Genomic DNA, 288358 nt, shown 5'->3' on the forward strand with positions numbered 1-288358 from the left:
GTTCCAAGACTTTATTATGGACCGTGCTTCGTAATCCAGGTCGTGCTGGAACGTTTATGTTTGAAGAATAAGTTGTTAAGTTACAGTGTTAATTAATGTTCATTGTTTGGGGAAAAAGGAGGGATGTTGTGTAGTGAATACATAGTATTGCGCATGCGCGGCCGACAATGAGGCTCGCGCATGCGCGCATTGAATAAAGACGGTCCCGGCCGGCAGTTCGCGCCGGAGACCAGAGCAGCAACCCATCTCCGGTGTGTCTCTCTGTGTGAGTGCTGGGTGCGTGCGTGTGTGTCAGCATACTCGCCCCACAATACCACAAAGATAGAGGAACAGGAAATAAAAGCACAGCCAGAATATTTGAATTGTTTTCCTTTTACCCGATCACTGCTGCGCACACTCAGCAAGCCGGCACAATATTTAATGCCCCTTCCATCTCTGCGCTCTATTAAACAGAGTGCCTTGCCGCATCTTCCTAAATGGCCCAGCAGCTGCATTGACGACTCACAGCATTTACTTATTTATTTCGACATTTATATAAAAAAGCATAAAGTTACGTACTCAAAGTACCTCGATTCTCCCATTTTCGCTTTTAAAAGAGTCAGTCACACCCGCTACAACTGTTCCATAAAGTCAGAACTCAGTTGCTAAAATAAAAAAAAACCATTACCCAAAGCTCACAACAACCGACGCCTGCGTACGTGTCATCATGCTTCTAGGCGGATGGAGGACTTTCTTCTAGTGTATCTTAAAAGAATGTCGAAGGCAGTGAAAACTGCGCAAATCCAAATGTATGCGTTCCAGCCTAACGGCAAGGCTGAAATGCAAGACGTCACCAAATGCCCAAAATTCCTCTCAGGGCCTCCGTTCTGAACTTCAACTCGAACGCGGCATCACAGGGAGGGACTGGACCACGATTCCCACAATCCCCTATAGTTTCCATTGAATGCAACAGGGCTCCAAACTGCAGCGGAATTACAAAAGTCACTGCTTGAGATGCCCTTAATCTCTTCAAGAGGCCTTCCCTCCTCTCCACTTTAATTGCGGTATCACAAAAGCGTTGTAAGACTTATGTCACTTAATCCACCTTCATCTTGGAGCGCAAGGGCGCTCGTGGGCAGCAGCTAGCTCTCTCCCTCGACGTCTCTCTGCCCAGCCACTCTTCTCCACGCTGTGCTGACCCAGCTCTTTGATACCTTTTCTGGACTTGATCGAGGCCTCTGGAGCATGTGGCTTACTGTTCTTCGCCTGCAAACCCCTTCAGCGTTTCATGGTCTGCTCATGACCAGGATTCACCTCTCCTCATGCTTCTTCACGCTCTCCCTCTCTTAAAAGCTTGTCTTTGGTACTCCTCGTAGCCAAATGATGTGTCTGCGTCAGGTAAATGAACATTGAGCAGGAACCAGACCAGGGTAAGTGTAAAAGAACAGGATGCTTTTTTTCTTTTTTTTTTTTATAAGTTATGTTTTTTTATTCAAACCGTTATTTATAGTTTAACAAACTTTTACAACAAACTTTTCTATTACACATAATTCCTTTACAGTTTTCATTTAGTTTTCCATACAAATTAAAATCTTCAGAATTACTGTCACCATACAATACAAAACTTAAAAACACTTTAAATTCCTCCCAATACATAAGAATGTATGTCATTGAAATGATAGTTCCCCATGCTTGCTCCTCCAATATTTGAAATGCAACAAGTAACCTCATACATGTAAGCCCATTATCAGTTTTAAGAATCACAGCAGGTTATAGTTGTACCCTTAGAGACTGGAATCTATGCTTTTAAGATATTTCCCTTCAGATTAGACACCAAATCACTTGCATGTATCACTGTATATTTTTCCAAGTCAACGTTCACTGAAGTTAGAAAACGCGGAAGCTGTAAAATGGCTTTGGTTGTTAAGCCCCACATGCAACCTATCCATAGCCATTCCCTGCATTCGACAGTCATTCACATGTTGGATTTTGAATATTTTGTTACGTTGCACTTCAAAATAAGTACAATAAATGGTCAGATGCTTGAGTGTTTCATGTGAATCGATCGTTTTACAGAATCTACAAGTGTCTCCAAACCAGATTTCATTTGACTTTCTCCAGTTTTTTGTTCTCTCCAGAGTTGGCAGTTGGTTAAGTTTGAACCTTAAGTACATATCTCTGGCTATAGAACAGGGGAATTGCTGAAGGTATTGCTTGTGTGGAGAACGAGCTGTAACAAATTTAGCAGCTTCCTTGTAGGAGTTACATTTTTCCATAGCACTTAGGGTTTTACACCAGTCGTTGGCAAATAGTCGGTTCTTGAACTGTGCTTGGCGAAATTCGAGGTCAGCGGGAGCGAGTGCTATCTCAGCCAAAAGAGGTTCCATTTTTCTATGGCAATTTTCAATTGAAGGAGGATTGAGATTATTAATCATCCTCCCCAAGTCTTCATATAAGGAATTTTGGAGTGGATAAATCATTTTTACGAAATGTGTTAGTTGTCGCCAGTTGTAACGGGCAGACTATGATATCAATCCTAGTTCCTGTCTAAATACCGCATTTGGGAGCGAATTGGCCAGACGCAACACGCCCTTCCAAATACGGCCCTGTAATTGGTCCAAAAAGGGATTTATATTGGCCAAGCACATGTCAAGCGCATATAATAAAATTGCTTCGACTTTGAAGATGTAGAATTCATGTAATGGGAGCAATGAAAACTTACATTACTTTGCTAGTATCATGCGCATTTGTGTTGATAAAGTTTTTGCTTTTTGGTTCAAGATACTCTTCCACATTGATGTTGCGTTTGAGTCAGATATTAAATACTCCCAAGTATCGAATTGTAGAAGTCCGAGGAATAGGAATCGATCCAATGGCCCATTTCCTTGGACAAATCCGTTTCTTTAAATTGTTAAATAGAAAGATGTACGATTTCCCTGCGTTGAACTGCAAATTGTGGGATAGACAATATTCGGCAAACAATGATAGCTTCGTTTGCAAACCTGATGGTGTTCGATTGAGGATGATAATATTGTCGGCGAATGCTAGCCACTGGATTTTTTTTTTTACCAACTTTATTTTCTTCTCATGGAGTTTTACCTACAAACATTCAGGTAAGGAACAGTATACTTAAACCTCAGTATTATTCTTATCCCTCTTTCCCCCCCAGTCCGTTTTCAAATTTGTAGTACATCCATGAGTTTTAACATTTATAACTCCCCTGCTCCCTCTTCCTTTGAACTTCGGTATATTTCCCCTTTCACCCCCCCCAGATGAAAAACAAATACAAAAACAAAATCAACAACAACAAAGCTGGGATGGTTTCGCATCCGTCCTCCGTTAGGCAGTTTTGTTACAGTCCGGGCCTTGACTGCCTGTGTTGACTGGAGGCATGGGCCCTCTCGTGTTTCCTCCTTGTCAAGGGCCTTAGTTCAAGATTGATCTCAGCAGGTTGGGTCTATGAAAGTGAGCTTCCCTGTCTGTGAAAGTCTATGAATGAGTCCCACACTGCCATGAAATTCAGATATTTGTTATCCTTTAGGGCCCCTACTTTCTCAATCGCCAGAATGTGCCATATCTTGACCCACCAACACGCGACTATTGGGCCTTCGGGGTTCTTCCATCCCTGGGCCAGGGTTATTCTTGCCGCGTTTAGTAGTTGAGTAATCAGGGTAGCATTGTTGCCTCTCTCTGCGGTCCCCAGGAGTATTACCTTTGGGTCGTGTGGGAGTAGTTTCCCCGTGATCTCTCTTATGTGCCCCAGTATCTCTTTCCAATATATTTCAGCCTTGGGGCAGGTCCACCACATGTGGTAAAGATCCCCTTGGTTGCCGCATTGTCTCCAACAGCTAGGAGGGTAGGCTGGATTCATTTTGTTTAACCTGTGTGGGGTTAGGTACCATCTTGTGAGTAGTTTATATGATGTCTCTGATTGTGGTGCATTTGGATGATTTCTGGGCCCTTTTCCAGATCTGGCCCCATTCCTCCTCCGTGATAGGGGTCCCCAGATCCCTCTCCCAGTTATCCCTGTAGGATATTCGGTCTTCCATTCTCGCCTTGTCTAGGAGCTTGTATATCCTTGTTATTGCTTTATGGGTCTGGCCTTCCTGCAGGGTGAGCTCGAGACCTATGGGAGTCCTAGTGGCCGCCTTCTTCACCCCTCCCTGAGAGATCCAGTGCCTGATTTGCATATACTTAAATCTCTCTCTACTATGCCGAATTTCCATTTGCATTCTTCAAATTGTAATGGGTACCCTTTGTGGTAGAGATCTTTGAGGAAGGTCGGGTGTGTCGGCCCCCAGCTTGCCCAGAAACTATCCTGTTTACCCGGGGTGAAGTCTTGATTGTGTGCCACCGGTGTGAAGGGCCCCAACCCAGGGGCTATGTGGTGTTTTCTGAGTGCTATGTCCCATGCTTTTAATGAGGAGTGGGTGGATTCCAGTAGGTGGCCCTCTGCTCCTCTGGTCCCCAATCGGGATATTAGTTTCACCCTGTTCTATTCCCACCCATCCTTTGTGAGGGGCTATCCGGGATGCCAGTGCGTTTCTTTCGATGTCGGGGAGTCCCAGCCCTCCCAATAGGGGTGGTCTAGTCAGGATTTTTTTCTGTATTCTTGGCTTCTTTCTGTTCCATACGAAGGTCACCATGTCCTTCTGTAAGTTTCTACATGTTTTGAGGGGGATCTCTATCGGGAGTGAGCTAATCACATACCAGAGGCGAGGCAGGAGGGTCATCTTGAGTGCGGTTATACGCGCGAACCATGAGAGTTCTTGGGCGTCCCATCTCAGGAGGTCCTCCTTTAGTTGTTTGCACAGAGGGACTATATTCTCCCCATATAGATGTTTATATTCATGTGTTAGTTGGACTCCTAAGTAGTCTATTGCCTTGGTTTCCCAGGTCAGTGGGTGCTGGGCTGACATTCTTTGGAGTATTGTTTCTTCTTCTGTTATGTTGAGGGCTTTAGATTTTGTGAAGTTAATGGTGAACCCTGACGCTTTAGCAAATTCCTGGAGTCTTCCCAGGGCCTTGGGTAGTGACTTGGCGGTGTCGCTTAGGAACAGTAGGATATCATCCGCGTATAGGGCTACTTTATGTTCCACCCCTCCTGATAGTACCCCTTTTATTTCCCGGTCCTGTTTTATAATTTGTGCCACTACCTCCATAGCCATTGCGAATATGAGGGGGGATAGTGGGCATCCTTGCCGTGTGCCTCTACGGATTTGTATGTTCGCGGTGGATCTGCCATTGATTATAAATGTGGTGGAGGGGAGTTTATAATTTGCAAGGACCATCTTTGCAAAGGTGGGGTCGCACCTGTATTTCTTTAGGGTTAGCTCCAGGTATGCCCAGTCTATGCTGTCGAACGCCCTGCGTGCGTCCAGGGCAGCTATGGAGAATTGTTGTTTTGTTTTGTTCCCTACTTCTATAATATCTACCGCCCGTCTAATGTTGTCTTGTGTGTGTCTCCCTATGATGAATCCCGCTTGGTCTTCGTGGATTATTTGGGGTAGAACCCTCGCTAGCCTGTTTGCTAGGATCGTTGCATATAGCTTGGCATCGCTATTGAGTAGTGATATTGGTCTATAACTTGTGCAGTCTGTGGGGTCTTTTCCCGGCTTCAAGATGAGGACTGTGGTTGATTTACCCATATCTGGCAAGATTATCCCGGTTTCCCTGATGTAGTTGAAAAGGTTTGTTAGCGGCCCCAGTAACTGGTTCCTGAAGGTTTTGTAATACCCATTCCCGAATCCGTCTGGCCCAGGTGTTTTATTATGTGGGAGGTGCGTTATGGCTTTGCTTATTTCTTCGGATGTTATGGGGGCCTGGAGAGTTAGATTATCTTCTACCGTTATCTGGGGGAGGGTTATTTGGCCATGTAATCTAGTTGGAACTGCGGGGACAGGTCCTCTTTCCCGAGGAGTTCTCGGTGGAACTCTTCCATGATATTTAGCTTTGCCTCTTCCGATGTGCTTGTCCCCCCTTTAGGATTCTTGAGGCTAACTATTTAGTTTTGTGTTTTTTGTTTGTTGAGTTTAGCTGCTAGGAATTTATTGGCCTTGCCGCTGTGTGCGTAATAGGATTGTTTAGTGCGTAGAATGGATTGTGCGGTGTGGTCTGCCATGTGGGTTTCTAGTTGGGCTCTCACTTTCCGTAGGTTCCTCACTGTTTTGGGTGTTTGTTTGGCCTTATGTTGCGTTTCCGCCTCCTTCAGTTCTAGTTCCAGTTTCTGTTTGAGTAGCTTCCTTTCCCGTGTGTATGCTGTGGTTTTTGATATGAATTCCCCCCTCATGACTGCTTTCCCTGCGTCCCATATCACCCCCCAGTTTGTTTCCCCGTTAGCGTTGTCTCGAAAATAGTTATCCAGCCCTGTTTCCATATGGGCTCTAAGGGCTATGTCTCTGAGTAAGATTTCGTTCAGTTTCCAGGTTCTGTGGGGGCGGGGTGTCTCTTTCATGGGGGCCATTTTTAGGATAACTGGGGCATGGTCTGTGAGGTACTGTACCCCTATTTGCACCTCTTCTACTTGTGGGATGAGGGAGGGAGAGATCAGGATCATGTCAATCCTCGATAAGCCCCTGCGTACTGGCGAGTAGTGGGTGTATTCCCTTTCTGTGCTATGAAAAACCTCCACGTTTATATTACTTCTAGGTCCCTGAACAGTTTGCCTAGTGCTTGTCTGTTCCTACCATCTGCCATCGTGGGGGGAAGGGTCTTGTCCAGAGTGGGGTCCATTATGCAGTTAAAATCTCCCCCCACAATGATTTGTCCCTCGCATCGGCTACTCAGGATTTCCCCTATGAAGGTGTCTGGTCTATCATTTGGGCCATATAGTGCTATCAGGGTGTGTGTCTGTTCGTGCAGGGTCCCTTTGAGTAGGAGAAATCTGCCTTCTGTGTCCCTATATACAGACTTTTTCTTGAACTGTAAATTGGCGTTAAGTAGAATTGCAACTCCTCTGGTTTTACCCCCCCCCCCGGAGGCGAAGTATTGTTTGGGAAAGGTTTTGTGGGCCATCCGTTTCTCGTCTGGGGCGAGCAGGTGTGTTTCCTGGAGGAAAACGATTGTAGCTTGAAGCCCCGACAAGCGTGTTAGTATGCTTCGTCGTTTCACTGGCGAGTTTAGGCCCTGTACGTTCAGGGATACTATTGTTAGTTCGGCCATGGGTCAAGCGTGGGGTCCATTTCGTCTTTTGTGTGCCCTCTTTTGCCGTTGTGGATTAAGCAGTGTGTGGATGCAGCCCTATCTCGAAGCCCTTCCCAGCTCAACATTTCCCAACAAGAACAAAAAGAAAACATTGTGAACTCGAAAACTTGTGAACTTATTTCTGCCCTCATGATGGCGGGACCAAGGAGTCTTTGCGCCTTCTCCGGGTTCCCCAAGGAGCGTTGGGTCCCTTGGTACCCCCAGCGTCCCAATCGCTGGGGTATTCCTGGGATTTTTAAGAATTACAAGATTCCCCCTCCCCCTTCTCTCTCCGCCCGGGCCTGTTCGGTCTTTTACTCTTATTTTACCTTTCAGTGTGATCCTTCTGTTGTCATCAGCCTCTCTTCCATTGCGGGCCCAGGTTCTCAAGTCCTCCTTGTGTTTCGTTCATCAGTGTGCTGGGCCCGTTCCCTTGAGGTTTTCGGTAGTGTGGGGCCCTCTAGTGTAAGTTCCATTGCCTGCCGTCGCCTAGTGTTGGGGGTCCATTCCCATCCTCTGGGCCCCCCCTTTCCTTGGGTATCGTGTTTCTATGTTTCCCTGGGGTTCGTTTTCTTCTATTTGCAGCAGCGCACCGCCCCTTCTTCGCATGTGGAGATTCGCTGTGGTCTACCATCCCATGTGAATTGCAGTCCAAAGGGGTATGCCCATCTGTATATGATGTTCTGGGCTTTCAGGGCTCTTGTGACTGGTTGCATCAGTCTCCTTTTGTGCAGGGTAGACAAAGCCAGGTCCTGGAAGAGTTGGATCTGGTTACCATTGATGGTTATTGTCTGCTTCTTTCGGGCTGCTCGTAGAATGTCTCATTAAGTACAAAGTCATTGCCATGATCACATCTCTTGGCCTGGCTCCCGGGTCGCTTTGTTTGGGACCCACTCTATGTTTTCTGTCGATGGCTATGCTTTCTGGCGGGATGTCATTGAGCATGCTGCTGAAGCATAGTTGGAACGTGTCTTTGAGGTCTTTGTCTCCAATCGTTTCGGCCAGGCCCTTGACCTGTATGTTGGACCTTTGTGAGCGATTCTCGAGGTCCTCCGCCTGCAGCTCTAGATTATGTGTGGCCCTGGCGATCTGTTCTAAGAGGATGCTATTCTGTTTCACTTCTTCTGTTGTGTCAGAGGCCTCTTTCCACTGTGTCCACTCTGTCTCCCAGTACCACCATGTCTTTCTTTACCTCCTGGAGGGAGGATTTCAGTTCGTCCCGGATCGTGCCTAACTGGGTCTGGAGGGCCTGCATCATTCTGTTTTCCATATTTCTCAAACAATCTTGTAGGTCCTCCTTGCTTAGTGCCATTGGGCTGTGGGCTGCTGTGGCTGTTCCCAGTTCAGTACTTGATTCCTCTATGTCCTTGTGTTGGTTTGCGTCTTGGAGGTGCCCCCAGTATTGTTCCAGCTGTTTACCCTGTGTTTTCGCCATAGTTCTGACTCCTGCAGGGGTATTCCTTTGTCTAGCGCCTGGCATCTCTTTCTCGGGAGGGCGGGTCAGGCCCGGCACGAGCCCGGAGGAGATGAAGAGAACTCTGGGGCCAGTTCTCGTTTTGCATTTAGGTCCTGCGGGGCCTGGTTCGTGTGGGTCCTCGGGTGTTTTCCGTCCCCCCCTCTCGTGGCAGGTTTCACCGTATCTTGGCCAGCAGCGTGTATTGTGGCTCAAATTTAGGGCGAGGTGGGGGGGGGGGGGAACTCCTGACCCAGCCCGGGGGTTTTGTTGGCTGGTATGGCACCTGCTCGTGGTGTCTTGCGGGGGCCTGGGTCTGCTGTCTGGAGTTTCCCCCCCTTGGGGGCTGCGTTGGTCCATGGTATGTGCCCCACGCTGATGTTAGGTGTTCCTCCAGGTGGCTGGTATGGCACCTTCTCATGGTGTCTTGCGGGGGCCTGGGTCTGTTGTCTGGGTTTTCCTCCCCTTAGGGGCTGCGTTGGTCCGTGGTATGTGCCCCACACTGGTGTTAGATGTTCCCCCAGATTAAATCTGTTAAGTTATGACTCTCGGGCGGGGATCACGATAGTTCAGGGGGGTGGGGGCTGCTGGACCTCAGTTAATGGTTTTGGGAGCCCGGCAGTATCTGTGTGCCCGTGAGCGGGTTGGGGTGGGTTGCAGGTAGTGGGCGGCCCGGAGCGCTTCATCCAGCGGCTCCTCCAACGCCGCGCCGCATGGGTGGGGAGGGAGCTTTCATTCCCGGGCTGCGCGGCGCCTAGGGGTGGTCAGGCCGGGCGCACCTTACCGCTCTGTTGCTCTGCTGGGTCCAGGCCACCTCCGCTGGGCATGCTGTTGTGTCTGCGCTCTGGGTCTCTCCAGGGGATGCGGGGGGGGGGGCATTCGGGTCTCCCTGGCACCCCGCGACTGTGCTGCAGCTGTCTCCGGGATCACACGATGGGCCACTGTGGTGTTGTGCAGCGGGTCCGGGATGGAGGCGGCGCCACAGGTCCTTGTGCCTCGCCGCTCCCTCGCTCCGGCCCGCGGGGGCCGCCGGTCTATTTGGCAGGGAGGTTGGGCACCGCCGCGGTCCCTCCGGCTCTCTCTCGCTCCCGGGCTCGGCCTTAGGGGCTCTGTGGTGGATTCGGCGCAGGCTGCTCGCGCTAGGGCTCCGGCACCTCCCAGCCAGTCCGTTGGGATCCGTTCCTTCGGGAGCGTGTTGCGTCCCAGTTCTGATCCTCTTTGCAGGGATCGATGGATCTTTTGGTGGGTGTAGTTCTGCTTTTTTTCTCCTTTTGTTTGCTGCCCGGGCGGAGAGCGGGGATCGTGCGGGTTCAGGGGACGGCGGCCATCTTGGAATCATGCCACTGGATTTTTAGGTGGCCTAGTCAGGCTGGGTAGCTGATTTGTTGCAACCATATATCGTTAATGCTGCAAAGATATAAATTAAACAGGGTAGCAGCCAAGTTGCAACCCTGTTTGACCCCTAATGCAATCGGGCCCGTGGTTGCTCCGGGCAGGTTGACTAATAAAATACACGGTATTGGTGTGCAATTTGGTAATTAGATATATAAGATGATCTGGAATGCACATCGCCCGCATTTTTTTCCAAAGCAGGCCGCGCACAACGCAGCAGTTAAATCTATTGAGGCCATGTATATTGGCCTTGTATCTGGAATCTTCGATTTAGCGCAAGTGTGCCATGAGTGTGGCATTAAGGGAAGTTCCCATCTGTGCTCTGAAGCCAATCTGAAAGCGAAATAAGGTATTGTTGGCTTTCAAAAATAGTTGGAGTTCTCGTAAAAGTAAGATGGCAAAAACTTTGGCTGACGCATCTATCAGTGCGATAGGCCAGTAATTGGCGGGATTGCTCCTTTCCCCCTTTTTGTAAATGGGAACGATGATAGAGCCCAACCATGAAGATGGAATAACTAGAGATGATAGCACATAGTCAAATTGGGGTTTCAATACTTTAGTCCAGAGTGATGGCTGTCGTTTCAGAACACAGGGAGGAATCCCGTCTGGGCCTGCTGCCTTTGAATAGTTGAGAGCATTAATGGCATACTCAATATCTTGGAGTGACCATGGGATTATTGGCGATTGTGGAGTAGGTGGAGTAATTGCATTTACGATGGAGAAACATGGTGCAACAGCAAATTTGTTCTCATAAAATTTTGCCCATGTAGCGGTAGTTATTGCAGAAGCCTAGTTCTTATGTAGTTTGCCAGCATCTGAACTCAGAACTGCCCAAGTTGTTCTCCGATCGTTTCGACATAAAGAGTTAATTAGCTTTTGATTGTCAATATTGCGAATGTATTGTTTAATATTTTTGCATTTGTTACGATATGTGGTGCAGATCGTTGTTTTCAAGTTAACATTCATCTGGTGAACAGTACATTTTTTTTTAAATTTACGTATTTCTGCATTTTTGAAGGAATGGTTCGGTCAAAACTTTGTATTGCCCCTACGGGTCGGCCATGTCTTTTTAAGCCTGAAGTCGCTCAATTTTAGAAAAATTTCTTATGGACCTTACCTGAGTTTTCGTCCATTAAACGAACGTGAAAACAGGCATCAGGGAGCTGCCATTTTGTGATATTCCTATCACTTGCCGCATCGCCCTGGCTGACCTGCTTTTGCGGCACTAAATCATATCCCCCGCCCCTGAGCCTGTCATCAGCAGATGCGTACCGCCGATTTCACAACGCCAAAGCACGTCTCGTGTCAATATTCGCTGTGCTTCAGCTAATGACGTGTCACCATGGAAATGGCAGGACGCCTCTTTCCACAATAAGTATAAACAGATCATTTCACAACACACAGCAGCAGATTTTCGATTCCATTCCTCTCTCTGTGTTACTTTGAGCATTCTGTGACTCGTTTCTGTGCTCTGGTCAGCTATCGTTGCTTGTACCCCGTGTGAACAGATACCGGTACCACCGGTATAAATTATTTTAGTTTGTTTAACACACAATGGCTACAATAATGCCCTACATGTACGAGCCCGAGTATACCGAGGAGGAACTACTGGAAAGGGAAACACGCGAAAACGATGGGTCTTCGGATGGCAGTTGGGAGGAAGATTCAACAGCTGAAGAGCCTGGACCTAGTCGCATGGACGGTGTTTCCACCTGGTGCACATGCAATCGGTGCGAGCTAATGCCAACCGAGGACGAGAACTGCTGCTGCTGTGAAAACTCGTGATGCATGGTCTACATTTCGGAAGGCGAGCCACGACCGCAATGCATCACCGAGGTGCCAGACTTCAGGGCAGCCTGCCTCACATGGTCCGTGTTGAGGATAATGATGGTGCTTATGCACGAACTTCGCGCAACTGTTCGTCCTCGTAATCCGAGTAACGAGTAAGTATACTCTGCTTGTCATGCCACTCCTATTTCATGGTCTTCTACTATATCCAAAATTACATATACATATCATTGTAACGCATGAAAGTCGTTCAATAGTGTGCAGTGTCTAGATGGCATTTGTCCGAGCAGAATGCCATTAGTTACAAGAATTGTCATTGACAAAAAACGTTTATTAAACTTATCTTGGTCATTTAAAAACAGTTTGTTTCATTCCTTTTCACAGGTGGTACATGCTGGTGGCCTATCGTTCCTTTACATGGTGGCTTCACGGGAGGCTTGGACACCGCGTTCGAAGAGTAATACCCGCCTGTGCCGTTCGTGCCATAAGAGAAATGTTCCCAAGTGACAGCGGTCAGTACAGGGGATTTTTCTCTCACTGTGCTGCAACCTGACCTGTGACTGGGTGGCTGACTATAACTGCTCAGCTAACATCACTGACATTTCACCACTTGCCTGGACTGACCACCACCTGGTATCATTCTCGCTGTCCACCACTAGACCTCCTCCTACGCAGTCTAGTAGGGCCCCACCCACACTCACGAGAAACAAAGAGCATCACGGTGGAGAGACTTATCCCCAACCTACTCCCCACACTGAACACACTCCCTGACAACCTGGATCCCGAGACCCTGGTTGAGGAATACAATAAAATTATGTCCATTTCCCTTGACTTAATCGCCCCTCTCAAACTCAGGCCAAGCAAGCCCAAAACGCACTTGAACAAATGGTACAAACCATTCCTCAAAAACTTAAGACAGCAAAAAAGAAACTGTGAAACCACCTGGAAAAAAGACCCATCAGTAGCTAATAAAAGCAAACTCACCTAACTAGTGGCCCTGTATAAAAAAGAAATCTTCCTAGCAAAACGTACCTCCTTTGACTCCCGTATCTCCCATGCCAGCTCAAACACGAAGGAACTATTCTCTATTCTGAAAGAAGTAGAAACCTCCATAGCACCACCAGACACCTGCATTAAAGACAAGAACTGGTGCACCGAAATCCAAAATGCCTTAGACAACAAAATCGCTACTTTACAAAATAAAATATCTTGTAAAGAAGCATCCCAGAACAACCCTACCTTGTCCAAGCTACCCGAGAAGCAGACTACAAGCAAATATACCTGATTCAATTTCACCAAAGTAACCATACTCGAAGTTGAAAAAATCATCTTGTCCTTGAAGCCCTCTAATTCCCAGGGAGACCTATGTCCAGCACAGCTTATAAAAGATGCTGCCCGCGACCTCTCCCCATTTATCACAAAGCTAATGAATGCCTCCTTCTCCACTAGATCCATCCCAATCAATCTAAAACAATCCTGGGTACTACCATTACTAAAAAACCTACACTTGACCCAGCTACCCCTACCAATTACAGACCCATAACAACTGTACCATTCCTCCTGAAAATCCTGGACAAGGTCGCCTATGTTCAAATACATAAGCACCTGGAAGAACACCACCTGCTAGGAGCCAGACAATCAGGCTTCCGACCCCAACATGAGACTGAGACAGCTCTTATCGACCTTAAAACACAGATCGACCTGCTCAGAGGCAATGGCCAAGCAGCCTTACTCCTCCTCCTCGACCTCTCTGCAGCATTCGACCTGGTCGACCACTCGGTCCTATGCACTCACCTACACACGGCCGCCCACTTCTCCCCTGAGGCCATTACATGGATTAGATCTTTCCTCGATGGCAGAACCATGAGGGTTTTTTCGCCCACAGATGCTGCAGACCCCATACCCATCACATGTGTCTCCTCTACACTGTATAACATATTTACCAAGCCCCTTTTCGATGATCTGGATCATCTCGGTATCACCTTCACTAACTATGCAGATGATACCCAGATCCTCCTTCCGTTTTCTGGAGATTATGGAAAGGATTTGGCCTTGGTGAATAGGGTTTACATCATCATCAAGGCATGGATGGCCACTCATGGACTATGCCTGAATGATGATAAAACTGAACTTATCACCTTGGGCACCACTGCCAGCCTAAATAAACTAAGCCCAGCCTACTCATCCTTCATGATCGATGGCAACACGATCGAAGTGGGACACGAAGTCAAAACATTGGGCTTCTACCTTGATTCCAACTTCTCCTTCAACGGACAGGTGAACTCACTAGCCTCCTCTACGGCTTACATGTGTAAATTGATCCGTGCAGCCAAACCTTTTCTATCCGATACCAGCTGCCTGACCCTGGCCAGAGCCCTCATACTATCCCGCTTAGACTACTGTAACGCGCATTATCTTGGGTCATCCAAAGCCACCACCAGCAAACTACAAATCCTCCAGAATAATGCACTCAGAGCGGCACTGGGCATCTCCAGAAGAGATCACATCACAGTACACAGCACCTATCACAGACAAAATCTCCCTAAAAACTGCTTCACTCACCCACAAGTCCCTCAATAACGCGGCCCCCCCATCTACCTGATCGACAGATTTCACAGACAGACATCCTTGAGACCGACAAGGACAGCATTTAGAGACTGCCTCTCCGTCCCTAACTACAAACGCTCTACCATAGGAGGCAACAGCTTCCCAGTGAATGCGGCTAAACTATGGAACTCCCTACCACCCACTCTTAGAATGGACTTACCCTACCAAAATTTCCGTTCCAAGATGATGTCTTGGCTGAAGACAGCCGCTGTCTAAACAAACTGAGCTAGGATCTGCTCCTCCCTCTCGTCACTTGGACATACCGGACACACAATTGATAACTGTATATATGTATATATTCCTGCTTTTCTTCCATTATTACTGTGTATATGCCATGTATATATTTTATTGTCTGCAACTAAGCTTCACAAATTCCTGTATCTGCTGCGCCCTGTAACCCTAGGGTATTCCGGCGCATTACAAATAACAAACAAAGTCTTGTATTTTTGTGTCATCAAAATAAGATTCAAAATAAAACACCACATATATTTTAACAAGGGTTGTTTTGATTTTTTAAATGAATCAAGTGTCTCCATTCAAGGATGGACGTCAGACATCTGTGCTCCGAATGGGTGAAGGTCAGGTCGCTGTGAAGCAGAGTGGTCACTATCTAAGCTAACATAATATATTCTCAATAATGCATGCACTAAATAACACTTGTTCAAAGTCTTTCAGTCGGTTATGTCTCTATAAAAGTCACACATATATCTATACTATCAATCAATATTGGATTATACAGGCCTTAGGTTAAGGGTCTTGACCACTATAATACACTGTTTGAAGTGTGGGTCTGTGCTCACAAGAATCTCCGGTATGTGGCATTTGTTATTGATAGGCAACGATATACTGCAGTAGGGGTCTAATGTTAGTTGGGGATCTGCTAGGTGGGCATCATGGCGTGGTTAGTGGTCTGGCACATGAACAGAATACCTTGCAGGGACACAGGGTCAGAATGGCAGTAAGTTTCCACTGGCGAGGGTGTGTGGGCAAGGACACGTTTGTGGAGATGAACGAGCCATGTGCTTAGTTCAGGCTTGTTCACACGCAGGACAGTGATCTCAGAGGAAGAGTGATGCGTTACATTTATTAGCTGTTGCAAATACCTCTGGAGTTTTCCAGTCAGAGTGGGAACGTGGGTGGGGGCCATGTGCTCTGCGCAGTGAGGCCTGGTCACCAAGATGGAGTGGAAAGGGGGTACAAAAATGGATGCCCCGTGTCCTGCTCAGTGGTCCCATCTACGCGAATGTCAACCAAAGTTAACATCACATAAGGGCAAGGGGCGAACCAACTACTGGAGGCACTTGGTCCGAGTTTCTACTGAGAAGTAAAGGATGAGAGGGGCCTAATGTCCCCTCGCTCCCACACACTTGCCTGTATGCCCACCGGCCCATCCATCCCGCCCCCCTCTATCAAAGGCGGTTCACACCCGGGACGAGCGCTGGCATGGGGGGCTGTCACGGGCGCAAACGGCCAAGGTGCCAAACAGCATGTACACTTCAAAAGGTATCCCACGCGCAATCACTCACATGACCTCCTCAGACCCTGTGTCTCCAAATACCTCTGGAGTTTTCCAGTCAGAGTGGGAACGAGGGTGGGGGCCATGTGCTCTGCGCAGTGAGGCCTGGTCACCAAGATGACACAGACCCTGTCTCTCCAGACAGGCCTCCCCTGAGGCAGGCCGCCCCCCCTGGAAACAACATAATACCACGACATACACACGTCATTCATTCACAAACACACCCCTGTTTCTAATACTTTATAAACCACTTGATATGTCTCATGAGAATATCTTTGTGCTTTTCAAGTCAACTCCTGAACCTTCTACCCGAGAAGCACTGAGATCTATGCTAATCTGCTCGTCGTCGTGCTATCTGTGACCGCTTCGAGCAAACTCGTTAGTGTGCTACCTGTGGCCATCTACCTGCAACATACTGCTCGGCCTGCTGAATCCAACTGTTTGTTGGTCAAGGTAAGGCCATGTATCCTAGTCATATTTCGGTCATTTTTACATTTCTATCTATTTGCGATTACAGTACCCAATAGAGCTATGGTCATTGGTCTCATTGCTATTGACTTGAGTTTCAATTGTTATGCTATCAATAGATCTATTTATTTTCATCTGTGTCAATTGTTATCGAATTGCATCCTTCGGGGGTCCAGTCTATAATGTAAGCAGGTTTCCTTTTCGTGCAAGACAAAACATCCAAGGGACGAGTCACATGTTCAGAGTTTAGTTACATAATTTAAAACATTTCTGTAACTTATGCAAATAATAAGGATGAGGTTCTTTGTCACAGATGTGAGCCCGCATTCCCTTCTGAGTTGTGCTGCGGCTGAGGCATTGGACATTGTACACTTCTCGTTTGCGGTCTACCACACTGACTTGGAAAATTTGTTGAGTCGTTTTGAAACGATATTCCGAGGGATAGGGAAACTAAAGGCTGACCCAATACGCCTCCACATCGATGGGTCTGGGAGACCAACGGCTCTCAAACACTGCTGCGTCCCTTTCCATCTGAGGACACAGGTGGAACGCGAGCTGCAATCCCTGATAGACAAGGACATCATTGAGAAGGTAGAGGGCCCCACCCCGTGGGTCTCCCTGATCGTGGTAGCCCCAAAGCCCAAACAGCCGGGTGCGGTAAGCATCTGCGTGGACATGAGGCTTCCAAACCTAGCGATCAAAAGAGAGCGCCACATAACACCCACCTTGGACGACATCATTGGGGAGCTTCAAGGGGCGAAAGTGTTCTCAAAACTGGACTTGAGATCCGGGTACCATCAGTTAGATCTCCACCCCGAGTCAAGATACATTACAACGTTTACGACTCACGAGGGGTTATACCAATATAAAAGACTCCGTTTTGGTATCTCTTCCGCGGCAGAGGTCTTCCAGAATATCATCAGGGGAGCCCTGTCTGGACTGAAGGGAGTGATAAACATGTCGGATGACATTCTGGTCTTTGCCCGTTCCGAGGCTGAACACCTAAAGCGCCTGGAAAGCACACTGGTGAGGCTGCGCGACCTAGAGTTGACACTGCACAAAGGGAAGTGTGAGTTCCTGAGAGACAGGCTGGAATTTTTCGGGTTCGTCTTCCACGCAGGGCGCATATCACCTGATCCCGAAAAAGTGAAAGACATCCGGGAAGCGACCCCGCCAACCTCACCATCTGAAATCAGAAGCTTCCTGGGTATGGTGACGTATTGTGGTCGCTTCATCCGCGATCTAGCCGCCCTGTCGGAACCCCTGATAGCGCTCACCAGAAACAACATCGCCTAGAACTGGGGGGAGAAAGAACAGAGGGCTTTCGACAACATCAAAAATGCCCTATCGGAACAAGAAACAATGGCATACTTTAATCCGGATTGGGAGTCTGAAATTGTAGTCGATGCCAGCCCCGTAGGACTGGGGGCTGTCCTCATGCAGGCCGACAATCAAGGAACCATGAGGCCCCATCGCATATGCCATCAAAGCGCTAACAGAGACGGAGAGACGGTACTCTCAGATTGAACGGGAAGCTCTGGCCATCCTATGGGGGTGCAGGCATTTCTGGATATATATTTTGGGAAAACCGGTCGTTGTGGTAACCGACCACAGCCTCTCATCCCAATCTTGTCCGGAACATCATCCAAACCACCGCCTAGAATAGACAGATGGATGCTGTCGTTAATGGAGTACGGGGTCAAACTGCTGTATCGACCAGGCCCTGACAACCCGGCAGACTACCTGTCCCGCCATCCAGGTGCGGGGAGGCCAAAAGACACAGTCGAAGTGGCAGAGGGTATTGAAGCAATACATCTCACAGTCGAATCGGCGCTGCCCGTTGCCCTATCCCGCCAGGAGATCGCTGAAGACTCCAACATGGACGAGACGTTTGCAAGGATCAAGCTTGCAATGGCAAATGGAGAATGGCTAGAGGTCCTCCAGGACAACTCAGAAAGACCGGCAGGCCCTCTAGAAAGCGCGCCATGAGCTCTCGGTAGCCGAGGATGGCATCCTGCTAAGGGGTCACCAGATTGTCATCCCGAGAACACTGGTTGACAAGGGTCTGCAGCTCACACACAATGGGCACCAAGGGATGGCCAAGATGAAAGCAAGACTGAGACTCAAGGTCTGGTTCCCCGACCTGGAAAGTAGAGTGGAGGAGTTTGTGAGAAGGTGCATCCCCTGCCAAGCAGCACACCCGGTGGAGAGGGACCTGCCAATCCAAACTATGGAGAGAAGTGACCAGCCATGGGGGACGGTCCATGCCGATTTTGGATCCACCGGCCGAGGGCTCTACTTTCTAGTGGTGACAGACCAGTGGTACCGCTATCCGGAGGTTGAACTGGTGGAGTCGATGGCGAGTGACCACACCATCATGGCGCTGGAGAAAATGTTCGCCACGCATGGATTTCCGGTGGAGATATGCTCAGAGAATGGGGCACCATTTCGGGGGCAACGTTTTGCTCAATATTGTGAGGAGAGGGGAATACGCCATAGGAAAGTCACACCTCTCTGGCCGAGGGCAAATGGGGAGGTAGAGTGCTTCATGCGAACGCTCAACAGTGTTCCGCATATCAGCAGATGGAGGCGCAGACCTGCGACGCAACTTAGTCGACTTCCTTCGAGAGTATCTCTCGACCCCACATCAATCAACCGGGGTCGCCCCAGCCGAAGCACTCTTTAAGCGTGTACCAAGAGGGCTCCTGCCCGAAATGGAAGGCCGCCAGCCGGGGGAGATTGAAAATGATCACGTGCGAACGGTGAGGGCGGCGCGGAACGAAACTGAGACGATCAGGAGGAAGCTCTCGGAGAGGCCGATTGCGGTGGGGGATACGTGTTGGTGCGAAACAGGAGAGCAGAAGGAAAGTTATTGTTAACCTACGAAACCCAGCCCCTGGGGGTGACGCATGTAAAGGGCTCGATGGTCACAGCTGCCAACGTACGTGGAACTGTCACCAGGGACGTCTCGTTTTTCAAGCGCGTGGGATCTGCCGAAACGGATGAAGTCGACCCTACGGCACCTGAGCCAAGCGATGGACCGCCACCGAGACACGATGGACTGGCCGAGACTCAAGGGACACAAGAGGTGCCTCAGGCCGAGGCACGCAGGTACCCGAGCCAGGCGGGGCGCAAGCCGCCGCAGAGGTTCCAAGACTTTATTATGGACCGTGCTTCGTAATCCAGGTCGTGCTGGAACGTTTATGTTTGAAGAATAAGTTGTTAAGTTACAGTGTTAATTAATGTTCATTGTTTGGGGAAAAAGGAGGGATGTTGTGTAGTGAATACATAGTATTGCGCATGCGCGGCCGACAATGAGGCTCGCGCATGCGCGCATTGAATAAAGACGGTCCCGGCCGGCAGTTCGCGCCGGAGACCAGAGCAGCAACCCATCTCCGGTGTGTCTCTCTGTGTGAGTGCTGGATGCGTGCGTGTGTGTCAGCGTACTCGCCCCACAATACCACAAAGATAGAGGAACAGGAAATAAAAGCACAGCCAGAATATTTGAATTGTTTTCCTTTTACCCGATCACTGCTGCGCACACTCAGCAAGCCGGCACAATATTTAATGCCCCTTCCATCTCTGCGCTCTATTAAACAGAGTGCCTTGCCGCATCTTCCTAAATGGCCCAGCAGCTGCATTGACGACTCACAGCATTTACTTATTTATTTCGACATTTATATAAAAAAGCATAAAGTTACGTACTCAAAGTACCTCGATTCTCCCATTTTCGCTTTTAAAAGAGTCAGTCACACCCGCTACAACTGTTCCATAAAGTCAGAACTCAGTTGCTAAAATAAAAAAAAACCATTACCCAAAGCTCACAACAACCGACGCCTGCGTACGTGTCATCATGCTTCTAGGCGGATGGAGGACTTTCTTCTAGTGTATCTTAAAAGAATGTCGAAGGCAGTGAAAACTGCGCAAATCCAAATGTATGCGTTCCAGCCTAACGGCAAGGCTGAAATGCAAGACGTCACCAAATGCCCAAAATTCCTCTCAGGGCCTCCGTTCTGAACTTCAACTCGAACGCGGCATCACAGGGAGGGACTGGACCACGATTCCCACAATCCCCTATAGTTTCCATTGAATGCAACAGGGCTCCAAACTGCAGCGGAATTACAAAAGTCACTGCTTGAGATGCCCTTAATCTCTTCAAGAGGCCTTCCCTCCTCTCCACTTTAATTGCGGTATCACAAAAGCGTTGTAAGACTTATGTCACTTAATCCACCTTCATCTTGGAGCGCAAGGGCGCTCGTGGGCAGCAGCTAGCTCTCTCCCTCGACGTCTCTCTGCCCAGCCACTCTTCTCCACGCTGTGCTGACCCAGCTCTTTGATACCTTTTCTGGACTTGATCGAGGCCTCTGGAGCATGTGGCTTACTGTTCTTCGCCTGCAAACCCCTTCAGCGTTTCATGGTCTGCTCATGACCAGGATTCACCTCTCCTCATGCTTCTTCACGCTCTCCCTCTCTTAAAAGCTTGTCTTTGGTACTCCTCGTAGCCAAATGATGTGTCTGCGTCAGGTAAATGAACATTGAGCAGGAACCAGACCAGGGTAAGTGTAAAAGAACAGGATGCTTTTTTTCTTTTTTTTTTTTATAAGTTATGTTTTTTTATTCAAACCGTTATTTATAGTTTAACAAACTTTTACAACAAACTTTTCTATTACACATAATTCCTTTACAGTTTTCATTTAGTTTTCCATACAAATTAAAATCTTCAGAATTACTGTCACCATACAATACAAAACTTAAAAACACTTTAAATTCCTCCCAATACATAAGAATGTATGTCATTGAAATGATAGTTCCCCATGCTTGCTCCTCCAATATTTGAAATGCAACAAGTAACCTCATACATGTAAGCCCATTATCAGTTTTAAGAATCACAGCAGGTTATAGTTGTACCCTTAGAGACTGGAATCTATGCTTTTAAGATATTTCCCTTCAGATTAGACACCAAATCACTTGCATGTATCACTGTATATTTTTCCAAGTCAACGTTCACTGAAGTTAGAAAACGCGGAAGCTGTAAAATGGCTTTGGTTGTTAAGCCCCACATGCAACCTATCCATAGCCATTCCCTGCATTCGACAGTCATTCACATGTTGGATTTTGAATATTTTGTTACGTTGCACTTCAAAATAAGTACAATAAATGGTCAGATGCTTGAGTGTTTCATGTGAATCGATCGTTTTACAGAATCTACAAGTGTCTCCAAACCAGATTTCATTTGACTTTCTCCAGTTTTTTGTTCTCTCCAGAGTTGGCAGTTGGTTAAGTTTGAACCTTAAGTACATATCTCTGGCTATAGAACAGGGGAATTGCTGAAGGTATTGCTTGTGTGGAGAACGAGCTGTAACAAATTTAGCAGCTTCCTTGTAGGACTTACATTTTTCCATAGCACTTAGGGTTTTACACCAGTCGTTGGCAAATAGTCGGTTCTTGAACTGTGCTTGGCGAAATTCGAGGTCAGCGGGAGCGAGTGCTATCTCAGCCAAAAGAGGTTCCATTTTTCTATGGCAATTTTCAATGGAAGGAGGATTGAGATTATTAATCATCCTCCCCAAGTCTTCATATAAGGAATTTTGGAGTGGATAAATAATTTTTACGAAATGTGTTAGTTGTCGCCAGTTGTAACGGGCAGACTATGATATCAATCCTAGTTCCTGTCTAAATACCGCATTTGGGAGCGAATTGGCCAGACGCAACACGCCCTTCCAAATACGGCCCTGTAATTGGTCCAAAAAGGGATTTATATTGGCCAAGCACATGTCAAGCGCATATAATAAAATTGCTTCGACTTTGAAGATGTAGAATTCATGTAATGGGAGCAATGAAAACTTACATTACTTTGCTAGTATCATGCGCATTTGTGTTGATAAAGTTTTTGCTTTTTGGTTCAAGATACTCTTCCACATTGATGTTGCGTTTGAGTCAGATATTAAATACTCCCAAGTATCGAATTGTAGAAGTCCGAGGAATAGGAATCGAACCAATGGCCCATTTCCTTGGACAAATCCGTTTCTTTAAATTGTTAAATAGAAAGATGTACGATTTCCCTGCGTTGAACTGCAAATTGTGGGATAGACAATATTCGGCAAACAATGATAGCTTCGTTTGCAAACCTGATGGTGTTCGATTGAGGATGATAATATTGTCGGCCAATGCTAGCCACTGGATTTTTTTTTTTACCAACTTTATTTTCTTCTCATGGAGTTTTACCTACAAACATTCAGGTAAGGAACAGTATACTTAAACCTCAGTATTATTCTTATCCCTCTTTCCCCCCCAGTCCGTTTTCAAATTTGTAGTACATCCATGAGTTTTAACATTTATAACTCCCCTGCTCCCTCTTCCTTTGAACTTCGGTATATTTCCCCTTTCACCCCCCCCCCCAGATGAAAAACAAATACAAAAACAAAATCAACAACAACAAAGCTGGGATGGTTTCGCATCCGTCCTCCGTTAGGCAGTTTTGTTACAGTCCGGGCCTTGACTGCCTGTGTTGACTGGAGGCATGGGCCCTCTCGTGTTTCCTCCTTGTCAAGGGCCTTAGTTCAAGATTGATCTCAGCAGGTTGGGTCTATGAAAGTGAGCTTCCCTGTCTGTGAAAGTCTATGAATGAGTCCCACACTGCCCTGAATTTCAGATATTTGTTATCCTTTAGGGCCCCTACTTTCTCAATCGCCAGAATGTGCCATATCTTGACCCACCAACACGCGACTATTGGGCCTTCGGGGTTCTTCCATCCCTGGGCCAGGGTTATTCTTGCCGCGTTTAGTAGTTGAGTAATCAGGGTAGCATTGTTGCCTCTCTCTGCGGTCCCCAGGAGTATTACCTTTGGGTCGTGTGGGAGTAGTTTCCCCGTGATCTCTCTTATGTGCCCCAGTATCTCTTTCCAATATATTTCAGCCTTGGGGCAGGTCCACCACATGTGGTAAAGATCCCCTTGGTTGCCGCATTGTCTCCAACAGCTAGGAGGGTAGGCTGGATTCATTTTGTTTAACCTGTGTGGGGTTAGGTACCATCTTGTGAGTAGTTTATATGATGTCTCTGATTGTGGTGCATTTGGATGATTTCTGGGCCCTTTTCCAGATCTGGCCCCATTCCTCCTCCGTGATAGGGGTCCCCAGATCCCTCTCCCAGTTATCCCTGTAGGATATTCGGTCTTCCATTCTCGCCTTGTCTAGGAGCTTGTATATCCTTGTTATTGCTTTATGGGTCTGGCCTTCCTGCAGGGTGAGCTCGAGACCTATGGGAGTCCTAGTGGCCGCCTTCTTCACCCCTCCCTGAGAGATCCAGTGCCTGATTTGCATATACTTAAATCTCTCTCTACTATGCCGAATTTCCATTTGCATTCTTCAAATTGTAATGGGTACCCTTTGTGGTAGAGATCTTTGAGGAAGGTCGGGTGTGTCGGCCCCCAGCTTGCCCAGAAACTATCCTGTTTACCCGGGGTGAAGTCTTGATTGTGTGCCACCTGTGTGAAGGGCCCCAACCCAGGGGCTATGTGGTGTTTTCTGAGTGCTATGTCCCATGCTTTTAATGAGGAGTGGGTGGATTCCAGTAGGTGGCCCTCTGCTCCTCTGGTCCCCAATCGGGATATTAGTTTCACCCTGTTCTATTCCCACCCATCCTTTGTGAGGGGCTATCCGGGATGCCAGTGCGTTTCTTTCGATGTCGGGGAGTCCCAGCCCTCCCAATAGGGGTGGTCTAGTCAGGATTTTTTTCTGTATTCTTGGCTTCTTTCTGTTCCATACGAAGGTCACCATGTCCTTCTGTAAGTTTCTACATGTTTTGAGGGGGATCTCTATCGGGAGTGAGCTAATCACATACCAGAGGCGAGGCAGGAGGGTCATCTTGAGTGCGGTTATACGCGCGAACCATGAGAGTTCTTGGGCGTCCCATCTCAGGAGGTCCTCCTTTAGTTGTTTGCACAGAGGGACTATATTCTCCCCATATAGATGTTTATATTCATGTGTTAGTTGGACTCCTAAGTAGTCTATTGCCTTGGTTTCCCAGGTCAGTGGGTGCTGGGCTGACATTCTTTGGAGTATTGTTTCTTCTTCTGTTATGTTGAGGGCTTTAGATTTTGTGAAGTTAATGGTGAACCCTGACGCTTTAGCAAATTCCTGGAGTCTTCCCAGGGCCTTGGGTAGTGACTTGGCGGTGTCGCTTAGGAACAGTAGGATATCATCCGCGTATAGGGCTACTTTATGTTCCACCCCTCCTGATAGTACCCCTTTTATTTCCCGGTCCTGTTTTATAATTTGTGCCACTACCTCCATAGCCATTGCGAATATGAGGGGGGATAGTGGGCATCCTTGCCGTGTGCCTCTACGGATTTGTATGTTCGCGGTGGATCTGCCATTGATTATAAATGTGGTGGAGGGGAGTTTATAATTTGCAAGGACCATCTTTGCAAAGGTGGGGTCGCACCTGTATTTCTTTAGGGTTAGCTCCAGGTATGCCCAGTCTATGCTGTCGAACGCCCTGCGTGCGTCCAGGGCAGCTATGGAGAATTGTTGTTTTGTTTTGTTCCCTACTTCTATAATATCTACCGCCCGTCTAATGTTGTCTTGTGTGTGTCTCCCTATGATGAATCCCGCTTGGTCTTCGTGGATTATTTGGGGTAGAACCCTCGCTAGCCTGTTTGCTAGGATCGTTGCATATAGCTTGGCATTGCTATTGAGTAGTGATATTGGTCTATAACTTGTGCAGTCTGTGGAGTCTTTTCCCGGCTTCAAGATGAGGACTGTGGTTGATTTACCCATATCTGGCAAGATTATCCCGGTTTCCCTGATGTAGTTGAAAAGGTTTGTTAGCGGCCCCAGTAACTGGTTCCTGAAGGTTTTGTAATACCCATTCCCGAATCCGTCTGGCCCAGGTGTTTTATTATGTGGGAGGTGCGTTATGGCTTTGCTTATTTCTTCGGATGTTATGGGGGCCTGGAGAGTTAGATTATCTTCTACCGTTATCTGGGGGAGGGTTATTTGGCCATGTAATCTAGTTGGAACTGCGGGGACAGGTCCTCTTTCCCGAGGAGTTCTCGGTGGAACTCTTCCATGATATTTAGCTTTGCCTCTTCCGATGTGCTTGTCCCCCCTTTAGGATTCTTGAGGCTAACTATTTAGTTTTGTGTTTTTTGTTTGTTGAGTTTAGCTGCTAGGAATTTATTGGCCTTGCCGCTGTGTGCGTAATAGGATTGTTTAGTGCGTAGAATGGATTGTGCGGTGTGGTCTGCCATGTGGGTTTCTAGTTGGGCTCTCACTTTCCGTAGGTTCCTCACTGTTTTGGGTGTTTGTTTGGCCTTATGTTGCGTTTCCGCCTCCTTCAGTTCTAGTTCCAGTTTCTGTTTGAGTAGCTTCCTTTCCCGTGTGTATGCTGTGGTTTTTGATATGAATTCCCCCCTCATGACTGCTTTCCCTGCGTCCCATATCACCCCCCAGTTTGTTTCCCCGTTAGCGTTGTCTCGAAAATAGTTATCCAGCCCTGTTTCCATATGGGCTCTAAGGGCTATGTCTCTGAGTAAGATTTCGTTCAGTTTCCAGGTTCTGTGGGGGCGGGGTGTCTCTTTCATGGGGGCCATTTTTAGGATAACTGGGGCATGGTCTGTGAGGTACTGTACCCCTATTTGCACCTCTTCTACTTGTGGGATGAGGGAGGGAGAGATCAGGATCATGTCAATCCTCGATAAGCCCCTGTGTACTGGCGAGTAGTGGGTGTATTCCCTTTCTGTGCTATGAAAAACCTCCACGTTTATATTACTTCTAGGTCCCTGAACAGTTTGCCTAGTGCTTGTCTGTTCCTACCATCTGCCATCGTGGGGGGAAGGGTCTTGTCCAGAGTGGGGTCCATTATGCAGTTAAAATCTCCCCCCACAATGATTTGTCCCTCGCATCGGCTACTCAGGATTTCCCCTATGAAGGTGTCTGGTCTATCATTTGGGCCATATAGTGCTATCAGGGTGTGTGTCTGTTCGTGCAGGGTCCCTTTGAGTAGGAGAAATCTGCCTTCTGTGTCCCTATATACAGACTTTTTCTTGAACTGTAAATTGGCGTTAAGTAGAATTGCAACTCCTCTGGTTTTACCCCCCCCCCCCCCCGGAGGCGAAGTATTGTTTGGGAAAGGTTTTGTGGGCCATCCGTTTCTCGTCTGGGGCGAGCAGGTGTGTTTCCTGGAGGAAAACGATTGTAGCTTGAAGCCCCGACAAGCGTGTTAGTATGCTTCGTCGTTTCACTGGCGAGTTTAGGCCCTGTACGTTCAGGGATACTATTGTTAGTTCGGCCATGGGTCAAGCGTGGGGTCCATTTCGTCTTTTGTGTGCCCTCTTTTGGCGTTGTGGATTAAGCAGTGTGTGGATGCAGCCCCATCTCGAAGCCCTTCCCAGCTCAACATTTCCCAACAAGAACAAAAAGAAAACATTGTGAACTCGAAAACTTGTGAACTTATTTCTGCCCTCATGATGGCGGGACCAAGGAGTCTTTGCGCCTTCTCCGGGTTCCCCAAGGAGCGTTGGGTCCCTTGGTACCCCCAGCGTCCCAATCGCTGGGGTATTCCTGGGATTTTTAAGAATTACAAGATTCCCCCTCCCCCTTCTCTCTCCGCCCGGGCCTGTTCGGTCTTTTACTCTTATTTTACCTTTCAGTGTGATCCTTCTGTTGTCATCAGCCTCTCTTCCATTGCGGGCCCAGGTTCTCAAGTCCTCCTTGTGTTTCGTTCATCAGTGTGCTGGGCCCGTTCCCTTGAGGTTTTCGGTAGTGTGGGGCCCTCTAGTGTAAGTTCCATTGCCTGCCGTCGCCTAGTGTTGGGGGTCCATTCCCATCCTCTGGGCCCCCCCTTTCCTTGGGTATCGTGTTTCTATGTTTCCCTGGGGTTCGTTTTCTTCTATTTGCAGCAGCGCACCGCCCCTTCTTCGCATGTGGAGATTCGCTGTGGTCTACCATCCCATGTGAATTGCAGTCCAAAGGGGTATGCCCATCTGTATATGATGTTCTGGGCTTTCAGGGCTCTTGTGACTGGTTGCATCAGTCTCCTTTTGTGCAGGGTAGACAAAGCCAGGTCCTGGAAGAGTTGGATCTGGTTACCATTGATGGTTATTGTCTGCTTCTTTCGGGCTGCTCGTAGAATGTCTCATTAAGTACAAAGTCATTGCCATGATCACATCTCTTGGCCTGGCTCCCGGGTCGCTTTGTTTGGGACCCACTCTATGTATTCTGTCGATGGCTATGCTTTCTGGCGGGATGTCATTGAGCATGCTGCTGAAGCATAGTTGGAACGTGTCTTTGAGGTCTTTGTCTCCAATCGTTTCGGCCAGGCCCTTGACCTGTATGTTGGACCTTTGTGAGCGATTCTCGAGGTCCTCCGCCTGCAGCTCTAGATTATGTGTGGCCCTGGCGATCTGTTCTAAGAGGATGCTATTCTGTTTCACTTCTTCTGTTGTGTCAGAGGCCTCTTTCCACTGTGTCCACTCTGTCTCCCAGTACCACCATGTCTTTCTTTACCTCCTGGAGGGAGGATTTCAGTTCGTCCCGGATCGTGCCTAACTGGGTCTGGAGGGCCTGCATCATTCTGTTTTCCATATTTCTCAAACAATCTTGTAGGTCCTCCTTGCTTAGTGCCATTGGGCTGTGGGCTGCTGTGGCTGTTCCCAGTTCAGTACTTGATTCCTCTATGTCCTCGTGTTGGTTTGCGTCTTGGAGGTGCCCCCAGTATTGTTCCAGCTGTTTACCCTGTGTTTTCGCCATAGTTCTGGCTCCTGCAGGGGTATTCCTTTGTCTAGCGCCTGGCATCTCTTTCTCGGGAGGGCGGGTCAGGCCCGGCACGAGCCCGGAGGAGATGAAGAGAACTCTGGGGCCAGTTCTCGTTTTGCATTTAGGTCCTGCGGGGCCTGGTTCGTGTGGGTCCTCGGGTGTTTTCCGTCCCCCCCTCTCGTGGCAGGTTTCACCGTATCTTGGCCAGCAGCGTGTATTGTGGCTCAAATTTAGGGCGAGGTGGGGGGGGGGGGGGACTCCTGACCCAGCCCGGGGGTTTTGTTGGCTGGTATGGCACCTGCTCGTGGTGTCTTGCGGGGGCCTGGGTCTGCTGTCTGGAGTTTCCCCCCCTTGGGGGCTGCGTTGGTCCATGGTATGTGCCCCACGCTGATGTTAGGTGTTCCTCCAGGTGGCTGGTATGGCACCTTCTCGTGGTGTCTTGCGGGGGCCTGGGTCTGTTGTCTGGGTTTTCCTCCCCTTAGGGGCTGCGTTGGTCCGTGGTATGTGCCCCACACTGGTGTTAGATGTTCCCCCAGATTAAATCTGTTAAGTTATGACTCTCGGGCGGGGATCACGATAGTTCAGGGGGGTGGGGGCTGCTGGACCTCAGTTAATGGTTTTGGGAGCCCGGCAGTATCTGTGTGCCCGTGAGCGGGTTGGGGTGGGTTGCAGGTAGTGGGCGGCCCGGAGCGCTTCATCCAGCGGCTCCTCCAACGCCGCGCCGCATGGGTGGGGAGGGAGCTTTCATTCCCGGGCTGCGCGGCGCCTAGGGGTGGTCAGGCCGGGCGCACCTTACCGCTCTGTTGCTCTGCTGGGTCCAGGCCACCTCCGCTGGGCATGCTGTTGTGTCTGCGCTCTGGGTCTCTCCAGGGGATGCGGGGGGGGGGGCATTCGGGTCTCCCTGGCACCCCGCGACTGTGCTGCAGCTGTCTCCGGGATCACACGATGGGCCACTGTGGTGTTGTGCAGCGGGTCCGGGATGGAGGCGGCGCCACAGGTCCTTGTGCCTCGCCGCTCCCTCGCTCCGGCCCGCGGGGGCCGCCGGTCTATTTGGCAGGGAGGTTGGGCACCGCCGCGGTCCCTCCGGCTCTCTCTCGCTCCCGGGCTCGGCCTTAGGGGCTCTGTGGTGGATTCGGCGCAGGCTGCTCGCGCTAGGGCTCCGGCACCTCCCAGCCAGTCCGTTGGGATCCGTTCCTTCGGGAGCGTGTTGCGTCCCAGTTCTGATCCTCTTTGCAGGGATCGATGGATCTTTTGGTGGGTGTAGTTCTGCTTTTTTTCTCCTTTTGTTTGCTGCCCGGGCGGAGAGCGGGGATCGTGCGGGTTCAGGGGACGGCGGCCATCTTGGAATCATGCCACTGGATTTTTAGGTGGCCTAGTCAGGCTGGGTAGCTGATTTGTTGCAACCATATATCGTTAATGCTGCAAAGATATAAATTAAACAGGGTAGCAGCCAAGTTGCAACCCTGTTTGACCCCTAATGCAATCGCAATCGGGCCCGTGGTTGCTCCGGGCAGGTTGACTAATAAAATACACGGTATTGGTGTGCAATTTGGTAATTAGATATATAAGATGATCTGGAATGCACATCGCCCGCATTTTTTTCCAAAGCAGGCCGCGCACAACGCAGCAGTTAAATCTATTGAGGCCATGTATATTGGCCTTGTATCTGGAATCTTCGATTTAGCGCAAGTGTGCCATGAGTGTGGCATTAAGGGAAGTTCCCATCTGTGCTCTGAAGCCAATCTGAAAGCGAAATAAGGTATTGTTGGCTTTCAAAAATAGTTGGAGTTCTCGTAAAAGTAAGATGGCAAAAACTTTGGCTGACGCATCTATCAGTGCGATAGGCCAGTAATTGGCGGGATTGCTCCTTTCCCCCTTTTTGTAAATGGGAACGATGATAGAGCCCAACCATGAAGATGGAATAACTAGAGATGATAGCACATAGTCAAATTGGGGTTTCAATACTTTAGTCCAGAGTGATGGCTGTGATTTCAGAACACAGGGAGGAATCCCGTCTGGGCCTGCTGCCTTTGAATAGTTGAGAGCATTAATGGCATACTCAATATCTTGGAGTGACCATGGGATTATTGGCGATTGTGGAGTAGGTGGAGTAATTGCATTTACGATGGAGAAACATGGTGCAACAGCAAATTTGTTCTCATAAAATTTTGCCCATGTAGCGGTAGTTATTGTAGAAGCCTCGTTCTTATGTAGTTTGCCAGCATCTGACCTCAGAACTGCCCAAGTTGTTCTCCGATCGTTTCGACATAAAGAGTTAATTATCTTTTGATTGTCAATATTGCGAATGTATTGTTTAATATTTTTGCATTTGTTACGATATGTGGTGCAGATCGTTGTTTTCAAGTTAACATTCATCTGGTGAACAGTACATTTTTTTTTAAATTTACGTATTTCTGCATTTTTGAAGGAATGGTTCGGTCAAAACTTTGTATTGCCCCTACGGGTCGGCCATGTCTTTTTAAGCCTGAAGTCGCTCAATTTTAGAAAAATTTCTTATGGACCTTACCTGAGTTTTCGTCCATTAAACGAACGCGAAAACAGGCATCAGGGAGCTGCCATTTTGTGATATTCCTATCACTTGCCGCATCGCCCTGGCTGACCTGCTTTTGCGGCACTAAATCATATCCCCCGCCCCTGAGCCTGTCATCAGCAGATGCGTACCGCCGATTTCACAACGCCAAAGCACGTCTCGTGTCAATATTCGCTGTGCTTCAGCTAATGACGTGTCACCATGGAAATGGCAGGACGCCTCTTTCCACAATAAGTATAAACAGATCGTTTCACAACACACAGCAGCAGATTTTCGATTCCATTCCTCTCTCTGTGTTACTTTGAGCATTCTGTGACTCGTTTCTGTGCTCTGGTCAGCTATCGTTGCTTGTACCCCGTGTGAACAGATACCGGTACCACCGGTATAAATTATTTTAGTTTGTTTAAACACACAATGGCTACAATAATGCCCTACATGTACGAGCCCGAGTATACCGAGGAGGAACTACTGGAAAGGGAAACACGCGAAAACGATGGGTCTTCGGATGGCAGTTGGGAGGAAGATTCAACAGCTGAAGAGCCTGGACCTAGTCGCATGGACGGTGTTTCCACCTGGTGCACATGCAATCGGTGCGAGCTAATGCCAACCGAGGACGAGAACTGCTGCTGCTGTGAAAACTCGTGATGCATGGTCTACATTTCGGAAGGCGAGCCACGACCGCAATGCATCACCGAGGTGCCAGACTTCAGGGCAGCCTGCCTCACATGGTCCGTGTTGAGGATAATGATGGTGCTTATGCACGAACTTCGCGCAACTGTTCGTCCTCGTAATCCGAGTAACGAGTAAGTATACGCTGCTTGTCATGCCACTCCTATTTCATGGTCTTCTACTATATCCAAAATTACATATACATATCATTGTAACGCATGAAAGTCGTTCAATAGTGTGCAGTGTCTAGATGGCATTTGTCCGAGCAGAATGCCATTAGTTACAAGAATTGTCATTGACAAAAAACGTTTATTAAACTTATCTTGGTCATTTAAAAACAGTTTGTTTCATTCCTTTTCACAGGTGGTACATGCTGGTGGCCTATCGTTCCTTTACATGGTGGCTTCACGGGAGGCTTGGACACCGCGTTCGAAGAGTAATACCCACCTGTGCCGTTCGTGCCATAAGAGAAACGTTCCCAAGTGACAGTGGTCAGTACAGGGGATTTTTCTCTCACTGTGCTGCAACCTGACCTGTGACTGGGTGGCTGACTATAACTGCTCAGCTAACATCACTGACATTTCACCACTTGCCTGGACTGACCACCACCTGGTATCATTCTCGCTGTCCACCACTAGACCTCCTCCTACGCAGTCTAGTAGGGCCCCACCCACACTCACGAGAAACAAAGAGCATCACGGTGGAGAGACTTATCCCCAACCTACTCCCCACACTGAACACACTCCCTGACAACCTGGATCCCGAGACCCTGGTTGAGGAATACAATAAAATTTTGTCCATTTCCCTTGACTTAATCGCCCCTCTCAAACTCAGGCCAAGCAAGCCCAAAACGCACTTGAACAAATGGTACAAACCATTCCTCAAAAACTTAAGACAGCAAAAAAGAAACTGTGAAACCACCTGGAAAAAAGACCCATCAGTAGCTAATAAAAGCAAACTCACCTAACTAGTGGCCCTGTATAAAAAAGAAATCTTCCTAGCAAAACGTACCTCCTTTGACTCCCGTATCTCCCAAGCCAGCTCAAACACGAAGGAACTATTCTCTATTCTGAAAGAAGTAGAAACCTCCATAGCACCACCAGACACCTGCATTAAAGACAAGAACTGGTGCACCGAAATCCAAAATGCCTTAGACAACAAAATCGCTACTTTACAAAATAAAATATCTTGTAAAGAAGCATCCCAGAACAACCCTACCTTGTCCAAGCTACCCGAGAAGCAGACTACAAGCAAATATACCTGATTCAATTTCACCAAAGTAACCATACTCGAAGTTGAAAAAATCATCTTGTCCTTGAAGCCCTCTAATTCCCAGGGAGACCTATGTCCAGCACAGCTTATAAAAGATGCTGCCCGCGACCTCTCCCCATTTATCACAAAGCTAATGAATGCCTCCTTCTCCACTAGATCCATCCCAATCAATCTAAAACAATCCTGGGTACTACCATTACTAAAAAACCTACACTTGACCCAGCTACCCCTACCAATTACAGACCCATAACAACTGTACCATTCCTCCTGAAAATCCTGGACAAGGTCGCCTATGTTCAAATACATAAGCACCTGGAAGAACACCACCTGCTAGGAGCCAGACAATCAGGCTTCCGACCCCAACATGAGACTGAGACAGCTCTTATCGACCTTAAAACACAGATCGACCTGCTCAGAGGCAATGGCCAAGCAGCCTTACTCCTCCTCCTCGACCTCTCTGCAGCATTCGACCTGGTCGACCACTCGGTCCTATGCACTCACCTACACACGGCCGCCCACTTCTCCCCTGAGGCCATTACATGGATTAGATCTTTCCTCGATGGCAGAACCATTAGGGTTTTTTCGCCCACAGATGCTGCAGACCCCATACCCATCACATGTGTCTCCTCTACACTGTATAACATATTTACCAAGCCCCTTTTCGATGATCTGGATCATCTCGGTATCACCTTCACTAACTATGCAGATGATACCCAGATCCTCCTTCCGTTTTCTGGAGATTATGGAAAGGATTTGGCCTTGGTGAATAGGGTTTACATCATCATCAAGGCATGGATGGCCACTCATGGACTATGCCTGAATGATGATAAAACTGAACTTATCACCTTGGGCACCACTGCCAGCCTAAATAAACTAAGCCCAGCCTACTCATCCTTCATGATCGATGGCAACACGATCGAAGTGGGACACGAAGTCAAAACATTGGGCTTCTACCTTGATTCCAACTTCTCCTTCAACGGACAGGTGAACTCACTAGCCTCCTCTACGGCTTACATGTGTAAATTGATCCGTGCAGCCAAACCTTTTCTATCCGATACCAGCTGCCTGACCCTGGCCAGAGCCCTCATACTATCCCGCTTAGACTACTGTAACGCGCATTATCTTGGGTCATCCAAAGCCACCACCAGCAAACTACAAATCCTCCAGAATAATGCACTCAGAGCGGCACTGGGCATCTCCAGAAGAGATCACATCACAGTACACAGCACCTATCACAGACAAAATCTCCCTAAAAACTGCTTCACTCACCCACAAGTCCCTCAATAACGCGGCCCCCCCATCTACCTGATCGACAGATTTCACAGACAGACATCCTTGAGACCGACAAGGACAGCATTTAGAGACTGCCTCTCCGTCCCTAACTACAAACGCTCTACCATAGGAGGCAACAGCTTCCCAGTGAATGCGGCTAAACTATGGAACTCCCTACCACCCACTCTTAGAATGGACTTACCCTACCAAAATTTCCGTTCCAAGATGATGTCTTGGCTGAAGACAGCCGCTGTCTAAACAAACTGAGCTAGGATCTGCTCCTCCCTCTCGTCACTTGGACATACCGGACACACAATTGATAACTGTATATATGTATATATTCCTGCTTTTCTTCCATTATTACTGTGTATATGCCATGTATATATTTTATTGTCTGCAACTAAGCTTCGCAAATTCCTGTATCTGCTGCGCCCTGTAACCCTAGGGTATTCCGGCGCATTACAAATAACAAACAAACAAAGTCTTGTATTTTTGTGTCATCAAAATAAGATTCAAAATAAAACACCACATATATTTTAACAAGGGTTGTTTTGATTTTTTAAATGAATCAAGTGTCTCCATTCAAGGATGGACGTCAGACATCTGTGCTCCGAATGGGTGAAGGTCAGGTCGCTGTGAAGCAGAGTGGTCACTATCTAAGCTAACATAATATATTCTCAATAATGCATGCACTAAATAACACTTGTTCAAAGTCTTTCAGTCGGTTATGTCTCTATAAAAGTCACACATATATCTATGCTATCAATCAATATTGGATTATACAGGCCTTAGGTTAAGGGTCTTGACCACTATAATACACTGTTTGAAGTGTGGGTCTGTGCTCACAAGAATCTCCGGTATGTGGCATTTGTTATTGATAGGCAACGATATACTGCAGTAGGGGTCTAATGTTAGTTGGGGATCTGCTAGGTGGGCATCATGGCGTGGTTAGTGGTCTGGCACATGAACAGAATACCTTGCAGGGACACAGGGTCAGAATGGCAGTAAGTTTCCACTGGCGAGGGTGTGTGGGCAAGGACACGTTTGTGGAGATGAACGAGCCATGTGCTTAGTTCAGGCTTGTTCACACGCAGGACAGTGATCTCAGAGGAAGAGTGATGTGTTACATTTATTAGCTGTTGCAAATACCTCTGGAGTTTTCCAGTCAGAGTGGGAACGTGGGTGGGGGCCATGTGCTCTGCGCAGTGAGGCCTGGTCACCAAGATGGAGTGGAAAGGGGGTACAAAAATGGATGCCCCGTGTCCTGCTCAGTGGTCCCATCTACGCGAATGTCAACCAAAGTTAACATCACATAAGGGCAAGGGGCGAACCAACTACTGGAGGCACTTGGTCCGAGTTTCTACTGAGAAGTAAAGGATGAGAGGGGCCTAATGTCCCCTCGCTCCCACACACTTGCCTGTATGCCCACCGGCCCATCCATCCCGCCCCCCTCTATCAAAGGCGGTTCACACCCGGGACGAGCGCTGGCATGGGGGGCTGTCACGGGCGCAAACGGCCAAGGTGCCAAACAGCATGTACACTTCAAAAGGTATCCCACGCGCAATCACTCACATGACCTCCTCAGACCCTGTGTCTCCAAATACCTCTGGAGTTTTCCAGTCAGAGTGGGAACGAGGGTGGGGGCCATGTGCTCTGCGCAGTGAGGCCTGGTCACCAAGATGACACAGACCCTGTCTCTCCAGACAGGCCTCCCCTGAGGCAGGCCGCCCCCCCTGGAAACAACATAATACCACGACATACACACGTCATTCATTCACAAACACACCCCTGTTTCTAATACTTTATAAACCACTTGATATGTCTCATGAGAATATCTTTGTGCTTTTCAAGTCAACTCCTGAACCTTCTACCCGAGAAGCACTGAGATCTATGCTAATCTGCTCGTCGTCGTGCTATCTGTGACCGCTTCGAGCAAACTCGTCAGTGTGCTACCTGTGGCCATCTACCTGCAACATACTGCTCGGCCTGCTGAATCCAACTGTTTGTTGGTCAAGGTAAGGCCATGTATCCTAGTCATATTTCGGTCATTTTTACATTTCTATCTATTTGCGATTACAGTACCCAATAGAGCTATGGTCATTGGTCTCATTGCTATTGACTTGAGTTTCAATTGTTATGCTATCAATAGATCTATTTATTTTCATCTGTGTCAATTGTTATCGAATTGCATCCTTCCAGGGTCCAGTCTATAATGTAAGCAGGTTTCCTTTTCGTGCAAGACAAAACATCCAAGGGACGAGTCACATGTTCAGAGTTTAGTTACATAATTTAAAACATTTCTGTAACTTATGCAAATACTAAGCCGCACATGATGAACTGGTATAGTTCCGGCGACCAAAACAAACCTTGCATTGAGCATGGTATGGTTCATTTACTTTGACATTTTTATTCATCAAGGTTTTATAATAATCTTGATATTTACTTTTCAGAATTTTCAACAATGCCTGCCTGTTCGATTAGCGGTTGCCCTTCGAAGACCCATGCTAAATCTGAAGGCACTACAATGCATGTATTCCCGAAAACTGTTGATCGAATAAGAGAATGGGTCAGACATTGCGGATATCCACTGGATGAGCTGGAAAGTAGAGTCCAACAAGTCTTTGAGGACAAGAGGGGTGATCGATACCGCATCTGCAGCCGGTACTTTTCCTCGAACATGTACGCCACATCTTGGGTAACAAAGAAGAATAAACGGCGAACAACACGAAAATTGCTCGCAAACGCTATTCCAACTCTATTCGTCCACATTCCGCCACTGGTGAGTCAAGTGCCCGGATTTAGCTTTAGGCCTTGCGGTAGTGTGTAGGTAGCCGAATGGATTAATTGATATTTTAGGTGTTGTGTCCCTTGTAATACTCCCTTGTAATACTTTCGATATTGATATGAGTGTATAGCTTTTTGAATAATGCCATTTATCAATAAATTATTTTTCAATTTTATAACCCCCAAAGGAAATCTATTTATGGGCACAGGGAACTGTACTATATTGTGTATTTTCAATATCATTATTCTCAAGTATTCTGTCGGCTTACATGGCAATTTTTTAATATTTGCATTTCATCATGAAACAATAATTTACCTTTACAACTGCTTGACTAGCCACTGAATCTGAAGCAAGAACATTCTACATCCGTGACGTGCCCGCAGTTATCAACCACTTCTAGCGCGTATCAGGTAATCATACTTGGCTATTCCGCTACAGACTTGTTTTATGAATGTCAAGTAATAGTTTTTATGTATCGTGTGATTATTTTACCAATTGTTTGGTTAGTGCTTTCCAATTGATATACACCTTAGTTGTCGTCCCCTGTTTGTTTTCAGTTCTAATTAGTGTTATCCATACTAATGCAAGTACTGTCTTTCAGGGAGATGCTGAAGCGTCCACCACATTGACAACAGCCCTAGATGTTCTTCAGCAGCACAAGGTATGGATACTGACAGCTCCATTGAGCTTGATCATATAACGTAATTCCATTTGCTATACTTTCTTCCCTATTAACGCAAGTACTGTGTTTCAGGGAGACGATGGAGCTTCCACTACAATCACAAGATCCCATTTAGATGATGCAGATGTAAAGAAATCTGAGAAATAAGTCGATTAAATCTGATCATATTTAAATATTCCTTGATTCTTTTAGACAGTGCAACATTTGTGGTTCTCTTTATATGTACCTGTGCCGTCGACCCCAAGTGTGTGTTATGTTTACAATATTGAAAACCATACTAACGCAAGTACTGTTTCAGGGAGTTGCTGATGCCTCCTTCAATACAATCATTTGTGGCAGTGCATGCAGAGCCAGAGGTATGGATACTGACAGCTCCATCGAACTAGGTCATCACAGCTCGAATACTTGTCGTTTGATTGTTCCACACAATGTTTAAATCATGTTTCGCTATTGAGATGTACCTGTGTGTTAGTCCTCACGTGTGTTTTATGCTAACAATATTTTGATACACAGTAATGAAAATACTATGTTTCAGGGAGTCGATGGAGCCTCATTCCGTGCTGTCTATGCGGATACAGAAAATATAGTCTTTGCAGCGCAAGAGGAAGGGGAGACATGCGGATACGAATTGGAGCAACAGCGTGCAGATGTTGAAGGACGAGTCAAAAAAGTTGCAAAGAAAAGAAACAAAAATAAGGTTAGTTACAAACAGTTCATAACTTTAGAAACATTTTTGTGCTGGGGACTATTTTGTTTTTTCCAGTCAATTGTACTATACTTTATCTTGTGTTTAAACTGAACATCCCTTTTCCAATCTATCCTATACATACACAGACAGTGAAGCGAATGAGAGATGTTGCTTGCCAGATCATTTACACTATGGAGGAACTATTAATTCAGACGCCGCGTGTTGAGACTAGAAATGCTCATATCCAATGGCCAGAACATGAAATGAATGTGTCCGGAGAATCCAGCAAAGTTGTAAAGGACCATTGCTACAGTGCAACCGCACCACCACAACAACATGATACTGGATGTATTGAAAATAGCTCTGAAGTAGTCGCAGATCAATTCACACAATCTACACCGCCAAAAAATTGTCACCAAAAAAGCTGTCGACATTGTTGTGTTCTCCCATCAATGTTGAAGTAGCAGATGTTGAAATGACAGAGAATGAACCAGCAGCAGCATTCACAGACGCATCAGAACTTGATAGCAGCAATATTTCTTTCAAATGTGGTGTATGTCCTCAACGTCACAGGCCGAAACAACTTTGACGCCGGATGACAGTCTAATGAAAGAGGGCAAATACATAGTATTCGACAGTTGTGTGATGAATATTATAAGTATGCTGAAATGTGGGCATTCAGTTAGAGGGAACGTATGTGGGAAGCCATTGATTTATGTGACTCGTCAAAAACAAGGCAGTAACGCCTGTAGATTAAATCATACGTTCGCATGGTCTGCACAACTGATGCTGGGGAAAGTGCCAGCAGGCAATCTACTGTGTGCAGCTGCCTCACTTTTTAGTGGGTCCAGTTTTAGAAAGTTAGAGTCTTTCTTTCAGTTTGTGGGACTCCATTTCATTTAAAAAACGCAGTACTACAAATACCAACATGATTATCTGTTTCCGGCCATTAGTGATGCTTGGAAAATTGAACAATTGTCTCTAGCAAGTACATTCAAAGGCAAACGATTCAGGCTAGCCAGCGATGGGCAGTGCGACAGCCCTGGATTTTCTGCCAAGTACTGCACCTACCACTTTCAGTACATGGATAGTAAGAAAATTGTGAGTTTGGTGGTCGTGCAGGTAACACAGTGTACATCCTCAGTGGCCATGGAGAAACGAGGATTTATACAATCAGTGGAATATCTACAATCGAGGGGAATGCACATCGACCTCATAGCCACGGACAGACACGTATCAATTGCCAAGACAATGAGAGAGCAGTTCCCACATATTAAACATCAATTTGACGTATGGCATCTTGCTAAATCAATCAATAAGAAAATCTCGGCTGCAGGGGAAAAAAAAAAGGTTTGGAAAGTATTTCAGAGTGGTCCCAGTCTATCAGCAACCATCTTTGGTGGAGCTCCAAAACTTGTGAAGGGTCAGTGGAAATACTACTTGAAAAATGGCGGTCACTGATGCACCACTGTACCAACGTGCACCGCTGGTCAGAAAACCTACATTTCCACCAATGTGAACATGGCCCTTTGTCCCCAGTGGAGGCAAGGAAGAAGAAGTAGTTGATTCCATCTTCACCGACACACAAAGCCATTGAGAAGATTGTCTTCGATAAAACTCTATCAAGAGATTTGAGGGGACTGACAGAATTCTGTCACACAGGAGGTTTAGAGGTGTTCCACAATATGTGCCTAAAGTACAGACCAAAGCGCTTGCATTTCAGCATGCAGGGCATGAGACATAGGACTCTACTTGCCGTCTTGGCCCATAACGAGAATCTCGGCCGTGAACAATCTAGGACTACGGGTAATGTAAGGATGCTTCGCTACACTAAGGCCTTTTCAAAAAGAAGCAATGGGTGATCAAACCGGTCTATGAGGAAATGGAGTTTGACTTTGTCAAAAGCCTTATTGTTGCTGTATTAGAGAAGCACAGATATGGAATTTTGAACGTTTCTGTGCAGAGCACTGAACCGTTGCCACCCAACATTGCCACTGTGCCATGTCCACCCAAAGGAGAGCTGGTTGTGAAGTACAAATCCCGGTTTAAATAATTGTAATACGATTGTCTTTTTGTAAATAAATGTTATTGTACAGTGTACATACAAAGTATGCTAACCCTAACCCCTCCCTTCACCATCCTGGGTGGCGAACAACCTGGGTGTCATCTTTGAACTCTCTCTCTATTCACCTCATATTGCTGACCTTGTCTATATGTGTATGTATATATTTTTGTTGATGTAACTAATTTTCGCAATCTCGTGTAAATGCTGCGCACTGTCAACCGAGGGGAGGCTTGCGTATTGCAAATAATAAAACAAACAATAAATCTCACTTTCAACTCAACTCCTCGGGTACTTTATACATTCCCTGACTATCCTCAAAAAATTTAAAGTCTCAATAGTTATGGTTCTTTGGGGCTGCAAAGCTCGCAGACGAGGACAAAATTGGGGGCCTTAGAACGCGCCAAGCGAGCCGTTGCAGATGGGAGAGAAGCCAGTTCACATTTGCACATTAAGGCGCAGTACATAGATGGATTCGAAACTAAGTTCTCAGAGATGGCTTTACTACGGGATGTTGCAAAGAAAGAATGTATGCTCATTTCTAGTGAAGGTCAGCGGCTTTGATTTTCAGCTCATGGCCTGAAGAGGCCCACAACTCGCACTGGCAGTATAAGGTTCTATTGTTTTTTGACCTTGAGAGACAGGGACCATGCCGAAAGAACTTAATTTGAAGGGGGGGGTGCAATAACGTAAGAGACGATAAGGCAGAAAATTCTGAAAGTAGACCTAGTTTCATGTTAGTTCACTATATGAAAAATCGTTGTCAAGAGCAAAGTGGGATTTACGGACTGCATTACGCAGAGGCACAATGGAAATTGCAAATATAATGTAAGTAACTCTTTAGACGCTTTTATACCGGAATGAAGAATTTATGAATGGATGCATGAATAAATGAATGAAGAGCTAGGAAAACGTTTGTGGGATTGTCCTTGTAGCGGGCACATGGGCATGCAGGTCCACATTCCACACGCATGTAGACAAACAATCGTTTCTCATTGTGTGCTAACCTCGATTTATTTCGTTACTTTTCGTTTTGATTTTAGAGCCGAACATACTCCATTGCACTATCCTTGAAAGCAAATAGTTTTATTTCGGCCGTAATAAATAAAATGAATAATATTAATAAAGATCGGCTGGCAAGACTAATTATAATTTTTATGTTTCCAAAACAGGTATATCCTTCCCTACTGCGACTGCCACCAGTTTCAGACCCCGGCAGACGGCTTCTTCAACCGCCAGCTGCAGCTTCTTGTCAACAACTGCACCACTTTGACAATCTTATGGGACGATCGCCAAAGGCCCATATGCTCTTACGCGGTACTAGCGGCTAGAAGCAACATATCAACCTTTACGCTGGCCTAGTGGCTACTTGATGGAACAGCCTTGCGGTTCACCGTGCGACCAAAGTGCTGCTTTTAACGAAAACCAACACCCTGTGTACAATAAAGGAACAGCACGTGACTCACGATAAAATGGAATAGTTTTTGCAGATAGAGATAAAAGAAAATAAATGGCTTTCCGAGTTCATATGGCAATTGCTGAATATTCTATAAACATTTAATGTCAAATAAATGTACTTTACCAAATGTACTGTGTTGCTGTTTGATTTTAAAGTACAGTTTCATATTCCGAATTGTGGCGCGCTGTGTTGTGAGTTGATCTGTGTTGGTTTCCGGGTTCTGTGTGAAGTCGTGTAGAAGACGACTGGGAGCGTTTGCCTACGCAGCACAGAAACGTCACGGAGAGAGGCGGGGAATATGAATGTTTTCATAATGTCAGGCTCTGGGGCGGGGGATATGTTTTAGTGCCGCAAAAGCAGGTCAGCCAGGGCAATGCGGCAAGTGATAGGATTATCACAAAATGGCAGCTCCCTGATGCCTGTTTTCACGTGCGTTAAATGGACGAAAACTCGGGTAAGGTCCATAGGAAATTTTCTAAAATCGAGCGACTTAGGTTTAAAAACACATGGCCGACCCGTAGGGGCAATAACATTTTTTGATCAAACCATTCCTTTAATTCGTTTTGCTAGAAGGAGTTCTGGATAGCCGTTTGGTTGATTTGTTGCATTGAGATTGTTTGTTTCATTTTGGATCCTAACCATTATATGCCTTAGCATCTGCAAATACTTGGATGGATCTTTGTCATTTAAATGAAATTTTCCAGACCTGTCCAGGAGTCCCTCAAGCGATTTGTCAATGCGAGCGTTGATTCTATCGCATAGACGATTGTTCCATCTTATTGAGAGGTGTGGTCTGTCCTCTTCCAAGATTCAAGTCCTGCGCTAAGACAGTGACATTAATATGTATGGTCAACAAAATTAGCATATGATCGCCAATTTCCGGATCTGCAATTAAGATGTCGGTACAACAATCTTGTAAATTCAAAGAGGTGGCAAAATGGTCTATATGAGATCTAAGTAGACCCCTCTTCCAGGTATGGTCTAAGCCTTGATTTTGAATAGGGAGAATTGTTAGATCCCAGTGTTCCAAGTGCCGATTCCACATTAATCCCCTACCATATGAGGATAGGGGTAGCCGAGTAGCCATATTGATATACGGTAACAGAACAGGATGCTTTATTTCTCCTTGGTTACAGTCTAAGAGGATAGGAGTGGGAGGGTGGAGCACATCCATCCATCCTGGTTCCTTGATCTACTCCAAGTCCTCCAACTGTCTTTCATGGAACCCCACCGTTCCCCTAATTCCAGCATACATCATCACATTACAGGATGCCTACCTCTGCATTCACACAACATACTCACAGATACAACACATTAGTAGCTTTCCTAGTATCCTGCAGCTATGGCATTCCATGAGCTTAAATAAAAGAGGACTTCCAGTGCCAGTAATGTGCATCATCGGTGTTGAAATCCAAGGGAAAGGCCAGGGGCATCTGAAAAGCAATCTAAAAAACTTACTAGAGCAAGAGTGTGGTTGAAAAGGAGAGAGTAGCAAGTAAAACACTGCACAATCTTATATTTACAAAGTGTGAGGCATGATGGCTACAATCTCAGGGAGAAAAGCGCATGGTATCAGTGCTGGCCTGTCAGAGAAATGCATGGTGCTCAAATCCAACAGAGAAATTGTGCAGATGCAGCAGAAGGCATGGGGCAGGGGTGTGAAAGAAAACGAAGAAGCATGAGTGCTGAAATCAGAGAGAAGTGCAAGGAATTAGTGTTAGAATATGAGAAACAGGGAAAGCCATCATTGTAGCATTCAGACAATAGATATCTGTCGGACAGCCGTTTTATGGTGGGGAAACCTGTGGGGATCTGATGCTGTTGACAGAGACAAAATGTGGACTTTAAAGCTATAAACACGAGAGAAAGTGCAGCGCATCAAGGCCAGCATATCCGAGATCACACTGAACAATATCCAGCAAACAACCCAAGAACACAGAGTGCAGCTGAAAGTGTCAAATTGACCAAAGTTCAATTTTTATTAATCATAAAAACATTATCCTTTCTGTGTATCAACATAAAATAAGAATCATAATAATAAAGATCCCATAGGCACGCCATCACATACAGTTACAACATAATACCAGACACCCTTAATACCACACCATACAGGTACAGAGTCATTTTCTGCTTCCATGCGCTTCTTTGAATAGGTTCAAATGAATAAGGCCAAAAATCACACCAAGGTTTATGAAATGTGGATCACCATCAGTATGAAGCCAAAGTCTGAGAGATGCACGTTCTGCCAGGACTGGATGGGCACTGAATGGTGCTATACAGACTTCCAAATCCACAAATAATGTTAAATGGACAAAGCAAGTACATCATTGTAATTCTTAAAGCGTACATGCTTTCCCCGTTGCTTCAGACTGTATAAAACACATTTCCTGGTGGTTTGAGAGAGGATACAGCAATCGTTAGAAGCGTAGGATTACCCCGTGGCCAGCATGAAAGTAGCTGCAATAGTTTGTAAAGGTTTTGCTTCAAGGTAGTGTGACTCATGCATATCGTGATCAGTACTGTTTCTTGCATTTTTAGGTGGATTCGCTGGTCATGCGTAACAAGTGTTGTGTGGCGTGTAACAAGGTGGCCTCTCTTTTGCCAGGCTTAATCCTGAAGGCATAAACACACAATTAGATGGGATACCTCAGCAATACTGCATATCAAGTGTTTCCGATGAGAACAAGCTGTTTGCTGAAACCCAGGCGCCACACAATGCCCACGAACGACTCACTCCTGGAGCTGCTCCATTTTTCGCAGAGGACAGGTACATCCCAATACATGTAGAAAAATGCTACAAAGACCTTCAGTGGGTTCTATCGGGTCTCAACACCCAAGAGCCCAAATGGTGGCTGTGTGGACTCTGCCAGTTGAGGAACCGCATGGTGATGCTGCATGACTTCTGCATGCCCACTCATTGGGACTGCCCAGGTTCCGGAGGGGTATCCTCCAGCAGAGGAATTTATATGTGAATGGTTGCAACAATGCCCTTGGGGGGCAGGCATAGAGCTGGGAACGTGCACGGCCCCATGGGGTGCACCAGATTGGTATGAAGGGGGGCCATGGTGATGCTGATTTGGCACATGGCTGTGCCCCAATCCAGGTATTATTGATGGCCCTGGAAGGCCTTGTGCAGGGTATGGATAATACTGCTGAGTGGGGTAAGGCCCAGGGGGCGGGTTTAGCCTGAAAAGAAACAAAAAAAAACATTACAATGTTAGCATAATGTATGTTGTTCTATATATCAAATTCCCTCCTCTCCCCCAGAAGGAAGGCAACTATTTCCATTGTAAAACATTGAAAGAACATATTTTCCACCTTTGAGCATGAATTGTCACGGCCTCCCATGAAAGGTCTAAATATGTTTTTCTGTTATGCGTTTACTTCCAAGTGTGCATCTACAGCCCCATATCTGTTCTTCATAGCTAGACTGGATGGAGTTAGAAGATGCACAGGAGAAAAAATACCTACGACATTGTCTGCTCTGCCATTGGGTGAAAAGTCGATAATGGTACATCGAAAGACAATTTTAACACAGGGAATCGCGATCAAAGGCAGCATCAAGTAGCCCCCAACATACCCTTGGTGAAGAGGATCATAGTGAACTACATACAAAAAGATCAGAGCCAACAGCTGGCCAGTGTCAGCTTATAAGAGGCTCATTTAACTTAGACTGTTTGGTAGAATTTCCAACACTAAATGGAGCATGCTCTCTAAAATGCTTGAAGTCAAATCATTTATATGTAACCCTTGTACGTGGGTAAAACGAAAACATCTACTGGATACTGTTAGGCAGAATCACATGCAGTACTTTGGGAACACTACATGCAATTAGGACTACAAGTGCAAGCACAATTTCACCTTTGGTACAAGCCTGTACTACACAGTAAAGTGCTCGCAATGGCTGAGCAGCCAGATTTATCTCAAGAGTTTAAGTGAGCAGTAGAACACGTTACACAAAGGACCAACCAATACAGCGATTCAAGCAAACACTTCTTCAAGGTATCTTGGTAAAAGAATATACATTTATTTACACAGTTCGTTTGAACACATTCCACTACAGATAGCAGCTCAATATTACACACTGATAAACTACAAAAACACAATCGCTAAGTAAATGAAGTTTAGCTCCACTGAAGTAGGAGCAAAATGGCACTTCAGATCCTTAATAAAGGAAGAAAAAGATAAGTTTATGCGAATCAACAGCACAAATGCATTCATAGGCAGGGCAAAGGGTTTCAGTATACTACAACCAGCAATTCATCTCATAGGCCTGGCCAAAGTCAATGGTTCAGAGTCTTTGTATTGGATAGCACAGTTCTGGTAGTAACAGTAAAGTCTTTGCCACAGAGTTTGGAAGAATTTGGCTAGGTGAAAAGTTTGACGAATGATTAGGGAAGGACAAGCCATCGAAGTTGAGCAAAGTTCCACGAACTTTAGTGATGACCGAAAATATTTCCGGACCGCGTTTGCACAGTACTTTTTTAGTGAAGAAGTGCTGTAGCTGAGGCAGTCGTTCCTGGCAGTTCGAGCAGACCTCGCTGTTCCTGGGCTTCAGTTGTGGGGACAAGAAGGAGGATGTCGGGAGGTTCCTACACTGCCCAGGGATGAGGCCAAAAGCTTAGCAAGATGTCGCTTTAAGGTGTGAGGGCCTTAACGACCACAAACTGGTTTCCTTCCCTCTGGCTATCCGGTTTTCAACAGCACTCTGATGAAAATTCGACCAGATGGGGACAGTGTGCAGGTGGCTTATGAGTTGGTTGTTCCCACCAAACTGAAGGGAAGAAGTTAACCTTGAAGGGCTACTCTGTCAAAGTTTTAGGCAATTTGGACCTGCAGCAGGGCTTCACCGGTCGTTCAGGAGTTTCAGCAGTCCTCTTCCTTCAGCTCGTCTTCGGTTCTTTCGTTCCAGTGGTCGACTCTGCTTTCCAAGTCCCAGAGACCTGCTTTTAAACAGTTTTCCCTCATTCATTCAGCCTGGCTGTCAATCACACAGCAGGGTGGCTGTCCTTGCCAGACAGTCAGCCAATCACGCCAGAGTGCATTCAGGTCTCCTAGGAGACTAAGCACAGGAAGTTACGGGCACTTCCCTCACATCCTGTCCACCCCAGACACTGAGGCGCCAGAGGAGGGCTTCAGCACTGAAGCCCGCCAAAGGCCAATGAACAAAGGGACCAAACCTCGTTTGGCGAAGCGACAAACACAAGGAGGACTTTTCCTAAAAGTAATGGCAAAAAAAGATGACCAGATTTTTTTTTTTACAAATAGGTCTTGGGCGCCATATTGAAAAACATGGCTGACCTGATTTTTAGCTACCGTTATTAGCGGTCGCAAATAAATCACGGTAGTTGATCTAAACCACTGCCAACAGCCATTTAAAGTAGGAAAAGGTAATATTTTACTGTTACATGAGTGTTTTGACTCAGGGGAAGCTAGGTAACCCCTCCAGCCCTTTATAGGAAGATCGTGTGTGCTGGGTCAGTAAATTTAAAAAGACTTGTAAAGCCAATTTAACTTTACATGCTCTGGGAGACGGAAGTCAGTCCCAGAGAAGGTATTTAAACCTTGGGAAGTCCGAAAGACATCCCTGTGTCACTACACTAAACGTGCTGTGTGACACACAGAAAAAAGATTATGCCTATGGTGCTGTTTTAAAACCCCATAACCAAAAGAACACAAAAGTAAAACGCACACAAAATACATGGAAGAGTGGGAAAAAAAGCTCACTCTTCACAGGTAAAAAAATAAAATCCTAGAAATCCAGCAAAGTTGCTGGGGGTCTCAAAAGGTAAGGGAAATTAGCAATTCTCCCTAACAGATACCCAGTGCGGCCTGAAAATGAAACAAAACAAAAGGACCATCACACGTGCCAGCGCAACTGTTCCTTTACTCTGGAAAAAGAAAAGATTGCAGGTGCAAACAGAGCACCGAGGACACAAAGGAAAAAAAACCTAAGGGTTTAAAGGCGCTCCGCTCTAATCCCGTCACTGCCCCGGCCTTCATGCCGGCACTCCCCTGACAAGCAGGGAAGCACCTGTAAGAACTGTCACCCCCAGGTGGCCCAAATACAGCCGCTGGCCCCCAGGCACATCTAATTACTGCTGCTCCCCACAGCAGGAGAGTGGCGAACGTCATCAGCCCTCCTAAACTGGGTATAAGTAAAGGAGCTGGTTACCCTTGACAGATGGCCCACCAAGAATCCCTGGGCGACACCTGGCAGACGTGACCCAGGTGTAAGAATGTTGTGGGGCTCCCTCACGCTGCATCCAATTGCTGGGCTGCATCTTGCATACGCAGTCCAGCTAATGTTAAGACTTTGGGGCGCACACACATTGCTGGTGCCTACTGCCATCTGGCCAGTGTGTCTTGGAAGCAAGGTGGCTTTATATATAGTTTTTTTTTTTACAGTGCACTGTACATTTGTTAGAGACTATTTTTTTATATTTAAAACGATGTACTCAGATTTGTTTAGATAATATCCAAAGCAGCTGTGCATCTATAGTGCCTTGTGATTTCTCCTTTTGTGACAAAAAAACCTCAAAACCCTGCTGCTGTACCAAAAAAGAAAAAGTAGAAGTGTGCAATAAATTAAGAGAACTGTACACCAGCATTACTTTGTACAGCTTTCCTTTGTGTGGCAGTTACCCTTAAGGAAAAAAAACACAAGGTTAAAGTATTTGGGGATCCTGCCCCTAACCTTCTGATGACTTTCCATGACTTCAACACATTCAGAGCGGGGCTCACCAGGGTGACTTTGAACCCAGTTAAGCAGGGTTTGGAGACAGGTAAGAGGCAGGTCAAGTTATAAATCAGGCATAAGACGTACATTGTGTACCCGCCTACATCGGTCTCCCAATAAGGTGCGTAATGCGATAACACCGCTACATTTTTTGTGGGCACTGCAGATATCACCTTTGATGTGCCTATATCCGCGCTATCCTTCCTACTTACCTCATACCTACCCTTTTTTCCTTCCTGTGGTAGTGCACAATTTCCTAGTGTATTGATTTTACCAGATGTGTCACCCTTTCTGACAGACGGGTACCATTCTCATGGATCGGCTTCAGGGAGCCAGCTGGTCTGAGGGTGAGCAGGTTAATCCTGACCATTGCGTTAGCATAGGTGATGTCCCTTGGAGCACACCTTGACAGGTGTTCAGGTTGACAGCGTCCCTAGAGTCCCTCACCGGCCAGGTCAAATGCCTGGGTAAAGCCCCTGGCCTAGCAGGAACCAGTATCCTGGTCTGCTAAGGGCTTAAGGAAGTCGACCCCGAGACATTGCCCCTTAACATCCATGGGGAGACCATATAGTGTCCTATCCTCTCTGGGCATTGACCACATGGAGAGGGTTGCAGGCTAGTGCACCAGTCACACCACCTATGCTTAGCCCAAATCCTGCCTGCCCAGCGCTGCGCCCAATCACCCTGCAGCACCCAGTGTAGGTGCCATCATGGCTGCGCCCCTAAGCAGCCCTATTTTACCAAGATGTAGAGCACGGGCCAGTGTTACACCAGAGAATAGAGGAGACAAACTGATTGCTTTCTCTGTGGTGGATTATTTCAAGGGCATGATACTTGAGGGTATTGCAACACCATCTGAGCATGGCCCCCATGTTCGTCCGAGACCCTTCTCCAGGGAGAAACTAACCCTGAGCAGTGAGGAAGGATAGCAAATTTGGGCGGACCAGACAAACCAAATTATATGCGACTGAAGAGCTACTGACTGGGAGAAGAGACATCTTGGCATTGAGAGTCTGCGCAGTCCTGCACAGAGTTATCCAGGGACTCCACACCATGCATCCAGACCCCACAGCGAAGGAGATCATGTACTTGCTGGATGGAATGTTTGGAGGTAACCAGTCCGGTGCAGAGCCGATGGTGAAATACTACATGACCGGCCTCTCTCTCTCTCTCTCTCGCTCTGAGGTCTAATGCTTAGCCAGATGATCCACCTCGTAAAAGGAGTGGTCTTCAGCAGGCGTCGGAGAAATATGCTTAACTGCATGTCAGCAGGAGCCAGGAGCGTGGACTGCTTGGTATCCTCAACTGAGGGGGTACACGCTGCCTACTGTAATATCACCAGTTTGGAGGTATCGGTGCTACCACATCTGACCGCCAGATGAGATTCGTATATCATAGCTAGTGCATCTGGTATTGCTCTGTTCTGGAAAGCTGAGACCATGGGAGCGGATGTGACCAGGGACATCCCTCATGACCCGGACCAAGCTGCAATGCTGAAGGAGTGGAAGGCGCTCGTGCAGAAGGGTGGAATCCTGTACAAAGAAAGCACAGCTGGAGACCAGCTACTACATTGTTTTTGCCACAGAGATTCCGCCGAGCTGTGCTGTATGCACTCCATGACCAACATGGTCAACTGGACAGCGACAGAAACTTTGAGTTGGTCCGCCCTTGGTTTTTCTGTCCCAGACTCACGGCAGATGTAGAGTATCTTTGCCAGGTGAGTCACTAGGAAGACGGTGGCTTGTCCTGCAGCCCACCTGCAGAGGTCCAGGCCCATGGAACTTGTCTGCATCAAACTCCTCAAGCTGGAGGTTGACAGGCAAGTAGTACGGAACATCCTGGTGGTGGCAGTCCATGTGCCTCAGTACCCTCAGGCATTTCCCCATCAAAGATCAGCATGCCACCACTGTTGCCTGCCTGATTTGGGAAAAATACTTTGTGTATTATGGCCAGCCGGTCAGGACTCATTCCAACCAGGGACCGGATTTTGCATCTAAAAGACCCGTACAACTCCATACCACCCTCAGGGGCATACCAAGCAGAGAGGTTTAATCAAACCCAAAATTCAATCCCAGGAAATGCGCTGTCCAACTGTTATAATTTAATATATTGGCTCAAAAATCAGTGAGTAAAATTCACATGTAGTATAGCACATCCCTTTGTAAGCACAAGACTGTTTATTAATTCACAGTAAAGACCCAATTTAAGCCGACACGCGTTTTGACCGACTTCGGTCTTTCTTAAGGCGGGGCCTACATCCATAATTGATATTCTGTCCAGATCAAGCCTCATCATTCAACCATGGCAGGTTATAAGAGGATGATGGGCCCAGGATAGACTGTACATTTAAATAAATTACAAAATGGACCATATACCAATTGAACAGACAAAAAACTATTAGTGATCAACATCCATAAACAATGATAAGCGACCAGTTAAAAACCATCAAACAACAAAACAATGGGAAAAGGGAGAAAAGAGAGAAAGAAAAGGGAAAAACAACATCTGGTTATAAAGAACATTCTTATTTGTTAAAGACACTCAATTGTATTAATGAATACATCTGTAACTAACATCACATGTGTTAGGACTGTTTTTAGGAAATCTAGTTGTGATTAGCAACTAAGTTAATGTGCTCAGGTAAGAGTCTTATCCCAATGCAGGTCCATAGAAGTGAAAGCCCAAATTGTGCAATGCCACCGTAAAATATTGATTTTTAAATTTTACAATTAACATTTTGTGATGGTCCAGTACACATGCCAATAAACACCTGGTTTGCATGCACGCTGTCACCTCTTGATAATAGAACAAGACCAATATAACCAATAGTCACCTGATCCTTCAACTGCGTGCGAGTAGTATGTTCAAAAAGGGAAATGTATTGTTGTGTGTTATTATTGACATTAGTTAAGCAACTCTTGACTAAACCTACAGCAGTTATACAATTAACTCCACCTTGATGAATTAAGTGAAGCTTTCGAATTTGATCCATTGCTGCTATCAAGTCATTCGACCCTTGAAAAGCTTGTATAGCGTCTGAGGCTCTCCAATATTGTGAACAACAATTGCTACATAACAGAATGAAAATATATGCACGCTGTGTCAGCCTACAAATGTCCGAAGTCGAACCGAAATGTTCAATAGAAACTAGGTAGCATGTGAAAGGATGTTTCAAGTTACTGTATTCACTGCGCTGTATGTCAAAAGGTGAATGTCATCTGTTCTCTTTATTAGCAAACGTTATGTTTGTGCTATGTTTACAGCGGTTCCACAGTATATAACGTTATCCCAATCAAAGGGGGGTCTGGGAGTCTCTCTACTAGCATGAACACAGCCTATTGACCTGTTCTTTGGTGGATGGCCCGGGGAGAGTCTCAACCAAGTCTTTAGCTCACTGTCCCTTTCACAGAGGAGAAATATCCCTGCTCATCAGTCTTTGTCCTGCCCAGGGGCAGTCCAGCACGGAAATGCTAGGCAATTCTTCTCTGAACAAAGTCAAATGTTTGAATCTAAGGAATAAATTAAAGTACTGTCCGTAACCTTGTGTCTTGTAATTGTTTTAAAATAACTGTTACAACATAACCCAGTAACCATCACTGTACATGGGTGTTTTACCTCAGAGTTTCTTCATGAAAAATTAAATGGCATCATTGCCTCTCGTAATCAATCCTGTGCTCCAGCTTGCTGTGCTCCTCGTGCGACCCCCACTGTCGATACGGATATGCATATTGTGTCCCCCCCCTATATCATGTGTCTGCATAATAGGTCGTAAGTCTGTTACGTGAACGCTGTTTTTCAGGAATTGAATGCCAAGCAAAAAATAATCTAGTGTGCCTGATAGCCTGACCCATTAAATAAATGCATTCATGTTACTAAAACTTGTACCATTCTTGCTAGACTTTACACTGAATCATAACTATTTCCTTTTCAATCAACAATATTTCCTGCAAACGTAAGGTGTCGCAATGGGTGCACACCATTCTTGGCAAACCTGTTCATGGGCTTTTTTTCGAACATTTCATGATAATTGCTGAACATGATTTTAAGACAATTTGTAACCTGGAAATGTTACATAGATATTTTAATTATTTGGAATGGGTCATCTGAGCGGTTTACAGCTTTTACACAATATCTGAATCAAAAAGAGTTTGGTATTGAGTTTTCTGATAATGTTAGTAGTAACACCTTGGAATTCCTTGATTTGCAGATTGATGTACGCAATCATTCTTTACACACAGACCTTCATCCACTGTGAATGCATCTTGCATGCAACAAGCTGCCACAAAAGAACTGTTATATCTAACATTCCCGTAGGGGAATTCTTTTGTGCTAAAAGGAACTGCAGTACGCAGGCAGCATATGAGCATGAGTGTGGACTGATTCAACAAAGGTTCAAGTAACAGGATTACTCCACCCAATGCATTAACAAGGCTCTATCAAAAAACAAGAGACGCTAGGCTGGATAATACCATTTCCAAAAAGGACACAACCACTAATGAGATATTATTCATAACCAAATATGTACAGGATAGTAATTTCCTTTTCAGATTACTTCATAAACATTGGCATCTTTTCAAATTGGATCCGGATCTCAAAACCTACATTTCTGACAAACTCAATTTGATCTTCACCAAGAACAGAACACTTAGGAATAATCATAGTCCTTCTTTCCTTCAACCTAGATTAAAGCAACCCAAATATTTAGATTGGCTTAAAAGCAGACCCTCTGGCTTTTTCAAATGTGGACCGTGCAATTTTTGCCAATACGCATTGTCACCAACTACCAAATTCATCTGCCACCTTGGCTTGGAATGTCACATACGTGATTTCATAAATGGCAAATCCAAATTTATAGTTTATGCTATTCAATTTGTCTGCGAGAAAGTGTATGTAGGCAGCACTATACGGGAACTCTGGATCAGAATACAGGAGCATTTGGCACATCTCAACAGTCAGGATCCTAAGCTACCATTTGCAATACATTGGCAAATGCATCACCAATGGGACAATAAAGATATTCTGTTCGTTGGATTGCAGCAAGCACACGTGCATGCCAGAGGATGAGATTGCCAGCTACTATTGCAACAGCTAGAGGCAAGGATGATTTGTAAACCGAGATGTACATTGCTTGGTTTAAATCAGGAACAGGAATTGAATGATTTCCTATAAATTACTTTTTTAAAATATAAATTTGGTTTACACACAGATCATGATGGTTTCCCTGTGTAGACAGGATTGTCTCAATTCAACGTATGAACAGGGAAGGAACAAGCCGACGCCCAATGCAGTTAAAAATCTCCATAGAAGTGTATTACAAATTAAATGTGATCCATATTTCTCATCATGCATGTTATTCAATAGTGTGGGCGCCCACTCAAAACAGGAGGCCATTACAAAACATATGGCACAAGCATGTTTCACATTACCAGTTTGAGAACAGTGGGAGTGAAAAGAATACAACGAATGTCATGTAACTAGTATCTAATATTTCAATCTTATACAAGTTAGTTACACTCAATCACAAAGTTACATTTGTGCTGGTAAATGTTCTTCGAATAGCAAGAATGGTACAAGTCTTAGTAAAATGGATGCATTTATTTCACAGGTTAGGCTATCAGGCACAATATGGTATTTTTTGCTTGGCATTCAATTCCTGAACTAACGCGTTCACGTAACAGACTTACGACCTATTATGCAGACATGTGACATGGGGACACAATATGCAGATCAGTATCAACAGTGGGGACGCGCGAGGAACACAGCAAGCTGGAGCACGGATTGATTTTGAGAGGCAATGATGCCATTTAATTTTGCATGAGGAAACTCTCAGGTAACACACCCATGTGCGGTGATGGTTACTGGGTTATGTTGTAACAGTTATTTTAAAACAATTCCAAGACACAAGGATACCAACAGTAATAAATGTATTCTTTAGATTCAAACATTTGACCTCAATGACAATGTGAAGTGGAGTGCACATGGGATCAGGGACATCTCTATGGGGAGGCAAATGGGGCACGTGCCCCAGGCCCCCATCCTGGAGGCCCTGAAGGGGGCCCCCCACAGATCCTGGAGTGTGAGAATAATATGCGCCAGCGTGCCTGCAGCAGAAGGCATGGGCGTACGGCTCCCCCTCCACGGCCGTGACTTTAATTTAAAGTTCAATAAAAACTCAAAGGCCAAGAAGTAAGCAACAACATAGTGCTCACCTCTAAGTGCCGCCACACCTACCGCGCCGGCTTGCTGATTGAGTTGACAACGTGAAGTCATGTGAGTGCCAGTCTTCCACTTCGCTTGGATCATAAATCATTGTTGTGGGCCATGGCTGGGCCTGGGAGGGACCAGCAATAGCAATGCAACAAGAAAAGGTTACAGCCAATGAAAACTACTCAAAATCAGGTAAGTGACGTGACTGTAAAAGCGCCCTCAAAGTGATTCCAATCAAGGCCCCAGGTCCGGGCCTGGGCAGCGGCGCGGTCCCTGTGGGTGTCCTGACTCCTGGTCCTCCTGGGCCCAGGGCCCTGGCCAGGACCCAGCAGCCACGAGGCGTCCGGACACCACCAGGGGACGGCGCCACCGCCCGGGCACGGCTATCTGTGTTACCTGACCTGCCGACACTGGCTGCTGCGGCCAGTCGTGCCTGGCCAGGCTCAGGTCACTGATTCCGTGACCAGGGCTGGCCGTGAGGGGCAGAAGGGGTTCTGCGAGGAGTACACATGTGTCTGAAACACAAAGATCTGCCGGCAATAAAAAGCGTAGCACCCTAGTTCGCATTTCTTAGAATTTGAGATGGCACTCAGTTGTCTCATCATTCAATTTGCATATATTATATAATAGGGTAGGTTGGTTTGATAAATTGTGACTCATGCCTTTGAGTAATAGAAACATTTGTTATTTACAATATTCTAAAATGGCAAACTATGGTACATGAAATAAAATGACAGTTTGAATGGCCTGGATTGTAGCAAGTCATTTACGAGGTAGGTAAACATAACTGCAGTAGGTGCAGTTAATCTTGAATCTACCTTGCTGCTTATGTTGTGTGGCACTTGTAAAGCACTTAACACCGTGGTCCGACATTGTATTTCATAATCAATGCATACATTTCTTAACAAACACAATTGCATTAGCCGATAAAAGCAAAGATTCACATAGGCAATACGGAAATTCTAATGTGCCGGGATGAGATGGTGGTGTGCCTATCTGCTTCCAGGTTATGGTGACTGAATGCCTGGGGTGGTCACAAACGGGGATCACCCTGCTGGCTGGTAAGTGATGCTGCCTAGCAGGTAATGCGGGGCAGGAGATATGATATTGGAGTGAACTTTCCTATTATAATATTATCTAATAAAGTTTTATATAGCGCTACAAACCCTCAGGTATCTGAAGTTATTATCCCACACTGCGTGGCAGATAATTTACAATCGATCTCGAAAGGATAAAGGAATGACTTGGCCCGGACAGGATTTGAACCGGCATCAGCAAGCTGCGCACAGATGTCCGAATGAGCACTCAACTTGCTGTGCTATCTGACAAGCTAGTGCAGCTCTTTGAAGTTAGAAAATAATTCAGTGGATAGCCCACAAGTGTATTGTTCACACCATAGCAAACATTCCATAACAACACCTGGCATAGCGAAACATAACTGACCCAGCACAGCATACCATAGTGTAATAAAAGAAGCAAAGCGTAGAGTACCATAGCACAGCATACTTACATAGTACAGCATAACAAGGCTAATGAACATACCTTAATACATTTCATAAAATAACACAAGTATAGCAATGAATCATAGCATAACTGCGCATAAGGGTGTGTCATCATGAACATGTGTCACTTCTTTATCTAGGCCATGCTGCAAGGTGGTATAGGTTATTGAAGTACAACTATGCATGTGCTGTGTGTGTTACATGTATATCACAGACTGCTTAACACTCATTGGCTGCCGAAACACCCATTACAGCTGGACAATTGGCCTCTATTAACAACTAGATAATCCATTTAAAGGTTAGAGGAGTATCTGTTGAATTGGACTTGAGATATGTAATCCCATAATTTTTCACATTGGGAGGGCGCCCCCCGCGACACGGGTTTGGAGGGGGGTCGGAGTAGGACTTGGGTTTTGGGGGGGCGGGAGGGGCAAAGGCTGTCTGAGCCCTGGGCCCCCAAAACTGTTAAAATGGCCCTGCATGGGATAACGTTATATACTGTGGAACCGCCGCGAACACGTTCGCTAAAAAGAACAGATGACATTCACCTTTTGACATACAGCATAGTGAATACGGTAATTTGAAACACCCTTTCACATACTACCTAGTTTCTATTGAACATTTCGGTTTGACTTCGGACATTTTTAGGCTGACACAGCGTGCATATATTTTCATTCTGTTTTGTAACAATTGTTATTCACAATATTGGAGAGCCTCAGACGCTATACGAGCGTTTCAAGGGTTGCAAGACTTAATAGCAGCAACAGATCAAATTCGAAAGCTTCACTTAATTTATCAAGGTACAGTTAATTGTATAACTGCTCTAGGTTTAGTCAAGAGTCACTTAACTAATGTCACTAATAACGCACAATACATTTCCTTTTTTAACAGACTACTCGCATGCAGTTGAAGGATCAGGTGACCACTGGTTATACTGGTCTTGTTCTATTATCAAGAGGTGACAATGTGCATGTAAACCAGGTGTTTAGTGGATGTATTCTGGACCATCACAAAATGCTACTTATAAAATAAATTCAACATTTTACAGTGGCATTGCACAATTTGGGCTTTCACTTCTATGGACCTGCATTGGGATCAGACTCCTTCCCGAGCACATTGACTTAGTTGCTGATCACAACTAGATTTCCTAAAAACGCTCCGACACATATGATGTTAGTTAGAGATGTATTCATTAATACAATTGAGTGCCTTTAACAAATAGGAATGTTCTTTAGAACCAGATGGTGTTTTTTCCCTTTTTTCTTTTCCCTTTTCTTTCTCCCTCTTTTCTCATCATTTTGTTGTTTGATGGTTTTTAACTGGTCGCTTATTATTTATGGATGTTGGTCACTAATACTCTTTTGTCTGTTCAATTGGTATATGGTCTATTTTGTAATTTATTTTAATTTACGGTCTATACTGGGCCCAACATCCTCTTATAAATGCTATGGTTGAATGATATGGCTTGATCTGGACCGAAAGTCAATTATGAATTAAGGCCCCGCCTTGAGAAAGACCGAAGTCTGTCGAAACACGTGTCGGCTTAAATTGGGTCTTTACTGTGAATTAATAAACAGTCTTTTGCTTACAAAGGGATGTGCTATACTATATGTTAATTTTACTCACCGATTTTCAGATTTTTGAGTCAATGTATTGAATAATAACAGTTGGTCAGCACATTTCCTGAGACTGAATTTTAGGTTTATTGTCAATCTTTAGGTCCAGGGAGACCTAAAATCTCATAGGATGGCAGCAGTCCTTCTTCACTGTCAATTTGTCATGTCCTTTATTACCTGGTAACCCACCTTTTTGTTTTTGTCAAACCAGTCGGGGCGGAGGTTCAGCCGACACCGAAGGAGACTGAGGAAGAACCGGCCAAGTGGCCGGTAACAAGACAGCAGCGACTCTGCGCTGAAAGACCCGAAGAAGATCCTTCGTAGACTCAATCCCTGCAATCTTCTCCAGCTACAGAGACTGTGAGACCATCAGGAGGCCAGCGGAAAGCCAGTGAAGACAGACACGGAGGGCCATCAGTTTGGCATTTACCCAGACAAATGGTTAAATCAGACACTAGTGTGGGTCCCTACACTCACTGATAGAGCACCCACTCCTAGGGAACCTGAACCCCATCCTGAGAGTGTTCCTATTGAGTCCAATCCAAATCCTGCTCCAATCGCCCCTACTACACTCGAAGTGGTAGAGGAACCCATACCTGTTCCTCCACTGGAAGGTAAGGTTCCTGACTTGGTGTACAGTACTCTGTAAGCCCAGAGAAAACAGAGGCGGCCCTGGCTGCTCTTGGTAGTACCACCAGGAAGAGCAGACTGGTTATGAAGTCAACCTATGATTGACCAGGGGTCCAGTATGAGGTTCCCATTGCCCGTTCCTCCGTCTTTAAAGCAGGTTCCTGGGAGTTCAGGGGTACTGTGGGAGGTGCCTGGAATTCAGGGTACTGGTTGGCAACTGTTGGCCTTCCCTTCTAAATCATGGCTTGATAAATAATAGACCAGGCCAAGGCTATCCTCACGGCCGAGAATAGTTAAAAGTGGGGAGCATGTGCGTGGGTAAAATGAAAAAAATGAATAAAGAATCTAATCCCTGGTGCGGACCCATACAAATTTGTTTTAAAAAAAGTTAGATTAAATGGTTCCATTACTCTGGAAAAAGAAAATGGTTGTGAGCGGAGTGCCAGGGACACAACAGAAAAATCTTATGGGTTTAGGAGGTGCTCCGGTCTGCGCCTGTCAATGCACTGCCCAGGCCTTCATGCTGGCGCTTTCCTGATAGGCATGGGAGTGCCTTTAAGCACTGCCACCCCTCAGGTGGCCCAAATACCCCTGATGCTGCTCTACAGGCAAATCGAATTTATGGTGCTCCCCACAGCAGGGGAGCACCCAATGTTTTCATTCCTCCAGGGCTGGGAATGGAGCCACCCACCCATTGACAGGTGGCACACCAAGAATACCTGGGCCACACCTGGCAGACGAAGCCCAGGTGTAAAAAAGGTTGTGGGGCTCCACTAGGCTGTCTCCGATTGCTGTGTTGCAGCTTGCAACCGCAATCCAGCCCATGTAAAGACTTTGAGCCCCCCACACATGCTGGTGCCTACTGCTGTGTTTGCCACAAGATCATGGCAAAGCATAAACGGACCGTGAGACAGTCCTGGCCAGGTTGTCTGAGAAGTAATGCTGTTTTATATATAGTTTTTTCATACAGTGCGCTGTATGGACTTGGTAAATATTTTTTAAAGAATTATATTTTGTTTAGATATGGAGCCTTTTAGGATATTATATATAGTGTCTTGCGATTTTCCCTTTTGTAATAAAACCCTGCTGGTGTACCGGAAGGGAAAAAGTAGAACTGTGCGTATTATAACTAAAAGAACGCTACACCAGCATTCCTTTGCCAGCCTTTCTTTTTGTGTGCCAGTTACTTTAACCATGTGTCTTTTTCCTTAGGGGTATTTGGGGATCCTACCCCAACCTTTAATTTTTCCTACCTTCTCCACATTCATAGCGGCACTCACCGGGGTGATTTCAAACCCAGGGAAGTAGGGTTTGGAAACAGGTAAGAGGCTTCTCAAGTTATACATTAACGTATAAATTGTTTGTGTGACCACCTACACAGTCTCCCAATAAGGTGTGTAATACGATCACCCTGCTACATATGCCTCAGAAGGTACACCAAAACTATACAAATTTACATTTACATTCTCTGAAATGTGCATTTCTAAGAAATAGTTATGCCAATGTTTATCCTTGCACACTAGTCAAGCCAAAACGTGCCACCTATGCCAAAATCTTTCCTGGTGAACTGAATGCCCTCCGTGCATAGGGAAATAAGAACAAAGGTTCTAGAACAAGCTCATTCACAATATCCTTATTACACCTGCCCAATGAAGCACATTTCAAGTTAGACACGGAGTGGCTTGAGGGAGTAAAAAGGAACCAAACATTAATTCTGAAAAAGGTCACAGGTAGGCCTTTTTTTAGCCATGCTAACGTTCACATCACAGCTTTGCGACTAAAAGACCATTAAGGGCTCAAAAATGTATTAATTCTGAAAACAAAACTGCTGTGACATTTGAAAACTTTTTAGAACTACATAATTGTTTAATATTTCTTGTTCCAGGCCTAATAAAGCAGATCTCTGCAGTCAAGCATTATTAAAGCCTATCCCAGGCAAGGCCTTTGCAGGTAAATACTGCCTTCTCTGCAGTAGGGTGCCTGAAAAATCTACATGGCACAGAGGGCAGGTAAGATAGGATGCTGAGCTGCTGCTCTGTATTGTGAGGACGCATACTCGTCACGCCTGTGTGCAAGGGCGTACTATGCCATGGATGTAAAGGCGGCGGCACTTCGACAAGGGGGGCAGTCATGCCAGGATCCAACCTGTGACCATGAGTTATTTGGTGTAGGCGAGTCCTCACCTCACTCAAACTGTCGACAAGGGCAAGCGGCACACAGTGCTGCCCCAATGAGGTCCGGAGTTGATGTGGAGTGGTAGGGGGGCTCCATGCATTCTTGTTCCCCAGTTCCCCAATGCTTGAACGGCGAGTGTGCTTGAGGGCAAAGAAGCGGCATGTAGGTTTGGGCGCCCTGAATACACCCTTGAGCATATTGTTGCGGTGCACTTCTGATCGCCCATCCAGATGTCGGGGAACCGAAAAAAACTAAATAAAAAGGCCTTGGTGGGAAAGAAAACTGGGTGGAACTCGGTGCTGAGTCACCAGGCCTGTACGAATCCCACCCCCCCCCAAATCATACCACATGGAGGAAGCCTGCAACGCTACAGGCTTTAGCCTTGCCCAGCCGTGGCCCTCTCTTCGAGCGGTGCTTGCGTGACAGGGTGGCACAGGAAAGGTTCCTGTGATCACAGCAGGATTAGCTGCCCATTTCCTCACAGCACACCAGTCTACCAGAGTCAGTGCTACAGTGAGCAGAGGGGCGTTCGGTGTGCAAGAGGGACACCATGTACCAAGGCAGGAGTCGTCTCATGTTGGAGGAGGCCGCCGGGGTTGAAGATAATGACCAGATGAAATTGATGCTGCTGTTCTATGCGGGTTGTGAGGTTCAAACACTTCAAGACACTCCCACAGGGCACAGGATTGTACAGGGATGCTGGAAATGCACTTACTATTTCACATCCACGGTGAATACACACTATAAGTGATTACAACTGCGACAAGCTAAACAAGGTCTCAACAAATCTCTAGACACCTTTTACACAAGGTGCTGTCAGCTGGCTACGCACTCCCCGATGAAGAAGGCGAGATTAGGGCGCAAATTATACAAAAATGCTTCTCGGATCAGCTATAACACAAAATTCTTAAAGAACCAGGCCTACCATTGAAGCAAATTCTCGAGTTGGGATGTGCCCACGAGCTGGCCACATCCATGGCAACACACATGGAAGAGGCCATGAAGAGCATGAAAGTTGAAGAGGCCAAGGTAATTTCTGCAATCCCCACAAGAAGTCTAAAAACAAAAGGCTGAGCAAGGGGGTGCTCGACTTCCCAATTCCAAGCAGAGGGATCAATCAAGAATCCCCACACGTAAGGATGCCCAGCCACATGTCGCCAGTGCTCCAGCTGTGGAAAATCGGGACATTCTGCACATGTATGGCGAGCACTGTGGCCTCCTGCGGCACCTCAATGCCACCTTCATTGCCAAGAGGCTGACCAATGAAGGTGGCTATACTGACGGATTAAGAGCCGGACAAAGGAACAGACCAGCAAGATATGCTGTACAGAGAAAAAGTGTCCTTCATTTTTGGCCAGTCAACAGGCCTGCAGAATAGGAGAAGACATGTATGCAGGTTTCGGTGTTGAAAGAAACAGATGCGTCAATAAATGTCATGCCATCTGCCCAATCCTGCTAACTGCATCCACACCCCCAACTAGCTACACCCAAGGTTCGCATTTACACATATGGAGGAGCAGCCCCTCATTATGCTGGAAGGAGCTTTTCACACCCTTGTAGAACATGACCGGGTGTCCATGCTGGTCAGGTTTTATATCAAGCTGGACGCAAAGGACACACTCCTGAGCTGCACCAAAGCGGAGACGCTAGGCCTAGTGCATTTTGCCTACAATGTATAAGTGACCTATATGGAAAAGCTATGCACAGAATACGACATGTTCCAAGGGACTGGATGGCTCAAAGAACAGGAGATACGGTTACATGTGGATTAGACCGTGCAACCCATAGCCTTACAACACCATTGCATACCATTTCACCTCGCTAGAAGCTTGAGCAAGAGATAATGCAGATGGAGGAGGCGGATACAATCGAGAGAGAGCAGGCTTACTCCATGGGTCTCACTGTTAGAGCATCAAAGCTGGGTGAAGTATGCATGTGCGTGGACTTGAGACTCCCGAATAGAGCCATTAAAAGAGGTACCCAGCAGGTACATTGGATGACAATTTGGCAGATCTGTAGGGGGCGGCAGTTTTCTATACCATAGACCTCTGCACTGCTACCACCAGGTTCCACTTCATGTGGACAAGCGCCGTATTATTTTGGTCTCGTCGCACATTGGACTGTTACGAAATAAGAGGTTATGTTGTGTCGTCGGCTGTAGAGGTATTCCAGCATACAGTGTGTGGGGTGTTGACGGGCCTTACAGGCATCATCAATATGAGTGGTGATGTACTCATCTATTCCAAGTTGGAGGCAGAACCCTTGCCATTGATCAAGGCGGTCTTCAAAAGGCTCACAGAAAAGTGCCTGATACTACATCGACAAGTGTGTCAATTTTTGCAGCCCAATTGCAATTCTTTGGATTCATTTTCTAGGGGGGTGGGTATTCCCACCGACTCTCAGATTAGCCTCCATCCAAGAATTTCTTCCACCTACTAATTCATCGGAGGTATGCAGTTTCCTGAGAATAATAAACTAGTGTGGCTGTCTTATTCCGAATCTGGATACCATTACAGAGCCCCTGCAGGCCCTCGTGAAAAAAAAGAAGCTGCATGGGCTTGGGAGGAGTTGGCAGAGCAGGCCCTTGAAAAGTCAAAGACTTCCCTGGTGGAAGACACAGTCATGGCTTTCTTTGACCCAAAGAAGTCATCCAAAATCCTGGTTGATGCCCACCCAGTAGGGCTTGGTGCAGTGCTCGTGCAAACGGGCGATGATGGCGTGCAAAGGCCCACTGCATATTAAAGTAAGGTGCCCACACCTACAGAGAAGAGATACTCTGATATCGAAAGGGCGGCCTTGGCAGTCCTGTGGGGCTTCAATCACTTTCATTTGTATATCTTCGGTCACCGTGATAACGGACCACAAGAAACTACTTCCAATACTAATAGGCTCAGCACTGCACCCGTCCCTGAGATTGGAGAGGTAGATGCTCCAACTACAGGACCCTCCAATTCATAAGAGGTGCTGGAAACCCAGCAGACTGTCATGCCACGCGGTGGTGCAGGGTCAAGGTCAAGAGGCACAAGCTCTCTTCCACACAATTTCACACACCTGGTGGACCCCAAGACATTGTCCCTGGGAGAAATCGCAAGGCCATCTGGTATCACAGTGGCATACAGAGGGTAGTTGACCAGCTGAGAGCGGGACAATGGAAGTCTCTTCTAGGGGACCAAGATATACTCCAGACACAACAGCATCCCTACGGGCCTCTGGAGAATAGGTGACGACAGCAGTTTACTGTGTGGCTACCCGCATAGTCATTCCCCCTGCCCTTATTCGGAGGGTGCGGAGCATTGCACACAGTGTACCATCAGGGTGCCATGAAGACCAAGGCAAGGCTGAGGGAAAAGGTCTGGGTCACTGAGCTAGAGAAAAGAGTCAATGCAGACCTCCCCCGACTGAATCACTGAGGAACTATGGTAAGCCACCAATGTAGATTTTGGCATGGTTCTATACAACAGGCATTTCCTGGTTCTGCTTGATGAGTTCTCTCTGTACCCAGAAGTAAAATGTATCCAATCCACTGCAGTAGTGCGTGTACTGCCCGTCCTGGTGGGCATTTTCACGCTCCACCACAGAATTTGAGGATTACATGTCGCTGTGGGGGATCGAACATGTATGCATCACATCCTGCTGGCCCAGGGCCAATGGAGAAGTGGAAAGCTTTATGCACACTCTCAATAAGGTGATCCGCACTGCACTGGAAAGAACGTGGTCTCCGTAGGACAGACAGACAGCATACATATACTGATGTTGCTTGTTATGTACTATGCTTAAATCAAATCCACTGCAGCCTTATGTAAACCTTTTCAGAAGGATCATTCTGGAGTTCATGTCACATGAGGAGACCTATGATAAATACGATTATCTGAGGTACCACCAGAGGAAAAGCACTTAAACGTGACACTATTTCTCCTATTAACAATTTCTGTAGCCCTTGCCCCTCATGTCATGACCTGGGATCTGGTGCTGGCTATGACAGAGAACAATTGAGGCCTTTTCGGATCAAAGCTCTTTTTCTTCCAGGTGAGCAGCTATGGTGGTAAAGGGTTTGGATGCTCTTATTGTGCAAAAAAACTCACTTTCGCCTTCTTGCCAAACATTCAGTCCTTTTTTGTTTTAAGTGGTGGAGAAAAAAAATAATGTCAGTAAAGGCTTAGTTCATTTGGATTGTTTGTAGAATAATTGTGGCCTGTATTTCGCATGTGCTTTTCGTAGCTGGTTTATAATTTTCTTTGATTTTACCCCTTGGTTAATAGGGCGTACTTATTTCTGGCTCATTTTTCTGTGTTTGTTTCCACTTTTTATGCTGGAAACTCTTGTAACAGTAATGCACGATGAATGACGAGTAGGTGTTCTGCTGATCTTTAAATAATACAATAATATGTATTCCAAAGCACATTCCCTGAGCCTTTCCCTCCCAAGTGTTGAATAGCAAATATATCCCCGGGTCACCTCCGTAGTTATGTCCCCCAGCACTGGTACCTGAAAGAACACACAGACAGGTCTGCTCACTACGGAGTCCCGGCGGCAACTGCCGGGCACGGGCTCCCTTTATTGCAACACGCATGCGCGGCCTCGTTCCGGGTTGCGCATGCGTACATTACTAAGCAACATCCCTCCATTTCCATAACGAACAGTCAGTCATACAACTTAACTAAACCAGAGAAATGTCAGCGCAACACAGCAATAAACATCAAAACACTGAGATGGGGCCCAACATGGGCAGTTACCGTCCCTTCTGGCAGTTGGAACTCGGGTCCAGAATGTAGTCCTTAAAACGAGTCGGGCAGTCGACCCTCCCGGCGAGGGTACCGTCCCTCCTCTCTGCTTGCCTCACGGGGTGGTTCCACCGGCACTGGGTCCCCGGGGTCTTCAAGCCCAGGCGCTGTACTGGAAGCGTAGGTGGACACCGCCTCCACAAGGTTCATCAGGATTGGCCCGGATGTCAACCTTCTTGAAAAAAGAAATAAGAGATTCTCCTGATGGTTCCTCTCTGGTCAGAAGCCATCACCATCGAGCCATTGACATGAGTCACCCCCATGGGGGTGGGCTCGTAGTTGAGGGACAGCTTCCCCTCCGGTTGTGTACAAGGACGGTGTCCCCCACTTCGATGTTCGCCGGGCTCAGATGCCTCTGGACATTTTCGCGCTCAATGCGCACTCGTCTTGCTTCCAGCGTCTTTTGTTGTTCGATGACCCCAGGGGCCCGCTCTCTGAGCTTGAGTATAAGACCACGGGTGCACCGGTTGAACAGGGCTTCTGTCACAGCCACTCCTTTGGACTGGTGGGGGGGTGGATAGATATTCAGAGGAATTGGTAAAGATTCCTCCTCAATTCCCCCCCTTAGCCCCGAGTGTTCCTGAACACCTTTTTGAGGGTCCACATATATCGTTCCACCTCCCCGTTGGTGCATGGCCAACCTGGGGTAACCTTCCGGTGTGTCACGCCACATTTGTCCATGAGCGCTGTAAACTGGCGGCCCTCGAACGGGGGACCATTGTATTTGTATTTAGTTTATTTATAAAGCGCACCAGGCCCAAGGGCACCCGGGCGCATCACTTAGGTTACAACATAGTTAAAGCATACATGTCAATTACAGAAGTTGCATCTATATATACTTAAACAGAAAATTACAGGATAAACAGTGACCTATTTACACAATGATGAGGCTGGCGGCTATAGCAAGAATAGAGGCTGCCAGAGCGTAGTTCTTGCGGGAACCCATGGCTGGCAAAGATTTTGTCCAACACCTGGCTGGTGTGGTTGCTGGACGTGGACTCGATGAGCTCCACCTCCAGGTAGCGGGACCACTGATCCAGGAGTACTAGGAAGTGCATGCCCCTCCTGGTGGACCCAAAGTCTGCGTGCACAGTGCCCCATGGCTGGTCGCTCGTGTCCATGGACTCGATACAGGGATCTTTGGCCATGGGGCAGCTGCTTGACACCAGATGCACCGTTGTACGTGCTCATCGACCCTCCTTTCCAGATCTGGGAAGCAGACCTTAGCTCTTAGGCGTGCTTTTGTCTTGGCCGTGCCTTGGTGGCCGCTGTGAGCGAGTTCCAATACCCTGTCCACCAGCGTCCGTGGGACCACAATCTGCCTTCCCCTCAATATCAGCCCTTCATCTGATGTAGACAGACCAAGCGCGCCCGCCACAGTGCCTGCATGTCTTGCTGTGCAGCGGTTCCTCTCCGGGATAGGTCAGTGAGGCCCAATTTCCAGTCCCCACTGCCCATGGCCGTTTGAACCAACTGGAAACATTTGTCAACCCCTGAGGCCTCAAACTCCTCCAGTGTCAAAGCAACAGGCATGGCTGCCTCCACCACATGCCGAATGACCTCAGCACAGTCTCCACCTGACTGCCCAATTGGTGGGCCACTGCCCCTTGGGTGGTGGGATAGATAGTCCGCTGGGTTATTCGTGCCGGGTCTGTATTGCAGCTTCACCCCCATAATCCATGAGAGTGAGCATCCACCTCTCAATCCTCGGGGGGGGGGGGGATGGTTTGGAGGATGCCCCAGTCATGATGGGAATCAGGGGCTTGTGGTCCGTGATGAATAAGACGGGTTTCCCCAGGATATATAACCGCAAATACTTGCAGCCCCACAAAATGGCCAGTGCTTCTCTCTCAATCTGAGAGTATCGTTGCTCGGTGTCTGTAAGAGCTTTGATGGCGCAGGCTATGGGTCGTATCTGTCCTTGAGGGTCCAGTTGGAGCAGCACGCCCCTAGACCCACCGGGCTGGCATCCAGGATCAGCTCAGATTCCTTTTTGGGGTCAAAGAATGCCATTGTTTCATCACCGGTGAGCGCAGCCTTGGTGTCTAAAGCTTTCTGCTCCTCCGCAGACCATGTCCAGGCAGCATCCTTCTTCGTGAGGGCCCTGAGCGGTTCCGAGAGGGAGGCGAGGTTCTTAATAAACCTCCCGCAGTAGTTCACCATGTGCACAAAGCTGCGCACTATAGAGGCAGCATCCGTGGCCCTGGCCTTCTGAAGGTCCTCAACTTTCTGCGAGTCTGGTGATATTCCCCCTGTGTGAAAAACAAACCCAAAGAACTCTATGCTCTCCTTCAAGAACTCACATTTCTCACGATGCAGGGTTAGCCCCAGGTCGTGAATCCTCTCCAGCGCCTTCTCCAGCCTGACCAGATGTTCCCTCTCTGTGTAGACATATACCAGGATATCATCACTCAGGTTAAGCATACCTTTCAGTCTGGCAAGGGCACCCCTGATCACATTCTGAAATACCTCTGCGGCTGAGGATATCCCAAAGCTCAGCCTCTTGTATTGATACAGGCCATTGTGGGTGGTGAAAGTAGTGATATACCGAGAGTCCCGATGCAGCTCGGGCTGGTGGTAACATGAGTGCAGGTCTAGCTTTGAGAATACCTTAGCACCCTGCAACTCCCCCACCACATCGTCCGGCGTTGCTGTCAGGTGTTGTTCCCTCTTAATGGCCAAGTGGGCAGCCTCATGTCCACGCAAATGCGTAACGCCTCCGGCTGTTTGGGTTTTGTCACCACGACTATGGGAGACACCCACAGTGTAGGGCCCTCCACCCTCTCAATGATGTCCAGTTCTAAGATTTTGAAGCTCTTGCTCCCCCTGTGCTCTCAGATTAAAAGGAATGCGTCAGTGATTCAGCACCGTTGGCCTCACCTATTCATCGATGTGCAGGCGTATCAGCCCTCCTTTTAGCTTACCTACCTCTCCAAAGAGTCCTGAAAACCGCTCGATGAGTCCATGGATGTCTGATTGGTATACTGAGTGCAAAATGCACTATATCCAGGGCCTCCGACGTGGCGCTACTCAGCAGAGTGCGGCCTGACGTTGGTCATGAGGAACTTGGCCTTGATTGAGCGGTCGGCATGCGTGATGGAGGTTGTAAATACCCCTTGGAGGGGAATTGGATGGCCACCCCCAAACGAATATATTTTGGCCTTCGTCTTGGCCAACGCTGGTGGTCCAGGCAGCGCCTCAGTGTTTCAATGCCATTACGCACACTGACGCACCCGTGTCTATGAGGACCGGGTGGGAGTCTCACAGATGTTGACCGAGCATGTGGGCTGTCGACGCTTCTTCGAGATGGAATCAATATTCGAGATGAATAAGGCCTCTACCTCCTCCTCCTCAGTGATGTCCAGCTCTTCGACATCCTGTTCCACGGTGGCCACACTGTTCTGTTTGCACTGGTCACCATTGTTACATCTACTTGGGCCTCTCGAGACAGTCACTGGGTTTGCAGCCTGGCACATTTTGGCAAAATGCCTGGCGGTATGACATCGCCCACACACACTCGTTTTTGCGGGGCAGTGGCCAGAATGCGGGAGATCGTATCCACACTTTTGGCACTGCTGTGGCAGGTCAATCTTCTGTGGCGGCTCGGTTTTTCTTTGAGTCCATCTTGGGCGCTGGGGCCGAGTGCATGATGTAGGCCTCTTCACTCCTCCCTGACTGACTGCAGCATGCATTCTAGGGGCACGGCTGTCAGCCAGTTCATATGCCATCCCCATGCCCAGGATCTGCGTCAGAGTTAGCCCTGGTTCACGGAGCACCTGGCCCGAAGTTTGCCAAACTGCAACCCTGGACGAGCTGGTTCCTAACCATCCCCTCTTTGTTTTCCCACTGGCACGTGCTGGCCAAGTGCCGCAGTCTACCACAGAAACTGTCCAGAGACTCATCCTCGTGCTGCTTCTCCCCACACATTACAAATCGATTGAAATCCTGGTTGGCCAGGAGGAGGAAGTATTCTTTAAGGACATCTTTGATAGCCTAGTACGTGATGGCAGGAGTGTTCAGGGATTCATAAATCCGATGAACTTCTGAACCTGCAGCATACAGTAGGGTTGCTACCTTCGCCTAATCCTCCGTCCCTCCGGTGGCCCTAAAGTACATTTTGCATCATAAATTTTGGACCAGACTTCTCCACTTACTCCTGAACACAGATCTGGTTTGCCATGCAGTAAGGGATCCTTCAGTGTCGCCCAAATTTCCCTCGAATTCTTTCCAACAAGGTTCTGGATCATTCTTTGATTAGTTTCAATGGAACTATGAATTTTAATATATTTGACATCATTCCTATAGTCAGCAAGGATTTTCTTTTTCTTACTTGCATAACCTACCATGTTATCAGATTCTTTCAGCAATTTACGAAGTTCACTATTCTTTTGTGTTTTCCTTCGAGCTATTTCAACATTATCTCTTTTCGTATGATCATGTATGCTAGCTACTGTGTGTTCTTTAGCCAAAGTATTGAGATGGCCACATATCATTCTAGCATTTTTCCTTTCCCAAAACAGGAGATCGTCGTTAGACAGTGATTCCACATTAACCTCTAATAAATCTCTGTTAACTAAGAAGTTCAGCTTCCTATATAAATTCACATTCCACCTAATAGAGAGTGCCTTTCGATCAATCTCCAATAGTACCAATGCTGGGCTAGTTTCATACATTGGGGTACTACTCACCAGCAGACACTCCAGAATACAATGATCACTTAGATATGTTTCAATGATCCTACAGCATGAAGTTAATTCAGCCAAAGAGTTTGAAATTACTAAGTAATCTATTGCGGTACGTTTAGTACCACGTGCCCAAGTATATGCATCAGTTTTTTGATCATAAGGAACGACATGCAGATCCCATTCAGATATATATTTACGCCAAATTATCCCTCTTTCGAATGCCAGTATTTCATAAGGTGAGACCATGTCAAATCTATTCATTGTTTCATTGAGATTTGAGTTAAAATCCCCACCCAGAATAATCTGTGCGTGAGGTGCGTCTGTTGCCACTGAAAACAAAACATGATTAACCTTTTCAATGATTTCATCTAGAGATGTTGACACAGGGTTCCAGTATAAGGCAACTATTATCATCTGAGTTGGCACACTAGAAGGAAAAGTCACTTCAACCGCTAGAATATCCGGGGAGGAATATATTTGGAGCAGTTTCAATTGGTATCTATGTCTCACCAAAATCGCAAGCCCTCCAGACGGACGTCCATGGTTCCCCTTTATCGCATGAGAACAAAATACTACATATCCCTCCAAATAGAGATCCTTAATTGCCATAGTTTCCTGCAAGATAATAATTGCTGGCAAATCAGCTCCCAATTTTTTCGAAAACCAATTCATGAAATTGTTGAACCCACAACAATTCCATGAGTTGATAACCACAGTGTCGTTCTATTGTTTTTCGATTCCTGGTATACTGCTTATTAAATTTTGCATCAATGGTTCAAGCCGTGATAGACTAGACGCAATCTTGGCAACAGATTCCGATTGCATTCTCATTTTTTCATGTAGTGTAATGAGCTGATTATCATGTCCATCCATCTGGGTGTTATTCCCATACATAGATGGTTGGTATTCCACAAATGAAGAGGCACTTTCCATTGATTTGAACATAGACAACTCATAGCCTAGCGATTGGAAGTCCTGTAAATGGTTCCAGATTAAAGCAGCAATTATTGTATTCTGAAATTTGCATAACATTCTACCATTAGAATTGTAAGGTAAACGGACCCAGTCTATATCATTAGATACTAGGTTCCTCAAAGCAGGAATTTGATTAAATACTTTCATGAGAGAGGTACGATTTAAATTTGGTTTATCGACCTTTGCGGGATCCAGAGTCCATCCCATTACCAGTTTCATTTCAGACCCTAAAGAGTGGTAGAACAACCATTTATCCCCACACTCTCCTTCAGACATAGGAAGCGAAGATATGGGCTGATGGTTTGACTGAATATCAGAGGTTTCATTCATAGACTGTGGGTTCAGAATAACAGAATCTTTAATGGCACCAGCATCAATCACAACCTGGACATTTGCGTTGTGAGCGCTGCTATTGAGAATAGCGCCCGCAACTTGACATTCTGAACCCATCTCATCAATGTTTTGCGGTTTTTGAACCAAGTCTGAAATTTTTTTGTCAATTTTTTCAAAAAAACGTTGTAACTGTGTCTGTATCAGAATGGGGGATAATGGCGTATTTTCATCGCTTGTGTTGACAGCGGTAAATTTAGGGATCAATTTAGTCTCAACTGATGTATTCGCTATAGTAGCCTCCTCAATGCTCATGGATTCTGTTTTAAGAGTCCCATACTCAGAAGAACCCAAGACAGCCTGACTTTCACTATTGAGTTGTGTGATATCAATATTGTTATCCCCCATACTAACACAATTATTATGCCTTTGTTGCTGAATAAGCTTTTTTTCGCTTTGTTCTTCCATTAAAACGGAATTTCTGTTTTTTGATTTTATTTTGTTATTTTGTTTCGACTTTAGAACAACTTGGGATATCGGTTCTTGAAGATTTGCATTTTTTTGTTTTTTTAAAGCTTTATTATATAATTTTTTTGCTTTTCTAGACATAAAAAATGTACTACGAGTGTCATTTGGTTCTACGTCCAATTCCCCAATGCAATCATGTCCACACTGCGTGGTCTCAGAATTCAAGTCAATCAAGTCTGTCAACACAGAGGGACTATCGGGATTAACAATAACTATGGACGATAAAGGTTCATCCTTTTCATTCAGTACCGCTAACAACCTTTCTGGTGGTATTAGGTTTGCCTCAAGGACAATCTTTTCCAACGCCAGGATCCTCTCATGCTGTACTTTTGCTATTTCCGCATATGGCGGAAGCAAATTTTCTGTTACAGCTTTTGGAACAGTTACTGGATTTTTACTCAATACGTTGTTCCAGTCTACGGACTCAGTTTGGGTAGCCATAGAAGTTCTATTCGGTTTTTCCCCAACTTTATTCTCATCTGTTAGAGTTTCCAACTTTTGAGTTAGCAGACGTTTTTCACTCATCTGTTGCTCGGCCCAGAACACATGGCATTTTTCCTGAGCAAACAAGTAGCCTTCTATTTTACTCATTCTTGAGTTGATTTCTGCAGTTGCTAGACTCAGGGCACCAATAGCTCCATGCGTATACTCGTGACCCTTGTCCAGCAAATTCAGTATTCTAGTCAAGACTGGAAAATTCTGTAATTCCTGTGCGTTTAGGTCTACCAATGTCTCTTCTAAGGGAAAAAGCGGAAGAGAGGAATTTGGCAGCCGCGATTTCTCCAAGTCAATTTCCAGTGACCTGTGCTCGCAGCTCAGTACAGGAGAGTGAGGATCTTTAGTATCAGAAGGAATATATTGGTTCTCATGGGAGGGTGAGCTAGCAGAATGCAACAAGTCTCGAGCCCCCCAACCACCTTTAAAATTGTGCGTTTCTTTCAATTGGTTTAGATTCTTTACTATAGCCGCGTGAAAATGAACCTGTTCCCTAAGGCCCATTGACTCAGCAGCAGGAGTAGAAGGCCCATTCGAAAGACGTGTTCGACTATGCAATTCTGCTAAGACAACCGGCGCAACCAGCGAAACATCGATGGCAGGCATGCTTTCCTCATCATTTACAGCCCCCAATATTGAGCTATCCGTGATAGGGACATTGTGAATTAACTTACTAGTTTGCATGCTATTGCCATGTACTTCGCTATGAAATTGGGCCACTACATTTGTCTCCTTGACATTCTCCACGTTAGACGCTTGTGCAAGATCTTGCAATGAGTGGTTCACCATATTAGGGTTTGATGGTATCGTCACGTGCTGGGTGAGGCTCGGTGTATCGTTTGGTCCCTTTCCCTTTTTCTTGAATTGGTTAACTATGTCTTGGTTGGGCTCATCCTCTGACATATTACCGTCAGAGATTGATGGAGGAGGGCCATTCAGGCATCTTTTACCATTACGTAGTTTCTTGACCATCTTTAAATAAGGAAACCACTGGTTTCTACCCCAACAAACGAAAACCTACCCCAGATTCTACAGCTACAACACACAAATCCCGGAAGTAAAGCGGCACCGCGACCCGCGCCGCGCACCGCGAACAGCAAACAGTACTTGTCCGGTACTTGGTGCGCGGCGCAGGTGCGCGAGTCCGGCAGTACTTCAAGTCACCGGGTGCGTGACACGACAGAGGGAGGCGTGGCTACCCAAACAGGAAGGACCTAAACAAAAGAAGTGGATAGGTAAGCAAAGTTCATACGGATGTGAGATCTACCTCTAAACACTTACAAACGTAAGCAGACGGCAACACACACAAGCCGTCGAGCGTCGAGCGACAGTGTGTGCAGCACACAAGCCGTACAGTACACAAAACACAGCTCAAAATGCGATCACCTCAGGGTCAGGCACGCTGGTGCACCCGAAAAGTACGTCCTCCGGCTGCAATTCAAAAGTCCTGGCAAGGCAACAGGTCCATAGAGAAGGGGATACAAACACAAACTGGACCAGAAGCGCCAGCTAGCAGGGCAGCACAACGTTGCAGCAACAGCAAACAGTACTTGTCCGGTACTTGGTGCGCGGCGCAGGTGCGCGAGTCCGGCAGTACTTCAAGTCACCGGGTGCGTGACACGACAGAGGGAGGCGTGGCTACCCAAACAGGAAGGACCTCAGGGTCAGGCACGCTGGTGCACCCGAAAAGTACGTCCTCCGGCTGCAATTCAAAAGTCCTGGCAAGGCAACAGGTCCATAGAGAAGGGGATACAAACACAAACTGGACCAGAAGCGCCAGCTAGCAGGGCAGCACAACGTTGCAGCAACAGCAAACAGTACTTGTCCGGTACAGTACTTGTTGGTACATTTCTAACTTCTTGACCCACAAAAGCCACTTTGGGCCTAGTTTCAATGGAGGGCCGGACATGTAGAATTCCGGCATGGGTGCCAGCGTGCCCTGTTGTCTGGGAACAGGCCTGACGGGGCTTGCGCACCAGGAGAAAGTGGAGCTGCCCCTCCTTGAGCACCATCGTTGTCAACCAAGGCTGCAGACCGTACAGGCACCTCTCACGTCCACAGAGGCCGCAAGTCTGCAACCGTGAGGAGGAGAAGAAGGTGGTCCCAACATAGTTGTCTGCACTGGCCCAGTGCGAGGCGTGTCCACCCTTTGACAGGATGCTCCAGAGTGTTGGCGCCAGAAAAATAACCCCCAACGAGGTCGAGGAATGGTTGCAGAGATGGGCAAGGGTACTACCAGAGACAAAATTGACAGCACTGTTCATGCCTAGGCTTTGCAACAGAAAGACAGTAGAGCTACAGCCTTCCACATGCTTGTCCAGGCACCACGCATCCATAAATGTCCAACCACAAGCAGGATTGCCCACCAAGCCCAGGTCTCCCCCCCCCCCTCCCCTTCCACCCCGAGAATGGCTGTGGTTAGCATGTCAGTATTCCAACCGCTCCCCCAGGCTTCAAATATGAAGAAAGTCCAGAAAAAGTATGCAAATATGCACACAAAGCACAGCCAACCCCGTGAGGAGCCGCTACCATTGGGCATGTGAAATGGCGGTCACACGTGCATCTAGTGAACGCCAAGCAAAACACTCCATAATCACCCATATGATTGTGAAATTCTCTCCCCACTCAGCGGCGTCATCATCATCGCCAGTGTTGAATAGCAAATATAGCCCAGGGTCACCTCCGTAGTTATGTCCTCTAGCCCCGGTAACTGAAAGAACACACAAAGACAGGTCTGCTCACTACGGAGTCCTGGCGGCAACTGCCGGGCACAGGCTCCCTTTATTGCAAAACGCATGAGCGGCCTCGAACCGGGTCGCGCATGGGTACATTACTACATAACACCAAGGAGCCCGAAGGATGAGGTTTCTGTTAGCGCAACTGGGTCAGTCCAATACACAAAGTAAATAACTGGATAGCACTATTTACTAGGTTCCTCCGTCAGCACTCGAGGTGAAGACATTCTTTTTTAAATGTCCATCACGTTTTCAACAGTTTTCTGAACGATATACGGTCCCTTTGAAAGGGGCATAATAAATCAGAAAACATTAATTAGAATGATTCAAATACAGTACACATGCAAGCACCAATTTATGACATGTTAAAACAAGAAAATGTGTTACACCGATTGGGGATTGCAAGGAAAAATCAGCATCTCCAAAAGAAGGTCCAGCAGCCTGGTTTGGCTTTGTAATACAAAATGGACGTTCTGCTATTTTCACATAGTGATGTGAATATTAATGAACACTAACAACGACTATCACTAATGGAATTCCACGATCATAGGAGATAAAAGAGGAAACATTTTCACAGCTACTAGGTATAGCTCAATTATGTCATCATGATCAAACTGCAAAACACTAAAAATGGACAATCACTAATGGCATTCTCGGAATCACAGCGTCCAGAATTCTTATGAAAAAAAGAAAACCTTCAACAGCCGAATATGATCAAATAACAGTGAACCAATCTAACACGCAAAATAAAACTCTAGCGAACATATCAAAACAATGCATGCCACTGTATCTCATTGGGGCTTGCAGGCACTTGATTTCAGGATCGAATCCAAAACAGTTCAGGTTTTCTCCAGAATGGCAGGCAGGCAATCACCTCCTCACGCATGTTTTGGAATCAGTAGGAGAATCTGGAAGCATAATTGATTCACAGAGGCGAAGGATTATGCTTTTCCCTTAACTTTGCTTCTCGAGCAGCAATAATCTAAACAATAATACATCCAGTAATAAAGATAAAGACTACAAGTCCCACTTGTTTCGAGTCTTTGGTAGTCCAAGTAGGTTATAGGTCAAAGGATCGACTGCAAAGGGTCGAATGACAGAGTCAATAGTCTCGAAAACAAAAGGTTCAAAAATTATTATTTTTTTAATATATTTTGTTTTTGGGCCCACGGCCCACCCCCCTCACCCCCCCAACCCCAACCCCAGTTTTTGTGGTAAAAACCACTTTTTTTTTGCCTACACGGAAACCCAAAAATATATTTTTAAAAAAAACCCTTTGGTTTTCGACCCCCTTGGCTCTCACCTTTTGCATTCGAGCCTTTTGTAATCTATCCTTTGACTGGACACCGTCCAAGTATTATTGGTTCCTGGCAAATCACGTGTCAAAAATGTCCAATCCACAGTCACATCTCCTCAAACACTGGAACTCCATTGAAAACCCCTCTTTCTTTACTGCTCGAGCAGCAAGTTAAGTGTTCCGCTATTTTCATTCATATATTTGTATTGTTCATGATTAATTGGTTAAATGATATCATGTGCGCTTGCTGGAAGACAGAGCGAAGTGCAGGCAGCAGGAGTGTGTCGGAACATTCCGGTTAGGAGAGTGTTCGTTTTCGGTCTGCCGGCTCCTCCGGCGACTGCAGTTAGAGGCCGGATGACAGGGGGGGGCACAGCGGTCCTGGAGTGCGATGGAATCTTTAGTTACGGCGCTCCGCTCCACGTTTCCGTGACCGTTGGGAGTGTAAGTCATCCAACAGGAGAACTCAAAAGTGCAGCGGATTACTGCTTACCGTATTGGAACAGTTTTACATATTTCCACGGAAACGTCTGGAATGGCGTGCGATCCCCCACAGCGCCCCTGCTGGCCAAAGCTTGCATCGTCATTCAATATATGATGGGAACAGTCCCCTGAAAAACCAGGTGGCTAAGATATCAGCAGCTGGACTCACCCATTACACAGTGTATTGCATGACGGGAACAGACCCAAGACGCCTGAAAAACACAATTAAAAGACTATACCCTCCCTCAATACCCAAAGATGAGTACCACCAGTGATGATAGCAAAGCTCAGGTGAGCCAGAAGAGAGGTTACCCCGACATGGGACAAATAATACAGAATGGGTCATGGGTCACCACAGATGACGCTGATGGAGGACTAAGATCTGCCAAGGAATGGAAGAAATGAAGGGTATTGGGCATGGGAGGGGTAAAGGGGGAAGAAAAGCAGCCAGCAAATAAACCCTCCAGGGCACACCACAAAGGAGGAAGAGTGGCAAAGGTAAAAAGGTGAGATCCAGGGTGAAGAATAGCAGTTGGCATGACGAGTCATCCAGTAGCTCAGGCGAAGAGGACTGGCAAGAGTCCTCCTCCGAGGAAGTAGTGTCAATATCATCTTCTGAGTGGCACAAGAACGCTCCAAAGAAAGGAAAGGTTGATGAGGAAGATGTCAAAGGGGGTGATGACTTTGACCAAGAGTCTCTTATCCACCCTCAATATTCAGAGTGGGAGCTACCCAAGGTGGCGGCCCATGTTAAGAAACGCCTTCGAGCGCGTATAGCGAAGGAGGTCAGGAGTAAACTAAGGGCTAAATCCCCAAGACCATTCCTCCCCGAAGGAATAGCAGACACGCCTGAGATCAACGGGAAGATGGTCACTTTCATGGGGAAATATGTGAAGGATGTGAGGAAAGGACTGGACAGGTTTTGGTGTTCCTGCCAAGACAAGATGTTGGACAAAGTGGGTCCTAGAGGCCCAGGAGAAAAATGAAATAAATGATCGAGTGGTTTTAACCAGATGAGCACAAAGGGCCATTTGCATGCATGGAAATGTCAACTATACAATTACTACTGAAAGGAGGAGGTTGCCATTAGTGAAGACAGACCCCAAGCTTAGCGAGCTAGCGGCCTCTGTCTGCAGCAGCTGCAAAAGGGAAATTATTTGGAGACACCTTTATAAAGGAGCTTAGGTTTGCTGAATCATATGCAGCCGCCAACAAAGGGCAAGCCTCACTGAACAGAGTATTCGGACAACTTTTCAGGAGAGGTGGTAGAGGCAGAGGTCACTCTTCCAGCCGATACCACTAGAACAGGTCCTTTGGCGAGGGAGTCCAATGGAGGGATCAAGAAGATCAAAACTCAAACTGTTACACTCATCTGGTATCCACGGGGACGCCACCCAGCCGGGTTACTCGCTGGTATGCTTCTCAGCTTTGCCCTGATGTGGTCTGTGGGGAAGGTTCTGCCTGAAAATATAGGAGGACTGTGTTCAAGACTGACCGACTGGGGTAAGTATCCTCCCTCCACCCTCGTATGATTTCTCTCCCTCCGGCGCCCTCTCCTCACCTTATGGTAGAATTAGGCGTGCTCTCCGTCCTGCCTTCTTTGCAGGGGCACGTTGTCTTTCATGGGCGAGTGCGGTCCATTTACTTCACTGACCCCGGCCCGTTTGATATTGTTCAGGTAGGTCTTTTCTTTAGTTTTGTTGCTATCCTGCATGCCTTTCTTTGTTTAAAATGTCTCTTTTTTCTCCCTTAGGTATGCAAAGCTTCAGCGCGGCGAACTGGCTATGGTTGTGCCCCGCTGGTAAATGATGGCGCATTAAGAGCGCTATGATGCGGTAAGTAAGCGCTATGTGCAGCGCTGCAAAGTCTTGCCTTTGCTAACCTGTGTTTTCCTTCCTTGTAGGTCGCAGTGTTCTTCAGCGTGAGTGGAATGTTCGGAGTGGTGCCAGCAGAGGCGCAACCAGCCAGGTAAGCCTTTTGAGCAGTTCATAATTTGTAAATGTCTCTACTGCTTTCTTTAATGTTGCCTCTATCTTCCTCTTTCAGGTCGTTCTGTCCGGGAGGCGTGCAGATTCGAGGAAGCTGTTCTCAGTAGCTGCGAGTGTTTAAAGATGAAGACTGCAGGTAAGATGCTGCTGCTAATGATGTTCCTTTTGTCTCCTTGCAGGTTCTGCTTCTCCGAGGTTCAAGGAATAGCTGGACACGGTGAGCGTCACGTTTCAAGCTGCAAAGTAACACAAAGCGTGTTGTCTTGCTCTGGTGTGTTTTAAATAGCCCCAACAAAATAGTCCAGTTAAAGTAGTCCCTAGGCTACCACACCCAAAACACTAGACCGCATAGCTTAGTTCTTAGGACTCAAGCTATGTGGATGCCTCCATGCTGGCTGACAATACAATAAAGTAGTTCCCAAGCACATTGTTTTTCATGGTGTATGAGCCTGGCGCCAGGACTGGCCCCATGAGGGCTTTTGAAGAGGATGCCAGGCTCTAGAGGCCCGAGTCCTGACTCCACCTGGCCAATGGGTTTGCCAGAGGGGGTTTTGGGCGAGGGTCGTGACACAAACCCCTTCTTCTCTGCCCGGCGCAGAGGATGGCGACAAGGAGGCCGCCAACAGAATTACGCAGGTGAGCGAAATCAAGCACGTTTTAAGCACAGACGCTCCCGCTGTAGGAGGGAGATTGGCAAATCATGAAGACGCTTTAGCATTCTATATCCAATGCCTGGACTTTGGACACAGTACAAGGTTTTCACATAGATTTTCAGAAAACACCAAATCAGGTTTATTTATTTTTTCGTATTTTTAAAGCGAACATCAGCCCAGGGGCACCCAGGTGCTGCTACAGATATACATTGCTGGTTACTAAGGAAAGGCATAGTGGTTACATGGACAATTACATTTTAAGATTCAATCATAGGAGATATCATTTGCTAGTGTTACAGTTCATCTTGGGGTACCTAGACTGCAGTAAATACAGTGCAAAGGGTTGGCCAGGTGAGGGTATAGTGAATGTTTGGGTGTGGTTTTGAGAGATTTGCGAAAGGTGATCAGGGAAGGTTCTGCTGTGAGTGCATTCGGGAGGCCATGCCATAGTTAGGTGCTATGTGGGGGACACCAATCCTGCCGGCATCTGCTCTTTTTATGTAGGGTACGCAGAGTTGGTTGGCAAGGTGGCTTCTTGTGGGGCGGGCAGAGGTGTTTTTGGTTATAGTTTCTGATTGGTAGGATGGGGCGGAGAGATTGATGCATTTATGCAGGAGGGTGAGGATTTTAAAGTTAATCCTTTTCTTGATAGGGAGCCAATGGGCTTCGCGTCTAACCTGGGATAAATGATCCCTTTTTAGAATGTGTAAGGCTGCGTGGAGCGCGTTGTTTTGTGTCATTTGGAGCCTTTTGATGTTTTTGGTAGAGGTGCCTGCCAGGAGGGCGTTGCAGTAATCAAGTCTAGCTCCTATTATGGCTCTAGCTAGTGGATAGGAAGGGATATGGCATAAGTTTGGTGGTGTGAGCAGCAGCGGAGGAGGAGATCGCGCTGACCTGTTTTGTCATTGAGAGCGTGGAGTCTAAGTAGACTACAAGGGTCTTTACTGATGTAGAGACTGGTATATTAGTGTGATCGATAGTGAAATGAGTATTTGGTGTTGAGTTTGGAGAGAGTTGCCTTTGGGCCCAGGATGAGGATCTCAATTTTATCCCAGTTTAAGCAGAAACCATTGATTGCCATCCAAGTTTGGATGGTGGCATATATCTGGAGGAGAGCTTCTGCATCATGGTCATATTCTCCAGTGAGAGGGAGGAGCACTTGGGTGTCGTCGGCATAGTTCGTGTAAGCTATGCCGAGCGCATCCAACAAGTCAAAGAGAGGTTTGGTGAATAGGTTGTAGACGGTGGGTGCAGTACATGATCCTTGGGGGACTCCACAGTTGATGGTAGTAGGAGCGGCGTGGGCCTGATCAGAGTACACTTTCATAAGCCTTCCTTCTACGAAGGAAGATATCCAAGAGGTGGCTTTGTCGGAGAAGTGGGCTGTGTTGGAAAGGTGGGAGGTGAGGATTTCGTGGTCCACAAGATCAAACGCAGCGGAGAGATCGAGCAGAAGCAAGAGCGCATGTTTACCATTGTCCATTATTTTGGTGATTTGGTTCTTGAGATCTACGAGGTTGGTTTCTATGCCGTGGCCTTTGCGGAAGCCTGATTGTCTTCTGCAAAGCATGGCATTGGAGTCTAAGTATTGTTGGATTTGGATATGGGCGGCTTTGTCCAGCATTTTGAGGAGGAAGGGAACGGTGGTGATGGGGCGGTAGTTGTTGGGGCAAGTGGGGGCTAGGTTTTTCTTTTTTTTTTTTTTAATGAGTGGGCGAACCCAGGCCTGAAGAGAAGGAAGCATTAATGAATGCAGTGATGATGGGGGTGAGCGAGTCTGCGCATTCTTTGATAATAGTAGGGGGGCAGATGTTGCCTTTACAAGTGGAAGGTTTGATATGTTTGAGAAGGTCGGTAATGTCCATTTCTGTGACGTCTCTGAAGACAAAGAGGGGAATTTCAGATAGAGGTTTAGGTGGCATATGTGGAGTGTCCTGATTGGGGAGGGCTTTGCGCCGAGTTGTTATTTTGTCTTGGAGCATTTTGACTTTTTGGATGAGAGCATCCTGAATGCTGGAGCACCAAGCTTTGTCTTTAGTGATTTCATCTGGGGCCGTAGCAAGGGTGGTGAGGTCTTTGAAGATGGTGAAGATTTCATTCGTTTTTGAATTAGCATTATCCCCCCCCGCAACACTAAATCATATTTATATCCCCATCCCCTCCGCCCGACTCGTAGGCACACAAGCATGGAAGACCAACAGTTACTAGAGGTAGAACCGAGAAAACTAGAGCGCAAGGCAACCATAGTGCAAGCATCGGTAGTTTCCGTAAGCAATGTATTCCTAGTCAAAGGGAAACACAAGTTGAACCCAATTATCAACCTGAGAGGCCTAAACAGATTTGTGTACAGGGACCTAAACACGGAGGGTATCCACCTTCTTTGGGCTTGGCGTCAGCTCCATTGTGCTTCAACAAGATGATGAAATCCTTAGTGACTTATCTGAGAGAGCAGGGTATTCGACTCACGTCGACTCATGCCTGGATGACATATGCATAATGTTCCAGGACAAGGAAATACTCCAAGTGCAGGTGAACATCGCTCTCAAATTACTCCAGAGTCTGGGTTTTCTAATCAACTGGGAGAAATGCAGAACAATCCATGGAATTCCTGGGATTCGTGATGGGTACGACCTAGTATTCACTCAGTTTGCCGATGGCCAAAGTGAAAGACATCAAGAAACAGATCAGACAGATGCTCTCTAAGAGCTACCGTTATGAGAAATTGCCAGACTGGTGGGGCGTTTAACCTCTTCAATTCAGCCTATATTTCGGGTACACTTCATAGCACTCCAGAGACTGAAGATCCAACATCCCAGCAGGGGCGCTTCATATGAACAAAGGATCCCAGTTTCCCGACAAGTGAGAGAGGAGTTGGAATGGTGGCTCCAACACATGGATGCATGGAACAGGAGGGCTATATTTGGCTCATCACCAGACCTCATCATAGAATCGGACGCCAGCAGATGTGGCTGGGGAGCCAGTTGAGGGGACCTGTCGACAGGAGGCAGGTGGTCGGATCAGGAAACATTCTTGCACATCAATTTCCTAGAACTATTGGCAGGGTCCTTTGCAGTACACTGCTGGACTAGAGAGGGCACGATGTTGCGTGCTACTCAAAATGGACAATGTCAGCGGTCATGAATATAAAACAGATTGGGTGGCACAAGGGTCCAGGATGTTGACAGGGATAGCAAAAGAGTTCTGGCACCTCTGTCTTCAGAGACTGGTATCAGTGACCTGCTGGGATGATGAACAAGGTAGCCGATTCCTCAGGGATGCCAGCGACTGGAAGCTGGGCGAGGAGATATTTCAAGAACTGATGATTCGATGGGGCCCGTGCCAGATCAACCTCGATGCAAACAGGTCGAACAACCAACTACCTTGCTTCTTCAGGTAGAGACCGGAACCTGGAGACAGAGGCAACAGATGCCTTCCTTCAATCGCAGTGACAGGACACGTTACGCCTTTGCCCCATTCTCAATGATTGTGAGACCATAAACTCAGGTGAGGAGGCAGAAAGCCTCTCAGATTCTGATCTCGCCGGACTGGAAAGGCCTAGCGTGGTTTCCCACTGTACTGGAGTTTAAGCGCTTTGAAACACTGTGTGTAGGCACTATACAAATAAACTATCATATCATGTCACAAAGCAACCCAGTAGCGCTGCCCAGGCACACATTTACTGTGCGAGACCTCAGAGGGGACGGTCACCCACTGGTACGGACAGGCAAACTCAACCTGATCACATGGGTGATTTCAAGTGATCTTGGTTTAGGCGGTTTATCGATCGAGGCTGAGCTGCTCATCAGCTAATTGTGAGCACCAGGGAGACCGAGCATACAAGTCTGCATCAACAAATTGGTGTAGTTGGTGCGTAGAAATGGACGCTCATCCCGATGGAACAGATGTGGTAAATAGTCAATTTTCTGGCACAGATGGAAGCACAAGGGAAATCGTATAGGACTATTAATACAGCCCGCTCGGCAATATCGGTGGGCCATTCCAATCTTGAAGGGGGTCTGATAGGCGAGCACCCTCTGATATGAAGACAATTAAAAAGGGATGAGAATGACTAGACCTCCCAAAGAGAAATATACTCAGCTGTGGGACGTAGACACAGTGTTGAAGATGTTTTTAGCATGGCCAGAGAATGCAGATCTATCTAGGAAAGCATTATCTGCTAAACTCACTATGCTCTTGTGCCTGCTATTGTGCAAGAGAGGATCAGATGTCAGCGCACTAGAAGTGTACGTTCCTCATATCGAGGATGAAAACAGGCCTAGGATCAATAGCTTACGAGGAATTTCCTAATCAGCCAAAGTTCCATCCGATTAGATGCTTAGCAGCATATGAGGAGATTACGCGAGATGCGAGACCGATAGGGGTATCGCAGCTACTGATAGGCATGTGGAAGCCATATGGCAGTTTCACTGGCAATGCTAGCCAGATGGCTAAGATGGGTGACGAGTCAAGCCGATATCGAGGAAAAGGTGTTCACAAATAATAAGTCAGGATGCAATTGCCAGGGGGGTCTCCCTTCCTGAGCACAGCCCACACGAGCTTTGCCAGAACAAGCTAACAGTTCTTTACCAGCTATCAGGCTCTTCGATGGTTAAGTCTCCTTTCAATAAAAAGTCTCTTGCCTTGGAGAGGCTGATGTATTCAACAAAACAAAGTTGCTTTCCTAAAATGAGCTAGCTTTGGGGGTGCCGACTTTCCTCCCCTGGATCTCCCTCTTTCGAGCTCGTACACCTTTCAGATGTCAGCCTCACTCCTTCGGGTTCACTATGGCGTTTCTTACTTTCATGAATCTTAATGTCCTTTTAAACAATTCTTGAGGATTCGCCCCCTTTTATTGGCATTCCTCCTTCGGGTTTACCTTAGCCAATCTTGTCAATCGTATCTTTCTCATTAAACCCTTACGATGTGGGACTCATTTCCCTTAGCTTCATAAATCAAATAGTTTTCTATGGACATTCATCGGTCGGGTTCACTCCTGTCAACACACTGTTCATAGAGACTTCAGGCGTTGCCCCTTTTTGTCAGCATCCCTCCATCAGGTTCACTCTTGGCAACTTTTGCAACACACTGTTCATTGACCAATTTCATCAAGCAGGATTAATTTCCCTCCACCATAATCTGTCAGTCACATACTTTCAACAGGATTTTACAAGACCCCTGTATGACCACTTTGACTCTCTTTTTGCCTTCTACCAACAATCAGGCAACCTTCCAGAGTTTCCTGATTGAACACCCACGTGGTGCAAAACTCCTCTGCTGCTGGTTTTCCCCATTCTAATATCAATAGTTCTTTATGGTTTCATAGTTCAATTAGCCCCTTCCCACTTTTCGTTCAACACAGTTCGGTTTCTTATCGACTCCCTTCGACTCACCGGCTGTGATGAACTGCTTGGCTTTCTTTCTCCTTGTAGTCAAGGTTGGTACCACAGAGACCAGCGTCTCCCCCCGGCTTGGTTATCAGCGGAGGAGGGTCTTGTATACCGTAGACACCTGCTGCAACACACGCTGGCTATTGTTCGCAGTCTTACAATTCCTCCTGCGGAGGATTCACGGGCCTTGGTCGGAAAGGGCAAGGTCGCTTCTCTGCTCGTTACCCTCTCAGTATGTGCTGCCTTTCTCCTCCTCAACTGCCGTGCTGAGTTAGCTTTCACCTCTTGCAGCTTGCCTTGCTTGTCCTGTGCTCTCGTGCTCCACATTTCTATCCCTATAGGGAAAGGAAAGGGCAGTCAGGTGTGTGCGATTCTGTTCAATTGCCTGACCATGCCTGACCCCTGTATTGGGACATGTCAGGTAAACGGCTCAGGTGTTAGTCTGTTGTCTGTCGTGTTGTGCGAAAGTGTTTGTGTCAGAAAAGGGATCTGGGGGGCAGTGTTTTTTAATTTCCTAAGTGGTAGGATGGGGAAAAGAGGTGAAAAGAAGGGGGAATACCACGTCCCACCCATAGGTGTCCCACTACCACTCCCCAAGGACCCCCCCTGCAGGTGATCCTCCCTCATAGGTCCACCCCCAGGAACTGGAGCCAATAGCGATGGCCGTGTCCTGGCCACCTGGGTGACAGATCCCTGGGGACTAATCGGGGAGACACCTTCAGGTTTCTCACATCACTCAGTGAGGTGAGCTATGGCCACTAAGGCATTCAATGTAGGGGCCAGATTGGAAGATATCATGAGATCAGCAGATTGGTTGAATGAGTCTACTTTCAAGACCTTTTATTTCAAAGCAACTGAGAAGATGGCAACACTGGTGGTAGCAAGCTTTGAATAAGCGTAATCCGAGCCTCCGGTCTGGACATAGAATTCAGATTTTCAACACATTTGTTCCAGAAAGTCATAATTCTATAAAATAAGGAGGCGAAGGATTATCCCACCCTTGCAATCGTGTTTTTCTATGAATGTAAATTCTGTATTGTGTTCTATTGTTAGCGTAATGAAATGCTGCAATATTATGACAATTCCCACCCACTTGATTTCAATGAAATGCGAATTCTCGTCATACTAGGTACAATCGTGGAGAACAAGCCGGCTGGATGCTGAAGGTTGGAGAATAGATCGTGAAATCTGCTTCTACCGGTTGGGGTGCATGTTCGGATCAGCAGAGGTGTTTTCAAAGGAGTTCCAGTGTTTATGAGCAGATGCATAATCATTTGCCTCTGTGCCTTTAATAGAATTATGACTTTCTGGAACTGATGTGTTGAAAATCTGAATTCAGATTTCCAGGATCTGGTAGTAAAAGAGGTGATCATTCAATCTTCACAAACTGACGTTTTTTTCCAAGGTAATATGATCCGCAAGGACAAGTATTTGATATTTTGCATTCCTACAAAGTAGCATCATGCCCAGGGTCGGATTGGGGCATAAAATTGTTTCAGGCACTAATGAAAAAGTGGTTCACAGTTGCAAATGGCAACATATTCCTTTTTTGAGAGACTCATGTTAGTGGTACCCTAGGGGGATTTTTTTTGATAAATAAGTGCAATTTACCTCACGTTTTAAGAATATTTAATCAGTAACAAGTCAAAATTATTAGCCGCGTGGTGAAGTAACTTATCAAACTGGCCCACGGTGGCCAAAAAACAGGCCCACACTAATATTTTTTGTTTTTGGTTCGGCACTGTCCCATTTCCGGTGGTCGAAGAGGGCGGGAGTGGTGCACCTCTTTTTTTTAAAGAAACCGTTCCAAAATGGTTTTGTTTTAAAAGTGTAGGAAGCAGTTGAAACTTGAACTTCAGTGCACTGAGCATTCCCATAAAAACAGGTGCATTTGTTTGGCAGTTTGTATTGTGCGGAGCAGGGGCGTGCTGATGGGATTTGTGCGGGGGCCGGCAAGGAACATAGTTCCACTACTTCTTTTCATACACTTCGACCAGTGTCCATTTCCCTATGGGTCAGTCCGAGCCTGATCATGCCTCAATCTAATGACTTTTGCTGTTCTTCGAAGTCATTTCCTTTGGAAAACTTCCAATTTTGTAGCACAGCACATGCGATATGGTTGAATAATATCTGCGCTAGCGAGTCAAAATATCATTATTAGACGTACGTTTTTGAGCAAACAATTATGTACGCAAGGCAGCCATCTACTGGTCGATTTACATAATTTTTCAATTAGACCTGCAAAGAAAAAAGTTCAATGCAGTCTTAGTCCAGTTTTAAAAATATGAGTTGCAGATATCTTATTGGACTAAGTAAAAATACTATGCAGAGATGAACAAAGCATCAGCTTAGCAAACTAATACTTTGTTCCATGGCTGCATAGTATTTTAGGTTAGTTCAATAAAAGTGATCAAAATCTGCATCCCATGTCAATTAGACCGACTAGGTTTCATTCACTTTGTTACATATAGATAGGTTTGTGAGTGATAGGGAAAATCATTTTCTGGAATGTCCAAGTTAGGGTGGTTGGCACTTCTACTAGACACTACATGACTTCTGAATGGAGTGGTTAGATTAGCATAGCCCCATCGTTGAGCATGATCTTCACAATCATTTAACGTTGTACTGACACTCTTCGGTACAAATTTGGCCGATCTGAAGGTATTGCGAATATGGTAATGATGCAATTACATTAGGATGAAGATAGGATATAGGCAAAAAAGAAAAGTGTTGCAATCAGTCGGTTTATGAAATTGTTTACATAATAATACATCTCACCGCTTGCATGTCAGTGCATCCTAAAACGCAAACAAAAGGGGGTCTGGGAATCTCTCTACCAGCACGAACACAGCCCAATGACCTGTTCTTGGGTGAATAACCCCTGGGAGAGACTCTACCAAGTCTTTAGCTCACTGTCCCTTTCACAGAGAAGAAATGTCCTTGCATATCAGCCTTTGTCCTGCCCAGGGGCAGTCCAGCGCCGAAATGCTAGGCAATTCTCCTCTGAACAAGATTACCAACAGTAACCCCATATACGTGTTTCAGCCTTGTTGGGCATCATCAGTGAGGTGAAACTGTGCCTCTCTAAAAACAGTGAGCAAGGGGTCCACGTCTGGATCGCCCTGGTAATTTAGGGTGAGACACAAAGTTAATTTATGCAAAACAAAGGGGGGGGGGGTCTGGGAATCTCTCTACCAGCACAAACACAGCCCAATTACCTGTTCTTGGGTGAATAACCCCTGGGAGAGACTCTACCAAGTCTTTAGCTCACTGTCCCTGGGGCAGTCCAGCGCCAAAATCGTGTCAATTATTCTCTAAACAAGAGTACCAACAGTAACCCCTAGCATTTCGGTGCTGGACTGCCCCAGGGCAGGACAAAGGTTGATATGCAGGGAAATTGCTTCTTTGTGAAAGGGACAGTGAGCTAAAAGACTTGGTAGAGTCTCTCCCAGGGGTTATTCACCCAAGAACAGGTAATTGGGCTGTGTTCGTGAATTTACGCACTCACGGAACCAGAATACCAGCACCTGAAGGCCTATCTTGACCAATACCTGGCCAACGGGTTCATCCGTCCCTCGAAGTCTCCAGCAGCCAGTCCTCTATTCTTCTTAACGAAAAAGGAGGGGGACTTGAGAACGTGCATCGACTATCGCGCACTGAACCAGATTACCATAAAAAAACGCAACCCCCTGCCATGATCCCTGAATTCCTTGATCAAGTCAAAGATGCCCAAATCTACACAAAACTAGACCTGAGGGGGGCATATCACCTTGTTTGCGTAAAACAGGGGGAAGAATGGAAAACTGCTTTTCGCACCAAATACGGTTTGTACGAATATTAAGTAATGCCCTTTGGCCTTTGCAACGTGCCTGCAGCATTTCAATACTTCATGAACGATGTCCTACGGGAATTGATTGATGTCTGTGCTCTAGTGTACATCAACGATATTCTAGTATATTCTGCATCCAAGCAGGACCACGTTAAACACGTCCGATCCGTATTGGAGAAACTCCGTCAACACCAGCTCTACGCCAAGCTCGAAAAGTGCTCATTCCACGTCTCCGAGGTGGAATTCCTGGGCTTTATTGTCAGCCCAAATGGAATCCGAATGGATGTACACAAGGTAGATGCTATCCTGAACTGGCCATCCCCAAATGAATTCAAGGGGGTTCAAAGTATGCTGGGTTTTTGCAAAATTCTACCGCTGGTTCATCCCAGGATTTTCGCAAATTTTGCCTCCCATCACGTCATTGCTAAGGAACAGCAACAAAAAGTTCCAGTGGACAACAGAAGCCGAGGAAGCTTTCCAGGAACTCAAAGCAAGATTCACATCTGCCCCAATCTTACGCCACCCTCGCCCTGATCTCCCATACCTGGTGGAAACGGACGCCTCAAGCATGGCTATGGGAGCCGTCCTCTCACAAAAGGACCCCGAAATGGGCCAGTTACACCCTGTTGCTTTCTGGTTGCGTAAATTCACACCCCCTGAACTCAATTACGCTATCACAGACAAAGAACTCCTGGCCATTAAGTCAGTTTTTAAGGCATGGCGGCACTACCTCTTGGGCGCCAGACCCACAATCACCGTAATATCTGACCACCGGAACCTCCAGTACCTAAAAACGGCAAAGGCCCAATCCTCACGACAACTATGTTGGGCTCTTTTTTTTGCTGAATGTGACTACGTGATTACATTTTGACCAGGGGTGAAAAACGGGAAGGCCGAAGCCCTTTCCCGTATGGGGGTGGAAGAGCAAGGGTTTCAGACACCTGACCCAATAGCAATCATCCCGAGTGACAAGCTCCTAGGAATCACAGCAACCACAACTCAGAAAGAATTAGATGAATAAATCCAAAACCTGATGAGTCCGAAGCAATTACAAGCGTGGAGTACACAAGGAGAACATTACATGATAAAAGATCAGTTGCCCTACTTCAGGAAACGTTTATTCTTACCAAACCAAGAACTACGAGAACAAGTGATGTCCGGTTATGATTCGTTGATCGTGGGCCACCCCGGAATCGCTAAAACCCTAGCCAAGGTAAAACGAAATTATTGGTGGCCCACGTGGCGTAAAGACATTATCCGATTCTTCCTATCTTGTGGAGTGTGTGCTCAAAACAAGTTATCCAAGCAGAAACCGACTGGGCTATTACAACCATTGGAAATCCCAACAGCACCCTGGCACACGTTGCCCCTCGATTTTATTACTGACTTACCACCCAGTCAAGGGTTTAACACTATTCTTGTGGTCCTGGACCTATTTTCAAAAATGGCACAGATCGAGGTACTCAATTCGTATCTAACTTCTGGAGAAAATGCTGCTCTATGGTTCAGATCGACATCCGGCTATGCACCAGTCACTATCCCCAAAACGGATGGTCAAACTGAGAGGACAAATCAGACGCTCGAGCAGTAGCTGCGTTGCATGTTACACCAAGCTGGTCCGACCTACTATGGATAGCTGAATATGCTTATAATAATTCCCTACACACCAGCACTGGGCAGACACCCTTTTATACCATGTATGGCAGGCACCCACATAGTTCTGAGTTGGACGTTCCTACAACCCTGGAAATGCCAGCAGTCAAAACCTTGCACACGACCATTTCTCAAACCTTTAAAAGGGCAGCTGAACACCTACTTCAAGCTAAGAATCGCCAAAAGAAGTTTGCTGATCAACACCGAGCAAAGGCCCCCAACTACCAAGTGTGAGACAAAGTCTGACATGCGTCTAAACACGTCTCCATTAAAGGAACCCAAACTTTCCGTCCTAGATACCTGGGTCCATTCACCGTCACCTCCGTGATAAATCCTGTGGCGGTCAGACCAGCTTTGCCGTCAAACATACAGATTCATCCTGTGTTCCATGCGTCTCTCCTTAAACCTGTTCAACCTGGGACCCGGGCAGCCAGTAGTAGTCGCCAGGGAGCCAGAATTCGAAGTCAAGGACATCCTGGATTCAAAGTACGTCAGATCCAAATTATAGTACTTAGTAGACTGGAAGGGGCATGGTCCACAAGACAGGACATGGGAGCCTTGTGATTACATCCATGAACCTCACTTGCTTAGACTATTTCATCAAAACCATCCAAACAAACCACGACCAGACAGAAGAGCCACCTTGAGAGGGGCCCCTGGGGGGAGGGGGGGTGCTGTCATGATTCCTGCTCCTCATGTCCTCAGCCCTCCAAGATGTCAGGCTGGAGCCAGGCCACGATCACCTACATGGCCCTCAAGGGCCTCTCCATCCCTCCAAAGACCCACTTGGAGTCAGACTTGGCACTTGTGGCACCAGACTCACTCACTCCCATAGGATAACATTGGGGATTGGACTTGTAGTGCATTGATGGGGACAAGATGGATGCCCCCAAATATTTCGGTTCCCAGAACTGCATGTGCAGTTTAGTCTTTTGGGTGTGGTTCAGCCCAGAGACACCTGGGATACCCAGAGACTATTTAAGCCACGCCCAGGCTGAGAAACATGTTTTGCGTTTTCTGCACCTGCAGCCTGCCACTCGCCGTGTTCGGATCGGTCTCCAGTAGGCCTGCATCTTTCTTCTGCGCTCACCTCCTGCAAGAACAAGAACACCGTTAGGAACAGCCTTACCTTGCAGCGCTTCTGCCCATCATTCATCGCTCCTTCTGTTCTGCGGGCAACTTCGGCGGTGTCATTCCATCCTGGCACGCTGCTTCCTAAGGAAAAGGGAAAAGAACAGAAAAAAGGCATTAGTAAGCATTCAGCAAATCTTTGCTTATTTTTAAAGACTGTACGAGCTTCAAACGCTTACCTGAATCCCAGCCGCTCTGGGAGAACTCTGTCTCAAGAACTTCTCATCCATCTGCACGAGGGAAAAGACACTACAGGTTAGCGTGGAAACATCTAGAGGTGTCGCATACCGCGCATACTCACCGCATTTATTCTTCATAACCGGCATCCACGCTGAAAACGTCGCGGCACAAAAGACACAGAAAAAGAACGCAGTTCAATACAAATACGAAAGGGGGGCATCGCGCTCTCACTCACCTTCAGCGCTACTCATCTCAGCAGCACGTCGCCATCCCCGGACGCCGGCCATCATCTAAGGAAGGAAAGGAACGAAGTTAGAGAACTGTTCAAAAGACTTATTATACTTACCTGTCAGACTCTTGCCAGTGAAGTAACTAGGCAGCAATGAGCCCGCATCAATCAACGCGCCCCTGCGCTGAAAGCAGGATGGAGAGCACACTTTCCAAGAAAACAAAACAAGGTGAGCTGTGGATCAAAGGGAAGGGTTGGACCCCGGGGAAGAAGGGGTGCAAGCACACAGACAATAGGCAGTTAAACTCTACCAATCCTGTGTTTCAGGCCCAGTCTCCAGTCAAGTAGACTCCAGGGAAGGGTTCGAAGTCGTAAGAGGTCAGAACAGGCTGAGTGACGTGCCCGTGCATACCAGTTGAGCGTTACAGTTCTATATGAAGATGGATTTTTTGGTCTTAAGATTGCATGTGTTTGTGTGCATGAAAGGGCACTATACATAGTTTGTTTCCTTAGAGAGCAACAAATAGCTAGGCATGCGGTCTGAACTTTAACCCCCTTTCTGACCACCCAACGCAAGCAGCTATAAAGGTTACAGGTAGAAGCAGTGCTGTACATATTTTCAGTGGCACAGATTGAATCAGTACCTCTCAACAGGACTGCTATATATTCAGGCAAAGCAGTTTAATTTATCAATGGATCTGTTATACTCATGTCATGACAATGCCAAATATTCATAGTAGGGCTGGTTGCATCATGCCCACATTTCTTAGCAGGAATGCTATGTTCTGGGACAGTACCTGAATTTCTTAACAGAGCTCCTGTTAAGAAAGCACAAACATGTGTTGGCATTTTCTGCACAAGCTAAAATACTGATCAAGAACAGTGTCCGAGCTCTTCTCACCAACCTCTGATAGTGTGAGAAGATGGCATTCCTGTCATATACTTCAATCCCTTCTACTCTGTCTTGTGCTTTTCTCCCATGTCCGATTACGGAGTCCCACTGCCAAACATCTAGCACATTTCAAAGCCTTATTATTAATCTCCTGACTAACGTAGGATAGTCCAAACAGGCTTAGAGCTTTTGACAAGCCATTTATGTCAGGAACTGACAGTGTCCCAACCCCTATGCATATCTCAGTGTCAACAGCCTGTGGGTCAATAACCCTGCTGCAGAGATTATTGTGTAACCTGTTTGTTCAAATACTGTTGATAGGTGAGTTAATGAGTCTGCATCAGAGATATGCATTTAAGATGCAGGTAACATTCAATTGCAACAGAGTTGACTTAACTTTCGACTTATCAAAAGGACTACTAAATGTTCAGTGATTCAGAACACACACACATACACACAATTAATCCTGGATGCTTCACTTGTAATGGCTCAGAACACCCACCTCATTGGGCTGCTATACCGGGGATTGCTCAGAACACACATTTCACCAGGGCTCGTATACCTGGGATTGCTCAGAATACACACCTCATCAGGGCTGCTATACCTGTAATGGCTCAGAACTAGAACACGCACATCCCATGAGGACCACTATACTTGTAATGGCTCGAAACACACAGCTCGTATGGGCTACTTGTAATGGCATATAGTGTTGGTAAATCATCTGTATTCAAGCAAGTGCTGCATCTGGTCGGACAAACCTCTAACTCTAAAATTCCCAACCTAACGGACAAAAGAAGGATTGCACACATCTAAAAAGGAGTACCCAATGGTAAAGCTGCACTAGATTTTTAAATAGACATGGCATTTTCTGCTTTTTGGATATTTATTGTTGCCATGTTAAAAGACAAACAGAAAAACAGGAGAGGAAGAGCAACTCTGAACATAAGAAATACAGAACAACAAAGGTGTGGCAGGGGGAGGCGTGAAGGGACAGAGAACATACCAGACAATCCAAAAAAGGTAATCAATCAAGAGGAAGAGAGAGCAATGAGATACATGATAGAGCTACCAAGAAAGAAGGGAAACAAGAGTTAATAATAGGACAAACACAATAGGAATGAGGGATAGAAGCAGAGCAAGAGAGACATTTAAAGACAGCAAAATAAAACACAGATCAACAGAGAGGTGATGCTGGTAGGGTGAGGTACTTTATTTATGAATCACCCAATGTAACTAGCTGGCATCTCTGGTAGCTCTCAAGAGGGTTTGTGCCCAAGTATCACAAAGATGAAGCTGAGTAGTATGCATCTACATGGTTCTTGTGGGGGAAAATGTTTTCCACAGGTGCAATACATTATTTAGAACCACTTTGAAATACAGCTGTTTTGTCACTAATGTTTTTGAACAAAGTTTTAATTTTACACACAAATTGGATAGTTGTCAGGCACTTTTTACTCTTGCGAAGGAGGAAAGTCGTTTTTACCTCATTTGAAATTGGATTTACACTCCAATTAAAAAAATTGGGAGTAAAATGCTCACTCCAAAATCCTATCGGGAGCACGGCTTTAAACTATACTGTAACATGAGAAATTTGTGATTGGGCTCCGGAGTGAGCAAAGGATGTGCTAATTAAAATCTCACAAATGTATGTTCTAGATGACCATCATGCAATCTGACATGTTTAACATGAGACCTTTAACTTTACTCAAAGTGATTTGTGTCTTTAGTGTGTTGTTCGTCCTTCATGATCTGTTGAAGAAAATAGTCAGCATGTGATGCAAAAGCAATATGTTTTCCAGGTGAAAAACTGATATTTGTGTAGACTTTAGAAAAATATCAGTACCCAGTCATATCATTGCAGAATAGTCATCACAAATTATTCAGTGCAGAACATTCATCACCAAGAAATTCACCCACAATACACAATTTTAAAAAGGAGGTAGAGATATTGGATATGTTAATGTTAATGGACATTTGTACCGCGCACTAGCACCACCGGGTGTACCGCGCACGGAGTGGACCCTTACCGTTTTGGCGGCTCTGAAAGAGGAGGGGAGGTTGCGTTAGTGGGAGGAAGCAGGAAAAATGCAAGAGAGCAGTGATGTACCGTTGGCGGCCTCAGCCCGGTGGGTCCGTTGGCTGGGCCTGGGATGTATGCAGCCGGTAGTCATTGTGTACTGTTGTGCAAGGCTATGTGTGGTTTTTGTTTTGTTGTTGCAATGTAGTGAAGTTTGGTTTGTGCGGTTTGTTGTGCTGTAGGTTTTGGTTGTGTTTGGTTTGCAGTTTGAGAGGTGTATGCAGAAAGGGAAATTGTTAGTAGGGTTGTTTAGTTTGCGTCTTTATCCTGAATTTGGAGCGCTCGGCTTGCGTAGTCTCCCTGTTGCGGCTCTGTCCTGTACTGGGTCTGACTGGCATACAGGTTTTACTCCTCTAGCCCCCCACCTCTAACATGCTCTCTCGTAGCTCCCCTTATCCTCCATTCATACTCCTGTGGCCAGTGCCCCTGCCAATGACAACCTCTCAGGTAGTGGGCGATTGCCAATATCTCGATAGTTACACACCAATGTGGTACCTGGCGGTAATTAAGGGGCGGGCGGGCGAAGTGTTGGTGGGATTGTCTGGGGTAGCTGACTCGGTCTCCGTGCGTGCCGCCTGTGTTCCAGTCTATCCGGTGTCACCGTCCAGGTGTCGTGGGCGTTACTCTCTCGGGTCAGGGATGTCTGTGTCTTTTCGGTTTAGTCATCCTTTTTACAGTTTCGGTTTCCAGCTTTAGTCTGTGATGTTGTAGAGCCAGGTTTTTAGTGATTTCCTGAATTTTAGGTGATCTTCAGTGTTTCTTATTTCTTGTGGGATGTTGTTCCAGGTTTTTGCGGCTAAGTGGTAGAAGGAGGTGCCTCCAAGTTTTTTTTTCAGGTATGGTTTGAGTTCCAGGCGGATTTTGTTGCTTGATCGGAGCGGTCTCGTTGGTTTGTACACTGTTATTTTCTTTTGTAGGAATTCTGCTCCTTGTCCCCTGATTACCCTGTGCGTTATGCACATTGTTTTGAAATTGATGCAATGTTTTACTGGGAGCCAGTGTAGTGTTTTTAGGGCTGGAGTGATGTGGTCTCTTCTGGATAGTTTGAGGAGTAGTCTTGCTGCTGCATTTTGGATCCGTTGCAGTTTTTTCAGGAGGTATTCTGGTATTCCGAAGTAGAGGCTTTTGCATAGTCGATTTTAAACATGATTAGGGTGACGACAGTGAGTGTTTTGTGCGTGAAGGAGAGGAAAGGTAGAATTCTTCTTGCGTGTGGCGGAGGAAAAAGCATTTCTTCACTGTTGCATTTATTTGTGGTTCCAGGGTTAGGTTGTTGTCCATTAGGACTCCCAGATATTTTACTACCTTTGATGGTGTTGGTGCGTTTCCCATTTCTGTAGGCCATGGGATGGTGGTTTCGTTCTCTTGGTCTTTGGATACAATCATGATTTCCGTCTTTCCTGGGTTGATTTTCAGGTTGTTGGCATCCATCTAGTTGAAGACTTCTTTTAGACAGTCGATTAGGGTTGAATGGTCGGCATGGGTGTCTTTGATTTTGTAGATGATCTGAGTGTTGTCTGCGTAGTTGTAACATGTAATGTCGTATTTTTTGAAGATTCTGATGACCAGAGTCTGATAGATGTTGAAATATAGTGGAGATAGTGAGGATCCTTGTGGTACTCCACAATCGTTAACTCGTGGAGTGGATTTCAAAGGTTTCATCCATATGGTTTCTTTTCTGTCTGCTAGGAATGATTTGGTCCAGCGTAGTGCTGTGTCTGTTATGCCTATTTCTTCTAGTCTTTTGGTCAGGGTATCGTGTTTAACTGTGTCAAAGGCTGCGAAGAGGTCAAGCAGAATAAGAGCTGAGGTAGTGTTTGAGTCTGCATTAGTTTTGAGGTCGTCCCAGATGGATAGTAGTGCTGTTTCCGTTCCTCTCGCTGGTCTGAAACCGATTTGAGCTTGGTCCAGCAGGTGGTGTTTTTCTACGTGTTCTTGGGTTAGTTTATATACGTAGGTTTCTAGAAGTTTCGCTGGGTAGGGGATGTTAAAGATCGGCCTGTAGTTGGACAGGTCATGTGCGTCACCACTTTTGTTTTTTTAAGAGTGGCTTGATGTATGCTGATTTGAAGATCTTCGGTACAATCCCTGTTGATAGTGATAGATTTAGAAGGTTTCTTTAGTGTTCTGATGGCGATCCTTGCGCAAGGATTGATTCATGGGTCCATGGGTGATCCCACTTTCTTGCTTCGTTTAACCAGCATTGCGAATGTCTCTGCTGATATTTCAGGAAAACTTCGGAGTTTGTGTTTTGGTTCCGAGTTGGGTTTGTTGGGTTTTATGATGTGGTTGGTTGGTTGCTTTTGTATGGTTTGACGGATGTCGTTGATTTTTTTTTTGTTGAAGTGATCTGCCAGGTCGTTGCATAATTTTTCTGAGTGGGTTGGGGCGTTATCGCAGCCTGGTGGGTTTCTCATTTCTTCAATGATGTTAAAAATTTCTTTTTGTGTGCTGGTGGCATTGTTGATTCTGTCATCGTAATGTCTTCTCTTTGCCTTTTGAATTTCCTTCTTGTACGCACAGATTTGTTTCTGGTACAGTGTTTTTTTCCCTGGGTTGTATTCTTTCCTCCATTCCAATTCCATCTTTGTTTTCCTTTTTCATGTCGTTTAGTAGTGGGGTGAACCATTTTGCAATTGCTCTTTTTTTTGATGGGGTGAATGGTTTTTCTGGGCCGATCTTGTCTATTGTATCTGTGATCTATTTGTGCAGTATCTCTGCTTTTCCGTCTAGGTCAGCTAGCTCCAGTTCTGTGGCTGAGGGTTTCGTTAATTCCAGTTGTTCTAATAGGTTGGTGGTGGTTGTGAGTTTCGGATGTTGGATGTAGGCTTGGGTAGGCAGGGTGATCACGAACGGGATGATGAGATCGTTGCTCCATGGTATTTGTATCGGAGGTCCCGTGGTGATGAGTTTTTCTTTGGCGAAAATTGCGTCTAGGGTGTGTCCTGTCAAGTGTGTTGCTCCTTTGACTAGTTGTTGTAGTTTCATGGTGATGAGTTGTTCAATTAGTGAGTTTTGGGAGTCGGCGTGGCGGTCTTCAAACCAGATGTTGAAGTCCCCCAGGATGATTAGGTGTTCGTGGTTGATGGCCAAGTTGGTGATGGCTTCTATGAAGTTGTCGACGAATGTTGCATCATATGTTGGTGTTCTGTATACCAGGATGAATGTGATGTTGGTTTTTGGGGTCGCTGTTAGGTGTATTACCATGGTTTCGCAGTTGAGGATGTTGAGTGGTTCGTCAGTTTTTATTTTCAGGTGTTCTTTGAATGCTATAGCGATGCCTCCTCCTTTTTTGTTTTTTCTGTTTGTTTGTAGGCATTTGAAGTTGGTCGGAAGGCAGCTTTGGCGTGTGATTTTGTAGTAGTCGTCTAGCTGTTTCTGTGATGAACAGGATGTCAATGCCGTTGTCGTTGAGTAGGTCGAAGATCTCTGTTGAGTGTTTTGACATGGATCTTGCGTTTATTAGATTGCAGTGAAGTTTGGAGGTGTTTGGTTTGGGTTTTGTCGAGGTCGTCTTCCGCTCGGTGTTGAGGTTTCCTTCTTGGTTGGCCACTTGTTGGGCTATGGGATTCGGGGTGTCAGCGTCTTCGAAGATGTTCTTCTAGGTTTTGTCTTGGGATTTTTGTGTTTTCATCGGGTTCGTCTTCCGGGGTTGTGGTTGTTGATTGGAAGTTCCTCTTGCTTTGGTGATGTAGGGGGTCATTGGGTCAGTGGTCTGTTTGTTGTTTGTCTTGGTCATCCTTCTACTTGCTTGTGTTAGGTTGATTGATGATGTTGCCTCTAATGTTGGGTTGGGTTGCCGTGGTGGCCCGTTGTCGGTGAGGTATGGAGTTAGGTAGTGGGATTTTTCTCTTTTCTTAGAGTTTCTTCGGCTTGTGTTCCTGTCTGTGGGGGTCCAGTTTATGGTGGTTGTTCTAGGTTGCTGCTCTGGCGTGTTTGTTCTTTCATCTCTTCATCTTTTCCTCGGAATGGGTTGTCTGCGCGGCATTGTAGGATTGAGAGTTGTTTAGTCTTTGTTTGGTGACATCTAGTTGGTGCTGCTTTGGTCTGGTTGTCTTGTGGTCTTGTGTTGTAGTGGCGGATGAGGGGTTGTCCGCTACTAGTTTGGGCTCCGTCTGTGGGTGGTATTCCGGCTGGAGTTGATGATTCATTCAGTCGCTGTCCTAGGAGGGGAGAGGGTGGTAAAGGTTATTAAGTTGGGTGTTATCAGTGGCTTTCTTTACCGTCCGTCTCCCTAAGTGTGGTTCACTGTGGTGGGCAGGCTGTGTGGGTTGGGAAGGGTATCTGCTGGTTGGAGGGTGGCTTGGACGGGCGTAGCTAGGACTTTTGCCTAGTGATGCGAGAGGCCCTAGTCAGAGTGACCCACCCCCGTAATTCTCTGGTGGTTTTTGTCTCACTTGAGAGTTTGCTAAATGTGCGAGTGAGCTAGATTTGAGACACCTGTATACTGGGAGGAGAGAGGCCTAGCAGTGCAGTTTGGGTTCACACAATGGAGTTTGGGCACAGAGGCCCTGCTATCAATGCAGTTTGGGTTCACACAATGCAATTTGGGCACAGAAGCCCTGCTAAGTTTGAGATACCTGTATGGTGGGAGAGAGGCCTAACAATGCAGTTTGGGATCACACAATCCAATTTGGGCACAGTATGGGAAAAAGGGATAATGTGTTGGATTTTTTAGGGGCTGGAGGAGCCGTTAAGGTTATTGGAGGATGCAGTTGTGATTACCTCACATTTTGCTTCTGGTCTCAATTTTTAAAAAAATAAATAAAATCAGTGAAAATTTAAAAAGGAAACATTTGGGTTTGAACAAAAAAAAAAATCAGGGGTGAAAGTACATAGAACGAAAATATGTAGTTTTTGGATACTGTACAGTTTTTCCAATTTCTTTCTGAAAAAGGGCCTAAATCTAATCAAATCTGGATAACCAATTTATTTTATTTATATAGCGTGATACAGAAGCCCGGAGGCATGAAAGCGCTTAGACAGGACGAACAAAACACTAAAATGTGTCAGCGACATCAAAGTTGTACATCAGTCAAGTAGTGCAAGGGCTTAATAAAAAGGGCAGTTTGCAACCCACGCTTGAAAACAGCTAGTGAAGTGCATGCTCTCAAATCGGGAGGCAGTGCATTCCAGTTATTGTGGGCTGCATGTGGATAGGATCCTTGGCCCACGCACGAAAGTCTGGCCCATGGTGTTTCCAGGGGTTACCAGACATTTCGTCGAAAAAAAAGGGTCGACAGGACAAATGGTCGACACCATTTGGTCGAAAACCAAATTGTCGAATTTTTGTTTTTGTATTTTCACTTTATTTTGTCGACCATTTGTCCTGTCGACCTTTTTTTTCCGACGAAATGTCCGGACACCGTTTCCAGGAGGAGGCAGACATTATTAGATCTTAATGCTCTTCGGACTGGTAACCACGAGATACTGTAGGACAGATACCTGGGCCCCTGCCAATATAAGCATCTATGTGTGATGCAATGTACTTGAAAAGAAATCCCTGCTACTAATGGGGAGCCATCGTAGAGCTTTGCTGGCTGCAAACACATGGTCGGATCTGTGCAGTCCTTCAGCAATGCATACAGCATTGTTCTAAATAACCTGCAGACGGGTAAATTCATCCTTGGCAATGCCTAGCAATAAATGTGAAAAATAATTCACTTTTGCCCCCATGATAGCTTGTGTGATAGTAGCGTAATTGGTGGGAGTTCAAAAAGGGGCTGAGAAGTTTCAAAGGTACGAAGTACCTGAGACAAGGCTATTAACTTGGGTTTTCATGGTAACCTCTTGATCCAGGGTGACTCCTCTGGTCTTAAACTCGAATTGGGTACTGAGGGCACAACCTGCAATGTCAAAGTGCCGATATTCTGGGCTTAGCATACGTAGTTGTGGTGTAGTGCCCATATCCATGAGCTCCGCCTTGGACTCATTGAGTGCAAGCCTATTAGGTCACATCCAGATTTGAATTGGCCCATAAATGGAGTTCAGGGTGGTAGAGTCAGTGATTTAATTCCCAGAGAGAGGAACAAGGCATTGTGTGTTGTCTGCATAATTGGCATAGATTATGCCTGCCTTGTCCAGTTGTTCGAATAAAGGGAGCATAAAGATATTAAACAGTGTAGGCGACACACACAAGCCTTGTGGAACCCCACATGTTACTGTGGAATCATCTGCCATAGCCTCCTTAAAGAAAACTTTGGCCTTGCGGGCTGATGGAAAGGATTTTAGCCACTCCGTAGCTGATGAAGAAAAACATGCTGTGCTACAAAGTCTATTCGCCAGTATAACATTGTCCACTAGATCAAATGCTGCGGATAGATCCAGTAGCACAAGCATTGCTGTGTTGCCTTTCTCAAAGATCTTGAATAGATTAGTTTTCCGGTCTAATAGAGTTGACTCAGTGCTATGAGCACGTCGAAACCCAGATTGTTTCTGTCCAGGGATATCATGATGGAAAAGAAACTCCTCAATTTGTAGATGGGCCACCTATTGTAGTATTTTTAATAGAATGGGTACATTGGTAATGGGCCGGTAGTTACTCGGCACATTAGGATCCAGGGAATATTTTTTGATCAAAGGAGAGATTGATGCCTGTTTCAATCAGTAAAAATGTGTAATCAGAGGGACAAGTTCAGGGGTGCATGACTTAACCATAAGGGGAGGACAGATGACAGTTTGTGGGCTTAAGTTTCCTTAGTACCTTTGCTAAATGTTGCTCAGTTACTGGATGAAACTTACATTTGGGAAAAGTCGTATTAATGCTTGGGGGCACCACCTTGAGCAGCAATATCTGTCTGAACATTTTTCATCTCATCTGTCTGGGCATTTTTAATGGTCATGCACCAAATCGAGTCTTTGATCACCTGCGAAAGAAGGGGGACAGTGGCCCTCCAGATTTTAGAATTCTGAAGAGCTCCTTAGAATTGGGGTATGCTCTCGCAATTCTATGATTGTAAAATAGTTTTTTGCATCAGATACAGCTGTTTTATGTGCCTTGACAGCAACAGAGATGGTAATGCTATCTTCAATGGAATTAGTTCTCTCCCATTGCTTCAGAGCATTGGTCTTGACTAAGATTATGGATGTCGGCTGAGTACCACTTTTTATTAGGCTGTATTTTCAACAGGCATCATTTCACTGGGGCTACACTGTTAACTGCGTACTTAAGTGCATTTAGATAAGCATTTGCCAACTCATCTACTGAGTTCAGATTGGGCAGATTGTCAATAATAGGTGAAATAAATGGGCCACGGCAGTGGGTGTTAACTTGCGAAGGTTTCTATATGAGACCCAGCACTTATTGGTGTTGGTATAGACCTGCTCCATTCAAGAAGGTGGTGGTCAGACCATGGCATTGAACAAGTTACTTACCTGTAATTATTTTTCTCTAGCATGGGTCTGGCATGGATTCACATGTTGATGGATATTCCCCTGTTGTCAGGCTGGGAATTCTCAGTAAAAGAAAAAACAGTTTCACTTTCACATTCAAACTGTATTGTTCCTCTAAACCAATCACTGTACTCTGGGTCATACTGCCCCCAGCCAATGACAGTCCTTGTTAGGAAAAATTTCATTTATGTGCAATTTTTCCTCCATTTATAGACCCCCCCCCCCCCCACAAAAAAGTTTCTTTTGTGCGTCTATCCTAACCTGACTTTTTCCAGTGGAGCCCAGCCTTCAGCTGAACTCCCCTGGGCTTTTGCTCGCTTGTTTTGGTGACATTGACACATCATTTAGGCTGTCAGTACTAGGAAACTATGTTTCCCTTAGACTTTGACTATGTTGACATTTCTTGGTAACTTTTTAACAGTGTACAATGTAGTACCGTGCGCTGGTGTCCCTTTTTGTTTTATGGCCCTAGACAACGGTGTACAAGTGTGCCTTGGACTAACAGGTGGCAGCAGTTACTTTTAATGTTTTACTTCTTTATACTGAGTTCAACCGCAGATCTTCTATTGGAAGTCCTCAATTTTGGTGCAAATCTAATCTTGGATAAGGGAAGAGGCTCTGCAGCCATTCCAGGTCGATCAACTGTGTTCTAACTGAACTACAGGAGTCGTCAAGTCTCCTACACAGAGAAATGGACTTGTGAAACCGCCTGGGACGCTTTGGAAGGTTTTGGCACCCTTCACCCTCTGCTGTCCCATCAGACCCCTGCTTTCTTCTTCAATCAAGAAGACCCGCCAAGGCGCTTCTTCCCTATGGAGTAGTGGGAATAACTACTCTCGCCGCTGTTAGGGAGAATTCTCGAAAATGTGCCAGTTCCCTCTACCTTAGAGACCCCCAGCAACTTTGCTGCATTTTGAGGACAAGATTTATTTTACCTGGGGAGAGTGAGCCTTTTTCCCCACTCTCTCATGTATTTTGATGTGAGTTTATAGACGGTTTCTTTTTTGTTATGGAAACCAACTACATAGGCATCTTCTTTTGTGTCACAAAGCATCTTCAGTGTAGTGCCATAGGGAAGTCTTTCACATTTCCCAAGGTTTAAATGCCTTCTCTGTGATCAACTGTTTCCCAGAACAGTGGAGCTATAAATGTCTAGACCCAGCACACCCAATCTTACAATAGAGTGCTGGAGGGGTTACATAGTATCCCCTATGTCTAGTTACTCATGTAACAGTCAAATGTTACCCTTTCCTCTCAGAATGGGTGGTGGCAGGGGTTTTACAATGAACTACCATGATATACCCCGACCGTGAACTGTTCGCAGCTCCGGTAACGTTAATTTGCGGGAGCCATGTTTTTCAAAATGGCGCCTGAGCCTCCTTTGTTAAAACAGTTCTCTGTCTTCTTTTTTCGCTATTTCTTTGTGGAAAGGTCCCTCGAGTTTCTTTGCGCGCCAAACCAGGTTTGGTCTCTTTGTTCATTCGCCTTTGGAGGGCTTCAAGAGTGAAACCAGCCTCTCACTCCAGAGTGTCTTGGGTAGGCAGGAAGTGAGGGAGGTGCCCGAAACACCCTGTGCTTAGTCTCCTAGGAGACCCAAATGCACTCTGTGGTGATTGGCTGGCCGACTGTCCAGCAAGGACAGCCACCCTGCTGGGTGAGTGGCAGCTAGGCTGGAATGAGTAGGAGAGAACTGAATAAAAAGGTGAGTCTCTTGGCTTGGAAGACAGAGTCAACCACTGGATAAAGGAACCAAAGAAGAGCTTGAAGAGAACGGCTGCTGAAACTCCTGGACCGTTGGTTTGCCCGGTGGAGCCCTGCTGCAGTTCTGAATCGACAGGTTTGCATCGACAAAGAAGCCCTGCAAAGGATGACTTTTCCCTTCGAGTTGGTAGGACCAATCAACTCCCAATTAAGCCACCTGGACACCCATCTCGGAGCTGGTTGCATTTCCCCCGAGTGCTGCAGGAAACCGTAGAGCCAGGGAAAGGGACACCAGATTGTGTGCGCTGCTTGTACGAAGCAGGACTGCCCAAGCCTGACCCCCCTCAGTTGAGTGCAGGACCTCATATTTGAGGAAAGTCCACCTTGACAGCCAGGAACCATGCTTATTGCTATTTGCTGTACCGCAAGGACCTGAAACGCGAAACAGCCACTGAAAGTAAAGTTTGCCGGTTGCCAGCTTGGACGGTGCCAATAAAATGCAGGAGTTCCCCGACGTCCTCCCTCTTGTCCCCACGACTGAGGCCCAGGAACAGTGAGATCTGCAGAGCTGTACAGGAACAGAAGTCTTCAGCTGCATCCTCTTCTTCTTTACCAAGGTACTGTAAAACTAGCCTGAGAGAACGTACCTCTTACTCTGGAAGTGCTTGAAACTTCTGCAACTCACAAGCCTAATCAGCTTGTGTTCCTACATTTGGTTCTTTTTCTCAAAGACTCCTAAGAACTTGTGCAAATACTTTTCCATTTACTTACCTGAAATGCTGCATCCTATACATAGACTTTTGCCTATTGACTTTGGCTTAGCCTATTGAATTGAATGACTCTTCTCTTGCTATCCGAAAGTATTTGCCCTGCTTAAGAATATTTGTAATTTCTTGTGTTCTAATAACCTTTTCCTTTGACAAACTATTGAGCGTATCCTGTATGCCAACAGTAAGGTATTAATGTCCCCAGTACCCTTGTTACTGAAGTCACCTGTGGCTGTAGGTTGTGTCTGTGGGCCATCCCAAAAGTGCCTGGTCTGATCCAGAAACTCAGTGTACAGTATTGAAGTATATTTGTGTGATAATATTCTATTGCTCCCTTCTGAAGAAAGCTTTATAACTGACTGATAAATACATTAATTGTTTATGCAAGAAACGTTGAGTGAAGAGTGTATTTGAATACATGCAACTGTGAATCTTTGTGTAACTCCACTACAGCTCACATTTCTCCTCTTGATATAAGCATGGCTGCTCAACACGCTACCAAAACTGTGTAGTACAAGCTTATACCAAAGGTTGGGTTGCCTATACCTGTAGTCATAGTTGTTTGTAGTGTTCCCAGAGGGTATCGCATTCAAACTTTGCCTAACAGCCGCTACTTACTTACCCACCGAACTAGCCCCTTCGGAAGTGTTCCTGGGCCATCCAGCGAACTGTGCAGCTCTATCTACCCCAGGGTAACCCGAAGCACTGCCAATAACTTGAGTGCAGACCCGAGACTTGGGACATTGCTTGCTTGTGGTCCCGTTAATTCTTCCGACAAATTTTGCAGGCCTCGCCCCTCTGGATCCCCAATAAGGAGAGTGCGTAATGCTGCCCGCATTCCTGCGTCACTACCTGGTGATGACGGTCGCTATAGTTCCCCTGCTGTTCTGCTCTCCTGTGGCCTGAAGCCAGCTGCACCAGAGATTTCTTCATACCTCCTTCAGAAGCTGTGAAAAGGCAACTGTCCTGTCACGTACGATCGTTCTCCACTGCAGCCGTTGAGAGCCAGAGTGCCGCAAAATTGCAGGACTAGCAACCTCGACTAAACAGGCGAATATTGGTCTGACTGTGCTGAGGGTCGGTGAGTACTTTTATAACTTACCAGTCGCCCCCTGGCACAGCCGAGTGTTTTAACGTACGCAGATCCCTTAAAGGTATTTGAACTTGGCTGGGTTAGCCTGCGTTCCCTAGCTATTCTCGCCATTTGAACACTGCTTTGCTGCTAACGGCAGGGCATACTCGAATAGTGGGAACTTATTCTTCCATCACCTCAAGCCCCTTCTTGACTTGCTGCAGCCCCTACAAGAAGACCTGCTTTTTGTTTATCTGCGCAATTGTGCATTTTTACGCACAACTGTACTGTTAAGCATAAGACTCCCCACTTCTTAGGGTTGGACTCGAAATGTGAAGCCATTAGTGAAGCACGTGCTTCACCAATGTAAACCAGACAACAAGCCCTATAAGACATTTCTTCCTATGAAGCGAGATTGTTCTATGCCTCGGTTTCTTATGTTAATATTTGCTTCCGGCAAGATGGGATGGAGGGCAACTCTAAGACAAACCAAGCAGTACAGGGAAAACGTTATTCCTTGGAATTCCAGAAGTCATTAGAGAGACCATTTTGCTATACTTCTAGCCCTGAAGAGCTTCTCCAGTGAGCTGGAGCAGAAATGTGCTTGTTCAGATCAACAATGTAGTGTTATGTTATGTCCACTTACAAAGTGCACTGTCACCCGAGGGCATTATGGCGCTAAGTAGCCAAGTGCTACATCAGCAGGCAGCAAGGGACACTCTGCAGGACCTTGGCAGACCTGGCAAACTAGCTTTGCACTTGACCAAAGTCATATTTTTGCATCCCTAGTCCAACCTATTTTACGGGAAAAGAAAATGTCAAAGCGGACACTTAGGATCTCCATCTCCCCACCCACCCCAGCACCACAAACCCAGGACCTGGCTCTGACCAGGGGCATCTTCAGAGACATATGCAGTGGAGAATCTGTATCTGGACTTGATGGCATCACCAGACAACTCACAGGGACACAAGAGGGTTTGATGATGGGTACCTGGTCTCTGCCTGGCCTCCGCGCTGGGCGCCTTTTCAACTTCTTTCCTTCAGTAGCTATTATCTAAAAACTGATGTCAAAGATTCAATGGGAGGAGGCTCTTATTGCTCTACTGGTTTAATGGGGTAGAGTTTTATGCAGAAGTGGCCCTAGCTATCCAGAATCTAGACGTCCTAACTCCTAAATGACAGCAGGCATCAGAGTTCTTGCTCTTCCTGGTGCACAAAATATGGTTCTTTCTGCTGTGTTGTGAGCCCTTTAAGAAAATTCAATTTCTTCATGATGGATTCCATACACGAGGTTGGCATTTTCGACTCAGAGAAACATCGTGCTGCTATAAGAGCTTTTAGAGAGGCCACAGTCAAAGTTGCAAAGACAGAGCATCAGCTTTCCTTTCCCCTTGTCTTTCAAGGGTGTTTCTTCCTTTCTGGGATCTTCTTTTACTCTTGAATGCCCTACAAATTGCTCCATGTATCCATATGTAAGATATTCCTCTAAAATTGCTACTTAGTAAGGTACATTTTTTAGTGGCCAGGACTTCTGCCAGAAGTCTGAGGGAGCTGGGGGCTTTGCTCCACGCTTCCCTTTTAAGGAGGGTGTCTGCGTAATACCTTCTTGTTTACTTCTAAGTTTGCAACACCATTTCCTGGGCTACAGAAGATCATTCTAGCCCCTTTTCCCATTGTTTGCAACTTTCGGTCCTGCTCTTCAGGGACTTGAACTGTCTATGGCTATCCTAAGTTGTAGATGGATTGAGACGTTAATCTCAACGGCATAACAAGCTTGTCAATGTGCTTTCTCAGGTGGGAGTGCAGGGATGGTCAATCAGAGGGGTTGCAACCTAATCGGTAGAAATGAATCATACGCGTCAGGCAGCCATGTGGGCTTCCCAGACTAAATGTATTCTGTACTACAAGCTACAAACGGAAATTGCTCCTACTGGGGCTTTGAGCGCTGGAGTTCTCAGTGCAGCCACTGAATCGAGCAACTTCACATTTGAATATATTTGTTTGTTCTGCAAACCTGAGTTGTGTGATTTGTGGTTCAAAGCCTATGGCTTCCCATACCCTCACTTGGTTAGTATTGGTTTGAGAATTATTGGATGAGGAGGTAATGCCTCAATTACTTATAGGTAATCTTCATGACTCTGAGCCAGTTCCTTACTTATCGGAGTCCTCGTCCCTAACTCATGTTCTGAGCTTTGCTTGGGACTGTCTCCAGTCAAGATCAAGATACAATCAGAAGGAGCTGCCGTACCACAGACAGTGGAAAGCAAATCCGTTTATTTATATGGTAGCTTGCCAGCAGAGGTCTGCGGAGTGAGTCTGATCCCTCAATTTGTAAGGACTGTGACGAGTAAGAAAGAATCAGAATCATGGTAATTGGAGCATTACCACCATCTTGAATGTACTCCGACTTATCTGGAACCTTTAGAAATGCTATCAACTCTAAAACCATACATTTGCCACAAAGTATTTTGATAAAAAAACATACATTTGCCACAAAGTATTTTGATAAAACTAGAGATCTTTTACTTTACAAGTGCCCCACCAGCTTGTAAGTCTTGTGTAGACCATATGCAAATGAACTCATGACAACATTTGAATTGCGACAGACAATTTCTTAGAATCAATAGAGGTTGTGCTTCTTATTTTCAGTTGTGAAGGCTAAGGGATAGTCCTCTGCAATGCTTCCTTTTCCCAGTCCCCTCTCATACGTCTCTACCAGTCCTCCTTCAAATTCCCTACAAGTGACTCAGAAACAGTGAAGACCAAACATGAATTAGCAACACTGGCTGTGAGAAACAAAGTTAGACTTACTTTCTATTTTGAGAGGCCCTCCTTTCTGCTGTCGAGCCAGGTACATACTTTACAGCTGGTATCCTTCTCATCACATTGAAGGGGAACTTCTGGTCGAGCTTTGTAACCACTGGCTCCGAAAGATCCAGGAAAGAACATCCACCCAGGCCATCTGAATGCAATCACACATTAAGGAAATCAACAGTTATATGGGAAAACAAGCTTTCTGGAGGTGGGCTGCCCACTGCTGGAATCTGGAGAGTTCATCTGAATCCCCCAGTGATACCACAATTCTGGGGCACTTAGTGTAACAGGCCAACAGTAATGATGAAACTCATCTAATTATTCCTAAAGTAGGAAATATTTAGGGTGGCTCAGTCACTACCACACTTTCATAAACAAAACATTCCCCATCAGGGTCTCTGCGTCAATTTTACGCTAAAGTAGCTCAAGCCGCTGCCTTATGTACAGCTGTTACAACTGTCTCCATAACTCCTATACCCCTCAACGGGTGATGCAGAATGTGCTGTACATGTTAATTGCAGTGCTGGTTGGTTAGTAATGAACATCAGACGTGTGTGCAAAGTCTTCGCTTTTTTCATGCCACCCTCCCCAAGTCTATTCTACAATGTGGTGCCTAGAAAGGCCTGTCTCAAAGTCTAATACCACATCCTCCACAGTTAACTGGAGGTGGGGGTGGCGATGGTGGTCCCACCAAAAGCACACGTTACACCTAAATGTACCACTTTATGCTGTACACATTCAGTCACATTGCCCAGGTTGCATTTACCCATCTTTGCCAAAAGTGGGGTTCAAGCATTGGCAGCCCAGAATCTGAACCCTTGGGACTGTTGAAAGGTTTAGTGGCAGATGCTGCTGCCTGGCCATTTCAAACCAACAGGAATATTTGCTTATGGTAAAAAGTTCAGAGTAAAGCATGCTAATAAATGATAAGTAGATGTTGGGAAGTTACAGACTGTTTGGATGCTGGAGTTTGAAACAATTCACTTAACATACTTGGGTTTGACACCAAACAAAAAATGGTCAGGGTACCAAATTGAGTTTGATTTTTTACTCAAAATACTTAGATACACAACATACGCATCAAAAGACAAACTAAATGGTTTCAAAATCAAAAATTAGAAGGTTGGAGTAAATGAGTGTGAATGTTATAATCCCATTAGATGTTTTTAAACAAGCAGGACAAAAGCAGATCGGAGATGTAACAATTTAAGCCCCAACATAAAAATGCAGCTCAAAGTCAAGGCCCAGGAACCGTTTGGCAGATGAGGCAGTCCAGCACTGCAGACATTAGAAGACATTTAACAATGCGACGGAACAGAATAGGGTGATGGGTAAGATCAGGGGTCATCCAGTCAGCAATATACACCAACTAACTACACCAGGTTTTCAGGATAACCAGTAACTCTGTAAATTACTTGCATTTCGAGCCACTGAACAGGACTTGTGTGTCAGATTTACCTCGAGTTCTGGGTTTCTGCGTAAGGCAGAGTAAAGGTTACTCCCCACTTCATGCAGCAATGACAACTTGAATAGTACCCAGGGGGGGGGAGTGTGATGCAATTAGTACATTTTAAAGAATATTTATTCAGCAACACTGGTCGAAACTACTAGCCGCAGAGTGAACTAATCAAACTGGCCCAAAATGGCCAACAAAGTGGCCCACTTTGGACAAAAAAAACTGACCCACAACAGCATTGTGTGTTTTTGGTTCGGCCATGGGCTCATTGCCCCCAGTCCGAGCCACGCGCATGACTGCTAGGAGTAGATCTGCCCCCTTGTTTTTGAGGAGTGTTAATGTGGGTTAGCAGTGTCTGAGCAGCAGCAAGTCAGCCATTTATCCTCAGAACGAGTGACATTTTGAATGGGCCATTCCTAAATTATATGTATCTCAGCAACAAGGCTTCAAGCGAGTGTTGATGGCTGGGCCTTGTGGTGCTTCAAAGAACAAACCCACAGAATGGTAAAAAGAATCCAAATTAAGTTTGTTTGAATCAATTAGTTATTTTTTGGGTCAGAAGCGAACTCTGCGAGAGAGCGCTCTGGATCGAGCCCAGGGTGGATCCACCAGAGGAAGACCATGCCTGGACAGGACTGCCGGATAGGTGGACCAGGGAAGCCTACGGTCCCTGGAGCCCCAGCACACAAACCCTAAAAGTGCTAGTTCTTGAGCTGCAGCAGAGGCAGAAGTCCTACCAGGATATAAATAGCTCCTTGTGAGCCACAGAGAGGTGAGGGTTGATCTATGGAGAGGACATACAGTGAACAGCACTGCTGATCACTAGCCAGAATAATTCTCTCTGTGGCCAAGACAAGTGCCTTAGGAAGCCAGAGTCAAGAGAAGAAAAGGTACAAGGGAGATGCTCCCACCTAGGCACAGAGATCGGTAGCGCACATGCTCAGGCTAGAATGTCCATAGCCACAGCAGGAAGCCTGGCAACGGACCATGATTTAGTTGCTCTCATCAGGCAGAATCACGGGCGAGCAATTAGAGAAAACCAAAGTCTCTCTCTTTCCAAGATCTCGGGCTACAACAGGCCCTATATGTTACTGGAACTGGAAATTAGAACCTACTCCTAAAATCGGGACCTCAAAGAAATGCTCGAGTTACACAACACTTCTACGTAAAGGCCAAGTGAACCGCAAGACTAGGGACAGTTCCTTATTCATAGTTTTGTTTTGCCCAGCGGAGTACCATCTCGATTATATAGAAATTGGAGAAACACTTTTTCCTCGTATTGAAGGGAATATGGGGGAGGGGGAGCTGGGAGGGGAGAGGCAAGGGCCTGGCAGAGGAGGCATTCCACATACCTATCATGAAGTGTCCCATAAGATCTCGGCAGACTCTTGATCCCCTTGCTTGATGCCCTATAAAATCTGTATGCAAATGTGCCCAAAACATGCCTCTTGCACCCATCAGCTGAGCGGTAGGTGACCTACGATAAAAGGACGGTAGTTGCATAGCTGGGTGATCAGCAAAGAGAAGTGTTATGTTCTGAGTTACTCATGTAATGAGTTCCCTTTAATTATACTCCACAATAGTATGTATCAGCGTCATGTTCCGAGTTCCCTGTACCACATTCCACAATAGATTGGATTAGTGTCATTTAGAGTGCTTGGTATGAAAGGTTGACTGTTAGTATGTCAGCAGCACAGGCTGTGGCTCTGTGGGCTTCAATAAGGAACCAAGAGTCATCTTTTCAATGGGGGCGAGGATCTAGGCATTTTGAAGCCCACAGAGCACAAGAACAGCAGCTGCCAGTCACAGAGAAGGCGGTGGGACCAAGAGGACAGCATTGATGGAAAAAAGAGAAGTGAAGGAGAGGGGGGAAGGTGGGTGGTTCCAACAGAGCGCCCAAGGAAATGTGGTCCCAACAGAGCGCCCAAGGAAATGTGGTCCCAACAGAGCGCCAGGTAAACCCTTCCACCGAAGGAAGGTGTGCAGCAAGGAAACAGAAAATTAGTCGTGTGCGGGAAGACAGAGCGTGCGACTCGATGGGCACACAGCCTGTTCAGAGTAAAGGACCCACACAAGCCAAGAGAAACATTGCCAAGGGAACGGAGAGTCCCGGAAGGACACACAAAGTGCTGAAAGCCGAAATAACAGAAACAGCACAGCGTGCAGTGGCCAGCAAATCCGCAAATTAGCACAGCGATTACTAGCAACAAAGGAAAGTTTGATATACCATTGAGTCAACTCAGAGTGAAACAAATATTAAAAGAACCAGCATATTAAAAAAAACACCAGAAGAAAAATAAATGTGCAATCCTGAACAATAAGTAAGCACAACAACTTGCACGGGGAGTTCTGATATGGATTGCCCCCTCCATTCCCATCAACCTAACATACACTAATATCGATAACGAAGGGAGGATGGCCTTGCTCAGAGGCACCATTGAAGGCAGAGAATTCTGCCTAGTGAACACTTATGCCCCTAACCACGATGCGACGATCTTCTTCCGTTCGTTATACACCCGGCTCAGTCCGGACAGAGACGGCACGTTCATATGGGGTGGGGATCACAATTGACCCTTGATCCACGCATGGACAGATCAGATAGCAAACATACCCGCCCTTCCCCTCCCGCTAAAATATTGAAAGCCCTTTTACATCAATACGCCTTACTAGACCTCTGGAGGACTCGGCACCCGGAAGGCAGAGTCTACTCCTTCTACTCACCTCCACATGCGGTACACACCAGAATTGACAGTTTACTGGTGAGCGAAGAACACTTAGACACATTTGAAGATACGCAATACCTTGCCAGAGTACTGTCGGATCACTCCCCCATAGTAACCTCTTGGACAATAATGGCACCCCGACCCCCCATACCCACATGGAGACTCAGAGGCGAAGCACTGCTAGATAAGGCATTTCAGGAACAGATCAGACAATGCACGGTAAACTATTGGCAGACGAACATGGACAGCGTCCAGCACGTCCGCACGGCATGGGAAGCTTACAAAGTAGTGATCAGAGGGGAGATGATAGCCATCACAGGGGGAGCCCAAAAATCTATCACAGCTAAGTTGGCTAGCGCCGAAGATGAGCTGAAGCACCTAGAATCTATAGCCTCCTCTAACCCTGCCCACGTACACAAAATAATCGAACTAAAGAAGGCCTGCCTACAACACTGGGAGGCCCTCGGGAGACTCAGCTACACCAAGTACATCGAAAGGAACCACGCCCTCGGTGATAAACCGGGCAAATTACTAGCATGGCTTTGCAAGCGGGAAACCCCCAGAATACCCATCTGCCGCATACGCGACGATAACGGCATAGACGCGCACACACAAGCCGTCATAAACCATACATTCGCGGGGTTTTACCAGGCCCTCTACACCGACTCCCCACCGCCCACAGACACTGAAATAGAGGATGCACTGGACATCATTAGATTACCACACCTTGAGGAACATGCGGCTGAGTCCCTGGAAGGGCCAATAAACCCTGAAGAGGTTGCAGTGGTCATTAGAACGCTTCCCTCTGGGAAGGCACCGGGCCCGGATGGACTCCCAGGCGAGTTCTACAAGGCCTATGAAGACGAACTGGCCCCGCTGCTCTCTCAAGTCTTCAATGAGGCATACGATACAGGTCAACTACCCAGCACCATGAGGGAGGCGACCATTATACCACTCTTAAAACCCGACAAAGACGGCCCAGAGTGCGGCTCATATAGGCCCCTGTCCTTATTAAACACAGATAGTAAGGTTCTCGCGGCAATCCTGGCCATGAGGTTACGTAGAGTCATCCCGACACTCATCCACCAAGACCAGACGGCATATGTGCCCGGCAGAACCATCACAGAAAACCTACGCAGACTGCACCATGTCATCTACAGCATCGAAGGCAGACGGACACAATGCGCAGTGGCGTCCTTGGACGCCTCCAAAGCGTTCGACTCAGTTCGCTGGAAATGGCTCCTGGCTACCATGTCCAAGCTGGGGTTAGGGCCTAGCTACATTAAGTGGGTCACACTCCTCTACACCAACCCGGAGGCCAGAGTACGCACCAACAACACCTTCTCACACAAATGGGAGCTTTCTCGAGGAACCAGGCAAGGTTGCCCCCTATCACCCATGCTGTATATCATGGCTATAGAGCCAGTGGCAGCATACCTGAGACAACAATATGGAGATGGGGGCATAATGGTAGACGGGGTGAACCATGTGATTTCTATGTACGCCGACGATATGCTCCTCTACCTAACCAACCCTACACACATGCTGCCCTACATACTAGAAACCTTAGACAGGTTCCACAGATATACGGGGATCCAGATCAATCATAATAAATCCTGCCTATTCCCCCTAGCCGCCTTGAGCGGAGTAGCGACCGATAAGCTTCCCAAACTAGCCCTGAAATGGGAACCCTCCTCCTTTAAGTACCTGGGCATTGAGGTGCATAGAGACCCCAAGACAGAGCACGTGCTGAATACAGTAAGGGCAAAGGAAGGTCTGGCAAGATCAATGGAATTCTGGAGCAAGCTACCACTGTCGGTGGCGGGCAGAGTGGGCCTACTAAAAATGGTAGCGTTGCCCAGACTCCTATACTTCTTCACCAACGTACCATATAACATACCACGACAATTCTTCACTGAACTACATAGGCTGTGCAGGACGTTTTTGTGGCAAGATGGAAGGCGCAGTCGCCCTGGAAACGATGCAGAGACCGTATGACAGGGGGGGCCTCAGGGTACCTAACTTCGAACTGTATTACCTTGCTGGACAATTGAAGCATGTGATACAATGGATGGCCGACGAGGCCACTACAGACACTCGCCTGCTGCAACCAGGAGTCACGCAACTGCTCCTCAGGGATCTGCTATGGTCTGAACCCAGAACCAAACAACCTCACTCGTACCTGATCCTCCTGGGTATCCAGATATGGAGAAGGGCCTGCAGGGCCGCATTGCTCCCGGACCCCTACTCTCCACAGATCCCAATAACTGCCATCATGACTAACAGACCGGGAAGCCAAAGGATAATAAGAGACACTTGGGAACCTTGCGGCATTGCCACCCTGGGCGACCTGGTGGACGACCAAGGAATCTTAAATTTCACAGAGCTACACGAAGTCTCTGGAGTCCACACCGGACAGTTCTTACTACACAATGCAGTGGTCAAGAGACTAGCAGCTCGCTGGCCCACAATGGAGAACTTGAACACCGGACACGAAAACATAGAGAGCCTGCTCGGGGCGGCGGAGGGAGGCCACGAGACCTCCAGAATATATGACACATTGCTAGACAGCGTCACCCAGCAAAGCCTTAAGTGCAAGGAAATGTGGGAACAAGAACTTGGATCGCAATTTGAAGACAAGAATGGGAGGCCATAATGGTATACCACAAGAAGGTATCCAGGAACGCCAGGTTCCAACTCATCCAATTTTACATTACGAACAGAGCGTATCTCACGCCAGACATCATTTCCAGATTTAGTGGAGCCGTGAGTACGGGATGCCCTAAATGCAACGAATCCCACGCAGTGATGACACACATGTTCTGGGGATGCCCCGCCATACAGTCCTTCTGGGCCCAGGTCAAAACTAAGGTGGCCGAGGCGAACATCACCCTGAAGGTCCACACGCCACAAGCATGTATCCTTGGTAGATACCCCAGAAGTAAGAAGAACAGACCACTCAATAAACTAAAAGACCTAATGTATATGCTGGCAAAGAGACGCATTGCCATGAACTGGAAGCGCCCGCAGGCCCCCTGCCTGCTAACATGGTGGGAAGACCTTCGCAAATGGACGAATGCCGAAACTGCGGCTTGGGAGATGGCCCAGCGCCAACAAAGACAGGACACCTCAGACGACCTCCTACAATGGGTGGAGCTAACTGTTACATTGTTCAACCCCAATGCAGAAAGCTCCTCTGGCAACGACACAATTGACTCACAACAATCACAAAGCTGAACTTGTGGTGCATCACGTTTGGGTCCGGACAGTTGGGATTGGGGGGAGGGAGGGTGGGGCGGTTGTAACTGCACTTTGTTTTGGTGTGTAACCATGTTATTGGCACAATGTAAACAATAAAAACAGATTTAAAAACAAAAAAAAAAAGTAAGCACAACAACTATGGCCACAGAAAGGATTCCCCCGCCAACACCTTGCCTAGCAGAACCAGGAAACCTCCCCCAATAAGGTGGGAAAGGTGGAAAAGAACGTTTGACACTTACCTGTTTGCAATGGGAGAAGGAGGGGCACATTTTCCCCTGCAAGGAAACATGCTTTGCTACTACCTAACTTGGGAATTGAAGGACGTTGTGTATTTGAAGGCCTGACAGAACCCACAACTGGAGGTTCGGGTGATTTGGTTGACTTCACAAAAGCAGTCAGGATGTTAAAAGAGCTAAAAAGGAATATAACATTGGAGAGGCATACATTTGTCCAGAGACAAGAGTTTGCAGAACCAGTGGAGGGTTATGTGGCTGCCCTACGCACCCTCAGTCACTTGTGAATTTGGAAAATGGACAAATTCTCTAATCCGAGATCAGTTAGTGAGGTGCACAAACAATGTTAAAATTCAAGAGAAATTATTGGCAAAAGATCTGTCACTTGAACAAGCAGTGGAGCTTACTCGCAGCATTGAAAAAAACCACTCACTACATAAGAGATACGATAGCAAGGAGGGAGCAAGATTTGTGCTCTGAGAAACAGAAGAAGCAACGAAGGAAGGAAAGAACTACATTGTTTCATGTGGTTACAATGGACATGTGTTCTCAAGCCTATTCTGCCCAGCGTGGAATGCATTTTGCATAAAATGTAAACGCAAAGGACACTTTGCCAAAGTGTTCAAGGAAGGAACAGTGAATGCCATTGAACAAACACCAACCAAGCCAGAACAAGAAGTGGCACAACTGTCCTTGACGGAAAACAAAAACATGAATGTCCGACATGTATTTGAAATCTCAGGTCTGGGTGGAGGAAACAAAGGTCCTCCAGATGAGTTTTGCATCAATGGGAAATCATTAATGATGAAGGTGGACAGTGCTTCCCCTTCGGACAATTGTCTCTGGCGAAACCTTCACGAATGTCGTTGGCTTAAGAATAACAAGACCTATTGGAACATGAAATTCGACCACATGGTTCTGTGAAGTTGAAATATGAATGTTGGGGAAACTCAATGCGGAAATAGAATGTAAAGGCCGTAATTGCACAGCAGAAGTGTTTGTAGCAGAAAAAAGATCATCCCTATTAGGATGGAACAAACAAGCAAACCTTGGTATTCGCATTTCAGCAAATTCACATGAACCAATAGCAATCGCACAGGTCCAAGACAAATGGGACAGCGAATTCCCAGATGTTTTCCCGGAGGAGTTGGGAGAACTCTAAGACTTAGAACACTGCATAAAACAAAGCAGACGCCAATCAACTAACACACAAAGTACGTCCTGTACCGGACCACTTGCAAGAAAAACTGAAGGAAGAATTGGACACGTTACTACAAAAGGGCGTTATTGAAAGAGTAGAAGCAACAGAGTGGTTGTTTCCAGTGGTACTGGTGGCCAAGCAAAAATGGGAATTTGAGACTCTGTAGATCTCAGGGATTTGAACAAAAATATTCTAGTAGATTGACATCCCCTGCCAGTGATCTCAGAGGCCTTAGCGCTTCTTAAAGATGCTAAGGAATTTACAGTGATTGATCTTTCTACAGAGTATCATCAGGTACAATTAGCACAATCTTGCTGAGAACTTACATCATGTATTACACCTGAAGGAACCTTCAAATACTGCAGGATGCCATTTGGTTTGGCTTCAGCGGCCGCTGTGTTCCAGAGGGTAATGGAAACGGTTTTTGAGGGTGTAAACAACATCATAATATTCCAGGAGGACATTTTGGTATATGCACCGTCAGTGGAGGAACATGACACGAGGGTGAGAGAAGTACTACACAGACTAAAAGAGGCAGGATTAACTGTTCAGAGAAGCATATGCAAAATTGGAGTACAAACTGTGGAATATTCAGGACATTACATTTCGGCGGAAGGGATTATTCCAAAGCACAGGGTGGTTGAGGCAACCAGGTCGGCTCTAGAATCTAAAGACAAGGAACCGTTGCTTTTGTTCCTGGGATTATCAGAGTACTAGCACAAATTTGTTGAAAACTTTGCAATTTTGTCCACACCCCTCAGATTGTTACTCACAAAAGGTGTCAAGTCCACATGGAGTAGCATTTGAAAAAAAATCAAAAAATATATCTAATGCTGGTTCGTTGGTAACATTTCCAGCTAAAATTAGCACAATCCTGAATGTTGATGCTAGCATTTTAGTATTAGGAGCCTCATTGACCCAAAGGGATGGAAGTGGGGGAGGAACGAGTGATGGCATTTGCCCCTCGGCCTCAGAGACTCAGAAGCTAATTACTCGGTTGTGGAGTGGGAAACATTAGTGGTTTTCTGGGCAATACCACACTTTCAATTTTTCCTTTGGGGTCAAAATGTGTGGTGAGGTCGGACCACAAACCATTAGTCCAGATGATGGCCAAAGATGGGATGGAGTAAAGGTTCTCCAAGGATATCAAGATGGTTGTTAGGCATGCAAGGGCATGATCTCTGTGTCTGTTACCTACCAGGTAAGAGAAATTCAGTAGCAGATTGTCTTTCGAGAATGCCTGTAGAGTCAATGGTGCAAGAAGGTGGTCATCATGTGGGTGGGTCAATAGTGACGAGCATTGAAGGAGCAGCAATATGTGAAGACGAATGGTAAAATGCAACAAAAGATGACATTGGGCCTCATTGCAAGTATGGCGGTAAGGCAACAAAGGCACTGGTATCGCTACCGGCACTGTTGCTAGCAGAACATGATGGTAGCGGTACCTGTGCTACCACCCTCCCCATTCCCGGGCCTGGCACCCGCGAAAGGGCAATTACTGGGTCCAGCTGGGCCGGACTAGCCTGGTAATTGCCCATTTGCGGGTCCAAGACCCGATGCGAGTTTGGTGGTAGCCTTGCCGGGCTACTTTCAACCTCGTAATTAGGCCCAATGTGTTGAAATCCGTTATAGAGTGGACATTCATTGGATGGCCCGGCAGGGATGAGCTAGATAGGATGTTTTAACATTTCTTTGAAGTATAAGATGAATTATCCTTGGAAGGAACTAAAATAAGGAGGGGAGTGAAGTTTGTGCCTCCAGAAAATTTAAGGAAAGGAAAATGTTGGACGAACTGGTGCATCAAGGTCACTTAGGAGTAAATAGCACAAAAAGATGATTACGTTAGAGTTATTGGTGGCCAGCTATGGACAGATTAATAGAAAGGGAAGTAAGTGACTGTAGTGTGTGCCTTGAGAGACAAAAGCAAGGTTGTGCGGGAGACTCCTTTAATCCCAGTAGAAGTACCCCCCCCCAACCTTGGCAAGTAGTGGCGGTGGATGTAATGGGTCCCACTCAGGGTTTGGAGGACTATACCACATTTTTGCTTGTGATGGTAGATTACCACTGCAGATGGGTGGAGTGGACATGTGTGAGAGCGCCCACCACAAGTGAACTAATAAGATTCTTAGAAAATGTTTTCTTTAGAGAAGGGTTTCCAAGCACGCTAGTAACAGATAATGGAGTGCAATGTAAGTCTGAAATGAGGAGGATGTGTGTGCGAGTACAGTATCAAACATGTGAAGACAGCTCTATATCACCCCAGGAAAAATGGCTTAGTGGAGAGGGTGAATAGATTCATCAAAGGAGGAATTAAATTTGCGTTGAGAGCGGCTTTACCATGGAAGGTAGTACTGAGACAATTGGTTTGGGGTTATTGCACCACACAACATACAGTAATGAAAATGTTTCCGTTTTATTGAAGGGACGTGAGCCAGGGACCAAAGTGTGTCCAGGTTGGATGGAGTGGCAACACCTGTGTGGGTGGATCGTGAAGAGGTAATGAAAGTTATTCAAAGAAGACAAGAACATTATTTTAAAAAAATAAGTGTTTTATAACTCGCATGGGGTGTAAGATCATAAATGGTCAGTTGGAGACATGGTTGGGATAAAAAAATCCTTGCATGGGACCAAAATGTCTGGAAAGCAAGTTTTTGGGGCGGAAGAAAATGGCTGCTGTAAAAGAAGGCGTGGTGATTGTTGAAGGAGGTGAAGTATGATCCAAAGGCAGGCTGGGCCGTACAAGGAGGTGGGGAGTAGTGATGGGAATGAAGTGATAGGCTTGGAAATTAATAATGCTCCAGGACAGGAGTCTGATGTTAGAGTTCTGGTTGGAACCAGGATAAGTTAGAAAGAAGAACCCCAAACCACTTGAGAGATTTCATTCAATAGCCCATTGTTTCTGTCGTTTACATATTGGGGAAAAACCACGCATGTTTTGGTTGTTTACATTGTGGGGAAACTTCACAAATGTTAACATTTTCAATACTTTATCATAGGGTGCTTCATCATTATGCACTAGTTAATCATTAACTTACAAATTAAATTAGGATTCTGTGAAGGGGAAGATGTGTAATGTCCTGAGCTACTCATGTTATGAGTTCCCTGTAAATCATACTCCACAATAGAATGCATCAGTGTCATGTTCCGGGTTCCCTGGCCCACATTCACAATAGAATGCATTAGTGTCATTTAGAGTGCTTGGTTTGAAGTCAGCAGCACAGGCTGTGGCTCTGTGGGCTTCAATAAAGGAGCTTGCTTGACTCACCAAGTATCATCTTTTCAAGAAGGCTTCCTACTATTAAGTACACATGTAATTCAGAGAGCTCAATTAAGAAGAAAGCTGGTAAAGGAACAGTAGTAACTAGTAGTAAGGTGACAAAGAACAAAGACATTTTAAAACACGATTCAAATGGAAACGAACACAACTGTAAATCAATGGAAAGAAAGAAGAGTGCAAAAACCTTAACAGTGTGAGGGAGACAAACGGAACAAAAGGAAGAGGAAAGTTAAACAGATTTTAAACTGAGAATCGCATGTGCTGGAAGCCAAGTGCAAGCAAAATCACCGTTTGCGATGTGGCAGTAAAGAAGCTTGCAGTGAGAATTGAACATATCATGTAAATACGCTTGAGAAACAAAGGCTTTGGCAGACATGTGCCCCGTGTACATGATGCAGATTAAGATCATAAGGAGATCCAATAGACATGGGAGGAAAAGGGATGGAAGATGCGAGACCGACTGGAAGAAATTTTAGTTTTGGATGGATAACGTTAATCTGGTTGCTTGTAGGAATCGCCCACCCCCCAACACCCCCAACAATTCTCCCCTTCCCCGCACGTGCACGTTCTGAATGACACAACGCCTAGCAAGATCGTTGCTTCGTCCTTCCTCTGTTTCCCCCTCCGTGTCTTCTTGTGCCTAGAAACACTTGTGTACAGGCGCGTTATAAATGCCACATCATATCATATTGTCAGCACTTTTCAAATCGAAGAAGAGTAAGAAATAGGAGGAAATTCACCTGTTTGTAGCGCAAAGGTGCCCTTTGGGAGCAAGCTGTGCTTTAGGAATAGAAACTAAACTAAGCTAAAAAAAAAAAATCAAAAGAAATCAACCTAAGGGGAAATCATCATGTTTTTATGCTACTCCATCGAGTCTTATTTTAAACTGCTGACAGTGTAGAAAAGAGCGGTCTGTGAAGCAGAGGGAAAGAGACAACACAATGCGTTATATTGTATGTTACATGTGAACGCTTTAGTCAAGAGCGGAGGAGAGAGGCGCGGAAAAGTGGATAATGCAGAACCACAAAAATGTACAAGTGCACGCAAAGGGTCCGCAGTGTAGAGCATAGGCCCCGGGGTCCTCAATCCGTAGGGTTAAAAAGGGTGACCCAGACGATACTGGGTGTGGCTGGACTTTACTGTGTAAGGTGTGCTGCAGAGAACGCAGCATGGGAGTGCCACCAGCATTGGGTCATGAGAACTTGAAGCGAATCGCAATAGACAGAAAAAAGAAAATCATATTTGGGCTGCAGTGGATATCTGGGAGACGGGAAAGTTTGTTGTGGCGTTAGGGTTTGAAACTTGCCAAAAGCAGACATCACTGAATCAAGGTTTGCTGGCACGGCAGGCTTCAACTCTTCTGCAGTGCCGCATGGATGCCATTGCCCGCCATTTGTGATGAGCCCACTCATGTGAACTTTTACTCCAGTAGTTCTCGGTTTGGACAGCTAGAACTTTTAGGTCTTTTTGGAAATCACACAACTCAAACTGAGGTCTTACAATGGTATTTAAAGGTTTGGCCACAAAGGCTGCACACTCACTTCGTTCTCCTGAAAAGCGTTGATGTTTTAAGAACCAAAATAAAAGGCTTTCACATTGTCAGATTCATCAGACAGGCAAGCTTATCTTTGCAATAATAATAAATTAATAGTGCAAGCCCGTGACTCCCAAGAAACCATTTTCGTGGCCGAAACTGTTCTTAGAGCTCTTTTTAGGGTGGTGAGACTTGGCAATGGCAGCCTAAATCGGGTAACATGGTGCTGTGTAACATAGGTATTCTGCGGCAGCAGAGCCCTAGAGCTTAATATGATCCTAGAGTGCTAGGGGAGCATTCAGGGGCTCAACACAATCTATGAAATGAAGTACCATCTACCACAAATTAGAAGTTCTGTGATTAAATAGGAGACGCAAGGAAGACTTCCTTAATGAGGTCACAGAACTTGCAATATTTTATGTACAGTAGATGCCAGATGCAATTCTGATTCCAGGGCTGCATTTCACACTGTGTCAGGTAGGACTTCAGAATCCAACCGAAACAAGGTATTACAGCGGGATAAGCAAAGTCTGGCTCTCGTAAGAAGGGACGTCAGAGACGCCAATAAGAAATTATATGAATACTGCATTTTCATAGGCAATCCATGACTTATTTCTCCCGGTTCCAACTACTGTAACAAAAAGGTGCTAGCGTTGCCCAATTCAATAGCATTTCATTTACCAATCCTGATAGAAAGAGGGGGAAAGTTGCCCTTGCCATGGACTCAAACATGTGCACCTGTATTTTTTATTTTATTTGCATTTCTCGAGCGCTTTCGTCAAAGCGCTTTACAGAAATAGTAAAAGTACTGTACAAATTAAATGTTCGTATGTACAGAAATAGGCAGAGGAAAGTGAGATCAAGAGGTGAGCCTTAAGGCGGGACCCGAAGATATCAAGCAAGGGGGGGAAGGAGAGATGTCAGAAGGGAGAGAATTCCATAATTTGGGGTCAAGAAGGGAAAAACAGAAACGAGAAGGCAGCACAGGAGGTTTAGGAGAAGGAAAGGAGGTGAAGATGCTAAGAGCGACAAGAGCATTAAGGGCTATAGGGAGAGAAGGGAGGAAGGATAAGGAGGAGCAAGACCATTATAGCATTTGAAGACGATGCAAAGAAAGCGGAGATGAAGACGAGAGTCATAAGGAAGAAGGGAGACAGAAGAGAATGCCTAAAAGGAGAGCAGGGGGTAGAAGAAAAGGGAGACAAATGTCAGAGTTGAAGAGGGGCAAGATGTGAAGAAGGAAGGCCTACTAACATAATTACCTTTATTGCGTGAAAGCAGAGAAAAGGGTGGACTTTACTTAAGTAAATTAAAAAGATGGAAATGACAGATACGAGCAGTAGAGGAAATATCATAAGAAATTGTGAGTACAGAGTCAAAGATAATACCCAAAAATGTGGGCAGAGGGGGACAGTGTGATATGCATGGGGGTACAAAATAGAGAAAACAGAGGTTTGAAGGGAAATAGGAGAAAACAGATGATCTCGGTTTTAAAAGGGTTAAGGAAGAGATAGCGGGAGGACATCCAGGATTAAATTGCCTCTAGGCAGGACTATATGGCGTGGAGGGAGCCATAGCAAGAAGAAAAAAAGAAAGATCTGTGAGTCATCTGCACCAGACAGATTAAAAGACTGGATAAGGGATGCACGAGGAATAGTGTAAATAGAGGCTAATAGGGGATTCAGTACAGACCGAACCCTGAGGGACTCCATAAAGTAAAGGGCTTGGGGAGAAGTATTAACTTATCAGGAGCCGAGTTAATCATTCCAAAAAATGACACCATTGCAGAACAGAACCAGAAAAACCAAGAGGAGAGAGAGCAGAGAGGCGTGGGGTGAGCAACTGTGAAAAGCCTCAGAAAGATCTAGAAGAATGAGAATACAACAAAGTTTATTATGTTGGGCAGATAGAAGAGAGTTGGACACCTGAAGAAGAGCAATCTCGGCAGAATGTGCAGAAGCCAGATTGAACAGAAGGTGGAAGAGCATACTGCTTGAGATGAAGAGATTTGGGAGTAGACTAATCATTCCAACTGTTTAGAGAGGAAAGGAAGAAGAGATGGGGCAACAATTGGAGGGGTGTTGAAGAATCCAGGGAGGGTTTCTTTGGTAGGGCAATGATGGTAGCATGTTTAAAATAAGGGAAATGTAGAAGTAAGGAGGGAAGGAAATCGCAGTGAGATGGGGTATGTTTGGCAAGATTGTATGCAGTACCCTTTAGGTGCACTACAATAACTTTGGCCTCCTGGCAATAGGGACCCAACCTTTGGTATAAGTCTGAACTACACAGGTTGGTAGTGTGGTCGAGTAGCCAGGCTCATCTCAAGAGGGGTCAATGTGAGCAATAATGTTGTAACACAGTTTCACAATACAGTTGTCCAAATAAACACATACTCAGGGTTTCTTGATAAAACAATTTTTTATTTATTTCACAGTCAGTTATATAAGCCTTCTTCAGAAAGGGAGCAAAACATGTAACACTTAAATATACTTCAAAACACACTCTCTTTCTCTAAACCAGACGATACCCATTGGGGATGGCACACACACTTCCTACACCCTCACGTGACTTAAATAGCTAGGACACTGTGGACATGGATTTATCACTGGTACATTTAGAACAATACTGAGTTTGGTGAAAAAGATAGAATAGAGGAATAAAACAAATGTTAACAAATAAGTCATAAACAGCTAAGTACTTTTAGAAACCTTCAAATGCAGATTAAATTAACCCTTTCCTTGGAGAAAGGCCAAAGCACAAAGTCAGAGGTAAAGAGGAGTCTCTCAGGGAGCCAGGACTGCCAATGTTAATTGTACAATGTCAAGGGGAGCTGAAGAGCTTCTTTTGCAGGTAGGTAAAAATTCTTGCACAATGTTTGTAGAAATGTCTGTAGAAAATAAAACACTTGAAGGGCCACAAGCTGAGAGGCGTGTGAGGGGCAAAGATTTAGCAACTCTGCAAGGTAACCAAGACGGTCTCAACTGAGAGCAAGTAAGGCTATACAACAAGAGGTAAGTTCTTTTTGGTTAGAATAAATGGTTCCAGCTGGCTTCTGTTCCTGTACAGCTCTGCAGATCCGGTTGTTCCCGAGACTCAGTCGTGGGGACAAGAGGGGGGACGTCTGGGGACTCCTGCTCTTTAATGAAACGGTCAGCGGCATTAATGGGCAAACTTCAATTCCGCAGTCCTTCGGTGTTTCAGCTCCTTGCATCTGACAGCAAATCGCAACACTGCGGTTCTCGCATACCACTTCAGACTTTCCTTACCTCTGGGGTCCAGCACTCTGTTGAGATGGCTCAGGCTTGGTCAGTCCTGCATCAGGGAAGCGCAGAGGATCTTCCTAGCGCTTGGGTCCAACTTAAAAGCAAGGCACACAATCTGGTGTTCCTCTCCCTGGTTCTTCGGTTCCAGCAGCAACTGCAGTGGCAATACAACCAGCTTCGAGAGGATGTCCAGACGGGCTTACTTTGGAGTGGATTGGTCCACCAACTCTAAAAGGGAGAAGTCATCCTTGCAGGGTTTCTCTAGTCAAGGCGAATTCGGAGCTTCAGCACAGCAGCAGGGCTTCACTGGGCAAACCAACGGTCCAGGAGTTTAAGCAGACATCTCTTCCAAGTTCTTCTTCGTATTCCTTCGTCCAGTGATCAACTCTGCCTTTCAAACCAAAAAGCCTCGCCTTTTATGCAGTTTTCTCCCATTCATTCCAGCCTAGCTGTCAATCACACGGTAGGGTGGCTGTCCTTGCCAGACAGCCAGCCGGCCATCACCTTTGGGTGCATTCCTGTAATGAAGGTGATTACGCAGAGGGAGTTTCGGGCAACTCCCTCACTTCCTGCCATTGCCAGACATACTGGAGCCAGAGGCAGGCTTCACTCGTGAATCCCGACAAAGACCAAACTAACAAAGAGACCAAACTTGGTTTGGTGTGCAGAGTAAATTTCAAGAAGGACCTTCTAGGCAAGAAATGCTGAGAAAAGAAGACTGGGCCATTTTGACGAAATCAGTGGCTGCTAAGCCACGTGGTAAAAACACACAATGGTAGTAAAAAGTAAACCACTGCCACCAGCCATTAATTGTAGGAAGGGTAACAAAAAATGTTTACATGAGAAACTAGACAAATAGGATACTGAGTAACCCCTCCAGCACTCTACGGTAAGATAGTGTGTGCTGGGTCTAGAAAGTTACAAAATGTAAGTAAAGGCAATTTCACCTTACTGCTCTTGGAAACAGTTTCACCAAGAGAAGGTATTCAAATCTTTGGGAAATCTAAGAGACTTCCCTGTGCCACTGCCCTGAAGGTGCTGTGTGACACAATGTAAAGATGATGTCTATGGAGTTTATTAGACTCCAAAGTCAAAAGAAACAGAGAATAAGTCACATTACAATTACATGGGAGATAAAAAGTCCTAAAGTCCAGCAAAAAGAGCTGGGGGTGTCGAAGGTAGAAGGGAATTAACACATTTCTGAGAATTCTCTCTAACAGGGTAGTATTAAAAGGATCGACTTGAGGAAGGAGGGAAGCTGGCATGAGGTGAAAGGGGGAGGCCGCAGCGTGGGTACAAGAGAGAAAGACAAAGGTTTTGGAATCAGTTACCATAAAGAAGGAAGAAAAAGGACAAACAACAGAATGATGATCGGGAGGCGGGGGGGAAGGATGATATGGGAAAAGGAGGAGCGTAGAGTGGAGACTTTAGATGTAAAGTAGCCTGCAAAGTCAGAGGCAGAAAGCATAGAAGAGAACAAGGGATCAGGAGATGGTGGAATGTTTATTGATAAATGGAAGGAGACAATGGAGGTGAGCGACATAGGTTGTGAGAGAAGAGAAATTAAAACGTTTTTAGCAGCCAGAACAGATGAGCCATAAGAGGAGTGGAGAACAGATGGAGAAGATCTTCGGGAGAGTGAGATTTTTTTCCAACGGTGCTCTGCTTTCCAAAGAGTAGAACGAAGTGAATGGAGTGCAGGGAAAAGCCATGGTTGGGAGGCTTTATTAGATGGTAAGAAGGTAGATGAAGGGGAAAGGGAATCCAAAGAAGAAGACAGGCTATTGTTTAGAGTGGAAACCGCAGGGCCAGGGGAAAAGGTAAAGAAAAAGTCAATAGAAGGAACAGTGGAATAGATAGAACGTGGGGAAAATTGGTAGGGGGCGCAGAGAGAAAATGAAGTGGGGGAGAAGGGTTTTTAGAGTGAGGAAGTTGGGAAGAAAAAGAAAAAAACAGAATGGTCAGATGAATAGACTGAGGGAAGAAACCAGATAATTAGAGGAAACGGAAAATAAGATCAAGAGAAGAGCCTGAGATGTGGGAAGGGGGACAGGAAAGGGAAGATAGAGAATAGGAGTGCAGTGGGGACAGAAGGGCTAAGGAGCATGAGTTGATGATAAATGGAGATTGAAATCTCCAAGAAGATAAATTGAAGGAAGGAAGGAAAGTAAAGAAACCAAGTCATCATAGAAGCTGGACAGTGGCCCAGAGGCACAACAGAATGTAAGAAAAGCCAAAGATTAAGGTTTAAAACAAGCATCAACGTGATTTTTAAGATAAAAGAAGAGCCGTAGGTTAGAAATGGGGGGCGGGAAATGAGACCAAGTGGAGTGGTAGAGGATGCCTGTACCACCTCCACGAGAGGGAAGACAGGGAGTGTGGGGAAAAAAAACAGTACAGGAGGTAGAAATGTAGGAGTGGCAGAATTCGAAGTAGAGAGACCAGTTTCCGTAAGACAAAGAACTTGAAGATTCAGGTCAAGAATAGAATGGGTCTTGTTGCAGATGAGCATATTTTAACTATGCCACTAGATATGACAGGGGGAGGAAAAAAATAGGATGGCAGGGTACATGAGATTTGAAAGACAACGATGTTGATGTAACGATTGTTTGCGAGTGAGGGACAGAGGAATTGGCTGGTATCATGAGATTGGGAAGCTTTTGAAGCAGGGAAATAAAACAGAAGAGGGGAGGATAGGAACGGTGCTCATGATGGATCATCAATATTATTGAGTCAAAAAGATTGAGACAATGAGCAGACAACAGGAGCAGGATGATAGAGAAGCATGGGGCATTATGGTGCACCCCGGCACAATCAGGATCAAACAGGGTAAACACTCGTCCTTAGAATTTCCACCCTCTGAATGGGCACCAAGTTAGAGGACCTGGGGGCTGAGCAGAGACATATAAGGCAAGCACATAATCACCAAGCTATTTTACTGGCTTGTTGGTAGGATGGCTGCTCCTCAGTGGGACCACTTCAAGGCAGCATCGTCTGCTTGATGACACTGTAGAGGAACAGGAACAGGTGGGTGCCACTCCTCTGGTCCCCACCCCCTCACCACCGTCCTATTGGAGTAGCAGACGAAGAGCTACAATTGGGAACCCATGCACAAATCCCTGCAACATTCCTATACTGCGTCGTGTATGAAAGATGCTATATGCACTGAGGCAGCCATTCAGATTATACCCTCACATAGAAACAAAAGAAAGATACTACCGGGAAGGGTGCCCTCTACCAAGATGCCAGAATGTGGTTATGAGTAAAATTAATTAACTCATAAGGTCTGATGACAGAAGATGTATGACCTATGATGAAACTATAATAAAATACTTAAAACGGACATTGTAACTGAAGCACTAAGAGAAACATGTACCCAAAGACAAAGTAAGTGTGACTATAAGAAGATGAAATAACGTGCTGACCAATAACTGTTAATACACTACAACGTAGAAGCTGTAATGTTTAGGGTGGTGATTGGAAGAAAATGGACGTATTGTGTTGAGAATCAACCTTGTTACCTCAAAAAAAACGGGCCTAGGATTGCAAATTGAACTGATGAAGCTGTTTTTGTGTGCAGAATAAGGGGAGAATGTTGGTCTGAGATCAAGGAGGCTATTTCGAGAGATGGGTGTAAGTCACAAAGGGAGTCAAATGAACGGACCATGTGCATAAGACATACTTCTGCTAAGATTAGGAGAGACAAGGACATTTGAGAGAGCCAAGTGTTGAACAATCACAAGGGCAAAAGCCTATGTGAGGTGGAGCGAGCAAGTCTCTAAAGGCCAGAAAGGGTAATGGCATCCTGTTTAATAAAATCAAATAGCCCCAATTAAGAGGATGAAACAAACAAAAACAACGGCTATTCATTAAAAACACAGATGGAGATAGTTGTCTGCTCATACTCCCTCGAATGTTCCAGGATAGTGAGCAAACTATGAGGTCAACTACAAACAGAGGTCCTTGGCTAAGGATCAGGTCGACGAAATATGATGAACTAATTGGGAAAACAAGGCGTGAATAGATGCATCTCGAGCACCTAGGTTTCATTTCACTCATGTGCTGCTAAACAAGTTGAAAGTCCAAGGTTGGATGGGGTTGCCAACCAATCATATAGCATACCACCCACTTTTTCTACAATGTTGCAGTTACCAAACCGCTGCTGTATTCTCTGCTATAATCACGTATGTAGAAGTAGCTCAGAGCGCGTCCTAAGAGGAAGCCAATGAGATAACACTTGATTCTACAAGTAGACATGTTCCCCCATTCCAATCCCTCCCGCTAGTATGTTTTGTAAAATGTCACACAGGGTGATGTCATAAATGGCATAAGAAAAAGTATACAAACTGTAGAAATAAAAGGTGTGAACATGCATGCATCTATTTTGATAGCTGTACATCTCCCTGCTTTCTTTCATTGAGATTAAAGCAGTATTTTACCATCTTCCTTGGGTCTGTCCGGTTATTTGGTCCAAGATATTTACTGGTAATTCCATCTAGCGCACAGAGGACGCTTGAAAGTGCCAGAGCACAGCACCATTGTGGGTGACAAAATCATGCTGACTGCCACAATCGCCAAGCGATGGGGGGCGGGAGGGTTGCTCAATGGTGCAATTTCAAGGTACTGTGGGTCTGTTAAATTGTGCAATCCAGGGGGGGGGCAGCAGGAGATAGCAGAGCTGAATAATCTCAAATAGGGTACAGTTGCATGGCAGTCAAGGGCCCTTCAATGGCAAAGAGAGCCTATGCTTGAGTGCCATACACAGTCTTTGGGTGCATGCAATGGCGTAAGGGGGACGACGGGGGAGGTTAACTCCTGGCATTGTAACAGCAAGGCATGGATTTCCTTAGCTAGGTTATTTGGGATTTGGCTAGCACAGCTTTATATGATCTTGGAGTGACATCTTCTTATGTAATCACCAAATGCCTGTACTGCCAGGGCTAATGGGTGAGGGGATGGTACAGATAAAGGTTTAGAAACCTAAGAGACCACCTGTCAGTCCGGGATTGAGGAGGTGATGTATGTGCATCAGCGAATGTTCCCGTCTGGTGGGGTCAGATGAGGGGCTAGGGATCCTGTAAGCACTTCCAGCCTCTCAAAAGTAGGACAATAATGTGTGAAAGTGAGATCAGAGCGAGTTGTTAATAGACGCAGGAGATGGCGAATCGAAAAGGTAAATGGGGTGCCAATTTAATGCACAGACAGCAGCAAGTAGAACATTGCAGAATGGTTGGCATTGGGCACATATACATTATTTACAAAGGGCATTTACATAACACTGCATGCAGAAGCGCAAAATCAGCAGTATGGCGCTGCAAAACATTTGGAGTACCACACCCATCATCCACAGCCACCATAGTCAATGCCAAGGGTTCATGGGAGTCACGCCCCATAACAATTGGAGACCAACAGGTTGCAGACCTCTGTGCTATGTTATCCATTGCAGGCACCTACCAACATAGTACTGCTGTGGTTGAAGTAGAAACTGATGTATACAGGCAGATGAATACGTCATTCATAGCTACTGTCTATCTCCCAACCCAATATCGCATAAGTGAGAAATGTTACTCACTAAGGTGACCATACCGGCTTTATCCCAGGCAGGTACAGCAGGAAATTGACATAATGTAACTAAAGATGGCGTGAATAAGCAAACTCACTGCAAACTGACATGTGCATGCAATAGACACGAAGCAAATATGCACACACCATCAAGAACAAACTCTAGGTCACATATGCCTTCATCCACAAGGAATATTGGTTGCATCCATATAGACATGAAGAATACCAACATAAACAATGTATAAGCTGACTGCAACATGAACGGCAAGTATGTAGCTCACTAACATACGCAACACTACTGAGCAGCCACCTTTTCCAAAATGGAAACTGCAGCATACATTGAAGAAAACGAAAGGCCTCTAGGCTTCATGAATCCAAAATGCTGAATATACTGAAAAATATATTTGTGCAGGCAGTAGATGCCCAGACCCAGCCAAGGTTACTGAGAAATGAGGGTAGGTCCGGATGACTTGGAGAGAACACAAGATAATTCCCAAGGCACATGCGATATATTCTTCGATTCATTAAAAGAACAAACCGCCTTTGAAGGCCAGGTGCAGAATATTGTAAGTTAAGAACCTTCATAGGGAATGGACCAAGCAAGTCCCTAGTGGTTGAGAAAGCTATAAACACTCACACTCATATAAACTGAATTTCCCAAAAATGCAGGGTGAAATAATTCAAAACCGTCCTCTTACACGTGACCCATAATTCAAGAACGCAGTCTATTCATTAGCCAATGCAAATAGGACACCTGCCTCAAAACTCCACATTCTCAGAAATTAGGCACCTCACAAGGTTAACTAGAAAGAAGTTGCTCTTGCTCAAGGCCTAGGAATAAGGGATAGTATATTTTTTAATTGAAAGGAAAAAAGTTCCTGGGCCCCTCTCCCCTGCTGCTGACTGGCTCATGTGTGGACAACCTGCCAATTACCCAAGGTTGGTCAGTAGGATGCCAACTAATCAAAACCCCCAATGCTAGGACACCCAGTGCATGTTGCATTAACCAATATTGCAGAGATTACATGTATTTACTATTATCAATTTAGAGATGGCCCCAGGAGGAACCTGTAGATGAGTGTTATTCAATTAGACGGTTAACCTCTACTGAAATACATATGTAGTTTATACCCTAACCAATCCATTCAGCCCATAGGTTTTTGTAACCAAGATTGTAGTATGAGGTCAGTAATGGTGAAAGTCAGACTTATAATCGGTTGTTTTGTATGAGAAGCTTTGAGAGTAACAATTTCGATGCTTGTATGCTGTCCCTGCTTTATGTTGGATTGTTAATAAAGCAGGTTTTACCTTTCATCGTCACTATTTTGGTTATTGAGCGTGGGATTTCCCGTCCTCTCATTTCTGCTTAAACTGGGGTTTTCCAGACCATCTTAACACAGACATAGCAAGCCACATTGCAAAGTATGTGTCTGGCCACATTGTATTGTTACCCCCACATGAGGCAGAGTGGCGATGGAGTTTGAATGTTGCAGTCAGTAGGAGTTTAGAGGGGAGGCCCAGGTCAACAGAGTACAGTTTGTGGCTTTTGAGTTAGCGCCCAGGCACAGCATGATATGACATGGTGTAAAGGGGCTAACGAAATGACAATTGTAGATTGCCTGGTAAGCGGCATCATCACAGAGCAACAGGGGTCTGGTGAGTGGCACAAAAGCAGACCAATGAGGTCCTTCCCAGTGTTGCAGTCACAGGGCCGGGAGAGCATACACACTGGCAAAGTCATAGGATGTTAGCAATTTGCTAATTGGGACGATTCCAAGCAAGGGGGGACTCAGTTTCACCATCCATGGGAAAGGCACGTTTGGCCTGAGCATCCTCTCCTGGCCAGAGGGACTACATAGGTGAGGTATTGCAGGCTGGCGGCTTGCTCTGCGCCACAGCGAAAAATAAGTATCATCAATATAAGCAGAACGCAGCTCCTACTCAACATCCAATCCCTGCATTGCTACCAGTCAGTGTGCTCTAATGGTGAGGCATTCACTGGAAAACACTTGCTTGGAAAGCACCATGTTCCAGAACTACTCTCCCTATTCCTGTCAAACTGCTAACAGTCCAGCATCTAGAGGCTGTTCAGACAGTGTGCAGCATAAGGGCAATCGCCCTATAGCGGAGTGTGACCCCCCTCCCCATTTATCCACTTCACATAAGCGCAAGCACTCAAGTAGAGTATCTGAAAACCATGCTCAGACATCATATATTTTACCCACATCCGACAAAGGCAACAACAAAACAATGCTCTTGCAGTCCTTACTCTTATATGCTTTGTTGGAGTGGAAGGCCCCAAGGCTACACTTTTTGGAGTGGAGGGTTTGGTACATATATACATTCCAATTTTCTGGAGTGCATTTGTGGAATTAAACCCATTGTGTTCTCCCATAGAATTATCCAAAAGAGTTCCAGTTATCCGTATAGTGCAAGCAAATAAAAGACATAAGACATACGTCTATGTCACTCATTAACTAGATTGTTAACGTTTGAAGTATAATTTTCTTCGTACTAACCTACACATGCAAAAGGTTAAGCTAAGCCAGAACATGCAGACTTTGTACAACAGTTATGGCCTGCCTCTAGCAAGCTCTGTAGAGATTGCTGCATGCAGCATGTACAACAGTGCATTTAAACTCACACATCCTGCTTGGCAGGGCATAGACCTACTACACTGTACTCGAAGCAGTGGTCTTGTACACCAGCTGGTAAAATAGCTCAGCAGGTTGAGCACTCGCTGTTGCGATCTGAGCGTGATCTGCAGGTTGCAGGTTCAAATCCAGGCAAGGCCAACTCAGCCTTTCATCCTTCCGAGGTTGATAAATGAGTACCAATTTCGATTGGGTGATATTGTATGTAAATATGTGCTCTGTAAAGCGCTTTGGATTAAGGCGCTATATAAATAACACATTATCATTATCATTATGCAGAATGAAAATTGTAATGCATAAACCAAGCAATCACAGATTTGCTCAAAAGGGCTACTTTGGAACACAAGACACACCAAGGAAAACATTCTGTATGCTTACACACCAAGGATACAGGCAATGCCAACCAGAATTCCACACAAGTTGCTGAGGAAGGAAGCGTGAGGAAGGAAGAGCGACACGGCCAGAAAAACCAGTGGAAGCACTTTGGTGGGTATCAAGAACCCCATGAACAAGACTCGTCTGAGCCTGGAGCTGATGGTGAAGGCACTGATCATGGCAAAGACTACAGTGGTAAATCCCTGCACATGTTCCTTCTTTTCAAGCCCGAAGGTCGTAGCGCCAGCATGAAGTGCAAGGTACAGCAGTGATGAGGAGACTGTGAACACCAGGGTAAGAAAGCAATGCTTTACAGTGCCAACGCTCTGTTCAAAACCACCTCCAAAGTACCAAATTATCAGGTAGCTGCACAACAAGGAATTCCAGTCTTCGTGGTAAAACGCATAGGTCACCAACCTGTGAACTGAATCAGAGAAGGAAAGGGTTCAGAACACGGGTGTTATGTACACACGGCCATCCAATTGAATGTTAATCTCACACATAAAAGTTAAATAAGAAATGAACAGTAAGTGAGCATATGTATAGGATATAGTATGTGTCCCTTCTGGAGAGAAATAGTTTAGTTTAGTTTATTCATTTATAATACGCACCAGACCCAGGTGTATCAAGGAGCAACAATTACAGATAATGCAGAGCTTGATTAACAGGTTACATAATTGGCAGAACAGTATAAAAAAAGAGAACACGCAGTGGAATATACAATATATACAAGTACGAATAATTACAGTAGAGTACACGATACAGTATGCGTGCAAATAGACCATGTAGGTACTAGCAAATATACATAATACATGCAAATAGACTATGCAGGTACTAGCAAATATACAGAAAGAGAGCAGTGGTACTGGAATATAATACAGACTAAGGGGATAGTCTGGATTAGTATAGCAAGTGTGGTAGGTCTGAAGGAGGTGTGAGAAACCTGAAGGTGTCTCACCCCCTAGTCCCCAGGGAACTGTCATCCAAGTGGCCAGGACACAGCAATCACTTTTGGATCCAGTTCCTGGGGGTGGACTAGTGTGAGAGGATCACCTGGATGGGGGGTTTTCAGGGAGTGAAAGTGGGACACCGGAGGGTGAAATGCGGTATCCAGTCCTTATAACACCTTTTCCCCATCCTACCAAGTAGGATCCTAAGGAACTCTGCACCCCCCTTTCCCCCTGACACAAAATGTCTGTCAGCGACCAGGACTAACACCAGAGCAGTGTATCTGACATGTCCCAGCACCATGTTCAGGCGATTAAGGATCTCTACACACACCTGATTTACATCACACTTCCCCACATGGATAAAAAGGTGGAGCACGAAAACACACTCTGAGCAAGGCAAAACACACTAGGAGACAGCAGTTCCAAGATGACAGTTTAATACAAGGAGAAAGACGGCGAGACCAGAGAGGGTCACAAGGAGGGAAGTACCCTTGACCTCTAAAGACCATTACTTTCATGAGCCTTGGAAACAAAGGCTGATCAAAACGGGACAGTGTGTCGGAGGAGCGCCGGGGCTCTCCTGCATCGATAAATCAGGCAGGGAGGAGCACTTGCCGCCATGGTACTGTCCTTGGCTTCTACAACAAAGCTGCATCGCAAAAGACAGCACAGCCAGTGAGTTGGAGAGACTGGTTCCAAGCCAGCTTGTGTTTTGAACCAAGGTTGCAAGCGGCAACTTTATAAAGAGAAGTGTGTGTAAGGTGTTAGCGATGAGCGACGCAAGTACAATTGGAACCGAAGAAGTAATTGAATGTTGTGATTGAACTTTGGGAGCCAACTCAAGATACCATACACAGAGTGGTCCGGCGCCACGTGGATTTCACATTTGAAGGTCTCTGTTAGGTATCCAACTGACGCCAAGTGTGAGAAAAAGGAATGCTGAGATCGAAGTGGTCATGCAACGGGTCTTGCTAAATACTGTAAACATTTGAAAGTCTTCGATACTTTAAAGTACATCGCAATTGGTCCAAGCCTGGCTGAGGGACGACTAATTGACCAAAAGAAAGGGATTTGAATCCGGCTGAGGGGGATCCGGGGTGAACCACGAGTCACCTGCGAAAGAACTCTTGGACATTGGTGTGAAAGGGATCTGAGCCTGGCTGAGGGGCACCTGGGGTGAACCGCGAGTCACCTGTGAAAAAACTCTCGGACATTGGTGTGAAAGGGATCTGAGCCCGGCTGAGGGGGATCCAGGGTGAACACCGAACTTGAATACAGACGGAGAGAAAGGAACGTTTCCTTATTTTTGTACAGCAGACCCTCTGAGTCAAGAGACTTAGCAGGAGTCAAGAGGCTTGGACACAGAAGGTCCTGAACTGTGTAAATTGAACTGTAACCTCGTGCCACAGTGCCAGAGTGTGTTCTTTGCTTGATGACCCGCCTTGCCCAGTGCTGAAAACGTGGGGAAGGGAGGCCAACGACCCAATCATCCCGACTACTCATTTTGTGAACACTTCTTTTTCATGAACTTCACACCACACTATTTGTAAATTAGTAGTAAGGATTGGCAATAGTTTTTTTTTTTAGTATAGCTCCTTTTTTGTTGACGAGACTCCACCAGGACTGCCTTCTTTATTATTTGATGGTCATAGCTTGCTTCCATCTTAGATTTAGGTTCAGATAGGCATTCATCATACCCTTGAAAAAGTTTAATAAACACCTTTGAACAGTGGTCACTTGTGTTTGTCTTACTATTGCCACTATGCGTTCCTTACAGAGGAGATGGACTAATAGGTGCCATTTTCAAAAGGTTTATTGGAAAATAAGAAAAATGCCTAATGTTCCCTATCATAAAGGTTTCCCTACCTAACATCTAAATTAGGGTGTTCACCGTCAATGGTGACGTCCACAATCAAAAGTCTGTCCGCTGTCCAAAACTAACCTTAGCTGACCCTACCACTATTACTACACCACAAAAGACCAGGAGAATGACTCCCTTCTCCTACATTTCTTTTCAGAAAAGTTCTCCACAATATGGGACCTTCAGATAGCTTTTTGCTATCTCTCGTAATAAGTCCTTCAGTTCCTTCAGGGGGCTTTTCCAGGCCCTTTTATATTGGTTCTCTTCACCCTTCAAATTCCTCTCTGGGCTTTTTGATTCTTGACCGAGTCTTTCAATATGGGTTATGCCTCAACCCTAATTTCTTCTTTAGGATAAAAAAGTATATGCTCACAACAACTGTTTTTTCTTTGCTTATTTAGCTCCTCATTGAAACGAGTAGGTGGAGTCCATATTAGACTTGTTCTTATGATCTGGCCATTCACTGGGACTAGTTTTACTTGGACGAATAGGACGAGTCCCTGATTGATTCTCACTATTCTTATGATTTTGCCACTCACTGAGAAGAGTAGGCTCTTTCAAATCATTGTTTGTATTTTCACTGTACTTGTACACATGTGTCACACATGTCCTGCACCCCGGGTCTCCCGCTCTCCCAGTTACCTTTGTTGTATTCGGGCTGCTTCAATGAGTCAGCATCAGTCTCTTTTCGGTTAGGACGGCTATTCGATCTGCACACTCTACTTCGTTGGGCACACCTCTGGGTCGGTTTGCAGTATCAGCAATTAAAGGGTATGGGTTTCTCGTTCCTTTCACACCACCACATTGACATGCAATTTTGTGTCCAACTAGGTCTACCATGTTCAAAGCGGCATATTCTGAACAATAGGCCAAGCCTCTATGCTGATGCAAAATGCAAAATGCAATGCAGGTTCATATTTAGTAAAATGTGAGGTGCAAGAACGGCTGAAGCAAAGTGAATTATATTAAAGCCGTGTCCTGTGCGAGAAACTTTGATGAGCGCCAGTGAACTTGAAGCTGGAACACTGTAGTCTTTCTGTAAACAAAGACGTTTACTGCTCTCTAGGCTTTTCTGGGATGGGCGCCAAATTTACAGATAAATAGTAAACAAGAGATAATGCAAAAGAATGACAGCACTGCATAAAAACTACAGAACTCTTTCCTTCTTAAATTTAAGTGGTTGAGCAGCTTTAAGCCACTGACAGATATGGATGTGCTGAGCTGGCCTTGCTTTAGTATACAAAAGTTCAATGCTGTTCGCTGAAATCTTGTTTGGGCAACTTCAAGTTGTTTGAGGAAGAAGCAGACCTTGGATATTTTACACAAACTCAATGCTGTTCACTGATACCACTGCTACAGAGCAGATCTCTCCCCCTCCCCTCTGTGTAAATAACTTTAGTGGTTGTAGGCGTGGGAGAGTGGGAGCCCAGATAGTAAAAATAAGACATGCTTCAAGCCCAGCACACAGCTGTTCGGCACAAGGGGGCAGAAAACAAAGGGCTGGAGCATGGAGTGAGGGCTCAACTGTCCTTATTCCCCCTAGTTGGATTATTGGCTGTTTTAAGGCACTTTGAATCCCCAAAGGACTGTGCATGTTGACATTTGCACAGAACCTGAACAGATTTTGATTGAGCTGCAAGGGGGATAATTTAGCTTTTCTCCCCCAAGACAAATCAACTCGCCACCTATGAACAGCTCCTATTCTGGATTGGCTACATGCTGGCACCATTACTCCCAATGGACATTTATTATTTTTGAAGTATTTATTACTATATGATATTTTTGCCAATGTTTTGGCATTTCCCTGAAGATCGCTCCAGTCTTCTCCAAGCTCTGAACTCCCTACCCTCTACAGAGTAGTATGAGAGGCTTTCATTTGACCCTTGACTGATATTACATTGAGAAGATTGAGGCAGATGCTTCGATGAGATTGCCCATCATGATTTGGTGAGGCCGGTGCAGATGCCTAGCATGATTTGTGAGGTCGCCTAGGAGGACCTGGTGAGGCATGTAGTTTGTTTATAAGGCGACTTTGATTTGTTTGAGAATGTTTATCAGTCTTAGTCTTGATTAGAGGTAGAGGCAATGACAATGATTTCAGCTTTTTCATTAATGACTTTTTGCATTTCATGTGTGTTGTGCACAGTGACAATAATAGCAATGTTTCTTTATTACTTCTTTCTCACAATTAAAATATTTACTTTTTTACATGAGAGTGTAAGAAGCATTAATTGTTCATTACCGAGTGTTCTGTGATAAGCATTTCAACATGAACTTAAAGAATGGGCATATATCTAAATGCATTGTGTATTGATGTGTTATGTATGGTACGTCTTAATACACACCAAGGGTTACTGGAAGGGTTGAGCAGTGGACTATCAAAATATTGGGACATTAGTAAACCCTCCTGTGCTGATGAAGGAGTAGCAGCCAACCACTGCAGGGGGCTGAACACCTGCTCCTGTGACTGATGCGCTGTGACATGTATATTCTCTTCCCCATCTCTATTCCTACCACAGCCCCTTCTGGGGGTTCTTCTTGGACACTCCCCTGAGGGTCGGGGGCTCTGGACATAGGGGTGATAAGAATCATGTCAACCTAATTCTCTTTTCTTCTCTTTGATTTCATAGTCTGTAGTCAGACCTTCCTAGTCCGTCTTCGGTGTGCTTTAGGTTAAAGAACCTTCGGATTGGGGTGTCTGACCCCTTCGTGGATGTCCCTCCTGGGACAAACCACCGTGGGACAGACTTCCTCTAGTTGGCTTCCCACTTTGTACACTGCGGGCGCTTATTCCCCCGACGCTGCCTGGAGCCTGGTGAAACACCGCTCTCCCAGAGTCACCAGTTTCACATCTCCAGCTGGTTTGAAATTCCTGGGTCTCTTTCTGACATTGTCGGTTTCCTCCCACTTATTACACAACACTGGGGTTTTCCCTAGCTTCTCAAGATAGTCCTTCCTTTGTGTTGGAGTTATGCTCTGCATTGCTCCTTTTAAGTTTCTTCATCTCAGTGCTTGACAGACAGGCTTTCTTTATCACGCCTTTGTTATTACTCTTCAAAGTAACAGTTCTTCTGTCATTACATCACAATAACATACGCAAGAGGAGTATGGTTGTCTGTTAACTGGTAAGGTTGGACTGGTGAGGATAATGAAAAGGGATTCCTCATCGGAAAAGGAGTCCATATTCCCAAGACGGGAGTCTCTCCCTGTACGGTGCTGTTTACCACCACCCATAAGGGGAATTTTGCATAGCGGGCTAATCTCACTAGTCTCACAGGAAGATCCCTCCTGGGAGAAGCGACTGAATACCCCCAATTCATCAAAAAATGTTGGACATAGGGAGGAAAAGAAAAGTTTGCAAGATAACTCAACAGCCTCAGCACATGCCCAGAAACCTAGGTGACATGTTTAGCACCCTCTAGGGTCAACTCAGTGTGCCATTCAACAGAGGTTGCTACAACGAGTACCAGTAAGCAAGATCCGATTAACATTGTTTTTTCAGTCATCGAGATGAAATTAGTTTTGGCCGTTCCATTCATAAATAATTGCTATTACTATGTATTCAAAAACATGTTTTTCATAATTGTACATGTCCAACATATTCAACAATTTTCAAAGTGCAGTACGAATAATTTAATGAGACCATAACGGGTACCCTTATCTGAACACTATTTACAGGCATTCTTTTGGGCCAAGTAATTGCTTTACAAAGTGCACCAATAACTATCTACTAAGCACACCGTTTTACCTGACTAATCTGTTAACCTAAAAAAAAGAAGAAAAAAAAAGCAAAGCCATGTATTTTTTTACAGTGTAATTATTATTGGTTATTTATAACGCGCTTAATACCCAGAGGTATCTAAGCACGGACCCGGGGGTCGAACCTGTGTTGCTCAACATAGTCTTGCTTCCAACGTGAGCGTGTGCCCCCGAGCTATCTTCCCGAGACTAGAAGGAACAGGGCTGGAAGTACTAGTTTTGAATATTAATGCACTAGCCAACATTTTTTTTTTAATTCTTAAAATTTCATGAAAACACTTTAAGCCCCAGGCAACCAATTCTTTGCAGAGATGGGCAATCAGAAATGTATTGGAGCCCTCAGATCAAACTCTTCCAGTTTCCCGTGACATTCAGAGACTGTCACCTGTTTTTTTGGTTTCTAAGACATGGGTAGGACGATCCAATAAATACTGCATTCCTATTTTTGGAGGCATGGAGATATAAATGTGTTTAGCTGTGCCATGCACACAAAGACCTAGAATTATTTAATTCTTCATATATTTCATCTCTTTGAAAACACAGCCCATTCCTTAGGTTCATGGGAACTAAAAAACATCATGAATAATTTGTAGCACTTCAGAAATTTAGAAGGGGGCTCTAGTGGGGTTAGTTTTAGTACTCAATATTTAAATCAGTTAGACAGCAGGTAAAGAGCTCTTCACCCCACCTCTTATGCAAAGGTTTCATCTCAAATTATTAGATCTGTGGTTTAGACTTGGGGCTACGTAGGCTAGCAGTCGAGTGAATCATTGGGCTGTGTTGATAAACCTGAAACTGCAGCTTCAATTTATCCAGAATTGATAGCTCACTTTTTTATTTCTCGTTCTTCTTTATTCACCAGTGGGAACATTGCATGTCCCACTTCCAGTCTGAAAGTTATTTAATCCATGATATATTAAAAACAGCATTACGATTCTGTGGGGGCACTGAATATACGGTGGGAACATTTTCTGTCGCAAAGTTCATTTTATGGAGGTTGAAGAAATGGACAAAAGAAAATAATATATTCAGAGCGGGACACAGTTTGTAGGTTATACAGATGTCATTTTAAGAAGAAAATGCGTAACTAATTGCATATGCATTAGGCATTGTGATTTGGGCTCAAGGGACTTGGCCAAGGCTATAATTGTCTTGTCCACCATCTCTGAATGTCATCTTTTCCCATGGATCCTACTGGTTGCTGCCTTGGTGAGATCATCACGGCTTCCAGAGTATAATTTCAGGGCTGCAAACACACTGGATAAGCTTTTGGATAATTTCGGTTCACTGAGAGCATGGGGCACTAGCAATTTTGTACACCCCCCCCACCCCACAGGGAGAGTTTCTGGTCAGATAATGCAGCTGAAACTTTTCTTCTCATGATGAACTCTCAGCATTTGGGAAGTGTGAACTTGCTGCATTGTGTCAGTTCCTGTGAACTTTTTTTTTTGGAACTCATTTTATTCGATTTTTCCAACAAGCAAGTAAACATACAATAACTTCAACTTCCACTTAAACCTTCTAAAGTAAACAGCAATTGAACCAAAACTTTACCCTCCAATCAAACAATCCACAATAAAGACCAAACCTAAGTTCTAGGAGGAAAGGCAGAAGAAGGGACAGGAGGAAGAAGAGGAAAGAAGAAGAGAATAAGAAAAAAATAAACATACTTCATATACTTATAATGCAAATATATAATCAATTTCAGCAAATATATATACATTCATAAAAATATTCATAAATATACAGGAAATTGAAAATTTACTTATCTATTAACTTCTCTAGAAACAATTTCAATCCAGCTCCAAAATTAAAAAGCCCCTCCCGAACTTTCTGAAAAGCAGCTTCCTTTTTCTGCATGGTTAACACCGGTTTTTCAATTGTGCATAATGAAAACATTTCTTCCAATCATGAGGCCAATGTCGGAAATCCAGTCGACTTCCAATTTCGCAACATAAGTGTTTTTTGCCAATAAAGCTGCTTTGAAAATCCAGGTTATGTGATGGTGTCTCAAATCTTTGATAGACCTTTGCTACTACTGACAAGTGCAGTAAAACCCACTCACTTAAATGAAAAGCTTCCTTTTCTGCTATTATAAGTTTGTGTCTGCTCAGGGAGCACTCATTTGGGAAGGGGGCATACTAAGTTAGCTTGAAAGATCTCATAAGTGACCTGGGTAATGGCAGAGCATTCGGTCTGACTGCCATAACAGAATAGTAGGGCGGGCAAGCATAGAATCCCTAGACTGGCCCGAGGATCAGCAGCGCGTTTTTTTGCTCTGCTGCCATGTAATGGGGACCAAGGTGGTGTGACTAAGGATCCTTCCCACACCACCCACAGACCAATCATCCAAAGGCTTGGGGTGGTACCTTGAGTCCTGCAGAGGACTTCATCACAAAGCATAAACTCACCATTTTCCTGCAATCCTCTCCACCTCTTCATGATTTCTCTCCTTCACCTCCCCAACTCGCTCTTATCTGCACAAGCACCGCACACCAACTCTTAACTCCCACGGCCTCCCCTCGAGTCACTTCCCTTTTACAGATCCAATGGGGCAGAGCACATAACTGACTGTAATGGTGGCATGAATGTGATGTGCGAATAGGGAAGGCCTGCGTGACCTACAGATTTCAAAGCAGACATATGTTGGATAGCGAACCGCTACTTCAGCCACAGATGAGGCTGACAACTTAGAATTATTCTGCCAGCAGCATACACTCCTGCAACTCAAGTGGGACACAGCCTCTCACACTGAATATTTGTTATGGTATTTGGTATTTGTATAGCACCTACTACTGGTATGGCCCCGAAACGCTGGGAGGATGAACGCACTTTGGAAGACCTTAGTCAGAGGATCACTAGTGAGGCTCGAAAGAGGGAAGTTGCTGGTGTGGGGAGCAGGCAAGTGTGTACATGTGTTTGTGGGGTTGGAGGCACAGGGTGTGAAGCAGGGCTTTCAGTGGGTTGGGGCCAGCCGGGGCCGAGCACCGGCAGGCTTCAAAATCTAGTTTTGAGGCGAGGCCCTGACGGGGCTCACTAATCTCTTGTGGAAGCCACGGCCACTACAGAACAAGCCTGAAAGCTCTCACTCATGTGCGAGAGCTTCAGACTTAAGAAAAAAATGCCTTTCATCCATACTAGTGGTGCCGTACCAGCAAGGCATCCCTTCAAGTAAGATGTCCGTGGGCCAGTGCCACCATTATGGAGAGAAACGTGAGGCCGCTTGAAGCAGAGGCTTTTCTTTTCTAAATCCTGAAGCTCCTGCAAATGTGCAGGAGCTTCAGAATTCGGGAAAAAAGAGACTTCTGCTTCCAGCGGCCTCACCTTTTCAGCCTCAATGGTGACGCTGCTCCTCCCCAGCTGACGAGTGCACCACCACCATTGAGGCTGAAAAGGCGAGGCGCTGTCCCCTGCCAGGCAAGTCTTTAGAAATAAATGAAGAGATCAGCACCCTCTCCGCTACTGGGGAGAGGGTGCTGATCTCTACAAAAGGCTGCCTGAAGGGGGTGCCCGTAGCCCATTGAGCCGGGCCCATCAAGGGGCGTGGCCTAATGAGCTATCAGGTTACCCACTCCATTAGGCTACACCTCTTGATGAGCCCCGACTCATTTTGCTGTGCCACTTAAGGCACTGGTGTTGAGGAATGTTGAGGGGAGGAGGGGGACGAGTGACACCCCTCGATGGAAAAGAAGTGCCACCAGCCCTGGCAAAAGAGGGGTTGGGCAGGCAGCTCACAGGGTGGTTAAACCCCACAAAAAAGCCATAATCCCGTCTGTTGAGGCAGAATAAAATCAGCCTAAAAAAGCAGCCTAAACAGGTGGTATTAAGACATAGAAGCAAAGCACAATGATATTGTCAATATGGAAGTATATAGACATTAAGTCGATTGGACCTATACTGAAAGTGAGAAACCTGGATATATTTTGTAAGCTTACAACAGACAATTGCGTGTCTATTAGGATGCAGTGTGTTGTGTTTGAGCTCTGAGCTATGGCAGTCATTTGGCAGACCTAGTAGGGGCCGGTGGAAGCCCTGGTTACACGGCCCAGGCCTATCTCAATGCTCCCTGGCCTGCTGACCTGCACGAGCACTGAAACATTAAAGGAGAATTAATGAATACTCAAGTGGTATGAGATAGGTAAAGTCTTTTCACAAGAGGTCTGTGTGCCCAAATCCATTACTGTTAGGGGTGTTGCTAGGTCTGGAAAAGATCTGGGGATACGCTAATGTCGGGACTGTTGGGAATCGGGGCTAGCTAGCCGTTTGGTTGTAGCCCCAGAGCTTCTATCTGGGCTTACAACCAAAGTACCTAGTGCAATTTATTTTGTTTACTGATGTGACCATATTTTTGGGGCAAAATGCAGAGGGGGTGGGCAGAGGGGGCACTACTTTATACCTTAACCCAATTTACCTTCTGCATTGCATTTTGCATTAAAAAAGTCGCAAACAAAGAGTTAAACATTTTTTTGTCAAAAGTGGTTAATACCGCATCAACTTGTTGGGAAAATTGGCATGTGGTGCAGAGGGAGAAGGGAGAAAAAGAAGCTGTGAGGAGGAGCTTGGAGAACAAAAAATACAAGGGAGAGCATGCTGCTGGGGAGGGAAAGAGGGGAACGAGGGGTTGGAGGGAGAACAGTCTAACAGTAAGAAGTTTGAAGGAGAGGAGGCAGCAAAGGCTGATGGAACTTACAAAGGTTTTGCACTGGTAGTAAGGGCCTCTTGCTCGTGGAGAGGGTGAGAGGCAAGCCATGCTGTGGGCTAGGTACCTGGACCCAAGTGGAGAAGATTATTAATTCCATGAACTTGCCCACGCAACTCTCTTGCTGGGGGAGGGAGAGGCTGACTATGACAGCAGCCAGACAATCCCCTGTAACAAACCCTTTCTTACACCCGATACAAACTCCCCCAAGACAGATGGTGAAGAAATAGACTGCCAACAACCGAACCCCAAAGCACTGAAGATGTGGTGCACAGCACAGTTTGCTCTCATACCTCAAGTCTATCCTTCCCTCATTCTGTATTTTACGGCACTGCAATTCTTTTTGTACTGCCACTTTTCCATCTGCCTTTGAGAAGGTCACTATTATTCTCATGTTGAAAAAACCCTCCCCTGACCCATCTCTCCCTTCCAGCTACTGCTCCATTTCCCTTCTTCCTTTTCTCTCCCAAAACTGTCAAATGCATGGTCTACTCAAATGTCCATGCTTCTTCGCAATCAATTTGGATTTCGCCCGATGCCGTCTACAGAGACAGCTTTACATTTTGTCACTACCGCTCTACTTTCTGGCCGTCACTTTAAACAATCTACTATTCTTGTACTTCGATAATCCTCCTTTACTATCCACACTTTCGTCCATGGGTTTCTCTTGTAGTGTTTTATCTTGTTTTTACCTCATCTATCTAACCGTTCATTTCCAGCATCTTGGGCAGGCACTTCTTTCTCTGTGCACCCTCTACATTTCGGGGGTTCCCCAGGGCTCAGGCCTAGACTTTGCTCTTTAAACTTCCCTCTTTCTGCCGTCATTGCTAAATCTGGGTTCTCTTACCATTTTTTAGCTGATGACTCACAGATCTTTCTCTGACTTTTCTGGCAACCCTCACTCCTCTCCCTCTACTGGTGTACTCCACGTTCCACGATGGATTTACACTATGCATTTACATCTGAACCCTGCCAAGACTGAAGTTCTCTTCTTTCCTTTATCTTGTTCGTCATCTACTTATTTCCTCACTGCACCCTCTGCCAGTCCACAACAATCTTGGCATGATCTTTGATTCCTCTCAAACCTTTTCTTCTCACATCGCTAATATTTCTCGCCATCAGCTCTTTTTTGTTCGCAAAAATCAGATCTGTTCTTTCTAGATCTGCTGCCAAAATTCTTTCTACTCTTGCATTCTTTCGCCTATGTTATTGCTCCTCCCTCCTCCTGTGGCTCCCTGCCTTCTGCCTTGGTCCTCTTCTCTTCGCTCTTTCTCTGCTGCTCTCCATTCGTTGGCCTTGCTTACTTTTAGAGTCAAAATTCGTTTTTCCATTTTGTCTTATATTAAAACGTCTTCACAGCCTTGCACCACCTTATCTTTCCGCACTGATATCTTTCTATTTCCATTCTCAGTCTTTGTTCTGCAGTCTCATGTTCTACACTCTGTACCTAGAACACCATGTGCGCAGTCTTGTTTCCATTCATTCACTACCTTCTCTCCTTCTGTTGCATGCTCATTTGAAGACTCATCTAATCTTATCTACAGCCCAAATGTAACTTGCTAAATTTCGTTTTATCATTTCCCAGTTTGTTGCACCGTTTATTTTCATTGCACAGCGCTAGACATAAGCGCTTAAGAAATGAAAATAGATACATATACAGTATAAAGTCTAGGAAGTCTTAACTTTCATTCAGACTAAGAGGAGGCAACTCGGACTACGAACTGTTCCCTACTAAATCGCTTCGCTCGGGCCCTTAACTTGGGCAGCGAGTCGCCACCTTGGGGCATATCGCCTTAATACACAGCCTGCGTTCCGGGCCAGCTGGTTGGTCAGCTGCACCACCAAGGTGATTAATGCAGCATCCATCACTAGTTGAAGCCTTAATCCCATCAAGTCCCTAGAGAACCATGCATTGGCTTCAGTTCTTGCAGCAAAGTCAGTAGAAGCGAAATTCAGCAGGAGGCCAGTCAATGATAGGTTTGCATGAACACATTTTCATCAGGCCTTTTTTCTGCAATTGGAGTAGGTCTAGAAATGACGTGCCATGTGGGCATAACAAACTAGCAATGATGTGCTAAGTGCATACACTTGAAACAATTCTTATGTGCCAATAGGGCATAATGTAAACAAACCAGGATCTAAAAAGCATGTAAAAGGCAATTTGATAACTGCCTAGAATTGAATCTGTTAAATTATGTGCTTTGTGGGTTTGATAGAAACAGGCAATGCTGTGCTAACTATGTCCATATATAAAATAAATGTGAAAAACAAAACAGTATTTATCCATCAAACTTTTTGGCACCAGGGTGCTAAATCCATGTTGTAAGCTACGAGCCAGGCAAATAAAGTCACGTGTCCTAATTTGCGAATGCCAGTTCTCTACATTCACAGCATTTCTTACTAGCCAAGAGTGAATTACCAATTGCCCATGGTTAGTCACAAGTGCAAACTTTGTAGTCCAATTGGCACCTTCTAGTGGCACTGCCACTTAGATTATTCGGGTACTATTACTGCTCTTTCTGCATTGCTAATTCAGGACAAGGTGTATTGTAGCAATACGTACAGCCTCTTGTAAATTTGCAATTCATAATAGAGATTCATTTGACGGTATAAACTACCATGAAGACTTGGTGGCACAATCAAAGTACTGCTGCATCAGACAAGTGCTGAAAAATGTGTTTGACACATCTCTTTCTAAAGTTGGCTGTACCTGCCAAAGGTGCATTTTGCAAAATTTACATACCAAATTGGAATGCAATCCAAGAAAGTGAGGAGACCACATACAAGAGGTAGAGTGGCAAGTAAACTGTATACTAACAACCACACCTAACACACGACTTGCTTTTCAGACGAGCACTTCTGAAATAAACTAGCAGTCATATGTTGACTATCAAGAAGCTTCCTAGGGATAGATTGAACCTTGAACAAAATAAAAAATAAAAATTGGCAAGAACAGACATGCACAACAAATGTATGCTAGGAGACGGATGTATCATTGCCATACAAGCGAGTAATCAAGCATATGAGTGTGCAACAAATGAAAAGATCCAATTAAAATGAATGAGTATTGAATCAGTTAAGACTAAAGGGTCAGAAGAAAAATAAGTGTCTTCTGATGATCAGAATAAGGCCACGAATGAAAGAGCTCAATAACAATGCAGCATAAACGATCTCCACAAACGCTTTCAAATGTCTGCCTGAAAGGATAACAGGAGAGGACCTCAAACATACTGAGGTGGCCCCAACTAATCTCTGAAATTAAATCTGCCAACCACTTTTTTACCATTTCTATACTAAATAAATAAACTCTAATGTACTCAAACAAATGTCACAAATTATAGATCATAAACAAGAGACGTTTTGTCTTAACTAAAATTCTAACACTTTTTTCAAAAACACCAACAAAGAACTGGTAACGCAAACTGTCTGGTTAGCACGCAGAACAATTATGTAAAAAGAACATTTGTTTACCCACCGATGCAAAAAAAGGGAGTCACTAAATGTTGGATTAGTCCCTCAACAAACCAATCATGATATATTGTATCAATGACACACAACATGTGCACAGGCAAGTCTATGTAGAAAGCCGTTTTTTTTTTGTTTTTAATAGAAGCTACTTCCATCTTGGCATCACTGCAAAATATGTTCATTTGTTTAAGTAGCCTTTTGTCAATAAAGTAGCTTGCTTTATGAAAATATAGCTTAGATTAATAACTGAGGTTCGAAGCAAAGTGTTTAGTTTCAACTAAGAAAGATAACGTTAGTAACCTTGGCTGTTGAGTCATTATACACAATTATTCCCTATAAAAATTTGTTTAACATGTTTGCTAAAAATATGTGATTTAATCCTGGTAATAAACATTGAGGGGTAAGCGATTTATTTTTTTAACTCACTAACACCCTTGCCGACATATTTCAGGACTGGTGCAATTTATAAACAAACTGCAGTCCTGGAATATTAGGGAAAGTGTTGGGTAGTGGCTTAAAAAAAATATCGTTTCCCCCTCGTTGTTTATTTCCAGGATTGAAATCACTGGGTACTGCTAAAACCAGATTCAGAACGAGCCACACTATTCAATGTTCAGAATTATTATTATTATTATTTTTTTTTTTTACAAAAAATGTCAAACATTTTGGAAACCAAGGAAACAGGAATTTAGCCACTTTTTGGTAACAATATAGCAACGTTGCATGTTATGTTAGTGTAATGTGGCCAAGGCATAATGAACAGCAGAAAGGACATGAAACTCTGAATCTCTGGCCACAGATTGCATTTTGAGAATTCCAAGACAATTATGTTGGCAAAACTGAGCTCAGGAACACTTTACACTGTAACATTGAATGAAAAAAATAGGCACCTCTGGAGTACTAGGTATGTATGGTTCCAAAGATAGTAGGTGAGTGAACCAGTTGAAGGGGAAGCAGCAGCGGAGGTAGCGAGAAGGAGAATTGGGCTTTCTAGGCAACAGCATATGAAGAAAAGAAACTGTGCCGGCGTCAAGGGACGGGCAATTGAAAAGCTCATCAACTTGCCAGCCCTCTGCCATAGGGATCAAGAAAGGGCTTGATGCTATGGTCAGTGAAAGGTTGTCAAATGATTGCACCTACATTCACAGAGAGTGCTACTTAGTAGGCACAACTGATATTGAATAAGAGCTCGATAGAAATCATGCAGATAAGCCAAAAAGGACATAAGACTTTGGAAAAACGAATGCCATGGTATGTGGACAAGAGGACTGAATGCTGCAAATGATACTGGTTCACAGAACGGCGCACACACAGGAAGCCATGTGCATTTACAAAAGTTATTATACATGGGAAGGTAATGAAGCACTTTGCCTTGTATTTGAGACAATATTGAATTAAGGGACATCCATCACTTGGTTGTCTTTTGCAATGTGTAGAATGTTGGGAGGAATTGGATGTAGAATCTTGAAGGTGGGGTTGCAGGGTCAGCACTTCAGAAGATTAGATAGACTTTGGGAGAAGATCAAAGCGTGCTAAATAGAGATTAAAATGTCTTGTATTGGTGTGCACATGATTTTGTTTCAAACTTTGCATGTTTGCTCAAGGTTATTAACCAAACAGCAATACATAAATACAAAATCCTACATGAACTTTATTCTAGCCATTCTTATTTTTTCATTCATCAAATGGTGACTGTTTACTTTTGGATTGAGCATGCAAACGAGAGTACTTGGCCAGGTTGGAACATGCTCCCTAGATATCTCATTGTACAAGATCAAGCCAAGGTCATTGATCTTTGGTCTATTTACTATCCAGGACACTATAAAAAGGGGTGGGGGGCTAGTTAGTGGCTGTTGATTTATTTGCAAGCTCAGGTCCTATTGTAGCCATTTATGAATCCCTGGACCGAATTGCAGAGCTTGAATTTATATATGATATGCACTAAATATGGGTCAGGGAAAGTTGATTAATCTGGAACTCAACCTGTGCTCGATAACTTAAACAGATGTCCTCTGGTTGACACTGTATGATTTCGGCGTACCGAGAGCGCTCTTGGCAACTGTGAAGAAATACATAATTTTGTTTATTTACGTTTACATGGGGACCATACAAATTCAACTGCACAGTAAAATCACACATTACAGACACTTTAACGGTTATGGCATAACCCCGTTTACATACTTGAGGGTGACATGGCCATCACACAGTCCCCGTCTGATTCTGTATCGTTCCCACTACGGTCACAGAGGTATTGACCAAAGTTCAGCCAGATGTATTTGGGTCTGCTGCTAAAATGCACTAATGTTTCATAGATCTCTTCTGTGTTGTTAGCCCAAGTTACATCCCGAAACCATTCATCAACAGACAGTGGCCGATACTTGTCCCATCTCATCAGTATACGTTGTCTACCCAGTAACAGACCAAGATTTAGGAATCTGCACTTCTCTTCGCCTTTCTCCCAGTGACACCCAGCGAAACCCAAAATGCACAACTTTGGGAATAGAGGCGCCTGTTGTCCAATCACTTCACATAGGACGGTACACACTCCCTTCCAATACACAGACAGTGACGGGCAGGTGTAAAACATATTTAACAAGTCTGCCCCATCCTTGGCACATCTGGAGCATTTATCTGTACAATTCTGACCAAATAGGCATATCTTGGCAGGGGTGTAATGTAATCTGTTTTCAATGAAAGTGAATTATGCGAAACTTAGAATTGTAAGATCATTGTAAGATTTGTTTTAGTTAAGCTGCAGATTCTAGCCATTTCTTCTCTGAAAACAGTGTGTGAAAATACTGTTTGCACTTCGCCTTACTATCAGAGCCTTTGTAGCAACCTCACCCAACAGACGTGGGTACAGCACCGAGATGCTTTTAGCTTTATCGCCAGCTATAGAATATATATATATATATATATATATATATATATATATATATATATATATATATATATATATATATTGAAGAAAACAGAGGAGAGGGGAAGGACCGCACTCTCCGTGGACCCAGTGAAATCCTGCAATCCCAGAAGGGAAGGAAAAGAAACGCAGTTCACACGGGATAATAGGAAGTCATTTAATGAAAAAAAAACTGCACGAAATGTGCAGGACAAACGGCTGGGGAAACAGCAAAACAAACAGAGGCAGGACGCCTATGGGCTCGACCTGCTTACTATATATATATGACAATGCATTACTTACCGTAAAAGCATTTCTGATGATTGTATCTGCTTAGATTCACATGCTGTGCATAGGTCCGACATCCAGTGGTCACTGCGGAGTATTGCATTTTGTTTTTCGTAGTCGAAAAGGGACGTCGACAAGGCGGGTCTGAAATACTATCCCTATAGTGACGTGTGTTGTACCCACAATCCCTCACGCGTCGAGGTCCCTCTGTTTGTATTTTTCTGCCCTGAGGGAGCCTTCTAGACGTGAGGGAGTACAGAAAAGAGAGATATAAAAGGAAGTCTATGTTCCTTCCATCCGAGCGGGGAGGAAGGGTGGGCGCATGTGAATCTAAGCAGATACAATCATCAGAAATGCTTTTACGGTAAGTAATGCATTGTATTCTGATGCTTGTTAATCTGCTTAGAATCACATGCTGTGCATAGACTAGCGAGCAGTACCCGGAGTTGGCGGTGGGTTATGAGAAGGAACAGTAGAGAAAAGATGTCTTAATACTGCCTGACCCACCTGGGAGTCAGATCGAGTGTGCATCTAGACAGTAGTGTTTTGTAAAGGTGTGCACAGAACTCCAGGTAGCCGCTTTGCAGATGGACTCAAGGGGAACATTTGCAATGAATGCTATGGACGCCCCCGTGCCTCGAGTAGTGTGTGCTCTAGGCTTAAAGGGCAGTTCTCTCTTAGCAAGAGTATAGCAGAGAGTGATGCATTGAACAATCCATCTAGAAATAGTGGACTTTGAAACTGCATCCCCTTCTCTTCCTGCTGCCACCGAGACGAAGAACTGATTAGTCTTCCTCAGTGGTCTGGTTCTTTCCATGTAGAACATGACCGCTGTGCGCACATCCAGTGTGTGTAGAGTTTTTTCTCCTAAATTGGAGGGATTTTGAAAGAACGTTGGCAGTTCTATAGACTGGTTTACGTGGAATTTCGATATGAACTTCGGAGCAAACCTTGGGTGCGTGCGTAGAACCACCTTATCTCTGTGAACTGTAACAAAGGGGTCTAGAACAGAAAGAGCCTGTAGTTCACTTACCCTCCTGATGGAGGTGATAGTTATTAAAAAAGCAGTCTTAAGAGTGAGGTCTTTAAGAGATGCTTTGTGCATGGGTTCAAAAGGTGAGCCCATGAGTCTGGTAAGTACCACGTTAAGGTCCCATCCGGGAGCTGGGTCAGCTATCGGGGGGTGTATTCTTTTTATTCCCTCCATGAAGGCCTTTATAACAGGGATCTTCCACCACGACACCTTGAGTTGGGAAGTGGTGTATGCAGAAAGTGCCGCTAGGTGGACTTTAATGGAATTGAACACTAGACCTGAATCCAATAAGTGGGTCAGGTATAGAACAATATGTGTGGGAGAGCAGTCAATTGGGTTGATGCTTTTCCCTCTGCACCAGATGACAAGTCTCTTCCACTTGCTAGAGTAGCAGTGGCGAGTGTTAGGTTTCCTGGCTTCTCGGAGAATGTCCATACATCTCTGCGGGAGCAGTAGATGTCCGAATTCTATGATCTCAGGAGCCAAGCTGCTAAGTTCATGTTCTGGGGGCATGGATGCAGAGTCCTGCCCTTGTCTTGTGACAGCATGTTGTACGGGCAGGGGAGTTTCACTGGGGGAGATAGGGACATCTCCATCAAGTGAGCGAACCATGGCTGTCGGGCCCACATTGGGGCCACCCGTATCATGGTTACTTGTTCCTGGTGCATCTTGTGCACCACCTTGTTGAGAAGGGGAGTCGGGGGAAAAGCGTAAACAAATTTCCCTGACCATTGCATCGACAGACCGTTCCCCTTGGATTGGTTCTGGGGGTACCTGGAGGCGTAACTTGGGCATTGTGAGTTCTCCAGGGTTGCGAATAGGTCTATTTCTGGGAATCCCCATTGTGTGAAGACATCGAAGACGATGTCTTCGTGCAGTCGCCATTCGTACTCTTCGGGCAGGGGGAAATCTCTGCTGAGTTTGTCTGCCAGCAGATTGAGTTCCCCTGGTACATGTTCTGACAGTAGGAACATGTTTTGTTTGAGAGCCCACTTCCATATATTTTGGGCCAGTTTGGACAGTCCTGGAGAGTGGGTGCCCCCCTGCTTGTTGATGTAGTACATGGCTGTGGTGCTGTCTGTAAGGACCGACACAGTTTTGCCTTGTAGGTGTTCATGGAAGGCTTTTAGCGCCTTGAACACAGCTAGTAGCTCCAGTAGATTTATGTGTTTGGATGCTACGTTCGGAGTCCACACTCCGTGAGCAGTCTGATGGGATAGGTGATCCCCCCATCCTGTTAGGGATGTGTCTGTGGTTAGAGTGGCTTCCGCCGCGGGTGTGGCAAAGGGGTTTTCCTTTGTCCACCATCGTAGCGAGAGAACCAAGGCCTGCAAGACCACCACTGGATCGTCCCATAATCCGCTGGCCTGACACCACTGGCTGTTGAGCCACTCTTGCATAGGGCGCATGCGCAGGCGCGCGTGAGGTACCAAATAAATACACGACGCCATCATGCCTAGCAAGCGCATTGCTTTGCGTACCGTCACCTCTCGACTGGTCGCATATTGAGGGATCTGAAACAGCATGTTTTGGACCCTCTCGTTGGAGGGGAAGACGAGGCCGTCCTTTGTTTGAATTAGAGCCCCTACGAATTGTTTGATTTGGCTGGGGTCTAGGCTGGACTTCTTTTCGTTGATGGAGAAGCCCAACTGGAACAAAAGGTCTACAGTCTTTTGGGTATTGGAGAAGCATGTTTCGTAAGAATCCCCTGTTATGAGCCAGTCGTCGAGGTATGGGTAAACTGGGATGGACAACCTGCGCAGGTGGGCCGCTGCCACTGCCAGTACCTTCGTGAATACCCTTGGTGCTGATGCTATGCCGAAGGGTAGCACTCTGAACTGATAGCGTTTGCCCTCTATCATAAACCTGAGGTATCTTCTGTGCGCTGGCAACATTAAAATATGAAAGTATGCATCTTTCATGTCCAATGTTGTCATGTAATCTCTCTGTGATAGCAGTGGGATCACTTCCTGTAAGGTCACCATACGAAACTTCTGGGGTTTGATAAACTTGTTCGCTGGGCGCAGATCTAATACAGGGCGCATGGTTAGATCCTTTTTGGGTACAAGGAAGTACACTGAATAAATACCTTCCGTTACCTGAGATAGAGGTACGACCTCTATGGCTCCTTTTTCCAGCAGTTGTTGTACTTCTTGGAGAAGGATGGCAAGGTGTTCCGGTGTCATGCGTCGTCCCCTCGGGGGTCTGTATGTTGGGGAACTGTTGAATTCGATGCAGTATCCGTGGGCTACGGTGGAAAGTACCCAGCGGTCTGACGTTATTCCCTCCCATGCTGGAAGAAAGGATTTTATCCGGCCCCCGACCGGTGTTGCATGGGAGGGGACGCGAATCTTCGCGTCACTTGGTGTTGTTGGGGGCTTGGGAGCCTCTGGGGGTGGACCCCCGCCCTCTCCCTTTGCCCCTGCACTGCCCTCTTTGGCTGTACTGCCCACTATTGGTCTGGTAACTGGTGGCAGGGTACTGTTGCTGCTGATTCTGCTGTTGGCGTTGGCCACGAAAAAAGCGTTTGTTGCCATAGCCGCGTCTGGTAGTGGGCTTAGAGATCTGGTCAAGTGTTTTGATAGTATCGAACTCTTTTTTAGCCATTTCCAGAGCCTCATCCACCGCCTTCCCGAAGAGGTTTGCGTAGCGCTCGACGTGTCTTTCGGCGTACGCTTCTGGGCGTCGGCCACAACGATCCTCGCCAAGCTCTCTGTGACTCGTTTGTCAGCGGATGGCTGTGGTTTCGACGTTACGGGCGTCGAACGTTCTCCGGTGGCGTGCGCTCTCTGCTGGTGCGCGCCGGCCGATGGTTTGGGGGCGGCGCCCTTATTTGCCGAAAGCCCAGTCGCTGGTCGCGGCTGCGGTTGTGAGAGGGGCTTCGAACCCGAACGGTCCAAGGAGGCCGCCGGTGTAACCTGCGTCTCCTTGGGCGCTGATGCTTTCTTCGTCTTTGACGAAGAAGAGCTATGGGTTGTGTGTTTATGTGTTGTATCGTGTGGGTCAGTGTCGCCGGGGTGTTCATCCCCATAAGCAGGGCGTGAGCCGAGCCCGTCGGGGCCGGGGACAGACGACGAAGAGCGCAAGCGCTCTTCAGAGGGGTCTACGACTTCCGTAGCGGAGGTCGTGTTATCACGTTCCTCGTCACTGTCAGTGGTAGCAGCAGCGGGTGAAGACCCGGCCTTCGACATAGCGTAGGCCGCCCACCTCTTGACCCTACGGTCTTTTAGAGTCTTTGGCTTTAGAAGCCGACAAGCCGAGCAACCCTCCTCTACGTGATCGAGGGGCAAGCAGCGGTTACACCGTGAATGCTTGTCCTTCCAAGTAAACTTGCCCTTACAAAGTGGGCAAAACCTAAAGGGTGTCCTCTCCATAGCTGAGGCAATAAACCGTGATAACTACCCCAAGGGAAAGGAAGGGGAAAAGGAAAGGCATTCTCAGAAAAAGAATCGGAGATGTCCCACAACCCCACTCTCCCTACTGTATTTGGCCTGCGAGGCCAGGCCACGTGTTCGGCAACGCCGAAGGATCTCCTCCGCTCGTCCCCTCCGTCGAAGATCTTGCTCGGCGGAGACAGCTTCACAACTGCGTTGAGGGAGGGATCGATATATTAAATCTTTAAACAGGAAAAAACGACCAAAGGTCGAGGAGATGGAATCTGCAATGTCTCTCGAGGAGCTCTGCGTAAAGGCGACCAGTAGCTGGGCGGAAAAAACAATCTGAGGGACCTCGATGCGTGAGGGATTGTGGGTACAACATACGTCACTATAGGGATAGTATTTCAGACACGCCTTGTCGACGTCCCTTTTCGACTACGAAAAACAAAATGCAATACTCCGCAGTGACCACTGGATGTCGGACCTATGCACAGCATGTGATTCTAAGCAGATTAACAAGCATCAGAAATATATATATATATATATATATATATATATATATATATATATATATAATCTCCCCAAGATTGATTTGCGGCTCATTCGGGAAACATGGCCTTTAAAAGCAGATCTCATTCTCCAATAGTACATAATCTGCAACGGAGTATCACCTACATATTCCCTGAAATCTTCCAAGCTAATGATCCCACGATCATACATTACACCCCATTACATCCAATTACGGCGATACCAACCGACCTCCTGCTTCTTTCAATCAAGAGGTCTAGAGTTGGTGCCAGGTTATGTCATATGGGGCCATTAAACATTTTACAATGCCTGGCCCACGCTTTCATTTTGACTTTCACAGGGTCCAATCGACACTACGCTCCGTATCTGACCCTTATATATAGTTTGTAAAGGGATTACAGCTGTTGCTCTCATTTCTAGGCCTACATGCGGTGCGGGGGGGGGGGTCATAGTCTAATTCTTGCCAATATGCTGCGTATAGCCATACATGGCTAGATAGTACAATTCAAAGTGTGGTGATCTTAACCCACCTTCTTCCTATGGTCGAGTCAACGGTATCCACCTGATGGGGATCCCTCAGTTACCTCAGATAAATAATGTACACAGCGTCTGTAGTTCTTGAAACACTGTTCTACCTGGCCATACTGGTATATTATTGAAAAGATATAGTAATTTTATGAGCACTATCATTTTGATCAGTGAAAGCCGACCCATTTGTGACAACAATATTTTCCACCAGTTAACCAACTGGGTTTTCAGTTGGGATATGCATGATGTATAATTCAATGCTACCGTCTCAGCCTGTGACTTACTTATCGCTATGCCCAGGTACTTCAATGATATCCCCACAATGTTTAGCCCATGTGTTACTGCTGGTTCCAGGGAGGCTTCCGTTAGGGAGAACACTTCCGACTTCTCCGTTTAGATGTAATTCTGAGACCCCTCCCAAAATTCTTTTACCATTTTTAGCACTATAGCCCCATTGTCCAAAGTGTCCCAGATATACAATAATATATCATCCATATTTAAGGATATTAGTGTTGGAGGTCCACCTAGCCATAAACCACATCTACCATGCCGCTGTCCCACTAGATCCACTAAAGGTTTGATTACAAGAGTAAACAAGAGTGGGCCTCGTACCTCCATCCAATCTAATGAACTCAGACATAATCCCATTTATGTTACCCCGGCTATTGGTGCTGCATATAAAAGTTCACCCAAGATTGAAATCCAAACCTGTTATTCTCCAGTATTTGGAACAGAAATGGCCAGTGTACCGTATCAAATGCTTTTTGGAAATCCAGGGACATTACAACTGCACAAGAGTCAGGGGAGACTAGCAACATCACATTTTATAATCTTCTCAAGTTTAGAGCTGTGGCTCTCCTGGGAATAAATCCAGATTGATCTTGATGAATTAAGACAGGCATCAGTGGTAGCAGCCTGTTAGCTATCCTCTTTGCAAATATTTTGCTGTCTGTGTTTATTACAAAGAGCGGACGGTACGAGGCACAGTCATTGGGTGTCTTGCCTGGTTTTAATAATGAGGTTATGGCATCTCATTCAGACTCTGGGAGATGTACATTTTCCAGAGCCTCTTCCCACATTTGAAGTACAGGGTCAACATGTTATGGCACTCCTTACAAAATTCCACCACTAATCCATCTGTCCCGGGCGCCTTACCATTAGGTAGTCCCATAATTGTCCCATAATCGCCTCTGATCTCTTCCTCTGTCAGTGGCAACAGCAACACTGGAATTTTCTCTAGGCACCCTTTTATTTCAGCCTCAGAGGCATCCACTTTAGGGTGGTATAACATCTTGAAGAAAGCATGAAAAACTGCATTAATGTCCCTGTCCGTATATACCCGTTCGCCAGTACCATCATCAGTGTACTTAATCGGGGTCCTGCCCGTTTCCCATCTTATCAGAGGTGCTAGAAACCGCCCATGCCTTTTAGCTCTCCCATACTTTGCGTCATTACCAACCTGTACACAAATCTAATCTCCCTTTGTGCCAAGTCACAGAAGACATCCAGTTGGAGTTTTGGCTCAGCCAATGTTGCAGATGTGTGCTCCTGTGTGTAGTGATCTTGAAAATCTCTCAGCCTCGTTTCGACCTCTCACCCACATTGTCAGAAAAATACGAAGACTAAGTGCATTGAAAATGAATGAGCCACAATGTTTTATTGAAATTGTGTTTAATAATTATTTTTGGTTTGTTTTTGAATAAAATGAAAGCCTTGGAAACATAAACCAAGCTATTAAAAACTTTCTGTGTATCCCGCCATCCTTTTGTCTACTAGTCCAATCCCCCTTTCTGTTTCGTCATTGTTGGGGCCATAACTATCAAGTAGAACGTCCCCCTTCCTACACAAGTAACCATGTACTAGAACATACTGCCTTTCTCTACAATGGCCAACAGACAAGTAAAGTGTAAAGCTTCATGTATTAATATCAAAACGCCTTAGTGGAATACAAGGAGAAATATCGATGCCCACCCCAGTTCGGAGATACCTTTTAGGCAACCTGTTCAACGAGGTGTGTTTCCTGAAGGAAAAGTGTTCTAACACCTAGACGATTAGTCTGCTCGACAATCTTCCTGGTCATTATACAATTAACCAGTCTCCTAACTTTCTAGCTCAACAACTTAAGATGGTGCATTCCGTTGTGTCCCCCCTGCATATAAAAATCAGATGCAGCACGTGTGTGTGATTAAGTCTGCATACTGCTCCAGAAAGCATGTGCCGCCAAGCTTTTTCAAACTGTAAACCCAAACAATTCACCTTGTAACCCACCTCCACACTCCCGGTCCTCCCACAACTTGCAGTGTTGTTATACAATTATACCTTCCGCTAACCCCACCCCCTTCCAATCCCTCCCCCCAAAAGAACAAGTTTGCAATCGCATATGGGCTAAACGTCGCTACTCTTGGCACCTTACTGCAACATTGATTTCTTCCATCATTTTAGTTTAATGCATTACTATTTACCAATATTGCGAAACAACCATCTGTGATCTGAATATCAGCACCTGTTTCAGCATTCGCTGCATTTCTGAGGGCTTGGGTACTGGCTGAGATTCCAAGTTAGTGGGTCCCTGATGTTGAAGCACCCCTTCACGCCAGTTTTTTTTTTTGGGGTGAATCTGTCCATGCTGCCAGTTTTCTTATAGCCACCAGCGCCCCTATTCATGGCGTGGCCCAATAGGAAGGCACATAGCTGCTGATCATGCACTTTATTAGGTGTATGTTATTCTCTATAGATGTCACACTAGAGTCTTCTCACTCCTCTTTCTCTACGCCAACCCCGCCATCAAGGCTGCCATCCTTTAACACTCCATTCCGCCTCCCAGTGCCCATCTTGCCCTGTAGGTCTTGCCAGCTGCTCAAGGTCTTCAGCTTAATTATTTACAACTCATTGTGCTAGGATGCTGGAATTGGAGCTCCCACCATTGCTGATATGGCGACATCCGCCGACCAGGTAGACAAAATGCAAAATGTTTAAGGCTCTGCAACTCACTGTATCTCCTCAGCTGTTATTTTCAAAATGGCGGGCGCTACTGCAGAGTGGAAACAGAAGAGCAGTATCACAGCGTCCTCACCGCTAGAGCCACCAGTCACCACCTCACAAGGATAAAATCAGGTGAGGAGGGAATCTGATCGGCATTGCAACCCACATTAGGGTGCCCATCTCATGATCACATTCATGGTCGCGTCTGGCACTCTGTTTCACCGCCTTCAATGGTGCAGGACCAACTCGTCTGCCAATGCCAACCACTGTTGTGCCTGTGCCCCGGCTCTCATTATTGGCGCAGCGATTCGCATGGAATCAGCCACTCTTGAACAGCTGCCTGCACTTAACCACATTGGGAGGTGCGAATGCTGCATGTACTGTCCCTGACAGCTAAGCCCCACATGCGGCATCTCCCCAGCCGTGGCTCAGGAAGATCTTGTAACCTGCTAGGTGCGATCTTCATTTGCTGGCAGGCCGGAGTTGTTGCTCCAGACATGCTTGAATTCCTCCTACCGGGAGTTTTACTTTTGTCCAATTCACTTCTTCATGGCCCAAGGATTTTCATGTCGTCAAGCAGAGCTGCTAAGCATCCATCTTGTTTGACTGCTCCACAGCACCCCTATAGAATTATATCATGACACAAACACCACTGTGAGATATAGAGCAATGGGGAGCTCACAGAAAGATGGGTAAAGGAGTGTGACAGGGTTGTGTACTGGCACCTCTGCTTTTTGAATTACATGCAAATTCTCTATGTAAGCACTTGAAGTTCTAACCCCAGAAGTTCCAAGAATACCAAAACAGGCGCATTCCATTACGTATATGTTATCTATGAGGGTGAAGCCATTCTTATGAGAATCCCTGCAGCATTACATGAATTGGTGTCCAGATATTATCCTACGAATAATATCCTACTCCTTACTTTCAGACACATGGAGCAAAAGACATTTTCGGGGAGTAAAACAAATAAATAAAAAAATAAAAAATGTTCAGGCAAGTTAAAATGCATTCTAATTTTTAAAAACATAAGTATTTTTGTTGCGATACCATATTTGCTCCAACAGCTAAAGACCAAGTAAGAATACAAGGTCACACAACCGCTCTCAAAAAGGGCCCGGATCCGGGCATTCAATCAAGACATTCAAAAATATAGTTCTTACCAGGGTATCACAGGAGTACTTCAAGGTTGGTAAATAATAAAGATGAGGTTTTCAGTTGATTTTCATATAGTATTTTATTGGAAGACTAAAGCTGTCACTAATATTTCCTTAGTGAGGGAGCATTTGCCGCAACCCATATATATTTCAGACTAAAGACAATGCATTTCGGAACATTTTTCCTTCATCAGGGCAAGTCTATGCAATTCAACATTGAAAAAGTAATATGCCGATTATAATACACACAATACAAACAGTGATATAAATAATGAAAACATACCGATCAGTAGCAAGTCCACACATGTTCATAAAATAGAGAAAAACAAAAACAAAAATGTAACATAGTAAGTGGATTAATGGTAACCAAATACAAAATACCAAAACCACAGACACGGCTACACAGAGGAAAATTTAGTCAGTAACATCTCGGACAGGATCCTAAGGAAACCAGAAGAGGAAACACTCCAAAAAGGTCTCACCTTTGTACCGACCTATGGGACTACATTGTTCAATAGCAAGAACGAACTATATAAATTTGTAAGAAAGCTGAAATTGAAAGTATTTTTCGAAGAACTAGAAATCATTGACAAACCAGACCAAATGTCAGACTTTCAGGAATTTAGGGCTAAAAGCGGATTTGTACCACCCATCAATGTACCCTCTATAGAGATTTTTCAGAAGCTTGTTACCCGCGATCTTGAACGGATCAACTACAGAACTCCACTATACAAAAACCTTAAACCGCATGAAATGAGATTGATTAAAGATGTGTACAGCGATACACGAATCACAATTCGACCAGCTGACAAGGGGGGTGCCCTTGTGATTCTCAATACTGTGGATTATGATGCTGAATGTTATAGGCAACTTCAGGATGATACTACATACGCCAGATTAGACCATGATCTCACTGTCTCTATCAGAAACAACTTGGCTATCTTGCTTGATAAAGCATTGGAACTGGAATGGATTAATGAACATACACGCAAGTTTCTCCTCAACAACCACCCACGAGTTCCCAACTCCTACACACTTCCAAAAATACACAAAGATCTCAGAAAACCCCCTGCAGACCCATTGTCGCAGGGATGGACAGTCTCAACCAACCCTTAGGAATCTACATTGATTTTTTCCTTCAACCGCTGATACAGAAAACCTCGACCTACACCAGAGACACTACCCATTTTCTGTAAAAACTGAATTCAATCAACCAACAAGAGAACCAAGTGATGTTCACCATAGATGTCAAAAGTTTGTACACCTCCATTCCACACGATCTCAGCATTGAAGCCATTGAATGGCTGTTACTTCAATCACCGGATGTACGCGCACAAAAATAATTTATCCTAGCTTTGTTGCAATTCATCTCTGAAAATTCCTATTTTCAATACTGCAATAAGTTTTATTTACAAACTTCAGGCACCTCTTTGGGTGCCACCATGGCACCAACTTACGCCAACTGTTTCATGTTTAAATATGAGATGGATCACATACTGACCAAACAAGAATGGAAGGAGGACATCCACATGTGCACCCGTTATATCGACGATATCTTCGGTGTATGGACAGGCACTGAGCAACGAATCAATGAGTTCCATGAATACATCAATAGCATTGACCCAAGGATAGTTTACCAGAGAATCATCACGAGAGAAAATTACATTTCTTGATGTGCAAATTACAGTGAAAGATATGACCTACAAGACTATATTATTCCGGAAACCAACCGATCGTAATAATCTTCTCCACAGGCTGAGTTTCCATCAACCCAGCCTTCTCAGGAATCTACCATTCAGCCAACTACTATGAGTAAAACGGATTGTTAGTGACCCTGAAGACTGCATTGCACAACAACTGGTAATGAAAGAGAAATTTCTTCAGAGAGGCTACCGCCAGGAGGGACTGGATCTTGCTGCTAATAGAATCAATAGCCTCGATCAGGACACCCTACTCTCTGCTTCAAAGAAACCGGTTAGAGAATTGAAATCACCGGTGTATGTGTCGAAATTTTCAATTCAAAGTAACAAAATCAAGGACACAACCAAGAAAGATTGGAACATTTTTAAGAACGACACAAGAGTCCAGGATCTATTTAGTGAACCACCAGTATTTGCCTTCCAGAGGAGCAGGAATCTTAGGGATTAACTTGTCCAGACAAGATTACCTCTAACCAAAATGTCCACACAGCGCATGGGTACATTCCCCTGCCTCCATTGCATGAACTGCAACTCGATAATCAAAGGAAACGTTATCTTTCACCCACGAACAGGCAAAAAGATTTTTCTAAAAACATTTGGTACCTGTGACAGCACCAACATCATTTACGGCATTAAATGCCCATGTGGAAAATATCACGTGGGCCAATCCACCAGAGCTGCAAAGATCCGATGGAACGAACACCGATCCTGCATCCGAACTTCCAATCCAAACTCTGCTGTGGCACGACATTGGGCCACGAATAACCATAATTTGTCACAGATCAAATTCCTGGTGTTAGAGGTTCTAACCAGAAACAATCCCCACGAGGACTTGGGCCTACGTCTTAATCGTAGAGAAACATTCTGGATCGATAAACTCTGTAGTTTAGTCGCCCATGGTTTGAACGAAGAGATAAATTACCATTGCTATATTTGAATCCATTTCTGCACACTTATTGTGCTGGCTGTTGATGTTCCTCATACCAATACTGACCAATATGTTTAAAATGTTTAAGACATCATGCAACACTAGGATTGCTTATGATCTTTGTATTCTCCTCGTCCAACCTCCCGGACCTGGGTCTGGGACCCAAGGTGCTGCCTCCTGTGGGCAACACCACTTTGGACGAGGATATGCCTAATGAATTCTGTCTGTTGACCTTTCTTTACTTTTCATGACTGCGCATATTTGTACCAGCCAAGCCTATGCACTAATTTTCAACATAGTGCATCCCGCTAAAACTTGTATTTTGCATTTTGTTTTGTTTTCTGCTTTACTTCCAATATTTTAGGTACATCCACACTTGTCTGTTTATTTCATCACCCCATGTTCATCATACTTGAGTTTTTTTTCTATTTCTATGAAAATCTCCACATTTTAGGTTCTAGCTAAATTTGATTTTTAGGATGCATTTCACCCTAGCATGCCTCTAAATTGGTTAATTTGTATAATGTTGCAGGCCCACACCTGTAATGCAGCGTGATCCGCGAGCACCGGCCACTTAATGGCTCGCGATCGGTCGTCCAGGCAACCGCCTAAACACTGCTCAGTGGAATCGAAGCACGGCGGCTACACGCAGGAGCTTTTCTGTGCTCCAGATGCGTTAAGGTACGCGACTTTCTCGCCGCGATTTTCGCTAGCATTTCCATTTCACTCTGCCTTTATCACAGATCCTGTCAGACACGCTGACATTCTGAACCCGACCTTTGTTTCCAAACAGATTTCACTCTGAAACACGTACGTGTTAACATTACGGCTGCCTGCTGCATACCGCACCGCTGCACCCTACTGTGGGCAGCTTTAACGCTTGTCAGCTCCCATATAAATCTTCCAAGGTAAAACCAGTTGTAGTTCTGATTCTCATTTTGTATTTGGTTACCATTAATCCACTTACTATGTTACATTTTTGTTTTTGTTTTTCTCTATTTTATGAACATGTGTGGACTTGCTACTGATCGGTATGTTTTCATTATTTATATCACTGTTTGTATTATAATCGGCATATTATTTTTTCAATGATGAATTACATAGACTTGCCCTGATGAAGGAAAAATGTTCCGAAATGCATTGGCTTTAGTCTGAAATATATATGGGTTGCGGCAAATGCTCCCTCACTAAAGAAATATTAGTGACAGCTTTATTCTTCCGATAAAATACTATATGAAAATCAACTGACAACCTCATCTATTATTTACCAACCTTGAAGCACTCCTGTGATACCCTGATGAGAACTATATTTTTGAATGTCTTGATTGAATGCCCGGATCCGGGCCCTTTTTGAGAGCGGTTGTGTGACCTTGTATTCTTACTTGGTCTTTAGCTGTTGGTGTATTTTGAAGTCCGGGTGTCTCCAGACTTGTCACAGCCAGCTCCATTCAAATATCTACTATTATACATTTTTTACCTCTACATCTACCTGGATATATAAACATTTCTAAACTAGTGGTGCCCACTTACTTCCCTGTTTGATACAATATTTGCTCCCAGGACACATCATACATGAATAGATAGTGTTTTAAGGTCATCCTCAGATTAGATACAAAGATATTGGAGCACTTCTGTGTGGCATATGCTGCAATACCTTTAGTCTGAATGCAGCAGTGCACCTGCTTAACTGTTTGCTCCCTGTTTTTTCTGTTGGGAACATTTGTCTAGTTTTGACTTTATGACATGGCCGGAACCATAGTTCAGAAGAAATATTACACTTACAAAAACAGGTCTTACTTCAAAGTTTGGCAGAATTTAAGCAGCAGATGATGAACAAAGCAAAAATCAAAGTCTGAAATCTAGCAACTAAAAGGACAAAGTACTAGATTGTTTAATGATGTAAAAACAAAGGCACACAAATGGGACATCATGTGAAAGATTTGTTAGCACCAGAATGAAATGCAAAGATTTAGAGAACCACTCATTATAAGAACAAGTTCAAATCATTAAACTCACAGATAGCATGAGCTGCCCCAAAATGCTTCTTTTGCAGATCCATAAAAAAAGAAAATAGGATTTTGAAAAAGAAATGTAGGCCCCAATACACAGAGATCTGATAAGACTAGGACATCCATCTTTCCAGACCTCCACTCCACCTTCCAGCGGCCATGCCAGAAGGTGGATTAACTAAGAAAATGGTATTACAGTGTGAAATGCTGCACTACTCATATCTAGTACTTACATCTTCCTTATTATTCACGGTAGGAGGAATATTTGGAGAGGTAGGCCACTGGTGCGTGCCAAGTCTTGGCTGCCAGAAGCAGCTACTGTTGGTATGAGATTTCTGTGATCATGATATTCAGGGACAGGAATTTGTTTCCTACAGTTCGAATTTTCAGACTTTCCAACGCAAGAATGAACTAAAACATTACTAGGTATATTGTAATAAGTACAACAGTACAACTGAAGAATAAAAAAGGTTGGCTTCAGTTGCATTGTATCATGTTTCATTACAGTTGACAAGAAGACAACCAGAACCTGTATACGTTTCCTTTCAGACGAGGTATCATCTCGGAGGGGAATGTTGTCTGCTCAGTCGATATATTCCTGATAGTTTGAAACACCGCCCATAATGGAATGCTTTGTAGGCAAACTTGGCAGTGGGATTGATTCATTGCAAGATTGAACTCTTTATGTGTCGAATGAAAGGGTACATTTTGGGGGCCGTTTGGCAACCAAGATTTAAAAATATTCCATTCTCATAAGTGGCACTGGTCATTACTATTGTAATCATTAAAAAGTAGTTACCTTAAATGGCCATGTACGTTATTTTAGCAAAGGTAAGATAGCATGGGTCAATCTACTTCATGGGAAGAGACAATAAACGGGCCTATGATATAGCCATGACATCCCCTTCATTAAACCCGACAATGTACCTTTTGGCGTTTGAGCCGACTGGAAGAAACAGATGCCTTTCGGGCAGCACAACTCTGGTCAAACAAAGACAACTAGTAACAGAGATTCATTAAAATGATCCTATTCGATCTAAGATAAATAGACCCACTATTAGTGCTCCAAATAACATTTTGAAGTGGAAGTATTTTAAATACCAGTTTTCAAAGTTGGGAGTCAAATTATTTTATAGGGAGTAGAAACATAAGTCAATTCCCAATGGGAGTATTTTATATGCAAGTAGAAATAGGTTTTAACTGGAAAATGGAAATGTTTTTGTAATCATTCTCTCTTTGTACCTAGTTATTCATACAAAAGATACGGTTACTTCGTCTGATCAGGCAGCAATTATAGTAGTTCCCTACTGTGGTATTATGTGCACTACTGGTCCAAACCTATCCATGGAGCCGTGTGAGTGAAAGCAGGGGCACAAACAAGGTCGTATGTGTCGGTTTCCACAATTTTACTCTTTGAAAGAATTTCCCTATTTTTACAGAGCAAAAGTTGCAATACACACATTTTCTGTAGGACTGACCACAATAGTAAAAAGGTAGCCTTGTTGTGAATCACAACACCCAGACATCGACCAAAAGAACACAAGGCTGGATGTGGATACATGGAATCCATTATGCAGAAAAAGGATAGTTTTACTCCTACTTTCGGATAACGTTAAGAACATCAGCATGATTTGAAGATAAAAACTGTAGGTGACGTGTCGCAACTCTAACTATTTCTTCCACAATACAACAAAGCACAGCATAGAAATTCATAGCATGCAGGTATTTTCAAGGAAGAGACTAAAATGTGCTAGCAGCCAGATAGAGCCTAACTATGACGAAACCTTAATCGATGAATGAGTCTGGACTCAAGAGAAATGCAGATGCAATGAATCAATGAGAAGCAGGCCAACAGCCTGCACGGACACAGACAAATCTTCTGAAAACTGGCATACCAGCACAGGACACCTGAATCAGTGACTGGGAAGACGACTCAAGCACTACAGTGAAACAACTTTAAAGGCTGCAGAGGGATTTGTGCTTTCAAAGGACCAGAATTGATATGGAAAGTCAATAAGCAGAAACGTACAATATGAACTAGACTGTCATACGATATTCTTTGGGGACATATGTTATAATAATGGGCAAACTAGATTCTATGCAGGTATGCCTGCTTAATCGGTATCGTCCCAAATTGAAGAACCCTCATTTCTTTACAGCACTACTATCCAAATACACACAGCTTGATTGGGAGGATGAATTTGCCAGCATCCTTGAAAAGGTATAAGGCAGATCAACACGTATTCCCCATGTATTCATCCAAATCAACAAGAGGTTTTCAACAAGCAAGAAGATTTAAATTAAAAAGAATAGGGGCCGGGGGGGGGGGGAAATCAACTAATCCCAACCTGAAACAATATAATTGTTATTCTGCAAAACATGACAGACAATATAGGCTATCATAAGCAAGGACTTTGCACAAACATGAAAACCCAATGCCAATACAACACAGATCCACCTCCCAAGTCTCATCTCTTCACATAACTGGACGCACACCCAACCGATTCATGTGGAGATTACACTCAGACCTTGGAAAGAGAGAGCAAAAAAGGCTGAAACCTAGGTCACAAGCAGCCCTGAAGATGGTGAAATGGAAGTCATTCAAATGCTACGTTAGCGGAGTGTGCATGGTGAAAGAACTGGAAGCTTGTGAATCACGTGCCTCCCGGCTAACAAGACCATGGAAAACTGGCAGATCCTGAAAAAGGTACGCCAAACAAAATCAAGAAAATCAGGCTACTATTTTGAAGAAGTTATTTGGACCAGAAGATCAGTCTGCTGTAAAACCTGAAAATAAAACCTAGTACAACCACTTAAAAATTACAAGAAACTTAGCCTGCTGAAAAAAGAAAAAAAAAAAAAAAAAAAAAAAGGCGGAGGGGGCATGGCCAAGATTGAGACAAAATGAGGTAGAACCCAGCTAAACTCCTGATGGAGGACACAGACTCCCCGCAATTGCTGCAACCTTTTTCTGCAGCACTGAGGTAGTGAAATTCCCCACGCTGGAGACTAATCTGTTCCACTGCAGCCTGCGTGTTGCCAAGAGGTGAGGCACGAGGCTGCGTGAATATAGTGGCACTCAAGAAAATGGCACCCACACGCCCGGGTCCTGGCAGTGACACAACTGCACTGTTTAGATGGGTAGTGAGCAATGGAGCAGCAAAGGAGGAAGCGTGGAGGTGACACTCTGGACCGCGGCAGCCTCAGGCTCAATATGTTTCAGTGATTGGATGCCAGGTGTTTAGTGGGAATCTGCTGCATAACGTGGAGATCATGCACAAGGGTGCTTCCCGCTGATGCTCCAGCACAGAGAGCCTGCTTCACCCTGGATTGATAAAGGGGTGCTTAGAAGGTCCGGGCACAGAGCGCAGAGTCATATACATCTCTGCACAGACCACCCCTAGGGGGAAATTATCCACTAAGGCTTTACAGTCCGCCAATGAGGGCGCTTGATTAAGAAGGGCAAGTTAGCTGGGATTAAAGTGTATGTGGGTGTTCCCAGTTGAGCGCCTGAGCCCAATGCTGCAATATTTGGCTTTATCATTCTTATTTGCAATTATCCTATTAGTTATTTTTGTTCAATTTAGGTTCAGAAAAAAATCAATGATTTCCTGTTTTGGATTCAGAAAGTATACGTTTTTAATATCTTAAAGATATAATCTAGGCATTAGTTCCTAGATGTCCTGGTTGACTCGTGTTTCGTCATCAAGTCTTTTTCAAAACTGGACATAAACAATCACAATCCATTCAGCTTAATAGCATGCTTCATTATGTTCGAGTTCTTTTTCTCCTTCATTTAATGGGTTAATCCCTCGGCCTTCTGTTCATGGAGACAGCCTCCCTGGAATGTGTTATTCTAGTGGTAGCTGGGATGAATGGTAGGACAAGGATATCGCACTCATCCCCACAGGGAGTCAGGCAAGACTCAGGCCGCCAGAGGCAGCACAAGCAATGTCACTCGTGGCAAACAGAAATCAGTGAACCTGGAAGAAGCTGGACAAGGCTGCTCCCTTGGAAAACCATAACAAGCATCACAAGCAACACTTTGTGACCTCTGTGCCCAACGGAACCAGCAATAAACCTCTGTCGAGTCCGGCCCTCACACACACGCTCCAAACATGACAGGATAACCATCTAACAAGAAGCAGGGCACAAGCCGTAGTGCCCCGAGCACATAATCACATCTCCATCAGGGGAATCCTCCCTTAATGTAAAAAAAAACTGCCACAGGTGAAGCAGAGCCTTTGAGGGACTAGGAAGGACCCAGCCAACAAATCGCTATGTCCTGAGAAAATGATTGCAGGTTGTCCGCAAACTTCAGATACGCGACATACATGACAGAGGCTTACACATGTGCCTTTGCAGTGTGTACCACAAAGTGACATGCATTTGAAGGGGTGACAGCAGCAGTGTATGTGCTATTCAGAAAATACAAGAGCAGTGGCCAAGACGAAGAATCTGCTGGGTGCCTCTCTGGCATAACTCCCCATCCCCCACACAGAAATCAAAGGCAGCAATCGTCAATCGATCAGGACTGCATTGGCCCAGCCTGGGCAGGTTATCCTCACCTAAGAGTAACACAACCAACATGGCAATCACAGAGGAAATAGCTGAATTCATCCTTCATGGGGCAGAGGGAAGACTGAAAGCCCTTTATGAAGGATGAAATGGCCAGCCCGAGGTCAGATTTTCAATAAAGCATTCAGAGAGTACTCTGATGAAATTGAGTCCCTCGGCTCAAGGGTCACAGACATCACGACGCTGGGAGAAGCAACAGAACCATACAGGGAAGAATTGAACCCCAAAAAGAATCAACTGCCTTACAAAACAAATGTGAGGAACTTGAAAATCGGTCAGATCGACCATGAAAGGGCTGCATAGGAAAGGGTTCCTTTTTTCCCCCCCAAGTCCCATAGGATGGTCAAGGGGCACTTTTCCACAATGCTGGCATTTAAAGACTGTACTGCACTCATACGCCCAACTATGAGAAGTGCCCGTGGGTGGTTTGAGCTCGAAGGACTAGGTTTCCTTTCTTTGGTATCCATGTGACCATGAGCCCAATAGTACTGCAAACGTCAATTTGTTGTTCACAGTTGAGATTTCAGAGGATTGGGGGTTTGCTATAATCTACAGTTGTGCAAATTATATGCATGTATTTCTATTTGAATTTTCCATCTAAAAATAAAGATGTTTGGGAAAGGAGGGCGGGGGAGAGTGAGCTGCCCTGAAAAATGACAAAATAAGCAAAGGAGAAGGATTTGAGGTGCACAACCCCTACAGATACCAATTTTCTTTTCATACGTTTTCAAGTCATGAAATGTTAAAGGGATTGATAATGTGACCGAGTTAGGGGCCTAACCTTATCTAGTGCGGATAAGAACCCATGTCAACATGGGGCAGAAAACCTACCGGGGTGTTTGCCAGACCCAGTCCTGCTCCAGAGGCAGGGCAAGAGAGTGGGAAGGCACTAGTCTCTGTCTCCATCACATGTACGCGGTTACAATTACAGAGCACCATTTGAAATCACACCATACCAACCTTCTCTGAGGCTGGCCAGTGCCATAGAAAGCTTCTTGGATGCTGGCCAGTGTTTTCTCTCTCTATTTTCAGAACTTGTGCACCCAAAAACCCTTGTGGTGAAGAGTGCCACAAGCAACCCACAACAGAGAGGCAGCAGTGACCATCAAGTGAGCGCAACGTTGCTTGCAGAGGACCATCAGCCAGGATGCTCATTCCACTGCAAAATATCTGAAATGGACTTTTCTCATGGCAGGCTGTCTAAAAAGTAACAGAAAGATCAGCGGAGTGTGGGAGGTTTGTGTGTGGTCAAGGGTGGAGAAGACGGAACAAGGGACTAGCAGTAGGAAGCACAGCGTAGAAGAGAATAACAGCTTGTGCAAGGGGAGGTATTGGTTGGTTAGACAAATTGATACTTGGGTGTGAGAGTGTATGTATGGTGAGTGAGATTATGTGTAGGCAGGCAAGTGATGTGTAGATTAGAGATCAGTAGAGTGTAGTTGGAGTAGAGAATAGTGGTCGAGAAGGCAAATAGAAGTAGACGTGAGGTGGAAAAGCATCAGAAGGACAGAGTGAGGAAGAGAAGGTAAAAGAGTAGAAGAAAGGGAAGGAAAAGGGTGAGGAGTAGAAGGGCGTGCGAGGAGAAGTTCAGTGAGACTTAGGCGAATTGGAATGCACCAATCCCTGCGAAAACTATTCTTGCGAGACTCCAGTTTAGGACTTCGAAGACCTTGGAGGGAGCAAGAGTGATACTGTGTATGCCTTTAGGTCCTCTCGTGACCACCTTAGAATTTGGGGAAGGCGAGAGAGTGAGAGAGACAGGGAGACCGAGGATGAACCCTATTAAAGGGTTTTTATTAAGAATTTGAAACGCCTTGAGAGTTGGTGTGTACTTGAGGCCATCTGTGACAATGATGGCCAAACTGATTCAACGTTATCACAATTTCTTTTCTTCTTAAATGACAATTTTGGTAACAATGAAACCTCACTCCCCCTGAATACTACACATTACGATGTGTTGGGGCAGAATGTTAACAATCTTTCCAAGCATAGTTGACTGCACAGATTGAGCAGCTGCTAACAGAGGCAAGACAGAAAGGCAGTGTGTGTGCACTATGTTACAATTACTTGTAATTCCTTTACTAAAGATGGATAAAGATGTGGCCCAGCACAGGTCAAACCATCCCATCTTACTGATTATTAAAATGTTCAAAATACACATGGGTGAATAGATCAAATCAGCGTATGCCTTTATTTAATGGAACCCGGGCGGGTTTCATACCTAGCTAGTCCGCTTTGGACAGCAGTGAACACTGATAAGTTGCCCAAATGCATTAGACGCTGAGAAAGTAGTTGATTCAGTCAACTGATCTGCTTGAAGCAGTACTTTTGATGGATGGAGCGTTTGTACGGAAGGAAGGATGGTGGAACTAGTGTGTACAAACATGGTACAAAATGGCAACAGTGTGTACAAACAATTCCCAAATTTGAAATACATTGAAGTAGCATACAAGGATTCCGTCTTCTATAGGCTTTAGTGAAGGAGACAGTTTCCAGGCTTTTAGCCTATAGAAGACGGAATCCTTGTATGGTACTTCAATGTATTTCAAATTTGGGAATTGTTTGTACACACTGTTGCCATTTTGTGATTATTTAAATGGAGACAGTTTCCAGGCTTTTAGTCAAAAGAGAAGGAATCACGGGTTCATTGGTCTGTATGTAGATAATATTCTACTAGATATAATATGCCAGTCCACAAGATACCCCTGAGCAGTGGAGCAATTCAGTTACATTTGGGGAGGTAATATTCATTGGAGTGAATCCCATCTTTCCTCCCTACAGATTGTAGATATCGAAAATTTAGCCGAAAAGTTGTTCCAAGGGCCTCTACAGCGTCTCGCATATTTCAGTGTTCAGATCACATATATGAGGAGTTAAGTAGGATGCCAATCTAGACTTGAAGCTGGCAAAAGAACAATTTCGTAAAGAATGGAACTTTTTCATAACACACAGTACTAACTGTCTTTGTATTTGACCAAACACAAGTGGCCCTATCCCCAGAGAATTATTTTGAAAGCTGAAGGACATACTACTGATCCGAAAAAGGATTGTGCTTAAGCCAGTAATGCTAGATAAAGTACACAGTAAAGAAATCAGTCCCAAACTTCAGCAATACTACTTGGCGTCAAGAACACAAACGTGGTGTCTGCGGTATTGCGAGGCAGCTTTACCTCTCTACATGTCAAGGGAGATCCCACTGCCTGCGTACAAGGCAGATCCCATCATACATGCCCTAGCCGTAACTCAGGGAGAAACAACCTACTGGCCGTCACCCTGAGGATGGAGAACAGTCTTTGAATTCCATAATAAAAGTACAAATAAACAAACGAAAAACACACAAATATTCGGCTTTTAGTATAGCCATGCCTTTAAAGAAGGACTTATTTTCTGGAAAAGGAGCATGGAGGGGGCCCAGGCTTCTGCAATGTGGTAATGTGCCGCCGAGCAATATCTACAACATGAGTTCAATGTCCTCATTAGATATGCCTGACAGTCGGTGGTTCCTGGACTCCCAATATTTGGCCTACCTGCAGATTTCTTCTCTTACAACTCTGAGTAACATATTTCGTGATCATTCCAAAGAAACCTTGTTGCTAAAGGCAATGAAGGACACGGATCAGGTACAAAATGGATCACATTCCTATACAGCCCGTTATAAAATCTAACATAACAGGGCGCCTCTTAAATTTGCTGTGATGAGTTGCACAAACTCCCCATCATGATATGTGAGAGGTGAGACGTTAGAGACTGGTTTGGTCCAGCCACTACTCTACGTCCTTCCCAGAGGGTGAAAGGAGTGGGATTTGACAGTCTCTTCACCCCTCCTTTGAAGCACGGCATTTCACCCACAAACGTATTGCTTCTCTAAACACTAAGGAAATAGTATCCGTGGTGTCTAGCCAAAGCAGGGTACTAGACGGCATATATTGATATTGCTATTTTATTTCTATCGCACTCATACACAAGTGTTTCAGCGCGCGACAAGGCAAGGGAGGGGAACAAGGGAGAACAAAACAATGATCTTACTAGGCCAAGTGACATTGAGAACGTGCAAGTGCATGGGAGAGGGCGAGGGGAAAAGTGCAAGGAAGGGTGAAGTGGAAAGTGCAGAGCAAAGGAGAACAGAATAAATAATAAAAGCAACAAAGTGGTAGTGCAGCCAGCAAGTGCCGAGTTTAAAGGCAGCAGACAGGGTAGGTCGGATAAGTGCAGGAAGAAAGAGGGGGGGGAGATGTGTGGGTACAGATACAGACCCCAGTGCAAGGGGTGGCCCAGGGGCAGTGCGGGAGGGTGGCAAGGTGAGCAGGAACCTGGGCCCGGAGGACAGAGGGTGGCCAGATGCATGGTGCCAAGAGAGAACAGATCAGCAGGGGAAAAGGGGGCCAAGGCAGAAGCAAAGAGGAAGGTCTTGATGTGCTTCTGGAACTGGAGATGGTTCTCCTCAAGTTTTAGAGTGGCAGGGAGGCTATTCCAGAGGGAGGCCCCAGCCGAAGACAGAGATCTACCCCCAGCTTGTTTCTTTGAAAAACGACTGACCCTGAGGGAGTTACAGGTAGAGGAGCAGAGAGCTTGAGAAGGGAGGTACTTGCGGAGGGATAGCTGAAGGTATTTTGGACCCAGGCCCCAGAAAGCCTTGTGGACAATGCAGAGGGTTTTGAATTTAATGATTGCATCCACTGGGAGCCAATGGAGAGATTTCAGAGCTGAGAGATACGATCCCAGGGCTTGAGGCTAAGGACAAGTCTTGCAGTCCTGTTCTGGATTAGTTGCAGAGGGCGGAGAGTAGAGGCAAGTAGATTTAGAAAGAGGCTGTTACAATAGTCCAACCTAGAGAGAACCAGAGCCTGGAAGACCATGAGCTTCGGGGGAAAGGCGAGGAAAGGCAGAGTACCTCTGAGGAGGTGCAGTAGAAAGTTTGACTTTGTACAGATATCAGAGATGTGGGCGGAGAAGGAAAATGTCTAATCAAAGAGGACCCCACGTTTCTTAGCCTCGCAGGTGGGGGTAGGAGGGCGGCCAAGGGAGGCCGGCCAGAGAGTGAGGGGAAAGGATGGAGAAAGCGTGCTGATGAGGAGGATCTCAGTCTTGCTGGCATTCAGACAAAGATCATTGGCGGAACAACAATCTTGTATGGTAGTAAGGCAATCAGAGATGAGAGAGGGAGAGGAGCTGGCCCTGGGCAGCCTGAAAAGGAGTTGAGTGTTGTCAGTGTAGCACGGGAAATCTGAGCAGAAAATGGCAATGCAGTGGGCAAGAGTTGCCAGGTACTGGTTGAAAAGCCAGGGCGAGAAGTTAGACCCCATGTACACTTGCAGGATGCCCGTTTAATATCCGGAATAAAATTGGAACATAATGCATTGCTCATTCCCCATGTTCAAACTCTTATTGACAATGAGAGAAGACGGTCCAGCTCAGCTGTCAAAGCATTTGGAAATGTGAGCGCGAGGTACGCATAATATAAACGAAGAAGTTCCAGAACTCCATGTGCAACGCTGCAGACCCGGAAGGATTCCAATATTGCAGAAATGTTACAAGACACATAGAAAGGTATGGAAGGAGCAGTTGAGAGAAATCCCCTAATTAACCAACACAAGGTTAGTCAGGTAAACTGATTTTAATATCGGCTAGCAGAAATACAAAATTAGGAATCAATGTAAAACCAGGCACAAACCCACAACAGGCCCAGCCTATCCCAAGGGTCAAGACAAATAAACCAGCAGGAGCTATACAAGAGGTGGGAAAGAAAGAACCAGATAAAGAAGCTTGGAAGGAAGTGGCCATGCTTTAAATACGATCCTGGATACATGGGACCCCGCTACCTGGAAATAAGCAGCCCATGCATTGGCCAATTTAAAGCAGTTATTCTGGAGTGGACTAACCCAATGGACCTGCCCAGCAGTGGGCATGCTTCTGGGAGAAAGGTGGAACAAGCAATTTGACCCTGAACAAAGCAGGAGGAGGTCTGGAGGTAAAGTGCTAACTAAAGAGGAGAGACCCATTGCAGAAGGGTGACCGAATGGCTGCCTGAAAAGGACCACGAGTGGCGGGAGAAGGGGGACTACCCGTCAAAAGTAGGTGCTGATGAAACCCAGGTTCTGAAACATAGGTTCTATAAGGGACCTCGTGTAATTGCTAATCAAACCAAAGTCAGGAAGAGACCTAGAGAGAAAGTTGAGAATCCCAGCTCTGCACAAGTGTTTCAAGACTAAGTACACACCAGCATCTGAGGCAAAACCTGAGAAAAGAAACCAGGTAGCCGACACCTGGCAGAGATCTGGGGGGGACAGTGTAAGCAGGAAGCCCAAAGGTGGGTTCACAGAGAGTAAAACCTGGAGGAACGTCACAAGAGAAGTTGCTGTTTACTCCTTTAGATTAGAGCTGTACATTTTCAGATTAGAATGTCTAGTTTGCCAAGCCTTTGAACATTTGTGTTAAAAGCTAAAAGCTTAGAGCAGCCAGTAGCCAAAAATATTTCTGAAGACAAGGTTTTGAAATGTTATGTTGGTCACATATTTTGGGCTTTGTTGTGTAGAGGGGGCCCGAATGGGACAAGGACTTAAAGGTTAAGAACATTGGAAGAAAGCCTCACTTTGCTTTGGCCCATCACTGACACTTTTTGCTAGAGGAACATCCTTATTAATTGGAGACACAGCCCAAAAATCCCATATGCTTTGGAGCCAACCACTTCCCTAAACAAATAGTTAATTAAAACAGACGTTTGACCCACACTTGGTTTGTACTACACACGTGACGTTGCTTGGCCTTACCACAGTCTACTGACAAGGAGACCTGAACCCACAAAAATAAAAAAGGACTATGATGAATGCTGCACATGAGCCACCTCGAGGTGCATGGACTGCCCTAGGTGTACTGTAATTGAATGCATCCTCTTGTACATCCTACACAGACCGAATGCTGCCAGAATGCAGTCTCGGAGACCAACCACCTGACTGCATACATTTGACTGATCACTCACTACCGCTGCACCGAGTGTTAAGATGCAGCCTTCCTCATGGAAATCACACTGGCTGCACACATTTTGAGTGCACCGAAGCAACCCAGCACTCTATCTTACCCTGCTCTCTCAACAGACCTGGACCCAGGGGCGTTCAACCAACAAGCACTTTGAGGTCATACCAATGATATATAGGGTGCTATATAATTGCCAAATAACACATGGTGTGGAATTTCCCAGGGTCAGCAAGCTACTGAAATAATACAGGGATATAGCCAAACTGCACTGAACGACATCAGAGATATATCAGGGAATTAGCCCTCAAATCGGCCCCAGGTATACTGTGGCAAATTAGCGCTGTAAGCGCATGGGATGATGAAGCAACTGACAGCACTTGTATGGAGGAGTTATGAATACCCCAGCTTTCCACAACAGCTACAAGATGGTCTCAAATATCCATCTAATATATAAAGCTGAATGTATTTATGTATGTGTGTTTGTCCGGCTATACAAATCCACACAGTTGAACCCACTGCTACCATATTTTGCATGAATTTCTCATTTTTGTCTGGGGCAAGATTGTAGTCTATGTTTGGATACAAAAAAAATCACTCTGTAGACACCGTGATTTACTGATGCTCACCCGATTCATTACAGTAGGTACTAGAAGGAGGCAAAATTTGGGAAAGTGTCTGAAGCAAAATGTTCGATGTGTTGGTTATTCCTTTGAAATGTACTACTACTGTATACAGTTTGAAAGTGTTTATTAAAGCATTTTTAAAAGTGAATTAAAAAAACGGAACAAACATTTTAAAAACAAAACTTATCATGCGACTCCAAATATGGGAAATAGCAAGGTTACAGTTTACTAGGTTCATTCACGAGAAGAGAGCACAATCCATCAATCTTACTTTGACATTTTCTAAAATGTGCTGAAGCCATTGAGTGACTGAAACAACGCCCACAAAAAACTAACATCACTTGGAAAAGCTCCATCTGATGCAAAGCGAAAATCAATATCAAGAGCTTCTGAAACACAACAAACAAACAGCAGCATGACTTGCCGACCAGAGGACAAGAGCAACTTTCTCCAGGGCAAATGAGATGCCAGAGCAAACTGAAGCAAGACTTGCTGACATGAAGACAACAGCAACACTGCCCAGGGCACATGAGATACCACTCGATCAGGACACGGGCAACGACGGGTATCCCAGCTAGTATAATATGCAACAGACTTAAGATTTCTTCCCCCACCCCTCCCAAGATGAGAAACTCAGGAGTGGTGGGGGAAACAGTTGTGTTCCCATATGTCAAGAATCTCTTTATTGGAGTGCATGGAAATGGAAAGGAGTGGGTCCAGTGATAATGGTTTGGTGATGCACATGTTTTCCACTCACATGAACACACAGCTTGAAAAACAGGAGAATGTCTAATGTGTATAGTTGTTCAGATCCGAAGATACCTGCACTTTGAAATGGAACTCAAAAAAATTATTTAAAAAAAGGTGCAATCTCTGCAATAAAGAAACAGATTAGGCTGAGTGTAATGATACTTTGAGAGCGATACAGTGACTTGCTGTTAACATTTGTATTGCACGGGAGGAAAGCCCATGGGCAACTAATATGTCTTGTAAGTGAGACAAAGCAGAGCATCATATATTTGCCGAGCTTAAAGACTGGTCTCCTGTATTAAGCATGTTATAAAAGTTGTAATTTTAAATTGAAGGGCTTAAGGGATTTGGCCAAGGTAATGGAAGAAAAAGATGGGAGCAATTGAGCATTCAGAAAATGATACATTGCTAAGTGAGCTACGGTGAGGACTACAATATGCGAGGTACAACGCATAAAAAGCTAATGAGCAACAAATATGAGCATGTTCGAAATTTGAAAATTGAGTGATTTAAGTTATGCAACTGTTTAAGGACAACCAACCCTCAATTTGAAACACAACCAACCCTCAATTTGAAACAAGAGGCTCTCCAGATATTTTTTTGTACACCCATTAGCACATTTTGAGGGACGATATGGGGAAAAACTTACACCTGGTGTGGGATAATGTTTGCAGGATGGAAGGGGTATCAACTGACGTTTTTACGCTTTAATGCACCAGAAATCTAGAGGATGTATGAAGGGAGAATTGCTGTGAAGCGGAGGATTAGATCTTCTATATATATTAGTGTTAGAAATTGACATCTTATTGGACTGGTACTCAAGCAGTTTACTTTCCCATGCATTTATAAGTGTGTCCACAACACAAGAAGCAGCCTGCATCATTATGGCAGTGAAAATGAGCCCTGGCCCGACAACAGTTTTTAGCCATGGGCAGCAAACCTTCTCAAACCCCATATGCCCCGACCATCCACCAAACCCACCTTCTGCTTTTGAAGAAGAGGTAGGAGAATAGAGCATCTGCGTCCACTTATGAGGCAGTGGCATGCATAGGTAGGGAAAGCCTACGCTGGAGAAGGGTAGAACCACAGAAGAAAGGAGTAAGGAGGGATGTGCATGAACAAAGAAAAGAAACGCACTGTTTACTTTGCTGCTTTTTTGGTTACAAAATACTTGATGTGCAGATTATTATTTAGCTCTGTATAGAGAAAAGGCCAAGGGAGCACTGCAAGGATTTGAGAGTAGCATATGTTTCAAACAGCTGATTTTTTTAAAACAATTGAGATTAATAATTCCCATATTGATTACTGTATGTGTTATGATTTATATTTTATTCTATGAATTATTGACTTGTAATTGTGAAAGGTTTTGTTGCAATCCTTATCACAATAAACATTTGTAAAAAGTCTGACATCTCCATATATAGCAACTGACCCTCCTAAAGGAGGAACTAAGAAAGCCTGCACAGCTACCTAGGGAAACAGCAGGGAGACTTACTTTAATTAGACCCTATATAGTTCAGGTTCAGGATACAAAAATCGAACATGTACTACAATACATATAGAATGACCTATGACTCCTTAAGCATTTTGCAACTGATAATCTGCAAGAAGGTAAAGTACCCCCTACCGTCTGTTAAGGATATTGCAAGTCACTAAGGAGTTCCGTGACCAAATAGAGGAACGAGACTGAAAACTATTTTTTACAAGAAAGGCATTTTAAAAGCTTGTGATGGCTTTAAGTAAGTGCTGCAGTGACAACTGGAATTCTGCTCTCTGCTTGCTCAAGTAGCAGGCATTGCGTGGTCACAACTGAAGCGTAATAACAGATTACAGAGCAGTTGCGATGTCATTTCCTTATTACAGGTCAGTTGTGATAACAAAACTAGCCTGCAACAACATTTAGGATTTTGTATGGATTTAGCAGGCAGCCATGTACTAAAGCAGTATAATTGGTCCTTATTAGGCAAACTAGCTGTGCAAATCCAATGGATCCATTAAAAGCAAACAATTGACTGTTTAACGATGTTCTGACATTCAACTGAATGAACAGAGTTACAAACTGAAACTGAAGAATGTCTCTTCCTAAACAAAAGGGTCAGAGAGAATGGAGCTTGATCGCTCAGCACGACATCAAAACACTAAAGAGCGAGAGGGTCAGTACAGTGAATCCAAAGGGCCCATGCAGACTCTCAAAAGGCACTTTAAATTTCAAGCCATACTTAGACATTCTATGTGGCTTGTTCCAGGTGTACAATATAGAGCACACTCTAAAACCCTATCTTCTGAGCCACGTTTATCAATATACCACAATATACCACAATACAGTAGCCACCAGTTCTGGAACTTACCTGATCAAAATACATGTGACTGTTTCAAACAAGCACACTAAAATTATATAAGAATTTTGTACTTTGTCCTAAAAAGAAGCCTTTGCCAATCAGTTAAATGCAAACTTTGAGAGTCAGAATAGTTTGGGCAATCATGAACGCTTAGGTCTTTCTTTCAATGGTGCAAACCTTGTGATGGAGATTTCTTTAAACCATGTCACCACGTGTAGGATTGCCATCTTCGTTTATAAAAAATATCAGTTTCTGTTAACTTTGTCATTTTGGAATTAATCTCCCATAAACACCACAACAGCAGCCATGTGTACCTAAATATTTCTGGCATTTCATCGACCTTATATTCCTCCATAATTTAACAACTCTATGTGGAGGGCTGCTCACACAAAACGTAACACAATCCAAGATGGCTAACCTCGTTGATATCGCCTAAACTTTGCATGTCATGTAAGAGAGGCCATAAAGCAAATCATGATGGAAAAATGGGATAGAGCAGAAACTCCCAATGGCCAAAACAATTCAAATGAAAAGGGAGTAAAGCCACCAATCAGAATTCAAGAGAATGGGTTGTAAGAACAGAATTGCTGCATGGGGCAAGTCCAGAGCAGGCACAGGAATCATCAAGCTGTTGTACTGGGGAGGGATACATACAGCCTCTGACTCCCAGTACCTGGGGTCATGTTGGATGGAAGAAGCACCTAAGAGCCCACAGAAGATGCCAAGAACATGCAAGAGGTGTTGCAAAGTTTTACTAAGTACCTAGAGCAAGAAGGGGGTGCTAAGAAGTCTAAAATACACCTACAACAGAAGAGGTGTGTTGAGTTGTTTTGAAAGAAATTGCCCTATGGCATGTGAAAGGTGCCTTGAAAACTAAAAGTATGTGAAGCTGAGGACCAAGAATTGTGAAAAACATTGAAAAACAAATTAGAGACTGGCAACTTTTAAAGGCATTAAAGACATGGGAGATCGGACTCTATGAGACAAGCAATACTGACTGAGTGGCAAGGAATTGAAAATGTGTGAAGAACACCGGGTTAGAAAAAGAAAAAAGTCGAGGCAAAGTAACTACACGAATGTATTAATAACATTTTGCCAGAGTGCATAAAATAAAATGTTCATCACAGTTTGAAAAATGTGTTTTATGGATTGTGAGGATTAGCAATGAAACTTGAACTGAAAATAAAAGGGTTTGGGAAAAGGCCTACCTGACCCTACTCTAAGAGGAATTTCCCTACCCGTCTGTGTCAAGATGTCAAAACCAATACTGTCCTGTGTCCAATGTTCTATTCTGACGCTCAAACTGAGACTAAATTCTATGGTGAAACAGGAAATGTCTTTAACCATGAGAGATTTAGAAGAATAAGAACTCCAACACAAATGTTCTTCCAGGATAGAGATCCTTTGGTAATCGACAATAAGTCAAATAAAGGCGAGGTGTTTGTATTAAAGATTTCACATAAATACAACATTATGTGTTGGAAAACGTTGCGGTTTTTCTTTCCATATTTCTCAGGCTCCTCCGGCTCGGAGAAGCCTGAGAAACTCGGAAAGAAAAACGGCAGCGTTTTCCAACACAACCGCATTGTTTCTGCCTGAATCTGCTTTACCATTTGGGGCTCTCAGGCTCCCCACTGGGAGCCCAAGAGCCCCAAACGGTAAAGCAGATTCAGGCAGAAACAACGCGGCATTGCGGAAAAAAAAACGTTGTTTCTGCTTGAATCTGCTTTCCCATTTGGGGTTCTCTGGCTCCCCACGGGGAGCCCGAGAGGCCCAAATGGGAAATCAGCTGTAGGTAGAAACACTACGCGGCATGTAAACATAACCGTGTTGTGTTTCTGCCTGCTGTGGCTTTCACTTTGTGTCCAGAGACCCAAAGTGATAACCACAGCATTCAGAAACACACGCGGTTGTGTTGGAAAACACTGCGGTTTTTCTTTGCAAGTTTCTTAGGCTCCTCCGAGCCGGAGGAGCCTGAGAAACTTGGAAAGAAAAATTGCAGCGTTTTCCAACACAATAACGTTGTATTTATGTTTGCGGTCGCTTCAAAAGCGACCGCAAACATAAATACAACGTTTTTAAAGCTGCGGTTTTATTTCTAGGTTTTCCGGGCTCCTCCAGCCCGGAAAACTTAGAAAAAAAAACGCAGCTAGTGCTTATTTTTAAAAAAAAAATAAATAGCACTTACCGAGATTCAGCTGCAGCTTTCCTGCTCTGGTCTCCGGTCCCTGTCCTCCGCCTACAGCACTAATGAAGGGAAAGCCACCCAGCGGTAGCCTTTGTTTACTACAGCTGGCTGGCTTTTCCTTCATTAGTGCCGCAAAAGCAAAAGCCAGCACAGGAGGGCCTCCATTTCAAAAAATGGATGCACCCATGTGCTTGCTTTTGCGAATTTTGAGCTTGAATAGGTCAAAATTGTACATAGGAAGTTTTAAAACGGAGAATGCTAGTATTTTTTTTTATATTGCCTATCTATTTTTTAATTAACATTTTTTACTAGACCATCCCTTTAAGTAGTCTCAGGTAAAGTAGTCTGGGTAAAATAGTCCCAGGCCTGCCACACCCAAAGCAGTCCAAGTAAAGTAGTCCCAGGCCTGCCACACCCAAAAGACTAGACCGCATAGCTCGGTTCCTTGTAACTGAGCTATGTGTGCTCCGCCGGATTCATCACAGGACACTACTGTATAAATGTGTATAGTTGTAAACCTCAAATATTCAATACAGTCCTAGCTGGTCAGCCATCGTCCCCCCCTCCTCCCCGATTGCCATTTAGAGTCTTGGGAACCGCTGTACATGTATTTGGTGCTTTAAAGTAGCCTTTGAACTTTATGTTGCGAACAAGAAAAACTGTTAAATAAATTGGGCAAGACAAACTAGAAGCATTACAAAGTGGTAGCACTTCAGTTTTACACTATGTCCATCAAGGCGCTTTAGAGAACAAAGTCATAACACAACAACCTGAGCTGGACTACCTCTTTCAATTACTCAATAGAACAAGTTGTACAGCAAGCCTTAACAACATGCATCAAGCCTGTATTCAGTAGTTGTGATGAATTCTCGCAATCATATGCCCACGGTGCTAAAAATAAAACACCCTTCCCTGAAGAGACACAAACGAGCATGGGAGAGAGCTGGTGGTTCCAAGGAAGACTGCTAGTTTTGGAAACTGGTCGGCCCAATTATCACCAAAAGGCTAGGCAAAGCATTGAAAGTCATGCAGATTTGGTAAGGAGGGAATGACCCAGAAGATGAAAAAAAAACAGGAATTGCAATAAAAAGTCGCAACTTGACACACACCACCCATTAAGCCTTTACTAAAAAGAAATTATTTTCCTTTTTTTTTTTTAAAAAAAAAAAAAAAAAAAAAAACATAGGACACAGGAACGCGAAAGATCCTGCAAGCTACCGACCAAGCTTCAATACTTCCTTCAAAATATAAATCCCAGCAAAACCCATCTACCAACAACTTCAGGATCAGCTGGAGGCAAATAACATTCTCAAATAAAGTCAGATTCAGACCATAGAGTGAAAACGAATCAACCATCATCTCGACGACAATAAAAAGAAGAAAAAAAAACAACAAAAAAGAAAAATCAGCGTAAACTTTTTTTGCCGCTAGTTAGAAATGTATGATTGTGGGCAATTTAAATGCCAGTTAAAATATGTGGAGCAAGATTAGAAAAGTGTTGCAACAACATGTTGCCTTGAAAGGCTGGTTTGCAAATAATCTCTACAACGGAAAGAGGTTACATTAAATAAGTAAAGATTGGAAACTAGGGATAATCCATTAAATTCAGCGGAAAAGGGGTGTGCCCATTTGTAATGTGTTTACAATGAACAAGACCGTTTAAAAAAAAAATAATAAAAAAAAAAAAAAAGAAGATTAGCTGCCAGTATCCCAATTTGATGGGAAAGTACTCCCAAATGTTAATACTCATCTTACTTGTCTAAACAACCTAATAATTTCTGTTCCATTGATAATTCTTTTTCCAATATTTATAGATGAAAGAATACTGAATTGTGGTTACTCTAGACATCGTTTATTGGTTATTACAAATGACTGCCTTCAGGTGAGCCTTAACTCATTGGTTTCTTCGAACGTCTCTCTTTCTCAAATAAAAACTCCATGAACATATGTGAAATCTTTAATACAAACACCTCGCCTTTATTTGACTTATTGTCGATTACCAAAGTATTCCCTGCTTTTAGATTAACCATATCTCACTACACATCCATTTGAGATTAACATTCAATCAGCAACTAGATGAATTGTCCTTTCTTTAAAGGAACAGCACCCATTGGCCATTACACTAGCCTTTTCTTTACACAAACATTTCTCCATCGGGCACTACTGACGTACTTGTCTTTCTTTAGATCATCATTAGTTCATATGGCCAAGCATTTGTAATGTACATTCGTTTCTATGGATGTCTATCTAGTTTTAGATTAACCCACCGGTTCCTGCAGACCTCCTCGTACATGCGCATTACTATTTGAGCACCCACGATAACTGTATGCTACTAAAGGTTCCGTCAGTGATCTAAATAAGAATAGCACGAAGACCCCTGTGTTGCTGTGTTTGCTTTCTGCCCTGGGTTACACTCTTAAAGCGGAACACTAAGTGGATAATGGGGTATGCAACAAGAATGTGTACCTTTTTAGTTTTGACTATTAGGCAATGCTTAAAGCCACCTTTAAGAGCACTATTGCATTGTAGTACAGAGAGATAACATCTGAAGAGGAACAGCCAGCTGTGGGCATTTGGTTATTTATTCACCCATTAGCTATCTTAGGCCATGCCATGCTTTGATATGCCCTGTGCCATTCCCACCCCCTGCCTGTCCCAAACACATCCTCCTGAGATCTCTTTGACTTAACTCTATCAAGTTGTAATGTCAAACTTTGGCCTGCCAGTGTTATTTTTGGCCAATCTGTGTAGCAACTGGCCAGACAATGACCTGCGAGTTTCAAATCTTTATTCTTATGGAGCCCCGCAGCCTTTTGCACCAACTCCCATCTCTCCTTCAACCGTCCTCTCTTAATCCTAATATGTTCCATGCACCTGCTTAAAACCCCTAATGCTATTCGCCATAGATACTGTGGCTACAATATATATAATTGGAACCCTAGAGTTAATGGTGTCATTGTTTAAATAGCAGTACCTGGTAAATGCCTATCATATGCCCAGATAATCACACTTGTTGCCATATTATGGCCAGGTAGTACCATTATGGCAGTGCCTGGCAAATGCCTCTCTCGTGCCTACACAATAGCCAAATGTATTGACTTTGTGAGTGACTGTTATTCAGGTACCTAGAGCGAGTACAAGTACAGCGACAAGTTGGAAACATCTAATGGTAGTGTGCTGATGTGACTTAAAGGACTCTAAGTTCAGGTGACTAACAGACAATTGAAGCGAATACATGGCAAGTAAGAGGGGGGCCTAGACAAGCATATGATGAATGGTTCTTTTTTGGAGTTGTCCTGGTGGTATCACCACATGGAGCCTTAGAATGGGAGAGCGATTCTTGGATTCTCCCCAGATAGAATGGGATGCCAACCGCTGGGGCTGGGAGCCTGATGAGTGGAGATGACGACCGGAGGCAGGTGGTCAGGAGAGGAACTCAGCCTTCATATCAATTGCGTGGAGTTAATGGCATGCTCCTTCGCGAGAAAGTGTTGGACGCAAGAGACAGCGCAGTGTTGCGTTCTGCACAAGATGGACGCCTCTGCTGTCCGTTAAATCAACTAGCTAAGAAGGATGAAGTCCAGGATGCTGGCGGAGATAGCGAAAGACACGATATGTCATTTGGCACTTGTGCCTACGGACCAACGTCAGTATGTTAGTGCACGGTATAAATATCCTTTAACATTAACAACAACGTAATGGTCCCCTGGCTGATCTTAAAGAAAGGGGGTAGGTTAGGGCACGTTGGTAGGACAAAGTTTGGAGAAAGAGCAAGGGAGCTGTGATGTGCTGTTGGCAGCTTCAGTTCGGTTAACAGCAGTCGCTGAGCTTTTGGGTGTGGTATCCAGCCGGAATCCATTGTGTTCTGTTGTGTACCGCTGTGTGTGGCGAGTGTGTAGGTGCGGTGTAGTGAAGTGCGTGCGGGAAGTGCGTGCGGGTTGCTGTGGTATAAGAGGTATGGTTGGGTTTAGTTAGGGTTTGAGAGGTGTATGAAGAGGGGTGAGGTTTTAGTAGGGTTGGTTATTAGCATTGTCTGGAGAAATGCATTCATCTTGTGCGTCTTTCGAGATGTAGACACATTTCATCCTTACAGTGATCTATATTCAGCATGACAGGGCTGTCTCATCTCTCGGTCCATATGTTGCGCAAGTTAGTCTCTACACCTCTATCTTCGTTGTTACTCAGGCCAGCCCATACATCACAGTCTGTGCCTGATGCAAACTGGTCCCTGTGGATCTATCTAGCTGTGACCTATGCCCATACTCATAGCTCCGCCTGTGTGCGATGCGGTACAGTTCAGTCATTAAAGCATGTGTGTACTGACACAAGTGAATCAACGTACCTATGTCTCAGATGATTTTGTTGTGTGTGTTGGGTTGGTCGTTTGTCAATTCAGTACATCTCCTGGGAAACTGCTAGGGTTACGTGTATGTCAGTCTAATGCATTCCGTCTTCTACTTACTAGCTTGGGTGTGGGTTTGATGGTGTGGCGCTAGTGGTCTCATTTTGGTTGGCGGGTTAGCTTCTATAGAGGGGTTGGTTTGAGGATGGTTGTGTGTGTGGGCGGTAGTTGATTAGTGTTGATGCACAATTGCGTTGGGTTGGGGTTTGCACATGCTTCATGTTGTCATTTCTGTCAGGGGATGCTCATTAGTGGGTAAGGTTGATAGTTGTGCCCGGTTGTCTCATCCTTGTTAGCTGTTGTTCAGTCCTGATTGGATTGCTGCTCGAAGTAGGTAGTTGCTTGTTGCTCGTAGTCGGTTTTGCCTTGCATGGTCTCTTTAGTTCTTGCGCGTGGTCCCCCTCTCTGTTGGTTCTAGGCGTTATCTGTACTGTCATGGGTTCTGTCAACTGGTTCTCTTTGCATTTTCAGTTTTATTGTTTCAGCTGTTTTTGAGGTCTTGAAGACCCAGGTATTTAGTAGTTTTCTGAATTGTAGGTGTCTTTTGTGTTTCTTATTTCGTCGGGAGGTTGTGCCAGGTTTGTGCCGCCACGTGGGCGATAGAGAAGCCCCAAAGTTTTTCCTTGCGTATGGCTTTGGTTCAGGGCAGATTTAATTGCTTGATCTAAGGAGTCTCGTCGGCATGTAGATGGTCTTTTTCTTTTGTAGGAATTCTGCTCCCTGCCCGCTGAATGCCCTGTGTGTTATGCACATTTTTTTGAAATTGATAAGTTGTTTGATTGGAAGCCAATGTCGAATTTTTAGCACTGGTGTGATGTGGTCTATCCTAAATAGTTTGAGGAGGAGTCTGGCTGCTGCGTTTTGGATGTATTGTAGTTTCTTCAGCAAGCATTCCGGCATTCCCAGGTAGAGGCTGTTGGCATAGTCGATTCTTGAAATGATGAGGGCCACGATTGTCAGTGTTTTGTGGGTTAAGGACAGGAATGGTAGGTTTTCTTTTTGTTTGAGTGAAGGAGGAAATAGCATTTCTTAATTGTTGTATTTACTTGTGGTCCTAATGTTAGTGCATTGTCCATTAGGACTCCCAGGTTTTTGACTATGTTTGATGATGTGGGCACAGCTCCCAATATTATCGGCCATGGTATGTGGGTGTTGCTCTCTTGGTTTTTGGATATAATCATGATTTCGGTCTTTCCTGGGTTGATTTTTAGGTTGTTGGCGTTCATCCAGTCGTAGATTTCAATGAGACATGCTCCTAGAGTTGAGTGTTCTTCTTGTGCATTTTCAATTTTGTAGATGATTTGGGCGTCGTCTGTGTAGTTATAGCACGCAAGATTGCATTTTTTGAAGATTTTGATTAGCAGAGTCTGGTAGATGTTGAAGTACAGTGGCGATAGCGAGAATCCTTGTACTCCAGTCGTTAACTCTTGGAGCTTTGAAGGGCTTTATCCAGACCGGCTATGTACAGTTTGGCTAGAAATTATTTTGTCCAGAGTAGTGTTAAGTCCGTTATGCCTTTATCTGCTAATCTCTTGATGAGGGTGTCATGGCTTACTGTGTCGAATGCTGCAGAGAGATCAAGCAGAATCAGGGTCGTGTTGGAGTCGGCGTTTGTGTTTAGGTCATCCCAGATGGATAGGAGTGCCAATTCTGTTCCTCTCGCAGGTCTGAAGCCGACTTGTGCTTGGTCCAACAACTGGTGTTTTTCTACGTACTTTTGGGTTAGTTTGTATACATAGGTTTCTAGGAGTTTTGCCGGGTTGGGGATGTTTGAAATAGGTCTGTAGTTGGAGAGGTCTTCCACATCTCCACTTGTGTTCTTAAGGAGTGGTTTAATATACGCCGATTTGAAGGATTATGGTACAGACCCTGATTCAAGAGGTTTCTGTAGTAGTCTAATGGCATTCCTAGTGTGAGGATTGATTTGTAGATGTCTGGTGGGCAAGGGTCCATTGGCGAGGCTGCTTTCTTGCTACCTTTTATCAGCTTGACGAATGTCTCTGCTGATATTTGTGGGAAGTTTTGAAGTTTGTGCTCACATTCCTCGTTGGATCTGGTTGGTTGTGCATTAGGATTGGTCAGTGTGTTTTGTATGATTTGTCATTGATTTTATATTTAAAACGGCCAGCTAGGTTGTTGCATAATTTCTGTGAAGGTATCAGAGTGTTGTCACCACCTAGTGGGTTTGTCATTTCATTTATGATGTTGAACATTTCTTTTTGTGTGTTGGTGGCTTTGGTGAGTCTATTATCATAGTGCCTTTTCTTTGCCTTTGAATTTCCTTCTTGAATGCTCGGATTCGCCTTTGGAACTGAGTTTTCTTACTTTGGTCATATTCGGGAGATGCGTTCGATTGCGTCAGCCATCCAATTATGTAGCAGGTCTGTTTTTCCGTCTAGATCTGCCTTGTCCATTTCGGTTGCAGATGGTTTTGTCAGCTCAAGTTGTTCTATTAGGTTGCTTGCTTTGATGGTTTTCCAGTTTCTTTTTGTGGTGTTTGGGAGCCTGAGGGGCTCGTTGGTAGTTTCAGTTGGTAGCTTGATCACAAATGGGATGATCGCTACAGAGTATCTGTATCAGCGGGGATACGTTTTTTGTTGGCAAAAATTGCATCAAGTGTATCCTTGCGTGTGTGTTGCTCCTTTGGCCAGTTGTAGTTTCATGGTTGCTAGCTGCCGGATTAGTGAAATTTGTGAGTTGGCGAGATTTCCTTCAAACCATATGTTGAAGCCCCTAGGATTAGCAGATGTTCATGTTGGATGGCTATGTTGGTGATGGCTTCTATGAAGTTGTCGACGAAGGTTGCTTAGTATGTCGGAGGTCTGTAAACCAGTATGAATTTAATGTTTGTTTTTGGGTTTACTGATAGGCGCATGACCATAGATTTGCAGTTCTCGATGTTAAGAGGTTTGTCTGTTCTTATTTTCCAGTGTTCTTTGAATGCTATTGCAAGGCTTCCTCCTTTTATTCCCCTTTCTGTTTAATTGTAGGCATTTAAAGTTGATGGGGGGCAGCTTTGGACTGTGATTTTGTAGTTGTCGGCCAGCCATGTTTCTGTAATGAATAGGATGTCAATACCGTTGTCGCACAACATGTCGAAGATCACTGTTGAGTGCTTTGACATCGATGTTGCGTTAATTAGGTCGTAGTGGACCTTTATGGTACGATTTGGTTTGCATTTAGTTAACAGTGTCGTCTTGTGACTGGTGCTTTGGTTTTCTTCCATGTAGGTCTCCGCTTGCTTTGGTGGTACAGTTGTGTTTGCGTCTTCGTCTAATAGATCTTCCAGGTTAAGTCTTAGGTTTTTGTTTGTTTTCTTCTAGTTCCTCTTCTATATTTTGTGGTTGTTAAAAGGTGGGTCGTCATGTTCATGCGATACATGGGGTTAGGGCGTCAATCGTGTTCTTGTTCCCTCTGGCTTGGTCTGTTCTTCTGCGTGGTTGTGTTCTGTTGGTCTTTCTTCATTTTTTCGTTATGTTGGTTCTTTCCGGTGAGTGGTTGTTTGCAAGGTATGTGTTAGGTATAGAGTTTTCTCTTCTGCCGGCGGTAGTTCTGTTTTCGGTGTTAGTTGGGGTGTGTTCCGCGGTTGAGGATCTGTGGTGGCGCTCAATTAGGTTTGTTCTCTTTCCCATTTGCCTTTCTCATGGTCCTATTCGTTTTTTTGTGGCATTTTGTGTTAGTTGCCGGTAGATGGTTGGGTTGGTGCGGGCGCACTGCTCGCCGTTTTTTTTTTTTTTGTTTGAATTGTCCAAGACAGGGTTCTTTGTAAATTAGTTGGTTTATGGATCCTTTGAGTTTCCTTTGCGGTTGCAGGGGCGGTAGCCCACGTGCAGTGCTTTCGCCTTTTTTTAAATTTATTATGATTGTACAATTGTAGGTGCTTTTCCCCGATTGGTATCGCTCGGTTCTTCACTTCTGTGTGTGTTCGATTACAGGCGGGGTGCTGTCGTTGCACAGTTTTTCGGGCTTAGTTCGGCTGTCTCGCAGGGTTAATCTGGTGTGAGGCGGGTTTGTCCGGTAAAGGTTGCGGGCTGTCTGGGGTGATGCTGGCTAGCTACTGTAAATCTGGTTCTATGTATTTCTAGGGGGACAACTGTGTGTGGCTAGTGCTGTCGCGATGATCTAGTAGGGGGTGCAATATAGCTAGGGCAAATTCCTTAGCTGTTTGGGAAAGATTTTATAATCCTCTCTGGGAGTAATGTAGGCTGAGATTTAGGGTCCTCTCTCCAGGGGCGAGGCAGGTTAATTAACTAATGTTCCCAGTCTTTTTCTAGAGTGACTTGGGCAGCATTAACAATTGTCTCTTAGTGCGATGCTAGCTATTATTTACTGTTCTATCTTGAGTGTAGCGCCGGCTATTCACAGTTGCATCTCGATGTGGCACAGGCTAATGGTCATATTCCTCCCTGCATGTGACTCAAGGTAACATTAACAATTCTCTCAGAGTGCGACGCAGGCTAGAATTCTCAGCTCTAGGTCAGTGTGGCACAGGCTAGTACTCACAGTTCCATCCTAATGTGGCAGAGGCTAATGGTCACAGTCCACTATGGAAGTGGCTCAAGGGGACATTGACAATTCTCTCGGAGTGTGATGCTAATGGTCAGAGGCCTTTCTTGCTCTGACTCAAGCAGAGGCGTTGCTGGGGGGGCTGAGGGGACTATAGCCCCAGGTCTTTTTGTTATAGCCCCAGATAGAAGCTCAGGAACCAAAAGGCTATAGCTAGCTCCGAATCGTGCCAGTCCCAACATTAGCTTAGCCCCTGATCTTTTCCAGACCTAGCAACACTCCTGAACTCAAGGCAGTATTGAGAGTTCTCTCCGAGTGTGATGCACATTGATATTTACAGTTCTATCTCAATGAGGCAGAGCTCTATCCTAACGTGGCAGAGGCCAATGGTCACAGTCATGCGGGTCAATACAACATTCACGATTCTCTCCGAGTGAGACGCAGGCTAGTATTCACAGTTCCATCCTAATGTGGCAGAGGCTAATGCTCAAAGTCCCCTTCAGATGCGGCTGAATGCAATGTTCCCAATTCTCTCCGAGTGCGACGCAGGCTAGTAATTCACAGTTCTAATTCAGTGTGGCTCTCGCTAGTATTCATAGCTCCATGTGGCGCGGGCTAGTATTCACAGCTCTATCTCAATGTGGCAACAGGCTAATGGACACAGTCCTCTCTAGATACCACTCTGTGCAACATTACAATTCTCTCCGAGTGTGACGCAGCCTAGTATTTCTCGCTTCTATCTCAGTGTGGCGCAGGCAATGGGCAAGTCCTCACTAGATGTGACTCAATGCAAAATTCACAATTCTCTCTGAGTGCGACGCAGGCTAGTATTCACATTTCTATATTAAAGTGGCATAGGCTAGTATGACAGCCACATATCTCCGAGGGCTACAGAAAGGAGTAGCGGACTGGAACTGGAGATATCTCAGGGATTCCAGCGACTGGCAGCTGACCCCAGAAGTGTTCCTCAAGATCATGGCTCAGCGGGCTCCCATCAGATGGGCTTGCTCGCCTCCAGGCTCAACAGTCAACTCCAGCGTTTTTACAGTGGAGGTCAGACCCAGAGGCAGCAGCAAAAGATTTCTTCCTTCAAGCATGGGACCCCACACAGAGTATGCATTCCGCCAGCCGCCTTGCTAGCGCGACCTCTAACTCAAGTGAGGAGGCAGAAAGCGAAACTAGTGCTCGTGACACGAAACAGATGGAAAGGGCAAGCCTGCTAGAGCTGTCATGGTAGTCTCCCATCTTACTTCCTCGAGACTGGATGATACTGCAGGGCACAGCAGGCAATAGGGACCCACTGGTCCAGGCGGGCAGCCCGAGTCTTATAGCCTGCACGATTTCCAGAGAGCCTGGTCCCTGGCAGGAATTTCAGGAGTGGCTGAACATTTCATCAGGGAGTCCTGGGCCCCAGTGACTGAGAAAGCCTACAAAGCAGCATGGGTGAAGTGGAGTAGCTGATGCCTGGCTAGGGACGTTCATCCCGCTAGAGCAGATATAGTGAATTTCTTGGCCGCACTGGCGGCTCAGGTTAAGGCATACCGAACAGTTAACAGCAGGCTCAGCTATAGCAGCAGGGCATGCCCGTGTGTAAGGGTTCTCGGTAGGGGAGCATCCTCAGGTGTGCAGGCTGCTCAAGGAAGTAAGGCTCTTGAAGCCTCTGGTGTTGAAATATTCCCAAGAGTGGGACGTTGATGTGGTACTCAGACTATTCCAGTCATGGGCCGATAACGAGACCTTGTCACGTAAAGCCCTCTCAGCTAAGATTGCAAGCTTGCTTTGTCTCATCTCATGCAAGAGGACCTCTGATGTCACAGCTTTAGAGGTTGATCACAGGTTTTTCTCACCCTCTGGGTGACTTCACATCACCAAGAGAACGAAAACTGCTCCTTTGGCTAGATGGGTGTGTTGGTGCATGCAAAAGGCAGGCATCAATGTCGATGCTTACAAAGCCCACTCGACTTGAGGTGCTATAGCATGCAAGGCCTATAGTGTAGCGCACACGGCACACTTAGAACATTTCATGAGCGCAGTAAACTGGTCTAACGAATCTAACTTCAAGACCTTGAGCAAGTGCTGACATTGGTGGTAGGTAATCTTAAAACAAGCATAATCTGAGCCTCCCGTCTCGACATAGAATTTAGTTTTTCCCTACTATTGTAATAGAAAGTCCTAATTCTATTAAAAACACTGAGGGAGAAGGATTATCCCACCTGGGAAATCGCGTAAAGGTACGCATGGGAGCAGTATGTGTTGTGAAGTACGTCAGCTGTTTGCATCACGATTGCCCGTCCTGTAGTTGGTCTTCTTTCAGCATTGGCATATTGTGGTTGGCTTTGCATGTGTAGAGGTAAAGCCGGCGGGCTTGTGAAGTAGCAGGATAGGATTCGCAGTTAGAGAGCGTTTACTAGTCGGGACGCCAGTTGGTTCAGATGCTGCAGAAGAAATTCAGTCAGAAAGGGTGGTCTAGCCTCAGGTGGAGCAGGATTGGATGACAATGTCACATGGTAACACCCTATCAAGTGAAACTACAAAAAGACTCCTCTGGATGTTGTAGTTTTTACCCTTGTATTGTTTACAGTGTTTTTCTTGTGCAGCTGGTCGAGAAGTAAAGAGTAGAGCTGAGCATAATCTGCCAGATGCATGTTCAAATATTGTATCATAAAAGATCGAATTACAAAATTGCAGAGCCCACTTGCCTGCATTTTGTAATTTGATCCTTTGGGATTTTGCCCGTTTGCCCCCCGCACTGCCTTTAATGTATGCGGGTGACACCCCCACAGCGCATAATACCAAACACAGGTTGTGGGGGGGGACACCCCCGCTCCCCTGTTCGGTATTATGGGCTTCGAGCTAATCTACCATGCCGAATGCACACTTAACGTGCATTTGGCATTTTAAAATTTTTGTGCAACCCCCAATCTTTTTGCCCGTGTCTTTAATAGAATTATGACTTTCTATTATGATAGTGTAAGAATTCAGATTTTCCCTACTATCGTCTCAAGCCCATTCACTTACAGATCTCAAGTTATAGCATGTCCCTTGTGAGTATTTAATCAAGCACTGGCCTTTCAAAGAGAAGTAATTACTGAATGAATCACCATCCCACATATGACAACTTGGCATCTCTGCCTGCAGCTACAACTATCCATTCACTTCCCTCTCAATGTTAGGTCGTTCAGCACCACCACACTCCAACAGACTTCTCCCAGAACCTCAACCATCTCACATCTGTACTACTTACCATTCCAGACATTGGAACTTTGGATTTGTATCAACTTGAGATTTGTAGGCAGTTTAATATAAATGAAAGGGCGCAATGGGCCAATCTGATACATTCATCTCATCACTAAAACATGGAAGCCATACCACACACAAATGTATCTAATATAAACATCTTATCTTCCCGTAAAACTAATCACTGGCAGATTTATAAAAAGGCAAGGGTAGAAACTAATTTGCTCAGAGGACATGTGAGCGTTTCAGGCTGTCGAAGAACGAGGTGTCTTGTCGGGACAGAGAGAGGACCTTAAAGTGTTTGAATTATTCTGTTGACTCTTATTTCAACCCACGCATGAAACATACAGCGTTTGAACCAATTTGTTTGTTTGTTTTATTCATTTGTAGTGCGCGCCAGACCCAAGGGTATCAGGGCGCATGAGCAAAAAGGATATTCTCAGCTTGGTTACATTGCTGTACATTATTTACAAATATATACAGATACACACACACATACATACACACACATACACTCTTTAGAATTTGTTCAAAATTTGCCTTTTGGCTTCATTTTAAAATGGAAACCTATGGGGTGGCGGTAGGGGTGGTATACCCTATGAAGTCACATTAACAGAGCTTGGACTGTTTCATCAATATACAATTAGTTTTAAAGTGTCAAGGAGATAGGACTTTACCATAAATTATTGTGTCAACTGCATCTTTGTTTCATTTTATATGAGCTGGCTGGTTGACGTGGGCTTGATCCAGAAATATTTTAAGTAAATGTGACGCTTTCTTCAGAATTTTTCCTTGACTGCCAGAATTTGTTTCTGACCTACGTTCTCAAGCATTGTAAAATAAATAATTGACAAGTGAGGTATTTTAAAGCCCATTTGACAGTCAACATAGCTTGGAAACGCGTACATGTAGAAAACTGGGATGTGTGGAAAAGGATGAGGTTCTTTAACTGCTGCTGGCATATTCATAAAACTCCATGCCACGAACATACTCCAAAACCCGTTCACACTTCAACTACTCGAGCACCATAATCCTACTAAACGCTACCACCCTTCCCGCAGTCCTATTCACCGTCACTAAGGCTGGCAACAGTCCCGGGGTCCAGGTCAAGGCAGGAAGCGGTGTCCTCCAATGCACCCGAGGAGGTCCGCAGCAAGGTTGGGGCGGAAGCGGCCAGGCACGCAAGCACGGTGAGTAGCACGCCAGTGGAGGGCTGCGGGCGAGGGCAGCACAGTAGAGTTCGGGTCCAGCCTAGGGTTGCAGCCGGGGCCGGCGGATCCATCGCACAGCACACCTGTGGTGGTGGGAGCAAGCCCTACCACCTCACCAAACCATCCAGCAACAAGCCACACCTACAATCTGCATGACGGCGAAGAAGCAGGAAACAAGCAACTCCCACACACTACAGCAGCTTCGAAAAAAAAACCGAAACAAAACACGCTTACAAAACGATGGCTATTGGCAGCAAAATAGAGTGGAGGAGGGTTTTTTTCCGGAGAAGGTATACAATAACATACTTGCCAACATTCTGTGACAAAAAGATTTAGGATTTTTCAAGTTTCAAAAAAAATTCTTAGCATAACAATGCAATCACAGGGAATTACAAAACATACAGTGTTGGCACCACTGGAGCATTTTAAAATACACAATCCATCAACCAGCACAACATGGAAAGATGCTCAAATGTTTGAAATGTATAATTGTGAATGGCAAGTTCATAGCTCTCAACCATTTGTGTTGCAAAGGCCGGTGAAATCACCCGATTTTGTTCTTGGCGGGTGAGACGTCCATTGGAATGAATGGGCGTGCAGGAGGCTTGGCGGGTGAGTCAGCCCTTTACAAGGCGTGTGACACCCGCCAAAAGCATGTGAGTTGAGAGCTATGCAAGTTAACACCAAATTCAATTACCTAACTTCACAGAAAATATTCATACAGAGCTGGTAGGCAACGTTTGTCACGGCTCTGTAGCAGCAGTCCGGCCAGTACATATGTATTCCATACATGCCGACCCTACCGATTTAGGCGGGAGACTCACGATTTTTCAATGAAAAATAATGCTATTTTTCACGTTCTCCCACCTAAAATTGATCTTTGCCCAATGCATTCCTATCGGAAAATCTATGTCTCCTGATTTTTCTGACGTAATTTCCCACGCAGGTGGGTTGAAATGTTGGCATGTATGGTATTCCCGCAGTGCAGGTTGAACGCTGAACAACATGGAGACTGATACCCTCCTCAGTCTTATAGGCAGATGCTATGTGATGGTGGTACGCTCTGCCACTTGCCTTCAATGGTTGTTCACCTAAGGTCTTTCCCGGCAAGAGTGCAGTGCAGAGTCATGTTGTTGTCAGGTCAGTGGATTGATCTGAGCCTATCACTCACATTTATCACTTTCCTGCCCACCGCACAGACAGATTATTTGCCTTATAGTCACATGAATGACCTGCCACTGTAAAAAGCAGTAGGATCTGTCACCCAAATCTGTAGCTTACTGCCTAAATCAGTAGGGTTGGCAAGTTTGTTTGTTTATTTTACTTGTATAGCACGCCTGACCCAGGGGTATCTGGACGCTAGCATATAAGAATACAGTTACATGTTATAAAACATACAGGGTATTACATGAGACACATGATACAGATCATACAGAATGGTACATAATAAAGAATGAAATACAATTGATGCAAAAAGTCCTGGCAAGGTACAGTCATGAGTGAGCATAGGACAAGTGTAGGTGCATGGCTGAGAGAGAGGGTAGGGTTAGTTCTTGTTGAGCAGCCAGGAAATAAAACTACTTCAGAATTTTTTGAATACTTGAATGGCTTTGATATCCTGTGGGAGTGTGTGCCAGAGTTGGGAGGCCAGGAACGGGAAACTGGATCTGCCTGCTCTTTTAAGGTTATATCTAGGTACCAATAGGCAGGAGGTATTGGTGGATCTTGTAGTACGGATAGAGGATCGCAGGGTGAATTTGTCAGTGAGATAAGGTGGGGCTCGGTGGTTCAGTGCTTTGTAGGTGAGGCAGAGAGTTTTGAGGTCAATTTTTTCTTGTATGGAGAGCCATATACACAGTTTTCTAGTTGCAGAGATATGTTCTCTTCTAGGTCTGTTTAAAGCAGCTTTAAGCGCACTGTTCTGCAGTATCTGCAGTTTGTTAAGTATGGACTTATTGGCGCCTAGGTAAAGACCGTTGCAATAGTCCAGTTTGGACTGTATGAGTGCTCTGGCTAGTATTAGACAGCTGTTAGGTGACAGTAAGGGTCTGCACATCCTGATCAACTTGCCTGTATTGGCGGTGGCTGAGGCAGTCATATTTACATGTTTAGTTAAATTAGAATTGGCGTTGAGGTAAAAACCTAGAGTTTATACATCCTTGGCAATGGGTATGTTGTTCCCATCTATGCTTATACTAGTGTAGTCAGGGATAAGTTTCTGTAGGTTGGTAGGTGAGCCGACCAGGAGAATCTCAGTCTTATCATCATTCAGGCATAGGCCGTGAAGGGCCATCCATGCCTGAATGATGGTGTAGATTTGATTGATCCAAGATACATCCGTGTCAAATATACCTGATAGAGGTAGGAATATCTGGGTGTCATCAGCGTAATTAGTGTAGGTGACACCCAGAAGGTCTAGTTTATCAAATAGGGGCTTTGTAAAGATATTATTCAAAGTAGGTGAGACATGAACCTTATGGCACGCCACAGGTGATAGGTATGGGGTCGGCTACTGCCACAGGTGAGAAAACACGCATGGTCCTGTTGTTAAGGATTGATTGAATCCATGTGATGGCAGAGCTCGAGAAGTGAGCTGCCGATGCGAGGTGGTCACAGAGTACCTTGTGGTCGACCAGGTCAAAGGCCGGCGACAGGTCCAGGAGGAGTAGGATGACCACTTTGCCTTTGTCTTTTAGTTTGTCAATCTGGCTTTTGAGGTCAACAAGGGCAATTTTTCGTTCCATGTTGGGGTATGAAGCCAGATTGTCGTGTTCCTAGCATTTGTTAGTCTCAAATTCTTGAATTTGCAAATATGCAACCCTGTCTACATTTTTTAAAAGAAAAGGGACCGTTGTGATATGTCTATAGGTTGTGGTATAGATGGGTCTAATGTTTGTTTCTTAAGTAATGGGAGCACCCATGATTCCTTCAAGTTGTGTGGAACAGTGTTGCTGGAAAATGATGAATTCATTAATTTGGTGATAAAAGGAGCCAAGTCTCTGGCCGCGTCTTTTATAATCTGTGCTGGGCAACTATCACCTTTGCAATTGGAAGGGCTCAGTGAGGCTATCATTTTTTGTACCTTTGGCACTGATACACTGGTGAATTTAAAGCCTCGTTTTGGTGAGAAGAATCGGGAGTAGTAGGACTAATTGGATTACAGGTGGTTAGTTGGTGCCGTTTGTTGGCTATTTTGGTCTGAAGACCAATGATTTTATTGGCACGTGCAGTTTGGATGCTAGTGCACCAAGGTTTATCTTTGAGGCAGGTGTGTGCGGGTGGTTTGGGGGTTTCCAACTCTCTTAAGATGTTGAACAATTCTTTGGTGCGCTGGAGCCTGCTTGGTTTATTCTATCATTGAAGGTTTCTTTTTTGGTACGAATAATCTCACTTTTGTATGTAGCTGTGATGGTTGCTAAATTGGTTTTGTTCTCTGACGAGGCCGTATTCCTCCAAAGCGTTTCGAGTTTCCTCTTTTCTGTATGTAGTAATTTAAGTTCAGGGGTAAACCAGGAGTTCAAATGTGCCTTTGGTTTCCCGCTGCGCATCTTTAGAAGGGCAATTGTGTCTAGGGCTTTGGCCATACATTCATTGTAGGTGTCTACCAACAGATTCATGTCATTTCTGAGGGGTAGAGCATTGAGTATGGGGATTACAAGAGGCAAGATCGCCTCGGCTGTGGTATTTCGTTTATTTCTAGTGAGACAAGGTGGTGCCGCTATGCTTTCTTCCTTCTCTAGATTGTTAATGTTAAGCTCAAAGGAGAGCAGATGGTGGTCAGTCCATAATAAAGGTGATGACTCAATTTTTGTGATGTTGCAATTTAGGTCCGCTACCCAATCGATTGTCCTACCTTTCTCATGGGTGGGATGCGTAATTTTTTTTAGGAAACCGTGTTCTCACAGGGCGTTAGCTAATGATGTGGCAGGTAAGTCGTTAGGGTCATTATAGCCGAGGTTAAAATCATCTAAGATAATATTTTGCACAGTTAGTTTGGTATTGTCAGTCGCTGGCGTGGTGTATGCAATAACATATATCATTTTCCACAATTGGATTTGAGCTCACAGTCCAAAGCACTCACATACTCATATCTCTCAACATACACGCCTGGGGCGTCACCCCCCGCCTTGGAATGAATTAATTGACCCGCCTCATTCCCGTTCATTGATATTAATGGGTGCTCACCCAGTGCTGGAAATGGAAAAAAATGACTGGGGCATCCCCCTCATCCTTGGAGGGAATGGCAGCGGGGATATGGAGGGAAGGCCCTGTTGTCTATGGCCCATTTAACTGTGGGCACATTTCCCCTTTAAGAAAGTGAGTCATGAACTTGTCATGAGTCTTCTCAATAAAAGGAGCTCTGCTGGCACGTGAGGGTCACTGCAGCAGAGCCACGTGTGGTCTTTGTGTGTTTGCCACAGCGTGACCACAGCCTATTGTTGCAGCCCAGACCTGGGAGCCCCCAAAGCCGAGGCTGCGGTCAGCTAGGTGCCCCCAGCCACTGTGTCCTAGTCCGGTGATCCAGACTCTGCAGGGTGTCCCCTGCCATCCATACGCTACGTGCCCGCAGCTCCATTGTCATCACTGGGTCATCCCGGTATCCTGTGCGACTCGCCCTGGTGTCTGGGGGTGGATCACCACAGGCCCCAGGCTAGGTCACAAATACAGTATCTCTTCATAGAGCCAAATCCTGGCGATTTACATAAAAGCAAAGAGTATTATGGAAACATAAGAATATCCACAATTTTAAATGTGAAACATGTCTTATAGTGGTAGAGTAAGAAACCCTTTTGAGCGAAAAATGGAAGATGGGGTCTGCAGTTTGGATTGGTCACGCTAAGAAAAACATAGCTCTCAACCTTTCATAGCCCATGGGCGGGTGAAAACACGCAATTTTGTATTTGGCGGGTGAAAGCCCATGGATTGCTATGGGCGTGTAGGGAGCTTGGCGGGTGAGAGCTGCCTAAGTGGCGTGTGAGACCTGTCAAAAGCGGGTGAGTTGAGAGGTATGGAAAAAAATGCTGTACATTGCAGGACATATATAGCAGTTTGGACAGCTGCAACAACTATGTGAAGCTTTGGCTGTTTCTGTATTCTGTTTCGTTTACTGAGGTGCTATTACACGCAGTGGGCCGCTGCCCAAGAAGTCAACTGAGGCGATGTTACACTTGGAGGTAACCCAAGCTAAGGGCCTAAGCGAATTGAGGCGATATTACACTTGGTGGCCTGCAGACCAAGTTAAGGGTCCAGGTGGTGGTACCTTTACTGACAGGGTTGGCCTCGGGTGGCTGGAACAGCTGGTGGGGATTGTGTATTCTCACCCGCTGTTCCATCCCCCTTGATTGGCTGAGCGCCCTTCCCTGGGTGCGCATGTAATATAGTCATTAGCACCCATGCAGTTATCTACTGTGAGGAATTCGACCAATCGCTTAGGGAGTGTGCACACACCTGTGCTTTTTTGATAATAAAAATGAATGATGCAAGACCAACCTCCGAAAATGTGTGAGGCCATCAGCACACATTTTCCCTGCTCACCACACGAAAGGCGTAGTCATGTGTACTCCGGGAAGACACAGCCTACAGGTGCCGTCCTCTCCTGTCATGTTCAGCTGGAATGTAACAGCCACGGGTACATCAAAGCATCTCAAGAAGGGGGAAGGCATACTTGGGCAGCCTTATTAAAATATCAAAGGCCCCATGGATCTGCCTCCCTATTTTCTAGTTCATCTGGTGGCAGTGCATACTAATGACAAATAATTAAGGCAAGCCTGCAAAGGGGCTTGTTCCCAGAACAGGCAACAGGAAGGCGGGACTAACACCTGTTTCGGTATGCAATGTGTCAACTTGTTGCTAATTCCCACCCTTCGGTATAAAAGGCAGCAAATGGCATGTCTAGGCCCATTATTTACTGCAGAGCGGACCCCTTTCAGAGGGGAGAAGTATGTGATTTTATCCCTTAAGTGCCAAGGACGAGTATGCCTGTCCTTTTTGCATAGAATTGCATAATAGCCTCGCAGTTAAGGGGGTAAGGGAGACAGGAAGTCTGGTCTCATAAAAAATTTCACGGGAGACATGAACTTTGATCAAGAGCCAGAGCGGGCTCAGTTAGCCAGAGAGACACTTTGATCTACAACAGACAGGAAGATGGGTGGGACTTATGAGCATATGTTGTCACCCCTTACCTTTCCTGTTGCAGTGCACTCTGGTTTTGACCTCACGCATAACAGAAGATTGTTGGTGGGGACCCAGGATTGGACCCAGGATTGGATCATTAAGATAGGCTTAACCTGTACCAATCACTGAGGCCCATTTGGCTTTAAAAGAGGGCAGAACCCCTCACGCAGCAGATCACCTGACGACTTTTAAAGGATTAAGAAGAAGGATTAATTTGGAAACTGGCTGAAAGTACAGTCTACCTTACATTTTCCGCCTCTGAAGGAAAGCCATGATTTCCATGGGGGAAGCAAGATTCCTCCCCTAAACATCTCCCAGGGACCAGAGGGAGATACCGGACTCCGAGGACCCGTCCAGCAGCTCCAGAACTGGTACCTAGCCAGCACACAGCACGCCCTGCTAGCCATTGCCAGCAAACACTGCGGAGGACCGCTTTGGGCTGTCTGCCTTGAAAGGACGCCACAAGCCCTGCGAAGAAACTAGGAGGAGTGCCACACAAGCATCAACCAGCATCCATCTTTCAATTACATTTTTGAGGCAGTTGATCCCTCGAACTGTGCCTAGCTACACCATTGTCTGTTGTCACGCTGCAGTCACTAAAGCCGTCCGATTTGCCTCGACCAGCGTTCCAGGTCCACCAACCGGCACAGAGCCAATGATTCTTGACCCTGAGCCGCCGTGTAGGCCACCCTGCAGCCGTCCATCCAGCCTCGCTTGCCGAACTGCCTGCTGCCTGATACCCGCAGCTGTCTCGCATCTTGAACTCTGTCACAGGAGCTGCAAAGCGTCCTGTAACTGACTCGACGCTGTCGAGCATCAAGAACATCTCAAGCACCTAGTACATTGTGGTTCTGTCCCCCTGGTCCTTCTCCGAAGGCCCCTACTGACATTTACAACCCCTTGCTACCTTGGTGCTGAAACCAAATAACCTTGAACAATTAAGACTGATTGCTTTACTGACTACCCTCCTGTCAGTATCGAGAGTGTATCTCTTTCCTTCATGAAACTGTCTGTCCTCTGTGTTCCATTACAGGGTGGGTTGTATTTAGTAGTGTGCTAGAACTGTCTTTTGTAATAATAATAAAGTAGATATTTTTATACAACTTTGACTGGACAGTCCCTTTTATAATTGTGTAATACTTGTATTTTCGCTGCGTTGCAACTAACCAACGATCAACGACCTTGCAGAGATAAGCCTGCCGTTCATTCCACGTTACCAAAATTCGACAAGGAGGTTTATAATTGACTTGTGTTCCAATCTGTTCGGAACCCTTCTGGTGTATTGTGGTGCTGATTGATGGTTTAGAAACCTATACTCATCCCTGGACCACTGGTGCCCCGGAAGTTGATTCGTCACATCTATACTGGTGCTAATGGTTTAAAAAAAAAATGCATTTCCCTTGATCCCATGGCCCGACGCCGCACAGTGCTGGCATCCAGGAAGTCCATTTTCGATACTGATGACTGACGTAATCAACATTGAAGACGGACTGCCTGGCCGACAGAGCTGCATAGCGACCAGCCACAGGATAAAGGTAAGTTTCTTGTCTTCGTTCGAAAAACAAAACAACAAAGACACTATTAGCTCCCGTGTAGGAAGCTACACGAGTGCTAAGGTGAAGCGGGAATGGGGAAGGGAAGTGCCTAACACCAATGAAAATGCTCGGAATGCAGGTTCTCCTTAGTGAATACAGACCGTGTCCCGAGCATTCTCATTGGTTGACAACGCCTCGCAGGGTGCTAATGAAAGTGGCTGCTTGTTGAAACATGGGTGCTCCTGCATGTGATAACTCGGCTTCAGGACAGATCTTGCTGGGAGCATCCTGTTCTGAAGCAAAGATTCGGCAGCCTGCTCATTGAAGAGCGGGTTGCACTTCTGTGTGATAACTTGCGCAAACCCCTGGTGCTCTGCTCCCCATCTTGTTTCCAGCCCATTTCCTGCGCTGTTCTCACCCACCCAAAACAAAATTCTCCTTTTTCACCCGCATTGGGAAGTTAAAGGCTGAGAGGTAGATACTTGACGTACGTCAAATTTTCAAAACCAACTGAGTGACTTTCCTGCGCTGCTTTCTCCACGCTTGTACTGGGTTGTGTCACCTTGACGTATTGGCAATCTTTTGTGCTTCTTTTGATTAGAAAGGTTATGTATTATGACTATTAGAAAGGTTATGTATTAGGACAAGGAGGGATAGAGAGTGAAGTTAGTATCTTGGTGATGCATACATGCCAACATTCCAAAGCACCTCTGAGGGAGATTTCATCAGAGAAATCGGGATACGTAAATATTCCCATGGGAATTAATTGGGGCTAGAATTATTTTAGGTGGGAGAATGTGAAAAATAGCAATATGTTTCACTGAAAAATCAGGAGTCTCCTGCCTAAATCGGGAGAGGTGGCATGTATGGTGATATGGTATTACAACACGGGGTAGGGCTCTATTGTGGGCTACCTCTGGTGTTAAGTTGGAGGGTCTAGCTTGAACTGTGGGCCTGATTCTGAGTTGCATGTAAAATAAGGAATTCCATGGTGGAATGACACTTTTTCCTTATTGTGGAGGCGAGATGCCCCTGGCTGGATGCCCGGCCTCTGAACTAAGTAACGTGGGGTAAATCAATAAAGTATGCATACCTGTCAACTCACCAGGTTTTGGCAGTTGGCACCCAGTGTCATGATGCCTTTAAGAAGAACGGTGGGGCACACGTCTACACATTCTCTATTAAAAGGGGCATCATGCTGAGCATTCAGACCACAAGTGGACCCCGAAAGTCAAACACAGTGTCCCAGAGTCTGTGTGTGTGTGTGTGTGTGTGTGTGCGTAGTGCCAAGCACACGGCCTGTGTGCTAGGTGTAGTACAAGATTAACAATGAGGAGGTCTCCCGCACCCTCACTGGGTGCACCAGGTTTCAGATTATGATACACGAACTCGGATGAAAGTGGACTGGTTGAGGCTCCATGGCCGTGCCTCGCCCTCTCGAACGAGTATGCTTTCTCTGAATCTATAACGGTGAGGTGTGTGAGGGTCGTGGTAATGGTTTGGCTTACACATGCCTAGGAACAGTGTGCTCACTAATTGAGGGGTGAATATTCATGAGCTGGGCAGGACAATAGATGAGGCTGTGGCTCCACGTTGGAGTGCTTGTGCACCTCAAAGACAGCCTGGGTCTTAGCTGCCCCTAAGTGTCCCGAGGAGAGGGGGGCGTGGGCAATTTCCAACACCCACCTGTGGTGACTCTGTTGGACTGCAATTTAGGATTGTGTGATTCTCTCCTGGGAAGTGTCTTCCCTATACCCCTGCTTGAGGAAAAAGAAGGTATGATCCTTCTTCCCACGTCTTCTGTTACTATTTTGGGGAAGGTGGTTGCTTTGTGCAAATGCAAATTCAGGCATTATTTCAGTTTCTTCAGCCTCTGCCAGTGTTGTGGGTGTCTCTGCTTTGGGTTCTGGCTACATGTTAGCTTCACAAATCCCCTTTCCCCTTTATCAGTTTGATCTTGTTCAGGGACTTCTTGGAAACAGTGCTTTGTCTAAGATTCCTTGGGCAATCCTATCTTCGATCTTAATGTGATGAGATTGTCGTCCATTATTTTGAAGAAGTAGCTGTCAAGATCAGGCCAGTGGGTCTAATTTGCAGTTTTCCTGGTTCTATAATCATATCTTAACTACTGGATAAGTCAAACTCAATTGACTCACATGTGGCAACTGAGGGTATGGAAACCCTGCATTAAGCTTGGTAAACTTTAGGGTTCCCCAGTTTATGTCAACCAGGCCAGATCCCTCTCTGACACCATACGTAAGGGTGCAGAAGTACGAGTTTGACACAATGGTGGCAGGATGATTGGCAAAAACCTTTATTGGAATAAAAGGAAATGAAAAGAGAACCTGTTGTCCCATATTTCTAAGAGGGGTTTCTCTGCCTCAACTAAAAGCACCACAGAGTCTGTCAGGATGTGTAAAGTAAAGAGCCACCATCCTGTGCCAAAATCCTATTTCCTTGCCTTAGACTACTAAACTAAAGAACCGAGGGAGTTTCAATTTATCCAAACTGAGACTATTGTGACGAATCTGAGGATGTCGTCCCTTCTTCCCTAGGAAGAGAACTTTCTCATGGGGCCAGGGCAGTGCGTCCACAGAACAAAAGTCCCCCTGGGGGTGGTGTAATGAGGGAGGATCACATGGGGAAGGAATCCTTCTATGGGATTGGGAACAACCATCATCAGAGATTGTGGTATGACCCCTTAATCCTCTTTCCTAGACTAAAGAAATCCTGACTGACCAGGGAGCCACTTTTATGAGCCGGCTTATGGCCGATGTAAAAGATGTTTTTCAAATTCAGACCCTTAGAACTTCAGTCTATCACCCACAAACTGGTGGGTTAGTAGAACAATTTAATAAAACCTTAGAAATTCTCCTTAAAAAGTTGATTGAAGCAGATGGGAGACATTTTGATACTATGGTACTGTGGGCCCAATTTGCTATTCGAAAAACCCCTCAAGTTTACCTAGGAATTTCTCTCCTTTTGAGCCTCTTTATGGGAGAGACCCGAGGGATGTTCTTGATTTGCTTAGAGAAATGTGGGAGGAACGGAAAGAGGCCATGTTACCCTTATGCCAGACTGCCCAATGTCTAAAAGAACATATGGCCGCAGTTAGGTCTATTGTGCACTCCCATCTTAGTAAATCCCAAGAACATTAAAAGACCAACTATGATAGGAGTACCATTGTATATTGCTTTTCTATCAGTCAGAAAGAATTGTCCTTCTCCCCACTTCGGAACATAAAACGCTCTCTTGTTGGCATGGTCCCTATGAAATTCTGGAACAAACGAGACCCTGTAATTATCGGGTATCACAACTAAATAGATGGGCCAAAACACAGATTTATCACATCAATCTGTTAAAGGTGTGCAGAGAGGACCCAGTTGAAACAACTTCTACAGTAATGGCTAGTGTCCTGGCTGATGAAGTATAAAGAATGTATTTAGTCCGTATGGATCTACCACCCTGTAAGAAACAGGACATTCAAATCCTGTTAGATCAGTTCCTAGAAGTCTTTGACAGCAAACCAGACAGAGTAGAAGGTTTTTTGCATTACATCCATAGTCCTCCTGATGAAGCTGTCAATCTAAAACCTTATCGAATTCCAGAAGCCATTAGAGAAATAGTCGGACAGGAAGTGGAGGAAATGGTGGCTTCCGATATAATAGAACCATTGCAAAGCCTGTGAAGCTCACCAATAATGTTGGTGGTGAAGCCGGATCAGTCATGGAGATTTTGTATTGACTTTCAAAAGTGAAATGCATTATCCCAGTTTGACAATTATCCTATACCTAAGATAGACGAACATATTGATTGACCGGGATCTGCACATTTCCTCTTCACGTTTGATCTAACTAAAGGCTATTGGCAAGTACCAGTGAATCCATTGGATATGGAAAAGACAGCTTTCTCCACTCCTGTAGGGCTATGTCAGTTTCATATTTTAACACTTGGTCTCCACATGGCACCCATGATCTTTCAGAAATTGATGGATCAGGTCCTATGGCCGTTCTCCAGGTTTTGCAGAACCTACTTTGATGACATAGTATCCATAGTAATACGTGCGAAGAACACTTGAGACATCTCTATGAAGTTGCCAGAGCTCTGAGGAAGACTGGTCTTACTATCAACGCAACAAAGTGCCATTTTGGCCCAATCTGCTTTTAAGGATTTGTTTTCTTTTTGTCGGCAATGGGCGACTGCAACCCCAAACTGAGAAAGTTAGGGCAGTATAGGAGACACCAGTGCCAAAAACAAAATGAGACCTACAGGCATTTCTCGCATTGTCGGATAGTACAGACGATTCATACTGAACTATTCTTTCATCACCGCCTGTCTTACCGACAAGTTAAGACCTGCTAAACCCAAAAAACTTAAATGCGATAAAACCGACCAGGCATGGTTCAATACTTTAAAATCTATCCTTTGTAGTGCTCTGTTGTTGAAAATACCCAATTTTGCCTAAGGATGTATTCTTCAAACAGACACTTCAAAGGTTGGCCTAGGGGGTGTTTTGTCCAAGGAATATGAGGGAATAGAGGAATGAGCATAAGATAGGAAGAAGTCTAGGGGAAAGGAACACAATCCTAGAATTGGAATCTTGTATTTTTGGAACATTATTTTGCATTACAGAGACTGGGAACATTTCTATTGGTTGTAAGCACAAAGAACACTTTTTACTTTGAGAAGAGATCATCCTTGCACAGTTATCTTAGATTGTTAGGGACAGAGGTAGGTTTGAGATACATAAAATAGTACACAAGGGCTGCTGACATATACATACTGCGTTGCTAATTCAAACACATTATTATAATAGCCAAGAAACTCCTGCAGAGATGCAAGGCAATAATATACATGTTATTTTATTATCTGTAGCAAATTCTATAAGTGTTAGGGCTCGACAAACATTTAAAAGCATTGACATACATTCATCAAATACAATACATTTGACAACACAGTGTCTCAGGAGGATAGCTCAGGGGCAACATGCTTACCTTGGAAACAAGACGACACGGATCACCACAGGTGCGATCCTTGGGTCCGCGCTTAGAAACCTCTGGGTATTAAGCACGTTACAAATAACCTATCATATCTTATCATATCATTTAATCCTGGCCCAAGTGACCTCTTATAAGATATCATTCATCTACCCCCATCCCAAACTCTGCCTCTAAGTTGAAGTGCAAAGTTGTGAAAGTGGCAGGTACATGCATGATTTGCAATAACTATTATAATTATAATTGTTTAACACACTTAATACCAAAGAGGTTTCTAAGTGTGAACCCTGTATGAGAGCGTTTCCACTGAGCCATACTATCTGTGCCGTTCCTGTAATGCAGAAATTGCTGGCGCTCCAACTATTTTGAATGCTATGCAATCTATTGAAAAATCTGATCAGACATATAGAACATTTCAAATATACAAAAATAGTTTTTCACAAAGATAACAATTCTTTTCTGCCAATTTAACCCAAAAGGCGAGGGATTTGTTCATCTCCCTGATTACAAGCAAGAGGAACTGGGCCCAGGAAATCCTCTGCAGTAAAAAATGGAAGAGTCCAACAATGTACCAAAAGTTTACTGTTTTATTTGACAGTTATGCACAGGGATCAAGCAATGGACAACACAGCATTTTCCAATACTTTCTTTTCGATTTCAGGCTTTTCCAGGCATTTTTGAGGCACGGTGATGTCACAAAATAATGATAAATTACACAAACCCAAGGTTGACTGGGATTGGTTAGTGAAGTACACTATATATCAATAACATTTAGGGCATTAGTACATTGATTGGTTAAACCATATCTGGTGGCTCCTCCTGCGAGCACCTCCTAAATGTTGCAACTACAAATATTTCAGGTTAGCAAACTGCGATTGGGTTATGCAACAACGTGTGAGCTTTAGCGTGGAAGCTGAATATGGATTGGTCAAAGATGGTCTTCGTTGGATGGGAACAACTGCCTCAGTATGGCTCAAATAAATAGGATGTATCCCCCAGGTTCAGATCACGTGTGCAGGGACCACAAACCTGATTTTTCCCGCTTGCATTTATGTGGATTTTCAGATTCTATCCACGCAGGTGTCCTATCTCATCTGCTAACATGAAACATTCTCCCTCTGTGTCCTTGGCAAGAATATGCACACTGGCTGAACCAACAGTATGGTCTTCTGGCCTCTGTGAGATCAGCATGTCAGCCTCCCTCCCTGTATTCTCACTCCCTGTATTCTCAATTCCTTTTAGCACCTTCCATTTAGTTCAATGTAATCGTGGCTTCCATCTTGATTCAGATGGCTGCCCATATTAGTTGTGTTTAGCATTAGCAAGTAGTTAATATGCATTCTTGTGCAACTTGCAATTACTGCATAGCAAAAGTGTTTCTGTTCTCCATCTGAGTGGGCCATAAGCATTATCTTCATGTCTGCAAGCAATTTAATCTAAGTGTCTGTGTAGCTTCATGCAGGGATGAATATGGGGTTCATGTCTAACGCATCAATGCCATAATCTCTGTATCTGTTGTGACGTCATCAGGGTCTGCAGTCAGTATACCTGCTCCATTGACTGCAAACTTATACCTTAAGTGGCATCATTAGGGCAAGGTCTAAAGGGCTGTCTGAGTGAATAGTGTTTCTTACACCTGCAAGACATCGATGATGGAGATGAGGGTACCAGGAGCAATGTACACCTCTATTTTCTCTGCCACCACAATGAGAGTGGGGTGCGGACAACAAGGGACATGTTTAGATCTCCCTCTTCAGCTGCCATCCATTTGTTATGCAGTACATCTCATCATGCGGTGGTAATGCTTTATCACCGGGGTCTACGTCCAACATCTAGTTTGCCTATGCCACTAATCCATGAACATGAGTTTGAAGCTCTACCGTCCCCCTCAAGGAAGTATCCACACAAAGGGCAAAAGAGGCATTCCTTGCATTGCCATTTCGGTGGATATCTCATCTCAACCGCCTTCTTATGGACAGGACATAATTGTAAACCCTTATCAGTGGAAAATCCAGGTTATCCAAGCACATGGGCCCATCTCAAATGTTTATATCCTTCACAGGAGGCTCAATTTGCTCAATCAGCATTGTGAGGTGTCAGAAATGAGAGACGGACACAAAGTTATAGGGTTCTTAGCATTTTCCATGTTTATTAAAGCAAAAGGGTGGGATAAAGGCCTATCTGTCCCTATCCTAATGAGAATGACACTACCTACAAAACTAAAACTAAAACAAGTTGACCTTGTGTCCAAACAAGATCTGACCCTCACACTAACATCTATCTATATATAGAAAATGCTTAGTTATGTTTCCGTACTCAGCTGATGCAATTGATCAGTGTAAGGTTGCCCTCTGCTGTCCAAATGGCAAAGTGCAACTCTGTGTGCCCTTCCAATTCAACAACAGCTGTCATTTTAACATACATGCTCAGCTTCACCTTCCACTATTGCAAACATTCAGAATAATTTCAAGTTACTTTCTTTTCCACCTCCACTTCTCTTCACACAGGGCACAGTGGTTCCAGTGTGAATGAACAGTTAATTAAAGGCTCAATGTTTCAGTCTCTAAAGAGTGAAATAATGTAGGACAAATGCTTCCTCACAAGCTAAAGCTGAATAGGTGCTGTAATTATGCTACTACGCAATCTTATGCCATCACTCTGAAATGGAACAAGGTTGACAATTACACATCTACAAAGACACATCATAGAGGCCTGTGTAATTGATGGAACGTAGATACTGTTCTTATACCGCGCATACCTCTCATTCCATCTGATTCAAAAATGCCTTTCAAATTCAAAAGAAGACAGTTACCTATATGTTTAGCCTAGTCACTGACCATTAATAAGTCACAGGGACCTACACCCCCTTCTTGGAAGCGTTCGCTGGTGACCATTAATAAGTAATAGGGACCTATGCCCTGGAAGCGATCAGTGGTAATTCTGATATTTAAGAAGGGGACAGAAGTGACCCTATGAATTACCAACCGATATTGACCTTTAAAATATGCTAGAACAGCTTATGTTACACCGCGAAAGGCTAGTAAACAAAAAATGTGTATGGTAAATGTCTCTGATTCAAACTTAACAAATAAAGAGTGTGAAATTCAAATAGGTAATTCGGACCAAGCAATCCTTATATTCAGGAGTCGGCTCCCTTTGTGAGGGCTCATGGGCAAACCTCCCCTTGCTGCCTGGGAGGTTGTGGCAGGCCATGTGGACTCTCCGCTACTAGGGTATCACCAGGTGACCCTGGTGAAACATATTGCTGTGGATCTGCATCAGCTCTGCATGATCCTTTTGGCTGTAACTACGGTATCACGAACACCTAATCACTGGAATTGCATATGGCCACCTGGTGAGACACTGTCCTGTTCCATTATTGCAGGGCTAGTTTTCTACCAAGATGGCCCCCAGGAAGAGAGGGCGCTAGAGAGCCATCCAAGATGGCCGCCTCCTAGAGAGCTCCGTGTGGCTCTCCATTAATCCTGCGACATCCTCGCCTCTGCGGCATCCAATTCACCCAAATCTGCTACCAGGTGCGCTAGGAAGGCGCCCCTGATCACCCCGAGACCTTTTTCCTCCCCAACGGCGAAGCACCGGCCGAGATCCTGCTCGAGCGCCAAGGCCCGCGGACCACACCAGCAACAGGCCAAGAGGGGAGGAGCAACCCGGGCCCGAAAGCGCTGAAGTAGCGGCGAGCCACCCGGCGCCCAGAACTGGCAGCGACCCGCTGGGTCAGAGACCGAGGGCACACCAGAGAACGGGTTGACGTGCGCACGACAGCGCCCAGAGACACACGGTCTCCGTCCCCGCAGCGACCAGGCAGAAAATCCAGCGGAGATCGCCAGACACGAAGGTAGGATCCCCATCCAGCGCGAAAGGTCGGCTTTCCCGACCCACCAGGCTGCTCAAACCCCTTTCGCCAGACACCGTGTAAACTCAGGAGGCGCAACGACAAGCCCCACACAGACTGCCTGCCTTGGCGCCCACCCGAATAACGGCCACAGAACATTCCCGCTGCCCCTTCATCCCGACGCCGCACAAGCCCCATTACCCGGCAACGACTCCCCACTCCAAGGCCTGACCAAGTCCCAACAGACGGCAACCGGAGCGCCCGCCAAAAGCGACGAAGATTACCCCCGCTGCCAGGCGCCACGAATCCCCCCTTCAAAATCGGGTGCTCCAAGCACGCACATCACCTGCCCCATAATCCGAGCGAACCAGGCCCCACACTCAGCTGCTTCCAGCTCGACAAAGGTGGACATTGTTGGCCTCTCTCACAAAACAGCGCAATACCCGCCAAGACCGGAAGACACCCTAAATCTCTCTCACTCAGCGGAGAGCACGAACGCGCTCCGGCACGGTGAACACTCGCCATCCTCACCAGGTCGAAAGCATCGGACTCGCTATAAACACCAGTGGGGGGTGGTCAAGCATTCAACGCAGAAACAAGAGCGTAATGGGGAAAACAGACAAAACCCAAAAGAAATTGAACTTCGACGCAAGCCATACCAGCAAACCCCCCAACGAAGGGTGCAGAACAGCGTCCCCAACACCCGCTACTTCCATGTCGGACGAGCAGATACCAAGCTTCGACATTAGGGAAATCCTGATGGACCTCAAGGCGGGGATTGGTGACCTAGGCAGCAAACTAGACAATCTCTCGTCTAAAGTAGACCAACTCCAACACAGGCTCGACAAGCACGCCGATAGGCTCGACACGGTGGAACAACGGGTCTCCGACCTAGACGACGGCACGTCGGCACTGACCACGCGGATCTCCACCCTTGAAACCCAAATGAAGGCAGTCTGTGCCAAAAATGAAGACTTAGAAGGGCGCTCAAGAAGAAACAACATCAGAATATTAGGAATCAGGGAAAAACAACTTCAAGGCAAAATGGAAGACCATGTTGAACAGATCTGCACAGCGCTCTTCGGGAATGAACTTTCCCAGCTATTCGTAGTCGAGCGCGCCCACAGAATTCCAAATTCAAGACCAATCCCAGGCGCAAACCCACGGCCAATTATTGCAAAACTGTTAAATTACAAAGATCGCGATGCGATACTCAAAGCAGCCAGGGAAAAAGGGAACCTCCAGTACGATGGAGATCCAATTCAGTTCTTCCCAGACTTCTCCCCCAGCGTACAGACTCAGAGACGCTCCTTCACCACCGTAAAGAGGAGACTGCAAGACAACCAAATACTCTACTCAATGCTATACCCGGCAAAGCTTCGCGTTCAACATGATGGGAAAGCGTTCTTCTTCCACACACCTGATGAAGCCAGCGACTACCTGGACCGAGCTGGCTGCAGGCCTGCCCCAAACAACCCCAGGCCGCAGCGCGAAAACCAAAGGCGCAGAGAACCACCATAATAATCGTCCCGGGCAGCCGAGGGAGACGACCTCCTGCCTCCAGCGCATCCACGCAAACCCATGCCGCAGAAAGTGACACTTCTAGTTCGTAGGAGAGCCACCCTTGACTCCCGGGAGGCACCTAGTGCCCCACGCACAGCAACCCTTACTGTTTGTTGATGAAAAGGGAACATCGCGGGACTGTTGGGGTTTGCCCGCGCGTGGGAGGGAAGTTAAGTGTACCACACCACCTCCAGTTGAGGTGGGTATCCTCACAATGGTTCAACAGTGAGGAGCATCCAGGTTCCGCGCCATCTCCCCCACACCCCCCCGCTTCACTAACGCAAACACAAAGCCCAACCTCCGAACCTCCCGACTCCATTCTATCCGCCAGATCACTCCCAACTACAATACCAACAATCTTGAGAAACAGACGACGAATCAACATAGACCCTAATTTACTCCATTCAAAGTCATAACCTGGAACATAAGAGGAGGCAATGTCCCATCGAAAACCAGGAAAATCCTCCAATACCTAAGGAGACATGAAGTGGACATAGCCATGATTCAAGAAACACACTTGCTCCCAGGGAAGGACCATCAGTGGGCCAAGAGTTGGGGATGCCACAGGTACTTCTCCTCTTACTCGTCATATTCTAGAGGAGTAGCGATCCTTATACATAAGAGGATTGGCTTCCGCCTTGTCCACACATCCAAAGACATCGAAGGGAGGACAGTCCTCGTAAGTGGCATCATAGATGGCCAAAAAATCACCCTTGTCAACTCCTACGCACCAAACGTAGACGGCCCTGACAACTTCAGCTGGGTGCTATCCCATCTCTCGTCTCGAGACCCCGCAACCATAATCTGGGGTGGGGACATGAACACAGTACCAAGATGGCCCCCAGGAATGCCATGTGATCCTGACAGTGCGTATAAAAGAGCCCGGAGCTGAGCAAACGGCATCTCGCAAACAACCGATTTCGGAGATTCATTTTTCTTGTACCCAAGCTTAGGTAATTAGTCAGGTAAGAAGGAGGGTTTCTTTTCCAAGTTTCTTTTTTTGTTGATCCCTTGTTCTGGGTTAGTTGTTCCACATTCAGGCCGCTTCACTACAGGTTATATGAGTGCCTTGTATTTTCTTTTTTCTCTACCCAAGCTAACATTCATATGCATATAGGCATATATATACTTGTTTAAGGTATACTTCATTTTAATGCAGAATAGCAAGTAAATGAGTACCCTGTCATGAAATTAAGTACACTCCACTCTTTGCATTACTGCTGTTCTAGTACGTAGAACCCATCCTGTGTTGCGTTGCGAACAGGATTCCCCTTAATGATGGTTCAGGAAAAACACTACAGGACTACAGGTAAACACGTGTCTTGTTATTCCTGTGTAAGTCTAATGTTTGCCTTGTCACGCACCAGACTCAGTCATCTACTAAATGCTTCCCTATTGTCACCCTACACAGCTCCTGTGTTGGTGATCCGGATTGGGGATAAGAAAAGGGACGCAATCAATAAGTCACTCGGCCTGTTTAATTGCTCACTATCCTGTTACCAAGCAGTAGGGGAGCAAATAGACTCACCAGTGGTGGACCCATTCTATGGTTCCTAAGGACACTGTCATGCATCAACGAGGAGAGGTTGGACAGATTGCAAGACCTTAAAATAAGTCCTTCCAAACCATGGAAGACATGGTAAAAAAAGTGCTATTGCCTTGCAGAAATTACAGGCTGAAGTCAATATAGCCAGGCAAGAAAGTGCCATCCTATTCCAGACTATGGGCCTCATTACATGGTAGGCGGTAGGGATTTAACGTTACCGGTAATGGAATACCGGTAACGTTAAATCCCCATCCAAATTACGACCTGGCTCACTGCTATTTGCGGCACCGCTAAGTACGGTGCCACTAATAGCGGCCAGTCCGCGGGCGCGTGACCCTCGAGTCCTTAATTTACGCCATGACGCAATTAGCACATCCTCACAAGCCAGGCGGATGTGCCAATAGCGGCATGGAAAAGCACCCAAAACCCCTTACCGCCATGGCGCTAAAACCGCCATCACGAACCACCCGTTAAGAGAACTGAGTAGTGTTCCCACCTGCCACAGGTGGACACAATCAGCACAGGTGGAGGCAATGGAGACTCAGGCAGCACAAAAGGAGCACACCACACCCCTTCCAACACCAAGATGGTTCCAATACTAGCAGCATTACATGGGCTGGAGGACATGATCGCAGTGCAGCAGCAGCAGCAGCAGGCAGCACAGAGGAGACGCAGGAGGAGGAGGAGGGCAAGACAGGCACAGCAAGCACCACCACAGCACCTAATTATACCACAGAGGCAGCCACCAATCCCCAGGATCAGAGCCAATCCATTTAGCCTAACCCCGGAGCAGATACATACCCTGTACCGCCTGGACCGGGATACCATAACCAGCATTGTAGACATGATACACAACGACATTGTGAGCCTCATAGACATCCGAACTGCCATCCCCCCTCTACTCAAGGTGGTGACTGTGCTCCACTTTCTGGCCACAGGCACTTACCAGCATACGGTGGGGCAGATGCATGGCATCTCACAACCAGTATTCTCACGCACGCTGACCCAGGTACTCGATGCCCACCTGAAGCATGCACCTGAACACATATTCATGCCACGGACTGCCCAGGAGATTGCAAACACCAAAGTTGGCTTCTATGCACTGGCAGGCATCCCAAGTTGCATCGGGACAATCGACTGTACCCATGTGGAATTGGTGGTCCCACATCACAATGAAGTAGTGTACCGAAACAGGAAGCAATTCCACTCCATCAATGTCCAAATGGCATGTGACGCCAACAAGATAATCACTCATTGCTGTGCCCGATTTCCTGGATCAATCCATGATTCCATAGTCCTGCGGAACTCAACTATCCCATGCTACATGGAGCGACAAGCCGTGACAACGTTCGTGGCTACTTGGTGAGTAGCAGGGCAAGCACATGGCAGTGTGATTGGGGGGGGAGAGATACATATTCCGATAGGGTGTAGCTTGTTGTCCGTTGGACAAATGCACATACAGATGTACGCCAACATCCATCTGGCCTACCCAAAACGTACCAGAGATGAATGGACATGCAAGTGTGAGCTACATAACATAGATGACAATCAAGGTCTAGAAAAATCAAACATCCATCCACATCCACATTGCACAACATTCCACACCTCAAAATACACAAATCTCATACATGCCACCAACATAGTCCTACAAAATGAGGGCAGCACAACAGCAATAATGCATTGTGGCCTTGAATGCATGCGAAGGGATCACCCCTAGCCATAGCATTACACCACGCACTTATAGCACAACTCAAGTGATGCCTCTCAGCATGGCAACATCAATGTTGGAATGGCAGTACACCAGCAGTGTGATACCAAATCTGCCTAGGACCAAGGAACCCCTAACACACGTCTTCAGCCAGGACATGTCAATTACTGTTGTAGGCATTGACGGGGCATGTGTACTTGCAGGGTCGCCCTTACCTTTGCACATTCCAGTCACACAGACAATCTGCATGTATGCTGTTACTTGTGCACTTCAATCACAATGCAAACTAAAAAAGCCTGAAATGAACTGGCCGCACTTGAGATGAACAGTAACAGGTCCCCATTTGTCCCCCCATACAGGTGATGCTGGCTATCGCCTGAAGAGGTGGCTCCTTACCCCTGTACGGAACCCACAGAACAGGCACGAGGAGGAATACAATTGTGCACATACCCGTACACGCAACGTGATTGAGCAGACTTTTGGCCTTTTGAAGACACGGTTTAGGTGCATTAGCAGGTCTGGTGGTGCTCTCCTGTATGGCCATGAGAAGGTGGCCAAGACCACCATGGCATGTGTCATGCTGCACAATATGTGTATCAAACGGAATGTGCCACTGCCCCCTGACGTTGATATGGAAGCACCTGATGAGGATGATGATGGTGATGAGGACGGAGGTGAAGGGGATGCAGGACATGCAAGAGAAGATGTCCAAGCCTGTGTTTTGATCAGACACCAGTGTATTAAGTAACAGAAAGATGAAAAAGTGCTTGTCCCCAAACATCACACCACCCTTCCACCCACCCCCAACAGACCCATAACACCCTTCCACCCACCCCCCACAACAGACCCATAACACCCTTCCACCCACCCCCCACAACAGACCCATAACACCCTTTCCCCCACCCCCCACAACAGTTCCTCATGTGTCTGCCACTATGTTTGCGTCGGGCCATGCACGCAGAAGCTTCGCCATAAACTCCTTATTGGCCATTGTCTGCAGCAGCATTTGGAGGCTGCCTAGACATGTGCCTGGTGGTGCGTGTGGAGCGTCGGATGGGGCTTGTCTGCATTGAACCGGCGGATGACGACGTGGCTGACTGTCCTGGTGGTGTGAAGTGGCGGTCCATTGTGTCCGCTATTCGAGTGAGGACCTCCCTAAGTCTGCCTATCCCCTCCCTGGAGTGCCTTGCTGTCTCCACGATATCCTCCCTGAGATGGGCAGCCTCCTCCACATGCTGGCCAACCAGCACAGTTAGTTCCTGTTGCCGCTGGCTGATGGTGGTCAGGTCGAGGGCAGTGCTGGGTGCTGGTGGAGTGAATGCTGTGCCCTCTGATGCATCCATGTCAGCAGGTGAAGCCACCGTGGGGGACATAGAACCTAGAATGTTGTCCTCGCCAGTGGCATCAGACCCAGGTGTCTGGAGTGGTGATGGCTCAGTGGTTCCAGGGGGGGTTGGGGTGTGCATCTCCATTGTGACATCTGTTGTGTCTTCAACATCAGATAGTGGGGCAGTGGCTGCTGCCTCTCCTGCGGAGCTTGGCGCAGCTGATGGTGGGCCCTCTGTGGCTGGGATTGGTGGTTGTGGGTTCACCTCCGGTGTTGGGGCTGTAGTTGGTGGTGTGGCTACTTCTATCCTGGCAGTGGCACTCCTCCGATGCTTGACACTCATCATGTGGAACCTTCCCCCCTTGCCCCTTGATGTCGTGGGGGTGTCCTCAGAGTCCTGTGCCCTTGTTCTCTTACTTGCAGGGGGTGCCTGGGATGCATTTCCGGCATCCTCACCGTCTGTATGTGAGCCTGTCAGGGACAAGAAGGGAGATGGCATTGGTTACGTTTCTATGTACTTTATGCAGAATACATCAATAATGCAGTTGTGGCCATTGGGACTTCATTGTTGGGGATGCAGGTGATGTGTCAGTTCAGTGCCTCATCCATGCATGGTTGTGTTTGGCACTTGTCTCTGGTGATGTGTGCATGTGTGTGTGTTTGGGTCTGACACTGACATGGGCAGGGATGGATGCATGTGTGGATGTTTGTCCATCCATGCGATGATTCTGGGCTCACATTTGGGGGGACCAGTACATTCACATAGCATCCTGTCATGTGTACACTCACCTCCATCTGAAGTGGTTGCCACGCCATGCTCCATAGTGCCGACTCCCTAAATGCATTCCACTCTGATTAGGTTCACACAGGTCTCCTCCCATTCCTTTAGTTTGATGGGTGAACCGGATCCTCCTGCAGTGGCTATTCTGTGGTTTTCGGCAAGGATGCTTCTCACCCGGAGTCTGAGGTCGTCCCACCTTTTCCTGCACTCACACACTTTGCGGGTGGTGGTGCCCACTGCACTAATTTTCACCGCAACATCATCCCAGATTGCCTTTTTTTAAGAAGTGTCTCCCGCCGCATGTCGTTGGCAAAGACAACGGCGGCATTGCCAGCCAGGGTCTGGGTCAGCATGATTAGCTCCTCTGAGGTGAATTTTTCTTTCGGCTGCCGGTCGGTGTTTTTTTTCAATGCCTTGGGCATGTTGAGGGTGTCCCTGATGATTTGCAACTGCAAGCTACTCCAAACAGGTCCAGGGGGTAGAGGAAGGCAATGGATTGTGTTTTTAAAGATGGCCGCCGTGCTCTTTCCCGTTCCTGTGCGATGACGCTATTTCCGGTTCCGCAATTTGACGGTCGCTGCTAATAGCGGTGACCGCTATTTGCATGCAGCGTGAAGGCGGAGGTGCTATCTGCACTTTCGTCGAGGGCGTAAGTGACTTTTTGGGGTCTTTAGCGGCATAGCGGTAGGGTCAAAACCGGCATGGCGCTATGGTCGTGTCCGCGTACTCGTAATGGTACGCTATTAGCGCCCTCTTGCGAGGGCGGACACGTTAAGAGCGCCATGCCGGTAATTTGAGATTTTGACCGCACAACGTGTAATGAGGCCATCTGACTGCATTGCATAGGAAGTACCGGGGTGGGACATCCTTGGGGAATAGTCGGTAGAGCAATCACTGGTCCCTCAGGGGGGACAAATCCCTGGGCAGTGACACCAGGAATGTACTAACTCCTGCTGTTTTAAAGCCCCCCACAGCAGGTCCCAATATTCCAACCCCACCTATGCTAAAAAAAAATATGGTGGTGACCCAAGATAGCATAGGGCATTTTGCACACGATATATGATACATTACCTAAACCTCCCTACGTATCCATAGTCAAGCCCCACATGTCTATTTACCAATACAATTACAGATACCCAACAATGGGGGTCTTCAATGCGCTTATAGACAGTTGAGCCACAGGGTGTTTCATCGATCTTACATTTGCTCAACAGCTCCACATTCCTTTACGAAAGAAGACCATGCCTGAACCAGTGGTATCAGTAGATGGGTCTTGTCTAGTGTCAGGCCCTAGCAGACATGAAACCGTCCCACTTACTTTGTTTTGTAATTCCATATATCACCTCCTTTGTTTTGATGCCATTACTGTCCCGCATTTCCAATTGATACTCGCCATTCCATGGCTACAGCAGACCAATCCTGTCATAAACTGGGCGGAACATACTCTAAGGTGCCGTTCTGTTTCGTCTCCATATGTACTATCAGATCCTATACCTTTAGTATAAACACCTGGGCCTAAGTGTCAACCTGCGTTACACCAGACCTCTAGAAGAAACTAACGTGATACCTCAAGAATATCAGCAGTATGGTTCTGTTTTTGACACCATAGAAGCCGTTAAGCTACCACCTCCCCATCGATGTTATGATTGCCGGATTGATTTACTTCCCAATGCTCAAATACCTTGAGAGTGTACATTTGGGCCCTCTACCCCCACCATCCTGTGAGGCCAGAAACCTCTGGGTCATCTTTGATTCTGCTCTCTCCTTCATCACTCACATCATGGACTTCACTAAGAAGTCCCACTTGCAGCTTCACCTCCTCAGAGGCATTCTTCCTTTCCTCACCTCTTCCCAGAAGCTCAATGTCTCCAAAGCTCTGGTCCTCCTCTCCAGGCTTGACTACTGCAACAGCCTCTTTCTCAATCTCCCTCTTTCCTCCCTACACTCCCTCCAGCTAATCCAGAATAGGGCTGCAAGACTTATCCATTTCCTCAAGTCCAAAGATCAAATACAAGATCCTCTACATCATCCACAAGGCCTTCTGAGGCCTGGGACCATGCTATCTCCAACCTTTCCTCCCTTGCTCCCCTTCTAGAGCCCTATGCTCTTCTAACTCCAACTCTTTGACTGTCAAATGCTTCTCCAAGCATAGGGTGGGGGGCTGGTCTCTCTCCTCGGCTGGTGCCTCCCTTTGGAACAACTTCCCTGACCCTCTCAGACTTCAGCCTGACCTCCTTAGGTTCTGGAAACTGCTAAAAACTCTGCAGTTCTCTACTTCTTTCCCTTCCCTGCTAATCACCCCACTGCCGCTATGAACAGTGTTCTAATTCTCATGGCCCTTCTTCCAAGTCGATACCAGCACGACCCCCCCACCCCCACTGCACTGACCTTGCCGGACCCTGCTTGGTTGCTCTCCACCCCACCCTTTGGAGTCACCTGCACTAGCACTTAGTCTGAGGTTCGCCTTCGGCTCCCCTTAGGACTTCCCTCCTGGGCCCTCCACCAGCACTTCTCCATTCCTCTGCCCCCCCTCTCTCCCTCCCTATCTCCTGCACTTCTCCTCACTGCACTTGCATGCCTGAATGCCACAAGGCCTAGCAGGACCACAACTGTATTTTACAGTTATTTTGCCATTGTTATTTTTCCCCTGTTCCCTTCGAATTTAGCCTTGTGGCGCTTTGAAACACAATTATGAAGTATAAGCACCAAATAAATGCTCAATAAAATAAATTAAATTCAATATGCCCTATGCGAAAAGTAATATCTGGTACTGAAGGCCTACATTGAGGAAAACCTGCATAAAAGGCCTCATTAAGCATTCCACCACTCCGGCAGGATCCTCCTTGTTATTTATCCCTAAAAAGGATCGCGATGAGTTAAGACCTTGTATAAGTTACCGTCAGCTAAATGCTGTCACCATAAGAAACGAGTACCGCCTGCCTTTGATCCAGGTCTTGTTAGACCAGGCTGGTCACAGTCATGTGTACACAAAGTTAGAACTTAGAGGGGCGTACAACCTAGAAGGGATCAATCCCAGTGACGAGTGGAAGACAGCATTCCGCACTTGTTTTGGACATTACGAGTATCTCATAATGCCCTTTGGGCTATGCAGGGCTCCTGCCGCATTTAGGCATTTCCTGAATTATTTATTCCAAGACATCTTGAATGTATACATTGTTATTGACCTTGATGACATTCTGATCTATTCACCCTCTTATACTGAACATATTGAAGAATCAGTTGTATGCTAAAATCTCCAAGTGTAGTCTTCCATCAGACATGAATCACCTACTTGGGTTACACTCTATCTCCTTGGGGCATAGAAATGGACCCGCAAAAGATTCATGCTAGATGGAATGCCAATACCCAAAACAGTCAAAGAACTACGGAGATTCTTGGTGTTTGCCAATTTTCTTTTTTAGTTCTACACAACAAAAGGCAGTCAGTTCAAGACAGAGGGTGAGGAATGTGTTGGCAAGGTCAGCAGCCTTGAGCATGGTGTAAAGTCACGCAGAGATTGGTTAGAAGTAGGAGGTGAAATCCTTTCCCAGGCACAGCACAAGGGAACATGACCTAATTAGTTAGATGGTGCTACTAGAAGCAGGGTACACAAGGGGAAGGGTAGATTGGCAGTGAAGAAGAATGCTCAATCTAGTCCAACAAATCCAGTGAGTGAAACATATAACTAATAAAGGCTTTGCCATGTTCTTAAAACTAACAAAAAGAAAAGACGGTTTATACCTCGATATTCTTCTCTCGTGCTCCCCTTGACCAGATTTCTGAAAAAGTAAATATGTTTTCTATAGTCTCCTGACACCCAACGTGCCTTTCGGAAACTCAAGGAACTATTCACATCAGCGCCAGTACTACATCTACCCGACCCAGAACGACCATACACGATTGAAGCTGATGCATCTGATAAGGCCTTGGGTGCCCTGCTTTTGCAAAAAGACCCAGCTAAGCTCTTTACACATCAGTGGCTTATCAGTTGAGCACCCTGACCTCTGCAGAATGCAATGTCAGCATCTTTGAGAAAGAACTGTTAGCTACTAAACAAGGTTTCTTAACCTGCCGTCACTTACTGGCAGGGGCTAGCGTGAGAAACCAGAGGGTGTCTCACCCACTAGTACCCAGGGATCTCGCTCTCAGGTGGCCAGTGCACAGCCATCTAGGAAAAAAAGACGATTCAAAATACGGATCCTCCCATCCCCTGCACACTGTCAAATACTGATTAAAACAGCTAAAGGAAATAAGGTATATAGAGTACAACGTCTTTTTTAATGTGTGCCTAAAACCATTGATTGAAAACAATTTGAAACGAATTTCACATCTCAAATTGGTTTTGGTAAAATAGTATATTCTTGGATATACAAACAAGAATATATTGTACAAAGTAAGGCAAGCAAATGCAAATGTGCAAGTCTGTTCTCTGTGGATGTCGCGTTCCGAGGACTTGTTTCCTCTTCTTCAAGAGCCTTAGCGGACTGTAGGACAATGTTATACAGAAAGGACATGTCAAAACCAATACAGGCAAAATGTGAGTCAGATAATTGTACCAGACTTCAGGTCAGCTCAAAAAATAAAAATAATAGGTAAGTTCCAGCTCTACCACAGGGTACATTAATGTATATACATTCAGATATTAACCCAGGTCGGTATCATATTTAGGGTCAACCTTCAGTTATACTTTGTTGTGTAAACCACCTGTGCATTGTAATACTACATGGCATCAAGCTACTGGCATGATACAACTTAAGGGACTCTCGTTATTTGCAACGGCATATTTCTATATGTGATAAATCTTGGAGTATATTTTGTCTTTCACAGGTCGAGATCGTCCTCAGGATCAATCATGTATTCCAATTAATCAAGTGATATAATTAATCATGCAACCTACATGTGCACTGCAATACTACAGCGAACATTCTGAAACTTACACATGTACAGTGCTGGCTGTTAACAGTCTCCACTACAGACTCGTACATTATCGCCTAGATATTAAATGTTAAGCCTATATGAAGACGTGTGCCAACCTGGTAAACCCGGAATGATGTTATAAATAAAGGGAGTTAAATCGAGCGTTTACCTTAATTGAAGTCTCACTTTCAATAATATTCTTTAGTCATTCAAGACCCATGGATGGATCCCGTGCCCGATCCTAATCATCAGATTCTAAGGTAGGTGTGTCCATTCAATTCGACCTAAAAAGTGAAGTAGAATCATTGAGGATATGCACCCCTCTGAAGTACATGTGAGTGATTATCTAAAAAATAACTTCTGTCATGGATCATTCAAGGGAAAAAGAAGTATGGCGCAGGAGACAAGCCCACCCACTCGCTCAAACATGAATGTATATTAGTAAAAACATTGAAGAGGATGAATACAACGGAATCTCACCTCAAATGGAGTGAGCCACCCATCGATGTAAGTATCAGAATTTGAACTAGAGAAAAGGTCTAGCTGGAAACAAACCGCAGAACCTGAGGTACATAAAAGCCAGTCAGGTGGGTGGAATCAGTGATTCAAACATTGACAGATGGAAAACACAGAACATATGTTTCTGAATGAAATAAAGAAATTTGTGCTTGTAACTACGAGTGTCTGTTTAAAGTCAGTATAATTTACATTCATTAAAATGGGCTCAGACCCACTTTAACGCAAAAACTTTTTGGGTAATTTTCACTTCACCTCGGGTCCCCCTCTGCCGGGCTCAGACCCACTTTAACACAAAGCTTTCAATTTATCTCCCTCTGCTGGGCTTCGACCAACTTTATCTACTTTGCCACAAACATTATTTACTGTATCAACATCGAAGACTTTCAACTGTGTGCAGGATTTTAACCTGTCGCAGGACCACTTTGATTCCCAATTCTCTACCACTCTTTCACTTATCAGCTGGATACCTTGCAGAGACCTTTGATTAAACACACACACCTTGCTGGAACACTCTGTCAAAGGTATTGTATCTTGGTTTCAAAATTCAATCACTCATCAGCAGTTCAACTTTACTTGTATCTTTTATCATATGTATTTCAAACAATGTTTGTTCCAGCGCTCGCCATACAATGTTGCTACTTGCAACCTTGGCTTCAACACAGACCGGTCTTGTATCTGTTTCCCCCACTCACCAGCTGTGTTCATTTCACTGACTCTGTTTTGTTCTTGCAGCCAAGGACGGTACCATAGTGGCTGGCAATTCTCCCCACCTTGATTATCGACACAGGAGGGCCCTGGGTATCTCTGACACACAATGTAGGATTCTTCTGCCTGGTTTCCTGGTCTTACATTTTCCAATCTCTGAGGGCTCATGAAAGCATTGGTTCCTTGTTGAAAAGGTCAAGGGAACATCCCTCCTTGTGATCCCCTCCTGTTTTGCTGTCTTTCTCCTCTCGTTAAACTGCCCTCTTGAAACTGCTGTTTCCTTGTGTGTTTTGCCTCGCTCAGAGTGTGCTCTTGTGCTCTGCATTTTATCTGTTTGAGGAAATGTAATGAAAGTCATGTGTATGTGATGGCCAGTAATTGCCTTATCTTGCCTTACCATTGTATTGGGACTCATCAGGTATACGACTCAGGTGTTAGTCCGTTTTCTCTCATAGCGGGCTGTTTGAGAAAGTGTTTGTGTTGTAAAGGGCAGGTAGAGTTCCTAAATATCCTACTTGGTAGGATGGGGTAAAGGTGCTGTAGGGAAGGGAATACCGCATCTCACCATCCGGTGTCCCACTCCCACTCCCCGAAGACCCCCTCAACCACGTGATCCTCCCACACTGGTTCACCACCAGGAACTGGATTCAAAAGCGATGGCCATGTCCTGGCCACCTGGATGACAGATCGCTGGGGAATAGTGGGTGAGACAACTTCTGCTTTCTCACAAAACGTACTGGAGCAGAGTAACGGAATAAGGTGCAAGAGCAGTGGGTTGAAAACCTCAAGAGATCCATATCGGAGGTCATTGTCTACGGCAGGTCCACGGAAAACAAGTGGAGAAGGCCAGCTCCCACAGGTGAAGACTGCATTGTGTTTCAAGGACACCAGCAACCCTCCCGGGTGAACGGCAGAGTTGGGGTGGCAAGGCCAAGCCTGTGGTACTAACTTTGACTCATGAATTGGATATCGCAAAACCAAGTATATACAAAAATAATGAGCACGCTTTTACAGCATGAGTCCTCTTTTTAGGGGTTTGTTGGACGAGGACCAGATATATAGCAAAACATAAGAGGGATTTCCAACATACTACCATTACATATCCTCACCAGAGGTCAACATAACAGTCATCCCTGATATTAAATTCAGTCTGGAAAAAATGAATGACGAAATGGCTAAATTTAAAACTCTAACGTTGGACAAAAAAGTGTGGAAACTTAAGAAAGACATTGCGAATTACAAAGAAGAAACAACATACCCGTACTTAGTTCCAGTGTTTTTTCTACAATATAGCAATAGTTAAACTAATCGAAAAGGTCAAAATAGATTTCAACGTAACAAAAAGCTGGTGACCTTTTCAAACTCGTCTAACAGTAGTGACTCTGACTCGGCTCAGAGTGGCCAAAACACAAGTGGGGCATTGACACCACATAGGGGCACACATAACCAATTTTTTCAACAACGGGGGAACCGCGGTAGGAATCGACCGTGGAGCCAACACCCTAATGCAAACCCGACAGTGGATACCACCACCAACTTGGTGAATCCAATCTTTAATCTGAGCACACATGTTCTCACGCGTGCCGAACAAACAGTGCTAAGTAGGGGTCTATCTTTTGTTCCGGTCTGCAAGGCAAACGCCTTTCAGACTGAAATTGAATTAAGGAATTTTTTTCTTATCATCATGCTCAAATATTTCTTCCATGACAAACCTCCTAATAGAGATACCGATGACAACCACTCAGGCAAAAAGCCACCCTCTACTTTTATACCACTAGCATCTATGGTATCACCAGAGATTCTGGCATTCGAAAATAAAATCCTTCGAGAAACAAAACTCCTCTGTGAACAAAAAAATCTGTTCAAAGACAATTTATCGAAATCAGAACGAGCCGCTTTGAAAAGCCTTGAAAATAACTCAGCATTTGTCACTAAGCCTGCTGACAAGGGAGGGGGGATTGTCCTGTGGGATAGCATCCTATACAATCTAGAGGTGGAAAAGCAACTTGGTTATATATCGGTATACAAGAAGATACCGAGCGATCCAACTCCTGCCATCCTGGAGGAAATAACAAGCCTGATGACACATGCACACTCACAAGGTTGGATTAATGACGATGAAAAACTGTTCCTCATTAATAAACAATTAGTAATACCAGCATTTTATTGCTTACCAAAAGTTCATAAAAATGTAACTTCCCCTCCGGGGCGTCCGATTGTATCGGCTATTGGTTCATTGCTAGAACCCCTATCGGTCTATGCTGACGTGTTTCTCAGACCCTTTGTTAATAAAATGAAATCTTTTGTTCAAGATTCAACGTCAATGATAAACATTCTAGGGAATTTACAATTGGAAACACACGATCTGCTGGTCACATTAGATGTGACGTCCCTTTACACTAATATACCTCAGATTAAATGTGTAGATGGATGAATAATGTTTTGGAAACACGTGTAGACAAAAATCCACTGTCAGCTTTCCTTGCTGAGTGCATTCATCTGGCACTGACTAAGAATTTTTTCATTTGCAATGGAGTTTTTTATCAACAGCTCCATGGCACAAGCATGGGAGCGACTTTCGCCCCGGACTTGGCCAATCTTTACATGAACAACTTTGAGATCACACACATCTATGTGACGGATAATCCATACAATGATAAGATAAAGGCCTGGTACCGCTACATAGATGACATTTTTATGATTTGGCAAGGCACCCAAGAAGATCTGGGAGTGTTTACCAGTTGGTTAAATATGAGAGAGGCGTCTATACAATTCACATGTGAGTCCAATGAAAATGAAATTCCTTTTCTAGATTTATCCATTAGGAGAATGGCAGACAAAGGAGTGGGTACGAGCTTATATAAAAAAACAACTCAAAAAAATACCCTACTAGAATTCAATAGTTACCATCCACAATCATTAAGAGAAAACCTACCGTTTGGCCAGTTTCTCCGTATTAGGAGAAACTGTTCTGACAAAAATGATTTCATAAATCATAGCCAGGTGTTGAAAAAGAACTTGAAAGATAGAGGATACCCGTCCCACATTATAAGAAGGGCTTATAAAAAGGCTGCTAATATAACAAGGACAGATTGCTTGTCAAAACAGACCACCACTACCTTAGATAAGATCACCTGTGTGTCTTCCTTCACACCGATTAGTAATGATCTAAGAGGAACTATTCTAACCAACTGGAAAATGATCAACACAGAGGATTTCAGGATCCCTCCTCCACGTTTTGCATTTAAACGCCTTACCAATATTAAAGATAAATCGGTCCATACTTACCCAGTGTCTAAATCCAGTCCTAATGATCAATCCACATTGTGGCAACTTCCCCCCGTAATAGGACACTTTAAATGTGGGAAGTGCAACATGTGCCAATTCACAAAAAACATCAAAACCATAGATTTGAAGAGCAAAACATGGAAATGTGATTCTTTCAGTAATTGTGCCAGTAAATGGGTGGTATATTGTATTATCTGCCCATGCGGACTTATCTATATCGGTAAGACCAAACGTCCGGTGTGCATAAGGATTGGAGAACACCACGGGTGTATTAAAAATAACACAGCAGATAAACCACTGGTTGAACATTATAAAAAGTTAAAACACACACATAATGATATCTTTTGGTGTGTATTGCAAAAAATGGACTATCATCCACGGGGTGGTGATCGTGACAGGAAACTACGCAAATTAGAACAAAAATGGATATATAATTTAGACTCGGTGAAACATGGTCTAAATTTATATATCGAATGGGGATTATTTGTGCAAAAATGATCTATCAAATGTCCTAAGTGCGCGTGCACATTTGTGACTATCAAAGAAACAATCCACGCTGAGTTAGTTGCTCCCCTTTTTGTCATAACATGCTATGTAGTTGTGCTACAGCACAGCTAGATCCGCAGATATCCTCTTAAACATGTCTGCCTTAAAAACAGACTCCCCCTGGGCCTCTCTCACGTATTCTAGGTCACGTGATTTCCCAAAAACGTCAAAAACGTGATGACGACATAGGGAAAAGACTCTATGTTGTTTTTTGCTGGAGGCGCGTGTAAACTATTGAGATGAGAGCGCGCGAGCCATATCTGCAGGCTTGAAAGGTAACTTTAATTCTAGATAAAACAGAGAGTTTCTCTGTAATGTGAAACCACCTTGCGGTATAATAATCGCACATACACACGTGTTTTTCTTTTTACTAGAAACCGCGTGGAGTCGAGCGGTAACTAATGCTCGTACCCTGTATGTACCTGAAAGATTGATTCTGTGACAGCGCAGAGCCCGGCAAAGAAAAGTTCTGCCGGTACGTGTTTTGTCTTTGTGTAGCATCTCGAAGCATGCTCGAGTTCTTTTAAAAAACAGTGCTGAGAACCATAGCATCTTAAAATATATTGTTTGTTACAAACAATGTAATGTGATATCACCTGCGGTATAACAATCGCGAATACATACGTGTTTTTCCTTTTACTAGAAATCGCGTGGAGTCGAGCGGTAATTAATGCTCGTACCCTGTATGTACCTGGAAGATTGATTCTGTGACAAAGCAGAGCCCGGCAAAGAAAAGCTCTGCCGGTACGTGTTCTGTTTTTGTGCTACATCTCGAAGCATGCTCGTGTTTAAAAAACAGTGTTGGGAACCGTAGTACCTCACAATATACTGTTTGTTAACAAACACATCGACATTGACCGCCCTGTGTTTTCTTCTTGTCTGTGTTTCTTGTCTGTAGATAGACAGGACCAAATTACAACGGAATTCCCTTAGTGGGACCAAGTGCCCATAGAAAGAACGAAGGCCATAACAATATAGAGGACTGACATTCTGGATGATTGCTGGTATGTTTATATGTCTCTCGGATTAAAAATCAACTATATGATATGAGCATAACAAAGTTGTTGATATGGAAAAAGTGCCAAATTTGTCTGTAGGAGTAAAAAGGTGGTTTGTAAGAATAAGATTGTTGCACTACCTCTCCTTTTTGTCACATTCATGTATGATATTCTCTCTAATAGCCCAGTGAAGGCTTGCTGTTAGTTGAGAACAAGTGAGTGATCATAGATATGTGGCACTTATGCACTCTTCCTCCACTGACAATAAGGATTGATAGGCTAAGCAACGTGAGCCAATAAGAAATATAGTCCTAAATTATATGAGTGACACACACTGAGGTGCTAATGTGATCACATGGCTCCTATGTGTTTCTGTTGAAATAGACCTACCCACCCGAATTGCTAGAATGGTATAAACATAGGTTCTCTGCCATAAATACATGTGAAAAATAATATTAGGTTCTTTTTAGTAATTGATTTTCGTTCTCTTTGTTTTTAGATATACTGAGACATTGCACATTTTATTGTGTGACAAGTTATACTTGTCAATACTGTGTCCTGAAGAAAGCATTATCTATACGACTAAGTGTTATGAAATAAGGAAAAGTCGTTTAAAAACATTAAGGCTGGAAACATATCTGTGCACATCGACACAAACAAAGTGGGAACGCCTTAGCAAAAACAATACCAGGCTATTGCAAAGTCAACCAATGTGTTACTAACATCACTATTGTCTGACTACCAAATATTGTGTGAACACATCACAAGATTTGAACTATTGATTATATGTCTCTTTTTTATTTGTATTGTTTTATGTATGATGAGTTGTACAATTGTGACCTAATGGTCTGTTTTTATGAGAAAAATATAATAAATTGACGAAATATGTTTTGCTAGAATTGAGCCTACCATCTCTTTATATTTGCTAAAAGATTTATGGTCTGTGATCACATGTATCTGATGTGAGATCCAGTTATGTTGACCTCTGGTGAGGATATGTAATGGTAGTTTGTTGGAAATCCCTCTTATGTTTTGCTATATCGCAAAACCAAGACAGAGACACACACAGCCGGTGAGTTAGCAAGCGACCTGAGAGACTGGTGTGAGCTAAAGTATGAAGTAGAAACATTATATTGCAAGTGAAGACTGCATGCGTGTGGATGAGACACGAGGAAAGGCAGACCTGTGAATGAACTTTGAAGTAAAATACAGCTGTGAAATCAGTAATACCAAGTAACTGAGTGGTCCGGCGAAAGGAAGTAGCCCACTCGAAAGTCTCTGTGAAAGTTACATTGTTTGAAATGAAGTTTATCTCCTAAAGAAGGGGACAGTGAAAGTTAAACTGTAAACTTTGTATCGAAGTGGTCATGCAGTGGCCTGAAAAGTAAGCCACGCACATTCAAATGTCTTTGACATCCGAAAGTGGTCCGAGCCTGACCAAGGGAAACCCGAAGTGAAATAAGCTTGGGGAAGGGAGCCTCCCTTGCAAGTTTGTGTTGAACTTTATCGTGAGAGGTCTGAGCCGGCAGAGGAGGACCTACGAGAACTGTGTAGTAAAAGGTTTGAGCCTGACAGAGGGGAGCGTTGTGAACTTTTTGGTTGAAACATTATTTTGGAAATAGAGAAAAGAGACTTAAACATGAAGGCCAGACGGGCCTCAATCCACATTCTGGAACTGTTTATTGTATTAGATTCTGAGCCAGAGTGTGTCACCCTGCCCACAGGGACTGCCTTACTCCATGAGGTCTAATGTGGGGAGGAGAGCTGGTTCAGCTACACTTATTCATTTTAACACTGATTTCTCCTTTTTACACTTTTTGTACAAAAGATAGGGCAGACATTAGGTTTTGTAAGCCTGATTTGACGGTTTCCACTAGGACTGTGTTATTTATTATTTGATTGTCGAGACTACTCCCATTTTAGTTATCGGGCAAAGTAGGAGTTTCTCCAACCCCAACCATTTCAATAAAGGTTTTACAAATTGTACCCTTGTGTTAGTGTCATACTTGCGATACCATGCCTCGTCTACACTAGACATCCCATCAATGTCATGATGGACCATAGGAATCTGGAATTTCTTAAGACCGTTAAAGCAGTGAACAAAGACCAAACCGCTGGATCCACTACCTCTCCTGCTTTGATTTTACTGTCACTTACAAACCGGGACATCTGAACCCAAAGACTGATGGTTTGTCCAGGATGTGTAATGAACCTACCATTGAAGAAGAAGGGTTACTATTCATTACACCTGATAAAATCATCATAGTTGTCCAACCCACTCTTAGGCTATGGGAAAGAACCTTGCAACAACTCCATACCACAGCGTCTAGAAAAAGATTTCTACCACAAACTCCTAATCATATGGAATTCAATGTCTCATTATTCTATTCAGGTTGTCTTTGGTTAGCCACACGAGAAAGGAGAATAATAGCAAATTACATGCAATTACTCTCGGCCGATATTTTAAAAATCAACGTATTCCAAGAGCACTCAGCATACAGCTCCGACCAACTCTGTGCAAGGAGAGCAAGGAGTTTGTTCGCAGATGGGAGGCTATTCTAAACAAGTGCTCTTTGGACCTCATCCTATTAACCATTCAGGAATTATCTAAGAATTTGACAACCCTAAGCACGGAGATTGAGGAAATAGAAAAGGAACTGGTTAGTGCACTAGGAAAGGAGGATTATGACTCTATATTGCTAGAAATCAACACTAAACTGGAAGGCTATATGTCCGAACTTGAGCAAAAGAAGGTTAAAAAATTCAAACGCGATACGTACGACTACATCAATGATGAGGTGTACACCTGGATGGAAAGATACGGTCCAGTAGCACCTAAGAAACTTTTCAAATACACATCGGATAATACTTCCTGTTCTGACTCAGAGGCCCAGAGAGAGTCAGAGACGACAGCCGAACAGACCACGGACAATCCAGCACAAACCACAAGCCCCTCAGCACAAGCACCTTCTGCCTCATCTTTTTTAGGCGCTCGCCGAAAAGAACCCGCAGGGGGAGGAGGAAACATAAAAAACAAACCCCAGACCAGACTGCAGCAGAAGAAAATCTAGTTATTAACATATCCGAAAGGAGATTAAACAAGTCTGAGACAGAGACTCTTCAGAAAGGTCTCAGTTTCGTACCCACTTACGGAACCACCTTGTTTGACACAAAGATTGAACTGTATAAGTTTGTTCGCAAGCTCAAACTTAAAGTCTTCTTTGAAGAATTGGAAGCACAAGACAGTCCAGCCAAGATTCCAGACTATCAGGAATTCAGAACTAGAAGTGGATATGTTCCACCAATCACAGTACCATCCATTGAAATCTTTCAGAAACTGGTAACTCGTGACCTTGAACGCATCAGTTATAAAACCCCTCAACATAGGAATCTCAAACCACACGAGATGAGATTAATCAGGGATCTGTTCAGTGACAAAAACATCACCATCCGTCCAGCTGTCAAGGGGGGAGCCCTAGTCATCCAAAACACGACAGACTATGATGCCGAGTGTACCAGACAACTCGAGGATCGCACCACATATGCCACTCTAGATCACGACCCAACTCTTTCTATCAAACAAAACTTGGAAAGTCTTTTGGCTAAAGCACTCGAATTAGAATGGATAAATGAGCATACACAGAGGTTCCTCTTCAAAAGTCACCCTAGGATCCCTAATTTCTATACGTTGCCAAAGATCCATAAGGACAGTAGCAAACCACCTGGCAGACCGATTGTCGCAGGAATTGAGAGCATCAATCAACCGTTAGGTATTTACATCGATTTCTTCCTGCAGCCTCTAATCCCAAAAACATCTACTTATACTCGGGATACCACCCACTTCCTTCAAAAATTAAACTCCTTGACACCTCTACATGAGGATCTGATGTTTACTATTGACGTGAAAAGTTTATACACTTCCATACCACATGATTTGGGGATAGAAGCTGTGGAGTGGCTTTTGCTTGAAACATCTGAAATACGTGCCCAGAAGGAATTTATATTGGCTCTTTTACAATTCAATGCAGAAAACTCCTACTTTCAGTATGGCAACCAGTTTTATTTACAAACCTCAGGGACATCCATGGGGGCCACCATGGCACCCTCATACGCCAACAGTTTTATGCAAAAGTTTGAGACTGACCATGTATTGAATAGACAAGAATGGAACAAAGATATCCGGCTATGGACACGATACATAGATGATATCTTTGGAATTTGGAAGGGGACCAGAGAATCTTTTGAGACCTTTTTCGAATACCTTAATAACATTGACCAAAGAATCCAGTTCACTAAGGAGATCTCGCATGACACCATAACTTTCCAAGATGTCCAAGTTAGAAAGCAAGCCACTTGCTACATCACTTCACTGTTCAGGAAAGCGACGGATCGCAATAACCTCTTACATCGCCTCAGCTTTCACTAGCCTACTTTGCTCAGAAATTTGCCGTACTGTCAGTTATTATGAGTTAAAAAGATAGTGAGTGACCCTGAAGATTGTAAAATGCAACAGATGGAGATGAAAGAGAAATTTCTGGCCCGTGGCTATAAACAAAATGAACTTGAGATTGCTTCTGACAAAGTCAATGCCCTGTCACGAGAGATCCTATTATCAACACAGGACACCAAAAAGAAAAGAGAACTCAAATCACCGGTATGCATATCCAAATTTTCCATTCAAAGCAACAAAATCAAGAAAACCATCATGAAACACTGGGAGATCTTTAAAAACGACATCAGGGTACAGAATCTGTTTAGTGAAACACCAATATTCGTGTATCAACGCAGTAGAAACCTGAGAGATGAACTGGTGCAAACCAAACCCACACCGAAAGGACCCACAACTCAACGTACTGGAACATTTCCTTGCCTCCATTGTGTTAATTGTAACTTTGTTATTAAGGGCAACACCATTAATCATCCCAGAACAGGGAAAAAGATTTTGCTTAAGACTTTTGGCACTTGTGACAGCAGCAATATCATTTATGGTATTAAATGCCCATGTGGTAAATTCTATGTCGGACAGTCGACAAGAACAGCCAAAATAAGATGGGGTGAACATCGATCCTGTATCTGGAATGCAAATATCAACTCAGCTGTGGCACGACATTGGATGGCCAATGGACACAATGTGACACAGATAAGATTTGTGATTCTGGAGGTACTAACCAGAAACAGCCCTCATGAAGATTTATGCCAACGCCTGAATCGCAGAGAGACCTTTTGGATAGACAAACTTGGCAGTTTAGTACCTAATGGACTAAACGAGGAGATTAATTATCACTGTTTTCTTTAATTGCATGTTACTCTCTCTGTTTGGACTAAGTTGTTTGAATTTAGATTCAGGCAGAAGTGGGACCATGACCCAAATGATTTGATTGTGGATGATAACTTGAAATCGGGGTGGTACACTCTGATATTATATTTACAGGTGGCTATGCAACATACAATTGTTTCAAATGCTGCATTTCCTGGACCTCCGTCCAGGACCCAAGGTGCCGCCCTTTCGGATGACACCATTGGCAGCATTGATGTATACCTGTGATTGATGAAAATGTTTGAAATTGTTATGTATCTAATCATGAATCTCAATCCATTTAATTGGTGATGTTTTGGTAATTTACTGTGATCGTATAGCCAATGGTTCGTTTTGAGGATTTCTTCACTTTCTATGATTTTTTCCGTTCTGTAAATTTCCATTTTTAAATGACTAGTTTTCCTATTATGAGCCTGTTAAGTTCCATAAATATCTATTTCTACCCTACTCAAGCCCACTGGCTTGATTGCAGCCTCGACACATAGCGCGCGCCCTTCTAGAGGGGCCGCGATCACATGTCGTATATTACATTGTTTCTTAGCAATGCTCCGATGCGGCGAGGTCACTCTGCTATTGGCAGACCCAGAGAGAACTGCTCCGCTCCGTTCTCCGTGACGGTAAGCTTTACATACACGTTCTGCTAGCAATGATGCGTTTAACAACGCTTTTACCAGGAACGCTTCTTGAAAGAAACTAACACGACCTCCTGCTTACAGATACCACTTTTCAGTGACACGTACTTCACTGATTTCGACGGGGCAGTTTGTTTATTTGACTATGACAGCTCTAATTCAATTTGCTACGTTTGACTTACCATTCTCAGGTAATTGACTATTTTCTTTATACATAGCTACATTAAGTTAGCGCTTACCTTAAATACTGATTGGTTTTCCTTTTGCTTTTGTTTTCTTTGATTTGGTCTACCGTCTGCTTCTGCAAAAACTACTTATTGGTATGTACTTCATACTTTCCGTATTGTATGTGAAATTTGGATTTTGCACTGTTTGTTCCAATTATGTGAATGTACATATAATGTTTATGTTGTTCAGACTTGCCCTGATGAAGGAATATCTATTCCGAAATGCATTGCATCTGTGTATAGAGTTATTTGTGGCAAACTCTTCCTCACTAAAACGTCATTAGTGACAAACTTCTACTTTTTCATAAAACTTTGGTTTGACAGATAAAATCATTGTTGAAACACAACAGCATTTTTTGAGTTTTTTTTAACATTACCTTTATAGTTGATACTGAGTGCCTATAGGATCTGAAATTAATTATAACCCAGATTGGGATCTCAGAGACCGGCTGTATGACTGGGTATTTCACCTGGTCTCCTGCTTCAATTATTTGGTTAGCCACACGAGAAAGCCAATTGTATGCTCTCAAGTGGTGTCATGATACACTAGGTGCAGGCCATTTCGGAGTTTATAAGACACAAAAAAGCTGGAAAAAAGTGTGTGGTGGGGCACCTTAAAAAAGGACGTGGTTGATTATGTTCATGGTTGTACTGTCTGTGCAAGGGCCAACACACCCCAAGGAAAACCCATAGACTTGTTACAACCATTGCCAATACCTGAAGTCCCATGGCATACATGTTCCATGGATTGTATTGTGGACCTACCATTAGTGACAGGACAGACAGTGATATTAACCGTTATTGACTCATTCACCAAAATGGGTAATTTTATAGCTCTTCCTAAGATCCCCACAGCACCCTCCTTGGCACATGCTATTGTCCATAACATCTTCTGTCTCAATGGCCTGCCCAGAGTCATAGTTGCAAACAGGGGTTCACAGTTTGTTTTGCTCTACTGGAAAACACCAGGCCAACTCCTACACATAGACCTCAATTTCTCCTTGGCCTACCACCCTCAGAGTGATGGGCAGATGGAGAGAGCGAATTAAACCCTGGGGCCGTACCTTCCATGTTAGGTTACTGAGTTTGCCGGAGATTGGGTATCCTTATTGCCTCTTGCGGAATAGGCATACAACGATGCTGTGCATTCATCCCTTCAAGACACTCCTTTTCATGTCTCCTATGGTTTCCACTCTGTTTCCTTACCTATTTCCATACAGTCAACCTCACCAGTGCCATCAGCCATGATATTAAAGAGGAACTTACAAGAGAAAAAGAAAAGAGTGAGGATTCATCTGCAACAAGCCCAGGATACTTCTAATCATTTTGCAGACAGGAAACTGAGACCAGGTCCAGTCGATAAGGTTAGGGACATGGTTTGGTTATAAGCCTTGCTACAGTTGTCCTTTCCCAATTCTTAAAGTGATCAACCCTGTTTCCCAAAAACTCTTGTTACCCAAGTCCTAGTAAATCCATCTGGTTTTTTTCATACTTCCTTGTTCAAACCGGTTCAACACTCTCTCCTTTATCCTCTCTGTCCTACGCCCGGACCACCAGCAGTGACTTCTTCTGATGTCTATGAGATCAGTCAGGTGTTGGACTCCAGGCAGTCTCAGGGTTCCATTGAATATCTAGTGCATTGGAAAGGTTATGGTCCCAATGAGAGGTCATGAGTGCGGGCCTGGGACGTTAATGTTCCCCGTTTGGTGCGACTCTGTCATAAACAGCATCTCGGTAAACCTGGATAGGGTGCCCATTCCTTCCCAGAGTGTGGGCCTCGAAGGGGGCATACTGTTAGGGCTTGTGTGCAAACCTCCCCTTACTGCCTGGGAGGTTGTGGCAGCGCATGTAGACTCACTGCTACCAGGGTATCACCAGGGTTCTCTGGTCAAACATATCATTGTGGCCCTGCATCAGCTGCATGCAATCCCTTTCTCTGTAGCTACGGTACCACGAATGCCTGTTCACCACAATTGCACAAGGCTGCCTGGTGAGACATTGTCCTATTCCATTATTGCAGGGCTAGTGTTCTACCCGGATGGCCACTGGAAAATCCTAAGTGATCCTGACAGGGCGGATAAAAGAGCAGGGAGCTGAGCAAACAGCGTCTCGCAAACAACCTATTTTGGAGATCATGACCACTTATTTTTCTTGTTACCAAGCATAAGTAATTAGTCCGATAGGAAGGAGGGATTCTTTTTTGTTGATGCCTTGTTCTGGGTTAGTTCCACGCTGAGACTGCTTCATTGCAGGTTATAAGAGCACCTTGTATTTTCTTTTTGCTCTCTGTGAGGGGTCAGCAATGTGAGGTGGACAACATTTGGATGGGTGTTCAAAATATGTCATTTTTTAAAATTATAAATGTTATCAAACATCTCACTATTCCCACTCTGACAAGGATTTCCCTGAATATCATGCCTAAAGGTAAACACTCTAACACAGGATTTCTGGCCCTCACACTTAAACATAAAATACACAAAGAAAATATGTGGCAATTCAAATAACATTAACAATGATAGTCACAGTATCTTGATAATCTCTTAGTAACCTGGGTGAGCTCCCCTTCCCCAGGATTCAAGGTAAACCCAGCTCCAACGTTCAACAAAAAGAAACAAAGAAATCCATGTATGTAATACAGTCTCAATTCTGTTCTTGATGTCTTCAATGTCAAAGTAACGTTTCGTTAACCAAAGTTCTAATAACAGAAAAGCTTTGCCTCTTGGTGGTAAGACTTTCCACTTCACCAAAATAACATCAGAGTCATTCCCAGCCATGATGCTTTGCCACAATTTCCAGTTGTCCAATAGGATTTACCACAGTTCAAAGGAAATACATCTTTTGTAAATGTTAATGAAACGCAGGGCCTCATTACAAGTCCGGCGGTAGCCATGCTGGTAAAAGCGGCAGGCTGCCACCGGACTTGCAAAGTTTTCCGGTGCCAGACCTTTGGGGAATTATCAGGGCATTACAGCCCAGCTGATCCCAGAAGCCAGGCACCAGAAATAGTGGCTCCCCATTCCTATTGAGTCTAATAGGATTCAATGGGAATTTGAGGATGGAAGGACCGACACTGTGTGCAACAGTGCCTGTGCCTCCATCAAAGACTGCGGGCAGCTGCCGTTCCGCTCGCCAGGTCAAACTCAGAGTGTGTCGGTCTGGTAACAACAGTGCGGGTAGCTTACCGGCACCATTGTTACCGAACTGGCACACTCGTAATGAGGCCCACAGTTCTTGGTTAACACTTAGTATGTCTCTCTTTACAAGATTAGGAGTCAAGGTAGGAATCTTTGTCAGGATGTCTTCACAGCACTTATACTTCCACTTTAACAACTTCAACTTCTACAAGAGTTTACCATGAGAGCCTACTCCCTTTGCCTCATGGTATGGTATCCACATACATTTGTGCTACTGAAGTCTCATATCTACTGACAACCAAACACATTACCACAGCTTCAGTACTTTGTGAATTTCAACAGGTTTTGGTTATGACAAGATTTACTTTGGGGTATTTCAACACCTTAAAGTAGACATCACACTCTTTCTCTGAACCTTCCTTTCCAGAGGGCCAGCATCTTTGCCTTTCTTTTCTGTCTGCAACCAACAACCCCAAATAGCCTTTGACACTCACTTCTCTCTTTCGCCTACAGTCTTTGACAATGTAGTTAGTATTAACTTCCAAGAATGTTTATAATCAGCAAGTTTCCCTTCCACAAACTTGCCTTTATCCCTCCGCCAACTGTTAACCAGAATAATTACCCAGAAGCTTTGTTACCACTCTCTTGGCTCCAGGTAATGCTTGCACACTTGTATCAAGTTCTGTTTGGCTCACAGTACCATTTAGACTGTTCTTTTGCTTTGGGAAAAGCTGTTGTCAGACTCAATTGGTAAATACCTTGTTCACTCTTGGCTTGGTTAATGCATGCTCTCTCCAACTCCACATAACAATGTTTAAACACTTAACATTATCTTTGTTAACAATTGTTGACTGTGTTAATAGAGATTCAGATTCGTAATTAGGCACACACACCACTTCTTCATGTGCCTTACAAGGTTTTAAGTTTAACAATTGCTTTTTGTAGTGTTTGCTTGTCACGCCACTGAAAGAGAGAATAGCCAATCACACGCAAGTGCTGCAATTCAAGTGTTTGTTTGTTAAAGACTCAACAATCAACTTTGTTTCACTTCTACTCAAACGCAAATGATTATTTAGTTGGATACTGTTGCCGGCAGGGCTTGAGCAAGGAAACAAAATGCCTGGTTTAACTCACCGGCTTCTGTGTTGCTTTCTCAGTGTGCTGCACAACTTCTGGCTTCACTTGGGACACACACCTTTCCTCGCTGAAGGCGTCTCTGGTCCGGCCACTCAATTAAGTAGCCCCACTTGCTCCGGAGACCCATAGCGTCACATCAGCTTCTTGCCACAGTCTCTCTCTTGGCTTCAGTTAATGCTTGCACACTTGTATCAAGTTCTATTTGGGTCACAGTACTGTTTAGATTGTTATTTTGCCTTGGGAAAAGCTGTTGTCAGACTCAATTGGGAAAATACCTTGCTCACTCTCTGCTTGGGCAATGCATGCTTTCTCCAATTCCAAATAACAATGTTTAAACACTTAACATTATTTTTGTTGACAATTGTTGATTTCCTTAATAAAGATTCAGAGGTCACTACCGCTCTTAGAATCGTAATTAGGCACACACAACCACTTCTTCATGTGCTTTACAAGGTTTTAAGTTTAACAATTGCTTTTTGTAGTGTTTGCTTCTCACGTAATTAAAGAGAGAATAGCCAATCACACGCAAGTGCTACAATTCAAGTGTTCGTTTGTTAAAGACTCAACAATCAACTTTTATCACTTATACTCAAACGCAAATGATTATTTAGTTGGATACTTTTGCCGGCAGTGCTCGCGCAAGGAATCACAATGCCTGGTTTAACTCACCGGCTTCAGTGTTCCTTTCTCTGTGTGCTGCACAACTTCTACAACTTCTGGCTTCACTTGGGACACACACCCTTCCTCGCTGAAGGCGTCTCTGGTCTGGCCACTCAATTGAGGAGCCCCTCTTGCTCCTGAGACCCATAGCTTCACATCAGCTTCTTGCCACAGTCTCTCTCTCTTGACTTCAGGTAATGCTTGCACACTTGTATCATTTTTTTTTGGCTCACAGTACTGTTTAGACTGTTCTTTTGCTTTGGGAAAAGCTGTTGTCAGACTCAAATGGGAAAATACCTTGTTCACTCTTGGCTTGGGCAATCCATGCTCTCTCCAACTACAAATAACAATGTTTAAACACTTAACATTATCTTTTTTAACAATTGTTGACTGTGTTAATAAAGATTCAGATGTCACTATTCCTCCTAGAATCATAATTAGGCACACACGACCACTTCTTAATGTGCTTTACAAGGTTTTAAGTTTACCCATTGATTTCCGTAGTGTTTGCTTCTAACGCGAGTGAAAGAGAGAATACCCAAACACACGCGAATGCTACTATTCAAGTGTTCCTTTGTTAAAGACTAAATTATCAACTTTGCATCACTTCTACTCATACGCGGGAGATTATTTAGTTGGATACTGTTGCTGGCAGTGCTCGCGGAGGGAATCCGAATGCCTAGTTTAACTCACTGGCTTCTGTGTTCTTTTCTCCAACAGCAGCACAACTGCTACAACCTCTAGCTTCACTTAGGACACACACCCTTCCTCACTGAAGGCATCTACGGTCCGGCCAGTCTCTGACATGCTCCCTGCTGCGCAATCTCTGTAATTAGGCTCACATGGGGAAAAGCAGCCTTCCTGCATGCCTTCCGCTGTGCAGCCTCTGTACATCAGAGTTTGGGGGAACAGGACTCTCTCAGGGCAAGCAGGTGAAATCTTCTGCATCCGAGTCCCGCCTTCCCTTTGGTTCCCCCACTTCTGCCTGGATTGCCAACACTGTGCCTTCTTCCTTCTGCCTCTGCTACTACTGAATACACTCCAGCCACAGTTCCAGCTCCTTCTAATTCCTTCCAATTGCCTGCACCTGAGGGGGCCTTTTAGGTCTCTCAGATTCCCTCAGGTGTGGGCTATCAGGCTTAGTTGCCTGACTACTACAACAGCATGACTCTTCAGACCACTTCCTCGTCCCAGTACTTATGGGATTATGGGACTTGTAGTCCTCAACAACAAAGTTAGACTAGTTGCGGAAAGTTAATCAGGGGGGTTCCCAGTCTTCCTGGACTCTTCTCCCCCCTTGTAATCCTCCTGCAGAACACCACCCTCAGAGTCGGGATCAGGAAGCGTCTGCCCTTTCCTGGCCACATAATAAAGTCCCAGACCAGGTTTCTGTGAGGAATCATTACTGATTCATCACATGCCCCCCCCCCCCCTAATGTCACTGGTTTTCCCAGCCTCTGGGGGAAATCAGGAAAGGAAATCAACTTTACCTTGTTCCTTTCCTTTCAGATGTTCGAGACAATAAGGCTGTCGATCTAAAAGCCAGCACATGACTCTAGCGTTGGTATCTTTCCTCAAACTTCACCATTTAAGAGGAGCTTGATCAGTAATTAATCTGAGCTTCCATCCTGATAAACAGTTTTTCAAGTGTGTTATTGCCCATTTGATGGCAAGGGCTTCCTACTCTCGAGTAGTTCTTTTCCTGATCAAATAATTTCCGACTACTATAGAGGATTAGATGTTTATACCATCATGAGCTTAGATACTACTGCCCCAAAACCAATATGGGAAGCATCTATTTGCGAAATAAAGGGTTGATTGAAATCGGCCACATTGAATACAGGCTCACTACATAGTGTATGTGTCATGTCCCGCGGACGCAGAAGGTCCGTGTGGCACCGGTGGAAGCAGATTGGATCAATCGGCTATGGTTCCCCCAAGATGGCAGCCCGAAGTCAGAGCTGCATTCCAGCCTTCCACTACTCCTCCCTTAGTCTTACTCTTCCTCTGTTGTCAGGATAGGGTTATCTGCCATTTCGAATGAGGCAACGTTGCGTTGCTACTCTTCTACTAGCCACGCTCTGTGAGTTCGCTTATCTCTTAGATTTTACTACTCACCCATATGAAATAAATCTTTGTAATCTATCTTTCTAACCAATTCTGTCCTTAGTATTCTCTGGTACTCACCGCAATGTACCCGCTTCCCGCTCCAGCTCTGATCGCATTACAGCATTCGCACAGATTACATCACAATCAGTATGTTCCCCTTCCAGTATTCTCCCTTCCATCCGTTTATACCATATGCCTCACAATCGCACTGTCTAAACATTGCTCCTCCCCCTGCAGAAGCTCACCAACTCGTTGTAAACCCAGAAGTTCGCAGACTCTCCTACAATGACACAGCAGCAGCGCCACTTGCGCAGCTTCAGAGAATAAATCCTGGTAGGTTTGGACTCAGTTCTTTTCCTTTCCACCTTCTCCTGTAAATCACTCAGAAACCTTCTAACATTACTGCCATTGTGGAACTAGATCCCGTGACCTTACATGAGCGTTACATTGACATACATCAAGATGCCTGCCTCCATTCCCATTCACCTTTTCCTCTCTGGGGCATCACACAAAGGGTAATCAGACTTTAATTAATCTAACTCCAAATACACTCATGCAAATCCTTTTCTAACCGCCTTCTTTACATCGACAGTGCCATTGAGAAGAGATCACTCATTTCTATACAGCAAGACGTCCTCCTCCAGATCCAGCACATAAAGGGCACTAATCCAGCAAGAACAGGCTTCAGGATTTTCTTCTCCATAGGGTTTCCCTGGGAGTCCAATTCCGTACTGGCAAACAGTGCAACCAGATAGATGATTCTTCTTGACTGCTGCCAACAGTCTGGAAATGGTGTGCCATTGTTATGTATTACAGTATATTTTAACTTGTAAAAAAAAATGTATCTTCTGGTTGCCCCATCAACTTTGGGGCTATATTCATAAGTTTGTCAGTAAGAGGGCCATCGATGGAGGACACATTCAGAATAAACCTTTGATAATAACCAACAAGACCCATAAAAGCTTGGACCTCTTTTTTTTGTTTCCATTACAACATCAAGTGTATCCGGTTGGGGATGCACTAGTCTATTCCCAACATAAAATTCCAAGTATTTTACTTCAGATCTGGCTAATTAGCTTTTTCTTGGGTTAACTGTCAGTCCTGCTTTTCTCAGTGCTCTGGTTACCTGGTATAGATGGAACATATGCTCGGGGCAGGTTTTGTTGTACATAATAATATCATCAATATAAGCCCCACACAAAGATGACAAAGGTCTTAAAACTTGATCCATTAATCTCTGCAAAGTAGCAGGGGCCCCATGCAATCCGAAAGGCAGTACTTTAAATTGAAACAATCCAAGAGGAGTAGAAAAAGCAATCTTGGGGTAGTCAGCTGGATCAACAGGTACTTGCCAATCACCTTTAGTTAGGTCAATAGCGCAAAGGTACTTGGCATCTCCTAATTTATCAATAAGACCATTTATCCTGGGCATGGGATAGCTGTCAAACTGGGACACTTAGTTCACTTTCTGAAATCTATACAGAATCTCCAGGAGTTATCTGGCTTGGCAACTGTGAAAAACCAGAGGTTGTTTCACAGCCTAGTCCCCAGGGATCCCGTACTCAGTTGCCAGGGAAAGCCCATCGCCTTTCTATCTTGACCCTGGGGGTGGACGAGTGAGGGAGGATCACCTGGGTAGGGCGTCCTCTGAGAGTAGGGTGAGGCACCTGATGGTTTGACATGGTATCCCCCTGTTTCCTTAATCCATGTAACCCCTATCCCTGCTTAATTTATGGGAAACTACACCTCCCATAATCCCTCCCCAATTCACATTGACCACACTACTGACCCGAGGAAGATGGGGAATGAGGCCAGGAGGAATACCTCTACTGACATGCAATGGCTCTGTCGCTCTAATGAGATCAGGCAGAGTCAGGCACGTAATACGAATTACATAAACCTACTTCTTAACACTCCCTGTCAGGATTAAAGGTGGTAGGCACAGGCACACTCTGAGCGAGGCTGGTTGTGAGAAAGAACAGCTCTTTCGGGGCTTATGCGAACCAGGCTATGGAAGTTCGAAGGCCAAGGGGCTGATCAGCTGCTGTGGAGAATGAGAGCGAGCCAGGCGAGAATTCCATCCTTTTGGGAATCCGTAAGCATTCCTCGAATGAAAACGAGTGAGTGGCAAAGGGAAATCTTCAAAATGCTTCCAGGTGGCCCGCTACCCTCCTGGGTTAACAACGGAGTTGGGGAGGAGCAGAGGAGGCGTTGGTAACAGCCTTGACTGCTATGGGAAAAGCAATGAAGACAAGGAGCCTACGACTTAACACAACCAGTGAGTTATTAAAGGCAAACAAAAACCTGGGTTGTGTTAAGAGCAAAAGAGGTATTTACAAAAGAGTGTTGAATGTTGCGCGTGTGCCGATAAAACGTATAATGAAGAGAACAATGATTGAATGCTGAGAAAAGTATACAAAGTAACAGAGTGGTCCTGCGAAGCAGAGTCGCACATTAGAAAGTCTCTGTGAAATGTTCTAAGTAATGGAAAGCACCAAATAAAGGCATCAAAGTAATCGTCTTCCTGAACAAGAGTTGGTTGAGTGAAAAGCAATGTATATGAACTTTGAAAATCGCCAGGAGGACAAAAGTAAAGTGAACATGAATTTTGAAAGATGCCAAGAGGGCAAAAGTAAAACTACAAATACCAAGTAGTATTGGTGTTACGTGTGAACCTTGGAAGATGCCAAGAGGGGAATAGTAAAACTACAATGAGCAAGAAGTATTGGTTTTGCGTGTGAACTTTGAAAGATGCCAAGTGGGCAAAAGTAAAACTACAAGTACCAAGGAGCATTGGTGTTGTGAAGATGGTTGATTGTTAAGTTGTTTAAAAAGGAGGTTGAAGTGGTCATGCAGAGGTCTACATAAATACCTTTTAGTTTTGAAAGTCTTTGACAATAAAAGAGATAAGTATAGAATGTGGGGAAGGAACCACCACAAAGAGAAAGACAGGCTCAGGCCCGGCAGAGGGAAGCCTGTACTGAACTGTGGTAAAGTGAAACTTAAGTGTGAAGGATAGAAAATGGGGAAGGGAACCCCCATAAACACAAAGACAGACTTGAGTCCGGCATAGAGAAGCATGTACCGAAGTATGGTAAAGTGAAACTTAGGTGTGAAGGACAGAACGTGGGGAAGGGGAGTCCCACAAAGAGAAAGACAGCCTTGAGCCCATTGGAGGGAAGCCTGTGGTGAACTATGATGAAGTGAAGAGTTGAATATGAAAGGAGAGGCAGACTTCAGCCCGGCGGAGGGATGTCTGTGTTGAATAGTGGCAAAGTGAAAGCCCGGAGCAGAACTGTGTATTTGTGGTAAGGCAGATGACGCCTACAAATTGATTAGACTGTCAAAAGCTTGAAGCCTAAGCCTATACTGTTGAATTGTTCCGGCAAGCCAAAGTGTGCAAGACTGATAGAACTGTGCCATACACCTATCCTTTTTAAGAAACTCTCGAGACCCTGTGTTTCTGAACATGGATAAGGGAGTTGTCACCTAAGCCATTCTGACATTTCTTTTAAGACACTATTGTGCGACCCTACCGCTGCTTGTGTTTTTTTCTCCATGCCACCATGAAAAGGGAGAAGAGACTGAGGGTAGTGCCTTCTCACTCTTCCATGGCGGCCATTTTCTGTTTACTTTTTTCAATTTACTTCAATCGCCGCCATGCAAGGGAGAAGGGACTACGCGTAGTCCCGTCTCCCTTCCATGGCAGCCATTTGCTTTGTCTAAATGATACATATTATGGTGTCTTCCCCTCTGCTGTACTCCCATCTGTTTGTGATATTAAATGTGACCGTCTGTGTGGTGGGGGCCACCCTATAGTGCTCCTGAGGTATGCCTCCCAATTTTCTTTAGATGCTCCACCCAATCAGCTTGTTTCAGGAGGTTTATGATAGACTGAGCTTCAAAACCAATGACTATCATTTTGCCTAGTGACCAGAATAAGAGATTTCCATTGTTACACTATTCCAAGTCTACAGTGTGCTCTAAACCATAATCTGTAGCTGTGTTTAGATTTTTTAACCGCCTTGCAACAATAATAACGGTCTGGGATGTCGCTGGCCAATCCAACATAAATTACTTCACAATTAGCGTTTGGAAAACATGTATGTTCCTATCAAATTTGTGCTTGTGTGATTTACAAGTCCATGCTGTGGACTTGGAAGTCTTATTCAAGTTAGTCCAAGCTAGTTCTACAATGATGCTTGTTATAATATCATATCCATTGAAAAAGTATTTCTAAGGGATGCACCAATCTCACAGCACTCACATAAGTGTGGTGAGTAAAGATTGTAGAGGCCATACCATCGTTCAATTATATTTCATGACAAAAGCTAAGAAGCTTCACTAATCGGATCCAATGGATTTGGCCATGAGATCAGGTGTATTACTATTTATTTTGGACACATTGGTAGTGTTCCATTTAAATTGATTCTGCCCTTGATTGATTCTGACAGCTCCAACTGCATCAAAATGAGTTTGTGGAGCTTCTGCTCCAAGCTGTGCGTATAATGGAAAGTGATCACTCTGATTGCAGATGAGAATGAGTTGGTTAGTTTCAAATGTGAATACATTTCGAGTCAAGAAGATCTAGTCTGTGTTGCTGGCAATTCTCTGGGAAATTCTGGTGTGGTTGCCAGGACGTTTGCCCACTCCAATCTTCTTTTATTATGGTTGACTTGTTTTATGATAGCTGTAATTTGGGGTGTGGCCAGGAGGGTCATAAATATTAATGATAGGATTGAGATTATGACCTGCAGTGGTGGGACATGTAAGCATTCCCGCTAGTAGCAGGTCTTCCAGCTCATTAAAGTTGATCAATTTGGCAACCTTTATTAATAATCAGCAGACCACCCATAGGACACACACTACTACCTTTCTTGGCAAGTCTTTGAATGGTGCATCTGCCGTCTGTTTGTAGATCTTCAGTGAGCCACATTTCCTGGAGTGCCACAATACAACATCTATGTATATCTACTAGTAATCCATCCTCACCAAACAAATGATTATGGCCTGAGAATTCGAGGAGACCAGGCTAGCCTAGTTAGGGATGCTATAATGGATCATCAGAGAGAAAGCATGACAGCCATGTCCAACTTAGTTCTTCAAGGCTGGTTGGATTATTAGGCTCCCTGTTGAACTGTACGTGCTTGCTCCCCACTCTATTAGAGACAATTTCAATGGAATCAGTGTTATTCAGTGGTGATCTTCAGGTAGTTTTGTTATTGCTACAATAATCATTCTGGCTAAAACAATTGGTAATAAAAGATCTACGATTTGTGAAAGCTTCATCTGGTAATGCATTGCAGACTGGCCTAGAAGTTTGTTCCAGGTTACAGATGTAACCAAGCTTCACAAATGTATCTTTGTGGCTGTATTTGGAATCCAAGGTGGAATCTGAGTGAAAATATATTCTAGATGTGATGTTTATAGTTTCTTCAAGTAGTTCCACGACCTTCATGTCCTTAGAAGTAATGATCCGTAGAGGTAGTATCTGATGAAAGAGAAATGGTACAGATGAATGGTTTAGGTGTTAGTCCCCGTTCCGATCAAAAATATTCAGAATTCTGACGGCATGTTGTTATGGGTAGTGAGCCAAGTTACAATTGGAGTGGTGCACTACTATACCCTGCCCCTGTCTCTTTGGATCATTATGGTCTCTCTTGCCAATATTACAGTCTACCTCATGGTGGTCTCTGGATCTAATGCGATCCTGAGCCAAGCTAGTAACTGGTAGCAGACCATTACAACCCAAAGTATTAGTCATTTCTGTTTGAGGCCGACGCGAGGAGACGGATTGTTACAAAGCTGCAGGGATTTACCCGGGATTTATGGAATTAACGGAATAAGATATGTACCTAATAAAGCCCTGTTCTGTTTTGAGAAAGGCTCTTGAGTAGCCGAAACACGTGTCAACAAGAATTCAAAGGGCAAATAAGGAATAAAAAGAAATGTTCTTTTGAAAATATTGAACTAACAAGTGTGGCGCAATTCTTGAGTGGCAGATTATCTATTCATATTAGCCCCAATGAATCTGGGTTAACAAGTATCTTCACAGCGCTTTTATAGTTAAAAGGTACAACATTAGTGGTGTGGGTTGTAGTAAATGGATATCTGACTCAGGTCCTTATCCTCCGTATGAAGAGGTGATAGATTCCAAAATAGTTGAATCTACAGTAGAGTTGCCGATATAATGACAAGGACCCTTTGTAGTATTTGAGCTGAGATTAGAGGAAGGCATATGTGACAAGGGCAATAGTCTATCCTTATGATAATTATGGCAATGGCATCAACAGCTTTCATCGCTTTGCATGTACTGAGCATAATCTCCTTAGACAACATGTCTATAGCCTTAGGGTCATTGGCTATCACTGCTGCAGCTGTGTTGGCCTTAAAGCTTCACAGGGCTTGTATCTATTTCCAATAGGAAGAAGTCGCACAAAGAATGGAATGTCCAAGGGGTCTGATTGACACACAAGATTTTTATTTTTACTGTATTTTCTTTTGCCATGTTTAATAAGCTTCAGTAGAGTGGTGTGTTTGCCTCCAGCATTGTTGAATTCTTTATGACTATTCTGTTGAATAATATTGCTCGTATTATACTCTGCATCATTATGAACCAGTGACACTGAGTCTAGAAGCACATGGGCTCGGAGCTGGAGGATTTGCATTGCCTCTGGATGTTGCCATTTGATCAGTACCAAGTGTGGAGGAGTTACAAGGGACTTCAAGAACTTCATGATCTTGTATCAACATAATGGACTAACCAATTTTTCAGTGATAATGTTTTACATGGTAGTATGTTCTACCAATGTTTTGTGAAGTGATTTGCTATGCTTTGCCGAGGATGATAGGAGATGGTGGACAGGCAATCATTGCTACTGAATAAAGCTTAAATGATCTATAGCAGTATTTGAGTTAGGGTTTACCTCATCACCAGAATCGTCATTGCTTGGTCTGGTAGAATTCTGTAGTGGTAGCAAAGGTGAAGCCAGCAAACATTTATTAAACTAGTCTCACTTACATGAACATTCAGATTCCTAATGTTTACTGAAGTATGCAAGGGAAGCAAGTCACAACTAAAGGTCGGTTTGGGGCTGGCAACACGTTCCTCTTCAGCCGACTGCCGTAGTCGTAAGAGCCAAGCTTGAGAAGTGTCAGTGGTCTGTGCATAGCCCAGAGTCAGCATAGAGTTGGTAGGCATGGGCTCTGCAAGGTGTGGTGCTATAGAGTAAGTCAGCAAAATATCATCACTATTGATAATATCAGTCCGATTCAATGTAGAGCCTTGTCTAATGAGACTGTTATGGTGCCAGTGATTTTGCTGCCGAGACAAGTGAGCGAGGAGGTTAATCTATCAACAGGGTGAAAGGAATTGTTGTTGCAGATGATCTTGCAAGGCTCCGACAGGAAATACGGGATTTAGGAGCTCCCTTATTGTCACATGAAAAAGTTGTTTTAACGCTGACCATGTGGTTTCATGTTTTAGAAGATCTTAAACAATGATCTGTGGAATTAGTTGGATTGTTCTTACCAGCATTAACAGCAGCAGTCATCGGTGCAGTGAATTTATTTTGCACTTCGTTAATAAGAGGATGTTGCTTCTGGCTGTGCCGTTGGACGCCATTCTGCCAGACAGCGAGACAGTGACAATCACAGCTGCTCTTGTGCAATGAGTAGTCCTTGGAGAAACAAGCAACAGCCTGCAAGATAGCAGAAGGTAAGAAACAACAGAACCAGTAATCTGATAGGTGTGTGTGCTGCTTCAATTTTGAGAATGCGTATGCCCACCACTAGCAGTCAAGTCTGAGAATTCTTGAGTGTGGCTGGTTATTGCCAACAATGGATATTCAGTTGTGCTGCTTTTGTTAAACTGCTACAGAATGTTATGGGCCTATTTACCCCTAACCCCTTTGTGTCTCCTGAAGTTGAAAAGGCATTCACAGCTGTTGAACATGCTCTGTCTCTGCTGCACCAGATTTAGGATTGCCTGTTTACAAGCAACCTTTCACTCTCTTCGTTCACAAACAGGATGTGATTGCACTACCTGTTTTAACACAAATGCTTGGTGAGAATGTTTAATTTAGGGTTCTCTTTAACTGTTGCAGTACCTCGTATTGGAGCAGCATCGCTACTCAAAGTGGAGCCACATCATCTCTCCTCTTTGTGCCTTACAAAGAATGAATTTATTCTGCTGAAGTCTTCTCATATCACTCTGGCTTGTTGCCCTGTTCTCAATCCTGCCTTTTGATTGACCATTAGGTGGACAAATGCATAATACTTTCCTCTCCTGTTCCCTTGCATGCCAATGGAAATATCTTTTTAATGCATCTGTGCAAAATCCAGAAATTATTTACTTTGTAGATGGCTCATGCCTACATAACACTAGAGGAAAGCTACTTAAACTTTATGCGCTCCCCCGGCTGTAATAGTAAGCACCCTGCTTCCCAGTGTGCTCTCTGCCTAGATAGCTGAATCTGTAGCATTAATGGGAGAATGCATATTAGCGTAAAATCCATATGTTGCCATATACATTGATTCTCACTCTGCTTTTGGAGTTGTATATGATTATAGGAAATTATAGAAATGGGAGAGGGAGGATTCCTGACCTCCGCAGGCTCAGTTTTTGTAAAGTTTCTTTTTAATTAGCACATGGTTTACACAGCGAAACCTTTCACTGTATTGACCTTAAACATCAAAAATGAACTTAAAACTCAATGAAGAAAAAAGAAATCGCTACAAATTGCATTTCAAATAAAAAATCAGTTTTTAAAATAAAATCAGCACAGTCAATTCCCAGGCCCTGTTGGCAGTTGCTCTGCTTTTTCAGCTGCGATCGTCCAATAGCAAAGATATTTCTCTCAAGAAAGCAAGCAATGCCAATGTTAACGATATCCGTTCACTTTGTATCAGAAGGGCCCACCAATCTTTCACCGTTATCGTTAATAGTTCATTAAAAACTGGCCCATTAACTGAGTCCTGATCTCCCTTAAAGCTGGACATAGTAAAACAAGATGGTACAGTGACTCCAGGTTATGTTGACACAATCTACATGAGAAGACACAAATAGTTGTATCCTTCCTTACTTCGGTCAATTCTCTCATTGGAAACAGATTAAATCAAAAGCACATAAACTGGCCACACAAGTAGGTGCTCGGGAACTTTGTGAGATATTTTGGAACTGTGCCTCAAGCCCTTAGTTCCGGTAATGCTTTGACATAAACTTTGAGCTTTCTTCTGGCTTCCTGCGCCTCAATCCAATCGAACTCATACAATTTACACTTCACTAGGGCAGGGTTCTCAATTAAAGTGTCTAGCGATACATTTGCATTAGCAGGAAATCGCCTTGCAAACCTCTCTCCGTTCAGTAAGTGTCTGATCAGTATTGGTTTTAAGCCCTTTCTGTAGGACACCAAAACCTCCCACATTGTTCGTCATGATGCACTTGCGGTAAAAGCTCAGTGATTTCCAAACCGTTAGAGTGTACATGGAGGTGAGTCCTAGCTCAATTCTAATTTCCTGAATTGGCATGCTCTGTGGCAGGGCTAACACAAGTCTCCAAAAGAGGCCTTCCAGTCTTGGCCAGACTTCAATTGATAAAGCAAAGGACGCCTCTGCTCCATAGGTTAATATTGGCATGGCTTTCATGCGATAGAAGTTTATAACATGCAACAAGGAAAATTTGCAGTGTCTCGCCAGTATCAGCCTAGCTTGCGCAACAAGTTTCCCAGCCTTGCTGCGCAATTTTGCTTCTCTAGGCACATCATTGGCGCTGTCACTTAAGCAAATGCCCAAGTAAATAAGAGAGGCCACCCCCATAATCTTCTCACCCCTCAGTTGCCAGGCATTTTTCTTGCATCTGCGTCCTGCTTTTCCACCCAGATTAATATTCTTGATTTTTGTACATTAATTTACAAGCCGTTAGTCTCCGCAAGAGATTCCAGCAAATCCAGCTGCCGCTGGACACTCACCTGAGTCTGATCCAACAGCACCAAGTCGTCGGCGTAAAGTAGACACCTTAATGGCTCACCAGCTAATCGAGGCAGGAAGCATCAGGTGTTTGTAAATGCTACCTCTATATCTGATATGAAGAGGTTAAATATAGCTTTGATCAAGATGCATCCTTGCTTTAGGCCGTTTGTCATCGGGATAGGCTCTCATAGGTTTCTAAAATTATCCATTCTAACCCTAAGAGACGTATCTGAATGCATATCTTTCCTTGCCTCTTTTATATCTTGAGGGCAGCCCCAAGCTTTTAACTTTGCCCAGTGAGTAGACCTGTCCACTGTATCAAATGCCTGGGCCAGGTCGATCGAAGCCAAATAGATTTTAACATTCTTATTTCTCTTGACCCTGGTTTTTAATGTGTTAATCAAGAAGAGGTTTAATACCGTTCCTATCCCCTTAACGAATCTTGCTTGCCATCGATCATAGTTGTTCGTGCAAATACTCTAATTTCAAGGAGCCTTCAAAATCAGTGCAGTGAAGATCTTACACACAACATCCAAGTGGGCGATAGGCCTGTAGTTGGTGGGATCAGACCTATCACCCTTCTTTAATATCGGCACTACAATAGATGTTGTCCATGAGTCCGGAATTCTTTTAGTATTTTTAATTAACTCAAAATGTTCCAGCATAAAAGAGGCCCAGAACTCTGGATCCTTTTTCAGCATTAGATTTGTTATGCCATCCAGGCCAGCTGCCTGTGAGTTGCTAGCTATCCTAATTAAGTTTAGGATTTCTGTTTCTCTGTCAGAAAGGACCAATCCATACTTAACAGGTATTCTTCACTATCCATCACTTTATCAGGGCCAGAAAATAGTGTCTTAATGTGATCTACACATGCTCCTGCTGACACAGCATTTAACATCAGAGAGGCCTAGGGGGCATTTACCGCATTCGTTATCTGCCAGATTTCGGCTGTATTTTTCGATGCCATATGTTTTAACATTCTTTCCGCATCTTGCTGTAGCATTACCTGCTTGTGATGTTTCATCCAGTTTTTAAATGTTTGTTTTAATCTTTTTATAGCCTTCTCAGCCTCCTTGGTGCCACTTTTTTTGCAAATTCTTACTGATCTAACAAGAGTCTTTTCCCTTGAGGCTACTTCGCTGTCAAAACTAAGACGGCTTACGAAATCTCTTCTTGGGCCAACAGATTGACTTTTGACACATTCCATATGTTTGATGGTATAATCTGTATTTGCCACCAAAGGGGAGTTTTGAAAAGCCTGTGATTCTTCCTGTCAGGTCCTTTGTGAGGGCTACAATACGTTTGGGTAAATTATTAGCCTATTTCTACCAGACGTTACCCCCATCTTTTCATGGAGGATTTTGAGGACTTCTGTATTCCATTTTTTGCTGGTTAACTTCAAGGTGTTATGATCACTATATGTGGTTTCCAGTACCTCCAAGCACAATCATTTTGCTTGCATATCATCAGAGATGAAGATGTAGTCTATGACTTTTCTCTCAAGGCTTGATGTTCCTTAAGGCAAGTTCTTCCATCCATTGTTTACCTCTGATTTCTGATATAGAGGAGTATGGGGTAACCTTTTTTATCAAGTTCGTCTTTTCATCAAAGCAATGGACATTTAAATCCCTCCACAGGATAATATCAAGATTGGACCATCTCCCCATTGAGTCATCAATCAGGTCCAAAACTGTTTTGGAGAAATGAATAGCCTTAAGTGCCTTGGAGTTCCAGTAAAGGTTGAAATATCATTACAATTCTGGCGGTACTATCCTGGGCTCATCCCACCTTCAATGTTAAAACCTGTATCAACAGTGATGGATAGTCAGCTGAAATTACTTTTGAGACCACCGACATTTTTTAATGCAATTAGGAGCCCTGCCATTGGGCGCCCAGTTTGGCCTTTCTCAGCTGGATTTAAGCAAATGATGAAACCCTCCACAGGTGCTTTACGAAGCCACGTTTCTTGTAAATAAATGACGTCATAGTGGCCAAAGTCTAGGTCACCCTTTCCAAACGAGTGGGCAAAACCTCTAGTATTCCAGCTCCATAGCACCATATGGGATGTCTCTACTTTGTCTTCATGCTTTAGGAATTATGATCGGGATCTCCCAGTCACTAGCACGCCCGCTAGCCAGCTCCAATTTTCTTCACCCATCCCTTGGGTTCTTAGCCTGGGATGGCCTCTACTAGCCATGCATATTTTAGTAGCTCCCACACCGATGCAGAATTTCGGATTTATTTTAGTGACCATGCAATGGGAATAGGTTTGTTCTTCCTCTATGTTTTTCACCATATTTTCCTGGTTCTTTTTATCCATAAACCTAACTGCTGACGTTTTTGAATACAACCTGTTTCTTCTTGCCTTTTGAGGTTTATTCAACCTTTCTTCTTTTAGCACAAACTTTGTTAATGAAAAAACGATCGGGAGTAGTTTAGTCGCCTCTGTCAGGAGTAGTTGTCTGATTACAGTAGAGGATAAGTAAATAACAGTTTTATCCAGTATGGCTTCTTCAGGGAATTTGATCAAGTGGAGATCCTTTGACTTGATCCTCCTTAATTTACGAATACAATGAAATAGCCACAGCACATTAGCTCTATTCAAAGTTAAATCATCGTTTATATACACTAGTCTATCCAGGAGAAAAGTAGAAATCTCAAGTTGCATTTCTATATAACTATCCTCTGCTTGCCTCCCGAAGGTGTCCGGTCTTTGACGAACCAGATTATTGCCCCTCCCTTTGGGCATTGGTTCTACTTGCTAGGTCCTTCCTCCTTTGTTCCATTGACTTAAATGGTACGTCCTTGTTAGCGGCTCATTTTGTTTCCTTCTCAATTGGGTAGAAATTACAATATATAGTAGGGGAGTGGCCTCCACCCAACTCGTGTGCAAGGCAATCCTATCCCCTTCCAGCTCTGTCTCATTTCGAAGAGCTCTGGCATATTTGCCCTTAATCTGGTCATCATCTGATCTCTCATCTTCTTCATTTCTGCCATTTCCCTCCTCACTACTTATCTCCAAATAGCTGCAATATTTTGGTTTACCTTCACTCCCCCCCTCTGACTAGCGACATCGTTCTCCATCTCCCCCGGTCGGGTGTTCCCCTCGTCACCTGTGGTTGAATATGTTGAAAGGTTAATTAGGTCCGCTTCCACCTCTTCCTCCTGGACCTCTGTCACTTGTGTGCCCAACCCTTTCTGCTCTTCAGTGGGCTGCCCCTGTCTGGTGTAATTCATTTCCTTTAATGACTTTTTCCCTGGCAGTACAGGGTCGCTGTTATCTTTGGGGAGTGAGAAGTTTCTCACAAAAGAACAGCGGTTGAGGCGCTATTTGATTTTTTTTCTTTTTAAATGCTGTGTTTCCCTGTTGCTTGTTTTTGGAGAGTTTCTTCTTTAACATCTCTCGCTTACTTTTGCAGTTTTTTTTTTTTAAAGTATTTTATTAGTTTTTCAATACAACCAACAATACAAACCAAACACGCAGTGCAATCCACAATCATTACATTAACATCAATTAGTTTTTGTTCACTGCCCCCCTGTTCCCACCCCCCTTCACAAGCCTGTTTGTCCTTCACACTCAGTATCTACTGCACACGGCAGGGCGTGATTTTCATCAGATTCCTCTGGATCTAACATTGTTCCAAATAGTTTAGATATCAATGCTTTCCATGCCATCGGGGTACCCACTTCTTCCTCCCAAGACATGCTACTTGCCTCCTGCCACACCACCGTTTCAGCCTCCGCCCATTTCTGTAATTCCTTCCACCACACCTCCACCCGTGGCTTATGACACTTTTTCCATCCCATAGCTATCCTTCGCTTTGCAAGCACGTACGCCAAGTCTTTCAGTTTCCCAACATGCTTCAGTTTCCGTGGCCTAGGAAACCCTCCCAACAGGTAGGCCCAAGCCGTATCTACGGCGAGCGTGACCCCTTTCTCTGCTAGCTTTTGTGCGACTTCTCTCCAGAAACACTCGATCACTGGGCATGACCAAAACATGTGTGTCATATCAGCCTTCTCCTCATCGCACTTAGGGCACGCCTGTCTCCCAGCATTCTTGAATTTAGATATCCTCAGCGGGGTCATATACGCTTTATGCGTTACGTACAGCTGTATTTGCTGCAATCTGGCATTCCTAGATACTTTCTTATGGTATCTCAGGGCCCGCTCCCACATCCCATCCTCCATTTGGGCTCCCACCTCTGTTTCCCAATCCAATCTCAAATGTGTCAATTCTTTTCCAACTTTAGCCATCACCATCTCATACAATCTGGAGATCTCATGCCCCCCTTCAGCTGTGTCATATAACATCCCCATAATGGCGTCCGGTTCCTCCGGCAACAGTGTCTCAGGCCATGTTATCCGAATCTTCCGCACCAACCTGTGATACGTAACATACTGGCCCCCGTGTAGTCCTGCCTCCTCTCCAAGTCGTTCAAACTCCCTGATGGTCCCCTCCTGCAATATATCTCCCAACGTTACTAGCCCAACCGACTCCCAATAGGTTCTGATAATCACCCTCAGTTGCTCATCTCTTCCCGCCAAAGCAACCAGAGGTACCTGCGGGGAACACGGGAACGGGTCCCCCATCATTATACATGCTCGTCGCCACATTTTCCACCCAAGCCTCATCATCCCCGGGCATTCCTTTATTTCTGACTCAGGCAACCAGATAATTTCTTTTAGGTAAAACTGGGCACAGTCCTGCCCAAACAATCTAAATTCAGGGGTCGCTTCATCGGAGAGCCATTTGGCCACAAACTGTAATTGACTCGCTATATAATAGGCCTCAAAATTAGGTAGCTTGACACCCCCTTTTTCGTGAAAGTTCTGTAACTTCCAGAGTGCTACTCTATTCCAGGTACCATGCCACAGAAAGTCTCTACACATACCATTTAGTTGAACAAAAAACCTCTTGGGAATCATATGTGGAATATTGCTAAAATAATGTAGGAGCCTAGGTAGAACCACCATCTTAAGCATCACTCCCCGCCCCATCATCGCTGAGGGCAATTTCTCCCAAAACCTCATACATTTGCGGATTTTCCCAACGGCCATCTCGGTATTACGCCTGTGTTCCTCCTCCGCCGTATGGTACACACCTATTCCAAGGTAGCGGAAGGAGCCCACAGTCCACGGCACCTGCAACACCGGCAACCTTTCCATAGGGATTCCCTTGTAACTGCCCAGTGGGAAAATGCTAGATTTTTGGGGATTTACCGCCACACCGGACAGCCTCGCATACCTTTCCATCACCTCCAGAATATACTGAAGATTTTCTTCCGGGTATCTCAAGTATAATAACAAATCATCCGCATATAGAGATATCAGGTGCCGTTCCCCCCCAACCTCAATACCTATCGCATCATATTGCTGCCTCAGGTATAGTGCCAGGGGCTCCAGAGCCAGAATGTACAACATCGGGGACCAGGGGCACCCCTGTCTAGTGCCTCTGCTAAGTTGCCATCTCTCAGATATCACTGTTCCTGTTCGGACCCTGGCTAGTGGCGCACTATACAGCATCTCCGCCCACCTAATATACCCCGGCCCCATTCCATGCTCTCCCAAGGCCGCCAGCAGCCACGACCATCTGACCGAGTCGAAAGCTTTTACTGCGTCTAAAGACACGATTGCCATTTCTCCTTCATTGTCACAGCCCCATTTGATCACCCGATGGAGTCGCCTGTGGTTGTGAGTAATATTCCTGTCCAGGACATAGCCCGTTTGGTCCGGGTGTAATAATTTGCTAATTATTTTCTGCAGTCTATTTGCCAGGACAACCGTTAATATCTTGCTGTCCTGGTTCAGCATCGACAACGGCCTATACAATCTGCAGCTATGCCCAGGTTTATTAGGTTTGGGGAGCGGTAGTATGATCGCTTCTCTGAGCGACTCCGGCAACCGTCCCACCTCAAACGCCTCATTGAGCATTTCCAACATTGGGGGGAGCACTTCCGCCCCATATGCTTTATAAAATTCACTAGGTAATCCATCTGCTCCCGGGGTCTTACTAGTAGGTAGCTGCCTAACAACCTCCTCCAACTCCTCCAAAGTAATTGGTGCATCTAGTTCTTCTCTTTCTTCTGCGCTTATCTTGGGCAATCCCATGTCTTGCAGAGTTTCCAGCATCTCATCCCGGCTGCCTCCTCCTCTATCCTCATATAGTTCCCTATAATAATCTGCAAATTCCCTGTTGACTCCCTCTTGGGTGTCTGCCACCTCCCCATCTTCTCTGGTTATTGTCCTAATCGGGGGCCTAGGGGTTTCACTCTTGTATAGCCACGCCAAGAGACGGCCCGTTTTATCTCCGCCCGCATGTTGTCTCTCAACATACTTTTTGTAATTAAGGTTGCAGAGCCTTTCCCAGTCTTCCGTGCACTGTTGCTGTAGTTTAAGCACCAGCTCGATATCTATGCTTTCACTTTTTAGTTCTCTTTCTAATTCCTCTTCCACCCTTTGTAAATCAGCCAGGACCCCATCCTGCAGGCCTTTCGATTTAGCGATGGCCACACCCCGCATCACCACCTTAAAGGCCTCCCACAGTGTCCCTGCCGAGTCAACACTGCCTGTGTTCACCTCAAAATAGCTAATGATCTCATCTCTCATATCCTCCCTAAAAACCGGATCTTTAAGCGCCTCCGAAACGGAGGCGCCACGTCGGAATCTGTGCCCTAGGGCGTCAGTATTGCCACCCCAGAACCAGGGGCGAGTGATCCGACAGGACTCTCGCTTTATATTCTATGTGAACGATCTCTATCATTACATCTGGTGTGGCAAAGACATAATCAAGTCTAGTGTGCAGTTGTTGTGGGGCCGAGTAATGTGAATATTGCCTCTCATTAGGATGCTTTGTTCTCCACACATCTACCAATCCAAAGTCGTCTAGCAGCGACTGCAATGCCCTAGCTGCTGGGGCAGGCCTGACCATCTTGTCATCCGACCTGTCTACTTCGGGGTTTAACACACAATTAAAATCCCCTCCCCAGATCACCGCACTACCCGCGCACAAGCTCAGGTTGGTGCACATAGTCCGGAAGTACTCCACCGTGTTTTGATTAGGGGCGTACGTGTTTACAATGCGCACCTCTTTATTCTCTACCAACCCTCTCACTATGACCAAACGCCCTTCAGTTTCCACCGTTTCCTGTATCAGTTGGAACGGGATGTGCGGCGCCACCCAGACCAGCACACCCCTAGCATAGGCCGAATACGAAGAGCCCACTACAGTACCTTTCCATTTGCTCCCCACCAGCTCCAGTTTTTCCCGTGTCAAATGCGTCTCTTGTAACAATGCAATATCTATCTTTTGTCTTTTCAAATACAGCATGACCTTATTCCTTTTTAGATAACTATTGAGTCCCCTGACATTCCACGTCACTATTCGAAAATCCCCCATGGCTCGTCAGTACCCATCTCCCTCCCTCTCAGCCAACCCCATCCGCCTGCACAATACAGATACAATTCTAGGGCTATTCCCTGTAGGCTCCTGTTTAAACTCAAACTCCCCAAAACTATATACACATCGAACTCCCCACCTCCCTCCCCTCCCCCCACCAATCCCTTCCCCAACAACTCCCTCCCCAACTGTTGCCCAGCTCCATCCCTGGATCTCAGGCACCCCCACATCTAGCCCTGTCTAGTACGCTCAGAGCTCAGTAGGGTGAAGTCGCCCTAATGGCCACTTAACTATTAATACTAAATGGGGGTGCGAGGACTAGCCCTGCAAGGCTCCTTAATAAAGCAACAGTCACAGTGCACGCAATACATTATCTATCCTATTCCGGCCCCATCTACGAACAGGCCACATCAATGACTATAATCAAGTCCCATAGTCTTAAGCCGCACCATCTCCCTGCGCTCCCATTACTCTTTACTTATCTCGTCTGCCTCCTTCTTCCGTCTGGATGTCAGGCTCCTGGGGGCAGCCCTGCGTATCAAGCCATCCCATGGCATCCTCTGGCGTGTCGAAAAATAAAGTTCTGTTTTTATGAAAAACCTTCAATTTCGCCGGGTAAAGTAGCATGTATTTCTGGCCCGCCTCCCTCAGTCTCTTCTTAACAGCCCCGAAGTTCATTCGGCTCTGCTGCACCTTCAGGGTGTAGTCCGGGTAGGCTGTTATGTTTGCCTCCCCTCGCTTGATTGTTCCACCTTTGCGAAAGTGTTCCAGAATCCTTTCCCAGTCCCGATAGTTAAGGATCTTGGCAATAACTGGCCTAGGCGGATTGCCTGGTGTTGGCCTCCTCGTCAGAGCCCTGTGTGCTCGTTCCACAGCGAATCCTTGAGAGAGAACTCCTCCGGTTATCTCCTGTAGCAACATGTTTTCGACAAACTCTGTGGGGTTGTGGCACTTTTGCAGAGTTAATTCAGGCTCCGAGGAGTCCTTCCTCACATTCTGTAATTTAGAGAATATGTCAAATTTCTTCTGGGATTTACTCAAACTCAGCACCTTGGTCCTTCATGAATCCCTGGGTCTAACAGTTGCCTTTGTTTCAGGAGGATAGCTTAGGGGCAACATGCTCGCCTTGGAAGCAAGACGACATGGAGCAACACAGATTCGATCCCCGGGTCCGCGCTTAGAAACCTCTGGGTATTAAGCGTGTTATAAATAACCAATCATATCATATCTTTGCTGATTCGCTTGAGTCATTTGTGGCCGGCCTGCCAATGGTTGCCGGGTTCTCATAACAGCAAATATCGATGTCCTCACACTCTGAATGACTCAGGGGCGTGTTTGCTATGATCTTCGAAGTGGGCCTCCGTCTGTCCTCCAAGACCTTCGAGCTCAGTGGATCTTCTAACAAATGTTAGCTGGGCAACTCCAATAACATTGTTAGCAGTATGGTCCTCGTCTTTTGAGCCTCGAGTAGGGCTTCCACTGTTGGTATATCCTGGTCAAGCCTCCTTTTATTTCTTTAATTTATTATTGGGTCAATTATACTATGCAGAATGTTAGTAATCTGTGCTGTATTTTTATCAAGGTTGCTTCGCAGTGCCGTTATAAATCCTTCCACAAATAAAATATAGAATGGAGCATTGCCATTACAGTTGTTTGATCTCTTTTCTAGTCGTTAAGGTTTTTGTAAAGTTTCATGAAAGGGGCCATAGTGATCGAAAAAGCGGCTATCAAGTCGGCATCAATCGTTGGTTTGATTATCGACTGTTCTTCGACTTGCGCTGCCGCCATATGCAATAGAAGGTCTTCATCTGAGAGTACTCTGCCGGCTTCCTTCAGATAGGCACCACCCAAGGCTGACGATGTTCTAGGGCGCTTTTTGTTCGGGTGGCGGGGAGAGCTCACTTGCATGCTTATGCCTGTTACTAATTTGGCCCTTTTATTTTCCAAACTTCCATCCCTGCTTGGGTGCTGCTCCTCCGAAATAACCTATTTCAAGGGCCCAGTTCCTCAGAGCGAGAGGACTAGAAGCATGCTTCAGAGTGATGGCGGTTCGGCCCTCAACTCGACAATGCGCCACCTTGCACCCACTCCCCATTGCATCTAAATGTTTAATCACCCTGGTAGGCAAGGCTGGGATGTCCTCTGCTTCTAAGTCTATTACTTTAGCTCTATCCAGGATGGCGCAATCTGATACCTCTTCCTCCACCTCCAGGCAGGGGCTGGGGTTACAGCACAGTCAGTCATGCCAACATTCACCCGGGCCATGTCCGTACTCAATTCATTCCGCTTGTCGTTTCTACGATAGAAGAAACGCTGATTTGACAGTAGGTTGGTCGTAATAAAGCCTCTAGGCTGCCATATTGATTTGACTGATGGTTGTAGTTGTTTTTTTGTTTGGCCTTTATTTCTGATGGCAAAAGTATAAATAGCTGGTGGCGGGATCCCGGCATTAGACCCTGGATCCGACCTCATGGCAGTCGCCCGGGGAGTTTCGGCCATAGTAGAGGTCTCCTGGGCAGCGAGTGGCAGAGGATTACTAGTTTTTTCGCCCACAAGTTCAACAGCTAGCCCAGAGTTGCATTCTGGCATAAGCCCCTGGGCGGCATCCCACCTGTTGTTGCGTGTCCAAATCCCTCGCCAAACGTGTTACAAGGAGAGGCGGTTCTTGACCCTATTTGCACCTGACGTTAAAGGGATATTCCCCTAGAGACTGGGGTCTGCTGGTCTTTGATTGGCCCCCCTCTGTACTAAAAGCAGGGTCACTCACCTCCAGCTGCTTTTAAGCCCCCTCTGGTTGGCTGGTAACCGTAGAGCTTTCCGCTGCTGAAGCCAACTCTGATTCATCCAGGAAGCCGGGAGTCTCAGACACTCCCCCTCTCGATCTCCATCCTTCCGCTTGGCATTTCAGTCGGAATTAGGCCTCCTTAGAAAATAACTTGGATCAAACGGCCGACGCCCAACAGTCTCCAAGTTAAGGGTGACACTGTGGATGGAAAGATTCGAACGTGGGTGACTTGTGGGAATATTACAGTGCAGTTGTGAAATTTAAAGTGAAGAGTGGCATGGTATGATTGACTTGCAGGATGAGGGCCATTCACCCGCTCACATTCAAACTAACGTGCTTGAGGAGTTGTGGCTCAAAAGCAAAGTCTTACAGTCTGTGGTACTAACGCAAGTCTTTCAAGACACGATCTTCAGAATCAGCCGCAGCCCCCCGTCGGCCTGTTGGTGCTGCTGCTGTCTGCGGACTGCAGACTGCTCACCACTTGTGCCCCACTTTGCCTCCCTTTTAAAAAAAATGTCTTTATTTCGCTGCCTCTTTGATGCTGTGATGTTGCCCAAAGCGATTGCTATTAAGTGTGCTGCTAATCAACCCCTTTATGATGAGGTTCCAAAGGGGAAATGCCTTAGCTGAGGGGATCTTTTTAAAATATTCATATCAATTTCATCCAAATGATGAAATGTGGTGGGTTTGTATATGTATTCGTTTTTGTGGATTTTTTTCAGGATGGGTAGAGGTTTACCATTGTAGGAAGGCATATACAAAGGTGTTGATTCAAATGCTTATTGAAGACTTTGTTCCATGATTTGTAGTGCCTGGGGGCATAAACAACCATAGAGGTACAGTCTTCACTGGATGCATTCTTAAGGAGCTTTGCACAACTTTACAGCTTCAGCAAAAGCTCTACTGCCCACATCATACACAATAGCCAATGGTAGTGAAACAACAAAATGTGATTCTGAAAAATAAAGTAGCCAAAATATGTACTAAGAAACATCTAAAATCGCCAGATGCACTCCCATCAGATTTTACAAGCATGTACAGCACGTTTAATCTGAAAACTGTTTGTAGCTCAAATTAAAAACTCATGGATCGTCCAAAACACCTAAAACTTTTTCAGGAATAGTTGGCGGGGGAGACAACTTTTGAGCATCCAAAACCAGCAGACCTGTGATGTAGCAATGAAATCTAGGGAAAGTGATTAATTGTCCTCTACATACAAAAATACCCACTCTGGAAGCCAACAACCTAGGAAACTATTGCCCCATTACCCATTTTTCCTTCCTACTGAAGATAATCGAAAAAGCGGTAGCCGCTCAACTGCCCCAACACATCAGCACCAACAATCTCCTCCAACCTACCAATCCAGATTCAGACCCAGATGCAGCACAGAGACAGCTCACTTCCTGCACCAAGTCGCTTGGGTTCCACATCGACAAACACCTCTCCTTCAAGATATACATAGCTAAGAAAATTCAGACAGCTTGGTATCTGTTCTCTCTCCTGTGAAAAGTCAAGCCCTTCCTCCCTCCAGACAGCTATAGATCCACTGTTAAAGGACTGGTCCTATGCCACTTGGATGGGGGTAATACACTCCTTGAAGGCCTACCATCATCCTCCGTTGTGCACCTGAGAATTGTCCTACATGCAGCCGCATGCCTCATCAAAGGTCTATGCAGATACGACCATATCCTTTTGGCCCTCATCAACCTTCACTGGCTCCCACTGCATGCACAAACCGCCTTCAAGTCACCCAGCTACCTCGCAGAGGACCTCTGCATCTCTGGCAGACAGCGCACCACCAAAAGCCAGGAAATGTGCAGACATGAAAACCACTACTGCAAAAAGGAAAGGACCACAAAACACGCGTTCTCTGCCTACGCCCCAAGACTATGGAACCTCCTCCCTGTCAGCAACAGACGCGCTCTCCATGCTCCTACAATTCAGAAAGGAACTCCAGAGCCACCTCTTTAAGGAGTCTCTCCTCAACACCTAGGCCATCACATCGCTCCTTTCCTCCCCGCCACCGGGTACATCTGTACCCCTCCTCTGTCCTCCTCTGTATCCTACCCCCACTGTATAGCTGTTTTGTTGTTACCACTGAAAATCACTCTGTTATGCAGCTGCAATGTTGTACACCTGTAAAGCACTCAGTTGTTTATCTAGATTGGTGTATACCTCTGTAAAGCACACCGTTGCTTCTCAAAGCTAGGTCCTAGCTCAATAAATACAATAATAATAATAATAATAATAATAATAATAATAATAATAATTCCACACTTGCGTCAAGTCTGGAGCTATGGAAGCTAAAGGAGGCGTGCAGGGAGGCGAATTACCTTCTGTGACCAAGGACAACATGCACAATGTGCAGTATTTTCTCTGTAGCCATGGTCACATGATGAGGCCTAAAACTACAAATTCCCACAAACCAGCTTCCTACCCTCTCTGCTAAGAGTGAGTATTCACAGATTCAAATGCATTATGTCATGGTCACCCCCTACTCAAAAAAGAGCGAATAACCATGTAATGTATCAAAAATATACATATTTTAATTTTATCAAAAAAACATTACACTTAACAATATTATTCTAAAAAAGCTCAACATAATATACAAAAAACACCATCTGGAATTCATTCCTATGCTTGTATGTGTATTATCTACCTGGAACAATATGGATGCTCTCAGGTGCAAGAAGAAAGAGAGAGACAGAGATGGCGACAGTGTGGACGGCAGGCACCCAGGTACGGGTTAAACGATTGAGGAAGTGAATGAAGGGAAAAATGCTGATGGCTGGAACTGGAAGAGAAAAGTTCACGGAGTGCATTCAGACACAGTGAGAACAACTCCAACCATGAGAACATTTTCCTACAGTTTACCGAGGAAGTAAATAAATGTTGAAATTCTGACAAATGGAGACCTCCTTCATATAGTATTTTGAGAAAGGGGGAGGGGGAGAGGGGAAACACTGCCAACTACAACTGGAGAGAACATTCCTAGATTACAATGAGAAATTAATTTAAAGGGGGGACTGTGCATGGTGGAACTTGGGGTTCAAGGTCCCAGATAATAAGAAAACAATTGAAAGGAGAAGCTTTGCATAGTGGAACATGTAGTAGATTCCCCAAAACATCTTGAGAAAACAAAAGGAGAAACCTTGCATGCTGGAACTTGAGGTCCAACTCCCGAAAGACATTGCAAATGCCATTAAAAAAGATAACCAGCGCATGGTGAAGCCTGAAGTACAAGTCTCCAAAGACATGATATAATAGGTTATTTAAAACCCAAAGGTTTCTAAGCGAAGACCCGGTAATCGAACCTGTATTGCTCCGTGTCGTTCTGTTTCCAAGGTGAGCACGTTACCGCTGAGCTATCCTCCCGAGACATTCAGAGTGCCATTGATAAGTGAAAAGATAAACAATGCACGCTATGAATGAAAGCAAAAATGCACAGAGACATTGAACAAACAAAGGGTAACCATTGTGTGCCGGAATATGCAGTCAACATTCCGGAGACGTTGCATGCCAGGACTTGAATGCACAGTTCCTTCATTAAAAACGGATTGTACCTAGAAATATTGCATTTTGGAACTTGTGGTCATATTTCCCTCATACATTAAGAAATGAAAGTTCAAAAGAAACAGTGCAAGCCAGAAAACGAAGTCCAAGTTCCTACAGCCATTAGGAAACTGATGAACAGTGCAGGCTGGAACTTGACGGCCATCTCCCACACATGCGTTCGTTCCTCTTTCAGGCAGTCCTTTTTCGGGTTCTAGGGATTTTAAGACATGTTCCCTAAAACCTTGAGATTAGAAAACCGAGTTGCAAACCAGGAGACTAGATTGAGTTCCCCACCACCTGACAAAATGTACCATCATATAGTTATAAAGTTGTATCATGGGCCTTTGTCTTCATTTTTAAGAAATTGCCACAGGTCAATATTTTGATCTTTCCCGGTGTCCCCAATGCCCATCCTGCCTTGGTTTCTTCTACCGAATACTGTTTTTTTGTCATTATTGCTAATCCTTCCACGGTTTGATTTTTTTTTATTATCCGATTTTGGGTGATTTTTACTAATTTTGCCTGAAGTCATTTTACCTGAAGTCCTTATTGATTATTATGCCTGATGTCATTATTCATAAATGCTGACTTGGAAAGTTAGTGGTCTGTGTCATTTTGCTAAAACAAACTGCTGGTCAGATAGCTCAGTGAGTTAAGCACGTGCCCCTGATATATGTGTGCAGCCTGGTGAGGTCAACTCAGCCTTTCACCCTTCCGAGGTCGATAAATTGAGTACCAGCAGGGGTCAAGTCCTAAATAAAGAAGTGGGGGAACTCATTAACAAACGCATTTGGATAAGAGGTCGCCAACAATTAGCATATCAAGGTTGACATATGCACAATTCATTGAATTGGCTTTGCATAAGCATTCGAATTGTACGAGCCATATGGCATTTGCTTTTCACAAAATCAACACACAGACACAAAACCAAGAGAGGATATTTTCTTCTAATAGTGTTTTTTTAAAACGTTTAAATGTGTGCATGTTTTAAATTCGAAGAACCAATACCAATGCTTTTCCTGGGACATGCTGTACCGAAATGGGACACATCACCTTTAGTCGTTTGTTATTTATCATTAGATTATATAGTGCAGTGCTGAAGTGTCCGCCCTGCAAACCTCAAGACCATGGTTAGAGCCCGAGGTTGGTGTTAACAGGATTCTCATTTTTTCTGGGGAGGGGGACTGAGTCCACCCTCTGAAAAAAGTGGGTGGACTCCGTCCACCTGCGTGTACCCTCCACTTGAGCCCTTTAAACCACTGTGTGGGATAATAATGCAGTCTGTTATTTCAGGGCTCTGAGTGCTATATAAGAAATTGATATTAGCATAATACCTATAGAAGTCCCTCCTCCTCTTTATAAAACAAAGTTAGCCACAATATATTTTGGCAGGATTACTCCTCTACCAGTCACCTCATGCAATTGCACTTGATTACTTCTCAAATCATTTGTGGGCCAATCAACCATCCTTTGAAAAATAAGATTTTATATGTAATGCCTTTGCTTCTGCTATCACGGGCTTGTGCTACCTGAAGTAATACCCATGTGTATAACTTCTTTGTGCCCTCCTTTCCTCCAGACTAAAGGTGTGATTATCTATAAATTGCTTTCCTGTTAATTGGATATGCCCATTTCATGATTAATTTACAAGAAGCTTTTTTCTCCAGCATAGCAGTTCATGGTTGTACCTTAACAAAAAGCCCTACCCTCTTGCATAAGAGAATTACTGCATCTGGGGATCAAAAATACTTTTAGAGAAAACACAAATCTTAACATTGATGTGCCATATTCAGTAACGCATAACACAAGGGGATGTTTACCTGCGAGGCATTAATGACTCCTAAACGTGATGCTGGAGTAATATAATCAACAGGGAAAATTCCAGGCCATAATGTAATTGAGGTGGCGAAAATATAGGGTGCTATTTTGGTCAGTTTGTTTACTAATTGATTTTCTTTTGCTCTATAATTGGGGAACGTTCTGGCCTTTTTAGGATTTATGTAATTTATATCTTGGTCTGTACATGTGGTTGAATATTGTGAAGTTTTAATGATATGGAAATTCTTGGCAAAAGTGAATGTTGGACTATGATCGGTACTCACCCAGGATCTAATGATTTGGACTTGTAGGGCTTCTTGTTGTAGGTTTAGAAATGCAAATAGTTGTCTTGAGTACTATGTATCTCCCTTTCAGAACCATCTGGGCTTATTGTAGTCAACAAGTTACACATTTTATTCGGGTTGTAGGGGGTGGTTGGGGGAGGAGAGCTGTGCTCGTGCTCAGGGACACATTGTTTTGTTGACATGCTATCTAAATCTATTTTGCATTTTGCACAGGCACTTTACTTTTGTTAACACAGTTTACTGCTTTTGTCAATATTGTTTTAATGCAGATGTGTCATGCAATTAATTGAGTGCATGATTTTACGGTCACCAACCCAAAATAACACACTTCGTTCTTAAATGAATGGACAAGGTGGGCAGAGTTGTTACCTAATGGTCGATTTGCTGCCTTTGGTACCCAGGTACCCACAGTGTTGCTGGGGTCCAACTCTGAATTGAGTACTAAATAACAAAAGATGTGATTCAGGCCCAGTCGCTGTCTCGGGCATCTAAATTATGCAAATATATAACGTAAAGTAAATATGTGGACACTAACCATACAGTGTGCTTCCGTCTATTGCCCAGGTGGCATGTTCTCCCAGCCCCTCTCTTTGTCACATTCTGGTTTGTGTAATATAGGGGCAACCACATCCCAGGTACCAGTTCCACATGTTGGAGATGCTCCTTCCAGAATCAATGTTGTGTAAAGTACCCTGCTGAGCATTGGGGTTAGATGCGTGCTGCAACCAATAACATTGTCGTTGTGAAGAAGGATCGGTGGAGACCGTGCAACTCATGTTGCACGGTCTCCATCTGCAGCTCTTAGCTGGGGGTAAACACGCCAGACTCGAGATTGGGCAGAGTGGTAAATGCAGTGGTAAGACCGTTACCGCTGCATTTAAGGGCATACTGCCCAACTCCTGATGAGGCCCTGGGTCTTTTGAGTTTAACAGAGGCCTCTTCCTACATTTTATGCAGTGCCTGAGTTTTTCTTAGTACATGAGGGGCATGTTTGGACTGGCCAATAGGGCAATGCCGAAGGACTGGAAGACAGGTCGATTTGGGCCATGCTTCTGGGTCTATGAGGGCCACTTTAATAATTTGTAACCAATTTAATCAATGTGTTTATAATTGTTCCTAAAGTTGCCAAAAAATTCACCCGAACTACTACCAAGTCATGACATGCTATGTGTAAACGTTGGACACACTTTTTTTTTTGGTCCAGCCCATGACCTATTACGGAGCATATGCACGTATTTCTAAACAGATGATTCTTTGTTTCAGCTTTCGAGCAATACTTACAGCTTTTCCAGTGAAATGTTTTACTCTAGCAAATCACTGCTCTGTCCTCTTCAAATGGCGGTCAGACGACCAATTCCAGTTGGCACTGCTGTGTGGAGTATTTCAGGGACGTCAATTCACCAAAATGCCATTGGTAGCGCAACTGACATCACACGACCAATGACCTCTGATGACATCACAGAAAGTGATGCCTTTTGACCCCACCCCAAAGTGTGATCACGGGAAGCGATGGAACACAACCCTTCACCCCTTAACAAAACAGCAAGTGGCATCACATAGCATTGTTCCTAAGTACACTACGAAAAATAGGGTTATGATATCACTATAATGGGATATACATTTCATCCAAGAATGGATCACCATATGTATCATTAATATCAGTGTATATAGGCCCATGTTACCAAATTACTGTGAATGCAAGCAGACATCCAAGGACAAATGATAATGATGTGTTATTATAAATCACTTACTAAGTGCTTTATATAGAACACATATACATACAATATCACCCAACCTGTGTTAGTACTCATTTATCAACCTCAGAAGGATGAAAGGCTGAGTTGAGCTGTTTAAGAACAGACTTAAACATTCACGCACCCCCTGAAGTGTGCCTGAAATAAACCTTTAATGAGTCTAGCAATTATTGTATAGAATTCTAGAAAGACAAATGATTTGTTATTCCTATTCTTTCTTATTTAGGGTCACTGCTCAAAGTGTTACACTTGTGGAACCCACTGTTTTTTTAAGAGGCCTGAACAAGAAAGCCAGCCACTCCAAAGAGCTTACTTTAAAAAATAAAACAAAATGACGTTCCTGGAGTATTTAGTAACATCATTATTTTGGTTAGCCTTTCTAAATTTGAGCCAAACTCTTGTCCTACCCAGTTCCACTGCCGGAAAGCATTTGTAAAGCGCACCTAACCCTAGGGCATTTAAGAGTTACACGTTGCAGGTATATACTTAGTGGTTACATGCTACATGAGTACAGGTTACTGGTTACATACAAGACATTTTGTTGAAAGTGGTAGAAAAACGCATGCAGTTCATAGATTGCATTCAAGGATAATACATGTGTCAGCATATGAGGTCACAGAATGATGTGTAGGGTGTTAGAGCGTTTTAGTGGGGTTCAGTTTGTTACTCTAGTGTGAAGAGACAAGTTTTCAGTCATTTGCGGAAAGTGCATAATGATGCCTCGGACCTGAGGGAAGGAGGTAAGGAATTCCAGTGTTTTGCTGCAAGCACGGGAAAACTGTTGCCTCCTGCTTTCTGGAGTTTGAAATTGGCAATAGAGAGGAGGTGTGTGCATGCACTGCGCTTTGGTCTACTGGACTTGTTCAGTGCAAATTTGTTGGTGAAGTATTTGAGTGCTGCTTGAGCGATGCATTTATGTGTCCGTGAGAGTGTCTTGAATAGGATGCGGTCCTGTACCGGCAGCCAGTGGGGCGGCGCGTCTTGCCTCGTTAATATGGTTCTTTTGGGGAATGTTTAAAGCTGCTCTTAGTGCATTGTTCTGAATCAGTTGTAGTTTTTTTTATTTTACATTTGTTTTGTTCCCATATAGAGGGCGTTGCAATAATCCAATCTGGACAGGATCAGAGCTCTGGCTAATGTTATAGAGCTGGCTGTGGACAGGAATGGTCTGCATGCGATAATGAGCTTGGATGCGTAGGCAGCTGCTGAGGCAGTAGTATTAACTTGCCTCTTTAGTGTGAGGGCTGAGTCAAGATAGATGCCCAATGTTTTTACTTCCTAAATTGTAAAAGAGCAGTAAATGTTGTCAAGTTTATTTATGCTGTTCTGAGGGCCGATAAAGAGAAGCTCTGTCTTCTCATCATTGAGACAGCGGCCGTGTTGGGCCATGCAGGCTTGGATGATTTGGTAGATTTGGTTCAAAGACTTGGAGTTGATGTCATGAGAGCCTGTAAGGCGTATGCAAATTTGGGTGCCATCCGCATTAGTTGGTATAGGTGACACACAAATCATCAAGGCGGCCAAACAGTGGCTTGGTGAATATGTTATATAGCGTCTGTGCGACGCATGAGCCTTACTGCACTCCGCAGGAAACTGGGGCTGGTGGGGCTGACGCGGAAGATAAGAGGACCCTCATGGTACTGTTGGCCAGGAATGATTGAATCCAGAGGATGGCATCAGGAGAGAAATGGGCAGCCGTTGCAAGGTGATTACAGAGGGTGTTGTGGTCAACCAAGTCAAAGGCCGCTGATAGGTCCAGTAGCAGGAGGAGGGCTATTTTTCAGTTATCTTTGAATTCATCCATTTGAATTTTGAGATCGAGTAGGGCAGTTTCGGTGCCATGACCTGGTCAAAAATCAATTGGCGGAGGCCTTTTCTAGGTGTTTTTGGATTTGCAGTTATGTTGCACGATCTAGAATTTTGAGAAGGAAGGGGAACATTGTTATGGGGCTATAGTTAGTGGGGATGCTGGGATGTAGTGTGTTTTATTTTTAGTAAGGGGAGAACTCAGGAGTCTTTGCGATTGGTGGGGACCGTATTAGTTTGGAAGGAAGCGTTTACTAGTGTTGTAATGAAGGGTACGAGTGCTGTGGCACATTCCTTGATGAGCGAGGCTGGCAGATATCGCCTTGACATTTAGATGGTTTGAGACTTGTGATGATATTCAGGACTTCGGAGGTTGAGATGGGGCAAAGTTGAAGAGAGTGTTAGCAATCTGAGCGGGTTGTCTGTGTATTTGTGCTAGCTGGTTGAGAGTAAGATTCAAATGTCTTTGTTCAATTTTTGTTTGGAGCGAGGCAATCTTGCCTAGGAGAGCTTGTTGAATGTCTGAGCACTAGGCAGTATCTTTCAGACAAGCAACTTGTGGTGGCACTGGGCACTCGAGTTCACGAAGAATGGTGAAAAGTGCTTTTTTTATATATATACAGAAAGGGGGCCACTCAGTGGCCACAGTGGTCTGCCCCGGGGGGTAACATACCAGTAGGGGGCGGAATCTATAATCTCAACAAAACAAAGGTACTGGTATGCTAGGGGTTAGCCAGTGTGAAGTGAAAATAAATTAGAAATGTTCACCCGGTCTAAACCCATGTAACCATAATGGTTATAAATGTTGCATGCAAATGTGTGTACTAGAACACTCCTTGAAAATAAACAGATTGTTGGAGAGATTGATGTTAAAACTTTATATCAGAAAATTGGTGCATATAATAAAATAAAATCCAACTTGCAAGGACATATACAATCAAGAACATAAACATAAATCTCCCATTTGTAGATTGAGTGTGGAAACTTTGAAACAATCAAAAAAATGAGAATTTGTACATCAAAGAAAAACATAAAGCAATTTTCAATATTAACAAAAAAACAGTTATTTATCACTGGGATGCTTGATTAAATCAGAAGCAAAAGACAAAAAGACAAAGACAGACAGTAATAAATACAACTGCAACTCTATTCAACCTAATAAGAAGTAGAGCAAATGAGCAATGTTCATTAGTGACTAGAATCAATTCCCGAAGCTGAAGGTATTGTGTGTCGGGATAGGGTCTGCCAACGCTACAGGGGGAATGAATAAACAACGTGAAATGCGGATGCTTCACATAAGTGACATGGTCCCATAAATGGATGATGTCGTATGAGCAAACAGGGTCCTGGTAGTCCACAGATGTTTCTATGAGGGACCTTGATTCCCCTCTGGTTGAAAGAAGCGTTTCGGTGGAACAGAATCAGTAAATAAGTACTTTTCATGTGAAGTGAATGTACTCTGCCTTCATCAGGGCGATAATTAGCAGGACCCTGCAAAGGGGAGTGCCAATGATGATCTTTGTCAATAGTCCTCGCATGAATGGATGAAAGACCTTGTGCATATCTTGAACAGGAACCTTTGCCAAAAATCCTTTCCTCTAGTTGTGGACAGCAAGCAATACCAGGCAGAAACGCAGGATAGTGGACACTCCAACGAATAAACACCTTCCACGAGAAAGATGGGCGTTGGCACAGCCTCGCTGGCTAGTTTCCCAAGGAAGCCCCAGTAGACAACATAAAGCCCCCGACAAGGGCTTTTGTGCCTGAGTTGGCATGGAAATTCTGTCATTGTAAGTGGAGCTTTTGGTTAGGATGATAGCCTTTTTATAGGCTTTAGACGAGTTGGTGAAGGTAGTTTTGTTCCGGCCCATGGGGGCTTTTTCCAGTTAGCTTCTGCTACTCTCTTGGTATTGCGTAGGGTTTTAAGGTCGGAGGTATACTAGGAGTTGAGGTGCATCAGTGGTTTGGCTTTACGCACGCTTAGTGGTGCAACTTTGTCGATGGGCGTTAGAAGGGTTTGATTATAAAGATCAACCATTGTCGTTGGATTATTGCTGGTGTGATTCTGAGGGTTTGTGATGGGATGCAAGAGAGGAAGGATATTCTCAGGTGTTATTTTGCGAGAGTTTCTGGAAGGTGCAGCTGGGGCTTGAGTGAGTTGTGTGGTTTAGGTCTTGATTTGTGATATAGAGAACGCGATAATGTGGTGATCGGACCAAGATTGATTTTATAATGAGTTCTCTTCAGATGTTAATTCGCTAAGAATGTTCTGTTTCAGACTTTCCATGCCGGATGTAAACCTGCCAATGTAATCTCGTAAACCAGTGGCTTGTAGCATTGAGTGAGAGTGAGCTAGATGGTGGCAGGGTCTAATGACAGGTCTCTGGAGATTTCCCGGGGGACCTCTGCACCATGAGCCACTTTTGTGTGGGTACCCTGGTTTTCTGCTTCTCTTACTCTCTGCCCCATGCTCTCTTCGTTCTATCTCTCTGCCCCATCCACTTTCAAATGTTCTTGTGGGAGAACCCCCAAGCCCTAGTCGGAGGGCTTGGGTGTTCTCACATGGTGTAATAAGGGGCCACGTTGGAAAACATTTCCAGGGCCCCTTTTGGTTACCAGCTGCCCCTGGTAAATAGCTTTCACACTTTCCATTTTGTGTTCTTCATTAATTACTGAACATGCTTTTCCATTACTTCCACTGACTGTGGCACCTGAAGTTACAAGGTGCGCAATATCTCCTATGTGCGTCAGACAGATCCATCCCCTCACAGGTACTGTCTTTAGCCTTAATGTCACAGTAGATTTGATATAAGGTGCAATAGGTGACTACCACCTGGTATGACAATTGCTTTGGGATAATTTAAGCATGGTGCGTTTCTTAACCAAAAGTGAGGCTCAAACAGCTGTAGTAAAAAGAATCCCCCATAGAGTGTCATAATTTAATGGTTCCATGGCCTGCAGCAGAACTTGATCCCTCAAAGACCTCAAACACACGTAAAGGATGCCTTCCTCTGTAGGTAGGATGGGTGACCCAGGGCACACTTTTGGATGAGGGTGGACTTCAGTTTATACTTTCCAGACCACTGCAATACGAAGAACCAGGTGCGCAATGCCATTGAGCTAATCAGGCTCCAGCTCGCACCCTACCAAAATGTGAGTTGGGGGCGGGGCTTTCACACCATTGTTGCCATGTCCACTTACTATAAGTGACTTTGGGCTCATTTTTGCCCAACATCGCGTATAATGTTACCACGTCGCTTCTTGCGGATTTGATCTACCTCAGCTTAATTGCTGATCGCTGCCAGCCCTGCCTGGCCTGGCTTCAGTCACAAGGTAATTATACATGAAAGGAGAATGATCCTCCAGTCCTCCCTCCAAACCACTGTGGAAACGCACAACCCCTGAAGCTCTGACTGCTTTCCCTTATCATGCAAGGCCACAGGCAGCGTCCTGGATTGGGCTGCCTGCAGCCTTTAATGACCTGAAATTACTCCTTTCTCTCATCACCTCCTTGCCATTCTTTTACATATGTTTACACATGTGTCACTGATGGTCTGAAAGATCGCCCTCATGGTTCATTACCTTAGCAACAAGGTTTCAATCTAAAATAAAGCTTCCCTTTTTTTAAAGAGTAGCCAATAAGTCTGACATGCAAAAAAGGGGTTCCTTTAAATGGATGAATAACTGCATGCTGTAAGTTAGTGACAAACACACACTGTATCCAAGTAACATTACTACAGTGGTTTAAAAATAATGTATTTCTTCTGGCTTTTATAATTTTACGTTCTGGGACTTGTAGTTTTCCTTTTAGGATGTGGAAAATAAAGCTACAGCATTATTCTGTAGGCTTGGCATGTTTCTCCAAGGATGTGCATACTGTAAAGTGAATTAATATGATATATGTGTATTTTGTCATTAAACTATCAGAGCTCTGAACTTTCATGTGACCCTGCATGAGAAGGCTGTGCAGTCTTGCTTATTATCCCTTTGGATTCTGGGACTTGTGGATTTTTCCTCACCATTTTAAATTCAGGAAAACTAAAAGACCAAGAATTCCAAGCAAAATCAGGTCATGGTGGCTCATGCATAGCCACAGGAAACGTGAAAGCTCTGCTCCATGAGACATTATTGTAGGCCTTAACATTTTATAAGCCTGGAAGTGGCATAGTGCGAGAAAAATACATAAGGTGCAAGTAGGTGTAAGTAGAGGCCCATCGTCCCACCCTTGTATTGAACCTGCATTGGAAGAATTGCCAAGGAAACCAGGTAAGGAGGAAAGATTAGGCTGTAAGCTTTATTACACACCATAAACCATGATACAGGACAAAAACAGAAAGAAATGTTTTGGGGGACCAGGGATCAGGAGATCAGGGGCCCTGTACCATCATAGGGCCAACTTGATGCTGATCCCTGCGGCCCCTTTGGCAGCTTTACGACATTCCATGCACAGTGAGCCTGGTGTGATCTTCTGTGTTATGCTATTATTTTACCATGCCCAGCGTTCTTGCTGTGCTCTTCTCTTTTATGTTTTAGTTAGATGTTGCCTTGTTTAATTAGCCAATTGCTTCCTTCTTTTTGCCCAGCATATTTCACTTTTTACATTGCCTCTTGCGAGGGGTTGTCTCTTTTCCTGATGTATCCTTTCCATATTTATGTTTTAGTTAGATGTTGCCTTGTTTAATTAGCCACTTGCTTCCTTCTTTTTGCCCAGCATATTTCACTTTTTACATTGCCTCTTGCGAGGGGTTGTCTCTTTTCCTATGTATCCTCTTTCCATATTTATGCTTGAGTTAGATGTTGCCTTGTTTAATTAGCCACTTGCTTCTTTCTTTTTGCCCAGCATATTTCACTTTTTACATTGCCTCGTGCGAGGCGTTAGCTCTTTTCCTGATGTATCCTCTTTCCATATTTATGCTTGAGTTAGGTGTTGCCTTACTTTGTTAGCCACTTGCTTCTTGCTTTTCGTCCAGCATATTTCACTTTTTTGCAGATTCATCTTTTTTCCATCTTTATGTTTTAGTTTTATGTTGCCTTCCTTAATTAGCCACCGGCTTCCTTCTTTTTGCACCATATGTTTCACCTTTACATTGCCTCTTGCCAGGCGTTAACTCTTTTAGGCATTTATCCTTTTCCCATATTTAAGCCTTAGTTAGATGTACCCTTATTTAATTCCCCATTTTGCTTCCTTCATTTTATCCATCAAATTTTTTTATATTGCCTCGTTCTTTATGTTTCAGTATATTTGTTTTTACATTTTTTTTATTGTTGTATGTGGGTATCATTAACCTTTTACAACTGATTCACAATATTTCCAAATCTTTCATAAAATAAACCTGAACCCTAATAAAATCATGCTTACACTCAAATTTTAAATGATACATACTTTCCAACCCAAAACAAGAGAAAACATAACTATAGCATCACACGACCTCATTTTCGTGGGGGCAGGGCAAAACAAACGCAATGTTCTTGGGCTGAGTTCTCAGTCATTTCTCGATGATGGATCCAGCTATCTAATATAGGGATGAATGAATTTGTAAACAAACCCCTGATTCACAGACTAGAACTCAATTTTACAGCTCTCCAACAGTTGTATCACTACAATTGTAATTTCTTGTGATTGCCCACCAATCAGTCTTTCCCACAGGGATTCTTCCGTATGTATAGTGCAGATTGTGTGAATTTGCTGAAGAAATGTTGTCTGGCTTCTGTTGTACCTTCACATACCGACAATAGATGTTTGGTAGATTGCCGTTCTGGATTTTCACAGACCTTGCACAGCTTTACTGCCAGATCACCCATTCCTCTTTTTGCCAGAACGTCTCCTGTTTTGGTAACATTCAACCTTAACCTTAGGAATGTGTTCCCAATTCTCCAGTCAGGGAACCTTACTAGATGCTTGCTTATTCAAAAAATCCAGTTTCCGATCTATGACCTGAAGGGGGTTTGGATTGGGACCTGCTCTTATTTTCTCAATGGTATGGATCCAATCCATTTTGTCCCATTACTTTTTCGCTTTCGTCGGATCTTCTGATAGTAGTTACCATCTATGTCAGCATTCAACAGTAACTTTTCTACAAGCAGATTTAAATTATCCAATATGGTCGATTTACCTGGTTCCGCATGGGCTTTAACGACTGAGTATGATGAGTATTCCTGAGCTGTGATGATCGTTCGCTGGAGTGATATCAATTTCCACCCTGCCTGAGATTTGAGGGACCTAAGGCCTAATTCGAATCTGAGGCTGTCCATTGATAAACTCAATGGCAGCCCGAATGCACGCTTCCACAGTAGGCCTTCCCATTTTTGCCACTGTGTATTCCACAGCTGAGGTTTTGCCTCCAAACCATACAGTAAGATGGGCACAACTTTCGCTGGATAGAATTGTATTACTGGAATAATGGAGAATCTTCCTTATTTCCCAACTATCTTTTTCACCTGGGCCACCAAGGGTTTTAGCTTCATTGAAATCTGATGCTCCATCTTATACACTGCTGGGTTAGCATTTATTTTGTAGCCGAGATATACCAGTTCTTCTACTCACATTCTTTCTCCCCCCATTGACCAATGATGAGAAGTACCATGTTTGTTTTTCTGCCTCTATACTAATATTTATGATTTTGTAGGATTTAGTGAATGCCCATTGTTACTCGCATATTGATAAGTGTCCATTTAACAATCGTTGCAAGCCCATTGCTGTTCTATCCAAAACTACAACGTCATCTGCATAAGCAAGCCAGTGTAGTTTTTCCCCCATTCAGCACTAGGCTTGCTAATGCATAAGATGCCAAAAAATCCCCCATATCGGATGTATAGAGGTTTATGTTTCAGTATATGTTGCCTTCTTTAATTAGCCTTTTTAGTGGTGCTTGTTTTTGCCTATTTACCCTTATTCCATAGGTAACTGTCCGCAGTGTGTCATTTATTAATGGTGCTACCGAAACCTAGCACTTCTTATGGGAGAGAGGGAGGTTTATTGTTTCTGCCTCAAGTGCACCAGGCCTTGCCGCAGCTGTGCACCATGCCGGGGAGATGGGAGTACTGAAAGGGGCTAGCCTGCCCTCCACAAATATAGGCCAAAAATGGCCTGACGGCAGGTAGCCCCTTTTGTTACATCAAAGGCACTGTGTCCTCCCTTCCCTACACTGCGCACTGGACCTGCAGTGCTCTTCTTTTTCGGTGCACCAGCGTTCCTGCTAAGCTCTTCTCCTTTATGTCAAGTGTAATTTATTGGCCTTTTGATGCACCCAGCGTAAAGCCATGCTCTAACATTTTCCCATCACTTTCCCTATGATTGTGTATTTTTCCCTAGCTGCACGTCCCTTTTATTTTTAACCGGGTGGGAAGGGTGGATTTTTCTTAAGTATCCAGGGGTTGCGGCTTGAGCCACCATCCTGCAGAGGAGGGAATGTGAGGGGGCTCACGTTCCTTCTCCTCTTGTGGGCAGAAACTGGCCTGAGGGCATATTCGTGCCCTACAGCATACTTCCTGGTGCACCCCAGACCCCATTCTGGCCCCGGGAGTGACAGACCTTTGGTCTTGCCGCCCGGACATAGGGAAACACCCAGCAGGTAATTTGCAACTGCTCTGCACCCGGCCAGAGCGCCTGAGAGTCTGGTGACTCCATTGCTGTGGACCAAGCCCTCTCTCTGCACATCCTGGTGTGAAGGGGAGAGGGCCTTTTTGGACTTCCTGCATATCTTCCTCCCTCCCCTTTTGTCGCGGGGTGAAGGAGGCAATTCCTCACCACATGACCACCTCCCAGCTTATGTTCCTGGGCCTTCCACCTGCGGGGGCCCAAGGTAATAAGTCTGGAAGTGGCATAGTGCGGGAAAAATATTTAAGGTGCAAGTAGGTGTAAGTAGAGGCCCATCTATCCCACCCCTGCATTGGAATAATCGCCAAGGAAACCAGGTATGGTGGAAAGATTAGGCCGTAAGCTTTATTACACACCATAAACCATGACACATAACAAAAACAGAAAGAAATGTTTTGAGGGACCAGGGATCGGGTGAGCAGGAGCCCTGTTCCATCATAGGGCCAACCCGAAGCTGATCCCTTCCGCCACTCAGGTCCCCCCAAATGATCAGTATCCATCTCCCTTTTCTGCTAGTGTCCCATAACTATTAACTGTTAAAACAACCATATCCTATATTTATATGTGGACCAAAATTAACCTGTGGCTCATCCCACTACACCCCCCTAACAGGTATTCATTCATTCACTCCTTTTTGGTGAACTAAATGTTATCCCCTTTTAAGACTTTATGTTGTTTTTTAGACACTTACTATGTAGCTTGGCTGTTTTCTCGGCCATCGCGTTTTCTGCCAAATAAACCACGCAGGTGCTTGTGGGCTTTTCTTGCAGCTGGGAGGCCCAACATTTTATATAAATCAGGATTGCAGGATTGAGGGGGGGACATTGACCATTTAAAGCATGTTTCCAACATCTTCATCCTTTTATTCACCTGTTGGTGTCGCATATCCTTTATGAATAATGTTTTATTCCTCCATTGGCGTCTGTCAAACTGCTTTGTTCCTACACAGCTGTAACCCTCCTACTTTAGGAATCGAACTCAGGACAGCTGGGCTGAGGGGTGGTGACATTGACCACTTCAAGCATTTTTCAAAATGTCTTCATCCTTTTATTCCCTTTTTGTCGTCTGCCAACCCGGATTGTCCTTACAATGCTCTAACCTTCTACTTCAGGAATAGAACTCAGGACTGCTGGATGAGGGGTGGTGACATTGACCACTGAAAGTATTTTTCAAAATCTGCATCCTAGTGATCACTTGTTGGCGTCTCATATCTTTTAGGTGTAGACATCCCACTTTTGGGAAATTAAATCAAGACAGCTGGGCTGAATGATGGTGACATTGACCACTTAAAGCACTTTTCAAACCTCTTAATCCTTTCATTCACTTGTTGGCGTCTGTCAACCCGCAGTGTCCTTACAATGTTCTAACCTCCCACTTTGTGGATAGCACTCAGGACTGCTGGATTGGGGGATGTTGATGTTGACCACTAAGACCTTTTCCCCCCAATCATCCTTTTATTCATCCATTGGCATCTGCCAAACGGCATTGTCCTTACACGGCGGTAACCTCCCTCTCTGGGAACCGAAATCCGTACAGCTGGACTGAGGGGTGGTGACATTGACCACTTAAAAACATTTTTCCAACATCCTCACCCTTTTCTTCCACAGCAGGCGTCTGCCAACCCGCTGCGTCCATTAAACATCAGGACTGCTGTACTGAGGAGTGGTGGCATTGACCACCTGGCTCTCCACTGCTACTAACTTCGAAACCTTTATTCGCACTTCACCTTTTTTTGTTATATTTTAAGGAACCATGTATCTTGTTCCAACGTACGGGGCATTGCCCGAGCACTAGCTTATGCTAATTTATTCCTGGTTATCCCTTATTTATTCCTTTTAAAATTAAATCCATCTTGCTACCCCATTAGGTGTTCTTAAAAGAGCCCCTTTTTCTGCTCCATATCCATTCCGATCATTGACTTCCACCTAGTCGTCTTCTTCTGGTGTACTTTGACTCCTTCCCTACACCAACGGTATCCCTCAAGGTGCGTGTTCGCCTACTCAATTGTGTACTTCAATTTATTTTTTAAACCCACCTACCTAAAACGGGCACCTGTGGCGTGGACATCGGAAACTAGTTGTGTTTCTTTCCCCTATGTTTCCCTTACCATTATTTATTATCTGGTTCCCTTGTTAACCTTCCTCCCAACTGCGTGCGGTATAACCTTACAGCAGGCTGGGGGTCCGACCCTACTAGTTGGTACCTACATCTCCTTCTGCCCGTCTATTACACTTGTCATCCCCCATATGTCCCCTCCTTTACCGAGTTCAAGATTGGGGGAAGGGGCTGGGAGCTATTTAGCTCCATCAAGTCGCATTACTCTGGGCATACTCAAGTGCAACTTGAACCATCGTGCTCGATCTTCATTTTTAACAAACTTATTATGTTTGTACCGTACCGTGTTAGTTGGCCTGTGGAGCCAACCCTGTAAGTACCGTTATTTCGACCTTTGTGTTAACAAGGATTGGGATCTTACAATTATAATTGGTTTTTTATAACTTGCTTAATGAGGGAAAAGGTTTCTAAGCACAGACCCGTCCCTCGAAAATGTGTTTCTCTAGGTCGTCTTTATTTGGCACGGGCATTGCCTCCTGAGATACCCGGAGTCAGCTTGTTTGTTTCACTCTGAGCTGGCTCTCACAAGCTAGGTATTCGTCTGTCGTAGCGGCACTGCCCCACTTAGCTACTTAGCTTACCTGTTTTACCACTGTTCCTGGTCCTGAAAATACCCACCTATGCTTACTTACCCTGCCATAGGCTCTGTACTCAAAATCAATACCCATATCGCGGTGGGTGCATCATGATTTTGCATGCTAAACCGCATACATTTCTCTTTTCTATGTTTGATTTTTTTTTAATTAACCCCTATGTGAGACTCCAGGAAATAATGGTATTGTTTGCACTTTTAGTCCATCAAATTTATTTTACATTGCCTCCTGCCAAGGCTTTATCTCCTTGTCAACATTTCCTCCATTCCTTATGTATTTTCGTCCCAATTACCATTGCCTCTTTGTGAGGCGTTCGTGGTGTTTTCCGATATCATTGCTGCTGACCCCTGGGCATTTGCGCCGTGTGTGCCAGGTTTGCTGGCCGGGGACGTCCTGCACTCATCACTGCCCCGCAAAAGCAACCTTTAGCCGGTGCTCCGATTACTCGCTCGCAGAAGGAAAACAACTTAGCCGCCACGCTCCACACCGCCTTCCTGGGTCCTGCATTGTGTTACCTGATTCATGAAGTGACTTTGTTTAATTCTGCAGCCCTCCACACATTCCCCTCTCCACTGCCCCCCGCAGTCCCCCACAGCTGAAATAACACACTGACTCATTTGTGGATGTATAGGCCGCAGTTGCTTTATTAAGCAGGAGGTAGTTTACAGGTGCTCCGTTACTCGAATTTGGTAGTCCTGCTTCAGGATATTCTACTCTGAGCAGCACACCCTTACATTCCCCATTTGTTGGCGAGCAGCATCCGTTGAGCGGAACTGGCGCTGTTACTTTTCCACTTTAACTTAGTATGAACTCAAACTTGATGGCGAGCAGCATCCGTTGAGTGGAACTGACGCTGTTACTTTTCCCCTTTAACTAAGCATGAACTCGAACTTGATGGCGGGCAGCCTCCGTTGTGCGCAGCTGACCCGTCAACTTTTCCACTTTATTAACTTGTTAACTTGTACTTCGAACACTCCCCATTTCGGCACCGGCTTTATTTTCAGCCGGTTCCACTTTTACTTCTTTCCCAGGTGCAGGATCGTTAACCTTTTCACCCCCTGTCGGCTGCCCCCACACTTGCTCCCCATCGACCAGGTGTACGTGCTCTAACTTTCCATTCACCCATCCGTTCCTAACCCCTGCCCCCAGCTTCCAGGACCCCATCTTATTCCTCGCCCCCGGGGTACTGCCACTCTCCCGCCTCCTCACCCCTCCCACCCTAGGTACCTGACCTCTGCCACTTCCACCTGGTCTCCTGGCCTACTACTCGCTCTCTGTTGCTTGTGTGACTCACCCATTGTTGTTCCCTTGTTCCCCCCTTAGGTTTCTGGTCTCCTTCATTCCCCGTTGCATTTGCCCCCTTCCCTTACCCCTGTGGCCTGCTCCTCATTCCCCTGGGGGTTGTTCCCCCCACTCTCCTCCCCTTTTACTCCCCCCTGGTACCCAACCACTAGTTCTTTATCAACTTCCCAAGTAGCTGCGCCGCTTTCTATACATTTGTCCCCTTTCCCGATTAACTTGTTTCCCCTGCGCTCGGTTACCTTGTGCCTGCCACCCCCGACCACCAGTTGCTTAGGCCACCACCAGCCTTGATCCTTGCACCTATCCACCTCCCATTCCTTCCTGCCTCCCACACATATGCCCTACCCCGTTCCCCGTGGCTTGCTGAGTTAAGTACTCCGCTGGCCTCAAATTCAGACACTAACAGTCCCTTGTGGATTCCAGCAGGTCTACCAGCCTGGAGCACCATGTACCTCCACTGCGCCAATCCAGCTGTAAAATTCAAACACAGATTAATACATTCAACAATCAAACTTTCCCCCTTTTTGCTTGCTTATAAGCCCAACAACAGGGATGGTCTAGCTCGCCTCCCCCCATACGCCCCTTTTTCACGCCTAGTTGTCCTGTCCCTCCCTTCTTCCTGGGCCTGTGGCCGGCTAGTCTGGAAGAGGTCTCTCCTCCCCCCGCCTGCCCGATAGTTGTAGTTGAATGGGATCCTTGGCCCCAGGGTTGGCTGTGGGGGCGGTCGGCTACGTTTGTGTCTGCTTTTAGCCCTCACTGCGTTTGGCGCATCCCCAGGCTATTTGCTGAGTTGTAGCAGGGGTATTGGCCAGTCCGGATCAGACCATAAACAAAACCTTGGTTTGGCCAGGCGTTACCGCTCTTCGAAGAGCCAGTGCCACTTTCCGCTCCCAGGGGTTTAGTGGGGGGTCACTGATGCCATTCCCACAATATTGGAAATTAAAATGTTCTTGATCTCGCCGTCTTGCACATTGTGTGCATATGCTCAAGTTGCAGCTACTGTCAGAGATGTCCGTGCCCTGCTCGAAAACCTTATGTGATTTCTTTGGGCTTCTCGCTCATGCATTTCCTCCTTCTGCCTCATGCACACCAACCCTGCCTTACTTTCGGTTTATTCACAGCTGTCAAGGGGCTGGGGCAGAGTCAGCGCTGTCTACATTGCTCCAGTGTAGATCCCATGGCACTTTCGGGCATGGGCTGCCATGCCTTCCCCCTCCTCCTGTCGCAGTGAGTCAGTTGTCTTTGTGTTGCTCCGATGAGTTCGCCTGCTGGAAACCACTTTCTTTGTATCTAAACGCAGATTACAAAAACCGGGCTCCCTCCTGGGTCCCGAAGCGCTGCAGCAATAAATGTGCTTGCTGAACGAAACTGCCCAGGCCATGAGATATGCCGGGGCTGACGGCCAGAAGGCCTTCTTTCGTGCCCATCCTGCAGAGGAGGGAATGTGAGGGGGCTCCCTGTTCCTTCTCCTCTTGTGGGCATAAACTGGCCTGCGGGCATATTCGCGCCCTACTGCTGTGCCCCGGCCCCCACTCTGGCCCCCAGGGGTGGCAGACCTTTGGTCTTGCTGCCCAGACATAGGGAAACACTTAGCAGGTGATTTGTAACGGCTCTGCACCCGGCCAGAGCGCCTGAGAGTCTGGTGACTCCATTGTTGTGGGCCAAGCCCTCTCCCTGCACATTCTGGTGTGAAGGGGAGAGGGCCTTTTTGGCTTCCTGCATATCCTCCTCCCTCCACTTTTGTCGCGGGGGGAAGGAGGCAATTCCTCACCTCATGACCACCTCCCAGTTTATGCTCCTGGGCCTTCCACCTCCATGGGCCCAGGGTATATATTTGTGCCAGGTAGTGCTTGGAAGGTATGTGTTCAAGTACCTGAACTATAGCATGGGATAAAGTGTATGTTATCTTTCAATCCAATAACTTGGTTATTCTCACTGGCATATTGTGATTAATTGGCCCCCATGCCAAACAACCCTTGGGATTGAAATGAGGGGCTAGAGCCTCCAAGTTTGCCCTGCCCAGTTTCTGAAGTGGCCCCTGCCATCACCAGTTAGGCCCTGGCCCAGAAATTAAGGTTTTGTTGCGCCCCTGCAATGCGCCTTGTCTCCCAGCAGGTTTTCGAGCCACACCAGCAGCCTTTTGGGTGCCTGTTGCAGTGTTTAGACTGGGAGGCATTAGAGAAAAGATGGGTCTAAATCAGGGGTCCCCTACCCTTTGCATGGAATGAGCAAAATGAGCATATCAAATGAACGAGTGAGCAACATCCATTCTTCAATAGAACAAATTGGCACTCAGTCGGTGGAAAAATGACTGAAACACAACCTATAATTTAATATTGCTAATAGAACATAGTAATTTGCAGTACTTAACAATTATCTAGAACATTTGCAAGTCTAGACCAGGAAATTTGCAATGGCTTTTTGCTTCATTTGACATTAAGTGCGTTTTGAAGTGCATTGTAATTAGTCAAGAAATGTAGTGCAAATGTTTACACAGTAAAATTGGTCACAAATGGAGCACTGATCTTCAGGTGCAATTTGGCGTTGTGTCCAAGGAAAATGTGGGAATCTTCAGTGGTAAATGGTGCATTCCTAAGCATAGAAGACTAGTAATACTGGTCGGAACAGGATTTACAGATCACTTCACTAAGGCTT

At 45.1% G+C, this 288358-nt stretch overlaps 1 protein-coding gene across 1 annotated transcript; it reads right to left on the minus strand.

Annotated features, from left to right (window-relative positions):
• Positions 1 to 43536: 43536 nt before the first annotated feature.
• On the minus strand, positions 43537 to 197245 carry RHBDD2 (rhomboid domain containing 2). Its single transcript, XM_069614930.1, has 4 exons — positions 196896 to 197245; positions 134080 to 134487; positions 108522 to 108672; positions 43537 to 44767 (listed from the first exon to the last, which is right to left on the minus strand). Exons 1-4 carry the CDS (start codon positions 197104 to 197106, stop codon positions 44398 to 44400), a joined length of 1140 nt encoding a protein of 379 aa, XP_069471031.1. The 5' UTR covers positions 197107 to 197245; the 3' UTR covers positions 43537 to 44397.
• Positions 197246 to 288358: the final 91113 nt, after the last annotated feature.

Source organism: Ambystoma mexicanum, chromosome 9, assembly GCF_040938575.1.
Source record: "Ambystoma mexicanum isolate Mex_15411 chromosome 9, UKY_AmexF1_1, whole genome shotgun sequence".
NCBI classification, from domain to species: domain Eukaryota; kingdom Metazoa; phylum Chordata; class Amphibia; order Caudata; family Ambystomatidae; genus Ambystoma; species Ambystoma mexicanum.

Excerpts from the sequence above, each read along its gene's own strand:
- RHBDD2 (XM_069614930.1), bottom strand. The coding sequence starts at position 197,106 with ATGGATCCGCCGGCCCCGGCTGCAACCCTAGGCTGGACCCGAACTCTA. Across the intron at positions 134,488-196,895 it reads TGTTGCCAGCCTTAGTGACG|TTCACAGGTTGGTGACCTAT; the intron begins GTGAATAGGACT and ends TCTCTGATTCAG. Across the intron at positions 44,768-108,521 it reads AGGGCCTCTCAAAATAGAAA|GCTAAACCCGCCCCCTGGGC; the intron begins GTAAGTCTAACT and ends GTTTCTTTTCAG.